General features: G+C 47.6%; 7 protein-coding genes and 1 long non-coding RNA gene across 16 annotated transcripts; 4 read left to right on the top strand and 4 right to left on the bottom strand.

Annotated features, from left to right (window-relative positions):
* Positions 1 to 24,474: 24,474 nt before the first annotated feature.
* PRSS53 (serine protease 53) lies at positions 24,475 to 44,173 on the top strand. Of its 2 annotated transcripts, none has more exons than XM_028704146.2 (11): positions 24,475 to 24,657; positions 30,726 to 30,752; positions 31,499 to 31,667; positions 33,140 to 33,420; positions 34,463 to 34,629; positions 35,892 to 36,108; positions 36,330 to 36,480; positions 37,840 to 38,099; positions 39,695 to 39,852; positions 42,148 to 42,379; positions 43,604 to 44,173. In XM_028704146.2, the coding sequence occupies exons 1-11, from the start codon at positions 24,534 to 24,536 to the stop codon at positions 43,651 to 43,653; spliced, it is 1,836 nt and encodes a 611-aa protein (XP_028559979.2). In that variant the 5' UTR covers positions 24,475 to 24,533; the 3' UTR covers positions 43,654 to 44,173. The 2 variants fall into 2 exon arrangements, with proteins under 2 accessions (XP_028559979.2, XP_077774066.1); XM_077917940.1 differs by lacking the exon at positions 24,475 to 24,657 and adding an exon at positions 24,949 to 25,053.
* Positions 44,174 to 49,632: 5,459 nt separating this feature from the next.
* ZNF646 (zinc finger protein 646) lies at positions 49,633 to 60,970 on the bottom strand. Its single transcript, XM_028704134.2, has 2 exons — positions 59,622 to 60,970; positions 49,633 to 55,395 (listed from the first exon to the last, which is right to left on the bottom strand). Exon 2 carries the CDS (start codon positions 55,261 to 55,263, stop codon positions 50,311 to 50,313), a length of 4,953 nt encoding a protein of 1,650 aa, XP_028559967.2. The 5' UTR covers positions 55,264 to 55,395; positions 59,622 to 60,970; the 3' UTR covers positions 49,633 to 50,310.
* An 814-nt stretch (positions 60,971 to 61,784) lies between these two features.
* Positions 61,785 to 68,618, top strand: ZNF668 (zinc finger protein 668). Of its 2 annotated transcripts, none has more exons than XM_028704147.2 (2): positions 61,785 to 62,003; positions 66,077 to 68,618. In XM_028704147.2, the coding sequence occupies exons 1-2, from the start codon at positions 61,956 to 61,958 to the stop codon at positions 67,862 to 67,864; spliced, it is 1,836 nt and encodes a 611-aa protein (XP_028559980.2). In that variant the 5' UTR covers positions 61,785 to 61,955; the 3' UTR covers positions 67,865 to 68,618. The 2 variants fall into 2 exon arrangements, with proteins under 2 accessions (XP_028559980.2, XP_028559981.2); XM_028704148.2 differs by lacking the exon at positions 61,785 to 62,003 and adding an exon at positions 62,372 to 63,793.
* A 110-nt stretch (positions 68,619 to 68,728) lies between these two features.
* PRF1 (perforin 1) lies at positions 68,729 to 77,487 on the top strand. Its single transcript, XM_028704153.2, has 3 exons — positions 68,729 to 72,142; positions 74,566 to 75,136; positions 76,209 to 77,487. Exons 1-3 carry the CDS (start codon positions 71,983 to 71,985, stop codon positions 77,326 to 77,328), a joined length of 1,851 nt encoding a protein of 616 aa, XP_028559986.2. The 5' UTR covers positions 68,729 to 71,982; the 3' UTR covers positions 77,329 to 77,487.
* A 3,956-nt stretch (positions 77,488 to 81,443) lies between these two features.
* STX4 (syntaxin 4) lies at positions 81,444 to 96,214 on the bottom strand. Of its 2 annotated transcripts, none has more exons than XM_077917956.1 (11): positions 96,016 to 96,214; positions 91,486 to 91,596; positions 90,184 to 90,283; positions 88,573 to 88,647; positions 88,315 to 88,385; positions 88,116 to 88,224; positions 84,943 to 85,019; positions 84,717 to 84,854; positions 83,928 to 84,038; positions 83,381 to 83,516; positions 81,444 to 82,911 (listed from the first exon to the last, which is right to left on the bottom strand). In XM_077917956.1, exons 1-10 carry the CDS (start codon positions 96,043 to 96,045, stop codon positions 83,433 to 83,435), a joined length of 906 nt encoding a protein of 301 aa, XP_077774082.1. In that variant the 5' UTR covers positions 96,046 to 96,214; the 3' UTR covers positions 81,444 to 82,911; positions 83,381 to 83,432. The 2 variants fall into 2 exon arrangements, with proteins under 2 accessions (XP_077774082.1, XP_028560014.2); XM_028704181.2 differs by lacking the exon at positions 96,016 to 96,214 and adding an exon at positions 94,316 to 94,335.
* A 17,028-nt stretch (positions 96,215 to 113,242) lies between these two features.
* On the top strand, positions 113,243 to 182,294 carry STX1B (syntaxin 1B). 3 transcript variants are annotated; one of them, XM_028704177.2, is made up of 10 exons: positions 113,243 to 113,604; positions 153,784 to 153,858; positions 158,410 to 158,509; positions 158,742 to 158,816; positions 159,878 to 159,951; positions 160,378 to 160,486; positions 162,901 to 162,974; positions 164,207 to 164,344; positions 166,322 to 166,432; positions 177,978 to 182,294. In XM_028704177.2, exons 1-10 carry the CDS (start codon positions 113,575 to 113,577, stop codon positions 178,317 to 178,319), a joined length of 1,128 nt encoding a protein of 375 aa, XP_028560010.2. In that variant the 5' UTR covers positions 113,243 to 113,574; the 3' UTR covers positions 178,320 to 182,294. The 3 variants fall into 3 exon arrangements, with proteins under 3 accessions (XP_028560010.2, XP_028560012.1, XP_028560011.1); XM_028704179.2 differs by lacking the exon at positions 177,978 to 182,294 and adding an exon at positions 172,962 to 173,596 and having other exon boundaries at positions 113,249 to 113,604; XM_028704178.2 differs by lacking the exon at positions 177,978 to 182,294 and adding an exon at positions 169,298 to 169,494 and having other exon boundaries at positions 113,249 to 113,604.
* On the bottom strand, positions 132,001 to 144,444 carry LOC144325255 (uncharacterized). The gene is made up of 3 exons (XR_013390543.1): positions 144,274 to 144,444; positions 135,273 to 135,311; positions 132,001 to 134,324 (listed from the first exon to the last, which is right to left on the bottom strand). It is a non-coding gene; the product is annotated as an uncharacterized LOC144325255 (long non-coding RNA).
* A 15,555-nt stretch (positions 182,295 to 197,849) lies between the features above and the next one.
* HSD3B7 (hydroxy-delta-5-steroid dehydrogenase, 3 beta- and steroid delta-isomerase 7) lies at positions 197,850 to 251,042 on the bottom strand. 4 transcript variants are annotated; one of them, XM_028704171.2, is made up of 8 exons: positions 250,887 to 250,995; positions 220,487 to 220,632; positions 218,785 to 218,955; positions 209,939 to 210,082; positions 205,220 to 205,328; positions 203,034 to 203,133; positions 201,545 to 201,707; positions 197,850 to 200,818 (listed from the first exon to the last, which is right to left on the bottom strand). In XM_028704171.2, the coding sequence occupies exons 3-8, from the start codon at positions 218,942 to 218,944 to the stop codon at positions 200,394 to 200,396; spliced, it is 1,101 nt and encodes a 366-aa protein (XP_028560004.2). In that variant the 5' UTR covers positions 218,945 to 218,955; positions 220,487 to 220,632; positions 250,887 to 250,995; the 3' UTR covers positions 197,850 to 200,393. The 4 variants fall into 4 exon arrangements, with proteins under 4 accessions (XP_028560004.2, XP_028560005.2, XP_077774081.1 ...); XM_028704172.2 differs by lacking the exon at positions 220,487 to 220,632 and having other exon boundaries at positions 250,887 to 251,042; XM_077917955.1 differs by lacking the exons at positions 220,487 to 220,632; positions 250,887 to 250,995 and adding an exon at positions 250,748 to 250,771.
* Positions 251,043 to 266,922: the final 15,880 nt, after the last annotated feature.

Below are 266,922 nucleotides of genomic sequence, written 5' to 3'. Positions count from 1 at the left end.
GCCATGAGGATTGTTCGCACTGAATCATCTGGCCAGCCAGCTCCCCCAAAAGTTTTAGAACTAAGGTGAAAACAGCCCCAGAAATAGCTCAGTGAGAGCTGAGCATGTTCCATGGACAGGGGATGCTGACTTTGGGGGGTGGGGGTTACAGAAAATAGGGGGACGGACTGGAATGGAGTATCATAAAAGGGGGCATGGCAGTCCATAGTGTTCAGAAGCGATCCACACTGCAACTTTCTTCCAAGGTCTCTTGTGAAAGAAGTAAACCTGTTCCTACTTTCCAATGTTCTGACTATGGCAAAAACACTAGGAGAACAAACACCTGGTACTTATTTCTCAATGATTTTTAAAGATTACATTGTATTTTATTAATATTTAACTTTAAACATATTAGTGCTTAGGTTCTGGCTGCTCTGTATTAATTCTACACATCCTCTCTCCCTGTCACACACACCTGTGTGCAACCTCAGGTCCTTTCACCACAAAATGTTTTGGCTACAGACCTGCTTTAATTTAACCCTGAACACCTATGAACATGCACAGAGTTCTTTCACCACTCCACAGCCACAGCCAGCTCTTCCCCATCAGTGACAGGAGCAAGGGCTGGCAGACATCTTCAGGCAGGCATTTGCTTTTTAAAATAACTTCTGTATTTGCTATTAATTGTTTCCACAGCACTACATACTTGGAAGTTGAACTAGGTCCAAAATATATGCAGCAGAAAGTCTGATAAATTTGTGTGTGTGTGTTTAATACTTTATTATAAAATAGACTGTGCATATGGGAATGACTGCCAGCAGCAGCAGCAGCAGCCTCTTACTGCACAAGTTCAGAGAGCCTTTATCTTCTTTGATCGATCACTCATAGCTGAGTAAGATTGTCTTCCATAAACACGGTTTTAATAATGAGTCCATAAGTGACTGTGGAGGCCAATTCTGGATCCACACGTCCTTCCACAGTGGGGACATTGGTTCCCAGGCAGGAGTTGATCACAGTGTGGATTTGCCAAGCGTGCCTTCCTCTTAGCACGTTTCTCCCTTGCGTTCTGAGTTCAAGTGTCTTCAAAGCCCATGACACCTTTGGTAAAGGCTGTTCTCCAACTGGAGCGCTCGCAGGCCAGTGTTTCCCAGTTGTCGGTGTTTATACTACATTTTTTTAGATTTGCCTTGAGACAGTCTTTAAAACTCTTTTGTTGACCACCAGCATTACGCTTTCCATTTTTAAGGTCAGAATAGAGTAGTTACTTTGGAAGACGATCATCAGGCATAAGTACAACATGACCAGTCCAACAAAGTTGATGTTGAAGAATCATTGCTTCAACACTGGTGATCAGTGTGGTGTTGGACTAGGATTGTGAAGACTAACCTACCACAGAGAGTTGTTGTGTGAATAAGGAGGAGAAACCCACATTTTCTGCCTTGAGCTTCTTAGACAAATGGTGAACAATTGCTTTAACAGCATTATAGTATCTTATTTTAAAAAAAAACTGGTTGCTCCCCCCACACCACTTATGGTTGAAATGTCTACTGTGTCCGAACCACAGTGGCCTCATCCTTCAAGATTTGCCCACTGGCTGGGACTCCACATTCCCTTAGTTTGCCATCCTCCCAAAAACCCTGAGACAAACTCATCATTGCTTCCATTGCAGTCCAAAATTTTGCAAGCAGACGGATATGGATAGGTTAAGATAAACATGCTAGGTTTTCCTGTTGCAGAACTGCTTTCTTAACTTGCACAGACCAGTCTAAGGTAAACCTGCATCTTTAAAGGTTGAAGCAGCTACTCCTCTGACTGCATTTATAGGGATGCCATTCCATCTCAATGTCCACATTACTTAAGTGAACACGCAAAATGACCTCAGAGCTCTTTTGTTTTATGAATTGTGACGCTTGAGGTTGATGAGCTGGCAAAGTGCTTGCGTGGTCTGACTGCTCCTTCCAGCTCCACAGGGCACATAACAGAAGGGGCACTGCTTCCTTCCTTGTGATTCCCAGTAACTGGTGTTCAGAGGCATCCCACCTCCCACGGTGGAGGTAGAACGTAAGCCACCGTCGCTGGAAGCCATCTTATCCTCTGTGAATTTGTCTAATGTTTCAAAGCCAAGAGACCAATACTGATGAATTGGAAGAACAGAGATAAGATTCCCTTTAATCAATGGCTTGACAACATGACAACATTGTCGAGCTGGAAATTGTAGGCTAGGCTTTATAAATCAAGAAATAATGTATGAATACATAGAAATATGTATCTCAAAAAGAACAAGCAAGGCAGACTCTATGTTTTGTGAACCAGTTCTGAACAGGGAGACATCCATTACATCCTGTCATACATTTTCCTATGTTGATTTTAAATGCACTTAAGGCTTGCATGTAGGATACAGATGCGAAGCAGATTGTTATACAGTGGTACCTCAGGTTAAGAACTTAATTCGTTCTGGGGGTCTGTTCTTAACCTGAAACTGTTCTTAACCTGAGGCACCACTTTAGCTAATGGGGCCTCCTGCTGCCGCCATGCTGCCACCGCACGATTTCTGTTCTCTTCCTGAAGCAAAGTTCTTAACCCGAGGTACTATTTCTGGGTTAGTGGAGTCTGTAACCTGAAGCGTCTGTAACCTGAAGCATCTGTAATCTGAGGTACCACTGTACTGAGTACCTGGCAGTGTATAATAGCTCTGCCTGTTTACCCTTAATTTAAAAACAAAAACAAAAATCCTTAATGATCAATCGGCATATACAAAACAATAATTCCATAGCCGAATCAGGCACTTGGGTATCAGATTAAAATGGCGGCAGCTGTTACCTATTATTTCATATTAAATTATTCTTGGATGCTCACCAGCACTTGCTCCTTGGTTATTTTTTTCCAGTCCTGAGGGAGATATGCAGGGAGAGCATGATAAGCTTGAGCAAAATGCTGGCTGAACTCCTTGAACACAAACTCCCAGTAGTTTGAGACTGTGATGCTATCATCAGGCTGGATACGCCAGTCGGGATAATACTAGTAATATTTTTATATACAGATGCCATTCTCCATCTGTGTGCCTGTTTCTGAAACTGGCATTTGAGATGACATCAGAGGAGCATAAGGAATAGACAAGCTTTCTAGTTTCGTGGTTTCTGTACCTCCCTACTCCTTGAGGCCAATGGACTGATGCAAAATGTTCCTGGTGACCGCCACCTCCAGCTTCACAGGGGACTTTGCAGAACAGACAATGCTTCCCACAGCCAAAAACCCGCTTCAAGATTTCATCCTGGGGATTGAATAGAATGTTTGAAAGTATCATCTCAACATTCATCTTAAACTTCTCTGAAGGGATTCCTTCTATTATCTCAGGAACATAGGTCTGTACCTCAGCTAAGAAAGGTCCAACCTCAGCACTACTGTTGAACAAAATGACATCCAACGAGTCCTTGGAAACTGCAAGTTCTTCACTCATCTCATGGCAGCAATGCTCCAAGGATTCAGACAAACTCGTTTGTTTTGCTGAGATCTCCAGAACCTCTCTTGTTTTCTTTATCACAGAAGATTTCTCTTTCCAAGACTGCCATGTCCTCCCTGTTATGGTCTAACACAGGGGTCAGCAAACTTTTCCAGCAGGGGGCTGGTCCACTGTCCCTCGGACCTTGTGGGGGGCTGAACTATATTTTGGAAGGGGAAAAAATGAACAAATTCCTATGTCCCACAAATAACCCAGGGATGCATTTTAAATAAAAGGACATATTCTACCCATGTAAAAACACGCTGATTCCCGGACCGTCTGCGGGCTGGATTTAGAAGGCGATTGGGCCACATCTGGCCCCTGGGCCTTAGTTTGCCTACCCATGGTCTTACAGGTGTGCCTGTATCCAAGATTTCCTTTCAGGTTAAATATTGTTATGTCACTGAGCCCAACCACCAGGGTGGCCAGCTCATTGTCATGTTCGCAACTGTCCTCCAACTTAGCCAATTCTGCGGTTTTCAAACCTTCTGTGCCAATCACCAGAATGAAATCACAACCAAGTTCTTGCTGAAAATACTCTGTGACTCTAAGGAGTGTCATGAATGCTCCTCATGTACATCACCCGCTGCTGGCTGCAAACTGCAGTCCAAACATGGCATTGAGAAGGGTGGATTTGCCAGTGCTCTGTACAACAAGAACAGTTAGAACTTGCATCCTGGATTTCCCCACAAGCTTAGCATGTCAAACACTTGTTAATAGAGTGAACCCGTTGCTTCCTCTAATAGCATGCTTGAGCGCCAACAACTTCGCAGTCAAAACAGGCCACTGAGAAACAACATCAGGTATCAGCATTTTCAGAGGCAGGGTGGATAAAAATCAAATATTTTTTAAAAAAAAATTTAAAAAATCATATTTTTTATTCAAATTGGATTTTTAAAATAAAATGCTATTGGAGGGGAAATCTTTCTAAAGATAGTTTTCTGTTTAAGTTACATCATAGTCCAAAGGCTATTCATCAGGAAATAAGGATTTATTTTCAGTTTTTTATGTGTGCTAAAACTCAGTCTAAGGTGTTGTTTTTTGAAAAAAAAATTATTAACAAACATCAGTTAACAAACATGGATACATATGCTATAATGTTATTGTTAGTTAAATAAATTGTTAAGGAAATGATTATTTTTCTCCTTCCAACAAAGTATAGCAGAAAAGTTGTCCAAATATAAACAGTTAACTTATTAAACCTCACAATAATTTCATAATCATCTGTCAATGTATTTCTAATAGTATAACCAAATCAGTAATTTTTGATATAACTGTAAAAACTATTCTGAAAATGTATTATTCCAAAAATGAAACCTTCATCTGGTTGTAAATATTAAGATTTATTAAGATTATACCAGCAAGAATGAGTCTTTCTGTAAAAAAAATGATTTAAATCAAGTCTTACTGACTAGTGATTTAAATCAATTTGATTTAAATCAAATCCACCCTGTTCAGAGCACCCTTAAAGTCTGTGGAAGTGTGTGTGTTAAAGAGTCTAAATAAATTTAAAGAAGAAAAATACCCCCCCAAATTATCACAGGCCAATGAGGATTCAGCATGCTCAATAGCCATGGAATATAGTCAGGAAAAAATGAAAAAGCAGGTGGGAGTGCATTTGTATGTGGGAAAAGGCAAAAGAAGAGAGCAGAAGGCATGTATTTTGCAAGCCAAATAGTTTGGCATATAATTAGTCAAAGGTGGGTTAAAAAAAAAAAAGAACCCCAGCAAGCGCTTGATGCAAGAGGCAGTCCAATGTGGCCAAACTGGATCAGAACCACTGAATTTTGCACATAGATCCATTTAAAATGGATTGCTCCTTCATCCCTAGTGGCAGAGTGGACCTGCTGCCTGGCAAAGCACCTGTTTGCCTGCGCCTCTATCGGTATACCTGCAAACAAAGCAAAATGCTGGGAGTTTTCAATGTTCTCTCTGCCAGTGGAATCCCAAAATCCAGTTACTGCTGTCCCTGGAACACACTGTTCAGGAGAAGTGGGGTTTTGTGGCTCCTTGGCTCCCTCACAAACCCAAGAGTTCTTAACAGCAAAATAAAATGCAGGGGTTTTTTTTTGGGGGGGGGGGGCAGAAGGAACATGTCTCCTTTATATAAAGGGCACAATTATGGGTATCATAATCCTTTTCCCTGAATGAACCACCACAAGCCCCTCAAAGCCAAAAAGCATTATTTTGGCACCTTCAAATTTCAAGAGGTGTTTTCTGTTCATGTACACCAGCTTTTTCTTCAATCCACAAAAATATACCATCTGTCAATTTAAACGTTCAGAAAAGTTTGGAGTGTTACTTGACAGGAAGGGTGAGGCCTGAAGCAGCAGCTCACCCTCAACCAAGATTTTACCTGAGGTAAAAAAACAAGCTGTCAACTTCCATTATTACTATCCTATGAAAAGCCGGACGCAAAAATGGATGTCTCATTATTTTACTCTTCCCCACAATCCAGAGCTGGTGACTAGAGGTTGACAGGGAGGGAAATATCTGAAGAAAATGGACTGAACTATAAGTTACACCAAACATGCTTATAAAAACTTGTGCTTTAAGATTGCCACTTTTATTTTAAAAGAAGAACAGGCACAGGGTCCTCCCTGCAGATGTGCTTCTGATTTGGATCTGAGCACCGTACCAGTTTCCGCCAAAATTTATTTTCCCACCCTTCCTATTTCCCCACCAAAAGGTGCTGGTTAGTGCAGAAGAGGAGATTTTTTGGGGCGGGAAACCAGCACAAGGCCTTGATTCAGATTGGGAGGGTGGTATAGTGTGGGGGCCCTGTGCCTATTTGCTTGGGGGCGGGGAATATCACAGCTCAGTAGGATTTGTAATCTATTATGTTCTGCTCTTGCTTCCTGTGGCGTTTGCCCGTTCGTTTAGAAAATGTTTGCACGGGGGGAGAGATAGGGTTAAAAATATAGACCAATAGGAAAGCCAGAGGCGGAGCCTACCTGTGTATAAAAGGGCTTAGCGCAAGGTTTGAGTTAGTTGTTGGCAATTGTGGGTGGTTGGTTTGTTTTAATGGGTTGGTTGGTTGAGAAAGGCAGTTGGAGAAGCAGTTGGCAGGCAGTTGGAAATAGAGAGACAGTTAGGGCAGTGGGTTCTTGAGTGAGGGGAGGTAGAAGAGAGAGATAGAGGAAAATAAGACTAAGAAAGTAAAGAGTAACAACGTTTGGAATGCCGTAAAAATTTGTTTGTGTCTGAAATAAACTACACTCTTCTGTATTAATTGAGAACCTGACTGAGGCTAAAGTGATTTTACTGGGGAGGACCTGGTTGGTGGCAGCAGATTAGTGGTGTACGGGTCAATAGTCCGTGAGACGACCGGGGGCTCCGCATGAACGCCACACTTCCATTCACCTGAAGCAAACACAGTGCTGTCCCTAAGGTATGGCAAACTGGGGCAATGGCCTCAGGCCCTGTGATCTGGGAGGGGGGCACACAGGCCAGGCAATAGCCCAACCAAGGTGGGTGCCATCACCACCACTCCTCCTCTCCTCATTGGGATGTTGGAAAACACCTGCGAAAATGGAAACAGGAGTGGAAATTGCTGGTGTTCACAAATTTGTCCCATGTCCAGGACAAAGATCAATCTAGTGAATAAGATAGCTACTTGCTGTTGTTGATACAGAATTGATTACCCACCTCCATTGACATTGTTTCCTTTGGACTGAAGTAGAAAGGGTGGAACAGCGAAACAACAATATTGTTTGCAAAATTAATTATGTAAGTTACATAATTTTGCCACAGCAGAGAGCAAGACAAACAACATAGGCTTGGGCAGAAGACAACTTTGCAGATGAACGGAAACAGTGCAGCATGGGACTGACACACACACACACACACACACACACACAGACGTGTGCAATGAGAAAGGATGCCTAAGACTCTTGCAGCAAAAAGGGGGGAATTTGAGCTTCCTTAAGCACCTAGCCTACAAGAGATAACAACTGCCTTTACTCATGTCTCATGAGCTACTGTATCCAGTCAGAACATGAAAATATGCTGCCCTCAGCAGCTTAATTGAGAAAGAAGCTCCTTCCTCTGTATCCAGCATGAAAACACTTGGTCAAACATGCAGCTTGCCTGGGACTAAGATAAGATGCTCTCCTTATGAGAGCCAGGGGGGCAGGGATAAGACTTGTTTAGCAATATTAATATTTACAAGATTAAGTAAGCACACGTCTTGTTTGCACCGTCAGTGACAGCCTGTTTAAAGAGCCAAGCCAAAAACCAATTATACTCCCTGACATTCCAGCTTGGCTCCTTCTACTGACCTGTTTAAAACCTTATCTTTTCACTCTGGCATGCTCAAACCCATCTCCCTGCTGTTATAAGAATTTTAAGGTCATATATATATAATAAATGTTCATAAATGTACCAATGTCTGGAGCAGCACAGGAAGACCTTCCTGAAACCATTTTGACTCCCTGAAACCATTTTGACTCCCAAACTGACCAAATGTTTTCTCTGCAAGAAGGGAAGGGGTGGGGGAACTTTCCCATTGTCTCAGGAAGTGGGTGATCACCATTTCAGAGGAATGGGCAGACTACCAGGAGAGGCAATCAGATAAGGCATTATCAGAAAACCTGCCAGACAGGACAAACAACAACCCTCAGATTTCTGTTGTAGATCGCCTTTTCTGTGATGTAGGTATGATGTTTGTGGGGGGTGGTCTTGGGTTACACCCCTTCTGTGATGTATGTATGATGTATGAAGGGGTGGTCTTGAGCTCCAGGGCAGGGAATTTAAAATGTCCATATAAGGGCAGGCACACTGTTGTTCTAGGTCCTCCTCCTTTCCTCCATGTGAGGGGAGCACCCCATTGCAACAGATCAATAAAGATCAGGCTTACTAGCTGCTTTGCTTCTCAATATTCTCTGGTTGGCCTCTGTTATGTTCTCCTACCAATAGGGAACCCACGTAAGGGCTCTATATGGGCTCTTGGGTACTCCATAAGGGAAGAAGGGCAGATTTTGTTTACAGCACTGCTCTGCCTTTTCCCTTCACCCCCCATTCCCTTGCATGTCCACTTATAACTAGATGTTATCCCAGCGCAGAGATCATTCAGAATCCCAATTTCTTGAGATAAAGGGAAGGTGGGAGCAGTTGCTTAACCACAGGAAACTCTTATGCAAAGTCAGGCCACTGGCCCACCAAGCTCAGTGCTGTCTCTGGTGACTGACAGCCTCTCTCCAGGATTTTGGACAAGCGACTTTCCCAGCCCTACCCGGAGGTTGAACCTGAGACCTTGTGCAAGCAAAGCAGCTCATCCACCACTGAGCTGTGGTGATTCCCCCAAAGGGGAAGTAAACAGACCCCTTCCAGGTCTGGATATTCTTGTATGCAAATGCCCCACTCACTAGGGACATTTTGCCCACTTCCTGTAAGCCTAGATTTTGGAGGGATGAATTTACTCCCACTGCTCCTGCTTGTAAATTCTCCCCTGTAAGTATGCCCCATATGAGGGAAACACAAACAGCATTAAGGCATTTTGTGAGAGGATTGATCTGCACACACAAGTCCTGCCCTGAACATCTTCATTAACTGTAGTCTCAGACCTTCATGCATTGGGCAGACGTTATGAAGAGGTATTTTCCATGAATCCTGCTGAATGCACTAAGAACCCACCTTCAGATTTTCCTGTTCAGTGCTCTTTATCCCTGCTGTATGAAGGTGCAAACAGGGCTATGGGGGGGGGGGGAGAGGAATATCTAGTTATACCCTTAGAATCTAAGCATGAGGACATGGGCTGGGCCCCCATCTTGTAAAACTGATGGATCTAGTTTGCTTAGGGGCATTAGAAATCTAGCTTGCATAGGGGCATTAGAAATAATGATTATTTCCCCAGGCAATTTCACTCAGCATGTTCCTTCTTAAGGGGGAAAATAATCTTTCAAATAAAGATCGTGCAAGTAGTACAGAAACAACGCACTTACTCCAGAACAACTCCTGCAGAGATGGGTAACACTGCTTGCCTTTGTTCATAGGAAAGCAGTTTATTCTGAAGCAACCGCAGTATGGAGGAAGTAGGCAGAGTTCTTCCTCTCTTATAAGTCTAAAAAGCCTGGAGTCCTCCAGGACAGGAGAGTGAGGAGGACTGACAAATGGAAGTACGTTTTCATACAGCACACAGTTAAAAACAATGGAATGCGCTACCACCAGATATAATGGCCACCAATTTATATGGCTTTTACTGGGGATTAGATATTTGTGATGATAAAGCATTGAAAGGCTACTAAATCATCATTGCTATATGCTACCACCAGGTTCAGAAGAACCAGTGCCGGATTTACGTATAAGCTAAACAAGCCATAGCTTAGGGCCCCACTGTTTTGGGGGCCCCCCATAAATTTAAAGGAAAAAAAACACCTGGATGTACTTTTCCAAAATATAAGATAAAAAACAAATAAAATAAAACCTACATATAGCAACAGTGGCAAATGGCTTTAGATACCTATTAGGTCCATAAATTACCATATAGCATATATTTAACACAGAAAACAGTGACAAGTTGTTGTTGACAAAGGACAGCTGGACATATAAAGGGCCCCATTACCTTCAGTAGCTTAGGGCCTCATCAAACCTAAATCCGGTCCAGAGATGAACTATGCCTCTGAGTAGCTGTTGCTGGGGGAACATGATCAGGAGAGTCCTATTGCACCGATATCCTGCTCAAGGGCTTCCTAAAGTCGTCTGATTTGGCCACTTGTGGGAAAACGGGATGCTGGACAAAGTAAGCCTTTGGTCTAATCTGCCAGGGTTCTTCTTATGTTCTTAACCTTGTTTCCAGAGAATTCCTTACCATTCTAAATGCCTTGCTCCATCTTTGTCACTTCCATATCAAGATCTTGCTCACTTGATATATTTGACGATTCTGTATGTAAACACAGAAACAAAAGACTGTTAAGCAGAAAATAAGTATCCCTCATTCTTCCAAGCCACATTCAGGATAAGGGACGGATTACACGTCTGAAGAAACTAGTGCGTCTGTGTTTAAATATCAGTGACACCCTCCCTTCCCCAACCAAAACTAGGGTGCTGCGATATTCCAGAATGTGCTAAGAGGGGAAGGTTCAGTTGGGGAATGTTTAACTGTTGAGCTACTGTGAGGAAAGCAAAAAATATGTTTTGATAGAAATGAACCTTGAGGTTTAGGCTTTGTTTTTCAGGCTAGTTGGAGAGGTAGAAAAAGCAGATGGGCAAAAGCTTAAGCAGGCCCTGAGGTAATGAGGAGCTCACATCATTCATCACAAAGCATGTTAAGAAATTGAGGGGTGCATGAGTGCTTTTTCATGGGATGAATCAGAATAAATGCTGTTCCTTGTTGCACTATAAACCAGTATTGTATGTGGACCAAATGGTCTGAGAAACTTCAGTATTTTCATTTTAATGGATGTTCCTAGACCTTGAGGCTTCTGAGAAGAATGAAGGCAGTGTTATGGCTTATATTTAGACATTACAAAGGGTTACAAACAGTTCTGGAACATCAGTAAAGAGCAAGGACTCATCCACACATCCTTTTGTCCTGCTGCTTCTCCCCCCAGGGAAAACCGCTCTTTAGTGCTCAGTCAGAGCAAACGACAATTGGAGTTTTCTCTGGGTTGATGTTTGCTCTGAGTTAGCACTTAATGGCAGGTTTTTTCCTGGGAAAGGAGTGGCGCAAGGGGGAAATTGCTCAGACCTGTGCCTAGAAACTGCAGGTCAAGTGGAAAATCACTTGGACCGATGCTTTCTAGGCACGGGTCAAGCGGAAGTGTAGACCTAACCCTTAATTAGCATTTGTCAATAGCTACTGGTACACTACAGGACATACCTTCTGAGTCTTTGCTGCCACTCAGCATAGAAAACAGCACATTGATTGGAATTCCTGGCCCATTCTTTTCCAAAGTGTCTGGGGAACAACTTATCTGTTGGTTTGGTTGGTTTGTGGTTTGAGTACGCTGTAGGAGAAGAGCAAGCTAACAGAAAGTCCTTCAGAAGTAACAACTATAAAATTTTACGGCTCAGGCTCCTATGCAGTTGTTCATCCTCTCAAGGTTGAAAAGCTCTCTCTCTCTCTCTCTCTCTCTCTCTCTCTCTCTCTCTCTCTCTCTCTCTCTCCTCTCTCTCCCTCTTCCTCGTAAGCATGTGTGCACACAAACACACACAATTTGGGTTTTCTCTGGACTTACGCTTGCTCTGATTTAAAGCTAAAGAGCAGGGCTTCTTGGGGAAAGGAGTGGGGCATGGAGAAAACCACCCGGATCCGTGCTTTCTCTGCACAGGAGAAGCGTGGACAACCCTAAGTGAAGAAGTCCCATATCATGCTACCTTTTTTGGTTGCCCTCTTCTGAACATTTTCTAAATCTACAGTACCCTTTTTGAGGCAAGGCAACCAAACTGTACACACTATTCCTAATGTGGTCATGTACTAGATTTGTATGATGGCATGCAGTTTTATTTTCAGTTTCTTTCCTAATCTTCCATGGCACGGAATTTGCCTTTTCCACTGCTTCTACACAGTCAGTTGGTGTCTTCATTGAGCTATCTACTACCGCCCCAGCTTCCTGTTCCTGGTTAGTCACTATCAGTTCACACCTCATTAGCGTATTTGTGAAATTAAGATGCACGCAAGGCAGATTCCGAAATGCACTCCAACTCCCACTGGCTAATGGTGAGCGGGTAATAGGAATTGTAGCCCAGAAACATATTGAAGAGTACAGGTTCCCCATCCTTGAGCTAGCACATTGGTGAACAGAATTTATTTATTCTCCTCTCCAGCAGAACCAGCTCAATTCAGACTTAACATTAAGACATAAAATGTTGAGAATAAAGCAGAGAAGGGCATTTCTCTTTGCTTCTTCCCACATTATATTCCGCTTCCAGGGAATTTTGGTTGGCTTTCCTTAAGAAACCCTAGACCTCCCATGGAGAAGCAGGCCTGGGGCCAAAGCAAGGAAGGGCCAAATTAAGTAGTCCAAAGTTGTTGCTGAAAGAGGGGTAGTGGGAGAGGTAGAGGATGCCCCTGGACTAGCAGAAATTTTGGCGCTTCCCTGAATGTCGATGAATAAGTTGCAATAAAGGAAGTTCCATATCCTGTCGTCGATGACAAAAAACAGGGAAAGCTGAAAACAACAATTTGGAACAAAAAAAATGGTCTAAAAGTGAAAATAAGAAAATATATCTTGAGCAATTCAGTATTATGCAAAAGAGAAAAAACCCCAAAGATGACAAATTGGGTCCATTGTTCAAAATGATGACATTTCAGAGGGAAGAATATCACAAATATTTCATCAGTGGCAACTAGAAATGCAAGTGTTGCTCAAATTTATCAAGGGGAAGTTGGTTCCGCTGGGGTCATTGTAACACACACTGGATAGGTCAGACCCTTTCTGCTTTTTTTAAACATCCCAAAGTATGCTTAACCCTGGAAGTGCATGATGAAATTGAATTTGCTCACCTTCCTCTCTCTTGTCATCTCTTCTTCTGCCAGTATTTAGTTTATAAACTCCTCAGGGCAGAAAGCTGACTTTTCTACTTACGTTACTATGTAAATATCTAATTCATAGCGCTGTATAAAATATCATTAATTTCCTTAAGTATATTCACTCCAGAAGCAGCAGCAAGAGCCCCCCATGTAATCACACTGCTCTGGGTTGTTGTTTTTTGGGGGGCGGCGACACACTCAATGTTTATTACTTTTTAAAAAGAAGATTCTAGACCTCATGGCAGAGATTAATTTCTTACATCCGTTTTTCAAGCTCTCTGGAAACAAACCACCCAAAATCAACTAGCCAGGTGCAATGTTGTTGTTTCATTTCTTTCCGATCTGGGTGTTATGCTTCCTGGGATGAACAAGCATGAATTCATTCCCTGGCATAACTGTAGTTCAGCGTTCTTTTTCCGTCATAATTTTCTGTTCTGAACAAAGTTGCCTCCTGCCTGATCATATGAATGAACTAATAACTACAGTGGTATCTCAAGTTAAGTACTTAATTCATTCTGGAGGTCCATTCTTAACCTGAAACTGTACTTAACCTGAGGCACCACTTTAGCTAATGGGGCCTCCTGCTGCCGCTGCACTGCCACTGCACGATTTCTGTTCTCATTTCTGTTCTCATTTCTGGGTTAGCGGAGTCTGTAACCTGAAGCGTATGTAACCTGAAGCATGTGTAACCCGAGGTACGACTGTATTATCAATGCACGGACTGAAATTACTACACACTCAAGAAATGACTAAAAATAAATTGAACTGAATGAATATATATATATATATATATATATATATATATATGATGGCACTTCAAATTTGGAGCGAGCCAGACATGCAAGTTCAGATGAAGGCACATGAGGGTAGCGGGGAATAAAGCTCTTGCACTGGGACCCTGATCAGTGGCTTCCTTGCCAGCAGTAGGAGACATGTTGGTCCCACTATTCCATATTTGTAAATAATATTACTGACACACACCACAAGTCTCCTGTGCAGCATGCTTACTCACCCAAAAGGAACAACACGCAGCAGTGCTGCTATGGGGACAATGGAGTGCTGAGCAATACTTTCACATTGCACGCAAAATAGGAAGCATATTTGTGTCACTGGGTTCAAAATGGAAAATTTCTGCTTGTGCTGCTGCTTCTTGCCGTGCTGAGTCACCAGAAAGAAAGGAAAACAGCTGCACCAGAGAAATCAAAACACAGAGGAACTAGATTAAATTACCCAATGTTAGCAGCCCAAGGGGTATATGAGATTTTGGGAAACTTGTTCCTAGTGCTTACGTACACCAGACACACCTTGCTCCCATTTCCTCCAGAATCTCCAGGGTCGGATAGGGTGGGTCACAGGTTCCCCCAGCTCTAAAATCTGCTGCTTGCCTTAAAGCATGGGTAGGCAAACTAAGGCCCCAGGGGCCGGATCCGGCCCAATTGCCTTCTAAATCCAGCCTGCGGACGGTCTGGGAATCAGCATGTTTTTACATGAGTAGAATGTGCCGTTTTATTTAAAATGTATCTCTGGGTTATTTGTGGGGTGCAGGAATTCATTCATCCCCACCCCAAATATAGTCCAGCCCCCCACAAGGTCTCAGGGACAGTGGACCAGCCTGCTGAAAACGTTTGCTGACCCCTGCAAGGCAGGAAAGTGCTGCAAATTACTTGTTTTGTTCATTCATTTCTCTGCAAATGAAGCCTCTAAGCAGTTTACAAAGACTAAAAAGCATACATTAAGACTGTCAATAAAAATAAACGTTAAGGACAGGTTGATAAAAAGCAAAATGAATAAAGCAACAACAACAGTTAAAAAGTATAATTTTCAAGCAAAAATTATGAATTAATATTCACATCAAGTTTGGGTCCCAGGACTCAAGCACACCTTTAACCCAAAGGCCATTCCCCCCAATTCTGGATGCATGAAGACTGATTGCAATTCCTCAGTGGCCCTTTTTTTGCGAATGCCCAGGCCACACTCTGCCTTCTTGCTCCCTTCCTTCCTCAAGTGTGGCATGGCTGAGTTTTTCTCCTGGGACTGAGCCTGGCTCAGATTAAGCATGACTGCACCTAAATGCTGAACTCACCAGGTACTAGTAAGTCACCATCTCTCGGTCTCAGTTACCCTGTCTTTGAAATGGGGATAATAGTGGCCTACACTCATAGGCGTGTTGCAAGGATAGCTTTTACAAGGTCATAAAACAGTGTGGAGTTAAGGTGGAGCACTCATAATTAATAGTTATTATAATAATCCGGTGGTATAAGCAAAGCCACAGGCATCCTGCAGAAAACTTTGGCACTGAATTTTTCATTTTCACCACCGTACAGGAGGCAGACAGATTGGGCAACTCAAACCATCCGGGTTCTGTTAAGGCAGGGTTGGGGAACCACCTTCCTGCATGCCTTAGACACAGGCCCCATTTTGACTTGTGAGACCATTTGCCCCAAATCACACCCACTTCCCCCACATCCGACGTCAGATGAGACATCAGGAGTGGGCAGGTAGAGATCTGACTGCAAAAAAGGGAGGGTAGCTTAAAGCATGTTCCTGATCGTTCCTTGCCAAGGGATATTTGTGGTCACCACCAATCAGCTGATCATCAGTGATAGCAAGGCTGTGGGATCAGCTGTGCCATGGAATTTGCCATAACTCTGTAGCACAACCAATCCTTGCTGAAAGCAGGGCTTGAGGTCAGCATCTATCACCTGCTTGGTAGATGATGCACTTGAGGTCAAGCCACACGACAAAGGGGGGGGGAATAAGGCATCTGATGCCGTGATGATGTCAGGTGATTGACAGGTGGCTAGCCCCACCCACCTGTCAAAGTGCCCCGCTTGGGCAAGGAAGCCTGCTGGCTAGAAAATATTCACTAACCCTGAGTGGATGTGGAGCTTTGTGAAGGACACACTGAACCAGGAGATCTGGAGAAGCAAACTCCAGAAAACTGAGAGTGTTGCTGAGCATTTACTCACTGCTTGCTGGAGGCCGTAAGTCCGGAGGCAAATTTGGAAAGAGGCTCCTTATGCCTTCCAAGAACTGCTGGAAGCTCTGCTCCCCTTTGATATGGATCTGCACTAGGAGTTTTCATACCTTCTCCTTCAGGTTTTGCATCTTATCCAGAGTTTCATAATCACTCTTGGAGATCAAGTTCTGGGAGGCCTCATCAACTAAGATTATATCAGGTGCTCTTTGAAGGAAGCCGATGAGTATCTCACTGGATTGTCTCAAAGGCCATGGGTGGAGGCACCGGTGGCTGCCCTGGAGAAGAAACAGGCATGTTGCTATTAGTCTGCGTTAGCACCTCTCTCCCCGTTTTCTCCTGAGAAACCCTAATGTGCAACATCAAGATATTGTAAACCACTCTGTGGTCCTCGGATGAAGGGTGGTATAGAAAGTTAATAAATAAAAGAAGATCAATAAACACCAGTTTCCTGTATGAGCAGGAGCATAATTCAAAGTATTGGTGTTGACCTTTAAAGCCTTAAACTGCCTCGGCCCAGTATACCTGAAGGAGCATCTTCACCCCCATCATTCAGCTTGGACACTGAGGTCCAGCTCTGAGGGCCTTCTGGCAGTTCCCTCCCTGCGAGAAGTGAGGTTACAGTGAACCAGGCAGAGGGCCTTCTCAGTAGTGGCACCCGCCCTGTGGAACATCCTCCCATCCCATCAAGGAAATAAACAACTATCTGACTTTTAGAAGACACCTGAAGGCAGCCCTGTTTAGGGAAGTTTTTAATGTTTGATGTTTTATCGTGTTTTTAATATTCTGTTGGGAGCCGCCCAGAGAGGTTGGGGAAACCCAGCCAGATGGGTGGGGTATAAATAATAAATTATTATTATTATTATTATTATTATTATTATTATTATTAATAATACAGTGGTACCTCGGGTTACATACGCTTCAGGTTACATACACTTCAGGTTACAGACTCCGCTAACCCAGAAATAGTACCTCGGGTTAAGAACTTTGCTTCAGGATAAGAACAGAAATCGTGCGGCGGCGGCGCAGTGGCAGCAGAAGGCCCAATTAGCTAAAGTGGTACCTCAGGTTAAGAACAGTTTCAGGTTAAGAACGGACCTCCGGAACGAATTAAGTACTTAACCCGAGGTACCACTGTACCTCTTCTCAGATGGTGCTTGAAGGGAAATGGATCTAAAAATCAGAGAGTGGATGCTTCCTGGCATTGCTTCAGAACCATTGATTCAGTTATATGTCAACCTAATAAATTAGGAGGTGATGATAAATCTTCACAATCTGTAACATGGACCAGACGTGGCTGCCAACTCACATTCCTTTATCTCCTGATCTGAAGATGAAGCACTCCACCTGCTCTTTAAACACCTGGCTCTTAAAGAGCAAGCAGAGGGCTTTATCTCCTCCCTTTAACGGCAGGTACCCTAGATCAGAGATAAAGCCCTCCGCCTGCTCTTTTAAAGACAGCATTTCCAAGCACCACTGAAATGCTGCTTGCCAAAATTGTGTGCAAGTGAGAGCGCTGAGTCTGCATGTCTGTTATGTGCCTGTTGTAGGTGTGGCAAGTGTTCGTGTATAAACATATGCGTTGGCTATACTCACTGCTGCTGGTGCATGAATCATGGATGTGTGGCTGCCCCCATCACAACATCCCTGGACTAAAAAAGATTAACCCCCCCCCCGGTGATTTGTAAGATCAAGAAACTAAGATTTATTTAACTGGACAACCATTCTACAAATTCTGCACCACTATCCACAAGTGTGGCTGTTCTATATAGCTCCTTTCCAGGACTTCTTAGGGTTTTGACCAGGGGTCAGCAAAATTTTTCAGCAGGAGGCTGGTCCACTGCCCCTCAGACCTTGTGGGGGGCCGGACTATATTTTGAAGAGAAAAAAAATGAACAAATTCCTATGCCCCAGAAATAACCCAGAGATGCATTTAAAATAAAAGGACACATTCTACGCATGTAAAATCACGCTGATTCCCAGACCATCCACGGGCTGGATTTAGAAGGCTATTGGGCCTTAGTTTGCCTACCCATGGTTTTGACCATCAAGCTGTTTGACCCAAGCAGGGAAAAATGCTTGGTAGCCAGGAATAGCAGGTGCCTGCATGGATGGTGCAATATTGGGGGAAAGCTTTCTCAGGCAAAGCAGCACAAAACATGGAGTTACCACTCCCCCACAGTGGTCCTGTGTTTTGCACAACAGGCAGAAATTCCACAAGTCAGCTTCACCTGCTTGTTTTTGGCCAAGCACAGAACTTCTCTCCAGAAAAAGTAGCAGCAACTCAGCTCTGTATTACATGATCCAATCCACTTGCAGTAGCTCAGATTGTATTGTGAGGGACAGGTCTTGCCATGAACAATGAATGTATCAGAAAGAACAATAGAGAGAGAAAGAGGCAGGCACGGGAGTGGACAGGAGAGAAGAGCAGGTTCTGCTTTGCACATTGGTGGCTTCCCTCCGTTCTCTGCCTTCCCTTACAAAGAAGCCTGCAGCCAGTACGCTAGGGCTGGGGAAATTGTGGCATTCCAGGTGCTGTTGACCATTAGTTGGACCTGGCAGGGGCTGATGGGAGTTGTAGTCCACCAGCAATATCTGGAGGGCCACAGGTTCCCCATCTCTATGGCTGGCAGACACTCCTCCATAAGAGCGGTGGTTCTGTTTATTCCATTCCTCTCCCTTGGAGAAGGAAGGAACTAATATGGAGATGGGGACAGAGAAAGATTAATAGTTGTGAGAGGCAACGTGCGTTGATGGGTGTGTGTGTGTTTTGGAATTCACTAGCCAAACCGTGGGCTGCTGCTGCTGCTAGTTTGTTATATAAGAAGATTCTGTTTTGTGATTGCCTTGGCAATTATCTTCCCGGCGATAATGAAGAACCACCTCTGTGGCTTGAGGGGAAGGTAGGGGCCATCTGTCACTGTACCTGTGAGTCCTTGAGAAGCTTCCAGAACCACTCGCCAGCCTGTTATTCTGTCTCTGCCACGGCCAGTTAGCTGGAAGGGATCCTTTGAAGGAAATAAAGCACATCCCTAAATTCTCTGTGTGTATAGCTCATTCACATGATCCAAAAACAAATAATTGTTGTTTTAGCTCCGTAAACATTTCCGCCCTTTCCTTCACAAGTAAGCTAGCTTACCTCAAGCTAACTCATTGCTGCTCATACCTTTAACAAATAAGGACTGTTTTATGTCTGTAAACATTGTGTTTCCCCGAAGGAAGCCAACTTCTGTGCTGACATGGCTCCTCATATATACCTTAAAAAGCTGCATGAACAGCAGGAAATCTAGGGAATGAATCTGTGTGCAAGGAAAAGCTTCATCTGCTGAATTTCTGCATGTTAAAGGTAAAGGGACCCCTGACCATAAGGTCCAGTCGTGGCCGACTCTGGGGTTGCGGTGCTCATCTCACTTTATTGGCCGAGGGAGCCGGCGTACAGCTTCCGGGTCATGTGGCCAGCATGACTAAGCCGCTTCTGGCGAACCAGAGCAGCACACGGAAACGCCGTTTACCTTCCCACCGGAATGGTACCTATTTATCTACTTGCACTTTGACGTGCTTTCGAACTACTAGGTTGGCAGGAGCAGGGACTGAGCAACGGGAGCTCACCCCGTTGCGGGGATTCGAACCGCAAGTCCTAGACTCTGTGGTTTAACCCACAGCGCCACCTGCGTCCCCTTTTCTGCATGTTACACAGCCATTATTGGAGGCACAGGAGCTTTGCAAAAAAGAAAGAAAGTTGGCAGCCCCTAGGGATACAGAGCAGCACATTTAAAACCCAAGACTTCCCCAAAGAATTCTGAGGTCTGTAGTCCCCCCCCCCCGAGCTACCATTTCTAGCACCCTTAAACTATGCTTCCCAGGATTCTTTGGGGGAAGTCACATGCATCAATTGTATATTGAATATACTTTAAATGTATGCTGGGGATATCAGTTGCACATAAGGGGGAAAACGCTTAACATAAGAAATTAAGCACCAGCTACAGCTAGATGCTACACAGAAGATATTAAGAATAAGGCTACTGACACCCTTACAGGTCTATCTCCTTCTCTCCCCGACTCTCCTCTTTGAAGCATATTCTGTTCTGCAGTGTAACACCAGGGTCCTACAGCAAAGGGCCCAATCTTACTTTCTGTGTCAAGAATGCAAATCTGTTCCCACCCAAGGACACACATTCGTATTCAGCATGATCTTTGTAAACATCAGACAGTCTCAAGCCTCTAGTCCTCTTGGTTGCAGAAAATAAAAGGAGCTGTCCAAACAGCTGCGGAAATACGTCTATACTTTTTACACACATACCTGCTTTCAAAAACTACTCATGAAAAGACTACCCCACCCATTTATTATTTGAACTCTCAAAAGGAAATACTGCGGGAAGGAAAGAAGGAGGCTTTGGGTGTGTGTGTGCTTGCGTGTGCAATATTAGGAGCTTGTTTGAGAATACCCCACCACGCCATTAACAACACCCAAACCTTTGTAGCCTTGCTCCACCCTATTCCCTGGAAGTTAGCAAGAACTTACCCAGCTCTCTTCCACAGAAAGAAAAAGGGAAGCCAGAAACCTAGACCTTTTTTGAACTAGGCTCCACAGGTCTGCCGCATTTTAGAGAAGTGACTACCCACGTCCAAAAGTCCTTTGGCCTAATATATGACCCTTTAACAGAGGGTAAAGGTAAAGGGACCCCTGACCATTAGGTCCAGTCGCGGACGACTTGGGTTGCGGCGCTCATCTCGCTTTACTGGCCGAGGGAGCCGGCGTACAGCTTCCAGGTCATGTGGCCAGCATGACTAAGCCGCTTCTGGCGAACCAGAGCAGCGCACAGAAACACCGTTTACCTTCCCACCGGAGCGGTACCTATTTATCTACTTGCATAAACCTCTGTTTTCACACCCACACACCCCCTACTCTCTGCATGCTGCCTCTCATGCAGCCCCATGTGGTGGAATCAATTGCATTTATCACATATTGCATCTGCACATGAACAACAAAAATGGCACCCCTGGCTTTATTCATTTATGTTTCTGGCTCTGCATCTAACACTTCTAGTAGCAGAACTAAAATTGTTGGTGGAGCTATATGATTCTGTCTGGGTGGCAGCCCTAAACTCTGGTCACTGAAGGACACACTGGACTGTATTGATCTGCAACACCCAAGCCAGATTATCCTGGATCACCAAGACGGACCTGCGGTTACTTCTAGCACATGGGGCTATCCCAAGATATGATTATGGGAGCACACCCTATGGTTGCCTAGCAACTATGACAGGCTTCACACGCACACAACCCCGCCCATCAATCTCCTGGAGTGTAATGACATGATTACCCTGAGATGAAGCTTGATAGACACCCCCCCAAACTGGAATCTCTCATTGTCAAAGGCTGGACCTGAGCACTCTCTGTTTGATCTCAGTATCCCTCCATCAGCAGTAAACGGGAATTAGGGCTGGGCGATCATCTGGTTTTCAACCTCGCAAAAAATCGCAGCTACACATCGCAATGTACCGATATATCATGACGTCTGAAATAAGGATGGAAGTAGGTAGAGGTGAACACGGAACACGCAGATTTCCTTGATCTAGTTGGGAACTCCAACTTTTCCCGAAGGCCACCAGAAATGGAGGCATAGGAAGCTTCCATGCAAAGTCAGACATACAATCCATCTAGCTCAGTACGGCCTGCTCTGACTGGCAGTGACTCACCTAAGTTTCAGGCTGGGAGGGCATTCCCAGCCCCTGCCTAGAGATGCCAGGACTCGAACCTGGGACCTTCTGCCTGCTGAGGGTCAATCTCTCCGTTTCATGTCTCGGCTGCATGGTGATCTCTGGCTTTGGCATTCGGCTGCTCTTGCCTCATGCTGTATGTGTAGAATTCCCAGGGGCTCTGCAAGCCAAGGCAGGCATTTCCCTCGTCTCCTTTGCCCCTGGGGAACAATTCACATAGTCATCCTACTCATGCACGTGGGGTTCCTCCCTCTCCTTGCCCAAATCCCAGTCAAGTTGCCTTAATTGACAGCCGCCGCTCAGTCTCAAATGGATGGATCCGGCGATACCATCTAGCGCGGCAGGCGAAATGCAAATTCAGCTGGGAATCTTGCCTCCTCGTGACCTCCTGAGGCGAAGGGGGAGTTCATACACGCATGCAATCGGCATGTATGATAAAGAAAACGACATAAATAAATGATATATCACAAGGGAGAGGCCTTGGCTGAAAGGTGACTACGCTCCTTACGTGTTTGATCCTAGCGAACTTTGACTTGCCGCCTGCTTTTGAGGCCTGATGAACCCTGGCATGAACTATGCCAGCGGTGCCCAGGTCCATATTAGGAATAAAGCATTCATCCCTTCGGTAAAGCAACGTCCCCCAACCAGTGGCCTCCTGATGTCTTTGGACTAAAGTCCCCATCATCCCTTGCTACTGGCCATTCATGCAGGGGCTGACGGGTGTCAGAGTCCAACCACGCCAGGTTGGGAAAGGCTGAGCCAAAGAACTGGCTTGTTTTCTGAAATCAAAGCCTGCTTCCTTGTTTCCTGACCATCCACACCCCTTTCCTTCTGCCCATTCTCATTCTTTTTCCTTTACGACTCCGACTTTTGTGTCTGGCCTTCTCTTCCCCACATTCCAGTCTGGGCAGCTCACTCTGCCTTGTCTCAGCTGTCATTTCCTAGCCCAAGGATGGAGAAGCTGTTCCCCTCCAGGTGTTGCTGGACCTCGGCTTCCATCATCCCTGGCTAGTGAGCCAAACTGATAGTTCCAGATAAGTCCATTGGCCCCTGGTCTCAGCTGTTCCGCCAAGGCAGCCAGAAGCGTCCCTGCCTCTCTGTGGCATATGGGTGGCTTCCTCAGTCCCACGGCAGCCCCTCCTCACGTGTCTCCATCTGTCTGGAAGTTTTATTTTTGATATGGCACAAAAACAACCCCACCACCGCCAGGATTTTGTAGAAAGCTGGCGCTTCCTAGCTGCAAGGTCTTCACTATTGCAGAGCATATGAATGATGGAGCACCGCATACAGATTATGTTCACTTACATATTACCTAACTATCACACACAATATTTGGGATTTTGTGCAATCCAGCTGATGGGGAATAGAGAACAGGGCTCTTTCTGTGGTGAAATCCCATTTCTGGAATACTCTCTCTGGCTCTCTGTTCCTGTCATCTTCTGTTATATGTTTCCAGCAGCTGGCGAATACTTATTATTTTCTAATTTAATTCCGTATGTTAATATGGTGCTTTATTGTTGCTGTTTCATTTCAATGTTTTATTGGTGCTTTATCCTTCTTATATCCTGCGATGATGTGTCAGGTTTTAAAGTGATTTCTTTATTACAGGTGGCATCTGATGAAGTCATAATAATAATAATAGTAATAATTTATTATTTATACCCTGCCCATCTGGCTGGGTTTCCCCAGCCACTCTGGGCAGCTCCCAACAGTATATTAAAAACACAATAAAGCCATCAAACATTAAAAACTTCCCTAAACAGGGTTGCCTTTAGATGTCTTCTAAAAGTCAGATAGTTGCTTATTTCCTTGACATCTGATGGGAGGGCATTCCACAGGGCAGGCGCCACTACCGAGAAGGCCCTCTGCCTGGTTCCCTGTAACTTCGCTTCTCGCAGGGAGTGATCCACCAGAAGGCCCTCGGAGCTGGACCTCAGTGTCCAGGCTGAACGATGTGGGTGGAGACACTCCTTCTGGTATATTGGGCCGCGGCTGACTTCATACTTGAAGTCACTGATATAAATGAACTTAGGTTAGGCATGGATGGTTGTAAGTAGAGCATCTCCTTTGCTTGCTGAAGGACCCAGGCTCCAGCCCCGACAACTTCAGGTAAAGCTAAGAAAGACTCCTCTGAAGTATTCGACAGCTCCTGCTACTCAGTGTAGACTGAACTGAACTGGTCTTGTGTTCACAAGCTGCTCACTCGGAAAGTGACAAGCAAAGAACAACAGAGAGGCATGCTCTCCCTCCTATTTTTCTCTTTCTCTCTTTTCTCCCTTCTCTCTCCCCCTCAACCCCACAACAAAAAATGACACAGATGGACTGTAATTGAGCTTTATGATTTGAAAACAGAGACACTGAATGTACTCTTGCTACTTATGGAAAATCTTTAAATAAAAATATATTTTTTTATTGAAGGAATGCTTAGTTATTTGTAAATTGCCAATGTTCTGGGAATTAATAGTAACAACAACAACTGTTGATGATGGTTCTGTTGTTGCCATACCACTGAATTTGACAAACATTTATTATTGTTGCTATCAATTATCGATTCTAATAATAATGATTGATTATTACGATAAACGGACAATGCATGTCAGTAGTTCTTCTCTTGTTAGTGTCTTATCCTTTTCCACGTGAAAAAAGAAACCTATCTCTTGCCAAACCACCGTTCAGCCACTGAGACTGTCATCAGTTTGTTTTCCTCTTTCTGTCAGGTCAGCAAGACCAGTGCTATCAATATGCTGCTAAAAGCATAGAGAGTTCCAGGGAAATAAAGATGACTAAATGTGCTTCTTACACACGCAGAGAAATGCCACATTGTGCAAGACTAATGAGGTGTGGTGGGGCGGGGAGACCCAGACTGCCTCCTCCTGCAAGGGCCCCATGGCGCATATAAATCCCAGAACGTGCAGGGAGCGGACAGATACGACGAGAAGATCTGCAAAGATGAGAGGACAGACAAGAAGCTCTGCCAGCGCTGGGCTGCTTTTGCTGTTGGTCCTGACGGGTGAGTTCCTGGGCACAGCCTCTTGCGTGCGCAGCAGAGAGTTGGGTGAGAACGGAATGGTGCACACAGACGGGCACATAGGCAGGCTTGTTGGGGTGGGCAGACTGGGATGGCAGGATAAGTGCCTCCGAGGATGGAGGGATAAAAAGGGCGGCAGGGCACCACAGGGAAGGATGCTCAGCCCGGGAGCCAAAACCAGGATGGAAACCAGCTGGCTGAAAGTGGGCAGTAGTCCCAGGAATAGCTGCTCCCACAATCAATCCTTAAGCACTTTCAGTGTCACAAGACGTTCTGTTGTTTCTGCTGCAAGCCTGGCAAGAGATGAGAAGAGCTGCCCTGCTTTAAATAGGCAGGCAGATGATGGGCAAGATATAGGCAGGATGAATGGATGGGAAGGTAAGCGGATACAATACCTAAGGTGGTTGGAGCTGACGAGAACTGGAGCACAATATCTGGAAGGCTACTGGTTTCCTAACCATACTGCAGATCAAGAGGGGAGAAACTCAGACTTAGGGGGGCAAAAGCGGCCCTCCAGAGCTCTCCATGTGGCCCTTGGGCCACCTCACAGCTGGCTACACCTCTCAGCAGCCCTGCGGTGTGCCTTCCTTAAATGCTTTTGCTTGGGTAGAGGATGGAGCAGCAAGGAGGTATAGAAACCTCTGGTTTGTGTGTGGCTGGAGTGGCCCCTACTGTACAAAAGCAATCACCTGCATGTGGCCCTTGGAAGACTGCCAGCGAGGGAAGGTGGCCCTCTGGCTGGAAACGATTCCCTCACCGCTGCTGTCGATCAATCTTCTGCTAATGGCGCAAGGCGTGGAGAGGAGTTATTTTTTACAAAAAAATAATTATTGGCAACTCTGCAGAGGTTTTGAGGAAGGAAAGACTTCCTCCATTCACTGTGTTGCAACGTAAGTGGGGCAATGGTGGCAGTGATGGTGGTGGCTGTGGTGGTTGTGGTGGCGAGGAGCTTTCCCCTCCTCTGATTCATAGATGAACTTAAGGCAAAGGGCTCAGGAAGACAAAGATTGATGGGGTTGATGGGAGGTTGGATTGCACTTCCCCTTCCCCTTATTGTGACTGATCTCCTGCTCCTTGTGACAGCTGTGCAGCAAGCCTTCCTTCATTATTCCTTTCACTTCCACCAAAGTGCTGGCATCTAAGCCAATGGTGGCAATATCTACAAAATGCCACTTGTCAGAGCCGCTTTGCCTGAAATGAAGAGATTTGGCCGATAAAGCTTTTTCTAGCATGGAGGGACAGTGATGGGGGGGGGGGGAAACTGCAGTCTTCAATTTGGGCAGGGGCTGCTGCCCCAGTTCCAGACATGAGGGGTGAGATGCCACTGAAAGCGACAGAAGTTTAAAGCAACCAAGCATCTTTTTAGTTATTGCTTATTGCTGTGAGATCTTTGGGTGAAGGGCAGGATACCAATTCAATAAAAACAAAAGAATTGTAAGCTTTCACGAGCTACACCCGACTTCAACAGATGCATGGACCGTAATCCTCAGCGAAAAAGGAAATATGTCAAAGTCTGTTAGATAGCCGAGGGCCATGAAAGTTTATACACATAGGGGCGTAGAACATGGGGGTGCAGAAACAGGAGTTAAATGGCAATGGAGTGCAAAAAGGACACAGCCTGTGAAATATGTCAGCTAGAGCTAAAATGTACATGAAATAAGCACAGCTGTCCTTCTTAAGAGTTGCAACTGGTGATAACACTGCCATCTTTGCATTACTAAGCAATTTAACATCTGTAGTAGGACAGGGAACTATTTCCTCTACTGAGACTCAGATAGGATCGAACTTGTTGATAAGTTGCAATTCAGCAGCTTCCTGCTGGAGTTTCCCCTTTGAAGCTCCTTTGGTCAAGGATGGCCATTCAGTTACTCATCATCATCATCATCATCATCATCATCATCATCATCATCATCTATTTATTTATTTATACCCCGCCCATCTGGCTGGGTTTCCCTAGCCACTCTGGGCGGCTTTCAGCAAAAGATTAAAATCATGACAAACTTCTCACATTGATTTCAGTGGGATCTCAGTGTGACTAAGGACTAGTTGGTTAGTTGGTTCGTTGGGTATATATGAAGACAAGATGGAATAATAATAATAATAATAATAATAATAATAATAATAATAATAAATTTTATTTATATCCCGCCCTCCCCAGCCGAAGCCGGCCTCAGAATGGCTAACAACAGTAAAATGATACAACATTCTAAAATCATTTCATTATAAAATTAATTCTAATCAAATTAATGGCAACCATTGGGCTAGAGTTCTGTGAGGATTGCCAAAGGAGGGAGTCAGGCTGTGCCACCTCATTTTGGCCTGGCAATTGCAGGTGATGAGCCTGCGACCTTTCTAGATGTTGTTGGAGGGCCACAGATTTTTCATTCCTGGCTATTGATACTGTTGGGGTGGCCACACTTTGCCTTTAAAAGCTGTGTCATGGGCATGTTCAACATCTCCCTGCACAGAGTTTGGGGAAGTTTGTTCCCTGCTGAATGTTGACCTGCCACGGAGTCATTAAAACCACAGTACCCATGTCAGGAAAAACAAGATCTCGGCCTCATCCAGGTCAGTTGATGCAAGACAGGTCACCCAGCCTCCTCTTTCTCTCCTTTGCCCCTCAAAGCCCCAGAAGCTATTTGTTGGAAAATGTCTGAAGATGAGAACAAACCCAAGTAGATAACATGTGGCTTTGTGCCAAAATAATGTGGTCAACCCTGTTTTTTTAAAGAGAGTCCAGCCTTTCTCCCTGGGAAAGGTCAGGTAACCAAGAAGGATCTGAAACACAGACACACTCAGTTTGCTAGCTGCATAACCTGTTTTTAAATTCCAGAGGTCAAACCTGCAGCTAAGAGAAAAAAGGATCATCCCTGTACACTTCCAAATCATCATTCTCCACCCGGTATTAGATTAAAAGGGCTTTCTGTATTTTAATTTTTCAGCTCAAAAGTCAAAGGTTGCCTTGCACAGAGAGCAGGGGCATTGTGGCAGGTTGCCTAGGAGGGTTGAACCCCAGGTCTTTTGCCCTGGCCCCCAGATCCCCTGTGCACCATACATTTAAAGTGCATTACTCCCCCCCCCCAAAGAATCCTGGGGCCGGTATTTTGTTCAGGGTACTGGGAAATACAGCTCAATGGGGATAAACTACAATTCCCAGGATTCTTTTGTGGAGGTGCTTTAGATGTATGGTGTGCTGGCAGAGAGAATAGTTCCTGGATCCCCTTGATTTCTGTGGTGGATCAAAGTGTTCCTCTGAAGTCACTGGGTACTGGTAGCAATCCCAGTTCCCATGAACAGAATGACAACTGAGGTGGGGCTGAAGGTGCCAATAGTCTGGCCTCTTGTGCAAAGCCTAATTATGATAAGCTGGTACATTATAAATAGCTGTGTTCCAAATTGTTGTGATAAGGAACAGGGTGGCTTCTTTCCTTTCTTTCCTTGCCTCTTCCCTCCTCCATTCCAAGGAAATGCCTGGCACACAGCTGTACAAAACAATTCGGCAGAGGAGAAGTGTTGTTTACCTCAATCTTGGGCGGTCTTCCCTGGCCTGCTCAGATCCAGTTCAGTTCCAGGCAGCTGCTGCAGGTGCCCTTGCCAGCAAAATTTAAATATAATTGGGAAACACTCACACAAAATTGGCATTCATCATTATTTGCTTGCGCATCTTCCCATTAATCAATCGTTGATCCCACACTTGTCAGTGCATTTTCTCATCACAGTTGTGTGTGTTGTTGTTTTTAAATGTGTTATAGTGATAGGCTAAGTCAGGCTTCCTCAAACTCAGCCATCCAGATGTTTTTGGCCTACAACTCCCATGATCCCTAGCTAGCAGGACCAGTGGTCAAGGATGCTGGCAACTGTAGTCTCAAAACATCTGGAGGGCTGAGGTTGAGGAAGCCTGGGCTAAGTCAAGGGAGACCTTTTACTCCTGGAATTGTCAAACCTAAAGCTCCAGGATGCACTTGATTCCCTCCTGCAAAATAGGGGCAGTCTGGAGGGAGCGAAAAGGTGCCACTTGCAGTTCTAGATAGGGGAAATAGTTTTTTAAAAAATTAAAGATCCAAACGCCCTGCAAAGGGAAATCAAGCATAGCAGGGTGTGGAGTAGGCTAGATGGAACCTGCCTCCCTCAGTCACTAAATTTTAACCTGCAAGGGGGGGGGGGTTTGGCTTTAAAAACAAAGGCATATGGGAAAGTATTTTAAAAGCACGCCTGACCCCAGCTCCTCACAAGCAAAGAGCAATCCACTGTACCATAGCAGATCTCATTTAACTGCATGTGTCAACCAGCCTGGATTAAAAAACCAGGAAATGGTCCTAATCTGGGTGAAGGATGTTGACCTTGTGTTATGTGGCAAACTACATAAACAAACACTGCTCGTTCAAATTTGGAGGGAGATTGCCGTTTCCTCTTTCCTGGGGAAAATTTTCGACCGGGCACACAGTGTTGCTTCAGGAAATTGACCCTGGGCGATAGGCGCTGGCTGAGTCACTGTTTGCTAGAGAGCTTTGCTTTCTCTCATGAGAGTGCATCTGACTCATGAAGGGCCAGGAAACAGTGCACTGGGAATGAGATAAGGACTGTCATAATCTCACCAGCCACAGTCTCCTGGATCTTCAACAGCTTTAGAGACCAGAGGAGACACAGGCATGGACTGTCACTCATTTCTAGGACTGTTCCCGCCATTGAAGTAGCAAAGCGTGAAAAGGAAGCTGTGGTGGAAACCATCATGCAGGTCCTACCAGGCCTGGAAGAATTTCTAAGCAGGGATGGGGAGCCTGTGGCCATCCAGTGTGTGGTTGGACTCCCAGGTCCCATCATCCACAGCCAGCATGGCCAATGGTCAGAGATGGAGGGAGCTGGACTCCTGCAATACCTGAAGAGTCACAAGTTCTCCGTCTCAGCTCTTGAGGGCTTCAGCCTGGCTAGGTGGGCCCCTGTGCAGAAAGAAGCTCAGTAGTGGCTGAGATGTTAAGGGAGCAGGGTGGCAAAATAATGGATGGAGACAAATATTGCTAATTGCTGCAGATCATTTGTGGCTGTTAGAGGCCAGTTATGCCTTGTGCTAAAGGGGAAGGGGGAACCAATCTGCATTGAATTTGCATGTGGTAATTTGTATGCACGTTTAGAAATAATTACTTGTTGTATCTTGGTGATAGATACGTCTTTGTGTGCTTGCTCAGTCTGGTGACCAGGTGTTCTTAACTGTTGTTGGGCAACTTCAAGGCTCCTGATCTCACTTTTGATGGTTTCTTGCCTTTAAAGCAGACTTGGACTGGACAGCCCTCAATCAGAGGGCACCTTCCAACAGGGGATAGTCCTCTGGTAGCCCTTCCAGACAGAAAACTGTACTTTGTAAAGAGGGGTGCATACCCCTTATTTAACATGCATGCCACTAAAGAGGGCAGCTGAAGGATCGGAAAGCCAAAGCAAAGAGCCAGTTCCCCCATTGATGTTTTAGGAAAGGTCAGGAAGTCCCCTCTTGCAGAATCAGTCTTGTGAAATTGCAGCCCATCCACTAACATTGCAAGATACTGGAAACTGATGGTTGCAAAAATGTGTAGCCCTTCTGACAGCTGGCTAACAGATGAGTGGACCTTGTGGCTTATCAGCATTCACTCATTCAGCTGCCAGTTAGTGATCAGGTAGACAAAGCTAAGTGGACAAGGCACCAGCAAATGGGATCCAGGCCAGATCCATGCCTGGGAGTGAAATAAAAACATTCACGAAAAACCACAAAAAGCAGAAACCTGCTTTTAAAAAAATGCTGGCTGAGGTTTGTTGTTTTTACTCTGCTGTCATATTCCCAAGGTGATCTGGTGGTTCTGCAGTCTGTGTCTCTCCCTGCCCTGCTGGAGTTTCGGATTACCACTCCCATCATTCTCATCAGCTGTGCTAGCTGGTTCTGATGGGAATTGCAAGCTGAAACATCTGGAAATCACCAGATTTGTGAAGGCTGCCCTGCATTCTCGCTGGCTTTGCATAATGGACAGTGATGGAGCTCAGGGGGGAAACATAAAAAGACTCAACCATTTTTCTCTTTCCACCAGGTCTTCAGCAAGGATCATCTGCCCAAGGTATGTGCCCTGAGCTTAGAACTTTTCCTTATTCTGTTCTTTTTTATTTTATTTGTTTTAAAATCCCACTGTTAGCTGGCCCTGTTAATGATCATAATGTGCTTTTTAGAGTCTCAGAAGAAAAGGTGGTTGTCCGAAGGAGCTTGCAATCAGCAGCTCTGGAGAGATGAAACTTGTCCTTCTTATTTGGCAATTTGATTACATAACGGGCTGAAAATATTTTAAATGATTCACAAGAGATGAATCTGAGCAAAGGGAGTCACACTTCTGTGTGGCTTCAAAGCTATTCAGGAAGTTGACTAAGGGGTTTAGAACAGGGTTGGGAAACCTCGGGCCTGGGGGCCGCACACAGCCCCTGTTGGCTGGACCAATGGTTTTGCAAAAAAGATGGATTATAAACGATGCACAAAAGGGCAAATCTGCCATGCAAACTTGTACCACTTTCAGTTCTCCAAAAGAACCCTAGGAGCTGTAGTTTGAGAAGTGATAGGAGGGTTGGTTCTTTGTCAGGGAATCTTCACATAAACATTATTCGCTGAGAAGAGGTAACAACTATAAGATCCACTCAAAACTGCTATTCTAAACGCTCTTACTAAGGAGCGAGCTTCACTTAATGCAGTGGGACTTAACCTCTGGCTAATTCATGCGTAGGGTTGCATTGTGAGTCGCTAGCTATAGATCTGCTGTCATGACAGGTATTTCTATATGGTGTGTGTGAGTCACCTTGCTCTCTGCTTCCCCCCCAGCACTAAAATGTGGCATTCAAAAGCCCGTTATCCGGATAGCAGGTGGGCTGGATGCCCAGCGTGGCGAGTGGCCGTGGCAAGTCAGCCTCCAGTACCGCGGAGAGCACTTTTGCGGCGGAAGCCTCATTAACGAGAGATGGGTCCTGACTGCGGCCCACTGCTTCTATGAGTAAGTCAAGATGGAGTGCCCCCTCTTGGTACCCACGGGAATTGCATCCTAAAAGGCACCCAGCATCTTCTCTGAAGAGGCATTTTCACCCTTCTCTCTCCCATTGGAGAGAGTCTGTAACCACCTGCAATTTTTCCAAGTACAGTCATGCCTCGGTTGTCGAACGGAATCCATTCCAGAAGTCCGTCCAACTTCTGAAAACATTCGACAACCAAGGCGCGGCTTCCGATTGGCTGCAGGAGCTTCCTGCACTCCATCGGAAGCTGCGTCAGCCGCGTCAGACGTTTGGGTTCCAAAGAACGTTTGCAAACTGAAACATTCACTTCCGGGTTTGCAGCATTCAGGAGCCAAAACATTTGAGTCGCAAGGCATTTGGGATCCAAGGTATAATTGTACTTGTGTTAGAAAACAAACAAAACAAAAATGTTTTGATTGCTTTAAAAAGTGCCTCCATTGAAACACCCTGCAGAATTCTTTTTTTTTTTAAAAAAAGTTTTAGCCTATTAAACTGATTGACAAAACACAGCAACCCTAATATTTATAGACCTGTTGTCATTATCAGTGCATTCCGTGGTTTTAAGCTACCGTATCCAAAGTGAGGCTATTGCTACATACAAACACATTTAAGGCGCTGTAATATCCCCACAACATGGATGGGAAGCTGAAACAGAGAGAGGGGAATTGCTGAGGCTCCCTCATTAAGGAAAATAAGAAGCAGGGCTTTTTTCCAGCCGGAAGTCAGGTCCAGCACACCTCAGGTGGGCACCATTGCCATTATAAGAGAACTAAGGGGACGCGGGTGGCGCTGTGGGTTAAACCACAGAGCCTAGGACTTGTTGATCAGAAGGTCGGTGGTTTGAATCCCTGCGACGGGGTGAGCTCCCATTGCTCGGTCCCTGCTCCTGCCAACCTAGCAGTTCGAAAGCACATCAAAGTGCAAGTAGATAAATAGGTACTGCTCCGGTGGGAAGGTAAATGGTGTTTCCATGCACTGCTCTGGTTCGCCACATGACCCGGAAGCTGTACGCCGGCTCCCTCAGCCAGTAAAGCGAGATGAGCATTGCAACCCCAGAGTCGACCATGACTGGACCTAATGGTCAGGGGCCCCTTTAAGGAGGTGTTTGTGGTGAGTTCCAGCACCTCTCCCAAAGGTTTCAGCCAGGGAGTCTTTTCCAGACCTACCCTGAAATGCCAAGGTTTGAAACTGGGCCCTTTTGCACACAGTTCTTCCTCTGAGCCATGGCTCTTCTCTTATCAACTTGCAGCTGAGGTGAGATTTAAACCTCCGCTGGAGCTTCCAAGTTACAACACACGGCAGAAGTTGAGATGAAAAGAGACTGGCTGGTAGGAAGGAAGGGGGTCATCGCATCAGCTCATGAACAAAGCAAGCAAGGGGCCCATGCGCCCATTCTGCAGATTCAAGAGTGCGCTGCGAGAGATTCTCAAACACTGTCCTTTCTCTTTTCCTCCAGGCTGGGAATCAAAATCTGCGCATCTGACTGGAAAGTGGTGCTGGGCCGCGTGAGACTGACAGGCAGGTCTCAAAGGGGGCTGGAACGCAACGTCTCCGACATCATCCCTCACAAGGACTACGTCAATTACGACAAAGGCGATGACATCGCCCTGGTGCGCCTCAGCGAGCCTGTGAGCTACAGCCGGGACATCGCTCCCATCTGCCTGCCGTATGCCAACCACCGCTTTGCCTTTGGGACGCAGTGCTGGCTGAGCGGCTGGGGAGAAGTTGCCAATAACGGTGAGTGAGGAACGGGGGTCTCTCTGGTCAGAGGGGGAGGAGCATGTGGGTCTTGCTTCTGTGGTTGAGCTGTGGGTGCAGAAGTTTCCAGCTCTGCTTAAAAGGATCAGGCAGCAGGTTGGCCTGGGAGAAGGAGTTCAATTCAGCTCACATCTATCAAATCCATGCTTTCCGAAACTGTACATGAACCGAAACTGCAGCCAGCCTTTGAAACATGTGCTTATCCAGACTTTGCAATGTGGTTGCGCAACCATAGACCCTTTCCCGAAATGCGTGTGTTCGGGGGGGGGGGGAGTGTGCAATAAAATGGGAATATATTGGTGAAAAGAACGTGCAAAAGAGCATGACATTAGGGGAAATTGCTTGCAAAAAATTAGACAAAACTGCATACAAAAATGTGTGTGTTAGGATAAATTCACGCTGAGATGCTGAAGAATTTTCAGGAGGATTTTTAAAAGGGGAAATTCACAAATTGCTGCAGAAACGTAGAGAAGTGAAATTAAGACTGTGGAAATAGGAAGCTGAGAGAACGGAGAAATGACAGATTCTTCCATCCCTAGACTGCCTGGTGATGGAAAAGGGCCCATGCTTGAGAGCCACTGCCAGTCAGAGGAGGCAATACTAGCCTAGGTGGACTAAGGGTTCTACATAGGGCAGGGAGCTTTTTGCATTCCTAATTCAGGTGCTGGCTTCACCAGGCCTTATGGGAAGGGCCATAGTTCAGGAGCAGAGCATCTGCTTCACATGCAAACGGTCCCAGGTTCACTCTATGGCATCTCCCAGTAGGGCTGGGAATGTCCCCGGGAAAATCCCTGGACAGCTGCCAGTCAGTGTGGACAATACTGAGACAGATGGAGCCATGGTCTGCCTCTGTATAAGATCAGATGGTGGTTTCATCAGATCTTTGGCGGTGTGTGTGTGTGTGTGAGGGACCTGTGATTAGGAGCCAACCAACATGATCAGGGGTTGCTCCAAGCATCTTCTGCCCAGCTGCCTGGGACCACCCAATAATATTCTAACTGCGCCCCATGCTCCCCTCCAGTCACCCTGCAGAAACCCATGAACCTCCAGGAGATGACCGTAGACCTGCTGACCGGTGACACCTGCAACTGCATCTACAGCAACCTACGCAACAGGAGGATCGTCAGCCCAGCTCGGCCCGGCATGGTCTGTGCCATGACTCCTGACCGCAAGAGGGGTCCTTGCAAGGTCAGCAAAAGATGAGCGAAACTGTCAAAGGAAGGATGTGGGTGGAGTTGTGCTTCCCAACAAGATAGGCCCTGCCTTGCTAGATCAGGCCTAAATGCTTCACATTTCAAGCAAGTTCATAGCCCTTACGGACATGCAAATAGGAGTTTGTGAGTAATGCCTGGAGAAACATCAGAAGCCATCTGGCAGTTCGGCAAAGCTTTCAATAGTGAAGGGGTGCTGCTGCTTCAGGGCATAGTATAAGTCTCCACCTCTCCAGCACCACATTGGCTAGCATAGATATATCAAGAAAGCAGGTGCAACAGCAAATCCCCATGCATTTATATGCGGACACAAGTATTATTTCAGGGATGGGGAACCTGTGGCTCTCCATAAGGGTTGCTGGGCTCCAGCTCTGATAATCCTTGGCCCATTGGCCATGCTGGCTGTCGCTGATCCAACAACGTCTGGAGGGCAGCAGGTTGGCACAGCTGATTTAGTGGGCCTTACGCTCAGGATGGCATGTTTAAGTTTTGCAGCCTACACTTGGAAAATGCACACTGTTTGAAACATTTGGTTTTCTTGGCGTAGGAACAAGGAGGGGGTAAGATTCAGGTTAGATTCAAGTCAAGAATGCAAAGGATCTTCCTTAAATCTTAAAAGTTTGGGCACTTTCTCCCTGACACGTACAACATCATTGTGCATTCCCCATTTTCCCAAGTATGATTGTGCCAGAGTGAGAGCGACCAGTTTTAGGTTGCAATCCTCCACCCCATATATCTGGGAGTAAATGTCATGGAATTGAAAAGGACTTACATCTGAGTGGGGCTGGAGGCAATGCTAGTTTTACTTAGAGTAGACCATTGAAATGAATGAACACGATGACCTTGGGTCCATTTGTTTCAATGGGTCTAATCCGTTTAGCATTGGATACAACTCTATTTTTTTTCCCTTTTGAGGGTAGAGCAGTGAAGACTAGTGATTGTCTTTGCCATGTCCGGCTAATTGACTATTATTATTATTATTATTATTATTATTATTATTATTATTATTATTATTATTATTATTATTATTATTATTATTTCTATACTGCCCTATACTCGGAGGCCTCAGGTCGGTTCACAGAAAAGATCACAGGAGCCCAACTCTATCCATTAGCTGCCACTGGCGAAAAATCAGCCAACGCCCCTGGGCCATTCGCTAGTGAAACCAGCAGCCAGCAGCCAGCATAGCAACAAAACATTATGCACACCTATGTTACAAAGTTCCTCTTTCCACCCCAGGGCGATTCAGGTGGCCCTTTGGTCTGCATGGAGGATGGCTATTGGTTCCAGGCAGGGATCCTGAGTTTCTCCATGGGCTGCAGACAATTCTTTGGCCCCACCGTCCTGACCGACACCGCTTTCTACGCCGACTGGATCAAGCGTTATGTCGAAAACGCCACCTTTGCCAGCCAGCCCGAACCCCGGCCCAATACCACTGACAAGTACATGTGCACAGGTATGGGTCTTTATCTAGGATTGCTGCAAATATATGGCTTCACAGCATGGGTTGGGGAGTCTGTGGCCCTTCAGGTATCGCTGGGACTCTAGTTCCCATCAGTCCAAGCCAGCATGGCTCCTGGTCAGGGATGGTGGGAGCTGTAGCCTAGCAACATCTGAAAGCATAAGATTCTTCTTATGTTCTTCTGACACCACGTTTTCCTCTGCACCGGTTTCCAGGCTGCGGGGTGATGAAAGCAGACAGGCCTGGCGGAGGGGCAGAAGGTCTCTGGCCCTGGTACGTGAGCCTCCGGCACAAGGGTCAGCACGTCTGTGGAGCCACCTTGATCGCTGAGGACTGGGTCATCACCTCTGCACAGTGCTTCATTGGGTGAGTGGTGATTGCATGGGCAAAGTTTTCCTGGTGGTCTCTGGGCAGGAGAATGTGACATCCTATGTCATGCCAGCCTACCTTGGATTCTTGTTGATGGCATCTTCTCCAGCAGCAGCTTCTATAACCTTCATGGCTTCCCCCATGGCTAGAGCTGCTTATGATGGGGTGAGCAGAGGGTGCTGGATTTTCCCCTCTCTTGCCATTCACTGCTGGTTTTGACTGCTCTCTGCAATATGTTCTTTAGCGTTCTTTTAGGGAAGACATTCTGAAACAATCATAACATAATAATTAAGGGAACCTGGCATCATTGATTCAGGCTGCAGAATAAACTACCCTGAGTGGTTAATCCAGTTAAGGGTTTCTCTGCCTGAAAGCCAGGATGTTGATGGCCTTCTTTTTTGGCTGCTGTATCTTTTCTTAAAGGGATGCGGGTGGCGCTGTGGGTTAAACCACTGAGCCTAGGACTTGCTGATCAGAAGGTCGGCAGTTCGAATCCCCACGATGGGGTGAGCTCCCGTTGCTCGGTCCCAGCTCCTGCCAACCTAGCAGTTCGAAAGCACATCAAAGTGCAAGTAGATAAATAGGTACTGCTCTGGCGGAAAGGTAAATGGCGTTTCCGTGCGCTGCTCTGGTTCGCCAGAAGCGGCTTAGTCATGCTGGCCACATGACCCAGAAGCTGTACACTGGCTCCCTTGGCCAATAAAGCGAGATGAGCGCTGCAACCCCAGAGTCAGCCACGACTGGACCTAATGCTCAGGGGTCCCTTTACCTTTACCTATCTTTTGTTAACAGCCAGAAAAATCTCAACAGGTGAAGCTTTCTCCAGTCAATTTCAGTTGTTGAATTTCTGCCCAATGCCCAGCTGGCCTCCCAGTGGGAAAAAGGCATGGCATATTCTGGCTGCGGAGTGCAGGAAGTTAATCCCACTTAGTCATATAGATAGTATTTGGTCTGTCTTGAGAGCTCAGTGACTGAGGGCGTGTAGATGCAGTGTAGCAGCTAAGAATTATGAAGCAGGGCATCCCCAGGTGAAATCTCTCCTCTGCTGGGTGCATTGGGTAGGTGGCCTTAGGCAAGCTCCTGCATCTCATGTGTGGCATGCAGGTGAGGGGGGTTACCTCACAGGACTGTTGTAAGCATTCACAAGATAACATTTGTGAAGTGCTTCATGCATTCTAAATTGCTCTGCATTTCTTAAGTAGTATTATTATGCCCAGGAGTCCTGGCTCCCCTAATTCCTGACTGTGGCCTCCTGGACCTGTCTTGGCGTGTGCAAACATATCAAGGCCAACCAAGTCCACGCAAATTCTGCAACCCAAATGCATGCTTCAATTCCTCCTGTCTCCTGTTTGCCAGGCTCCAGGAACCCGAGGGCTGGGAGGTGCTGCTGGGTGAGCAGCGGGAAGAGGGCAAGCAGACGTGGCAGGAGAAGAGGGCCATCCAGCAGATCGAACTCCACGGTGCCTATGTGGAGGCGAAGGAAGGTCACGACATTGCGATGGCCAAGCTGTCCCAGCCTGTGGTGTTCAATGACAGAATCCGGGCCATCTGCGCCCCGTACGCCAACCACCAGTTCCCCTTTGGCTCCACCTGCTGGACCCGCGGACGGAGAATCGGTATGTCGGGGAGGAGCATGCTGCGACTGTGCAAGATTATCATCATTATTATTATTTTATTTATTTATTTATACATACATACATACATACATACTGGGTGGCTCCCAACAGAATAATAATAATAATAACAACAAAAAAGCAATAAAACATCAAACATTAAAAGTTTCCCTAAACAGGGCTGCCTTCAGATGTCTTCTAAAAGTCAGATCAGGGGTAGGCAAACTAAGGCCTGGGGGCCAGATCCGGACCAATCGCCTTCTCAATCCAGCCCGCAGATGGTCCGGGAATCAGCGTGTTTTTACATGAGTAAAAACAAAAAAAATTCCTTCCAGTAGCACCTTAAAGACCAACTAAGTTAGTTCTTGGTATGAGCTTTCGTGTGCATGCACACTTCTTCAGATTACATGAGTAGAATGTGTCCTTTTATTCATCTCTGGGTTATTTGTGGGGCATAGGAATTCGTTCATCCCCCCCCAAAAAAATAGTCCAGCCCACCACATGGTCTGAGGGACGGTGGACCGGCCCACGGCTGAAAAAGGTTGCTGACCCCTGAGTCAGATAGTTGTTTATTTCCTGGACATCTGATGGGAGGGTGTTCCACAGGGCGGGCGCCGCTACTGAGAAGGCCCTCTGCATGGGTGGGGAATCCTTTCCTGCCAGAAAGGACCACCTTCTCTCTCTTCCAGAAGCCACGTGTGGGTGTTGGGCAGGGCCAGAAGCTAAAATGAGCAGAGGAACAAATGTTTATTTTGCCCCTGTGCATTACGAGTTGCTTCTGCACACGTTCACACATCCCACTGGACTCTTCATCCAGGCAGGCAAGAAGCACCGTCTGAGTTCCAGTGTGCATTCTAGGCAGGCATGAATATGCAAAGCTGGGCTAGTGAGGAGGTGTGGCTTGGGGGAGAGTCCCTTGCGGGCCTGACGGGAGAGGACTGGAGGGCTGCATTCTGAGCCCTGGGCCTTAGAGTCCCTCTTAGATTCCTTAGATTCTTCCAGGGTTAAAGGGATGGGGGAAAGCGCCACAGTCTTAGGGAGGTGGGACTGGTGACTGGGAGCAGCTACCGAGACCACATAACACCGGTCTTGAAAGACCTACATTGGCTCCCAGCACGTTTCCGAGCACAATTCAAAGTGTTGGTGGTGACCTTTAAAGCCCTAAATGGCATCAGTCCAGTATACCTGAAGGAGCGTCTCCACCCCCATTGTTCTGCCCGGACACTGAGGTCCAGTCCCGAGGGCCTTCTGGCGGTTCCCTCACTGCGAGAAGCCAAGTTACAGGGAACCAGGCAGAGGGCCTTCTCAGTAGTGGCGCCCGCCCTGTAGAACACCCTCCCACCAGATGTCAAAGAGAACAACAACTACCAGACTTTTAGAAGACGTCTGAAGGGAGCCCTGTTTAGGGAAGCTTTTAATGCTTGATGTATTACGGTATTTTAATATTTTGTTGGAAGCCACCCAGAGTGGCTGGGGAAGCTCAGCCAGATGGGCAGGGTATAAATAATAAATTTATTATTATTATTATTATTATTATTATTATTATTAATCATCCCTGGCACGGCTTACCAACTCATGATCTTTCCATCTTTATCTAGATGGCAATTTGAGTTTTCCGGGCAGTGTGGAGGTCAAACTCCTTGGCCCCAAGCAATGCAACTGCATCTATAACAAGACCAGCAACGTGGGGGAAGAGATCCCCATCACCTCTGAGATGATGTGTGCCACGCCCAGTAAAAGCAACATGCTCTGCCAGGTAAGGGGAGGTCAACACCTCTTGTGCTGAAAGGATGTTTGAAACAGATGTGGGAGGGGGGAATATGGTCGGTTATAGCCAAATTATCCCACATTTTGGGTACTAAATATCACCTCCCCCTTCCACTGGGCTCATGGCACAGCCTGCCAGGATGGTCCCTGTTGTGTCTTCCTGCATGTGTCACCAGCAGCAGTGCTTTATGGCAGGGTGCTTTGTGGCAGAACTGCTCAGATGGCAGTTTTGCAGCACTCTGATTCAGCCCTATGTATACCCTGTTTCCATGCACTAATCAGATGAGTTGCAACATCCTCCCTCTAAGGCAGCCTTTCTCAACCCGTGGGTCCCCAGATGTTGTTGAACTACAACTCCCATCACCCCTAGCTAGCAAGGCCAGAGCTCAGGGATGATAGGAGTTGTAGTCCAACAACATCTGGGGACCCACAGGTTGAGAACCGCTGTTCTAAGGTAAGGTTACCAGATTTTTTTCAATGAATCCGGGGACACTTTTCAATTTCAATGGATTTTGTATGGGGACTGATTTGTAAATACAGGGACTGTCCCCGGGAAACGGGGACATCTGGTAACCTTACTCTAAGGAGGTGGATTAAACTAGGCTCTCCAAGGCAGGTGGTTTGCCCTTTTTTTAATTGCAGGGTTCTAACTTCCATCACTCCCAATAACACAACAACAAAACAGGTCTTTGCTACACACTTCTGGTGTCCCCAGATGCGTGTACAGTTCATAAAAAGAAACGTGAATGCTTATAATTTAAAGCCATTTTATACCAGAACAAGAAATAATGTAGAATTTCAGATCAATGATTTTTTAAAAAAATTGTACTGTATAACTTAATGGAACAGTGTCTATCAAAATAATCCTCAGCGTAGAAGCCAAATGCCATCAGAGTAGAAGAGCCTCTAATTTCAGGATAACAAGAAGATAAAACTTTCACCATCTATCAATCTTAAGAGGTGTTTCTATTGCTCAGCTTACGAAATACTTGGAAATTGCTACTGAACTACAGATGCATGGCTGTACCTTAAACACAAAGCCAAGTAAACCCGGTGTTTCTATATAACACTAAGGCATTTCTTCAACAAGTAGGACTAGCAGAGGAGGCAATCCATTGCTTTGCTCTTACATCCCTTGCCCAAATATTGTTCCAGTAGGGCTCACGCAGCAGAATTTCCTTGTGGAAACTCACACACAAAAATGAGAAAGCATTTAGCTGGCCAGTGAAGGATCTTTCAGCCCATGGAGCTGTCCATACTTGGTGTGGTGCTGAAATGCTTATTCTCTAGTTGCGCACAGCTGCAAATTTGGAAGTGCCAAATGTGGTTTTTTTTAGATATTTGAGAAGTCCTGCTGAGAAACTAACTGGTGCTTTCTGTCATTTCCCCCCTTTCCCCCTCCTTTCACACAACATATTTAAATACCATCTGGTAGACTCCTATTCAGTGAGCAGGAATTAGGAGCCCAGATTAAAAGCAGGGACTCCTAGTTGTTACCCATCTTTCATCCATGGCAGTGTCCCCTTTGGAGACTAGGAAATGTGACCCCATGTTTCTGCTTCTGAGTCCTTCCTTTTACTAAGGGATAGGCAACATGATGCCATCCAGATGTTGTTGAACTCCAACTCCCATCATTTCTATTAGCCATGCTGGCTGGGGAGATGATGATGATGATAATTATAATTATAATTTATTATTTATACCCCGCCCATCTGGCTGGGTTTCCCCAGCCACTCTGGGTGGCTTCCAACAGAACATTAAAATACAATAGTCTATTAAACATTAAAAGCTTCCCTAAACAGGGCTGCCTTCAGATGTCTTCTAAAAGTCTGGTAGTTGTTTTTCTCTTTGACATCTGGTGGGAAGGCATTCAACAGCGTGGGTGCCACTACCGAGAAGGCCCTCTGCCTGGTTCCCTGTAACTTGGCTTCTCGCAGCGAGGGAACCGCCAGAAGGCCCTCGGTGCTGGACCTCAGTGTCCGGGCAGAACGATGGGGGTAGAGACGCTCCTTGAGGTATACTGGACCAAGGTGGTGTCCAACAACTTTGGGAGCACACCATGTTGATTACCCCAGTTCACTCACTCACTCACTCACTCACTCATTCTGTTTGTTATTAACTTTCCCCCCAGAGTGACCCAAAGTGACTTACATTAAAACCAATTAAGAATATCCAGTAAAAATCTAAAAACACACACACACACATCTGATTTGGATGGCATCCTGCTCTGTATTTTGGCTCCTGTTGGACTGCTATGTTAATATTTCCGTTCTTTGACCTCTAGGATAGCATCGGTGACCCTCTGGTTTGCAACGAGAATGGGACGTGGTTCTTGGCGGGCATCTCCAGCTTTGGAAAGGGCTGTGGGACTGTGGTCCGTCCAGGTGTTTACACATCAGTCAGTACCTTTCAGGAGTGGATCATGCAACTGTCCTGGTCTGCTTACTTTGATGTGCAGAAGCCTCCTATTCCAGTGGTCAATGACACGGAAACCTGCATGCATGTGTTTCTTTCAAGTAAGGAGCAGCAATCTTGAATATCCTTGTGGTGGTGGGGTGGCAGATCACATAAACAACAGGGACCCTTTCAGAACAATTCAGAATCCATGGGCGTGCATCCCTGTCTCAGAAGCAGTACTAATCTCTGAATGTAACCTGCACCCATGAATGCACTGATTCACCTTATCATCAAGAGGACATTGGCACAAGACATTTAAAGTGTTGTTATACCACTTTAAAGGGACGCGGGTAGCGCGGTGGGTTAAACCACAGAGCCTAGGACTTGCTGATCAGAATTGGCGGTTCGAATCCCCACGATGGGGTGAGCTCCCGTTGCTTGGTCCCTGCTCCTGCCAACCTAGCAGTTCAAAAGCACGTCAAAGTGCAAGTAGATAAATAGGTACCACTCCGGTGGGAAGGTAAAAGGCATTTCCGTGTGCTGCTCTGGTTCGCCAGAAGCGGCTTAGTCATGCTGGCCACATGACCCGGAAGCTGTACGCCGGCTCCCTTGGCCAATAAAGCGAGATGAGCACCGCAACCCCAGAGCCAGTCACGACTGGACCTAATGGTCAGGGATCCCTTTACTTTTATACCACTTTAACAATCATGGTTTCCCTCAAAGGAGACTGGGAACTGTCCGTTGTTAAGGGTGCGGCTTATGGTTTTTTAGGAGACCCCCTATTCCTCTCAAAGAGCCACCATTCTCAGATAGCCCAGCACAATGGCTAGAGCTAGTTGGCAGATGAGAAGCCAAAGGCTGCTCATCTCTCAGCAGAGTCTGCTTCCCTTCTCCCTCCCTCCCTCCCTCTGCAACCTGCAAGAGCTAAAGCTGGAGGTTTAGCAACAGAGGAAAGCTTCCCCAGCCAAATTTCTGCCTGCCTGGTCACTTTTATAAGGATGGCAGCCCTGCTCAAGAGGGCTACATTTGCACCCCATCCTATCCCCTGCACTCAAAGCATGCCCTCAATATTTCTTTCTGTCCCCTAAAGAGCTCACAGTCTAAGCCACCCTGGCATTCTTTCCAGATTCCCCACACCTTGAGTATGAAAGGCACTGGATTGTTTCCAGCCAAGTCCTACTCAGAGTAGACCCGCTGAAAGCAATGAACTCAGGCTAGTCACATCCATGGACTTCAGCAAGTAGGGCTGGCCTAGGATACAATCCATTGCCTTCCTCTTTATAAATCCCATCTCCTGAAGCTATAGGAGTAAATAAACTTAGGCTGCTTCTCTTTTTTTTCAGGATCAAGGGACAAAACACTGACACGGAACAGACCAAACTTGGTTGAATGAAAAACTTGGTGGCATCCCTTCTCGTCCGCCTCTGGTTCTGCCTCCCACTCAAGAAATGATCTGAGAGCATTGCTGGCTCCCACCACACAGCAGAGTCTGGGGAGGCGGGCTCATTCCAGCTACCAGACTGACAGTTCCTTGTTCCTATCTCAGAACAATCCAGGGGGCTGCATTTTGGTTTGTCGGGGGGGACACGGGACGACACCCATCACACCTGATGCCAGCCCTGCAAAATAACACTAAGAGCCCTGCCCTGCTGGGCAAAATGGAGGGGGGGGGGCAGAATATAGCAAGATGCCATTGCTTCTCGGGATATTTCCCCTCTCCTTTCCTAGACTGCATAATTGGAACCAAGAGGCCAGCCAGGTGCTCAGACAATAAGGCTGGCCTCGGACAAGCCCCCCTCCTGCTACCTTTCAACCTACCTCACAGGGGGGGTTGCGAAGGATAAAATGAGGCAGGTATATGAGGACCCTCAGAGCAAGGCCAGAAACTGCCACTTCCATAACTGTCTGCTTCAGGGGGGTGGGGGGGAGACAGACTCACAAGGCCAAACTCAAGGCCATGTCCTGGGCTGGAGTGAATCTGAATTAGCATCGTAACAGGCTGGGTCTGAAACTTTATTTATGTGATGAAATCCAGCTTCTAATCTACAAGCGTAGCTGCCTTTTTCAGAAGGCAGAGTATGAGTAGTATGAGAAGGCAACAGGCCAACATTCCTTTGCACAGGTAGTTTTCCTTGTTCTGTGCTGAACTGCTGCCCACCTTTGCAAAGGGAATTCTAGCAGGGCGGCAGGGCAGGGGATATACAGCACCTCTTATCGGTTTTTCCTAATAATCAGGGTGTTTTATTCTATTTATTTAAATCATCCATACATATGGTGTGACACTACTAAACCAATTTCAGATTTCTAGCTCAGGTGGAAATAGTACTCTCAGTGGTCATTCACCTATAGCATAATCAAATGTACATACTTCCTTTGAGGGCCCAAGAGACGGTGTTTTAGTATCTCAGAAACCCTTCAGTGTAGACTGGCTAAGAGACTGAATTTGGTAATCGTACAATTGACAGAGATGAGTGTGTGTGTGTGTGTGTGTGTGTGTGTGTGCGCGTGCATATTTATCTTAATACTTCATTGTACAAAATAAATTATTTGAAGGTGTGGAACATTTTTGAGAGATCCACTCTTCCATTTCTATGCCTAAGCAGAGAACACAGGCATTTCTGCTCAGAACAGATTTGCAAGTTTCAACTGGGAGGTACAAGGCACAGCAATGTTTCACTGGTGACACTGCAGTTGTCAAATTCTCTCCTGGGGAAGATCCAACACTGTTTTTACACTACTGCTGATTTTTTTATTTTTTTCTACTCTGGAAGGCATGCTATTTTATCTTACAATTGTTTTTGAACTTTTTAATATGGTTTTAATGCTGCTGTGTTTTTATATATATTTATACTTGATCAACCAGATGTTGTACATTGTTATATTTTGGTGTTTTTCGGCAACGCTTCGAACAATTGTGTGGGAAAGGGGGTAATAAATATTTTTGAAAATCCAAGCGCTGTAGTTGTCTGTGCCAGAAAAGCAAAAATTAGAGCCCTCCTCCACCTCAAGAATCCATAACAATAGCTTTCATGGCTGTTATCATTAATGCATTACTATTAAATTTAAGAGCTTGTAGCTATTGATAGTCTTATCCCCATTAATTTTAATAATCCTCTTTCAAAGTCATCCAAAAAGCTCACCATCGCTATACAGTATGTTGCAGGAGCTAAGAACATTTTGTACACCTCTATTGTGTCACCCCTTCCAGTACTCAGGAATAAATTCCACTAAACTTGCCAGAACTGGTTTCTTAATAGGACTGGGCTGTGCACTGATGGGTTGTGAAAAACCCCCAGATTAAAATACGTTGCCTGAGGCAAGCGGCTTGTGTGTGCTAACTCTGGCAACCATTGCCATCCTGGTGCCCTCCATATGTTTTTGACTGGATAGCTCAGTTGGTTAGAGCGCGGTGCTGATAATGCCAAGGTTGCATGTTCAAACCCCGTTAGGAACAGCTGAATATTCCTGCACTGCAGGGGGCTGGACTAGATGACCCTCAGATCCCCTTCTGTCAGGAGTGAGTGCAGGAGCCAGGCCCTGTGACCAGTAGGGCTTCGCAGGACTGGGGCCTTCCTAAGTTTGTTCTGAAGAGGCAAGGTGTGGCCTCACAGATAACTCACTGCACCTGGTGGCAAGAGCCGGGAAGGGATACAAAGTCAGCATTTCCCTTCGCCTCTTTGCCACAGCAACTTGTTTCCTGCCTTGCTGCGTTTGGCTTCTTGCTTCCTGATCCTCGGACCCTTGACTTTGTGACTCCTTGCTTCTCGACCCTCGGACCCCTGGCTTCTGGACACTCGTTCCTGCTCCCACCCTGCCATCTTGCCCCCGGTCCCGACGTCCTCAGCCGGGACTTTGATCGCCCATAGACCGGACCGTGACACCTTCCAGCTCTGCAATTCTATGATTCTATGACTGGAACTCCCATCAGCCCCAGTCAGCACGTGTCGCACGGCAGTGTGCAGGATTTGGCTTCCACCTGGGCCTAAGGACAAATCCTGTGTGAAGCAGTGAGTACCCACCAGCAGATTTGCTTGGATCCCCCCTGTGCAGCCCCCCCAGCCCTTTTATCTGAGCTATTTTATGCCCACCCACTGCTATGTGGAGACCTTGTGAATGCAGGTCTCTCAGGGTCAAACCTGCAGGCTTTCTCCTTGTTCTTTTAAAAGCATCTAGTTGGTTTGAGGAAGACAGCAAATCAGAGTGAGAGTGAGAGCAAACGCTTCTTTTTAGAAACCAAGAACAATTTATTTGCAGTTTTAAGTGTTTCACAGATCAGGTATGGCCACCAGGTGGCGCCAAGTACCGTATGAAAATTGATTCCTTCCTATTACAGTACTGGGCAAGGTGTTTGGGGGCAGGGAGAGGTCCTACGAGGGATATAGAGTCCTGGGATGTTGCTCCATCTCTGGAAGGGCAGTGAGAACTAGTACATTAGAGCAGGTGAGGAAAGGAAAATGGCTTCTTATGTTTTAAACGTTTTGTCCCCGCCCGCCCTTAAAAAAAAAAAGAAATCTCAGCAACGTTCACAGTGAAGTGCATGTTAAGTAACATACTGAATGGTGATTATTTAGAGAACTGGATTACGGAGAAAGAGAAGTGGGTGGGGGAAACATTTCAAAACATAAGAAATCAGAACAAAATTATTTTAATTCCATAAAGGTTTTGGCTGACCAAAAGCCAGAATGTCAGTTGTTGAAAACAGCAGCATAAAACAGGACTGTTTAGTACATCTGAGTGTGTCATAAAAATAAAAAACTGAGAGGGGGGGTTTATAACAAAATAAACAAACACATATATATGTCCCTCCCTCCCCAATAAAAAATATTACCCAACTATGTTAGAAATTCTATAAAACGTTCATCACAATAGAGAATTCTCAGCTACTTAAAAATGACTACTCTTTCTCTGAACCGAACCGCTGAAGAACCTGGATGGCTTTCGCTCGGACCCCTTGCACCGCGCACAGGTTCATCTGTGGCAGGCCGAGAAATTTTGCCTGGATGCGGAAAGCGTGGAGACTGGCCTCACAACATCAGTGAGCCCTTCGCCCACGCCAGCCCACCCCCCACAACAGAAGAGGAAAGACGCAGCAGTCAAGTTTCTAGTCCGCTTGTTTCAAAAATAGCTTAAAAGGTTCTTCGAAAAGGATTCCCCATCCCCTGCCCCTAGCCTATCACTACAAACATGGCCACCCCTTTTACAAGTTTTAGATCGTGCGAGTAGGAATCCATCCAAGCATCATTACAGCCAGCTAGTGCCCAGTTAGGAAGGTACCACTTTGGACTGAGGAAGGGGTGGAAGCATGCTTTGTTTGTTTTATTAAAACCCTTGCTGTATTTGAGGAACTAGCACATTGCGGAGAAAGGTTTAGCGCGATGTGCTAGTTTTTGAGAAGCCAGGAAGAGTTCAAATGCGGAAGGTTTCAAACCTCCAATTCTTTATTTGCAGCCCCAACAGGGATCTACCGGGTGTCTTGCCCGGTATCTGCTTAGAGCCTTGTGGAGAACCAAAATATCTCATTAATAAAATTTAAAAGATAGGTTGGAGAGATCAAGCCGGGAAAACATACTGGAAGTTCTTGAGAGAGAGAGAAGCCCCTGCTTCCCTCAAGGCACACACCTGAGCTTCGTCAAAGGGCTTGCTTCAGCCAGCATAGAGCTGACTGCATGTTTCACTTGCCAAAGCGCCATAAACGTCGTGCCAGGGCAGGAGGAAGGAAAGGAGAGGAGACCGCAGGAGGGGTGCAGGAGACAATCGACTGCCCGTGGCATCCTGAGTCGTCTCAAGCATCCAAACCAGATGCAATTATTAACGAGCCTTCATATTTAACATCTAGGGTTACTTAAAGGTGGGAAATTTCAGGTGGGAGGTTATTTCAGGTGGGAAAAGGGGCTGATAATTACTGTACTAAGAGCCTAGCAGGCATGGAAGGAGATTTCTCACTCCACTGACATCAATCAGTGGAGGCTGGTCCACTCATGCAAGCAGGGCGCTGCCCCATCAAGCTCAATGTGCCCTCGGCCAACCCCACCTGCCCGCTTTCTGCCTGCCTTCTTCTTTCGGCTTGCAAGGAGATGAATATGCTGGCTCTGCCTGCCATTGTCACCTGCTGTTGGGCCTCCCTGCCTCTCCAAAGACACCAGCTGCCCCTGGAAAAGGGAGTTTCCCATCTTCTGGGGAGGGAGAGGGCTAAATTGCCCCTCTACACCTGCCGCCATCCTAACTGCTATCAGCTCCCTGCCCCACATAGCTGCACGCTGAATGCAAAGATGCGCCCAGTGCGATGTGCAGTTTGATCCTGATTCACTTCCTCCGTGCATCTCGGAACAAGGACTGAGTCAGAACCAAACCCAACGTGACGTTTGGTGGCGGCACTGCACGACTCCTTTTCTTTTAACTGCACAGGGGGCGTGTTCCTTCCCACTGCAATAAACATGGCCAAAGGGCACGGGAGATCCTGCTGGAGTTCACAGGTAGAACAGAAGGTTAAAGCCACTCTTCCCCCCCCAGTCTGATCTGGCTTGACCCCGCCACCCGCCAGCGCATCAGCAGCTGAAAGACAAATGAACAGTGCCATGCCAAACCACCTAATAAATGCCACATTTAGTTTGGCCCTCAGAATCTCCCCTAAAGGAGAGCTGTGATGCTCAAAGGAGCGTTGGGCAATGAGCTGTCATCTTGGCACCTCTGTGAGGTCTCCTCCTCTGGCTCCCGCTTTCGTTCCTGCATTTGGGGTCTTCGCTTCCTTCCTCTGGCGCAGAGGTGCCTTAGAACTACACATCTGTAGAGACCTCTACAGATCGGATGATCCCTGTACCACTGGGGAGGAGGTGGTTTTAGAGGAAATACACACAGAGAGGTGGTGGTACCTGCAAAACCTTTCTTTTTCCTGAGGTTTAGGACCAGAAGTAACCTGTCCAATTGATTACGGACATTTGTTTACCGTGCTCCCGCTGGTTCCACTAGGGCCTGTGTGGGGAGACCGTTCCAGGTCCAATTTTGCAAAGATTAAGGTCAACATCCAGACTGTACGTTGAGTACACTTTTAGTGCACATCGTTTCCTCAAAGAACCCTGGGAAATGTAGTTTGCTAAAGATGCTGGGAGCTGCAGCTCTGGGAGGGCAAACTACCGCTCCTGGGATTATTCAGGGGAAGCCGTGTGAATTAAATGTGCTTTACATGTATATCCTGCGCATGTGACCTTAGTTTCCTCACCTAAACTCAAAGCTTTAAGTCAATCACCTCTAGGAATCCATTCTAGTAATCAACACAATAATCTTTTAGTGACTTTTCTCCAGAACCTGCTTCGAAAAGAGGTCAAAGCCTACAAATTTGGACAAGTTGTAAAAACTCTCTTTCGCACCAAGAAAACGTATACAATTTTCCAGCTAAGGAGGTAGTAGTAATCCAAAGTTACTCCACACCAAGGATGCTTGTTTGTACTCATTCAGCAACTAAAACTGAGCTCACCCCCCCATTTGTTTGTTTGTTTAGGACAGTACGTTTTTGATTCTACTTTTGTTTTTATTTAAAAACCCAGGACTTTAAATACCATACGCGGCTTAAACACAAACTTGCTAACTCATCTGACTTTCAAAATGGATTTTAGAAGTATAAAAAACAGTTTGAAAACTCAAATCAGTATGGGGTTTAAGCACATGCCTGAAAGGTTCCGAGGGGAGCTAAAATTCAGTTCTCAAAACGGGATCCAAGCTTACGAAGGTACAGGTTGCTGGAGGGGAGAATTTCCAAGTGACACAAAAGAGGCGTCGTTGGAGTGCTCAAGACAACATTCCATTGAAATTTTGCCCCGCCCCTCAGTGTCTTTGGATCCTGGTGTTCAGCAGAGAATGGGGGGTCGTGCACCCAATTTCCTCCATATTTTCACCCACTAGGTATCCCTGACCCTCTTCCTTCCCCCCTCCCCAATGCATGGACAACTGATCCCAGGGGTATGGCTCCCCACCCAGCCTTTCAAATTTCCCTGCAGCTGGAGGTCCCTGCCCTACCATCCTTGGCACACGTGGTCCCCACACAGGCTGCCCGCCCTCAGCTCACGTCCCCCGGAGCACTGCCCCTAGCAGCAGGGTACCCGCCATCCTTGGCATGCGACAGCAGGTGTTGCCGGAAGCTGAGCTGATGGGAGAACCCCTTGGAGCAGACGGTGCAGGAGAAAGGCCCTTCCTCCTTGAGGCCGCCGTGAGCCTTGGCGTGGGCGGCTAAGCGGCGGGCGGTCCGGAAGGCTTTGCCGCAGCGGGGGCAGCGGTGGCGCCTCTTGTCCGTGTGGACGTGGATGTGATTCTTGAGGGCCAGGAGGTTGTGGAACTCCTTCTGGCAGGTGGGGCAGCGGTAGAGGCCGGTGGCGTGCGCCTTCTTGTGGTTGAGGAGGCTGCCGGCGTGGCGGTACGTCCGCTCGCAACTGTTGCACTTGTAGGGCCGCTCGTCCGGCGGCTGGCCGGCTGCTGCTTCTGCACAATAGGAGGAAGACGAGGGATCGGCCGCTTTCTCTTCAGCGACATCCGCCACCGCCTCGGACTGGTGTCTCCTCAGGTGGCGCTTGAGGCTCCGAGACGCTCGGTAAGGCTTGCCGCACTCGGAACACTGGAAGCGTTTCTTTGCGTGGACGCGGCTGTGGTTCCTCAGAGCGGCACGGTTGGGGAAGTGCTTGGGGCACATCTGGCACTGGAAAGAGCCCGGAGGGGCCTCCCCTGGGCCGCTGCCCCCCTGCTCCCTTTGGGGAGCGGCCAGGCTCCCCTCTCGCTCTTGCCCTGGAGCGCTCTGGCCGCATGGGTGAGGCCTGCGCTGATGCCGCAGAAGCTGCCGCTGCCACTTGAAGGCCTTGCCGCAATCCGGGCACCGGTGGCGTTTCACTTCGTAGTGGATGCGCTGGTGGTTCTTGAGGGACATGAGGTTGGGGTAGGCCTTGCTGCACAGCGAGCAAGCAAAGTGCCCCGTCTTGTGGCTCTTCTGGTGGTTGAGCAGGCTCCCCGCGTGGCGGTACGTGCGCCCACACTCCTCACACCGGTAGGGGCGCTCTTCAGGGTCCGGGCGGTGCTTGGTGGCACTGCCGAGAGAGTGGGCCGGATTGGCCCCCTTGCCCGCCCGCTTGGCGTGAGCTGACCTCCGGGGAGGGTGGGAGGAGGAGAGGTCCCGCTTCCGATCGCGGTGGACGCGCTGGTGGCTGGCCAGCTGCTTCTGGAGCCGGAAGGCCTTGGGGCACTCAGGGCAGCGGTAGCGTTTGGTTTCGAAGTGGGTGCGGTTGTGGTTCTTGAGGGCCATGAGGTTGAAGAACTGCTTCTGGCAGACACCGCAATGGAAGAGGCCGGTCTTGTGTGTCTGTTTGTGGTTGATCAGGCTGCCCGCATGCTTGTAGCTCCGCTCGCAAACGTCACACTGGAAGGGGCGCTCCAAAGGGGAGCCCTCCTCTTCAGCAGACGGACCGCCGTTTTCTTCTCCCTCCACTTTTCCAGTCTCTTGGTCAAAATGCAGAGCCCGGTGGGCCTCCAGGCCAGCTAGTCCCTCACAGGCCTCCCCACAGACATCTTTCTCCTCAGACTGGCCAGCAGCCAACGCTTCCTGTCCTGATTTTTCCTCCACGACGGGAGATGGGAGAGGGGAGGAGGAAGTGTTTGGCAGATCTTCCCCCTTTTGCTGCACTGCAGCCCTCCCGTCAAGGGACTCCTCCTTCGGTGCCTCGCAACCAACAGGCGGGCCCCCTGCTCCCACAGGCTCTGGTTGCCGGAGTTCCGGCACGCTGCCATTCAGCTTACACCTTGGGTGGTTCCGGAGGTGGTTCCGGTAAGCAGACAGATTGGGGTACTGCCGGCAGCAGAAGCCACACTGGTAATCTCCAATCTGGTGGATCTTCTTGTGATTGACCAAGCTGCCGCCGTGCCGGTAAGTTTTGCCGCACTGGCCGCAGGCGTAAGGCCGGCTGTCCAGGGGTTCGGCGGCAGCAGCCGGCGCTTCTGCTGGGGGCAGAGGCTCCTGTTCCTCCTCCAGGCGCAGGGCTCGTCGGAGCTGGATCGAAGTGTCAGCCAAGGCGGCGGCCTTCTCCTCCTGGTGCCCCTCGCTGTGTTCTTCCAAGCTGGCCATATCGTCAAACGTCTGGCCGCAATAGCCGCAGATGTGAGAGAGGAGCTGCTCCTCTTCCTGGTCGCCTGCCCTGTCCAGCCGTTCGCCCGCCTCCCTTTCAAGCACCGCCTCCTGCTCCTCCCCCTGGTGTTCGTCCTCTTCGTGCAGGAGGCTGTGATGGCACTCGAGGTCCTCCTCGCTGGGGAAGATCATGCCACAGAGGCTGCAGAGAAAGGGCTGCTCTTCGGTGCTGCCATCCCCACCCGGGCTGCCCCAGCCAGACGCTGTGGCTTTGGTGTGACCGTGGAAGTGGTTTTTCAAAGCCAGAAGACTGGGGTACTCCTTGGGGCAGAGGGAGCACTGGTAGATGCCAAGCTGGTGGGTGTCCTTATGACTCATCAAGCTGCTCACCTGGTTGAAGCCGAGCCCACACTGCTCGCAGAGGTAGGGGAGCACCTCAACGTCGCCAGGCAATGGCGAGGTGGCTTCCGATTGGGACGGCCAGCCGTTCACGGCAGCGCCTTCTTCTAGAATGCTGTAGGTGTCCTGGAACTCGTCGCCTGAGAACAACGCCCCAGGCACAGTGGCTGCATCTTCGGCATCCTCCTCCTCGTTCGTAGCCATGGTAACCCCCGATGGTCCCCTCCGAGGCCTCTGATGCCCACGCAAGTGGCTCTTCAGGGAGGCGACATTCTGGAAGTGCTTCCCGCAAAGCGAGCAGCTGAAGTCGCCTGTCTGGTGAGTCTGTTTGTGGTTGATGAGGCTCCCTGAGTGCCGGTACGACTTGCCACACTGATCGCACCCGTAGAGCCGCTGGATGGGCGACTCGGGCCTCTCGGCCGTCCCTTCGGACCACTCCCCTTCGCTCCTGTGCTGGAGGGTGTGGTTCTGCAGTTCGTCCACGCTGGCAAAGGTCATCCCACACTGGGGGCAGGCATGCGCCATCTCAGAGGAAGGCAGGACGTCCTCGACAACAGCCGTCCCGTTCTCCAGAGCTTCCACATCCTGCCTGATAGCCTGGAGGAGATCAGCTTCCTGCGGGAGAAAGATCCCCAGTCTGGGGATCGCCGCCACCTCTATGTCTTCCGTACACGGCAGGTGGCGCAGCTGATGGAGCTGGAACTCAGCCTCCTCCTCGAAGCTCTCCCCACAGCTGCTGCATGTGAAGCCACCCCCTTGCTCCCGGCCGCGCAGGCGGGCTGCCCGCAGATGCACGCGGACATGGTTCCGGAGCGCCATGAGGTTGGAGTACTGCTTGGGGCAGATGGAGCACTGGAAGACCCCGGTCTGGTGGGTGTGGCGGTGGTTCACAAGGCTGCCGCGGTGCCGGTAACTCCTCCCGCAGTCTGTGCACCGGTACGGCCGCTCTTCATCTCCGGCGCCTCTTTCCTCCTCTTCCTTTGGACAGGAGGCTCCTCTCCAGGCTTCTGGTGGCTGTGGATGGCAGTCCCCAGAGTCCCCAGGGCTGTTTTCCAGTCTCGGTGGGCCTGAGAGGCCAGCTGCGTGCTGGGAGGCCTCTTCCGGAGCCGACGAACCAAGCTTGGACTTGAGGTGGACCCGCAAGTGGTTTTTCAAGGCGGCCAAGTTGTACAGCTGCTTCGAGCAGACGCTGCAGCTGTACACACCGGTTTGGTGGCTCTTCTTGTGATTGATGAGGCTTCCCGCGTGCCGGTAAGTCCTGCCACAATCCCCACAGCGGAAGGGCCGCTCCTCGAACGCGGCATAGCCGTCCTCCCCTTTCAAGCTCGCTTCCCAGGCTCCATTGGAGCCAGGTGCCGGTAGCAATGGACTGCTGCCTTCCTCCTCCTCTTCTTCGTCAGCTTCCTCCGGATAGAGGCAGCTGTGCCCCTTCAGCTCCTCATCGTTGGCAAAAGCCCCACCACAGCGGACGCAAAGCTCCCCGTCCGGGTTGCAGCGCTCGCCGCCCCCTGCTTTGGAAGCGTCTTTCAGGCTGCAGGGGACACTGTCTCCAAAGTGTGTTCCTGCCGGTGGAGGCTGGTAGATGTCCAGCTTTGCTGAGGTCTCTATGGAGTCCTCCTCCCACACGCCCTGCTCCGAGCCTTCCCAGGCCGGCAGGCCCACCACCTGGCTCGGGTCCTCGTCGTGGGCTTTCTGGTGGCTCAGCAGTTCGGAGGGGAGCCGGAAGGCCTTGTGGCAGAAGCGGCACTTGTAGGGCCGGTACTCCGAGTGGAGGCGAGTGTGGCTCTTGAGAGCCATGAGGTTGGAGAACTCCTTGTGGCACATGCCGCACTGGTACACGCCCAGCGTGTGGCTCTGCTTGTGGTTGGTCAGGCTGCCAGCGTGCTTGTAGGCTTTGTCACACTGGTTGCACTTGAAGCGGCGCTCGTCTGCAGCAGCGGCCTGCAGCCCTGCCTCTTCCTCCTCCTCCTCCTCCACCGGGAGTGGCTCCTCTGCCTCCTGCTCCCCCCGGACAGGGAACTCCAGCTGAGAAAAGTCAGCCGGCACCACCGACTCGGCGATGTACTTCTCTAGGTTGCTCAGCAAGCTCCCACTGCTGCCTTCCATCCCGGAAAAAGTATCGGCGTCTGACGAAGATGTGTCCTGGCCCCTCTGGAAGGCGTAGCTCCCGCCGTTGCAGCCCTCTTCCCCCTCCTGGTCCCGGGCGGCGCGAGCCAGGCAGTGGTGGCCGGTAAGCTGGGCGAAGGCCCGGAAGCTGCGCCCACAGTCCCGGCACTTGTAGCGCTTCTCCTCGGTGTGGGTGCGCAGGTGGCTCTTGAGAGCCATGGGGTTGGAGAAGTCCTTGTGGCACAGCAGGCAGCAGAAGAGGCCCACCTCGTGGGTGCGCCGGTGGTTCACCAGGCTGCCGGCGTGGCGGTAGCTCCGCGGGCACTGCTTGCACTTGTATGGACGCTCCTCCTGCCCGCTGGCGGGCGGCTCGCAGGTCAGGGCGGCGTCCCCCTCAGCCATTGCTCACATAAGAAGGCGGTGCCCTGCCCACTTCTTTAAAGCGGAAGCCCTGGGTGCTCTGGGGCGCAGCACGGTCCCATAGTGTGGTCTCGAGGTCCCGTTTTTCTCCCCCAAGTGCTCAGAAGCCAAAACCTATGGATACAAGGCAAGGACAGAATGAGAAAACCTGGTTGAGGTTCATTGCAACCGGAAAAGTGGGGAAATAGAACATATCCTGCAGATCATATATGCCTACATTAAACTAGATCGGTGGTTTTCAACCTGTGTCCCGTGGCACCCTGGGGTGCCTTGAAGGATGGTCAGGGGTGCCACAAGCAACACTGGCCTCTGTCCTACCCTCCTTTGATGCCCTCTCGTATCTCTGCCTCTGAAAGGCTTGCAAAGCTGTATTTTGCGGCAGCCCTGGCTACAAGCTCCCCAGGCGAATGGTGCCTCTGGTCTGGCCAGGGGGTGCTGGTTGCTGGGAGCTGAGGTAGCCTCAGAGTAAGCAAGCAAACGGGTGAGAAAGCCCAGCCAGCCAGTCCACCAGCTCTTGCTGTTGGGAATGGACGGACAAGTGGGAGGTTGACGGGCAGGGGAGGCAGCTCAGAGACCAGGGGCAGCAGCTGCAGCTGCCCAGAGGACTCCCAAGGAGAAGAGCGGAGAGGAGGCTGAGGGAACAATCCACAAGGGAAGGTCTTCGAAAAAGGGTGAGAGGCTCTCAGCTTTACAGGCAAGGGGTGATATAACTGGGCTCCTGAGCCCAACAGGGGTGCTGCAGAAAGGATGTAGTTCGTCAAGGGAGCCATGGACTCAAAAAGGTTGAAAACCTCTGGCCTAGATGATTCCTCCCATCCCCTTGCCCCGGGAGTTAGTAGCACAAGTCGATGCCTTATAGTACATGCTTCTGGGATTTGCCTGGGAAACATGTCTTGACCCTCTGATTTGCTCTCTGGTGCTGATGGCAGCTGTCATCCCCCAAAAATCTGGAGGGGCACCAGGTTGGGGAAGGTTGGAATAGTCTACACCAGGGACTTGGGAGCCTGTGGTCCTCTAGATGTCATTGGACAACTCCCATTCTCCCTGCCCATTGGATGGGGTTGAGGGGAGATGGACTTCAAAACATCTGGGTGGGTTCAAGCTGCCCATGCCTGGTCTACACAGACGGCGAGGGGCCATAGGTCTGTGGTACCTGCAGAACTACTCTTTCAAAGCAGAAGATTTCCCCAGTGGCTCCAGTTTTGTGGATTTTGTTTGTTTGTTTAAGGATCCAACAGTATAGGGAAAGATATCCCAAGATCCCAGAGAGTAGCTGCCAATCAGAGCAGACACCACTGGGGTAGACTATGTGCCTAGGCAGGCAGGCCAATGGTCAGACTCAATGAGACAGCTTAAGAAACACAAGTGATTCAAGACACACTTTGGCCAGGGCTGATATCAGCACCCAATGTCCTCAGGCAACTGATAAGACTGCTCTGGGTCTCCCATTAAAAAAATTAATATTAATCTTCGAGCCCCCACTTTGAGTTCCCAGTATGTCCACCCATAACAGCACTCCAAGCGACCATTGGGAAACTTAAATGGCTTCCAGGGCAGCCCACTAATGGGTACTTTTCTCAGGGTCCCCTCAAACCCAGCATTGGTGTGGCTCAAAATTTCCGAAGAACTTCGCCTTCTGGTGCTAGGAATATACAAATTCCCTCAGCCATCTGGTCGGCCACTGTGAGAGAACAGGATGCTGGACTAGATGTGGAACTCCCTCCCCGACAGAGATGCACTTGTGCTATATAGCTGCAGGCAAAAGCTAAAGACACACCTCTTTGCCCTGGCCTTTGACACCTGAGATGTGTGTTTTTCAGGACCCACCCTATTCCTGTGGCTGGAATTTGTTTTAGCTGTTATTAATAACTGAATTTTAAATTGTTGTAACCTGCCAATGGGACCTGCTGGTGAAGAGCAGGTAATAACAACAACAAGAAGAAGAAGAATAGATGTTGGAATAGGTGGTCCAGCAAGGCTCTTCATATGGGTCTAGGTCTGCAAATATATCTTTTATTTAACATTTATTTTCTTACAGGGGAGGAAGGACGCTGCTAGAGGAAACAGAGGACACCATAGGGGACAGAAAGTCTTTGCCTCCATAAGCAGCACAGAAACATCACAGGGTGGCAAAGGGTGGGGATGGGGGAACTGACCACCCCCTTCCTCCTTTATTAGCCTGTTTACTTAAAAGGCTTCTCTCTTTTTTTTAACCAAACCTGGTAACAGGCTACTTTCCATGATAGTCATAAAGAAGGGGGTCTTCTGTGGCCAGTGTGGAAATTTAGTTAGTTAATTAAATTTCTATACCGCTCTTCATCTGAGGATCACAGGGCAGTTTATAATACAGTAGTACCTTGGTTCTCGAACCTAATCTGTTCCATGAGTCTGTTTGACTCCCGAAACTGTTCTAAAACCAAGGCACAGTTTCCAATTGGCTGCAGGAGCTTCCTGCACTCAAGCGGAAGCCGCATCAGACGTTCGGCTTCCGAAAAACGTTTGCAAACCGGAACACTCACTTCCGGGTTTGCGGCGTCCAAGAGCCCATTTGTTTGGCAACTAAGCCATTTGAAAACCAAGGTCCCACAGTATATAGTATACAGAAATGCAGGCTAATTTTTTAAAATGGCAAATTTTGTGGCCTTCTTTATCGGGCTACTGTAACTTCACAATCCAGTTACGGAAAGTTATACAAAGAGCAGAATTCAGAATCCTGAAAGCAAAGCTTTGGGCTTTTATTTATTATTAAAATGAATGAAGCCTTTATATTTGAAGGCAGTACACCATTGATTACCAGTTGCTTGAGAAAAGTGTTCCAGTTCAGGATTCCTGAAACACTAGTTTCTGAAACTCCTATTCTTTACACGTTGGCTGCACTTGGATGTCATTGTAAAGCATGGTTTACTGTGACAGAACATAGGTCTCTTGCACTCCCTTGCCCCTCATTTGTCTAACACGGTCACAAGGAGGAGTTTGCAAACTCTCACTTTTAATTTTCATTAATCAAAGCTTGTTGCACTGTCAAAGCCCCCCAAAAATGTGGGTTAATTTAACTATGATTTGTTTGAAAAAAACAGCTTCATGCCATGGGTAACCACAGTTTAGAATTCAGACAAAACACTAAACTATAGTTTTCTGAAAAACAGAAGTGAAAGGTGCTATGGGCATCTTTTATGGAAAGGCAAGGCATAGGTGTACTCACTCACTCAATCATTTCATGTCTCGATCTCATCCTCACAACCAAACTGGGGTGGGTAGAGGTGTACAACAATTGGTTATTGTGACAGGGAGGTGGCTGAAAGGAGCATTTGTTTCACATGATGGAAATTCTTTAGCTCGCCTCCCATCCAGTTAATAAAGGGTCGGGACAGTTGCAGGCAGGAGTTGACCAAGAGGATTTCTACCATGCTATTTAAAGGCAGCCATTGCCACCTGATGAAACCCACTGCCGCAGTCAGCTCAGTTGCTTAAATTGTGGTGCTGATAATGCCAAGGTTGTGGGTTTGATCCCCATATGGGCCAAGCTGCATATTCCTGCATTGCAACGAGTTGGGACTTCCCTTCCAACTCTACTTCTATGATTCTATGTAGAGAGAGAAACTTACCTAGACATTTTTGGAAGAAGAAAGAAGAGGAAGCCTGGATGTATTCACAGAGAAAAGGGTAGCAATAGCTTTTAGCTGTGAAACAGCTATGTGGAGCCTTCAGGTACAGAGACAGACTACCTTGGAACTCCACAATAGGGAGAAATCTCCTAATTAGGCTCATGGCCACAGAGGCTGGCCTTTGGGCAAACCACATTCCAAGGTCTGACATGACGTCAGGCAAGGGAAATTCAAGCCAAGAAATCAAAGGAACATTTTCCCTTTGCAGCCATGTCCTGATTGAAGCTGGACAGCAAATCTTCCTTTGCACGGCTTACAAGCCAGGCTACTCCAACTATTTCCTTTGAATTTGTCACCTAATGAGTGACCTGTTAGGGGCTCATGTGGGGCAGAGGAGGTTAGGATCTGGCCTTCCTGTCTTCACATAACAGAACTATAATGGATCAAAACAAACAGGCCCTGGGAATCCAGGACTCTATCCCCATCTCTCTTAGGAAAGTAGTGAGGCTGAGCAACGTGCTAGGTGTTTTCCATACCTATGAAAGCAGAATGGTGAAGATGGGAGATTTTACCCAGGGGTGCAGTAAAGCACGTCCAGCCAAAAACTGCCTTTCAAACATACCTTTCTGCAGACTGCACAAACAGATAAGCTGTTTTTGCAAAAACAAGGATAGGTCACACAAAGGTTAAAGTGTAGGACTCCAGACACATTTACAAAGAAGGTTGCTTTCTTACCTCTCAGATCACACTGAGCATCCCAGCTGAGCACCGCACTTCTCTAACATGAGAAGTAAACAGAAGGCAGGGTATAAAGTCCAGGAGGCTGGCATGTTGAACTGTGCTTAAAATAAAAATAATACAAGAGTGGGAAGTAACTTTTCTAAATTGGGACAGGTAGTTTCACATGGTTTAAGCCACTAAATATATTGCTTGGATTTTCCATAAGGAAAGGGAAATGTACAGATCTTCAGGATGCAGGAGAGTCTGATTTTCAGTTCAGGACAGATTAACGGAACAAGTACCTTGAGCGTACAGGGACTAGTATTCAGACCTCAAAATTTTATGTTCAAGTAGAGATTCCAGATTCACAATGGGTCTGAATACCAAACTTAAAAGTACAGATGGAAATCTCAGGCTCTTCACATCAGGTAGTTTCAAGTACTGCAGGTCCCCAGGTGGAGATATCAAAACATTGTTTCATAAGAGTTCAAACCACACGCTCCAGCAGAGAGGCAGCATTTTGTGGGGAGATTTGACACCTAGACCACCCAGGAGTCAGCGGAGAGCAGCTAGCATCTGTCTGTACTCCAGGACCTCTAAGGCATGACGGATGAAAGCTCCCAGGGAGGCTGGACCTGCGAGGTCGCGGGGAGAGGCGGTGGTCAGCAATTATACTTCAGGAAAGGGAGAAGACAGCAAACCCCCGGGATTCTGGGTGCAGGCTGAGCATCTGGGGTGCCAGCTCTTCTTCTTCCAGCTGTAGGGGGCAAGCAGAATAACTCCAGAGCCCACTCAGGATCCAGCCATGAGGTAGAAGAGACGCCCCACGTAGTTGCCTCAGTTTCCCGGAAGACAGACGCACACAAGTTCTCTTCCTCGTCCTCCCAAGGGGCGATGGGCGAGTTTGCTCGAGGCAAGCGAGGAGAAGCGGAACGTGGGAGGGGAACTCCTGCTGCTGCCCAGCCCCTCTGGAGTCCCCAAGAGCAACAGCTGGCCCTTCAGGCGCCCCCTACTTCTCCCCGAGGCGCCTCACTCGAAGGGGCCGGCACTCCAGAAAACCACCTTCCTTGAGAGCCGAGGATTTGGATTTGAAGAAGTCACAGAGACTGGGGCAACAACAAATACTTCCTTTTGTTGCTAGGAAACAGGAAATGTGCACCCGCCAAAGCTCTCCCCCCGCCAATCAAGATGGGGCTCCACTTCCGGCGAGTTTCTGCCGCCTGCGGTGAAGAGAGGAGAGGTGTAACGCTCAAAGTCTTCCCCCTTCAGAACTTGGCACGCGCGCAGAAAAAAAGAAAATGAAAAAAAAATGACGGAGTGATAATCGGGTAAGCAAAAAAAAAAAAAAAAAAAAAGGAGCTACGGCAAGCTATTGGTCTTCTGTAGGCGCTGAGTGGCATCTCCGGGATGAAAACTATTTTCAAACTCTGTGCTGGAAATTAGCTCGTCGTTACATTAGAACGGATACAGCGTATGGCTCTGCACTTTTGGCATCTCTATGAGACCTAACCGGAACTTCCTGTCCAAGTTTCAACGGCGGTTTCCGCTCTTGCAGTGCAAAGTATAGAGCGGTTTCGTTCGCCATAGAGATTCCGATAGAAGAGCGTCGCCGTCGCTGCTGGAGAAGAGAACGCGGACACAAAGGGTGGCTTCGATTTTACAGAAAGTTTCCCGCTCGTGCCTTTCAGGTTTCCCTGTGGTCGCCTCATGTGGTGTGTTACAGAGATACAGGTCCCAACAACAACAGTTCCAGTCGGAACGTATATTTAGTTCCGTGCTTCCGAAGCCATAGAGAAGACCGCATTACAACCGCAACAAATCTCATCCCCATTACACCCCTTGCCATTCCAGGATGCGTCTCCGGCCAACGCAACTGAAAAGCAGAACGACCCCAAATTTGGAACCAGGGATTTTCTTTTTATAAAAGGAGCGGGGTCAAAAGTTACCGGGAAACGCCACACTACGCTCGGTGTAACGGCCAAACCCTTCCCCGCCACACTTCCTGTCCGTCACGAAACTTCGCCCCGCTTTCCGATGCCACACTTCCGATCCTGTGCAACTCCGAATCCCTTCCCAGCTGCATCCTCGGCCATGCCACACTTCCTGTCCGCTCTCCCACCCCGCCCCGTCCCTTGCAATCCAACGAAGCTGTTTTTAAAAGGCCTCCGCCCTGGATATAAAATGCAATTATTTGATTTAGGCTGAAGCAGAGATGGGAGCCGAATCCCTGCCCGGCGTAGTCAACGGGACTTGGGCTAAGTAGCAATTCCTGCCCCCCCCCGCGGTCCTCCCCTTTCTGCCTCCGTTTCCTCCGGGGTCCTAGCGCTCCTCCTTTTTCTCCTCCTCCCGATGGAGCCGCAGACGAAGGAGAAAGCGAATAGACAAAGGAGAGAGCAGGTAAGGAGAGAGCAAGAAATGCAGGCTGGGGCAGCCTTCCTTGGCCTTGACTTAATGTCTTCTTTCTATTTAATAATGCATTTTTAAAAACGATAAAAAAATAATAAATAAAAAGCAGATCGGTCCTGGTGCATCGCCTGGCGTTGGACCCTGCTCCCCCTCCTTGCGCCCAGGCGGCCACCTCCCCTGGTCCTAAAGACAGCCATTTTGCCGGGGAGTCTCCGGAGATGCGTTTCTGGCTCGGGTGCCAGGCGCTGCCGGGACCTGCCCGGGCATCGCGGAGCCTGAGAGGGGGCCTGGGGGGTGGGGTGGGGGGCTGAGAGCCTTTTGCTTTGTGTGGGGAGCGGGGAAGCAAGGGAGATGCGGGCTTCTCCTCCTCCCTCCTCCTCCTCTTTTTGTTTGTTGGTCCCTCGGTCCTAGAGACAGCCATTTTGCAAGGGAGGCTCTTCGGCCGGAGCAAACCTTTTGTGCGTCTCTGGGTTGCTCTCCCGGCCCCCCGAGCATCCAGCGGCAAACATCTGCTAGCAATTGCTCTCCCGGCAGACGCGCAAACGCCCAGACGTCCCCTTTGTTGCTGGAATCTATATTACGCCAGGGAGGTGGGAATTCCTTTGCAAAGGCTGTCTTTTAGGAGAGCAGTTTCTGCAACAGATCTGCCCATCTGCGAGAGCATTTTGCTATTAAAAAAAAGTAGATGGATGGGCAGCTCTAGCTCTCCGAAGGTTTTGTTTTCTTAACTAGAACCCCTCCATCCCGCATTTTACAGATGAACACGGAGAGAGTCTTTTGCCCGACGATTTCCATATGAGCATAAGAGAGTAGTTCACGTTAAAAGGAGGGACAAACCCTTGTGGGTGTTTCAAAATATCGTTTAATCTCACAGTGCTTACATTAGTATATGGAATAGCGGCAATCCCCAAGTACATTCCACTGTAATGACGACCTCCGTAGGTGGTGATGGGGATGTAAGCAAAGTTGTGTACATGCAAATATAGCCATAGCCCCCCACCTACCCAATTTGAAGCTTTATCTTCTAGAGACCCCACTCTCCTCTTCTCCCCCTTCCCTTCCCGCAAACAGTTTTTAACCAGGGAATAGGGACTCAGAAATAGGAATTATTCTGGTAAATAGAGACATTCTGGATTTATGCTGAATCAGATCGTCTCCGCTTCAAATTGGGTTCCAAATAGATCACTGCAACTTCGAAGTGTTTCTCTCTCCAGCCTCCCTCAAATCTGTACTCTAGGAAGCATCTAGCTTTCTTCCCTAGATTCAGGTCAATTTACATAATGCATTTATTTTGCTTCCACGTCAAACCTTTATTTTGAGGCTTTAGGCATTGAGTGGCAGCTATTTTTTGTACGAAAGGACAGGTGCCTTGACTCTTCGGATGAGAAGCCTGTACCTTCTGCCTAGGAAAGCTTCACTTCTGCTCCCAGATGTACGAAGGCTGGCTGTGGTCCTGTAGTGTGAAATGGGCATTCCAGATGTGCTCAGAGGCACTCTTTGTAGCAACCTTTGAAGTGGGTTCCTTAGCTCAGATTATGCCCTGGGGAGAGGGGAAAGACTTTCTCTTGCAGGTTCTATTGTCCAGCCAGTCTCTCTCCTCTGCAAACTCCTCTCCATGGTTTGCAAACCTTTGTTGCCTTTCCCTCGCTGGGGTCTTAGAGACAGCCATTTTACATCCCAGGACTTCAGCCCATACAAAGGGAATAGAATTCTTCCTGTGTATACATCTCTGATTGCCTTTGCAAATCCCAGGAACTCCACCGGAAAGAGAATTGTGGATGGTGCTTATGATTATTTTTTTATTTCCCTCTGGAATTGTTCTTCCATCTTCCATAAAGATGCATTTTAGCTGTTTTCTCCTCCCTTTATCCTCTCCCTGCCCCCATCCCCAGATCTTAATCCAGCCATTTTGCAAAGAGCACCATCCCGGCTCTGGGGGAGGCAAGCAAAATTCCTCCACGATCTGTCTTTGTTGAGCAGAGAAACGTATCATTTCCACCCCTTCCCCACCCCAAACATACTCTCCTGTCTGGATTTTGAACTCTGTTCCTACCAGCTGTCCTTTTCCTTCCCTCCTGGGGGACTAATATGGGTCCCTGTACCCCAGATAGCCATTTTGCAACTATTCTGCATAAGGCAGGGAGAATTTTGGTGGTGGTGGTGTTTTGTTGAGTGTGCCTTGCAAACTGCCTGCAGGGCAGAGTCTCTCTTGTGCTAAGGGAATTTCTGCATTCCAAAACCCCGTCCCTTCCTAGATTCATAGATAACTGTGGCTTCTCAGAGCCCAGGCCCCAGTGACACCAGCAGCTATAGGCCCCACTCGCAACACGAACAACTTGCATATATATTAAACAGAATATATGTTATCCCCCCCCCAAAAAAAAATGCTGTACCATTTAGCCCCATGGAATAAATATCTTCCACCTACATGCTTATTATTGTCTGGTTTTTACTGGATGCATTCAATTTATTTTTGTTTGGTTGATGAGTTTTACCCTTCCAGCCTTAGACCACAAATCTTTAATTCATTTACAGCAGCACTCGGGATTTCCCCCTGCCTCCATGCAGTCCCTCTTCTATGGCAAATCTAACCCCATGAGGTTGGGCAATCAACTCCCCAGCCGTACCAATGATTATTTAAGGGCTGAGTGCTGATGAGCCCTGACTCAGTTTGCTTGCACTATATTTCTTCTCTACAACCCAGAACTTGTGGCTCTGCTTCTCCCGCATCTATCTATCAAGCAGTTGCTGCCTTGTGACTAGAAGAGGGAAGGATGACTCTAGGCCAGGCATAGGCAACCTTTAGCCCTCCAGATGTTTTGGCCTACAACTCCCATGATCCCTAGCTAGCAGGACCAGTGGTCAGGGATGATGGGAATTGTAGTCCAAAACATCAGGAGGGCTGAAGGTTGGCTATGCCTGCTCTAGGCCCACCTCCCCATCACTTAGGGCCTGTGGGTGATGCTGTGAAGGAGCTAGCTCCAACAGGCCACTAGACCTCATGAAGAGAATGGCAGAACCCTTTATGTGGGCAGCTGTCGGTTGCTTCTTGGGAATTGCAAGTGGGGAGAGTTCCTGTTGCTCTCCGGTCCCTTTTACAGGCATCTGGTTGGCCACCGTGAGAACTAGGAAGGACTGGACTAAGGCATGATTCAGCTGGGCTCTTCTTCATGGTTGTGGGAGCACAGTGTTGAAGAAGAGTATTGCAGGATCAGGCCGATGGCCCATCTAATCCAGCCAACCAGATACCTGGGGGAAACCTGGGACCAGAATGTGAGCACAAGAACACTCTCCCCTCCTGTGGTTTCCAGCAACTGGTATTCAGCTTGGGGGTAATCCTGGATCCTTTGCTGCCATTTGAGGCTCAGGTGGCCTCAATGGCCTGGAGTGCCTTTCATCAGCTTAGGCTGGTGGCCCAGCTGTGCCCCTACCCAGACAGGGACAACCCAACTACTCTTGTCTATGCTCTGGTAACCTTGAGGTTCTGCAATGGGTTATACATACTCTGAAGACGTACATACTGTATTCATACTCTGAAGGCTCTGAAGACGGCTTGGAAACTTCAGCTGGTGCAGAATTCAGCGGTCATACTTCAGGAGATGAGACCGCCTCTCTCCATATGAACCAACCTGGTTCCTGTGGTCATCGTCTCAGGCCCTTCTTCATGTGCCTCCTCCAGGAGAGGTCCGGAGGGTGGCAATACAAGAGCTGGTCTTTTCTGCAGTGGCTCCCCATTTGTGGAATGCTCTCCCTAGGGAGGCTCGCCTGGCACCTTCATTTATACGGCTTTGGGCGCTAGGTGAAAACTCCTCTTCAAGCAGGCCTTTGGCACATTGACATCCTTTACTCTTTTAGATGGGCTTGGCGCAGGGCGGTTTATTGGCTTGTGGGTTTTTTGTTCTGGGTTTTTACAATGTTTCTTGTGTTTTTATCTTGTATTCTTATGTTGCCAACCACCCTGAGATCTACGGTGGAAGGGCAGTGTACAAATCAAACCAACAAACAAATATTCAGAATTTTTGCTGCCTCCAACTTTTAGCTTCCTTCTGCTTGTTTTGTTTCAGGCAGAGGGCTCTCCCAAAATGGCGGAGGCTGTGGAGGAGGAGGAGCCAGAGGTGGAGGTGAAGCTGGAGGACGATGAGGAGGACGAGCCCGGCTACATCCAATCCGGCAGGCGCTACAAGTGCCTGACGTGCAGCAAGACCTTTCCGAACGCGCCCCGTGTACAGCGCCACCTGAAGTCCCATGTGGCCGGCGACGGCTTGGCCAGCAAGCTGTCGTGCCCCAGCTGCAGGAAGGAGTTCCCCGACCGCGGGCAGCTCCGCAAGCACCAGCTCAGCCACCAGACGGAGCGCCCCTTCCAGTGCCAGCTGTGCGCCAAGGCCTACAAGACAGCGCCCGAGCTGCGCAACCATGGGCGCAGCCACAGCGGCGAGAAGCCCTTTGTGTGCCATGAGTGCGGCAAGGCCTTCATGCAGCCGGTCTGCCTGCGGGTGCACATGGCCCGCCACACGGGGGACCTCCCTTTCCGCTGCCAGCAGTGCCACAAGGGCTATGGCACGCTCTCCAAGCTGAAGATCCACCAGCGCTCCCACACGGGCGAGAAGCCCTACTCGTGCGGCGAGTGCGGCAAGCGCTTTGCAGATCCCTCGGTTTTCCGCAAGCACCGCCGCACCCACGCTGGGCTGCGCCCCTACCAGTGCCAGGCGTGCCACAAGACCTACGCCGAGCTCAAGGACCTGAAGAACCACGAGCGCTCGCACACGGGTGAGCGGCCCTTCCTGTGCCAGGACTGCGGCAAGGCCTTCTCGCGCTCGTCGTCGCTGGCCTGCCACCAGCGCATCCACGCGGCCCACAAGCCCTACCGCTGCAACCTGTGCGGCAAGGGCTTCACGCAGCTCTCCTCCTTCCAGAGCCACCAGCGCACGCACTCTGGGGAGAAGCCCTTCCTGTGCCCGCAGTGCGGACGCATGTTCAGCGACCCCTCCAGCTTCCGGCGGCACCAGCGGGCGCACCAGGGCCTCAAGCCCTACGCCTGCGACAAGTGCGGCAAGGCCTTCCGCCAGCCGGCCGACCTGGCCATGCACCAGCGCATCCACACGGGTGAGAGGCCCCACAAGTGCCCCCAGTGCGACAAGAGCTTCGTGGCCTCGTGGGACCTCAAGCGCCACCTGCTGGTGCACTCGGGGCAGCGGCCCCACCAGTGCGGCGAATGCGGCAAGAGGTTCGCTGAGCGCGCCAGCCTCACCAAGCATTACCGCGTCCACTCCGGGGAGAGGCCCTTCAAATGCGGCCGCTGCGGGAAGGCCTTCGTGGTCTCGTCCAGCCTCAGGAAGCACGAGCGCACCCACGGCAACGAGGCCGGCGACAAGCCCGCCCCCCTCGCCAGCCAGGACCTCCTCGCCACAGACCAGACGGCCATCGTGGTCGCCACGGTGATGCCTGCTTGCGGGGAGTGCGGTGAGGCCTTTGGCTCCGCTCAGGAGCTGCGGCGCCACGAGCGGCTGCTCCACCCTTCCCTGCGCCCGTTCCCCTGCCCCGAGTGCGGCAAGGGGTTCTCGGACCGGGCCGGGCTGCGCAAACACGAGCGCATCCACTCCGGGGTCCGCCCCCATGCCTGCCCCCAGTGCCCCAAGGCCTTCCTGGGCGCCTCCGACCTGCGCAAGCACCTCAAGACGCACGCGGCCACCGAAAACAGGAGCCCCGACGAGACCGTGGTGACCGCCACCATCACGACCTACGAGCAGCTGCTCCCCGCCCACATCCACCCTCATCACGATGACGACGGGATGGAGACGGACAAGGATTCTCCCTCAGACTGTCTTCCAGAGGCTCTCACTGAACCTTCCTAAGTGCAGTCTCTTCTTTCCTGACGTGTGACTGGGCAGCTTGGCTTGCCAGAATCATGGCTTCCCCATACCATGGTGGCATGCCTTTATGAACCCCATAGTCTGTCCTCCCTTCCCCTTCCTTCCTTCCTTCCTTCCTTCCTTCCTTCCTTCCTTCCTTCCCTCCTCCCTCCCTCCTTCCCTCCCCTTCCCCTTCTTTCGCTCCTTCCTCATAAGGCTGTGTGGTTGGCACTCCTTTGACGCCTCCCCTTTGGAGTACAGCTCTTGCTCCTCCAGCTCTTCTCCTTGTAGAAGCAGGCTTGGCTTTGGGCGCTTCGTAAGTCTTGCCTCTTAAGTCGGTGTGGCTTTAGGCTCCCTCGCTAGCCCTGCCCCTTCCCCCAGCATCAGACATTTGCCTACCTGGTGGAACATCAACGACGTGCCTGGGCAGGTCGGGGTGTGTGGATGAGCTTTTAAAACACGGACACCCCCTCACACACACACCAATAGGAGTCCATATTTGTTGCGTCTGTGCGTGTGCTTCTGCCTCTTGCAGACCCATCCTGCTATCGGGTTGTGTGCGCATCTGTGGCAATCCATTGGTTTATTGACACTGTGGGTTTTTTTTTGGGGGGGGGGTGGAGTTAAATTAGGGAAGTGGGTGGGGGGAGAATGCAAGGAACCTCCCCCCGCCCTATCAACTCCCAGGACAATTAACTCTACTCAATCCGGATCATGCTGTCCGAACAGATCAAATAAAAGCCTTGTGGGTGTTTTTTTTTAAAAAAAGTGGATGGAGAACGTGCTCGATCCTATAAGACTTGCAAGTTGTGGTTATGGGGTAACAGGACCCCAAAGTCTTTTTACTCCCCTGGCCTGACCTACTGAATCTGGCTCCTCCTCCAGAGCTGAGGGTGGAATTCAGATGTCCTGCTCCTTTCCTGCCGGCTGCTACAAACCTCCCCAGGGAGCACAGCAGTCTTCGGCCATCCATATTGCGTAGCCCTTGTTACTGCGAAGCCTCTGCTGCTGATTGGCTGGGCTGCTGTGACAGCTCAGAATGCTCAGCTGCTCATGGAAGAAAGCAGTTTGCTGGGCCGCTTGTCTGGGGGAAGGGGAATTTGTCAGTTTGGTTGGGGTTTAAACATCGCACGGAGAGCGGCGAGGAAGAGAGCACGCGAGGGCCTTAAGGGCAAGGAAGCTGGAGACAGCAACAATTACACACGCAGCTTGTACAAAATGTACACACACAATGCATTGGCGGGAAGGAAGTGGGCAGGCAGTGTGTGAGAGGTGGGTGCTAGGCCCTGGCTAGAGCAGCGTGGGGGGGCAACTTTTTTCATGTATGTCGGGGGCATGTTAACTTGTCTAAAATTAGTGGCTCTGGCTGGTGGAGCACGTCATGCAGCCTCTTGTTCACAGGCGATTGTGGCGTTAATAAGAATAATAATTTTATTATTTATATGCCTCCCATCTGACTGGGTTCCCCCAGCCACTCCGGGCAGCTTCCAACAGAATATTAAAACACACACACAAAAAAACCCCTCAAACATATTAAGGCCTAACCCTGTAGTCAAAGACAGTGTGTTTTCTGGGCTTCACCTCTCCCTGGTGTGTGAACAGCTGTGAGTGGCTGGTGGTCCAGGGTTCCTGCCGTCAAGTCGTGAAATTGCTTGCTAACATCTTTTCTGTGGCGGGAGGTGTCAAAAGCAATTGTCTTCCCATGGCAGGGCCAGTGGTTGGGGCCTCTCACTCGTGATGTTTGGCCAACCCAGACCAGGATGAGATTAGGGTGTTTCGTTTTCACTAGAGGCCCTGTGCCTTTTCAGCTGCACAGCAGACAGAAATTTAGCAGGCAAAGCTGCCGGGTCTTTGAGTCGGACCACAGGATCCTGCCTTAGGCTGAGGCAGACCATTGGTGCATCTATCTCAGTACTGTCTACACTAACTGGCAGCAGATTTTGGGGATTTTGGACAAAGATGTTTCTCCTAGCGCATCCTGGAGCTGCCAGGGATTGAACCCGGAGCCTTCTGCATGCCAAGCACATGTTCTGCCAGTCTGACCAGTCTCTGCTTCAACAGGCAGCAGCTCCCCACTGAATGTGGGACAGAACTCCATGCAAAATATGTGCCTTAAACCTCTCCGCTTCCCCCAGCAATACTTCTCTGCGGTAGGAGCAGCTCCATCTATTGAATGTTCACTTAGTTGTAAAGGTAAAGGGATCCCTGACCATTAGGTCCAGTCGTGACTGACTCTGGGGTTGTGGCGGTCATCTCGCTTTACTGGCCGAGGGAGCCGGCGTACAGCTTCTGGGTCATGTGGCCAGCAGGACTAAGCCGCTTCTGGTGAACCAGAGCAGCGCACGGAAATGCCATTTACCTTCCCGCCTGAGCGGTACCTATTTATCTACTTGCACTTTGATGGGCTTTCGAACTGCTAGGTGGGCAGGAGCAGGGACTGAGCAACGGGAGCTCACCCCGTCACGGGGATTCGAACCGCCGACCTTCTGATCGGCAAGTCCTAGGCTCTGTGGTTTAACCCACAGTGCCACCCACGCCCCTTCACTTAGTCTTAGCAGATATTAAAGGTGTGCAGCCTTTGCCTGTAGAAAGGCAGATTAGAAAGGTTCCAGGGCCCTGACCTCCGTTCCAAACCCTCAACTCTTTGGGCCAGAGGTGGCCAATGTAGCCCCCTCCAGATGCTATGGACTACAACTCCCATCACCCCAGATCATTGGCCATGCTCGTTGGGGCCAGTGGGACATTGGGGGACCCTGGCTGCCCCTGCTCTGCACCCAGGAGGATGCGACAGGGTGCAGCCCTCCAGCTGCCATTGGATACCTTCAGTCCCCACCCGCGTGGCCCAGGGTGAAGGATGATGGGAGTTGTAGTCGAACAACACCAGGACATTTCTCTCTCCTGCAGAATGACCTGGCAAGGTTGTCTTTAGCCTCAGCAGAGCTCAGTCCTTGCAGACAGAAGCTCCAAGATTCAACCTTGGGCATCCAAAGAGCTTCCCTGTTGACAATACTAAGCAAAGTGGACCAGTAAGAGGCAGCTTCCCTGTTGAGCTAAATCCCCAGCAACTCCAGCTAAAAGGATAATATAAAAATCTGGTGTTTGCTGCTGCAGTCTGATCAAGTATAATGTTCTCCATTGGCTAGGAAACTTTTGCATCCCAAGAGCCGCATTCCCTTCTGGGCAACCTCCTGAGGGCCATGTCCCAGTACTGGGTGGGGCCTGGGATAAAAGTGAGCAACAAACATACCCCTCCCACTTTCTGTCATAGGTTAGCTTATGTATACAGCCACACAGGGCTGGGGTGGTGGCGGCGGCCTGGAGAGAGGGGTGGTGGCCTAAAAAGAGATATAGAGGCCAGAACAAGAGGCTTGGGTGGCCCCAATTGAGATCTGGGTTGCCCCCTTCAGTATGCCTCTTGAGCAAAACAACAACAACAACTATTATTATTATTATTATTCCCCACATATCTGGCTGGGTTGCCTCAGCCACTCTGGGCTGCTCCCAATACATATAAATACATAATATAACATCAAACATTAAAAACCTGAACCTGGGAACTTTTGCATGCAAAGCAGAAACTGTTGACTGTGGGCTACATCACTTCTCTCCTTCCCTCCCTCTGTCCTATGGTCAGGGAAATACACCCAGAAATGTTCAATTCAGCCTTGAAAATAGCTGTTTGCCTGTGGTGAGTAGAAAGAGCCTCAAGGTGAGCAGACACAGTCATTTTTGCAAGGCATTTTGTTCTCTCTCACATTTTCTGTGGCTAGTGTTTATCAGAACAGGTCTCGAGAGACCAAAGTTTAAAATCCTCACTTGGGCATGAGGTGAGTTTGAGCCATTCATGTTCTCTCTCAGCCTAGCCTATTTCACAGGGCTGCTGTTGGGGAGGGCGAGGTGGTGCAGGCACCCAGAGCTGCTTAAAATGAGGATGAGACAAAAGCAATGCAACAAATAAGAATAAATAAATTAGCAGAGGTGTAAATGTTGATGTCCTTCTCCCCCAACTTGCAATGTTCCTTTAGCAACCAACCCACCTCCTAACCCACACACAACGGCTTGTGATGAGTGTTGACCTCAGAATCCCACCTGCTCTCCTTTTCTCAGCCGCCTTGTGATCAATGACTCTTGTCACATCTGAGGTTAGGTTTCTTTTCCCCCTTTCTGAACTGCGACATCCTGTCTCTGGGAGACAGATACATGCGCACGCAGACACCAGCCCCAGTCGAGCAACACACGGACCCACCAGCCGACACGCTGACTTTCCTTCTCCTTCTGAAGGTAGGTATTTGTGGGTGGATATTAGAAGAAAGGAAGTTGGATCAGTAGCCTCCATTATTTGTTGACTTTCTTTGCTTGACCTGGGAGTGCAGAGACCCCCCAGGTGTCTCTATTTTCCAGAGACGTCCCTGATTTAGAGAAACCGTCCCGGTTTCTGATTTGATCCTGGAATGTCCCACTTTTCCTTAGGATGTCCCTATTTTCATTGGAGAACTGTTGGATGGTATGGTGGGATGTCCCTATTCTCACTGGAATTTTTTTGGAGGGTTTGGAGTTACCCGACCCCCAAGCAATCCTGAAGGCAATCCTGTATAGGGAAGTTTTTAAAAATGTTTTGTTATGTTTTTACATATGTTGGAAGCTGCCCATAGTGGCTGGGGAAACCCAGTAAGATGTGTGGGGTATAAATAGTAGAATTGTCATTATGGAATGGGACGTTCCTATTTTCATCGGAGAAATGTTGGAGGGTATGGGAGTGTGACAAGGGGTGTGGGGTTTGCCCAAGGAAAGCCTCTCACGTCCCCTTCATTGCCCCACTGCAAAACAGCAGCCCTACTTTCCGGTAGTTGCTCCCCCCCCCCCGCTTTACTCCTGCAATCCCAAATTGGAGGGAACCTGGGATGCACTCAAGCAATAGCTTCTTCAACGTGCACCTTTGTGGTTTACTCAGAGTGTAAAGGCAGCCCGCATTCTCTCCGACCCTCTTCTAAACCTCATATGAGTGTGCTGCCCACTTACAGCTCCAATTCTAAACTTCCAAGTACGGTAGCCTGTAGCATCCAGACACAGGAAGATTCTCAGTCCATGAGTCTGGCAAATGTACACGTTTCAGCAATCAAATCAAGAAACTTTTCTTGCCAAAGTTGGAAGCCACTTCCAGTCTCTGCCAAGCTGTGGCAATATTCTGGTCTGTGTTCCTTTGAGAATCAAGATGTAGCGGAGGCTGTCGCAGTTTCAAGAAATATAATTTATTCCTCTATTTACACCTTCAGTCCTCATGGAGAGAGTCCAGATCTTACAGCATGGCCATCTCAAGAGGGGCTTGTTCCCCACAGCCGTGCAGTGCAGAAGTCCGATGCATCTCCTGCCAAAATTGCTCTGGCCTTTGTTCCCAGCTATTCCAAGCCTCCTGCCAAAGGCCCAAAACGTTCTTGTGACATCACACCCACACCTTTCGTTCCTCTCAATGGCTGCTCTTCCTGCCTTTTGTCAAGTTAACGACTGGGACGGCTCCTCTGACAGGGGTCTCCTATCACAGAAAAACTGGCCTGGCCTGAATTGTGGCACTTTTTGCCAAATCCAGCAAAGTCTGGTTCCAAGCATTTATTGGACCTAAGAACTCTGAGGACTCTGCCCACCCCCCACCCCAAAAAAACACCCTAAAACACTTTAGCTGAGAGGTTTTGCATCCTAAGGAAAGAGGGCTGTGAAGTTGTTGAGCTGCGCAAAAGGGGTATTGCCCCAATTTTATATATATATATATATACACACACAGTGATACACACACACACACACACACACACACACACACACACACACACAGGCCTTTTTTTTCAGCGGGAACCCATTGGAACTCAGTTCCGGAATCTCTCAGGTGGGCGCCATTGCCATTCTAAGAGAACAAGGAAGACGTTTATGGTGAGTTGCGGCACCTTTTTCCAGAAAAATAGCCAGGAGTGATGGGATGTGGAGTCCAACAACACCTCAAGGGCCACAGGTTAATCACCTGTTGTTTAGTTATTTTATTACATTTGTATGGTTCTCCTTCTCCCCAGGTTATCCTCTCAACAACCCTGTGAGGTAGGCTAGGCAGAGAGATTAAGATCTCCCCAAGGTCGAGCTTCGTGGCTGAGTGGGGATTCAAACTCGGGTTTTTTTTGCTCCTTGTCCAGCACTCAAACCACAACACCACACTGGCTCCCACTTCACACAAACCACTTCTCATATACACCATCGTGAAGCACAATAAGGACACGTGCGAGAAAGTTTAATACAGATGTAGATGGAATGCAGAAACAGGGTGAAAGTTTCTGCACTTGAAAGTTGGAAAATGAAGCTGTTTAATAGGCACTGACAAGACCATAGATTTTTGCCTGATAGGCAGTAGCAAGGAGTTCCACAGGGCAATGCTGCCACATGAAGTGCCTGATTCTGAGAGCACACAGAGCAGGCCTCCTGATGAGATGGTATCTGCAGAGTGCAGTGACAGCTTGGGTATATCATGGGTGAAATCAGGTATACCGGTCCCCCGTTGTATAGGGTTTTTGTACACTAAATCCCCGAACTTAGCCTGGTAGTGAGTTTGCAGCCAGTGCCTCAAAGCCCTTCCTCAGAATCACTCCTTCCCACATTGCAACGGACTAACTTCAAGCATGCACCGCATCCCAGGACGAACCGAGTTATCAGTTCCTTTCTCGTTGCAGGGTGTCTTCCCAGAGGGCCGGCCATGCTGAAAGCGAGCCCTGCGTCCTCCGTGCCTCTCCTCTTCCTCTTCCTCCTCTTCCCCAGCATCTCCCCGCAATGCCACAAGGCCACGGAGGATGAATGCCTGGAACACAAGGACTTCGTCCCTGGGCACAGCTTGGCCGGCGAGGGCATCGACATCACCACTCTGGAGAAGAAAGGGGCAAAGGTCCTGGATATGAACCAGTGGCAGAGGCCGGACGGGAGCTGCACCTTGTGCCAGAACCCCCTGCTGGAGGGGAAGCCGCTCCAGAGGCTCCCGGTGGCTGCCGTCGACTGGGAAGCCAAAACCTCGTGCCAAAGGAGTGTGCATTCCTCTGTGCAGGAGTCTGGCATCTCTCTGGTCCTGGCAGAAGGATCCGATGTGAAGAACGACTGGAAGGCAGGGCTGGAGGTGGAGGTGAAGCCCCAGGCCCTGGCCCAGGTGGCTCTGGCAGGATCCCGCTCCAAGATGGCTGAATTCAGCCGGGAGAAGAGCTCTCAGGACAAGTACAGTTTTGCGAGCCATGAGGTCTCCTGCTCCCACTACAGGTGATGAAGGCAGGGAATGGGGAAAGGCAGGGTAGAGGAATGGCTTGGGGGCAGACAGGGAGAAAGGCCGAAGGGCCGTAGCTGGCTTTTCATGCTGATTTGTTAAGGGTGCCGGGAAATGTAGATCTGGGAGGCAGCGCCAGCCCGAGACGTTTCAGCACCCGAGGCAAACCACAAAACGGCACCCCTCCATTTGGGGTGAGTGAAGATCTACATTGGGAACAAGGGAGGGAATCAAATCATTTACCCAATGGCGGAAGTGGACGGTGCTGTCTTTCTAGAAAAAGTGGTGCCAGAGCTCACCATGAACTTTCCCCTTGGAAACGGCACCCACCTGAAAGGTGCTGGAGATGAGCTCCAGTGAGCTGTGGCTGAAAATAAGTCCTGGAAGTGGGAATCAAAGGTCTTTGCAGAGGCGAAAGGGGCCTGCTCTGAATCAAGCCGGATGGGTGCAGAGCCAGGGGTGTAGCCAGGTTTTTTGTTAGGGGGTGAACCTCAGTTAGCTATGTATTTATATTGATTGGGGGGCAGCTGCCCCTCCCTGCCCCCCCTTGGCTATGCCCATGTGCAGAGCCCAGGAGATCTCAAAGGGCAGCGCCCACCATTTCCTCCCTGGGGTGGGAAGAGACCAGCAGCGCCTCCTGTTCACCAAGAGACCCCTGTAGAAGTAGCATCTGGAGGAGGCAGCAGATCCAGCCTCCAAGGAGTGCTTTGCAACCATTGCCGCCGCAACCATAAGTGATGCGTTCCTTGGAAGCTGGATCTGCTGGCCCTGTGGATCTTGCCGTCTAAGGCGGTCTCCTCACCTTGCCTTATGGGTGGGAGGGGTCAACTGCATGGCCTGGAAGCAGGCCAATCAAACCAAGAAGCCACATTTAAGCAATTGCTACCCCACACTCCTATTTGTCCAATTTGTGAGCAGGGAGAGGGGGGAATGGTTTTGTTCCACAAGAATTCCAGATCAACCTAACTTGCCCCACCCCAATTTTGCCAGCCTGCAATCCATCAGTGCCCACCGGAAAACAGTGACTGCCTGGGAGCTCCCTGAATAACCTCCTCCTTTCCCCTGCAGCTTCCGCCTTGGGCATCACTTGCCGCAGAGCAGCCATTTCAAATACGCCGTGAAGACCCTTCCCAAAAAGTACCAGCCTAACTCCCGGCTGGAATACCGCCAGCTGATCCAAACCTACGGGACCCATTTCATACAACAGATTCACTTGGGGGGCCGCGTGAGGGATGTGACGGCTGTGCGGGTGTGCGAGGCAACGCTGGACGGGGCGACCACGGACGAGGTCAAGGATTGCCTCAGCCTGGAGGCCGCAGCCAGCCTCGGCAAAGTCAAGATGGAGGCCGCCTTCCAGAAGTGTGAGGAGCTGAAGAAGAAGAGGAACTTCAAGGGCTCTTTCCACCAGACGTACAGCGAGCGGCAGACAGAGATTGTGGGCGGGAACAGCCAGGCGGACGTGCTCTTCTGCGACGGGCAGAGCACAGAGCCCTTCAAGGACTGGCTGGAAAGCCTCAAATCCATCCCCGGCTTGATCTCCTACTCCCTGATGCCCATCCACACCTTGGTGACCAAGGGGGACCCCAAGAGAGAGGGTTTGCGGCAGGCGGTAAGCGAGTACGTGAGAGAACGGGCGCTGTGGAGGAACTGCTCCCAGGCCTGCCCACCGGGGACGCGGCGCAGCGCCAGGGACACCTGCTCGTGCGTCTGCGCCAGTGACGGCACCACCAATGCCATGTGCTGCTCGCGGGCGCGAGGCCTGGGCAAGCTGAAGGTGACGATTGTGCGCGCCAGGAACTTGTGGGGAGACTACTGGTCACGGACTGACGCCTTCGTCAAGGTCTTCTACAACGGCAGGGAGATGCGCACTCCCACCATATGGAACAACGACAACCCAGAATGGAAGGTCCACTTGGATGTGGGGAACATCCAAGTCTTGGGGGAGACCAGCAAGTTGCGGGTACAGGTCTGGGACGAAGACAACAGATGGGATGACGACCTGCTGGGGTCGTGCGACGAACCCCTGCAAGCTGGGAAGCCGCAAAATAAAATATGTTACCTTAATCATGGGAGCCTGGAATTCCAATACCACTTGGAGTGCGGTCCCTTTCTAGGAGGTCCCTACTGCTTGGATTATGTCCCTCAGAAGCCGAACTATGTAGGTGACTTGTTGCAATGGAATAGCTAAGTGGACACGGTCAAGCAAAGGGTTCGAGCCCAATGGATTTCTCCCTCAAGCTTAGAGGACCCCGGTTTTTTAATGTTCAATGTTTTATTATGTTTTTGTATAGGCTGGAAGCAACCTAGTCAGATGGACAGGGTACAAATAATAAATTTATTATTATTAGTTGTTTCTGCATGTGCTACTTATCTCTAAAACACAATCTGTCTTTCTTCTCGCTTGCTAACATTCAAATCACCAAATTCCAGGTTTAGAGTTGTATCCATAGCTAGTCTGCTCAGAGAAGACCCACTGAAATGAACAAGCCCAAGAGTGTCATGTTAACTTAAATGGGCCTACTCATGAGTTAAGATAATTACAAGAATACCTCACAAGGTCAGCCAAGCCAGAGCCAATTTTTGGAGAGGGTGTCACGTATACCCCTGAAATGTGAGATATTCCTAATGATGGACGCTTCTGGCCATTTGCCAGTCCCCAGCACCCCCCGCAAACAGATGGGACATATAGATAGGACTGTATAGAATAGGAAATGCAAAGATTGAAAAGGTTGGTATGGGTTTCTTTGCGGTGGGAGGGAGGCTTGCACCTTCTCACTATTGCATGTGTATGAATTAATGGAACAGGACTAAAGGTGAGGGGAATACAGCCTATTATTAGGCTGTACATTAGGCCTTAATGTACATTAGGCCTTAATGTACATTAGGCCTTAATGCAGTGTTTCCCAACCTTTTTTGGGCAAAGGCACACTTGTTTCATGAAAAAAATCTCGAGGCACACCACCATTACAGCCCCGTGACGTCAGCGCGCAGCGTCACGCCGGGAGGGATGCACGAAAGTCTAAGTTTCAATTTTTTCCCCTCCCCCTTGCCTTCCTTCTGTGCCAACCGCCAAAAAGCCAAGAAAAAAGCCAAGACTTTAGGGCAGCAGGTCGACACGGAAGAAGCTCCTACCTAAGGACAGGTGCGACGGCCGTGTCCTCTTCTGCCACACTTGGCAGCCCTGCCTCATGGTCGTGACTCCCACCCTGATTTCTCCCCGCAGGTCGAGCGGCACAGGCAGCCCAATGTGTCCAGCCCAGACACAAGCCCCGCTTCCCCACTCTAGATCCTGAATGTGACCAAGTGCTCTGGACTCCCGAGCAGGGTGGGAAAGAGGACTCGCATCTGGTAGCCTCCGGGCTCCTCGCCTGCTCGAGGGATGGCATTGCAGGCAAGCTGCCGGCCGTCGCCATCGCCGCCCCCTCATGCGAGTGGACCTGCCCGGAGTGGTGGGCCGGGGGAGGCTCGCTCTCTGTGGGGATGTGGCCCGCACGCGCGGCCCCGCTTCCTCCTGCCCAGGGCTGAGCTCCTTACCCGCGATCTCGGTCTCGCGCACGCGGATCCCACTTATTCCGAAGCTTGCGCCACTAGCCGGGGCTCTCACACCGTGCCAGGGCGAGGCGGCGCGGCCCACTGATGTCATCGCAGCTCGCCGCCGCCCTCGACTTCCCTGTTCCCTCCCCTCCCTTGGGTCGCCGTGGTTACCGAGGACTGCCAGCTGCTCGGGCGAGCGTGGGGCATTAAGTGGGAGAAGGAAAATTAAAATTAAAACTCGCCTGAAGGCCGCCTCTCCGGCTATCTTTCGAATTTTTTAATTTTTCCCGCGGCACACCAGGCAACGTCTCGCGGCACACTAGTGTGCTGCGGAACACCGGTTGGGAAACACTGCCTTAATGTACTCAAACGCTGCCTTACGAAATACGTGTTTGGATGGGTGGCAGATTAAGTGGCATCATCTTAGTGCCACTTCTCTAGCAAGACACTTTTCTTTTGGCAAGTGAGTCGTTAGTGAATGGCACTGCATTAAAGCCCTTTGGAAAGAGGCCAGGTCTTCAATTAACACATTTCACACAACCCTAATGATCAGTTAAAAACTAAAGAGTTATCACCAGTCAGTCCTATCTGGAGTTAGAACCAGCAATGATTGGCAAGCGCAGAATATGTTCTGCAAAATGAAGGCGATTTGAACTGCTTCGGGGCAGGGATAAGTCTCTGGGCTAGTTTACAGTGGTACCTCGGGTTACATACGCTTCAGGTTACACACTCTTCAGGTTACAGACTCTGCTAACCCAGAAATAGTGCTTCAGGTTAAGAACTTTGCTTCAGGATGAGAACAGAAATCGTGCTCTGGCGGCGCGGCGGCAGCAGCAGGTGGCCCCATTACCTAAAGTGGTGCTTCAGGTTAAGAACAGTTTCAGGTTAAGAACAGACCTCCGGAACGAATTAAGTACTTAACCTGAGGTACCACTGTATATGCTTGGCAGAACAGCAAACCTCTCTCTCTGTCTCCCTCTCACACAATATTTTATGTTATAAAAGTGATTAGACTGACAAGAAAGCACATTACATCTCAACTGGAAAAGCATGTTGCATCTTCTTTGAAATCGCTGTACCAAATATTCAGCCACAAATGTCAAAAAGACCACACAGTCCACATCACAATTTAGCCCCCCACACCACAGTTTTTCAGTAAGAGGCTGAGGCAGGAAGTGGCAAGAGAGGCAGAAAGCAATATACGTCAGAGCTTACCACGGAAGAAACAAGTAGAAAGAAACCTTAAAGTAATTGGGAGGGCAGGGTGGGGGGAGGAAGAAGCTGACGGGAGACTCAAGCTTCTCTCCTTCTCAGACCAGATTTTCTCTCTATGCTTCTGCTACAAGACCTTGGACGCAGGGGACGCTACACAGACAATCTGTTCTGCTTATTGCCTTTTTAAAATATGTGATCATTTAGAACTTGCAGGGCTGAAACTTGCAGGTCTCTGTGTGTGTAAATGCTGAAGTTCTCAGGATGCGTATGTCCAATGCTACACTTTACAGAGAATAACTGAACTCAAAGTTCTTTTAGGGCACCAAATAAAAGACAATTTCTTTGTAAGCCTATATATATATATATATAAACCTTCCTTGATTTAGTTAAGAAAAAGGACATGGTGCCCCCTACTGGCCAACATAAAGTCCTAGCTATTTCTATTAAGAGCTCTCCCCTCAACCCATCCACATAAGGAGCAGTCAGTTCTCAAAATTAAGTAGTTGATATTAGGAAGCGCCAGTTTCCAATAGTTAAGAAGCAGTGCTTTTTTTTTCTTTCTAAAAAAATGTTTAGGGCTGCTCTCATTTTCCTACTCATTTTGAAATACTGCCCCTCAATGGGGCCAAACTTAGATTCACAAAATGTTTAGGGGTACGTGTACCCCTGCATCCCTCCAGAAAAAAAGCTATGGTTAGAAGCCAACTAACACACTTCTCAGTAGCACAGGAGGGGGAAAAATTGCTTTGTTCCTTTTCATTACTGGTTTAGGGAATATGCTTTCATCAAGTTCCTCCCTACCCTATCTCTGAAAGTTATCGTTGGATTCAATCTTTCTCAGCCAAGAAGTGTTTGTTAGCAACTAAGGTGATATTGCTTTGCTGGGTCCGAGGGGTCCTCTGTGTAGAACCTGGTGTTTCCCATTGTGAGCATGTAAAAATGAGAAGGGGAAACGCAGATTGCTAGTCACAACCAAGGCTCCTTCGCAGATTGTATCTAGCTGTGTTTATCTTCCCATCACATCAAGGTGCTTTCTGGGGAACACAGCAGTGTAAAACAGCTGCTCTCTAAAATGGCTCTTGAATTACATTGGGAAGAGGCATTTAAACTTGTACCTTGGGGTGATACATTAAAAAGCAGTTTGAGACCCCACTTCAAGAAAGATCCCTCGAAGTATCCTCTCCTGCCTGTGCTCCAGGAGCGAAGCACACTCATAGCCGGCTACCATCTACAAGAGAAGCAGGGGGGTGGCAATGAATCACTACTGAAACTACGGCTTCTTCTGTGGGGTGAGACAACAGCTAAAATGAAAACACGCAGAGAGGTGTCAAACTGGAATTAACTTGTTCCAGGGTCTCAGAAGTTCCACAACTTCACAGCTAAGGCCTGGAATGTGTGATGCATTAATAAAACTAAAGGTTTCAAGCGTACATGCAAGCGTAACTCTTACTCCGTGCCTCTTCCTTCCAGTTTCAGTCAAAGCCATCCAAGACTGAGAGAATGGGGGGAAGGAGCTTCTCACATTGGGGACAACAATGAAACCACAACTTTGCAGACATTCTAGAAAGTGCTTTTATTTTTATATTACAAAATAATTTGAGGCAGGCTGCTTTTCTTTTCTTTACATTCAATCTCCAAGGCAACTGGAACAGTTTGCTAAATGCTTTGATCTGGACAAGTCCTCTTTTTCCAAAGTAGAAAAATATCAAATTTTCAGGAACAAGGCCAAAAGGTCCTGGCTTCCATTTTCTCCATGATTTCCCAACCCATTTCAGCTAGATTTGCAGACAGACAAACCCAAGGGGCTCTGACTCCTACTCCTTCCTATAACCCTCCTTTCAAGATCTGGATTCCCCCCCCCCCCCCCGGCCCCTCGGGCAAGTTTTCCAGGTGGCTAATTCGAGGCCTGTGATCGGGTTTCCTGAGGGAGCAAAAAATATTGTTTGTGTGGTTTTGTCCCAATACTTTTTAAGGTTGGCACTGGGATTATCTCTCATTTCATTGTACAAAGAGAGAAGAGAGACCCAAAGAAAAGATTAATACACAGGCTCAGAAGGGCTGTGAGCACACACCCCCTAAGGCACCAGGGACGTGGCGGCTGGGAGGAGGGCCACACAGATGAAGGAGGCATGGAAAAAATGTCAACTTTAAAACTGAAAGCAGGAGGCAAACAGCTTGGTAGAAACCAATAGAAGTCATTTTAGCCATGTGAACCCGGAGGTCTTGGCTTGCTGCCCTTTGCTTCAGCTGAAACAGGCCCCATGTACTTACTAAAGGCCTCTAGAAATCCAACAAACAAGGTCAGGACAAAGGCAGTAGGTTAGAAAAAATTAACAGAGCTGCATGCTGCTTCCCACATAGGCACATCTAACAGTGTTGAGTTTGTGGGTATGAAAGACCAGACATATCACCCCCAAGTTCTGTACAATATCCATTTGTCCCCTTTAAAGATGTACAATATACTGTGTGATAAGGGGGAAGCTTTAAAAAACTGACATGGCTTGTATGCATGATAAAGAACTACGACAGGCAGAGGAGATTTTAGAAGGCAGGAACTACAAAAAGGGTAAGGAAAACTCACAGCTGTCATGATCAGAATGGGAGAATTGGGGTTCCTCAAGAAGAGGAGCCATCTAGAATTCATTGCAAGGGAAGATACTGTCGAGGAGGAGGCCAAGACAGGAACTGACCATTTGCTTGTGGGTCAAGGCCACAGAATGCATTGGGGGAGAAACACAGGACCCAAATGCAAGCCACGAAACAAACTAGGAAGTCCAAAATAAACGCAGCAGAGGCTTTGCTCTAGATCTTGAGAGTTATAGGCATCTGGAAACCGTTTTGGATGCAGGGAAATCAGGGGCTTCTTGTTTCTGGGCAACAGGAAAGGAGGCAGCCATAGGCAGCATGTGCTTTCAGGGCTGGGCGAAAGGCAGGATGCATCTCCTCCAGCCATCTATCAGTGCAAAGGCCTCCCAGGAGAGGGCAGACGTTCCAGAACCATGATGAAGCCAGAGATGGAGCCCTGAGGAGGGAAAATTCCAAAATTCACAAGAAAGGAAAGGGCAGAGTCAGAACTCTTCACTGCAGTTCCCAACTGAAGCCCTTCACCTAGCAAAATAGCTCTCCCACCACTCCCTCCTCCTACCTAGCCTGTCTAGGTGCCATTGCAAGAGGCATAAGGCATTTGAGATGCAGTGACGTATTCCTCAGCCATCACTAGCTGCAGGCAGCACCTCTAGCTCTGTCATGTGGTGCAGACCAGGTCAGAAAGAGCTGGAAATGACTACGCCCCACCCATATATAACAGCAGCAAGAGACTGTTGTAAAAGTGCACTGGAGCTACATCAAGCCTCTTGTAACCCAGAGGGAAGAACCTGCCTTGGCATGAGATAAGGCACCTCTGAGCATGAGCCTCTAGAAGCCCAGGTGTTGACCATGCCTCTCCCCTCAAACATGCAACCGTTCCTCGCATCTTTGTCCCCTATACGCACCATCGGGCTCCAGCAACGCAGCACGAAGGGAGAGGCAGACCTGGGAGCCCTCCTAGCCAACTGCAATGGATACACCAATGATGACGATGATGATGAGCACCGTGACTGTCAGGCAGATGGCAATCATGAACTTCTTCTGCAGAGCCCCAAAGCAGAGAACAGGCAAAAAAGGTGTTAAGGCAGATGGCCAGGGAGAGAGCTCTCAGCTCCTGCTATATTTTTCGTTCATCTGCTAGCCACAGGGAGGAAGAACAAGGCACTCTGACAAAGCACCAAAACACTTCGGTCACAGTAAGCCTTGCTCAACAAGCCCCCTCCCCTCCCTTCTTCCAAGATTTCATCAGGCATTGCCCATCATCTCAAACATCTATTTGGAACAATAAAGGCTTGACAAGTGCTTTCCCTCCTTAAGTCAAAGCAGATGTTCCCAGGTTGCCAACTTTTGCCATTTGCACAGAACAGTTGCATGTAAGCATGATACAAACGAGGTCTATTCATTTTAAAGGAGATACAACCCAAATTTCTCCAGTGAACACAGTCAATTTACCTTGCGAGCTTTCTTTTGGTTCTCTTGAGCCATGTGGAGGTGGACCTGCCCTTTCTTGACGTAGTCCTCTGAATCCAGGATGTTCTTCTCTATCCTGTCAATCATCTCTCCCTAAATGCAGTCAAAGGGGTGGGGGTGAGGTATGAAGAAACCTCTGAGTTGAATGGGAGAGAGGTGGGGTGGGGAGAAGAGACAACAGACAACTAGCGCTGGGGCAAGGGCGGGTGGCCAGGGAAAATATGTGAGGGGGGCAAAGAAGCTTCCCCTGGGTAGGTAAGAGGTGGGTCTGGGTCTGCATGGGGCCACTAGGGATAGAGAGAGAGAACAAGGTCAAACAAAACAGTGAGAGTACATAAGAAATAATCCGGTACAGGCCAGGAAAAAAACAAAGGTGAGCACACCTCCTCAAATTCTAGCAACCTCATCAGAATAACTAAGACCATATTAAATCTGTGTAAAAACTCCTAGGAGGCACGGATGGGAAGTGTACTTGGCAAGAAGAGTGACGGAAAGGAGCTTGAAGGCTGGTAAGAAGCCAAAGCAGAAACAAGATGGAATTGTGAGTTGACCCCTTCCCATCAGGGAAGGAAGAGTGGGGAAGGACTCGGTGCCTGCAGACAGCACCTGTATCTTCCGGTAGGGCTGGGAACGACATGTGTCTGTTGCCAGTCAGTGCAGAGAACACCAAGCTAGCTGGACCAATGGTCTAACTTGGCTTAAGGCAGCTTCCTGTATTCCCAAGAGCACCTGGATCCCAAGTACCTTCTTTCTCCTCCCCCACTGCCATACCTGCAGCTCCACTTCAGTGGCCAGGTACAGGAACATTTCGTGGAGTTCCTGGATGCTGCGCTCCAGCTTGAGGATTTCACTGTGCCGTGTCTCAATTTCGTTCAGAGCCTGCTTCGTCACTTGCGTGTCCTTCATGATCTGCGGGGAGCAAGTGCGGCTGGATAAGTTAGCCGAGGGCCCCTTTTCTACCTGATGCTCTCCCAAGGCCTCGCCTTCTGGTACTCACATTGGAAACAAACACCTCCGTCTGACCACTCTCCAGCATCTGGTCCAGCTCTTCATCGGAAACTGCCCCGCTGTTAGCTGAAGGGGAATGAAGAAAGCAGGCTCAGCACCAAAGCAAGGTTTCCTGCCCAAAATAAGAAGTAAAGCCAGACTCCCTCACTCTCGGCAGCCTACCTTGAACCCTTCCACTACCCCTCCTGTCTAAAGGCACTAAATCCCACACACCTCCAAAATCGGAACTCAAGGGCCACACAGCACCACTGTGCCTGTTACTCGGCTGTGGTGCCACAAAGCCTTCTGTCATGATGTACTGCCTAGCTGAAGGGAGGTGAAGCTCTCTGCCTGAAGTCTACTGTCACGGGCTTGACATTTTGTGCTCTAAACTCCAACATGCTGCATTCTTCAATGGTGGTTTAAATATTTGCTTTGCTTTATTCTAGGTTACTGAGGAGGTTTTCAAAACTTTTTACCTTCAGGGAACCGATTCCACATCAACAGGCCTAAAAAGCTTTAAATCTTCCTTCATTTTTTACAGTGCAATCCTATGCATGTTGGCTCAGAAATAATTCCCAGTGAGCTCGGTGGGGCTTATTCCCAGGTAAATGTATACAGGATTGCAGCCTTAGCGCAATCCTGAACTAAAAGATTAACGCAACTTTAACAAAACCCACTGTGGATATGATTCAGTAGAAAGAGAATATACATTTATAAATAAAAATAAAGCTTCCAAGGTTTTGTGGAGCTCTGGAAAAACACTAATCTTGTTAGACAGTTTGGTATCTTCTCTTCCCTTTCCCCCTCTATATTTAGATTTCTGCCTCAGCTTTATGTTAAAGTCGAGTATAGATGAAATGAGACACTGTAGACACTGGTGGTGAGGACCAAACCAAAATCTAGACTTTACAAGGAGGGATTGGGCTGATGCTGAGTGATGGGCCGTCACTGACCAGTTATTAAAAGCTGTCCTAAAAGTGCCTCTCTAGCTCCTAAGCTTTTTTGCAAAAAACTGTTCACATATTTGCAAGCTTTCCTCCTCTACAGTGAGATGCAGACAGTTTTATAGTGAAATATGAAACAGCCTACTCTCTACAGGCAGAATACTGGAGTAGGGCAGGCTTGGGGGCTTCCAGGGTAAGAGTTCACACTTCTTCCCACACCGCCTTCACACCTCCTTCCACAGGGCTGGTAGCGAGGACCCAGCTCTTCAGAGTTTGTTTCAAGCCCTGCTTAAATATTAGTGGTGCCTTTGGTGCACATTCGCACGCTTTCCTGAAGATTGTTATTAAATCTTAGCATCACACACACTCCTGTGAGGGATTTCAGAATGGGGATCTTCCAGCTGCCCCTACTCCTATTCAGCACTCCGCACAATTGGTACCTCTTTTAGCTTTCAAATTCATCTGAAGGATGGGGCAGCTGGATTAAAGGATATTTCTTGACAAACCATCTTTATTTCCTGTTGGAGACTAGGAGAGCCTTCACATCAGGAATTTCAGACAACGTTCTGGTTTGTGTGATCTGGCCTATCTGAAATGAAAGGAATGCTGGAAAACCTTCCTCCCATTCCCTCCCCTCATTTGGCTGTGAAACCCCAGGCCAAGCGTGCTTTGTGCAGCTTACCCTTCCAACTCTCCTGCCTTTCAAGGTCATCTTCCTTTAGAGGACAGCAGACAGACGCTATCTGTCTCCACAGGAAGATGACTTGGCCCACGTACAAGTAGCAGCACGTCACTGAAGCTTTATATATATATATATAACAGTTTGAAAGCAAAAGGGCTTTCAAGATTTTACAAGACCTGCGAGGTGGAGGGTTCAGTTAGGAGCCAGGGTTGTACTAACCCTTCCCCACCACCACCCCACACAACAAGATACCTTTGAAGCTGCTTCAGGAAGAAAAACTTGCCTGTTGGAAGACAGCCAGACTTTAGCAAAACCAGGTCTCCTAGTACTGATTTTTTTTAATGCGCATCTTATCTACCCTCCTCTTCTGGGCCCAATGCCTTCCCAATTCACAACCTACAACGCATCTCATTACCGGCAGCTGTTTGTCCGCTGCTTTGTTAACCCTGTACCTGAAATTAGTCACAGAAGGGAGGAAATGGGGCAAATCTCCTCACAAAGACCACCAGTGTTCTCAACTTCCCCCAAACTAGTAATGTTGCCAGTGCTCCCCTGCCCTGTGTCCCAAGTTTTGGAAATTTTAATAGTCCCCGTGCAGCGTGGTAGCTGAGCCTAGGCTCCACAAAAAAGTGCTCTCAAGACCAATATGCCTAGTCATTTTCTCCAAAGCATAAAGAGCTATAGCTTGCCTTTGGGCCAGAGACATGCCTGCAAACACACAGGGGGGAAATGAAAGCCTCATCTGGCTACAGCCTGAAGTCACTCTGATAAGACAACTTGGGCAGACTTCACCATGCTAGGAATCACTGCAGCTGTATCCTTGAACTGCTCAGTTCCACTTGTCTTTCTCAGGAGCACGGGCCTGAACACACACTTGCGTGGATGGGAAAGAATGTGTGCAAAAAACAGCAGTTATGAGCTTGGAAGCTGCCTGTGCCATGGTCACAGGCTTTCTCTTTTTAAAGCCAATGTAACGTATCCTCTTCTCTGTAAAATGACTCTGCATCTAAAATGTGCAATGCAAATCAAGTTTGCATGCTTGTTTATTGTGCATGTTTTCCACTTCTGCTAGCCGATGGAAAGATAGAAGTGTAAAGAACAGGCCTTAAAGACACATCATCTGACCAGTGGAAACGTTACATCTTTTCAATACCCACTTCCTAAGATCCAGGAACTTGCTTTATAAACAAAATCAACAAAACTGCCAGAATCCACTTATACAGAGAGATTGCAAAGACATAAAACCCACGTGTCCCTGACCAGCATCACAAACACAACAGCTCATGCGTTTCTGGGACATCTCTAACAGCAGCACTGTGGTAAGAATAGGGCACCATGTCCAAGCTTAGGATACTCATCTTAGCCACCAGGCAACCCAGATGACTTTGGGCAAATCACAATCTTCCCAGCTACCTTAGGGCTGGCACCATGACTTGTTCCCATGACTTCTGGGTGACTCTAGTAAGTAGGAACCTTGCAGCAACCGAGATTGCTGATTTGGCACTGAAATGCAGTCATCTCTGGAGCCAGTGGGAAGAAAGAGCAGACACTCACTGATCTGCAGCTGTCTCCTGATGCGCTCCAGATTCTTGTCTCGGTAGTCAGACTGTGTTGCATTGCACTGGTTGATCAGGTCCAAGAACTGTTGGGACAGGATCCCATGCTGAGGCAGAAATGGAAAGAAAGGGTTAAGGACACTTCTGTGGCCTCCTCCTCACCAGCACCCAAGAGAGCTAGCTGGGCCGCATCTGACCTGGGTTCTCTTCATACGAACGTTGATGGAGTTTTTGTTCTCATCTTCCCCATCCTTCTTGGGCTCAATTTCTATATGAAAAAATAAACAGGGCTGCAATCAAGCCACGCCACTTTCTACCGGAAACAGAGAGAAGGCCTCCTCCTGGTTTCAGTACAATGAGCACACAGGCAAAGCTGGAGAGCAGAAGCTAGGAGGTCCGACATCCAACACTCTTCCCTTTTATGCATTAAGGCCCAATCCTCCTCCCACACTCACTTTTCAGGCGGGCCCGAATGTCTTTTGCCAGCTCCTTGATTTCCTCACGTAGCTTTTGCAGGTCTTGCTTCATGCCTAGAAAACACCAAGGTTAAAAAGCCAACAGCTGGGATTGTGCCAGAGAAAAATTAGATGACATTTGCATGTGGCTTTTGCTAAGGTGTTATGTATGTAGGTGCTTCTTTGCCACATCCCTTTCCCGCAGGCCATTTGGTCAACTGAAGGGAACACGGACTACAGTTGCTCTGCCCGCATTCAATCCACTGCTAGGCCAAATCATTTCTTCTTGAAGAACACTGCAAAAATGGCTGTTTCTCCATATTGCTTCCACCTGAACTACAACCTCAAGTCTCCTCACCTCAATGCAAAACTCCTTTGTCAATAGTACTCATTTATCCTGTTTCTCTGACCACATTGACGCCTATCTTCTGATCCTTTCACTGGCTTTCCAGTCCATTTTACCTGTATATATAGAACAAAACCTTTGCCTTTACTTTTAAAGCTATCCATGGTCTTGCTCTGCTATCTTTCAGCTTTTGTTCTTCAATATATCCCACCAACAACTCCACCCATTTCCCCTGCTGCCCTCTTCAAGCGGGCCCTTCTTCTCTGAACGTGAACTTGGCACAACATCTGCTCATTCAACTCTCTCCTCACCCCTTCTCCTTTTTGCATGGACTTTGGCTTTTCCTCTTATTTACTTTAGAGTATTTCTATTCTGCCAACCAATCAAAGTTCTCAAGGCTGCTTACAATGTATTTCAATCCCACCCCCCTCTGGTTTTCTAATGCTCTAACAATTGGCACCATGCAGCTAAATCTCTTGACTGGGAACTGACAGTTGAACCACCCATCTGAATCCTCATTCCTAATTTAACCAAGTTTTTAACAATGCAGAATAGCATTTGCCCCTATTCACTCCTTCCTACCCTTGTCTGCCTTTCCATCCTACTGTTGTTCCCTTGCTGTCTATTTTAGGCTGTAAGCAACTTTGAAGCATGAATCTGTCTACTGTGCTCATGCACACACTGATGGAACAGTATAAACTGTCGCAATCCATAATATGGCCTGAAAGCACATAATGCAGTATCCTTGCTCAACCTAATCAGGTCTAGTCTGGTCAGTGCTTTGATTGGAGGCTGCCTAGGAATACTATGTACATTAATGTGAGTTCCACAGAAGAAAGGTGGGGGTATACATCAATTATATTTTGGAAATTTGCTTAATTTCTATGCATTTGGACACCTCTTAAAATATCATAACCAATTTTTGCATGATGGCAATTGAAACCAAGAAGCAGGTTTTTGTTTAGATACAACTGGATTTCATTTTGAATCAACACGGTACACGGAATCTTTTCAAACTACAATTCATAAGAAAAGCAAAATATGAGGCTGCTAGGAGTAAACAGCAATGTGCGCTTTGCAACAAGGTAATTCTAATTTTGCATCACTTTAAATCATGAAATTTAAATACCACTAAACTCTGCCCCTAAATTTTTCCATTTTTTCCAACTTTTCTTGGCCACTTACCTCCAAGAGCTTCTTTGTCCAGTTTTCCCCCAGCCCATATCTTCTACTTCACCACCCGCATTCCCCCACTGCAAACTTACTATCCTCAGGGAGGGGTGTGGCCAAAATGGTAGTCTGATGTTTCTCTAGATCTTTTACTTTGCTTCCCAGAGTCTTCAAGGCTTCACGGATCCCACGTGTCTGAGAAGGCAATAAAAAATGATACAATGAGAAGGAGCAAATTCTAACCAGCTAAACCCTGACCTCATCTTGGAGCAACATTCAGTTATAGAAGTGCTGTCAGTCTCCTACCCTCCCCTTTTCCACTTTTCTTTGGGGATGGTTAATGATAACACCCCAGAAGAAGAAGAAACACATTTCCTTTTCATTGTCAATGACCCCCAAATCTCCATCAATTCAGCGGGTTGCCAATGAAGAGGTATCTCCGTAGTATGAAACCCACTCGTATCTCACTGTGTATAACTACAAGCCACCAGCACAGGGAACTGGCTGACTAGATCTATTTACATAAGCAGAAAGCATAATGTGTCTGCTCCATAGGGTTCTAGAAAATGCTCAAGTGATCTGCACCCTCAAGAAATCACACCAAAACACTACTGTGTGCAGGCAATACTGATGCAGCTTCAGCTTACCAAAAACTGTTCACGGATGCCAGAATTCAAATTATCTCCTCTTATTTTATTTAAAACATTTCCTCCCATACAGCTAACAGCACATTAAAAATAAAATACTATTCATAAAAACAGGAACATTAAAACTGCATGATATATAAAAAGAACACAGAAATTCAGCATAAAACCAATTTCAGAGGGAATGAAACTATTAAATGATTGGGAAAATAGAAGTTTTTTGTCTGGCACTGGAAAGAAAACAAGGCAGGCAATGGGCAAATCTTCCACAGCCAGGGCACCACCAAAGCGAAGGTGCTCTCTCTTTCTCCTGTTGCCACCTGCCTCACCTCATTGGGTGGTGGCAGCTGGAGGATGGTCTCCAGAGCTTAACATAAGGAAAGGAGGACAGGGAGGTAAGCATGGTCTTATTGTTCTTCAGATGTGCAGCCAGAAGATCTCCAACTCCTCTGGCACATTATAGCAACAAACCAATAGCATGCAATAGCAACTGTAGCAAGAAAAAAGTCAAGTGATCGTGGAAGAGTTTCCATGGGATAGTGAAAACAAAGATGATCATGCTGATAGATGCCATTTTTGGCACCAGAAGCGGGTGGGACGTTGGTAGATGCGGGATGGGACAGGCTTATGCGTGTCCCACCAATGCGCACAGCGCCTTGGAATGCGCGCGCGCACACACACACACACACACACACACAGGAAGATAGTTTTCAAGTCAACTCCGCACATGCTTAGAAAGAAAGATTGTGGTACCGTTCGGAAGAATTCGTCAGTTGGATCTGGAGAGCCATTGGGTCTTGCTGATCCTGGCTGTGGGACCAGAGTATCGAGTTCAGTCTCTTCACAGTCCGAGTCGACATCCTTCTGTTAAAGAGAGATGTAGAGGGAAGAGATCAGATGCACCAAAGCACTCACTGCACACGTGTTGCAGATGACAGGGGGGGGGGGGACACACAGACAAAAAATCCCACCCTGCTCTTAGACAAGATTCATTTTCATTCATTTACAAACATTTCTATCCAAATCAACTTCCAAATCAGCTAACAATTTAAAACCAATATTTTCAAACAATTTTTTCATTCCATTTTGCATAGTACAGAAGACACATGTTCTAAGAGTGAATAGAATCTAACATTCCATGGTTGCTTAAAAGGCTGACTTGGCACCAGTCAGCTGTGAAGAAGAACAGTCTTGTGTATTCTGTTTTTCTTCCTATTCTTTATCAACACACACTGTTGTACTCTTAGACTAATACAGAACTTTTGAGAGCTATGGGCATCTGTGAGAAGATGTGCAATTGGCACTGGATGTTCATCTGGCCATAGCTGCATGTGGAAAACTGGCATGTCGATCGGGTACCTGCATCTATTGCTGGATGAGATGCATAACAACGTTGTAGACATATAACCAGTGTTAGAAACTGAGATGTGAAAGCTAGGAGTTAAATTACACCTTAAACCTAGATCATGGGTGCAACAACGGAATGCCTAGGCACACTTTTTTATAACAAGGATACAAAGCTGAAAATGAGTGAAATGCAGCTAAAATCTTATGTTCATTTTTCACATGGCCTAGTCCTTCTCCTGCCCTCCCCCTTAATATTCTCCAGTCTTCAGAGAGTAGCTGGAAGTGGGGAGGCTGAAAAAGGTCCTCCTTTCCTTCCACTCTGCAGTTTTAATCTGAAAACTTAGGTGCAGTAGTATGCCCAGAGCTCAGAATCTGCTTGCACTAATGAAATTCCTTGTCACAAGATGCACCTAGAACAGCCTTTCTCAACCTGTGGGTCCCCAGATGTTCTTGAACTACAACTCCCATCACCCCTAGCTAGCAAGGCCGGAGCTCAGCGATGATGGGAGTTGTAGTTCAACAACATCTGGGGACCCACAGGTTGAGAACCGCTGGCCTAGAACAATGGGAGTTTCAAACACTGCATATAATGTAACACACATTTCTCTGTGTGGATGCCAACCTGGTCACATTTTGCTGCACAACAAATCTGACTAATTTTTAAACATGTAATCTTGTACAAAAGGGAGAAAAATCTGTAACTGGGAAACATGGAAGACAAGTTGGACACTGAGGGCTTCCTCTGTTGGAGGACACTCTTGCCTCAGTCTTTAATTCACATAAGCAAAAACAAAAAAATTGTGTTTTGCTCGTAGATTGGAAATTTTTTATGACACATACTACTCATGAAGGATTTGGAATGAAAACCTCAACCAGTGGGGCTGGGATGTGCCTCTGTGTACTTTGGCTGAATTCTGCTCCAACTCAGTTGGACCTCAAATTTCTTTGTGTCGGTAGCAATGGCAATTTTTGCCCCCAGTTGAGAAGATGCACAACACAGGTCTTATTAGTAATATGCATATGGGCTAGGGTACTGTGGGAGCAAATCAAACCTCAAGAATGTGACCTAAGGTACAGAATCCAGTTCCAAAAAACCTTTCATTTCATTACCTTTCATTTGAATAAACTTTAAAAACACAACATAACTAGCTAGTTTCCAGCTCTCATGGTTGATAAGAAACGCTTGAATGTACATGTTCAACACCAGGTGAAATGTCAATAGCCACACAATGGCTGATCAAAGTTTCCAGCAGTTGGGAACAGGGCTTCAGCACCCTCCATAATTCCATGCCCCTCTATTTCATGCAAAATAGTTATGCAAATGTGCACTCTCCTGTGCTAGAGATCCATGCTGGCTGAAGCTCTTTCTAATGCTGCACTGTAGTTACAAGGCAGTGACAGCATTGTCATTTGAATTACCTTTGTGCAGAATTCCATTTAGTTTGCTTTTTTAAAAAAAGAATAAAGATAATCCTGCTTGTGAGACACTTTCTCAAACAGAACTGTTATGAAAAGAACCAACTATATATTCCAAAAAGTAGATGACTCCAGAAGAACTATGGTGGCATCTTTAAAACTAATTCATTTTAATTGTGGCATAAGCTTTCAAAGGCCAACAATCTTCTTTATCAAAGTAATCTATATAGGTAGTAGGAACATTACTACTCTTTAATTAGGGCTGCAAGCTTTAGCCAATTAAACTTTAACCACAGATTATGATTCAGCCCCTGCTTAATTGGAATATACCATTGTGCATGGTGCAGATGTGCCAGCTCACTCCCTTCCTGTGTCAAATTTGACAACGGACTTGAAAGGAAAAAACAAAACTAGCAGCTATTTTGTATATTAGTGTGAAACCACCCTGGTTTCCTTTCTAGTAAGAACGACATCTGAAACTGACATGAGAAGTCAGTAATATGTTTCCCAAATCTGTATTTTCTCGCTATTGATAAAGATGGAGACAAAGGGACAAATGGTCAGGGCAGAGATACTGAAATCTTAACAAAGCAAAGCCTAGAAATTTCATGTTTATACACAGGAGCTGAAGCATTCTGGAGGACAAGAAAGGCAAAGGGAATACAGCCATAGTGCTGTTTGCTGACACCGAAAAGCATCTTAAATGTAATGCATAACTAAGTGGAAGGTGACTTTTGCATCAAGCCATCTGCAAACATTGTTCAAACCCTGAGACAGAATCAAACTTGGTCCCTCTATCTCTCCCTCTCAAACCACTTACCATTTTGGCATCTCGTAACAAGTGAGTCCTAAATGTAACTTCCTAATGTAACATCATTTACATTCTGGTTCTTTTATAATATTTCTATCCTACCCTTCCTCCAAGGATATCAGGGCAGCAGCCACAATGATCCTATGAGGTCCAAAAGGCTGAGAGTTGACGAGCTAAGGTCTCCTGGTAAGATGCATGGCTGAGTTGGATTTTACACATTTTCCCAACCAAAAGTCTGTCACTATCCACCACCAGTTGCCGCTTCTCAAGATGAAAGACCAATACAACATCCAGTGGTGTTATTTAGGGCTGGGTATTGCTTTGGTGGGGGACGTGGGTGGCACTGTGGGTTAAACCACAGAGCTTAGGACTTGTTGATCAGAAGGTTGGCGGTTCGAATCCATGTGATGGGGTGAGCTCCCGTTGCTCTGTCCCTGCTCCTGCCAACCTAGCAGTTTGAAAGCACGTCAATGTGCAAGTAGATAAATAGGTACCGCTCAGGCGGGAACTTAAAAGGCGTTTCTGAGCGCTGCTCTGGTTCGCCAGAAGTGGCTTGGTCATACTGGCTACATGACCCGGAAGCTGGATGCCAGCTCCCTGGGCAAATAAAGCGAGATGAGCGCCGCAACCCCAGAGCCACGACTGGACCTAATGGTCAGGGGTCCCTTTACCTTTACCTTATTGCTTTGGTGTGCAATATTGCCTTGCCCAAATGGGTTAACATCTCCAACTACTTCTTTCGATCTCTGGAAATTCTTGGGGCCCTAATGTGCTCTACCCCAACTCCTTTCCATGGTGTTTTCCACTAAAACATTGGGGTGGGGTAGTAGCTAAGAGAAAGCCTATGAAGAGAGCAGATGAGAAGACGAGTGAAGAGGGAACCAATGCAAGAAGGGACAAGGGAGTGTTATGTGAATAAGGAGGACGAAAGGAGCACAGTGTGAGGACAAATGGGGTGCAGGGAAGAAATATAAAAATGCTGGGAGGCAGACTATGGAAAAGGGAGGGCAGAGATGAGGATACTCTCAGGAGGGCAACCCAAAGAGTGGGTGGAATAATGAGGGTGACAGAGAAGGGGAAATAACTGGAGGCAGCAGGAGGAGGATACAAGGATTAAGAGAGCAGATAAACAAACCCAGAACTGGGCTGGGGTTTTGGAGAGGCGAGTAGGAAAGTGGGAGACCATGATCACGGGAGGGAGGGGAAACAGCGCCCCCCACAGGAGCCTGAGAGGAAAACGCGCATTTGGAAAGGAAAGCTTTTGACTGTCAAGGGGAGGGGAAGTTTGAAATTTATGAAATCCAGACAGCGAGTAACAGAAACGAAAATGGCAACTCCTGGCTGTGTTTTTGGGGTGGGGGAGGTGCGCACCTGACATCCTGCGAGGGGGAGCAATGGGGCCCCTCGAGGCGGACGGGGTCAGTGAGGGGAGGTGGAAATCGGCCTTCAGAGGTCGAGGGGCCAAATCTGGGGTGAGGTTTAGGAGACCTAAAATTTGGGGTGAGGTTTAAGGAGGATGAGAAGAGCAAAAGGGATTGCGGGGGGGGGGGAGGGGAGGACGAGGAGGCAGAGAGAGCGAACAGCCTATAAAAGGCGAGGGGAAAGCGGCGCGCGGGGGGAGAGCGCGGCCGACGGCGCAAAGGAGGCACGGAAAGGGGAGGAGCAAAGGCGACCGTTGTGGGCGTGGCCAGCCGCGCGAGGATTCTCACCCCTCTGATCTCGTCCGTTCGGTCCCTCATAGCTGCTTCCCCCTCCTTTTTTTTCCTTTTTCGCACTCCCGGGGACGAAGTGGCGCGGGGGAGGAGGGGGGGGAAATCGGAATGGAGGGGCAGGAGGAGACTGCGCACGCGCGCTGGAGGTCCCTCCTCCTCCTCTTCCTTCGCCACCGCCCCCTCCCCCGCCTCCTTCTTCCTCGGGGGTAGGTTGCTTGAGAGGGAAAAAGAAGGGGAAAAAAGAGAGAGACACACGCTCTGTCGCCACCTAGCTCGTACTGCGCATGCGCCTTCTGGCCCCGCCGCTCGACACGGCGGTTTTCAACCTCAACCCCTCAACTAGTGGAGAAGCAACGGAAGAGGAAGGCAGACACCAGGGATTGATTTAGTATGTTTATTGCTATTACAGAGTCTACCCGGGACCCGCTTTTTTCTGTCATTCGGAATCATTACAACGGAGGATTTTTATTTTTTTTAAAAAAGCAACAGGAGGAGGCGGCGACTTGGGACGCCCATAATGAATGTCCATAATGACTTCAATATGGCCGCTGCCGGAAGTTCTTCTGCCTCTACCGGATGTCGTTTTTCATCGGCTGGACATCGGCTGTCATTGAGAACCATAGAGCTAAATGTATGCGTAGAGTGTCCCACTAACTCTGGCCAATGCTCAATTAATACAGTAGTCCTTTGCTAAAAAAGTAGTGTCGTGTGGAAATGATTTGGAATGTGCAGCTCCGAATGTGTTTTTAATGTAACCGCCAGTTTTGGGATACAGACTATTTAAATTTCGCACAAATTTTAAATGAATTAAAACGGGCCAATAGGCAACAGGTTCCCCTTCTCACCTATGGAAAATGCTAGTCTTTCCTCACACGCCACCACCTTTAAAGGTAAAGGGACCCCTGACCATTAGGTCCAGTCGTGACCGACTCTGGGGTTGCGGCGCTCATCTCACTTTATTGGCCAAGGGAGCCGGCGTACAGCTTCCGGGTCATGTGGCCAGCATGACTAAGCCGCTTCTGGTGAACCAGAGCAGCGCACAGAAACGCCGTTTCTCTTCCCACCGGAACGGTACCTATTTATCCCCGCAGGGCCTGTAAGACTGAGTTGTTCCTCCTGGCCTTTGGCTTGGAGCCAATTTGATTCCCTCCCTCTCTTTCTTTTTTCTTTTCCTTCTCCTCCTGTGATGAGGCTACATTTTAATGTTTCATTATTTTAATGTTGTATTTTAATTTTGTTTTTAAGTTGTAATTGTAAGCCGCCCTGGGCCCGGCCTTGGCTGGGGAGGGCAGGGTATAAATAAAAATTATTATTATTATTATTATTATTATTATTATTATTACTTGCACTTTGACGTGCTTCTGAAATGCTAGGTTGGCAGGAGCAGGGACGGAGCAACGGGAGCTCACCCCATCGCGGGGATTCGAACCGCTGACCTTCTGATCGACAAGTCCTAGGCTCTGTGGTTTAATCCACAGTGCCACCCGCGTCCACCATCTTTAGTTCACAAGAATTCAGCCGGTGAAGCCCAAAATGCAGGGGCTGTAATGGGAAATAAATCTTTGCCCACTGAATTTCTGGCTGTCAAAGCTACTACATGAACCTTTGCCAGAAAAAAAGTTGGCAACTCTTTGTCTCCATTGGTAATTTGGAAGAAAGTTGCTTTGTTCATTTTCCTGTCAATGTTACTATAAATTACTAATAATGTATGTTCTGATCATCCCATCTCCAAAAGGACATTGTAGACCTGAAAAGGGCACCCAAAATGATCAGGGCACACATTAAGGCTTTTAGTTTAAGAAAAAAAGATGATTAAAAGTAAGGAATATTTTAAAAAAACACTTATTAAGTGGTGCATACTGTAGAGGATGCAGCTAGAAAGAAGTTTTTCTCCTGCTGCTGTAATGTTAGAACTTGGGATCACCCAATGAATGAAACTGGTTGGCCTTGCAGTAGATTCAGGAGAGGGAAGAATGGACAGTGTCAAGATGTGTCCCGAAATTCTACTTTTAGAACGTAAGCTGTAAAATGAACACCAGGGTTTCCTGTGGCAATGGTAGTAAATAGCAGAGGTACTTGTTAATTATGCTCTGAAAGATTGGAATAAAGGTAAAGGTACCCCTGCCCGTACGGGCCAGTCTTGACAGACTCTGGGGTTGTGCGCCCATCTCACTCTATAGGCCGGGGGCCAGCGCTGTCCGCAGACACTTCCGGGTCACGTGGCCAGCGTGACAAAGCTGCATCTGGCGAGCCAGAGCCGCACACGGAACGCCGTTTACCTTCCCGCCAGTAAGCGGTCCCTATTTATCTACTTGCACCCGGGGGTGCTTTCGAACTGCTAGGTTGGCAGGCGCTGGGACCGAGCAACGGGAGCGCACCCCGCCGCGGGGATTCGAACCGCCGACCTTTCGATCGGCAAGCCCTAGGCACTGAGGCTTTTACCCACAGCGCCACCCGCGTCCCAAGATTGGAATAGATTAGTATTAAAAATATGAGACAATATTCCCTATTGAATATGTGCAACCTTTATGCTCTGAGATAGTACGACATTGACTACCACCTGCATCTGGTTGGCCACTTTGGGATAAAAGATGGAGTAGATGTAAATAGACCTTGGGTTTGATTCACCAGATCCCTTCTTACAGAGTGTGCTTCATTTGTAAGAGTTACATCTACCCTTCAGATATTTTTCGGATCAGCTTGCACAACCTTCAGATTAATGAAATGATTTGTGGTAGTCTTCAGAACAGCCCTGGGCATAGCCTGCTTCTGTAGTCCAATGTCAGTTTATATTGGCTTCTGCACTTCAATAAAATGTACAGGTATTCCATAAAATAAACCCTATTTATTTTGGGGATTTAATATCTGCAGGACTTGTAAACCTGACTCAGATTTGTTTGCCATGGCAGATTTGTATGTTTCATTTTGAATTGTTTTCTGTTGTAGAATCAGTGGTGTTGCCTTAAGACAGGCATCCCCTCCAGCTATTTTGAGACTACAATTCCCATCACCCCTGACCACTGGTCCTGTTAGCTAGGGATGATAGGAGCTGTAGTCCCAAAACAGCTGGAGGGCCGAGTTTGGGGATGCCTGCCTTAAGAGCAATCCTATAGCAATATCCACTGGGATGAGGAGGGTTATGATCCAGTGGATCTCTGGCTGAGCTGGGAGGTTCCCAGCACAACTGGGCTACACCAGCATAGCTCGCCATCCTTGGCTCAGCTGGAGATACCTGGCTCAGCCAAAGTCTGGCATACCTTAAACTGGCATAAGCCCTGGAAAAGTGGTGTTGTGTGGCGGAACCAGAGAGGTGACATAGGCTGGGTCCTAAACATGTTGGCATGGCAACCCAGCCTAAGTTAAGCCAGCAAAAAAGGGGTGGTGTCACCCAAACACTCTTTTAAAGCCTCATTTTCCCTCTCTCAGGCTTGCGCCAGCTCAGCCAGAAATAGCCCCGCTCCTGGATGGATCTGCTGTACTTTGCACCAGCTTAATTTACACCAGTTTGTTTTATGCCAGCTTCTTGTAATAAGGCTGATCCCTTATATTGAGTAAGGCCAGTGGTCCATCTAGTTCACCATTGTCTACACTGGCTAGCAGTGGCTCTCCAGGGTTTCAAACAGGGTACACACCTAACCTTACCTAAAGAAGTTGGAGATTGGAGCTGGGACCTTCTTCCTGCAAAGAGAATGCCATAGCACTGAGCCATGGCCCTTCCCCGTGCTCATCAGTAAAGAGGGTGAGCAGGTGTAAAGAAAGACACAAGATCTACCCACCCTGGAAGAATGGCAGATGAAGGTGATGGATTACATGGAACTGGCAGAAATGACCGGCAGAATCCGAGACAGGTGGAAGAAGATTGGAAGAAATTTAAAGACTACCTACAGAAATATTGTAAAATTAATGAATGTTAGAATGATGTTGGATGAAAAGTTATGTGGTTTTTAGCTATAACGCTATAAGGAGTATGGAAAAAAATGGACTATTAATAGACAAAACTTAATGTTACATTATTTTAAGATTAAAGATTAGGATCAACAAAGAGGGGAAGGATTTGCTGAACTAACAAATTGAACTGGAATACAAAAAGGGAGGTGTGAGGAGGTCCGGGAAATAAGCAAATGAAAGAAAGTGATGGAAAGATGGAATTGTTTTTTACCTATTTTTATTTTGTATTTTTCTTTTTTCATTTTGTAAAATTCTAATAAATATCTTTTTTTTAAAAAAACACACATTGTCCTTTGGCTAGCTGTGTGGCATACATACTGACAGGTGCAGGTTTATCAAGCTAGGCTTATAAAATCTGTATCAGCTGAAATTTCTTCATCTTAAAAGTGCTCTTAAAAGTGGCACTGTCCTCCTTTCCGTTTTAAATAAACCAGAGATAGGTTTGCCTCCTTTCATTGAGCTGATGATCCAGGAGGATCAGCTGCTATTTCTTCAATGAGAACTAATGACTAGGCGATGTTTCCTTAATTAGCAATCTACCTGCAGTGTGGGATCTAAGAAGAGTGTTCTCTTGGTGCTGGGACGTGGGCCAAAAAAATAAGCAGTTTGACTTTGGGCAGATGGAGAAACCAGGAGCTTTATGAGTTCTAGCAAACACCTGGGGTGTGTGCCATAGCCTTGGAGTGTCTGCGTGTGTTTGCACTGCAACTATTCCTCTTTGAAAATCTGCTGCAAGATGAGCAGTTGTTCTGCCTGCTGTTGGGGGTGGGGGTCTGCTTATAGATTTGTAAATAAGCAGAGTCTCCAGAGCTCCTTCCCTTTCGTATCGCAAGGAAACAGACTCCGTAGAGAGGCAAACCTCCCATCCTTTCTATCAGGGGAGTGAGCCGAGGTGCTTTCATTTTTGTGGTAATGTCTAGGTTTACTGGGGTCTCTCTCTGTGTGAAAGGGCTTGGTAGGTTGTGGGTGGGGTGTTGTTGTTGTTTTTGCTGCTTTGCAGGTGGAGGGGCTTTGGCTTGTTGTTGCTTGGAGGACCGACGGAGCTGGAGCCACCGTGCGTCAGGCCAGTCCCCTTGCTGGCTGCCTTGGCAGCTTGCCCTGGCTGTCTGTGTCAATAGCGCAGCCGGTGACTCAGGAGGTTGCAAAGCTCCGTGACGGGAACAGGGATGAACTGATCCCTGCAGCCAAGGCGGAGGAGGTGTGTGTGTGTGGGGGGGAATTAGTGTGGTTCAGAGAGGCAGGATAGGAGGAACTGTCTCCTGCAGTAAGGGACCCAATGTCTACTAAGGTTGCAGTCCTAAACACATAAATGAGAAAGTCCCATTGAACACAATGGGAATACTTTCTGAGCAAATGCACATGTACTTGTACTGTTAAAATGGGGGAAATGGTGTGACACAGCTGCATGGCGGCTTATGTCTGGCCCTAGCTTTTGTTTGTGTGTCTTGGTGTTTGTGAGAATTATTATTATTATTCATTTCATTTCTATACCGCTTTATATTTTTCAGAAAACAATCTCAAAGCAGTTTAGAGCACATGAAAACCTCAAATTAAACAACCCGGAATAAAAAAATTACTGTAGAAAGTCAAACTATACATTCAAAGCAACACAATTAACAGGGAACTAAAAAATTATCTTAAAGATTTCAGAATAAAACATCACAGACGAGGTCAACTACAGAACGTGCAACATTTATCGCAGCTAACAACCACAATTATATCAAACATGTCGGAAAAAAGATTGCTAAAGGAAGTCAAATATAAAATGCACATTTATAACAGCATAATTACCAAGGGAATAAAATATATCTTAAGCATAGGAACCTGTCAGCTGCTGTTGCTGCCAATCTTGCCAATCATGGCAGGCTGCAGCTGCGGAAGCTCAGGCTCGATGACCTGGGTCTGCACTAAGAGACAGCCAATATATTTCCATCCATGGGGTGAAAAGTACCAGGTTGTACCCCTGCTCTCACAAAATTGTTGGGGGGCGACACCCCACTGGGAAGTTTCGTTATGTGAGCATTAGTGGAACAAGCTGTGATGCTCTTGTACAGGTTCAAGTTGCTAGAGAGCACAAGGAAGGGGTGAGGAGAGTTGCTGTTGCACTCAGGTCCTGCCTTCAGGTTTCCCATAAGCCTCTGGTTGGCTGATGTGAGAGCAAGATGCTGGAGTAGTTGGCGCATGGACCTGTTCCTGCAGGGCTCTTGTGTTCTTATGTTCTGGTTCACTTTAGTAGTGCTTGCATAGGAGAACCTTTGTACCTGGTTGAAGGTCGTGCCCTATAAGCGGTGCTGGATTACCTAATAGGCAGATTCAGCATGTGCTTTAAAAAAGAAGAATTCAACATTCGACATTTCAAAGAAAACACTGAAGTGAAAAATCAGACTTCCTTACACTCAACTGCACACCATTTCTCCGTTCCCTTTTTATTAGTTATCCTCACCAAAACCAGGAGGCACCCTACTGGTGTAGATCAAAATAATATGAGGAAATCAGATCCTGCCATGTGTTTAATATTCTATTCTATTTATTTAAAAAAATATATTTGACGGTTCAGTATTGCCCTTATTGTTACCTGTGAAACACCTTTATTCCCACCCCCAGTCCCACCCAGCCCCAGATCTGATGCCTGAGGCTGACTGATCTTCTTGTCCAACGGGGGGGGGGGGGCGACCTCCTTCCGGTGTCCAACTGCAGTCCCTCTGCATAAGTTATGCATCTCTGGCGCCAAGCCCTGCGTGCTGTTTCATTTTCAGGAAACTATTCCTGGCAAGTTGGGAGCTGTGACACGTTTTTTGCTCGGCAGTGGAATCTTCCTGCCAACTAGGGTAGGCCTGAATGTGCTTGACTCCCAGCAGACTTGGAATCGTGATCCAGTCTCCCCAACACACACACACACAAAGTGGGAAAATGTAAGACATGCTTCGAAATCACCAGATTTGAACTCTGCAAGAGATTTGTGCATGTATCTTTGGACCAGCTTTGTGGACTGAAAACAGTACAGGGACATGCTGCCACCATAAGTTTCCAAACTCGGCGTCCTCCTTGCGGAAGCCGAAAAGTAACAGGAGCTGAGATGTCAAATGTTCTTTTTTAGGTAGTTTGCGGGATGCATTTGCCATGAAGCACACATGGATCCCAGCTCTCCTTAAGGAACGCAGGGTGAGGGGTGCTGGGTCACTCTCCTGTGGCTTAGAACTGGGAACTCAGCTGAGGGGAGCTAAGGGGCAGTGTCTGTCAGTGGGTAGAGCTTGGTGTGGTATGCACGGAACCCCCTAGTGGCATTTAGTTAGTGCCAAGAGTGACAGTTTGGGGGAAGAGCCTGCCTGTGCTTAAGGGGTGGAGCTTGATGGAAGTGGGGGCGAGTGTAGACTCCATTTTATCCTCCTAACAACCTAGTTAGGTAGCTTATGTGGATAGATTTCAACCCAAGAGCTCTCTAGCACTGCAAACAGGCACTTGTCTGGCTATGGAGATTTTGCAAACTGGAAGATAGCTGAGAGCTTCCCCTCCCCATCTTCTTCCAAGCCACTGATGTGCCGCGAATCTATAACACAAGTGTGTGGGGACAGCAGGCTACAAAAAATTCTGGTAGACCGGTGACCTTGGTGGACTTCCTAGCAAGGCTGCTCTGCAGTGACTGCACCCTGCTGGGTTCTCCTAGCCTGTGTGACATGCACCTCCCACCCAGCTCTAGGCAAAGATGCTTCTTGTTGTTTTCTCCAACACTTTATTTATAGATTTCCTTTGTTTTAAATTACAGCCCTGTGGATTACAAAGAATGTCATACCCCAAGAAAAAGGGATTCGGGGCTTGATATCTGAAGAAGTGTTTGTGTGGGTTGGATCCAAGCAAATCAGGTTCAGGAAAGAGACAAGTGCAACACAGGGAGGGGCTGGTCTGTAAAAGACATGGGAAAGGGGAGGCGGAAGGCAGGCTATAGGACTGGAGTTAAAGGATTGTGGGTCATTTTGCTGAAATGGGCAAGACCTAAGTGGGCTATTGGTGTAGTCCTTGATTCCTGTTCGCTGCTCCCTCCACACAGCTATGAGTTGGCTGCTGGGGTGGGTAGGGGTGCAGCAGGGCAGGGAAGAGGCCTAGCCCAGGGGAGAACAGTTCCTGATCCCAAGTATGTAGCTATCGGCAGCCTATGACTGAAGGACCTCCTGCGGCCATTTGCCTAATTTCAAGCAATTGGGTGGAGCCCAGAGGGACAGAAATAATAGAAATCATAGAATTGTAGAGTTAGAAGGGACCCTGAGGATCATCTAGTCCAGGGTTTTCCAAACTTGGGTCTCCAGCTGTTTTTTTGGACTACAACTCCCATCATCCCTTCGTATTACATGGTGGTCTTATGCCAGCTCCCATGGGCCAAGGCAGGTCAGGAGTTCTGCAGGACCACGGATAGCTCCAAGAAAGCGATAGGCTTTGACAATGGCTGCATGCAAGCCATACATTTAAGGCACATTTCCCTGCCCCAAAGAATCATGGGAACTGTAGTTTACCTCTTACACTGCTGAAATTCCAAGGACCCTTATCAAACTACAGTTCCCAGGATTTGGTGCGTGCATGTGTAAATGTGCTGGAAATGTATGGTGTATCCACAGCCGAAGTTTGAGAGCAGACTGAGCCTTTTCAAGCCTCTGTCTCTTCTAGGCTCTGCCTGTCTCCTGGTGGATTCCTAAAGGACCAATCCCCCCTGTCTGACCCTGGTGTGTTCTTAGTCATTAAAGTTTAAGCAAACCACACTTCTGCTCTGAACAGGAACTGTGAGCTGTTGAAAACAGTAAGCAGAAATTAATCTCTTAATTTCAGGCATGGAGAAGGAGGTGAGAGGAGATGTGAATGTGTAATGGGAAACCATGATTTACGATTACGTCTGAACTGGGCCATTGAAACTGATGACATTAATTATCTTTTGAAGATCTTTTTTAAAAAAACTGTCTTTGTCAACCTATCTATTGTACAGTATATAAGACCCAAGTACAACTTAGAACATAGAAGTTGTTATTCCTCTACATATAAATTATGGGGTTCTTTTGCATTCGCCTTGGACATTATCCTTGCCACTTCTTTACAGAACATGCAAAAAATAAATCCAGCTACCCTGTAAAAATGGTAGAGCTGGTGATTCCACACATCAGGTAGGATCTGGAAGCTTGTAAGTCCAATCCATCACTTCCCCCTCTCCCGAGGATCTGCTTCTCAATCAAGTGCGGCTATTGCCCTCCCTTCCACCTGCTGAAAATAGATTCTGGAGCTGATCCCGCGGAGAAAGCTGCCCAGTTAAGTCTTTCTGCAGCCTTCCCCTTTCCCAATTTGCCGCCTTGTTTTTACACACGACCCCTTTGTTATGTCGCGCTCCCGTTCACACGCCTGTGCGCACGACTGTGCAACCAGCGGCCTTCTCCCCCACCCCCAATTTCACAGCTGCACGATCTCATGTTGTAACAAGCTCGTTCGCTTCGATTGCGTTTTTGTTGTGGTTGTGCCCAGCAGGGGGCAGTGCTGCATTCTGTCATGCAGCGGGGACGGATCCAAGGCAGGCGCACGCATTGACCAGGGAACATCATCGTACCGAGTAGGCTCGCAGGCAGCGCATAACCAGCAGCACAAATCCCCTGGTATGCTGGCAAAACGTGCTTGGGTGGACCGGAAAGCACTTCCGAATTCTGTCACACATACACGCCCCCCCCCAGGCTCTGTATATGCTCAAATGCATATTACAGTGGCATTATGGAATATGCTGGGTTCTGTATATACTTCCATATGTATAAGGCAGTGATTATAGCTCCATGAAGGAGTCAGAGATGGGATACAGGAATCTGCTGGCTCAGACCATTGGTCATTTCGAGTTCTGTATTGCCCACACTGGCAAACATTTCCCCCAGTCTTACATGGAGGTATAATAATAATAATAATAATAATAATAATAATAATAATAATAATAATAATTTATTATTTATACCCCGCCCATCTGGCTGGGTTTCCCCAGCCACTCTGGGCGGCTTCCAACAGAACACTAAAATACAATAACCTATTAAACATTAAAAGCTTCCCTAAACAGGGCTGCCTTCAGATGTCTTCTAAAAGTCTAGTGGTTGTTTTTCTCTTTGACATCTGGTGGGAGGGCGTTCCACAGGGCGGGTGCCACTACCGAGAAGGCCCTCTGCCTGGTTCCCTGTAACTTGGCTTCTCGCAGTGAGGGAACCGCCAGAAGGCCCTCGGCACTGGACCTCAGTGTCCGGGCAGAACAATGAAGGTGGAGACGCTCCTTCAGGTATACTGGACCGAGGCCGTTTAGGGCTTTAAAGGTCAGCACCAACACTTTTAATTGTGCTCAGAAACGTGCTGGGAGCCAGTGTAGGTCTTTCAAGACCGGTGTTATATGGTCTTGGCGGCCGCTCCCAGTCACCAGTGTAGCTGTTGCATTCTGGATTAGTTGTAGTTTCTGGGTCACCTTCAAAGGTAGCCTCACAGAGAGCGCATTGCAGTAGTCCAAGCGAGAGATAACTAGAACATGCGCCACTCTGGCGAGACAGTCTGCGGGCAGATAGGGTCTCAGCCTGCATACCAAATGGAGCTGGTAAACAGCTGCCCTGGACACAGAATTAACCTGCACCTCCATGGACAGCTGTGAGTCCAGAATGACTCCCAGGCTGCGCAGCTGGTCCTTCAGAGGCACATTTACCCCATTCAGGACCAGGGAGTCCTCCACACCCGCCTGCCTCCTGTCCCCCCAGAAAAGTACTTCTGTCTTGTCAGGATTCAACCTCAATCTGTTAGCCGCCATCCATCTTCCAACTGCCTCCAGACACTCACACAGGACCTTCACCGCCTTCACTGGTTCTGAATTGAAAGAGAGGTAGAGCTGGGTATCATCCGATGCCAGGATCGAGCCTGGAACCTCTTGTACATGAGACAGATGCTCTCCCACTGAGCTTTGCCTCTTCCCTCTATTGGCTGGGAATCACAACTGGGGCAGTGTTGTTGCACTTGGGTCCTGCTTCCGGAATTCCCCTGGGCATCCAATTGGACGCTATGAGAGAACAGGACGCTGAACGACGATGGGCCTTTGACTCGATGCAGCTACAGGGTTTCCTTAGGTGACGGATTCTAGCTTTGCGTGCTCGGCCACGTACAAATCCTCCCTGCAGACAGAAAACAAGCGTAGCCTGGAGGAAAAAGTCAAGCCCCAGCTCTCAACCTTTCTGTGCTGGCTTTCTACATGCGAGGAGGAGCATCTGGAAATGTGGCCAGCCACCTGCCACTCGAAGAGGTGTGGTATGTTCTTCCGTCTCGCTCTTCCACTTCATTGCCTCACTTGGCTGCTCTGTGTATACCTGACCTAGTCCATGCTTACTACTTTGAGGAGGGGGAGAGAGATCATTGGGACACCCCCCCCCGGCCTAGATCTGTTCTCCAAAGTGGTGGAAAGCTTAACCCTATTGCCACAGCCTCCATACCAACTGTCTCTCCCCCGCTTACCCCTGGTGGGACAGAAGAGACCAAATGTAGCCCAGTTGAATGATTTTTATTACAGTTTTTTATTATTATTCCTCCCTCACTCCAAGGGGAGCTCTGTTTTGTTTTGTTTTGTTGCTCATTTGCAATGCTATAAATTAGGTAAGGCTGAGAGATAGTGGACTGGTCACCCGGTGAGCTTAAATGACAGAGTGAAGGATATGAACTCCTGTTTTCTCAGTCTTAAGTCCAAATCATGCACCACACTGCCTGATTGGTGCAGCCTAAGGCAACTGCTGTCCTTGTAGACACCGTCTGCTCCCACTATAAAGGTAAAGGGACCCTGACCATTAGGTCCAGTCGTGACCCACTCTGAGGTTGCGGCACTCATCTCACTTTATTGGCCGAGGGAGCCAGTATACAGCTTCCGGGTCATGTGGCCAGCATGACTAAGCCACTTCTGGCAAACCAGAGCAGTGCGTGGAAATGCCGTTTACCTTCCCACCGGAGCGGTACTTATTTATCTACTTGCACTTTGACGTGCTTTCAAACTGCTAGGTTGGCAGGAGCAGGGACCAAGCAACGGGAGCTCACCCCGTCGTGGGGATTCGAACCGCCGGCCTTCTGATCGGCAAGCCCTAGGCTCTGTGGTTTAACCCACAGTGTCCCCCATGTCCCCCTGCTCCCACTATAGAACATTATTAATTAATTAATTAAATTTGTATACTGCCCTATACCTTCAGGTCTCCGGGCAATTCACAAGATAAAAATCACAATAGAAAAATACAAAATACATAATCAAGATAATAAAAACAACCCAATAACCCTACCTCGACACATTTTAAAAGGGGATGGGATGTCAGCCTCCCACATCCCATAAGAAGATTCTGCTGGATTAGACCAGCGGCGCCTCTAGCCCAGCATCCTGCTCTCACAGTGGCCAACCGGATGCCTGCAGGAAACTGGCAAACAGGACCCAAACACAAGAGCCCCCTCCCTTCCTGCAGTTTCTAGTGACATATTCAGAAGCATCACTGCCTCCGACCCTGGAGGCCCAGCCCAGCCATAATGACTTGTGGACATTGATAGCCTTATCAGCTACTAATAGGTAGTATTATATGGCATTTCCCGCATAGTTCTAGTGGTGTATGTCACCGGCTTTAATCACGGTCTTCCATCCAGCTATAGCCAGGGCTGCTCGGCATATTCTCTGCTTTGCGATGGTGACAATGTTAAGAGCGACAGCAAGCATGATTCTAAAAAAACACACACTCCTTTCAAAGCTTAACCGAGTTCTGCCCCAACCCTAAACCCACCACCCAGGACTTGTGTTTTGCTTATTTAGGAAAATATGCTTTGTTTCTGTTAGTCACAAGAAAAGGAATGTAACCTATTGAAATTCTGCCCGAGCATCCTTTTTTTGCGTTTTTCACCAGACACTGCCTGCATGCTTCAAACCTTTCCAACCTCAACAGCTAGAAACTTGCTGGGCTCCCCCTCTTTTTAAAAAGACGAGACTCTCAGAATGCAGACTTCTGTGCCCACTGCTCAGCCTGTGCTGTGCCCCTGCCAAATACACAGAGGCCCTGGTTGTAATTATTAATAACGGCTCTGTCTTGTTATATATGTTATGGACAGGAGCTGGCAGCCCAACTAGCCCTTTCCAAAATTTATTATTGTTAATGTCATGCCGTCAGTTATGCACGGCACTCTACAGAAGAAAAAGAAGAAGAAGAAGACGACGGACAGGGCTCTAACACACTGTCTACAACAGTCTCCCCCCATCTGGTGTCTTCCAGATGTTCTGGAGTGCCCCAGCCAGCACATCTGTACTCCAAAACATCTGGGAGGCTGATCAAAAATTTGGCACATGGAGCCAACAGAGGGAGGTGAGAGCAAAATGCATTTGGCTCAGGCTTAGTTTTGATCGCTGTTGAAGACTACCTGTTCCTTCCGATGGCAGTGAACCCATCGTTGCTTTCTGCTCCTGGCTGCCCCCGAGCAACAGAAATGTGTTCATTAGCAGAAGCATGGCCCTTTCGCAATGCCTGGCTCTTGACAAAAGTGCTGCCATAGGCTGTCACGCCTGGCGAGAGCAGTCAGTCTAATATAGGTGCAAAATTGGCCCTAGACTTTTAAGTTGCTGCTATGCTTGGCGTTGGGCCTCTGGATACCAACACCCAGTTGACAGCTGGGCATGCCGTCCAGAGCCTGTGGCAGATGCCCTGTCTGTCAGATGGATGAACTGGCCCAGAACATGTGTCTCTGCGGAGCTGCCGTGTGTATGGTGATGTTACTGATTTTTTTTAAGGCGTTCCCACACTGAAACAGGAAACCTTGACAAATGCTTAGAAAACTCTCTCATCACTGGGCTTGTACTAAGGGCTATCTAGGTCACTGAAAGCACCCAAAGAATTCTGGGAACTGTAGTTTGTTAAGGGTCCTGACAGATGTTAGGAGACTGCCTCTTCCCCTCAAATAGCTACTGTTTCCAGAGTAGTTTGGCAATCAGTTTACATTCCCCAGAAACTCTGGGAACTTTACTCTGAGCACCCTTAAGTACAGTTCCCAGGATTCTTTGTGGGAAGCCATGACACTATTGAAGTGGTTCAATAGTGCTTTAAAATGTACAGTGTGGCTGTGGACCTAGTTAACCACCAGCACGCTTTAAACACACCTTTCTACTCATAATCAGGTTCATTAAAAAGGACAGGATTGTTCCCCAACCCCTTTAGCACGTGGCTCATGTTCACAGTTGGGAGATTTTGATTCGTGCCAGTCACTATATCGTGCCCCATACACAAACCCACACCCCTTTTAGACACACGAATAACGAGCCTGAAACAATTACTGGGCACATAATCCAGAGGCCACAGCGTGACCCAATCAGCCCTTTAATCATTCTGCTATGTTTTTCAGACTTTCTAGCTTCAGCGAAGCATCTCTTCACCAACCTGTCCGCTGAGGAAGCTGTGTGAATTTGTGGGGGCCACTGCACACTGGAACAACCCACCACCTTTCATGGGTGGCTTTCACAAGATTCGTTGGCCATCGCCAGCTTCTTGTGGAAACTGAGCATGCACTCAGAAGAACGCACCAAGATGCTCCTCCTGGAACAAGCTCATTTGGAGGTGAACGCTGGTAGGATCGGGCAATCTGTCCTTCTGGGAAGCTTGCCTGCCATTGATCTCCCGATCAAGGAATTCCCTAATAAGCTTTGGAGGGATGTCCAAGGCCCCACCAAAAGCAAAGCTTAAAAGCCTCTACTTGGTTGCATCCACAACCTCAGTGGCTGTTGTTGTTGTTTAGTCATTTAGTCGTGTCCGACTCTTCGTGACCCCATGGACCAGAGCACGCCAGGCACTCCTGTCTTCCACTGCCTCCCACAGTTTAGTCAAACTCATGTTCATAGCTTCGAGAACACTGTCCAATCATCTCATCCTCTGTCGTCCCCTTCTCCTTGTGCCCTCCATCTTTCCCAACATCAGGGTCTTTTCCAGGGAGTCTTCTCTTCTCATGAGGTGGCCAAAGTATTGGAGCCTTAGCTTCAGGATATGTCCTTCCAGTGAGCACTCAGGGCTGATTTCCTTAAGAATGGATAGGTTTGATCCAGGGACGCGGACTTATAAAAAATATTGGGGGGGCCCGGGAAAGCTCATGAATAATAAATAAGCTCATGAATATGCAAATAAAGTGGCGCCGCCTCCTCGTGAGCGAATAGGGGAGAGCGTGCTGCGCCTATTAATCAGCTCCAAAGGAAATTGGGTGGAGCTTTTGCTCGGGAGGGAGGGCAGGAGGCATGCAGCCAGCCCCTCCCTGTGCATTTTGGGCTGGGGGAGGGGCGGCGATGGCGCTCTGCTGGAGGGGCGCCGGAGATTATTGGGGGGGCGGAGCCCCCCCAAACGAATTTTTGAGGGGGCTCGGGCCCCCTCAAGCCCCATGGAGTCGGCGCCTATGGTTTGATCTTCTTGCAGTCCATGGGACTCTCAAGAGTCTCCTCCAGGACCATAATTCAAAAGCATCCATTCTTCGGCGATCATCCTTCTTTATGGTCCAGCTTTCATTTCCATACATCACTACTGGGAAAACCATAGCTTTAACTACACAGACCTTTGTTGGCAAGGTGATGTCTCTGCTTTTTAAGATGCCATGGACAAAGACAAGGGGCCCCAGTGGCTAAAGGGTGGCAAAAGGTTGGGCTGTGTTTTCTTACACTACACTTGTGAGTGAAGTGGAAGTTCAAATCAGCATGAGCGGTTGTGAGTATGGAGGAGGATGCCACATACAGATCACAGCCTTGTACTCTGTATTAATTAACCCAGAATAACTGGCCTCCCCTCCCCATGTAAAAATATAAAGAACATAAAAAAGAGCCTTTCTAGAGCCATCCAGTGGCCCATCTAGTCCAGCATTCTGTTCTCACGGCCGCTAACCAGATGCCCATGGGAAGCCCACAAGCAAGACTCCTGCGGTTACCAGAAAATGGTATTCAGCAGCATCACTGCCTCTGACCATGGAGGCAGAGCTGGAGCCATCATGGCTAGCAGCCACTGATAGTAGTTGTCCTCCGTGAATTGGACAGATCCTCTTTTAAAGCCATCCAAGTTGGTGGCCAACACTGCCGTCAGAAATCGTTTGGAATCCCTCCCATAAGTCCATGTTTAAAGAACTGACCATTCCTTATCACACACTCTCTGTCCACCCTGGTTGTGAGCAGGGCTGGCATCGCATCCAAGACCGATTATTATTATTTGGGTGGGTGGCGCTGTGGTCTAAACCATGGAGCCTCTTGGGCTTGCTGATCAGAAGGTTGGCAGTTCGAATCCCTGTGACGGAGTGAGCTCCTGTTGCTCTGTCCCAGCTTCTGCCAACCTAGCAGTTCGAAAGCACACCAATGCAAGTAGATAAATAGGTAGCGGGAAGGCAAACGGCGTTTCCGTGCGCTCTGGTTTCCGTTGCGCCAGAAGCGGCTTAGTCATGCTGGCCACATGACCTGGAAAGCTGTCTGTGGACAAACGCTGGCTCCCTCGGCCTGAAAGCGAGATGAGCGCCGCAACCCCACAGTCGCCTTTGACTGGAATTAACTATCCAGGGGTCCTTTACCTTTTTTGGCATCCGAGACACAAAATCCCACAAACACCTTTCCCCCTCCCCATCTAGCGGTAAAAATAAAATAACGGCCATAACTTCCTTTTCAGACAACTTGCTGCCTGAGATAGCCACCTCACACTGCCCAATAGTAGGACCGGCCCTGGTTATGAGCAGCAGAATGTGATGTTAAAGGGGAGGAAACCACAAAGAGTCCCATAGCCCCTCGGAGACTAAGAAATGTGTTATGGCATGCACTTTCATAGACTCCACTTCAGCAGCTGCAGAAGAACGCAGGTATCATCCCTCTGGACGTTATTAAAGGGGAAGTCATCTCTCTGTGTGTTCATATTACTTACATCCCACTTCTGTATGTGGCTCCCGTGATCTCCCATCCCATTTTCCGTCTGGTTATATGCCTGCTTATCTTCGGTAGTACTGCAGCAACCTCAGCTGCTCCCAGACCATCCCTTGTCGTCTCCCCAGTCCCCCCCCCCCACCCGCTTGCCGCTCTGCCTCAGGAAATAAATCTGTGCTTAGCAATCTCAAGTGAATTCCCCAGGAGGCAGCAGCTATTGCAGAAGAAGGCCGCGCGATCTTATAGGTGATGCGGTGCCTACCGCCTTAGAAAGCAGCCCTCGCCTAGGATGCCCCCTCTCTCTGGCAGACTACAACTCCCATGGCCCCTCGGGTGGGAGGGGGTGCAGCGAGCATGCTCAGCTTCCCTGCTCTGCTCCCCCTCCCCTCCCCGCATCTCTCTCTCCCTCTCGCTCTCCCTCTCCTGCATCTTCCCACCCTGCTCTGCTGCATCAGCACCAACCTCTCTCCATCCTTAGAGCATCTTCCTCCTCCCAGCTTGGCTGAGCAGGGAAGGCTCAGTTTATCCATTACTGCAATTACCAGTAACCTTCCTTCCCGCCCTCCTCCTCCTCCTCTTCCTCCACCACCCCAAAGAAGAGGGGTCTTCGCCAGCCACCGTGTCTGTCTGTTGAGCCACACGGAGGGTGGGGGAGAAGACCCACTGAGGACCCACAGCCTCGCCAGGAAGCAAGCGCAATGAAGGATCGCACCCAGGAGTTGAGAAGTGTAAGATGCAATTTTCTGTCTTCCCTTCCCCCACCCTCCCACAACCTTGATTTAATGCCTGGGGGCCTTGTCTCTGTCTGCCCGCCACCCAGCCCCCAACCCTGTAGAGAGGCAAGTGGGGAGATGTATTTCTTATATTCCCTTCCTCCAACTCTCCAAATGGCACATAACAATTATTTTATTCAGCAGTCACTAATAGGCAAGGATTTAATGGTAGGAGGAACACTCTGTATATCTAAATTGTGGTGTGTGTGTTTTTTGAGCGCGCGGGGGGGGGGAGAGAAGGTGGCGGTCAGATTATTGAGGGGGGGGGGGGAGAGAAGCGATCCACTGCGGGATCTGTCGAGAAGGATGTCTCAGGTTTCCAAGATGGGGGAGGGTTGGACTTGGTATGGGGAGAAGAGGGGCTCGTCTCTCTCTGCAAGACAAGGGAAAAGGATGCCTGCTTGCATTTGAAGAGGGTTGAAATCTCTCCAGCGAAGAATTACACAGCCATGTACTGTATCTGAATGTGGGGGAGCGGGGAGAAGGTTTTGTGAGGTTGTTCCATTCCCCCAGAAGTATGGGGAGGAATTGGGGAATGCATTCTGTTAATGTACATGTCCGTGCGTATATTAAGGCGATTTTCTTTCAGAGTCAGGGGAGAGGGTGTTTAAATATCTCCTTTTAAGTCTCTTATCCTAGCCAGCAGTGTATGTCTACAGAAATTTGTGTGTGGGAAGACACAGTCAATTTTTATAGGTCATCCCATTCCTCCCCTCCCCAAAGAGGAAGGGGGGTGGGTTGGAGAGAAAGGAATAGCCCTTAAGGCGTCAAATATTTCAGGAAGTGTGAGAATGGAGGGGGTGGCTGGGCAGGGGGGGGGGGAGGAGGAGGAGGAGGAACTTTCTCCCCCCTCCCGCTTCCACCAGCTTGTTGGAAGAAGGACTGTGATGGATGGTTTTTCTCCTTTCACCTCTTTGCATTTTGGGGGGTGGGGGGAGGGTGGGGGATGGCTGAAGGTTGAGCCAAATTAGATGTGACAGATTCTGTCTCAAGGGGAGAGGCATTGGGAGGCAAAGAAGTGTTGTGGGGTGCATGCGTGATTTATAGCCCGGTGTGTTAATGTCAGTTCCTTGATTAGCACAAAGCACTCACGCATCGATATGTTAAGAGAGGGGTCTAAGGGGAGATCACCGAAATAATTCCTAAGAACCCCCTCCTCCACTTTTTCTAAGACCGCCCCTTACACACGAACTGCTGTGCTCCAACCTGCCTCCCCCCCCCCATCCGTTTTCTGGTTTGCTGAGATAGGATGTGACTCTCATTTCCATTTAAGCCTGGAGACACACAGCAAATCTTTGGCTCCTCTCTCTCTCCCTCCCTCCCTCCCTCCCCCCACGCCGCTCCTTTCCCTCCCTCCCGTCCCCCACCCCACAAGGGGATGGAGTCATTCATACAAAATGTTTTCAGTCTGTATGTAACGCAACAAGAAGTAAGGAAGAGGCTTTCTATGGCTCGCTATGCCAAGTGGGCTGATGGAATTGGAGGGATCTACTTTTCTCACATCCATCTAATTTCTCGTAGTTCTTTTTAAAGTTGGGATTGTCCGCGATCTGGCAAAAATAAAACAAGATTCGTTTTGTTTTATTTGGACCAAAACGAGAATCACAACAAACTCGCCGTCTCCTTCTCTCCTCCAAATGAGATTTACTTCTTCCTTTTTTTTAACAGTGCCTGCTGTTACATGGTCTGGTCTGTTCAATTTTAGCACCTGTGCTGTTGTTGCTTTTCTGGCCAGTTTCAGGGTCTTTTGTGTGAAAATGAGGAGATGTGCGCTTTTTAGTATCTCTCTGTGTGTGAAAGAATATGACGGTGTGCGCGTCCCTATGTGTACAGGGACAGGGCTTTTGTTACATATTCATCTCTCTGAGTTTTCACCCTTCTCCGACAGAACAAACATTATTTTTGTGTGTGTGCAAAGGTTGGAATTGCTGGAGTTGCACATCCTCTCTGGACCCCTTTCTCCCCAATGGCTTGTGTGCATTTGTGGGAAGCAGGAGAAGGGGCTCCTTGGCCAAATCATCTTTGCGGAAGGAATATGTGACACTATCACCCAGCGACAGAGAACAGAAATTCAGCCATCTCCTTCCATCCCAATTCCACAATTGAATTGCAACCCCGAAGAAATAATTCAGTGACCTTTTCAAGCGTAGGGAGGATTTCTCTCTCCCTCCCCCCCTCCAACCCCAACCTCAGTTTCTGTTTTTCTTATCCGAGTGGAGCAGAGAGAAACCGGTTATAATCACCATTCCATATGCTTCCACCTGCAGTAGCAACAAAATCGAGCTATTCCCTTCTCTTTTAGACAATGGGGGGGGGGGATGCAGTGACAATAAAGGAATCTGTGTCTGTGTATGTGTATGTGTATGTGTATGTGTATGAGAGAGAGAGAAAAAAAAGTGTGTGTGTTTTATACATATATATATTTATTCAGCAGCTCCTCCTCTCTGCCTCCCCTTTATTCTGCATGGATTACCGGGCGGGGGGGGGGGGGGGGCGCCGACGACGGACCAGACAGAAATATTGTTGAAAAATTGTGCAGGCTCCCGATCTGGGAATAGCTTTAGTGGCTGCTTATACAGGGTGCGGGTGTGATGTGCCCCACCAGATCTGCTCAAGGCAGATTTATTTAAAAATGCAATCTCCACCTCCATCTCTCTCTTTCCCCCCTCCCTCCCCATGCCCCCTGCAAAAAAAAAAAACATTTCTTTGCCAGTGGGGGGAGAGAGACTGAGTTCCAGCATCGCTTCCTATCCTCCTGCCCAGGCAAGGGAGAAAATGGCATTTGCTTTATCGTTGGCGCATTGTGCGTTTGGGGGGGGGGGTTATGATGGAGGAGACGGTTTTGCTGCAGGAGCCAAAGGCTTGTATGTATGTGTCTGTGTCTCTCCGAGCGTGTCTCTCTCTCTTGCTGCTCTCTCTCTCTCTCCCCCCCCTCACCCCACCCCAGTGTTGATAGTGTTAGTTGCTGAATGCAGCAGAAGAGAAGATAGGCACACAATAAAGAGAGATGTGGGGGAGATTATAAAAGCAGGTGTGTTGGCAGGAAGGAGCAGGATGGTGGTGCTGGCATCGCCACCAAGTGTGGTGGCGGCGGCAGTCGATCTTGATGGGGGCGAGGAACCCGCAGCCCCGAGGCAGTGTGATGGGGTGTGGGGGGTGTTGTTGCAAGCTTTGCAAAATCCTGCAGTCTAGAGCCGGGTTAATAAGCCCACACAGACATAGAGAAGGGCAAGATTGCTTTGCAATGATGATATGCACCGGAGGCGCACAGGCGAGGGACTGTGGCCCCGTTGTCTCAAGCCTATTTGTTTATCTCCTCGCTGTTTAAACCCATCCAGTCTCCAGCAGGGGAGAAACACCACAGTGAAACAAATCAAATGGGGAAGTCTAACCCGCTGCTGAACTTCCCTCCCTCCCTCCTTTACACCGCACACAGCGGACCCCAGCCAATTAAAAGCCAAACTGAGATTTGCTTTTGGTTTGTTTGTTTGGGTTTTGTTTTTTAAGGAGGAGGAGGAAAGGTCTTCAATACTCCTTAAAAGATGCTCAGGTTCAGACTCTAGAGTGTCTCTGAAGAAGGAGTTGTGAGACAGGCTGGTTGTACTTAAAATGGGTTGGATTGTAATGAATGGGAGCTGATAGCGGCTGGGGCCAGAGAGGAAAGAGGGACACCCCTCCCAATTCTGCATTTGAATCCCTAGAGGCCCATAAAACAGACTCCACAGACACAGCTCCCTCCGTCCGAACAGTTGATTAATTGCCGGCCGTGTTCAGGGAGCATATCCAGAGGGGCTGGCTGTGTGTGCATTAAACGGGCAGGACAGGGCTGGAGGGGCTGAAATATGAGGCTTGAGGAGGCCGAGAGAACTCAGGCGGCAGGTGGAGACACAGGTAAGCTGAGATTCTGTTGAAGGACTCGAAGAGGAGGAGAGCCAGGGGGGGTTATTCTGGAGCATAGCAGAAGATTTGGGAGAAAGGCATGGAGGGAGGGGGCAAAAGAGGGCCTGACTGCAGGTGAAGATGTTCAGAACTGAGACAAATGAGAAGGGGAGCATAAGGAGTCAGCGGCGGAATACGCTTCTTTCTGCCTCTTTTACTTAAAATCAATTTATACCCCGCTTTTCTTGACTGATTGTGAACTCAAAAGCAGCCTGCAATTAAAAACACACAAGCAGCCGACTGTGCAAATTAATAAATAAATAGTAAACAAGCGGCAATAAAAGAGCGAAGTCCCGACTCGACAAAGAAAGGCGGGGGGGGGGGGGGGAGAGAGAAACCAATCACAGTAGCATTAATGATTATCAGTCTATAGCCGCATGGTGGGGGTAGGCTAGCCAGATGACATTCTTTTTTAAAGGCTGGGTTTTTTTTACCTGCTGTCTAAAAGGATGCAGCCTGGGATATTGCCTGGGGGGGGGGGTGTTCTATAAATGTGGCACCACTACCAAAAAGGCACAGTCCCTGATTGGCGCATGTGAAACTTCCTCTGAAAGCAGTACCAGAGCAAGGCCTCGGATGCTGAACGGAACGCATGTATGCAGACAAAAGTGGTCCTTTAAGCAGCCCAGGTCCCAAGCTGGTTGGGGCTTTAAAAATCAAAGCCAGTACCTGTACTGTACCTACAACTGAGCCTGGAAACAAACAGGCAGGTGGATAATATTAGATTAATATCACAGGCTGCAACTGGCCAGCTCTGTTCAATAAGCTGGCAGAGGCATTTTTTTTTTTGCACCAGCTGAAGTTTCCAAATATTTTTTTAAAGGCAGTCCCACATATGACGCATTATTACAGTGGTCTTGTTCCTTGGGCATGAATGGCTGTGGCAAGGTCTGACTTAGAATGGAATGGCCATGGCTAGCTTGCCAGCTGAAGCTGGTGAAAAAAGTTCACAATTGCCACCTCCCATCTTGGAATCCTGGCCTCCCGGTTCCTACAGCAGATTTCTAATCTCTAGGGTGGTCTGGCTGAGCTTTTAAAATGAGGACTAGTAGCTTGAATGAACCAGAGGTAAGATGTAAGCCACAGCAATGAGTTAGTACATAACTATTTGTTCCCATATAAAGGGACAGGGGAAATGGAAGTCCTCTCTGTAATTGCTTGAGGTTTGTTTTGTGCATTTGGCTTAACAGCTGAATAGCGTGTACAGGGTAGGACATAAGCATATCTCTCTCTGTGTGTGTATTCTTTTGTTCTTCAGCATCTAAAATGAGAGCTCACCTCTGTCATGAGTTTACTTGACAGCCTTAAGTAAGCCACTCACCCTCCAGCCACCCTTATACTATATGGAGGTAATAACATTGGCCTTCCTTACAGGGTTGTTGTAACGATGGTTGAGATCACAGCACAATGTGCTTTAATTCCTTAATTCTTCTTGACTGGTACTTAAAAAAAATAAAAATCCAAGGGGAGGATTTGAACTCGGTCCCACCAGTCCAAGCCCAGAGGTGTTTCTCCCACCCCTCTACTACACTTCACAGTTTCTACTTTATTGAGGTTTGGAAGTCTTGAACTGAGAAAGGCTCCTCAAGGCCAAATGCAGCAGAGCCTTTGCGGGGTGTGAAATATACTGCTCAGTTTGCTATACTAAGTTGCATGTTGTAGAGTTAAGGTGGGGAGATATGATTGCTCTCGCTTCCCTCTGTCTGTCTCTTTCACCCTCAACTCAAGGGCAGAAGAGACGTTTTCGTGAAACCCTCACATCCTCAAAGGCACCATTCGGAGCGAGCTCAAAAGTGCAATCCTAAAACATTGAGCCCAGTGGGAATCTGCTTCTTAGCAAATATTCTTAGGATCACACTTCTTAATGGTGCAACCGCCATATAAACTGAAAGCAGGTTGGCATAATGTTGGGAGATGCAGTGTGTTAAGAGGTGGACAACGGTGTGTTCTCAGCACTTCACAAAAACTACAGTTTCCAGAGCTGCTTTGTGGGCACAAGGAAGGAGAACCCACAGCACTCCTGCTGATTTAAAAACCATGTAAATTTGCTGTAGAGATGTGCCTTAAGGAAGGACATCCACCAGATTAGCTGTTCCACTTTCCAGCTAGGAGGAAAGAAGGCTTGAGAGATGCGTAGGCTTGAGCGATGCTTGATTTTTCTTGCTATGGGGAAAAGGTGAGGAGGACTTGGTGCTAAGAAGGTTGCTGGGCTGGGAATCCTGTTACAGGGAGTGAGGAGAGGAAGAGTTTACAACTGGGGTGGGGGACATTTTTGGCCCTGTGGGCCAGTTCTTTATATTCCTCCTCCACCCAATTTTGACGCTACCCACCTGTCTGTCACCTGATGTCAAGTGATTGACAAGTGGGCCATCCCACCTGCCTGTCAGATTTGACTTGTGGGGGAGATAGAGCCTAAGCAGAACTGAACTCCTCACACATCATTTGACGCTCCCTGCTTTCTGTAAACTTTACAAGGAATGGCAACATCTCAAGAACCCCTCTGCTTGACTGTTGTAGAATGTCTTAGGTTATTCCAGTAAGAGCTGTTATGTCAGAGAGAGGTGACTTAGGTTGGAAGGACCCACTTTGGGGAGGAAAGCTGCAACTTTGGAAGCCTTTATCGCTAACCCCAGACTTTGCAGAGAGCTAGTTGTAGCAGGGGGAGAAAGCATCAACTTCTTTGTTAACTCTTCCCATGTTCTAGGCCTGAGACCAGGCAGGATCTAGGGATCTCAGGCAGGATCTAGGGATCTCTAGGGATCTAGGGATCTAGATGGATCTCAGTGAGATCCATCTACAGTTAAATCCATCCATCACAGCCCTGCAGTTTCGTACACACAAGTTACTAGCCCAACAAATGACAAAAAGACCTGCTGGACCAGACCAAGAGTCCATCAAGTCCCATGGTGGCCAGCCACCAGGTATCTCTGGAAGCCCCCAAAGAGGACTTGAGGTCAATAGTCCACTTGTGTTTTTGCTCCTACTAGTTACATTCAGTTGAACTTCACCTCAGAACCTCGAGGTAGGTGTAGCTATCATGACTAGTAGTCATTGATAGTCTTCATCCCCTATGAAGTTGTCTCATCCCCTCTTAAAGCCATCTAAGCTGGTGACTTCCTAGTCACCTAAAGTCACCTTCGCACAAGTGACCACCAGTATGGTGACAAACCTGATCTGACACACTGGGCCTTTGCTGTGTATCCATAGAGAAAAGGTAGACTTACAGCTGTTGGTGCTCTCTCATTAGTCGTCAAACAGTGGGCCGTGACCTCAGGTGGGTCACAATTGGGGCATCACCATCATCCTATTCTCTCTTTCTCTCTAATAAAGATTTTGAAGAAGAAAAAGATGAAAGGATAAAGTTGTGGGGAGCAGCAGAGAAATAAAACAAGAAGAAGGGATAGAGGAAGAAAAGCCAGTAAGGAGAAGCACCCATGGGAGAGGCTGGTGGGAGGATAAAAAAATGCATAAAACAAAAGTGTGTCTCGTGTTGTTACTTTGGCTTAAATGTGATGCCCCCAGTTCAGAAAAAGTTGTTGATTGCTGTGTTATCCTGCCTGTTGATTCATTCAACTGTTGTTACTATTGAGCATTTGTCCAGTTCATACAAAAAACATTGCTAGGTGTTGTGTCATTAGCCAGAGTCCTATATTTTGTGTGTGTGTGTGCACGCGCTTCAGAGTGTGGCAGGGGGGATTTTAACCTGAAAACCAGCTACTTATACACACATGCAATCACCCTACATGCAAACGAGATTCAATGTTATAAGTGTGGGATATTTGTATTTCTTGGAACCGGAGCTGCGGTAAAGCAGCTATTCTTTCTCTGTTTACCCCACCTGGTAATAACAGAATAAACAATGCAAGGAGGAAGATGCAGCCCAAGATAGGAAAAGAAGTGGTAGGGGAACACTTACTTTAAATGAATTCAAATTTCCAGGGCCTGATGATCTGCACCCAAGGGTACTAAACGAGCTTGTGGATGTAATCTCAGAGTCCTGTGGACTGGAGCCAGTGTGGTGTAGTGGTTAAGAGCGGTAGACTCGTAATCTGGTGAACCGGGTTCGCATCCCTGCTCCCCCACATGCAGCTGCTGGGTGACCTTGGGCCAGTCACACTTCTCTGAAGTCTCTCAGCCCCACTGACCTCAAAGAGTGTTTGTTGTGGGGGAGGAAGGGAAAGGAGAATGTTAGCCGCTTTGAGACTCCTTCGGGTAATGATAAAGCGGGATATCAAATCCAAACTCTTCTTCTTCTTCAAATGTTGTCCCCATCTTCAAAAAGGGGCAAAAAGAAGACACAGGAAACTTCCAGTCGGTGAACTTGACATCAATACCAGGAAAATTCCTGTAACAGATAACTAAACAGTTGGTCTGTGAGCACTTAGACAAGGTTGCTGTGATTACAAAGATCCAGCATGAGTTTCTCAAAAAACAAGTCATGCCAGTTGAATCTCATTTCTTTTTTTGATAGAGTATCAAGCTTGGTGGATCAGGGGGATGGTGTGGATGTAGTGTATCTTGATTTCAATAAGATTTTTGACAAAGTCCCCCATGATATTCTTTCAGAGAAGTTGGTAAAATGTGGACTGGATGAGATAACTGCTAAGTGGATTTGTAGCTGGTTGACTGACTGAACCCGAAGAGTGCTCACTAACAGTTCTGCCTTGGTCAGATCACAGCTGGAGTACCGTGTCCAGTTCTGGGTCTCACAATTTAGTAAGGATATTGACAAGCTGGAATGTGTGAAGAGGAGGGCGACCAAGATGATCAAGAGTCTGTGTACTACATACAAAAATGAGTGTGCTAGGAGAGATTCTGAAATGATGAGGAATTTTCATGAGTCTTTTTCTGAAGCAATTTGATTTTTTTAAAAAGAAAAGTTTAAGGTTGGAAATGTGAGAAACAGAATCGAAACTGATAGAGATTTTCACACTTAGTCAGGACTGTGCTAAATGGTTGACTAGGTTCAAGGCAGGTTCACAGAACCAACTTTGACAATTGTTTTCCACCAGTTTGTTACCTTTAAATCCCATCTTTTGTCCGTGATGGAACTTTCAGCAACGTACAGGAGCCTTGCATTTAAATACTCACCTAGTACCCGAAGGAGTCCAGGAATTGGAGAGTGGACTGTCAGAAAAGGATGGCACACACATCCGTCCTCTGCACCCCATCTAGAAACCAACTGGGCTTCTAGAGACGGGAAGCCCCATCCTCCAGGTGCAGCATAGACATAGCCCCCCTCCATTGCTTTTCTGCCCCAGCCCCCAACAGGCTAGTGAAATAATTTTGCCAGCTAGGAAGTTTTATTTGTTGTATCAATTTCCTTCTTGAATTGATTTATATACAGTGGTACCTCGGGTTACAAACACCTCAGGTTACAAACACTTCGGGTTACAGACTCTGCTAACCCGGAAGTAGTACCTCGGGTTAAGAACTTTACCTCAGGATGAGAACAGAAATCGCACACCGGCGGCAGCGGGAGACCCCATTAGCTAAAGTGGTACCTCAGGTTAAGAACGGACCTCCAGAACGAATTAAGTTCGTAACCAGAGGTACCACTGTACTGCTTAACTACCACAGTCTCTAAGCGGTTTACAAAGATACAATACAGTGGTACCTCGGGTTAAGAACTTAATTCATTCCGGAGGTCCGTTCTTAACCTGAAACTGTTCTTAACCTGAGGCGCTGCAGCCACACGATTTCTGTTCTCATTCTGAAGCAAAGTTCTTAACCCGAGGTACTATATCTGGGTTAGCGGAGTCTGTAACCTGAAGCGTATGTAACCCGAGGTACCACTGTACAAAGAATAAAAATCAGTTAAAACTATAAAACCAAACTTTTAATAAAAATGCCTGCTGGGGGTATCAGTAGGCAATGGAAGTTCAGTAGTGAGGGGCCCGGTCTGACCTCAACTGGAAGAGAATTCTGTAAAAATGGACCCACAATACGAAATGCACAGCTCAATGATCGGGGATATAAGGGATTAGGTGGTCCTTGAGATATCCTGGAAGCTTATTTGCCTTATTTGTATGGCCAGCCTCTATGGGGTTCCCATTCTGGCATTGACTTGCCCCCTATCTGCTTAGCTTCACCAAAGCTGCAGGACCCAACTGCCTTCAGGCCATGTCTGCTTGAAGTGTTGGGCAGTGTTTTGCCAAGCCCTGATCAAAATTTGGTGAAGCTTCCAAGGAACCAAATTAACTTGTGGGGGGTGGGTGGGGGGAGAGGGTCAGATTTGGCCTCGTGGCCATCTCTCCTAGAGAAAGGACCCTGAGCTGTCATACCCCAGCCATACTGGGCCCCGAGAAAAGATGGATTTTGCACTATGTCAGAATGATGACAATGGACTTCTGTTTTCAAGTTCCACATGCATTTGTGTCCCTCCACTGGTTATGAAACATCTATCTACGTAGTCTCTTCCTCTCCTCCTGGTTTCTGGACTATCACCCTTACAGTCTGAAGCCTGATGCCCCTTAAGGACTAGAAACATTATTTCCTTTCTAATGGAAGCTATCCCCCCCCCCCAATGCTGTACCAAGCACCCAATGACATATTAGAGCAATGCGGTGGAAGGTATACACATAGACACGCAACCTTGCTTGTGATCTAGAGAAGACTAGGAAAGGAGGGTGCTGTTGTCATTGTTTTTAAGGGTGGTAGTGTGTGCTATTTATATAACCATGTTGTGTATTCCATACTTTCGATATCTCCATCCCCATATTTGCCTTCCTTCTGCCTTTCCTCTGAGGTCTTAGATCAGGCAGCTGGCTCGAATTGTCACAAGACTCACTTAAACAACATGAGACGTTAAAGTGGTCATGAGTTCATTCTGTCTAGTTTGCTTTAATTTCCAGGCCTCCTGGGCCTACTTCAGTCATATCTGCAAGCACTTCCAGGAGGGGCAGAATTTTAATCAAAGCTCTCTGGCTGGTTACCTTAAAGCAGTTATCAGTGGGATCCTAGGCATGTCTACACTGAAGTGAGTCCCACTGTGTTTAAGAAAGCGGCCGTAGCCTAAACCTAGCTGCACAAATAACTAGGCACCATCTTTCTAGACTTTTGTGTAGTGTCTGAAGCCATGCTAAGCGCCTGCAGATTTCCTGTGTGTAGAGAAACAACAAAGAACCTCAAAGCACCTTAAAAGACTTAACAAATATATCATGCCATAGTCATTTTCTTAGGCTTAAGGTGCCACTAAATTATGCCGTTTTTGCTTCAAGAGACTAATATGGCTTCCTCTCTGCAACTTCTGCTTATACATGCTAATTCTGTAGTTTATGTGCAATTTAGCACGTTAAAAAAATAATCTTTCATTCCAGTCAAGTTTCTAGCCCTCAAGAGCATTGCTTACAAACTTGTCCAATCCCTCTGCCCTCCCATTCTTTGTCAGCTATTCCCCACCAAACATCGAAAAGATTCAGCGTGGCAAATTATGCAACCAGAATGTGTTGTGATGACCGCATAGCCTCTGCTAGCCTTAGAGGTCTACAGTTGTGGTGTCTCGTGTGTGTGTGTGTGTGTGTGTGTGTGTGTGTGTGTTGGGGCTGGTGGGGGTTGGGGGAAGGACAGCTTTCCAGACTGAGGACTGGAATACTTGGCTGGTAGAAGGAAACACTGCCAGATATCAGAGGCACTATTTGCCTTAAGCAAATGGAATGACTCATCTTGTAGCTCCGAGCTACTACTTAGTTGTAGTTTTGATTTATTTCATTGATACGCCACCCTCCCAAAAAGTTCAGGGTGTGCCCCCTCGTCCCTGTTTTGTCTTTGCAATCCTGTGAGGTAGGGGACCAGCTGAGAGACAGTGGCAGGCCTGGGGCTCTTCCACATTTCCGCTTGTGCCATGATTTCTAGGCTCCAGTCCGAGCATTTTTCCAATTGCCCTACTGTTTTCCCTCGGGAAATCCCATTCTTTAGTGCTGGATCAGAGCAAACATCAATCCACAGAAAACCCAATGGACATTTGCTCTGATTCAGCGGTAAAGATTGTGTTTTCCTGGGGGAAAGCATTGGAAGTCTGGTTGAGCCCTATGATCACCCCACAAAGATCAAAGCTGATCCCAGATCTCTCCCTCTGCAGTTCCAGTGTTCTGCCTTGTTTGGAAGCTCTCTCCAGCAGCAGTGAAGCATTTCCCTGTGAGAGTTTGAATTATACTGGAGAACCTTCCAAGAAGTTGCTCCATCTTTTACAGAATCACAGAATTGTAGAGTTGGAAGGGACCATGAGGTCCAAACCCCTGCAATGCAGGAATCTTTTGCCCAACGTGAGGCTCAAATTCACAACCGTGAGATGAAGAGTCTCTTGCTCGAGTGACTTGAGCTTTCCAGCTTACTTGAAGACCTACTACACATCAAAGGCTGAGTTCAGCATCCTTGAATCCAAGCGTCCATGTTTCAAACAAGCAGTTTCATAGTTCGTAAGGTTGCAGAAACAGATCTGGAAGTTCGGGGGCCATGCTGGGTGATGTCTGAGGGCATTTCCTCAGTGGTGCTGAAGCTATGGCTATATGTGTGGTGTTCCTGTGCTGCCTCTGTAATGTAGGAAACCTCCGGCCTCAATTGTGTTGAAACAACCAGGTTACATATGAGCAGTTCATAAAACTGGCTTCTCCCCAAGCCACTGCCCCTCTTTCTGGGAGCTGAGGCAGTGCAACTGTGGGAAGGAGCCACACCATGGGTACCTTCTGTGTGATGGAACTGTGTGAGAAGTAAGGTAAAGGACCCCTGGATGATTAAGTCCAGTCAAAGGCAACTATGGGGTTGCGACACTCACCTCGCTTTCAGGCCGAGGGAGCCGGTGTTTGTCTGCAGACAGCTTTCCAGGTCACGTAGCCAGCATGACTAAACAGCTTCTGGAGCAACGTAACACCGTGACAGAAGCCAGAGCACATGGAAATGCCATTTACCTTCCTGCCGCAGTGGTACCTATTTATCTACTTGCGCTGGCGTGCTTTCAAACTGCTAGGTTGGCAGGAGCTGGGACAGCAATGGAGCTCACCCTGTCACGGGGATTCGAACCGCCAACCTTCTGATCAACAAGAGGCTCAGGGGTTTAGAAGCAAGATGTGCCATGCCACTCCAGAAAGATCAACAGGGGAAGTCAGCAAGGGCAGCCAACTTGAGGAAGCTCAGGTCGAGGAGAGGGGTTTCCATGCCCTTGCATAACTGAGGCCATGGAGGAGGAGGAGGAAGATAAATTATGCAAAATGAGCACATTTGCATAATTCATGCAGGTTGCATAATCCCAGCATTTCCCTCAGCAGAGGAATCTGCTCCTCCCTGCGTATAATCTTGCCCATCCTGCTGCTTCCTTTCACCTTCCTTCCTCTTCTCCTCTGCCTCTCCTTCAATGTAGCCCAATCGTTTTTTATCTATCCTATCCTATCCTGCCCTGTCCTCATGTCTACCTTTATAAGGTGGCATCTGTCCAGCCTGTCAGCGAAATTGGGAGCTTCCTATTCTTAAGGGAAAGGAGAGACACACTGCACTCTGTTCGTCTTGTTCCAGCAGAGGAGACTGGAAAAGCCAGCGCAAAGGCTGCTTTTATTTCTTTTTATGGTTTCTGTGCCTTCGGGGCACACACTGCGGTCTTTCCACCCAAGCCTGTCTCTTCAGCTAGGAAGCAAAAATGCTGGGTCTATGTGCTTTCCTTTTTTGCCTGTCTCCTTAAACTATCTCTCTCTCTCTCTCCCTCCCTCCCTACATACACACACACACACACACACACACACAGAGAGAGAGAGAGAGAGAGAGAGAGAGAGAGAGAGAGAGAGATAGAAACTTAGGTTGTGTTACAGTGAAGGAAGTTACAAAAACAAGGCGCCATCATGACATTTTAAATATAATTGTACTTCTTTCACTCTTCACCCCACTGCTCCCAGACCAGCCTCGAGAGGTTGCAGAAAGAGACACAGGTCTCCCTCAACCTGGTCAGCAGACAGAAATGAAAAAACGATAATTCAAATTAAAATGCTTTTAAAAGAGTGGAAAAAAGAAAAAGGAATGGCAAGGGGTGCATCATTCTTGTTTTTTGGGTGGGGGGTATTCAAGGAAAGGAGCTCATCTTTCCTTGCTAAGAACCTGTGAATCCTTTTTAATTTTAAAATAATTAATGTACTGTATTAAATTTCCCTGTGGCCAGTTATATGAGCCTTTCTTACCAAGGCCCAGTTCCTACATGGCAGGGATATGAAACGGGGATGCTTTTGCCAGGCTTTGCCAGTTCACGTGGCAGGACGCTGTGTGTTGGAACATTCCCTCGCCTTGAAATTCTCCCCACATGCAGAAAATTAGTATTGAAAGGAGAAATGCTCAGTCTAGCCTTCTCGCTGGCAGGCTATATCTCCACATGCAGGGACTTTTCCTTTTCCCCCTGCCCCCACACCAGGGGTGGATCCAGGCATGAAACCTGTAGCCCAGGAGTAGCCAGTGTGGTGCCCTCCAGATGTTGGGGAGGCAGGAGGGCCTCAACAGATGAAAGAAACAGCTGTACAGTGGTACCTCGGGTTACATACGCTTCAGGTTACAGACTCCGCTAACCCAGAAATAGTACCTCGGGTTAAGAACTTTGCTTCAGGATGGAAACAGAAATCGTGCAGTGGCGGCGCAGCAGCAGCAGGAGGCCCCCATTAGCTAAAGTGGTGTTTCAGGTTAAGAACAGTTTCAGGTTAAGTACAGACCTCCAGAACAAATTAAGTACTTAATGTGAGGTACCACTGCACTATAGTAGCGTGGAGGAGCGCTGCACTGCAAAATGCTCCTGTTTGGGGTTCCATTGAGCCAACCACGTTCTCTTCCAGGATACTCCATTCCATTCTTCCTGCCCTGAGTTTCCTCGTGTCCCTCCCCCAATGCCACACACACGCAGCATGCACAGTCTTCCTTGGGTTGTTTGGAGATTTTGCTTTCTCTCTCTCACTTAGGCTCCCCCCCCCCCTGTAAATATTTTTTTAGAAGACTTCTGCAAGCTTTGCGGGGCCTTGTTGATACCTCCTTTTTTGTTTCTCATTCTGCGCTTGAGATCATTATTCAAGGGAATGATCAGTCACTAAAGTTCTAAGGCAATTTTAGGGGGCATGCTATACCTTACCTTAGGAATGGGAGTGGGTTTTAAGGACCCACCAAAGCCAGTGTTGTGGTGGGTGCTAAGGTTCCCTTGGTTCCCTTTCAGAAACGCAAAATTTGGACATATATTTGTGACGGTACGGGGTACTGTCACCTCTTTCTCTGTTGCCCATGACAGCCATTTGGTGCTAGAACCCATGGCACTTTCATCAAGAGATGGGTACCGGCGTGAAATATCAGCATCTAAAACAAAACCCTGCCATTTTAGGAATTACTGTTTCAAACATTGGCATAAAATCGAGTGGCCACAAAAACCTTCATACCCCTCCCCCCTATGTCTTTGTGGTTCCTTGCTCACTGAAAATGGCTCCCTGTTCAGTGAGAGACACTTCCATTGGGGAGGAATCCCATGTTCATGCTGCTACGATGCGCCCACTGAGGGCAGGAGATCGTGGCTCAGGTGTCGACCTGAGCGCACAGGTAACTGCAGGTAGGATGAGGCAGTTACTTAGGCATCCCCATTTAGAGCCTTAATCACCATCATGATTTAGAGCAGGGGTCAGCAAGGTTTATCTTGCCTGGGCTGGATTGGTCCCGCTGAGATCCCTCCATGGGCCGGATTGTGCCCACACCCACAATTTCCGGTGTCTGCGTTGAGCAGATGCGATTTCCGGCACCGCGGAAGCAAGTCCCTGGGCTGCGCTGCACCGGTTTAGTGCAGCGCATGGCTCAGTTTGGGGGCGGCTCGTGGGCTGATCAAACGACCTCCGCAGGCCACTTCCGGCCCATGGGCCTTAGGTTGGTGACCCCTGATTTAGAGCTTTGGTCATCCCGATTGCATGGCCTCCTTTAGACCTTTGAACACTTTGAATTGTGCTCCAAAATGAATCGATAACCAATGCCAAGATGGAAGAATATCAGAATGTGTAGTAAGTCCCAGCTGCAAGTCTGGCTGCTGCATTTCAGACCAATGGCATCTTCCGGATGCATGTCAAAGGTAGCCCCATATAGAGGGCAGGAAGTAAGCCCTGGGGGAAGAAGCACATGTATCTTGAAAGCAGCTAAATAGCACTGCAAACAAGTAGCCTCTGGATCCTTGAAGGACAAATACTAAATATTAATATATGCAAATAAATGACAGAGAGATAGACTTAAGACTATTCAGTTAAATGTTTCAGCTTCCACCTTTTTTATTTGGGATTTCAAAATCCAGACTGTGCTGCTGAGGAAGGCGGAAACAGAAATGTGTAACTGTAAAGACTTCAAGTTACCTCTCTTTGGTCATTCACGCATTTACATCTGTTACATAAACATTTCTCTGAAAGAGGGATGGGGAACCTCTGGCCCTCCAGATACTGATGGACTACAACTCCCATCACTCCTAATGATTGGCTGTGCTGGTAGGGACTGATGGGAGTCCTGCAACATGTGGGGAGCCACAGGTTGCCCAGCCCTACTCTAAAAGGTAATAAAACTTTGACATGAATACGAATGCAAAGGTAACTCACATGTATCACGGCTTCTCCATGCGAGCCTGGAAGTGACCTCTCCAGACAACAGAACAACTCTTTTTCTTTTATCTCTGCAAGCTGCGATCTCCTTGTTGACACAGACGCCATTAGGCTATTGAATGTGTACTCTATGTCTGTTTCCCTCCCTCCCACTCATCTCCTCTGTGTGGCCCTGGGCACTGACAACCCACAGTATGCCACTGATTCCTCCTAGCCATGTTTTAGCCAACGTTTAGCCAACGTTGGCCATGTTGGCTGGGGCTGATGGGTGTTATAACCCAACACCTTATGGAGGGCAGCACATTGGCCACACCTGTTTTAGACCATACAATGTGATTATTCTGCAGCAGCATCCCTGTCTCGGATTTTTATTATAGCCGGATTTTTATTATAGCCGTGCCAAACCCTCTTAAAATGCAGTGGGTCGTGGGTATCTATCAGTTTGTTTATTTTGCAATTCAAATCTTCACCTTTGTTGCGTTCCCCTGCCTGAAATCTCTTTCCTCCCCTCATTGAGGCTTTAAATCCTGTCTCGGGGACACGATCCACCATGGAAGTTCTCCTGCCCAAGACTTGTTGAAATGAATGAGATCTATGCAAGAGCAGGGGGCTTTCCTGGTGGATCCAGTCTCCCTGGGTCACCCCTTCTACTCTGCTGCCCTTTATGGCATCCTAAAGACGTCATTGTACTGCTTACAGTCTAGCTTCATCTAGGATTCAGGGACTTTATCTGGGATTTAGGATCACGCTTCCTAAAATAATAATGTGGATTGTATGTGGGGTAGTGGTGGCGGAGACTTATTTTTGTCGATGGGAGTCTGGAGGTGCAACTGCATAGAATTTGCAATGTTTTTCCGGGGGGGGGGGGGAGGAGAAGCTGGTTGAGGAACCCACACACAGGGAGAAAGAGAGAGAAATCTCAGCCTGCTATCTGGGTAAGAGAGCCGTAGAGGCAGATAGATTTTTATATAACCGGTGATAGCACTGTCACTGCGTGCTCCAAACAATAGAGCTAGCTGGAGAGGCAGAATTATATAAAACCCCTATCTGTCGGTCTCTGTGTTGCCTTGTGTGTTTAGAGAAATCTGGATCTTTGTGGAAAGGCCCGTCTCTCATGTGACCATTTCTAAAGAGACAGAGAGATGGGGTTACCTAAAGTCATGAGCTGCTGTGATCTGCAAAGCTCTGCTTTCTGGAAATCGTAGGCTGTGGCCTAAAATGCCTTTAAAAATGGGATTGGGAGCCAAAGGCAACTTTGCCCCTTTGAACATAAGAAGATTCCCCCCCCCCCCAATATACAGTCAGATGATTTGTCCCTCTAGTTTCCAACTGGCTAGAGCTAATGGGAGTTGTAGTATGAAACATCTGGCAGGCACCCAGTTGGTGAAGGCTGTGTTAGTTCCATGTTGTTGGCATGCCCTCAGAGGCAAAGGACTTTCCCGGCACCTGTTGGCTAAGACACCTTTATAATTGGTGGTGACAACGGATTGAGCCTGAGGTATTCTCTGGACATCACCTGTGGTGCTTACAGGCCAGTCTCATACTCCATCTATCTATCTCACTGGGTGAGATTAGATAGATGATAGATAGATAGATAGATAGATAGATAGATAGATAGATAGATAGATGATAGATAGATGATAGATAGATAGATAGATCTGCACCTTCTCTGAAATCCTAGTGATAAAGGAAAGGATTTAATTTGAGCCTGACTCCTGTCAGACCCAGAAACAAAAGGTCAAATGCCAAGGAACACACAGAATAATATTCAAGAAGGGAATGCAGGCATACAGATCACCCCCCTTTCCCTCCCTCCCTCCCTCGCAGCTGAGTAACTACATCTGCCCATTGTGCACCTGGGATTTGGGAATGCAGCTTCTAGGTCAAGCTGGAGCCCTGACACGTCTTTCTTTAAAAAAAAGAAAGAAATTAGGTACGATATCAAGACACATCCATCTGTATGTTGCACTCTCTCTCTTCCTCCCTCTGTGTGCTTGTGTGTGTGTGTGTGTGTGTGTGTTTAAAGCCTTTCTAGGTGTTGTTTAACAGCAGAACTGGAATAAGGGCTATGACCTGAACTTAAAGTACAAGACCTTCTATAACACGGCACTTTCCCAACCACAACTATGCTTAGGGCACATCTCTGCATGACCCCTCTTTGAGGAAGGGCTGTAGCTCAGTGACTGAGCATCTGCCTTGCACAGAGAAGGTCTCAGGTTCAATCCCCAGCATCTCCAGGTAGGGATTGGACAGTCTCCAGCCCTGAAAACTTGTAGAGCCGCTGCCAATCAGTGTAGACAATATTGAGCTAGGTGGACCAATTATTTGTTGGTTTAATTTGGTAAAAGAAAAAGAAAAAGACATGGTAGAATAAAAGGAAAATGCCCTGGGTGCCTAGATACAGGTTTGGGGCAAGTACTCTTTGGTGAGAGTCCCCCAGGAGAGATTTTAAATCACAAAACAGTCAGCAAAGTAAAATGTGTAAATAGGGGCTGTTAGACATTTGAATATCCCTTTCTAAGTTGCTTCCAAAGTTCCTCACCTCCTTTAGAATACAAAGAGAGCCCACATGTGGTATGTTAAAAAATGGGTTACTTACAGATGCTTCAAAGGTCAGATTCATGTGTTATTCCATACAACAGCAATAAAAGACTAGTAGCGTAACTTAGGAATCTTGCAATTGGTAGGCATACCTGACAACGATCATCTGCTGAGATACCTTCATCCCTGCAAACAAATACCCAAGAATGACGGGGGCCTTCTTGCCTGTATGAACTGATCCTTATATCAAGTTATGCCATCGGTCCAGTCAGTGTAACCAATCTTGACCACTAAGTGTTCCTGGAACAGGGTGCATGCTTTCAAACCATGTTCTACAGGATGGATTCCAAGAGTTCCCAACTTCAGTGCCGTTTCATTAGCACTCCTGGTTTCCATTCGAACGCGATGCCTATTTGGGTGGCAGCTGGTGACCTGGCAAATAATGTGTTATCCTTTAGAGATGCCAGGTGTGGAGTATCTCAAATTTCTGTCCTGACCAGGAAAGGTCCTAGAACAGATAATTAAACAGTGGGTCTATGAGCACTTAGAAAAGGATGCTTCGATTTCTCAGAAACAAGTCATGCCAGACAAGTCTCATTTCTTTTTCTGAAAGGGTTACAAGCTTGGTGGATCAGTGGAATGCTGTGGATGTAGTGTATCTTGATTTCAGTAAAGTCCCCCATGATATTCTTGTGGAGAAGCTGGTAAAATGTGGGCTGGATGAGATAACTGTTAGGTGGATTTGCAGCTGGTTGACTGACCAAACCAAACCCAGAGAGTGCTCACTAACGGTTCCTTGTCATCCTGGGGAAAAAGTGAAAATGTGGGGTGTCGCTGGATTCTGTCCTGGGCCTTTGTTGTTCAACATATTTTTAAACAACTTGGATGAAGGTATTGAGGGGATTTGCAGATGACACCAAGCTAGGATAGGTAGGCAATGCTTGAATCGGGATTCAAGATGACCTTAACAGATTGGAGAACTGGGCCAAAACTAACAAAATGAATGTTAATTGAGACAAATGCCAGGTTCTACACTTAGGTAAGAAGAACTAATGGCACAAATATAAGATGGGGACCCATGGCTTGCCATTAGTACATGTGAAAAGGATCTAAGGGTCTTAGTAGTGTAACATGAGTCAACTGTGATATAGTAGCAAAAAAAGTGAATGCTATTCTAGGCTGGGCTGTGTCAAGTCTAGTGTCCTGATCCAAAAGAGAAATAGTCCCGCTTTCTACTGTCTTGGTCAGACTACAACTGTGTCCAGTTCTGAGCACTACAATTTAAGAAGGATATTGATAAGCTGGAATGTGTGCAGCGGAGGGCGACCAAGATGATCAAGGATCTGGAAACCAAGCCTTATGAGGAATGGTTGAGGGAACTATGTTTAGCTTGTAAAAAAAGGAGAATGAGAGGATTGTTGTTGTTTAGTTGTTTAGTCGTGTCCGACTCTTCGTAACCCCATGGACCAGAGCACGCCAGGCAGTCCTGTCTTCCACTGCCTCCCGCAGTTTGGTCAAATTCATGCTGGTAGCTTCGAGAACACTATCCAACCATCTTGTCCTCTGTCATCCCCTTCTCCTTGTGCCCTCAATCTTTCAATGATAGCCATCTTCAAACATCTGGAGGATGGAGCAAGCTTGTTTACTTCTGCTTCAGAGGTTAGGACCAATCGATTCATGTTACAAGAAAGGAGATTCCAACTAAACACCAGGAAGAACGTTCTGACAGTAAGAACTGTTCGACAGTGGAACAGACTCCCACAAGTGGTGGTGGTGAACTCCCTTGGAGGTTTTTAAGCAGAGGTTGGGTGGCCATCTGTCATGTATGATCTAGTTGTGATTCCTGCATTGCAGGAAGTTAAACTAGATGACCCTTGGGGTCTATTCCAACGATTCTGTGATTCTATCCTGCCACTCAAATGGCAATATTCAGATGTGAGCAGGAAGCAAAGTCTGTTGCTCTTTCTCTGACTCTGTTGTTGACTCACAGCATCCTTTTCTTATACATAGCAAGGGCAATACAAAGTGATTTCCCACCTCCTGAGGCGATCTGGTATTTTTGATATATAATCAAATCACAACTGAGAAAAGAGGAAAATGGCCTAGCCCCCTTTCTGGCAACTGGCCTGAAAGCAAAAGAACCTTATTTTTCTGGCAGTCTTAGACGCAACATGTCTTTATTTGTAAGAGCCAGCTCTGCTGCAATGTTTATCATCAAGAACGCAAATGGACTTGAATATTTGCTTCCTCTTTTTCCCTTCCTTTCTCCTCTTAGTTTTTTAACGTATTGGGTTTCTTTAGATTGTAAATATTTGTTTGTTTGTTATTGTAAGAATTTATGAGCACTACAATTTGAACTGATTAACAAGGAAATATCAATGTGTATGTGTGTGTGTGTGTGTGTGAGAGAGAGAGAGAGAGAGAGAGAGAGAGAGAGAGAGAGAGAGAGAAGGCATCAGTGCCAGGGCTCAGTCCTTGAAACATGGGAATTAACACTGGTAACACATAACCCTTCGGTGATATTGGGTGACTGGCTGTAATTTATTTATTTATTAGTTAGTTAGTTACCTGTCCTTCTCTTTGAGGTCTCATAGCAGGTCATAACCACTGAAAAAGCAACATTTAAAACAATGTTAAAAACTTGAAATCCTGAAGAATACAATCACTAAAATATACATGCATCTCAGGTGTTGAAGACCAGTGTATGTGTCTTCACCAGTGAGGTGTGTCTTCAGTATTCACTGAAAATTGTATAATGAAATTACTAGATCAGGCATAGTCAAACTCAGCCCTCCAGATGTTTTGGGACTACAACTCCCATCATCCCTATGACCAGTGGTCAGGGATGATGGGAACTGTAGTCCCAAAACATCTGGAGGGCCGAGTTTGCCTATGCCTGTACTAGATCCACCTCTGCAGGTGGGGAGCTCAACAGCTTAGGGGCTAGTCGTAGAGAATGCCCTCTCCCAGGCTTCCGCCACCCAAGTTTCTGAACCACCAATAGGAACCCCTCTGTTGATCTTAGCACCTGAGAGGGTCTGTAGGGAAGGAGGCAGTCTTTCAGATATTTGGGGCCAGAGTCCTTAGGACAAGCATAGGCAAACTCAGCCCTCCAGATGTTTTGAGACTACTGTTCCCACCATCCCTGACCACTGGTCCTGTTAGCTAGGGATGATGGGAGTTGTAGTTCCAGAACATCTGGAGGGCCGAGTTTGCCTATGGCTATGCATGCCTTAGGACTTTAAAATACTCACATTAACACCTTGAATGGGCCCAGAAACAAACTGGCAAGGAATGTGGCTGTTTTAAAACAGGGGTTATATGTGATCTAAATGGAAACCCAGCCAGTAATCTGGCTGCTTAATTGGGACCAATTGAAGTTTTGAGTTATATTCAAGGGAAGCCCCATGTAGAGTGCCTTGTAGTAATCCAATATGGAAGTAACCAGAGCATGGACTACAGTGGCAGAGTCATTTCTGTCACAAAGGGGCTGTAGCTGGCAAACCAATCAGAACTGGAAAAACACCCTCCTAGCCATCGAGAGATGGCCTTGACAGCCAGTGTGGTGTAGTGGTTAAGAGCGGTGGACTCGTAATCTGGTGAACCAGGTTCAATTCCCTGCTCCTCCACCTGCAGCTGCTGGGTGACCTTGGGCTGGTCACACTTCTGTGAAGTCTCTCAGCCCCACTCACCTCACAGAGTGTTTGTTGTGGGGGAGGAAGGGAAAGGAGAATGTTAGCCGCTTTGAGACTCCTTCGGGTAGTGATAAAGCGGGATATCAAATCCAAATCCAAACTCATCAAGGCCTCCTGCATGATCAGTTAAATATCTGGATTGTAGCCCCTTCAAGGGAAAAAGCTAGGAGGCCACTTCCTGGACAGGCTGACTCAGAGACATGTGCTTCCACTGCCCAAAAGTGGTAGAATGTCTGGAACAGCCTTTACAAAATTAGGCTCTTTTGGAGAAGACTATGAAACTTATAGTGAGTTGTATCCAAAGTACATCCATTAAAATTAATGGCCTTAAGTTAGTCACATCCATTCCTTTCAATGAGTCTACATTGGAGGCAACCTAGTGCAGGAATCTTTTGGCCCTCCAGATGTTGTTGAACTGCAACTCCCATTGTCCCTGGCTGTTGGCCAGGCTGGCTGGGGATGATGGGAGTGGCAGCTCATCAACAACTGGAGGGCCAAAGGTTCCCTACGCCTGACCAAGCATCTCTGTTGGCATCTGTTTGTCTCTAGAGGCAATGGAGTGCACCTCCAGGGTTGAAGTCAAACTACTGCCTTAGCAGCACTGAAGTGACCTGTCTGGGGTACAAGCATGGGCAGTGTGTATGGAGGTCCTGGGCTGCCCAAATGACCCCCTCTCCTCGGTCTCGCTGATGTGGCCCAAAGCAGCCCAGAGCAATAAGTTTGGCACCAGCTTGACTGCTGGAATGGACAGAAGGAGGCATACAAGGCACCGTCCAACACCCTCCCATCAGATGTCAAAGAGATAAACAACTGCCTGACATTTAGAAGACTTCTGAAGGCAGCCCTGTTCAGGGAAGTTTTTAATGTGTGACATTTTGATGTATTTTTAAACCTTGTTGGAAGCCACCCAGAGTGGCTGGGGAAACCCAGCCAGATGGGCGGGGTACAAATAATAAATTATTATTATTATTATTATTATTATTATTATTATTATTATTATTATTATTATTATTATACAAGGCACCATCCAACCATGTTAGGGACTCCATTCCTGATTTTTGTAGGGTTTACTCCTGAGACTTTTCTTCTTCTGAAGATATCCCACAAGAAGAAGAAGAAGAAGAGTTTGGATTTGATATCCCGCCTTTCACTCCCTTTAAGGAGTCTCAAAGCGGCTAACAATCTCCTTTCCCTTCCTCCCCCACAACAAACACTCTGTGAGGTGAGTGGGGCTGAGAGACTTCCAAGAAGTGTGGCTAGCCCAAGGTCACCCAGCAGCTGCATGTGGAGGAGCGGGGACGCGAACCCGGTTCCCCAGATTACGAGACTACCGTAATCCCCACTCACCTCTTAACCACTACACCACACAAGGCAGTAGAGGTTTAGGATCAGAGTTTCCCAGAGTTTCCACCTGGGAAAGTAGCCCATCTAGGAGCTTTCCCAGGTGGACGAGCCCCATATGCTCCTCACTTCCCTCTACAGCACGTGCAGAGTCCCTAACTCGCTGAGGGTTTGAGATCCATCAGCGAAAGCTATTGATTTTAAATGTACGTGTTGACCAGGTATTACAGGTGTGCAGGGGGAGCACACAGGCATGCTTGTTCACTGCAAGATCATCGCCAAAGGTCCCCCGAAGTCTCAGAACTGGCTTTCCCCCTCTAGATACCTTCTAGCAGTTTTGCCAACCACCTCCATCCTCACTCTGCTCAAATCCAGGTGTCTCCTGTGCCCACTTTAACCCAAATTGTTTCCAGCCCGTGCTCAGGCAGGTGGGTGTGAGTCATATTTCAAAGTAGCTTTTTCAGCAGCCTAACGGCCCATCAATGACCACTCCAAGTGACTAAGACTCATCAGGGGCAGAGAGGTGTGCAGATGAGGTTTGCTTCATGCTGAGTCATCGAGCCCACTACTATCTAATCTTGACTGGCAGTGGCTCTCCAGAGTTTCAGAAATGTGCCTTTCTCAGCCCTTCTGCATGCAAGTACTGTATTTTGAATAGAAGAGATCAGGGATTGAACCTGCAGCCTTCTGCATGTGAAGCATATTGTCCTCCACGGAGCCGACGGTCCACCATTCCTAATAGGGCAGTGTAGCAACAGTACAAGACATTTTTAAGTATGCCATCAGCCCTGCTTTGAGCAGCAAGCATACCAAAGATAGGTGGGTGCATTTCAAATGAAAATCAGTAATGCATTCCAGGTTTGTAAATTGCAAAATATGTTGACAAAGTCCTTCTGGTGATCTCCCATTGAAATAGATTCTTTTATCCAGATGTCTTGAAAATGAAATTGAAATCTGATTCTCCCTTTTCCCCTGGTTCTCCACTGCCCTCTAATAACTCTCTGCTCTCTAGACAACCTTCCATAGGGGACTAGATTTGATACCCTCTGGGTGTCTGGAGAGAGGAAGAGCTTTCTCCCCTTGAAAGGCAAGGCAGATGACTGGGAAATAATATTTCAGAACACCAGAACAGACATTTTTCCATAATAATGGTTGTTTCAGAGAGAAAGAGAGGCTGTGCAAGCTTCCTCTGGAGAGCTGCGTATAATAGCATTATCTCTGGGGATTCAAGCTTTACTCTGCTTAATTGGCAGATTAATCAACTCCTGCTTTAGTTGATTAAAACTGCCCCCCACCCGATTATTCAGCGATGGTAAATTTTAAGTGGTTGGACTTAGGAGCAGATGCGTTTGTTTTTGAAAGCTGTGTGGTCCTTGGGCTTCCCTGCCCAATGAATGAAATAGCGAAGGCGAAAATGGCCTCCGTGAGTTGTGACTTCTGTTTACGATTGAGCTGATAACCATATTGAATTGATTGCAAGTGATATGCTGATTTACTTTTTTTCGGCAAATTTGCCAGTTCTGTTGATTCAACCACTAGAGATCCTTCTCAGTGACTGACAGCGCTGATTATATGGAATTTTTAAAAATGAAGTTCTGATTTGTTGGAAGTGGGGGGGGGGGGGGGGAGAGAGAACAATTCTTGATTCCAGTCTGATCAAATATGATAGAAAATGGGCACTGACTTAGACCAGCAGGCTTTCCAGTGGTTAATGGCAAGTGCGACCAAAGTTATCTTCCTTCCTGATGTGCCCAAATGGTGCTGTGCCCTTCGGTGTCCCTACCCCCAACTGCTCAGACCCCAGTTCCTGCCTTCATCGATCATTCCGCCAGAACCTGGCTCAAGGGCAGCTAACATCAAAATATAAATATATAGGATGCTTCCTTCCCCAAACAAAGAAAGGGGAACCAGGGTTCAAGGATGCCTGGAAGTGATACTGTTAAGACTGAGGGCCCCCAGCAAGGTCTGGTCATAAGAGGAAGGCCCTCTGCCCATGCTCAGAGAATTTTACCTCTTTATGAGAACATGAATATTCAGGGCTGACTCCTGACTTTGGAAACAATTATGGAGCCACAATTAAGCTCTTGACAAAAGCTCCGGCTCAGTTTAAGATGTGTTTTTCAGTTGCTTTTATTGTTTTATCACTTCTTGTTTGACCCTGGGCTCCTTTGGGATATATTGTTGTTGTTGTCAATCACTTCTGTTTTGTACATACACGTCTATCTGTCCTTCCCCTCACCTGCTCTCCTTCCATTCATCCCTCTGCCGTTATATACAATCCTGTGTTCCATCAGGCATTTACCGTATATGCTGCTCAATCATTTGCATTTCTGTGCTGTGTGCATAAAATAAACCACGCAGAATAAACCAACAACATTATCCTAAAATGAAAACAGAAACCCAAACATGACCTTAAAATGCCTTCTGGAATAAAGGCGCCTTTGTCATGAGTCTGAGGTTCAGCAAAAAGGGGGTCTCTCGCATCTCACTTAGGTGCACCAATCCTACCCTTCCTGTCTTGTATATTAATAGCAAAGGTTCTCTGAGCGTGGATCCCCTTTGCTGTCAAAATGGCGCCATTCACACCGAAGGGGCTTAGCACAATTGGGGTGGGGGGATCCCTGAAGTTTCCAGCGCTACAGAAAGCTTCGAGAATAAAACCCATAAGGGTGGTTTTCATCCAACTGGTACTCTCCACATGTTCTGGACTACAATTCCCATCAGACTCAGCTACCAGGGCCTGGAACATTTGGAGGTCACCAAGTTTGTGAAGGCTGCCTTAACACAAACGCACACACAGCTCAGTGAAGTCTGGGCATGCTCCGTGGGCATGAAATGGTACAGTGAGGAAAACAGAAAACCGGGGGGGGGGGGGTATGGAATGGAATCTCCCACAGGAGGGTATGGCCGGCTGGAATTCTGAGCGTGCCACGCTGCAACATTTTGCTGCAGGAGTCACTTGTGCCCTGCTGCGTTCTGTGGGGTTTCTTCAGTAGCAAGTGTGTTTAGGACTGCAGCCACCCGCAATTGTTCTCCCTGGCGCTACCCCCTTCTTTCTCGGCGTTGTTGAAATATTGCTTGCCAGCTCATTATTCATCTCTCTCATCCCTGTCTGTCTCCAGCTCCATCTATCCATCAGTCTCCTAGCAAATATCTCTCTGCCCAAACCTGTCCCCATAAATACTCCTTTGTCTCCGCAGCCCCATGAACAAACACACACACACCCTACTGAGTCTGATGGTCTCCTCCTCTCCCTTACTTTCCTCCACCTGCATCCTAAAGATTAAGCATTCTGTTGGGATTCCTCCCTTCCTCCCTCCCCTCTGAGCTAGTCAGATCAGAGGTTCCTCCTCTCGCAATATAGGGGGAGCCCGTATTTGCACGGGGTGTGGATGTATTCCTAGAGCTCGAATACCTGCATTTCCCTTCCCCAAAAACAGCTGCAATGCAGGAATGATTGTGTGAGTGGTGGAGACGGATGTGGGCTTTGCTCGCCGTGTCTCTCGTTCGCTCCCTGGTTCTTTTTTTCTTCCAATTTCCAGCAAATGCTATAACTCATGTCAGCCAGGGTGGTTTATGGGCTGCAGGCGGGAGGCTGGGCTGCAGTGGGGTGAGAGGTGACGTGGGGCTCTGAAGTGCTGGCTTAAGAAAGCTAGATCTCTCTCTCTCTCTCTCTCTCTCTCTCTCTCTCTCTCTCTCTCTCTCTCATGGTTTATGCGAAACCAGGATATATAGAAATATCTGCAACCAAGTTATCTGTGCTTGGACTCTGTCAGGCAACAAGAAAAAATGTTATTAGTTATGATTAATTGCAAGCGTAATGTCCTGCACCTCCCTGCAAGTCTGTCTGCCTGTGGGGCATGGGTTGGAAGCTGGGAAGGAGAGGCAGGTGATAGAAAGGGCTGCCAGACCTCCAGGTCTGAGCTGAAGTCTCCAAGTTGGCCCGGCCCCTTGCGGGCAAGAGGTATAATAATAATAATAATAATAATAATAATAATAATAATAATGTACTTGCAGCTTGCAAGCTGCAGCCCCACAGGAGCTGGCTGCAAATAATAGTATAGAAACTCTGGGGAGTGGGCTGTCTGCCTTCCTCTGCTCCCCTCTCCCAATTAACCTCCGTCACCAGGAGACACCCCCATGTGACATCACTAGGGGCTGGTTTGGCCCTGAAATCTCAGGGTCTGGAATGCTCCTGACCTGCAACCATGGTGGCAAATGATCTTAGGGGCTGTGGCAACCAGAGCCAGTGAGGTCTAGTGGTTAGTGTTGGTCTAGAAACTAGATGAGGGCTCAAATCCCTGTAATAAGCTCAGTGAGTGACCCTGAGCCAGCCACAGTCCTTCAGCCTAACCTACCCCACACGGTTGTTGTGGAGATGAAATGGGGAGGAAGAGAAGCATGTGTGCTACCTTGAGGAAAGGTACAGTATAAATGTAATAAATAATAACAAATAACCTGGCAGAGGGCCTTCTCTGTAGTGGCACCCATCCTGTGGCAGACCCTCTCTTCAGATGTCAAAGAAATAAACAACTATCTGACTTTTAGAAGACATCTGAAGGCAGCCCTGAATTGGGGGGACGTAGCCCTGTATTTTTTTCTGGGGGGACGTAGACCCCTAAACAGTTTCTGAATCTTTGTACTTTTGCCCAATTACTGTACCCCCCCCCCCATTTGAACTACAAAATGGTGGTTTTCTAGAGTCAAAATGAGAGTACCCCTAAACAATTTTTTAATGAAAAAAAGCACTGGGTTGTATTTATATACAACAACAACAATAACAAAGGGGTATATACAGAGGTACAGAGTGATCAGCATTTGCTTGCTTGCTCAACAACATTTGTCTTTGTGGCCGCATATCCATACACACTGCCATTTACCAAACATTTTGCTAGAATGAAATACAGTGGTACCTCGGGTTAAGAACTTAATTCGTTATGGAGGTCCATTCTTAACCTGAAGCTGTTCTTAACCTGAGGTACCACTTTAGCTAATGGGGCCTCCCGCACCACTGCCACGCGATTTCTGTTCTTATCCTGAAGCAAAGTTCTTAACCTGAGGTACTATTTCTGGGTTAGCGGAGTCTGTAACCTGAAGCGTCTGTAACCCAAGGTACCACTGTAGTGCCACCGAGCCCATCTAGCTCCCCATGCACCTGGGGTTTTCTGGAAGGCTTCTGGGTTAAAGGGTATCACACCTAATCTGGGCTTGCACCCCAGAACCTCTCACTTTGGATATCAAGCACTGGACACACCAGTGGATACGAGGAACAACTGCCAAAACACACCCAATTCCCCCTCTCCCGTTGTTATACTGCCATTTTGAGAAGAACAAAAACGGGTCTTTTTTGCAATGCACCATCTCCGAATGCCCTGTCTTGCACCCAGACACAGCCCTGTTCTTTTTGAAGGGACATGCGAAGGGGAAGCGTGTGACTGCACGCTCCGCAAGTGCGCTGCCACGCACCCTGGCATGCGCAATCTTGTCACAAGAGCTGCTTTGATCTAGTGCTATATCAGATCCCGCATGGGGTTGCTTGCAGAAAACTGACAATGCATGATAACGTATCTGGGAGGACAGTGGCTAAAGCGGAAATCTCCCCCCACCACACACAATGGTTTACATCTCCAGAAATGCCCTCACAAAGATCAAAGGGGACACTATGCAATAAAAGGTAAATGCCTCAATATAACCCAGAGGAGAAAACCCCCACTTCATCACCTTTTGACCTGATGCTGGTTGGCAAGAGATGGCTAAATAATTTCTGTATAACACAGCCTCCTTCAGTATCACCTTCATAGTATATTCCTAGGCAAGTTCCACCTCCTTTTTGTTTAAGCAGCAAGCTTCAGACTTTGGGGAGTCCTTTGCCTTTCCAGAAACCCCTTTCTGTAGGACAAGGGATACGTCTGAGATGTTGCAAAGAAATCTCAAGCATATTACAGGGTGAGCTCCTGCAGGATGTTGTGTTGCTTACATCAAAATTAGCAAGTACATACAGATTAATTCTATGTAATCATATAATGCCTCATAAGAACCAAGCTTATCATCTTTATCTCATTCCACACTCTCTTACATTCTTAAAAGAGCACATGGCTGAAGATTACCCTGTGTTTTATTATTCCAAAACATAGCAAAAATATCCCCCCCCCCCCAGTGTGATTGTCCATGCAATGTGTCTTTCAGGGATCTTCCTGATCTGCTCATTGAGGAAATTCTGGTGCACTCCTGAATGTTGGGAAATAAATGGAGAAAACCAGTTAATCCTGAAGTCCCACATGTGTGGGGAACTATGAAAAAAAATGGCTAACTGCCTGAATTCAAAAAAGTATGTTCAGGGCTTGACTCCCCTTTAGCCGAAACAGCCCCCAGCAGAGTTTAAAACACTGTTCTTTGCGGTGTTTGCAGCGTGTGGGAAATATAGGTTGCTAGATGTCTAAATGTCCCAGTATTAAGCTCTTAAAATGTGTTCCCTCTACCTCTCTTGGAGTGAATAGACCACAAACTTTAGTAAGTTTAAATGCTTTACTTACAGATCTCACTCATGCAGTGTTCAATGCTGCAGCTGAAACAACACAGGCCAGGTATTATTGGTTGCGAAATACAGAAAGTATCTTCAAACATGGAGTCTGGGCATGGAGCACACCCATCTCATGTGTCTGCTCAGCTTACATGGTTCAAATGGGAGAGAGAGAGAGAGAGAGAGAGAGCTGAGCAGGAAACATCCCTTACTTCCTCTTCCCTTGGAAAAGAGGGGATGTGACATCACAGTCTAATCTAGTAGTTTAGAACTCTGTGGTCTTTAACCCCTTCACATACTAACTAGCATAGATGTGCATTGTTAGCTTTGACTGCAAAAACTCACACACTGAAAAACCCCTAACTATCCTAAAAGACAGTTTGAAAGTGGGTGGAAGGAAGGCAGGAAGGCTTCTTTGTTTTTAAATGGCTAGGTAAAAACAGTCAGCTGTATAATAGGAACTGTTTTCTAGCATTCAGAGTAGACTTTACCAGTGGGCACCAGGTCTTATCATGAGTAGCTTCAACTTCCTGCTTTGGGACACTGTTGGGGAAGGACCAAAGCTCTTCTTTGCCTGGAGAAAGGCCTAGGACTGGGAGAGACTTCTGCCTGAAACTTTGGAGTCCCACTGCCAGTCAGTGTAGACAGCACTGAACTAGATGAACCAATGATCTCACTTGTCATAAGGCAGCTGCCTATGTTCCATTAAAGAGAGGCAAATCTCTGGCTGTTCCATACCCTCCAACATTTCTTTGATGAAAACAAAGATGTTGCCTCCAACATTTCTCCAATGAAAATAGGGACGTCCTAAGCGCTGTGGGTAAAACCTCAGCGCCTAGGGCTTGCCGATCGCATGGTCGGCGGTTCAAATCCCTGTGAGCTCCCGTCTTCGGTCCCAGCTCCTGCCCACCTAGCAGTTCGAAAGCACCCCTAAAGTGCAAGTAGATAAATAGGTACCGCTTTCTAGCGGGAAGGTAAACGGCGTTTCCGTGTGCTGCGCTGGTGCCGGCTCGCCAGAGCAGCTTCGTCACTCTGGCCACGTGACCCGGAAGTGTCTCCAGACAGCGCTGGCCCTCGGCCTCTTAAGTGAGATGGGTGCACAACCCTAGAGTCAGACACGACTGGCCCATACGGGCAGGGGTACCTTTACCTTTTTAAGGAAAAGTGGGACATTCAGGGATCAAATCAGAAACCGGGGCGGCTTGTGTAAATCTGAGACTGTCCATGGAAAATAGGGCACTTGGAGGGACTGCTGACCCCCACCCCTCCCCTGCAGGGTGCCAGTTAGATTTTTCCACCTTGGGTCCAGAAATTTACTCATTTACTAATTTCCTTACACTTACATCTTACCTTCCTTCCATCGTAGAACCCTGTGGTTTCCAGGAAATCTTCCATTCAGAAGGTTGTGGCCTTGAGACCCAAACCCTGCAGCCATTTCAGACCAAACTGAAATGGGCTTGCCTCTTGGTGGTTTGCAGTGGCCTTAGAGCAGTCTATTTTTGTGAAAGTTTCTCCCTCACCTTGACTGAGGTACTTTGGTGGCCGACGGAACTAGGCACATTGCCTCTGTGCCTGCCTGCCTCCAGGAGGTCGCAGGAAGGTGCCACTGCGGTCCAGGAACAAGCGATGGAGACAGGTGCAAGCTCCTCTGTCGCAAGCAGCCAAACTCATTTCTCAACCTCTTGGCTAGAGCGCAATCTCCGCCTCCTACCACCGCCACCCATTCCCATTTCTCATTCCACTGTTGTTCTCATCACTTTGCATCTTTTGCTCTTTCTTTCTCTCTCTGTCTCTCTCTCTTTTTTTAAAAAAACCCAAAATAAAAATAGTTATGCAGCACTTGCTGTCAGGGAACCTGTCAGGAGAATGCGCCACCCCCTTTGCTGCACTGTAGCCCTGCCTTAATGAGGATATTCTGCCTGTCTAAATGGCTGTGGGGGGCGGGGGGAGATTTACTTATTCATCTAGAAGCCCAAATGTGTGGTGTTTGGGGAAAGCAAAGCCCTGCTGCGATTGCAGTCTCCTCACGTTCCTTATGACTGCAAACAAGGGGGGAGGGTTACAAAAAGAGGCCAAGTGTGGACAGCAAGAGGCCTTTCATCCGGTGGGCAACAAATCCCTTGAATGCCTTTGCAGTTGCAGGAAGGGGAGCAAGCAGCGAGACCTGTGAAGGCCAGAGGGTGAGGGACGAGTTAGGCCCACGGGGAGAGACTGGGAAGGATGCATGCGTAAGCCATTAAACTAAGTGGCTCTGTATTTGTGCAGCTGTGTCTTTTTTTAGCCCATTATTTTGACGCTGTTGCGCCGGGTTTTCCTCGGCCAGGGGAGCAGAGTGGAAGCCGGGGACGCTGAACGTGGCACTTGCCAGTAGTCTGCGCTCTCTCTCTGTGTGTGTTCAAGAATAATGTTCATTATAATAATCTCGCCGGATTCCACGCCTGCTGGTGTCGCTCTGTATTTGAGGGTTGTTTGCCGGAACTCAGGGGAGCTCTTCCCCCCCTTATTGTTGATTTTATTGGACTCCAGCCCTTCCAGCTGAGGCTCTAAACCTGGTGCCCTGGCTCCTAGCCATTCTGCCTCTTAACAAACCAGACCGCGCTTAAATAAGAGAGATGGGGAGGGTAGATCACTGGCTCACAGCTCAGCTTCCCCCTCTTAACCCTTCCCCCTGCTTTCTGAGAATTTGCCATCGCACAAAGAAACCAAGAGCCCTGGTTTCCCTGATTATAACCTCTGGTTTCTAGAAAAAGCCCTGTTTGGTTTGGTTTTGAATCTAGCAACCCCCACTAAGGCTGAACAGGGACAGAATCCTGCACCCTTATCACTCTCTGGAATGATATTTATGCAGACAGAGAGCCTCTGAAGCTTGCGTGCTTATTTTTCATCCACATCCTGAGCAGATGAGAGACACTCCCTACCAGCGTATAAATCTTGTCTTTCATAAAAAAAAAGTTAGGGATCTGGGGTGGGACGACTTTAGTGTTGCCACCATTCCCTTCCTGGGAATTTTGAACAGCTGCATGACAGGTGACTCTCCCAATAAGTGCAGGTGATGAAGAAGAAAAGCTTCACCTGTTGACCTTTTTACCTGTAGTGTCATTGTTCAAACCTCAGATGGGAAGTCGGATACACACACACAACCTTACCCCATAATATATATGTTTAAGTTGATGAAACCCATTTTGGCCAGCTTTGCAGCCAATCTGGTCTCTGCCCTCTGCTACTGCAATCTCATTGGCTAGAAAGCAGCTTAGTCACTCTGGATAGAGCGAGCCTGATGGCCAAAGAGCCAATCACACTTGAAGGAGGCTGGTGGTGTGAGCTTTTCAGGCATGCAAACAAAGGTATCAGAAGCAGCCAATCACGCTGGAAGGGCAAGCCTATGAGAATCCTGATCTTTTAAGCGAGGGGAAGCAGTCGCCCAATCTGCTGTGAAGGCAGGCTTGCAAGAGACCTGGTGGAGGGTGGAGGACTGCCAATCAAATCTGAGTAGCCTGCAGACAAGCAATATAAAAGGCTAAATCATTCCTTCGTTCCGGTGAGGAGGTCTGATCTTGCTAGGGATCTGACTTTTCATCTCCAGGTCCTGCTTTTGATGTGTGTATGCTTATCTTTATAGTCTGGTTTACAGTGATATTTTCCTGCCTGCCTTTTAAGCTTTTGATAACCTTGACGTCCGTTTAAATGTACGATGACCCTCAAAGACATGCCTAGCAAAGAATACGGACTCTAAAGGCACATTAAAACACACACACACACCACCTGAGCAAGTCTTGGCTTCCTCAGGTCCTGGATGGGGAAATGCTTAGGTAGCCCTGTGCTAAGCCCTGCTGAGTATCTAACAGATAAATATATATGTCTGTTAGCTGCAGGCACCAACGAAAGCTGAGTCCTTCTGAGCGTCTCCTTCATTTAGAGGAGACCTAGGTTTGAATCCTTTGCTCACTGGGTCACCTTGGGCAAGTCGTCTTCAAATATCTCAAGGGCTGCCACATGGAAGAGGGAACGAGCTTGTTTCCTCCTGCTCCGGAGGGTAGGACTCAAACCCATGGCTTCAAGTTACAAGAAAGGAGATTCCGACTAAATTTAAGGAAGAACTTTCTGACAGTAAGAGGTGTTTGACCATGGAATAGTCTCCCTCGGGAGGTTGTAGACTCTCCTTCCTTGGGAGTTGGAATAGATGACCCTCAAGGTCCCGTCCAACTCTCCAATTATGAGATTCTAAGTCACAACGTAGCCTCAGCGCAGGACCAGTTTTGGGATTAAACAGGGTTACAACTGTGATGGCTAAATAAATAGATTCCATTCCTTCCATCGCTTGGGTATCTTTCCCCCCATCAACATGCCTAGGAATCCTTGAAAACAGAGGGAGCAGAATGTTCCCAAACTTTGAGCCTGCCTTCTGAATCAAGATTGCCTCTGAAGTGCCCTGTGGCTGCTTCTGAATCATCCAGATCTTGCCACTATTGCAGAGGGACGAACCATTTGCCTGGCCTGATAGGACCATTTGCCCATTCTTGCCAGGAGATGACCTTGGCCTGCGTCTCCTTTCGTCATGCAAATTAGCAACCTGAGCAGCGTTTGAGAATATAGGGGGCGCCAAGCATCCAAAGCTAAGGTAGGTTAATTGCCTGAGCCAGCCAGGAATGACACAGAACATCAATGCAAATGGCTCTGGAAAGGAGCCAGTCATGCGCCCAGCATCCAGCCACATGGTCCAACAGGAAGATGGCTAGAGGAGCCAATAGGCTCACTATAGAATCCTCATATTCAAATAAAATAGGACAAAAGCAGAGGTGATTGGTTGTACTTGGACTATAAGGTAAAGGCACATGATACAGCAACCTTGCTGAAACTAAATAGGTCTAGTCATGCCTGGATAGGGGATGGTTTCAAACCCTGTGCATTATTATTATGAAACCCTATGTTTAGTAATTATATTATATTATATTATATTATATTATATTATATTATATTATATTATATTATATTATATTATATTATTTTCCCTGTCTTTTTCCTTTACATGGGCTCAAGGCATCTTACAGATAAAATAAAAACAGCTAAACAGATAGAGGGGCAATAATTAAACATCATTTAAACATTAAACACACACACTATATATGATCTATTTAAAACATACAGATTGTTGTTGTTTAGTCGTGTCCGACTCTTCGTGACCCCATGGACCAGAGCACGCCAGGCACTCCTGTCTTCCACTGCCTCCCGCAGTTTGGTCAGGCTCATGTTTGTAGCTTCGAGAACACTATCCAACCATCTCGTCCTCTGTCGTCCCCTTCTCCTTGTGCCCTCCATCTTTCCCAACATCAGGGTCTTTTCCAGGGAGTCTTCTCTTCTCATGAGGTGGCCAAAGTATTGGAGCCTCAACTTCACGATCTGTCCTTCCAGTGAGCACTCAGGTCTGATTTCCTTAAGAATGGATGCGTTTGATCTTCTTGCAGTCCATGGGACTCTCAAGAGTCTCCTCCAGCACCATAATTCAAAAGCATCAATTCTTCGGCGATCAGCCTTCTTTATGGTCCAGCTCTCACTTCCATACATCACTAAAACATACAGATAACCACAATAAAAACAGCACGGCACTAGCCCTTTCATTAAAAGTCTAACTTCTCTAGGGAGGGAGTTTCAAAGTCTGGGAGCAGCCACTGAGAAGGCCCTCTCCAGCCGCCTTGGGGATCTACAGTTGCAGAAAAGTAAATAAATGTGAAGTAAAATTAAACTTTAGCAGACCACATGCTTACCCACTGTGGTCTCCTAACCTCCCCTGTAGTATTTCCCCAGTGGACCTGCTGTGATTCGGACTTCTTTTCCTTCTGCTCCTTCTTAAAAAGCTGCTAGCCCTCATGACCATAGAAGAAAATGTTAATAATCAGTGGGCAATGTTGCCAGTGCTTTGCTGTCACTCTTTACATTCCTAGTTGAGAGGATGGGGTGGGCAGCTGTTACTCTTTAAATGGGTTTAGAAGTGGGAAAGGGAAAATATTCTCCCTGTGGCCAGCAGACAAGCAGACAAGCACCAATCCTGCCACAACTCCACCTCTCTCTGTTTGTGCTTGTTCCTTCCCGCCCCCCTGCCCCCGCCTGCCCCTTACTCAGAAGTTGGATAGGGGGCAGGAACGGGACATGAGAAGGGACCACGATTGGTTTGACATCCGTGGGCCAGTGTTGCATCTTCTGAGGAAAACCAACCCTTTAAAACCATCACAGAACCTTCTACTGCGGAAAGAAAGGAGAGGGGAGGGAAGAGGGGAGGGTGTTTTATTCTTATTTATATATTTTATTTTGTCCTCCGTGACCAGGCTGGTTATTTTGGGGATGATGGTTTTCCTGGAAGGAGAAAAGGAATCTGATAGTCTGCCGAGGTGATGTGGCGCTGCCCCCGAGCCACCCCGCCCGGTCTCTGCGTGCACACGCGTTCCCAGCACACTGGAAGTGCGAGCGGCTGTTTGTGTGCATGTGTTATTATGTCACTGTTCCAGCTCGCTTAGCTGTGACCTTGGACGAAAGGAGAATGCGATGAGAGAGCTTCGTCACAAACTGCCCTCCAGGAGACGGAGCCAGGCACTGGTCCAAAACACAGCTTCTCCCTCCAAATCCCTCTCTCCAATTCCTTTTCCCATGGTGCCAGCCAGAGAGCCTTCTCCATCGCTATTCCTTCCCCGCTGCCCTGATCGCCAGCTTTCTCCTGCCTTGTGGAGCAGCGCAAGTGGCAGGGAACCGGGGTGTGTGTGTGTGCTGCCTTCCAAGTGGCTGAGCCCATCTCCCTCTGACATGTCGCCTCAGGTTAAATCGAGTTTTTGGGGGTTGCACTTATATAAGAAGATATGTGGCATCTCAACTGAGAAGGCAGGGCTTTTTTTGGTCTTGACAACTGCTGCAAGGAACTATGGGATATGGAATGGGAGGTAAGGGTGGGGGAGACGGACAGACAGACCACAATTTAACTCTTAGTTCTAAGCTGCTGTTCACATAGGAGATAACCACTTCTGGACTTTACGTGGAGCACCCATGATTGACTTTCTTTCCTAAACTAAAAACCCCCGAAATGCTCTGCTCCTAGAAAGCCAGCTGTTAAGAAAGGCTATTGTCTAGATTTCGTTGATAAGGAAGTTTTCTATGTGAGGGGTTTTTTCTTTCTTTCTCATGTGGAAATGTTCAACCCGAAGATGCTCTCAGATCATCCAAAGCCCCTCCAGACTGGTGTGTGTGTGTGTGTGTGTGTGTGTGTGTGTGTGTGTGTGTGTGTTGCAAATGTATCCTGCCACATGCCATTGATGCATGAGTTGTTCATTGGTGGTGAATTTATACCCGGTGGTCCAAACACCAGTCCACTTCATTAGTGGTCCTGTAGTCTTTGCTGGGGGGGTCTTTGCTAGACCACTAATGAAGCAGACTGGTGTTTGGACCATTCATCACCAATGAACAACTCATGCATCAATGGCATGTGGCAGGATACATTCATTAGTGGTCCTGTAGTCTTTGCTGGGGGGACGCAGGTGGCGCTGTGGGTTAAACCACAGAGCCTAGGACTTGACGATCAGAAGGTCGGCGGTTCGAATCTCCTCGACAGGGTGAGCTCCTGTTGCTCGGTCCCTGCTCCTGCCAACCTAGTAGTTCGAAAACACGCCAAAAAGATCAAGTAGATGAATAGGTACCGCTCCAGCGGGAAGGTAAACGGCGTTTCCGTGCACTGCTCTGGTTCGCCAGAAGCGGTTTAGTCATGCTGGCCACATGACCCGGAAGCTGTATGCCGGCTCCCTCGGCCAATAAAGTGAGATGAGCGCCACAACCCCAGAGTCGGCCACGACTGGACCTAATGGTCAGGGGCACCTTTACCTTTACCTTAGTCTTTGCTGGGCGCTGTCACATTGTCATGATTTGGAGGGGCAAAGCAGGACATAGCAAACACACACTTCCCGGAATATAGCAGTATAATGAAACATTGCGGGATTTCAAGAGGAAGTTATGAGACCGGAAACAAAGCAATATGTATGCCCTCAAACTGTTGCACCTGCAAACCAGTCATGAAGGTGAGATTGTGAATAACCACCCCATGCCATCATGAACACAAGTCACCATGACCACACAGTTAAAAGGAACCTTGGAGGCTGGGCCTGTCTAGTCCACAAATAGTCCCGCCCCCCCCCCCCTGCGTGAAGCAACTGTTTGTGGTATTTCTTTTGGGTTCTCTAACTCGACTCTTCTGCTCTGGAACGGAAATGAGGCCTCGTGGGATGGAAGTGTGGGGAGCTGGGTCTCCTGAGTTTTCCTTGTAGATCCAAAAGGAAACTGGATGCATTTCTAGAAAACAGGCCCTCAATTTTTCTCCTCAGCTCTAGGATCCGGAAATGGGTGTAGCTTCTTAGAGCAGGAAGGCATGATTCCTGGATTTCGTTGCCAGTTTGAGAAGATTAATCTGTTACTTCTCCCTCTTGGGGTTTTAGACAGTTCTTAATTTTTAAAATGTGAGTTGTGACATTTCAAATTTGCCTAGTGGGAGCATGCTCTGTGTTCCTCGATCACCCTGTTTTTAATCCCAGATGTCTAGGGGCCTTATCCACACTTTTGTATATTCCACAGGAATCAGTTGACGAAGGGTGGTTAGCAATATTTTTTTAAATAAATGAATAGGGGCTGGTTGTGGTTAACCCTTGGCAAAGCAGACATCTCTGCATGTGGTCAGCTACAGTCAAGTCTTCATTATTGCTTCGCTTATTCCAGGGCTGAGCCTCAGAATTAAAAACGAGGTGGAATGAACCCAAAGCATGTAGCAACCACAAACACTCCTCCATCTCTTCCTTCTCACTGAATATATGGCATTTTCCTGGCTCCCCTGGTCATTCCCTTTCTCCCTAACAAACTTTTGCTGAAGGGTGTGAAGTGTGAAGTCTCACACTTGCCCTTTCAATCATGTTTTCTTGGCTTGTTTTCTGCTGAGGACAGCGATTTCATGTTACGAGATTCATGTTAGGAGAGGCCGCCTTTCAGAAACCAGGGCTATCTAATTCTTCCTTTCTGACGGTTGGCAACATCTCTTAACTGGGCTAGGAAGGGGGATTCACCACAAGCATCTTTACTTTTGCTGATGCCGCATGGACTAGGGTGAAACTGCTGCTCTGCTCTACCGAAATACAGATAAAGAATCATGAAGTGAATGCAAGAGGCAAATCAGAGAGAAAGAGGGTGGGAGAGAATGAGGCCTAGGAAGGAATATGGATATTTGCAACAGAAACAAGGGCCTGAAATACTGGTTGGGGGAATCTGCTGAGTGTCTGTGTGCATCTGCTTAAATAGGGGAGAAGGGGCAATTGGGAAAGGTTAAAAGCTTGCTGCTTTCCCCCAAATGGTTCCCCCTCCCACTTTTCACTGTGTAGTGAAGAAATGGCAATTGGCCACATGATATGTGTGCTTGGAAACACACAGAAGAGGAGAGCATCAGGGTATCTTTGAGGACAGAGCCAGGAGGGTGTCCTAACCTGTGGAAATGTTGTCTCTTGGGCAGGCCAAAGACAGCGACGATGAGGAAGAGGTGGTGCACGTGGACCGAGACCATTTCATGGATGAGTTCTTCGAACAGGTAAGAGGAAGAACAGCCTTGAAGGTGTCACAGCAGCATGGTCAGTGCTGAGAGTTGTGGTCCAACATCTGGAAGGCTGCAGGTCCCCCATCCCTGGCATGGACCTTGGTGGGGGCTCTTCTTTGGTCTGTTGTTCTGCTCTCATTTATCTGGTGCTCTGCTTGAATTACAACAGTGTTCGCCAACCTGGTGCCTTCCTGCTTTTTTGGACTACAACTCCCATAAGGGCTGGGGCTGATGGGAGTTGTAGTCCAAAGCAACTGGAAGACACTAGGAGGGGTGAAGGCTGCACTACATATTGTACCAAGTCCTACCCCTTGAGTAATCATACTCCTTTCCGGCTTCTGACATCTCCCCAGGGTTTGCCCATATATTTTGAACCTTATCTCAACAGTCATGAGATCTTGACCAGTGGCAGAGAACCTGTGGCAACTCCAGGTGATGCTGGACTACAGTTCCCATCATCCTTGCCCTTTGGCTGTGCTGGCCTGGACTGATGAGAAATGAAGCCCGACAACATCTGGAGGGCAAAGGGTCCCTCTCCCCTTTCTGTAGAAGCTTAACTTCTTGAGCCACGACTAAGGGAGGTTGCACTCCTAAGGGAGGTTGCACTGAAATATAACTTAAGAACCCATGGCTCTATAGGCTAGCCTTTGCAAACCCGGTACCCTCCAGTTTTTCTGAACTACAACTCCCATCATGTCCAGGACTAATGGGAGTTGTAGTACAGAACATCTGGATGGCACTGGGATGGCTGATTTGGCATATTGCAGGCTATACTCGTCACTTGTTTTAACACTTGATGTCTACTACAGTCATACCTTGGAAGCCAAACAGAACCTGTTCTGGAAGTCCATTCGACTTCTGAAATGTTCGGAAACCAAGGTGTGGCTTCCAATTGGCTGCAGGAATCTGCGCCAGATGTTTGGGTTCCAAAAGAACGTTTGCAAACTGGAACACTCATGTTTGGGTTCGGGGCCTTTAGGAGCCAAAACGTTTGACTCGCAAGTCGTTCATCAACCAAGGTACGACTATACTAGTAAATACTGTTGTCTCGTTCATGTGGCAATCAGCAAACACATTTATTTCTTTTTAACAAACAAGTTCTCTGAGGTCTGTAAAGGGCACGATAGCAGCCTCTTTAAACCTAGGCTTCACCCAATCTCTCTCACACAAAAGCAAAAGAGGAGGAATGAGGGGAGGGGAGCTGAACCTCTCCCCTTGCCTGCTTCTTCTTCCCCCCAGCCCCTCGTCTGAAGCATTTCTCCCTTGGCCAAAGAGACAGGCCGCAAGGGAGTCAACGGTGAGCAGGGAAGCTTACACCCTCTCTGAAAACTAAACCCCCTCACTCAAAACACATTATTTAATGATCAGGGCAGACGCAGATTTAAGGAGACCAGCTGGCGACCATCTAGGGGTTATCTCCAACTTAAATTTCCTCAGATTCAGGGGTGCCAACTTGAGTAAAATATTGGGGGGGAGAGGTAAGCCCTGACCTGCATAATCAATCACAAGATGTGTCACATGCACACTATTTGAATGGCCCATCAATTTTGGGGGGCCCTGGTCCCCTCAGATATTTTATTGGGAGGTCCAAAGGGACCTCGGCCCCTAGGAGTTGGCTCCTATGCTCAGAGTAGACTTACTGAAATTAACGAACCTCAGTTAGTTGTGTTTATGCATTTCAATGGGTCTACTCTTGAGTAGCATTGGATACAACCCTGGGTTTCAAAGCGTAAGGGAAAGAAATAGTTTTCGAAAGGGGTGTCTGTGTGAGGGAGGGAGGGAGAGATTCTACAGTTTAATGTTTCCTCATGTTTTGGGTTTGGTACGTCATTCCTCAGCCGTGCCAGAGCCTATTTGCCTCTGAACAATGAGGTCCTTTCATGCTGGAGAGCTCTTGCTTCATTATAGAGTCTGAGAACCCGTAAAGAGGTCGGTTTTGTGCAGCAATACATACTTCCAGCTCCCAGACCGCTGTGCGGAAACCAAATGGCTGCCAGGATTAGAGAAGGTGGCCACCCTTGTTCCAGGTCCTCTCCTTCCCACTTCTTCTCAGCCTGCTTTTGCATAGGAGATGGAGCCTACGAGCCCCATGCCCTGAATTAACTCCTGCTTAGACACGTGCCTGGGATCTGCACGAGAGCGGAGCGCATTAATATTCAAGCAGCATGGCTTTTAGTATGCAAGAGCATCTTGTTAATGATTCTATGCAGCCCCTGCGATGCGCAGGCGTCAGAGGTGGAAGGATTGGAGGGGGGGGGAGGCAGAGAGATGCCACGGGGATGGCAGCCACCCACAACTGTGAAATCCACGTTCGCTTGTTGGGTCTTGTTCACAAGTCGCAACGCGTGGCTGAGATCATCGCACTACACCCCGGAGAAATCTTGCCGTTTCTCTGAAGCAATTCCGCAGCGTGCTGTGGCTGCTTGCAGGAAATCCATGCCTCAGACAGCTCTTGCCTCTCTTTCCTTTGAATTCCAAGTTCTATTAAAAATAAAAACCACCTACAGCCCACTCACCCTCCCTCTCTCAAATAAGCATACAGATTGCATCATTTCATGCAAAATTAGCAAATGTTGTTGCGTTGCTTTGACCCAAGATTGTAAACATTCTTGCAGTCTTTTCCGGTGGGTGCCTGGATTCTTATCAGCCTCAGCACTCATCAGGGAGTTAGTTACCAGTGAGACCCGTAATTAACAATCCAATCTTATTTATTGCTTTTGTGGCCCCCCTTTTCACTCCAGTCAGCTCCAGGCGGTGTGCATGTGTGTGTCCCCCCCCCTCATTTAATCCCCACAACAACCCTGAGAGATAGATTAGGCTGACAGGCAGTGACTGGCCCAAAGTCACCCAGCGAGCTACATGGCAGAGTAGTGATTCGAACCCTGGCCTCCCGGGTCCTAGTCTGAGCCTCTAACCACTACACCACACTGGATCAATTTGTGGACATTTGGGCTCAGGTTACATATGATAGTGGAAGACCCATCTATTTAAGACCTGGGCCTGGCCGACTCCTGCTTAGACTGGCAGCTTCCCCCAAAGAGAGCTGCTAAACTGGTGGCTGCCTTCCTGATACCTCATTTATGAAGTCATTTTCCCTCAGCTGTGCTCTAGCTCTGTAAGTGGATCTGTGCGGGAGGAAAAGACCACAGGGGGAGAAACTCTGGGGGAGTTAAACAATGGGTGGAGATTCTTATACCCATGAACTCCATATGTCCTACAAATCCTCTTAGTTCACACCCCTCTTTATACACGACTGAGGCAGACCTGAGTTCGAAAGCTGCGCTCTATTCCAACATAGAATCATAGAACTGTAGACTTGGAAGGGACCCTGAGGAATATGCAGCTGTCCCATCGGACCTGAAACTGTGATTCCGCTGCATGAGGGAAGCCAGGGCGGGCCCAGGATTTGTGATGATTGATTGAGGGGCACCAGCAAAGCTATTGTCTGTCGTGGGCGAGTCGGCTGCAGATTTCAGGACCTTGGAGAGCGTCTCCTGGTAGTTTGCCTCCGGGCCCCGTATTTCAACTCCTTTCTTCAGCACAGTGCTCCCTGGTGGCCAGGCTGAGGCCTTACAGTCATTTAACTGAGGAAAACTACTCTATCAGACCGACAAAAAGGTATTTAGGGAACATTTAAGTCAGAGTTTCCCAAACTGTAGTTCATGGACCGCCAGAAGTCCCCAAGCTTCATTCAGCTGCTCTGTGACATGTCTGCATTAAATATTCCTATTGCTTTTTTAATTGGCTGATTTGTTTATTTCTTATATTGCATGTTATTGTATTTCAGTCTGACAAAGAGATCATAGTCTCAGTGAACTGTAGCAAAACTGTCAGTGCAAAGAAATATTTGTTTTTATTCATTTATAAAAAAATATTTATATACTGTTGTTCATTAATTTAAAAAATCAGAGCGGTTTTACACAATTGTACATAAAACAATGCAATAAAGAGCATTTTTTTAAAAAAAAACAACTTTAAATCAGTTAAATATTATGGACAGTTATATTATTAATTATTTTAAAAAATTAAGCAGAAGTTGCCCACTGTATTTCCATTGGCAGATTATTCCACGATCCTGGCCCTATGGCACCAAAATCTCAGTTCCTTGTTGTGAAATAAGCCTCACCAACTCAGGGAACAACCGTTGACACTACTGCAGATGATCTCAGTGGTTGAGCTGAGATATAGGGTTCAAGCAGTCCCTGAGGTACCCTGGACCTAAGTTGATCAGGGCGTTGATGGTGCCAGAGGTACTTCCCCCTCCTGCCTGATGCTCTCGCTCTGCACATGGCAACATTCAGGCGGAATGTGGAAACAAGGCCTGTGTATCGCTCTCTCCTTTTCCCGCCTCTGTGGCTCCTTCATGGAATCTCCTCCAACCCTAAGAGTTCTGTGGCTCCACGATTGGCTAAATGCAGCACAGAGGACCCGTATTGACCGTGGCAGCCCTGGGTCACCGTATCAATTACTTAGCGGTGGGCGTTCAAGGAACCACAACAGGAGGGAGGTCCCATGCTCGCTTCTTGCCTCCCTGTCTTTCCCCAGGTGGAGGAGATCCGCGGCTGCATTGAGAAACTCTCGGAAGATGTGGAACTGGTGAAGAAGCAGCACAGTGCCATCTTGGCTGCCCCGAACCCAGATGAGAGTGAGTGGAACACCCAGAGGCCCACGTCTAGTGATGCTGTCCCATGGCGCTTACACACGCCCCGTGCCACGCGTGAATTTGCCCAAGATGGGTGCGCAAGGATCTCTCTCAAGATCCTGCGCAAGGATGAAGGCAAACAATGCATGTGGGGGAACGGACACAGTTCAATCATCTCCCGGGTCTGCTGTCAAAACACTCCCCCCATTTATTTATTTTTGCATTTTCCTTGTAGAGACCAAGCAGGAACTGGAGGATCTCACAGCTGACATCAAGAAGACTGCCAACAAGGTGCGCTCCAAGTTGAAAGGTAAGAGCTGGGTCTCCCCAACATAGAGTTATTATATATATATATGACCGAAAGTTCAGAGGTAGCATTGTAACCCATTTACGATGGAGTGGAAGGTTCGTAGGCTATGGAGTACTTGCTCACAAACTTATTGACAGCTGCACGAATTATTATAGCCAAGAAGTGGAAGGGGCAAGCAGAATATAAAATGGAAGAATGGTATAAAGAGGTGTGGGGTATAGCTATTAATTAAGATGTGTCATTCTTCTTTTTCTTTCTTTATCTTTGGCGATCACTCGTAGCCAAGTAAGATTGTCTTCCATAAACACGGTTTTAGCAATGAGTCCATAAGTGACTGTGGAGGCCAATTCTGGACCCACACGTCCTTCCACAGTGGGTACATTGGTTTCTGGGCGGGAGTTGATCATGGTGTGGATTTGCCAACTGTGCCTTCCTCTTAGCACGTTTCTCCCTTGCGTCCTGAGTTCGAGTGTCTTCAAAGCCCATGACACCTTTGGTAAAGGCTGTTCTCCAACTGGAGCGCTTGCAGGCCAGTGTTTCCCAATTGTCAGGGTTTATACTACAGATTTGCCTTGAGACAATCTTTAAACCTCTTTTGTTGACCACCAGCATTACGCTTTCCATTTTTAAGTTCGGAATAGAGTAGGTCAGGGAATATGCAGGAGAAATGATTCTGAGGAGATATGGAGGGCGTTTGTAGAATTTGTACTGTTAAAACGGAAAAGAGGTCAAACCATCGCAAGCCAATGAGAAGCCGGACAGCATTGCGGAAGGTGGTCCCCGCTCTGCTCCGTGCTGTTTTAGCGTGGTGCACGGGAGCTGACCGAGCGGGTGGTGGGGGTCCATGGGTCAGTTAAACGACCTCCATGGGCCGCTTGTGGCCCATGGGCCTTAGGTTGCAGGCTCCTGTCCTAGCCCTTAGGCAGCTTTGAACCTGCAACTTGGCAGCTCACCACTAGAGGCAGCAGCAGAAGAACCCAGAAACTCCAGGCTCCGACCCAGACAGTTCTTCATTCTCTGCTAAAGCTGCCCTGATCTCTTTGCCCTTGTCCTCTCTACAGCGATTGAGCAGGGAATCGAGCAGGAAGAGGTGCAGAACCGATCCTCGGCTGACTTGCGGATCCGGAAAACGCAGGTACTTGTCTTCGTCACATATATTGGATTTTGCCTTATTTCTCCTTCTTCTTCCCCCACCCTCATCCCCAAAGTACCTATATTTAAAATAAATTGCATGCTTTGTTTTTTTAAAAACTTTCTGGTTAATTGGGGGCACCCATTGTTTTAAAATCCATGCATCTAAACCCTGGGGGGAGACCTGCAGGATCAGGCCAATGGCCCATCCAGTCCAGCATTCTGTTCTCACAGTAGCCAGCCAGAAGCTTTAGCTCATTTGCGTAACAATTTCCCCTCCCCCCCCCACGCACCATTCCAAAGGTCTGTGATCAATAGGTATGGGTCTTAAATTGAAACAGGGGAGCAGAGGGAATGAGGGGTACGTCCCGCTCTCTTTGGTGACTTCCTCTCTGCCCCAACATGACGGACTCCCCATTTCACTGCCTAGCACTCGACCCTTTCCCGCAAGTTCGTGGAGGTGATGACGGAATACAACACAACCCAGTCCAAATATCGAGACCGATGCAAGGACCGTATCCAGAGGCAGCTGGAGATAAGTACGTTAATTCTCTCTCTTGAATATATTTCCTGCCTTCCCTCCTTAGGTCTGGCTTGTTAGGTACGTTTCCCCCTAAATATTGAACTCTCCGGCGATCTAGGAAGGTGGAGGACTCTCCTTCATGTCGGGTAGCTTTCTGTCAGGGATTATTTAGCTGAGATTCCTGCATTGTCTGGGGGTGGTCAGAATGACCCTTGATGTCCCTTCCAATTTTGCAGTTCTGTGATCCTACAATTGCATTCTTCCAGTAACTAGTGAGGAAATAGCTGAAATATATGACATTAATTATAAGGACATAAGAAGAGTCCTGAGGATAAGGCCAAAGGCCTGCCCCCCCCCCAAAACAAATTTTTATTTGATTTTCCAAAATATAAACATACAAGAAAAACAATTCCCAATCTACTAATTATCAAGATTACTCTGAATCTCCTGACTCCGCCCCATCCCATCCTATTGATTCTATTTTCAACTGCATATCAATACTTCTCCCATTTTTCATCTTCCTAAATTATCTATACGTTCTGTTACATTACACGTGTCTTTAAAATCCTGCTAATGCTTTGACCTGTTTACAATGATTTTGTATATACATTATAAACATTTCCCATTCTTTTTTAAATTTCTTGTCTTCTTGATTCCTGAGTTTCCCAGTTAGTTTTGCCATTGCAGTATATTCCATCAACTTGATTTGCCATTCTTCTCTGGTCGGGGTTATCTCTTTGTTTCATCTCTGGGCTAGTAGCATCCGAGCGGCCGTTGTAGCGTACACAAACACTTTCCTCTGGTCCTTTGGGATCTTGGCAAAATTTCCAGAAAAATCCGGACGTATGGCAAAAAAAAAAAGCTCAACAGCTTTTCTGTCCGGATATTCACTTTTCGGAATATGGCAACTCTGGTGGTGCTGTGGGTTAAACCACAGAGCCTAGGACTTCCTGATCAGAAGGTCAGCGGTTCGAATCCCTGCGACAGAGTGAGCTCCCATTGCTCGGTCCCTGCTCCTGCCAACCTAGCAGTTCGAAAGCACGGCAAAGTGCAAGTATCTTAGGTACCACTCCGGCGGGAAGGGAAACGGTGTTTCCGTGCGCTGCTCTGGTTCGCCAGAAGCGGCTTAGTCATGCTGGCCACATGACCCGGAAGCTGTAAGCTGGCTCCCTCAGCCAATAAAGTGAGATGAGCGCCACAACCCCAGAGTCATCTGCGACTGGACCTAAAGGTCAGGGGTCCCTTTACCTTTACCTTATGTTAGGGCCTGAGAACAACTCTCCACACATGCGATTCCTGACAACTAGCATTCCGAGGTATCTTGCCTCCAACAGTGGAGGCAGAACATATAGTAGACACTGATAGCTTTGGTCTCCATGATGAAGACGAGAGTGCTACCGAGCACGTGCAGAGTGGCTTCTCCTCCCTGCCTTGTGATGGCCGCTGGCCTCTTATTATCTGAGATCAGGGGGCTGGGCTCACACAACAACCTCGAGCAGGCGTGGACACTGAAGTGCGAGGAGCTGCCACACACCAACCCATCCTCAGTTATACTTCGTTGCGGCTGTTTTTTTGTAGCAGCTGCCTTTGCCTCATAGGGGCAAGTAGCCACTGTGGGTTTTTAAAAGGCAGAGCTGCTGTCTATAGCTAGGTGCTTTCATCCTATTCAATTATTATTATTATTATTATTATTATTATTATTATTATTATTATTTCATTATCTATACTTCATCCATCTAACTGTGTTGCCCTAAAAACTTCCCGATAGAGGGCTGCTTTCAGATGTTTTCTAAAGGTTGCACAGCTACTTATCTCCTTGGCTCAGGGATTGCATAAGTCCATACCCTTCAACATTTCTCTGATGAAAATAGGAACATTCTGGGGTCAAATCAGAAACTGGGACGGCTTCTGTAAATCTGGGACTGTCCCTGGAAAATAAAGATACGTGGAGTGTCTGATGCAGCTTCCTGCTTCCATTGCTGGGCTCCGTTGAAAACAGCTTCTCCATGCAAACCAGGAAGTGACCTCTCCAGACAACAGAGTGACTCTTCTTTTCTTATCTCTGAGACTCCGATCTCCTGAGTGACACGGACACCATTAGGCAGTTGAATGCACATCCGTACTCAGTCCGTTTCCCTCCCTTCCACACGACCCCAGCTGCTAGCAACCCACGCCACACCACTGGGCTGTCCTAAAAGCATATTCTCCTGCCACCCTCTTGCCGGCAGTTGCACGCTTCACTGGTGGACAGGAGCCTGCTCACTTTTACATGAACTGGAAACAAGGAGATCAAAACAAACAATATGCCAGTTTCCTCATTGGGAGGCCAGGGTGCGAATGCTTTGTTGAAGCGATAAGGTGATGCTGCGGGTGGGGGCTGTATTATAAAGTGTGGCAATTCATCATGGCTTTGGTCTTCCCTTTTTGCAGCTGGCAGGACAACAACTAACGAGGAGCTAGAAGACATGCTGGAGAGCGGGAAGCTGGCAATCTTCACCGATGACGTACGTATCCCAGAAGCACTCACAAGCATGTCAGACATGGCCGTCTTGTGGTTCCAAGCTTAGGAAAAGACAGGGTTGGGGTGCTCTGCTAGGAAGCTGCTCTGGGGGTCCTTGGAATTTATGGGTCGGACTGGGAATGAAGTAAGCAGGTTCAAGGAGGGGCAAAATGCCAGGCAGGATGCTGAAACCCCAACCACTGATATTACAATGCCCTGTTCTTCCCTGCTTCCCTTCATAGTCATAGGGAATAGAAGTTTGCCACCATTTCTTAACATTTAAGGAGCAGGGTCTCCGGGTTCCTCCTCTTAACCTCTTTGGTCCATTGTTCTAACAGGGATGGGGCTCTAACTTGGGTGGATGCTGTTTTATTTTTGGGGGGGGGGTTCTTTAAAATTGTTTTCTTTTTTATAATAATATTTTATTAGGTTTAAGAACACATAAACAAGCAATAAACACAATAACAACACAAAGTAAATAAAAAACATCACAATATAAAATCTCACAATAAACAAATACAAATATTTAACCTAAGATAGACAAAGAAAAAAAATCAATACACACACAAAAATATAAAATATAAAACACAAATCACTCTTTTCTGATTTCTTGTCTTTGATTAACTTACTTTCCTGACTTCCTCACGCCTCCCTTTTTTGTATCCCTTTTTTAACAGTTCGTTCAGCAAATTCATATCATTATCCTTACTTATTTTATCTTTCAACTTTATAATTTCAAATTTTAATCTATCTTGTTACTATCTTGTTAGTAAGTAGTAAAATTGTTTTCAAATGTTTTATGTTAATTTGTATACCGGGGTATTGTTTAGGGGCTTTTGTTGGGAGTGTACTTTTTATTAGTTTGTATACATTATAGTACTGTTAATTGTTTTAATTATTTCTATCGTGTCTTTTGTGCTTTTATATTGTAACTTTATGTTGTGAACCGCCCTGAGACCTACAGGTTTAGGGTGGTATACAACTTTTAACAACAACAACAACAACAGAAGCTGTGGTTCTTAGGACAACAGCCACATTTAACAAGTCTATGTGGTTCTGTCTTTCAATCTGTATCACTGCTTGTCAATTTACATTGTTTATTCAAAATGTGGGATGGAGGCTTCCCCAGAGGGTTGTGGGGGCATTGGAGTGCAGGAGTTTTCCTTAGTGCAGAATTCTGTCTGTCTTTCTGTCTTTCTGTCTTTCTTTCGTCTTGACTCCTGTTGTTTCCCTCAGATCAAAATGGACTCACAGATGACGAAGCAGGCCCTGAACGAGATCGAAACCCGGCACAACGAGATTATCAAACTGGAAACCAGCATCCGGGAGCTTCATGACATGTTTGTGGACATGGCTATGTTGGTGGAGAGCCAGGTACGGCCGCAGGGTCAATGTGGAGCTGTCCTTGAAGACGCTGTGTAAGTCAGTCAGTTCACAACGCAGCTGCTTAGACAACGGAGAGGGACCAGGAGATGGGATCATATCATACCCTGCTTGGAAACCAATTTCAGTGGCTCCCTATTCCTTACCTTTAACACCCTGCATGGCTTAGGACCCCGGTACATTCTCCAGCATTGACCCACCTGCGTTTCTGGGGTCTCCATATGAGGCTCGTCCATTGGTGCTCCCACCATCAGAAGCAAAATGGCTGGCAGTGATCATAAAAAAGGCAAAAATAAAAATCTGGAATCTTGAACAGGAGCACTCCACATAGCAGTTCTAGGTCTTGCTTATAAGTAAATAAATACAATAGTTTCATTGGGGACTACAGACCTCATCACACACCCTCCTCAGAAGTCAGTGCAGAGGGATCTCCGTGATTCAGTATAATAGCTTCAGTATCTGTAATTCTAAAATTCTAAAATGAGAAGTCTCAGGGCTCAGTCACCTGGAAATCTCTCTCTCTCTCTCTCTCTCTCTCTCTCTCTCTCTTTCTCTTTCTCTCTCTCTCTCCCTCCCTCTCCCTCTCCCTCTCCCTCTCCCCCTCCCTCTCTCTCTCTCTCTCTCTCCCCCCCCTCTCTCTCTCTCTCACACACACACACACACACACCTTGCCCTGTATTCTCAGGTGAGTGGCTCCTCTTTGCTAAGAAAGAAAACTTTGTACATGTTCAGAAGCACATTTTCCAAGCTGAGCTCTGACAGCCAACCCCCCCCCCCGCCCCCAACTAGGATTTCATGTTTGTATCCCTTTCCTCAAGGTATAATAATTTATAATAATAATTTATTATTTATATCCCGCCCATCTGGCTGAGTTTCCCCAGCCACTCTGGGCGGCTCCCAATCAGTGTTAAAAACAGTACAGCGTTACATATTAAAAACTTCCCTGAACAGGGCTGCCTTAAGATGTCTTCTGAATATCAAGTGATTATTTATCTCTTTGACATCTAATGGGAGGGCGTTCCACAGGGCGGGCGCCACTACTGAGAAGGCCCTCTGTCTGGTTCCCTGTAGCCTCACTTCTCGCAATGAGGGAACCGCCAGAAGGCCCTCGGCGCTGGACCTCAGTGTCCGGGCTGAATGATGGGGGTGGAGACGCTCCTTCAGGTATACAGGACCAAGGCCGTTTAGGGCTTTAAAGGTCAGCACCAACACTTTGAATCGTGCTCGGAAACGTACTGGGAGCCAATGCAGGTCTCTCAGGACCGGTGTTATATGGTCCCGGCGGCCACTCCCAGTCACCAGTCTAGCTGCCGCGTTCTGGATTAATTGCAGTTTCCGGGTCACCTTCAAAGGTAGCCCCACGTAGAGCGCGTTGCAGTAGTCCAAGCGTGAGATAACTAGAGCATGCACCACTCTGGCGAGACAGTTTGCGGGCAGGTAGGGTCTTAGCCTGCGTACCAGGTGGAGCTGGTAGACAGCTGCCCTGGACACAGAGTTAACCTGCGCCTCCATGGACAGCTGTGAGTCCAAAATGACTCCCAGGCTACGCACCTGGTCCTTTAGGGGCACAGTTACCCCATTCAAGACCAGGGAATCCCCCACACCAACCCGCTCCCTGTCCCCCAAAAACAGTACTTCTGTCTTGTCAGGATTCAACCTCAGTCTGTTAGCCGCCATCCTTGGCTGGGAGTTATTTTGGGTGTGGAGTACTTCACATGAAACATGTGCAAACCAAATCAATGAGCACAGAGGTTTGGGCTTTAACTGGGAAAGACTTGGGTTCAAAACCCCTGGAGCCATAAAAACTCATTGAATTGATTCTGGCTAGTTGTTGTCCTGAGCCTCGCAGGGTTGTTGTGGATATGTTAACCTTGGAGGAAAGGGTCAGGATGATCAGATTATCAGCCATAGCCATTGACCGAATTAACTCGCCTTACCTTCACAAGTCGCCGCTTTCTACCATTTCAGGGGGAGATGATTGACCGCATTGAATACAATGTCGAGCACTCCGTTGATTACGTGGAAAGAGCCGTCTCTGACACCAAGAAAGCTGTAAAATACCAGAGCAAGGCTCGGAGGGTAAGTAGGAGCGGTTGGGACACGGGGCAAGGAAGGCAGAGAGGGGCTAATCTTTCCCTCTAGGCGCAAGAGGCAGTCAAGAACCTGGAATGAGTAAAATGTGTTGGAGAAGGCAGGGCTGAGATTGTAAAACTGAGGAGTCAAGCCGAGTTCAGAAGAAGGGGAGATCTAAGAGAAAATCTCCACAATTAAGAAATTATCTATGGATTCCAGATTCTTTGGGAGCGAAAAATAAAGTGGGCACAGTGGCTTCTGTGGCATATTTGCCACATACAGTTGTACCTTGGATCCCAAACTCCCTGGAACTCTTTTGGCTCTTAAACGCCACAAACCCAGAAGTGACTGTTCCGGTTTTCGAACGTTCTTTTGGAACCCAAACGTCTGATGGGGCTTCCACAGCTTCTGATTGGCTGCAGGAGCTTCCTGCAGCCAATCAGAAGCTGCAATTTGGTTTTGGAAGTCGAATGGACTTCCAGAATGGATTCCATTCGACTTCCAAGGTATGACTATAATTTTGAACCTAAGTGAAACTGCCAAACTTGGAACCAGACCTTTTCTTCTTCTCTTTTGGTACTATCTCCTCTGACTCCGACGCTTCAGAAGGAGGAGTTTCACAGCCATACTAACCGAAACCCTTTTAAATGGAAATGATGGTGACTCAGGGGTGGAGAATTCCCTCCGGGCCTATCTGCCCTGGCCCTCAGGAGTCTCGCAAGGCCACTCATGCCCCTCACTCACCATGCATCACTCTCTCTTTGACTGCTTCTGCCAGCCTGGAATGTGTCATTGAACTGCGACAATGGTTTCTTGCTTCCCTGGATGGAGTGAGTTGTTTGTGCATGTTGTGTAGAAAACTCTGGCTTGTGGCATGTAGGCGATTGTAGACAGGTAAGAGTCGTAGGTCTTGCTCCTCCCACTTCTGCCTCTGGCCCCTCCCAATGCTGGCAGGTGGCCCTCAGCCTGAAATTTATTTATTTGGTTTTTTAAAATTAAATTTTGATAGCTTCCCCACCCCTGTGGTAACTGAACCAAATGGGTTTCTTTCCCCTCCGTTCCTTATTTATTCCTTATAATATTGTTAGGTTGCCTCTCTTGCATGTCATCTGACAGTACATAACATAACTGTTTATAAAATCGAGCAACTATTTTAAACACCACAAACTGACAGCAGTTAAGAGCTTATTATAGCTCTCGGCCGAAAGATTTAAAAATACATTTCCACAGCATCAACCTGAAATCATCAAGGAAACGCATGTTGGAATGAGTAAGTTTTTTTTACAAGAAGAAAAAGCTCATTTAGAAACCTGAATAGAAGGGGCTGGTCATGTATAAACAGGTGAAGAGTTTCATAGATTTGTGGCCAGCATTGGGAAAATCCTCTCCCTTGCATCCTGCCCCTTGATTGACCTTCCTTGCAGGCATTTTTATATGCAATCAAAATTTTATGCACACAGACACTGGAGAATTAAAACAATTAACAATTATCATAGGGACAGAACTGGGATTAAGGTGGTTTTTAAAGGAATCTGTGAATACGGTCCTTTTACAATAAGGCTATCAACAAGGGCTTTTGCAAGGAGCCCTTGATTAAAATCTGTGTACTCAACCTAAATCACACATTTATCAGAAAAGTCAGCCTGTGGATCACAACAGGCTTCAGCGACCTGCTGCCCTCCAGATGTCTTAGACAACAAAGTCTGAAAAGGTGGGGTTACAGGCAGTGTTGAGATTGGAGGTACCAATTGGCCAATCGCCAAGGCTTGCCTAGTAGTTGTGTTGGTGACGCTTTGCAAACCCCAGCAATCACAGCCTCATGCCTTTGCCTTTGCCTGCACAGCTTGGTTTCAGACCATGTGGGTCAAAAGAGGTCAGCTGACATCATTGTTATATCAGGTGATTGACAGGTGGGCAGCCCCACCCACCCATAAAACTTGTCCTATGCGGAGTGAGGGAGATAAGGAATTTGCTCACCAGCCAGATCCTCCCCACCCTCCCATGTCTGATACCAAGCCATCAGCCTTGATGGCATCTTACAGAGCCTGAGAGGTGGGAACGAACTTTTCTTCTAAAATAGGCAAGGGGGAAGCTGACAAGTGCAGAGAGAGGGGAGGCTGGCCTATGGAGGAACGCAGTGGCAAGTACTGAAACCCTGATGGTGGTTGGGAATGAGGACAAAGGGGATAGTCATAGAATCGAAGGGACCCTGAGGGTCATCTAGTCCAACTCCTTGCAATGCAGGAATCCTGTCCACAGCCATCCTTGGGCGGACGCGAACCACCAACCTTCTGGTTAATAGCCAGATGCACTGACCCATTGCGCCACAGCCAGGATGGCCAAAGGCCAAGATGGAAATTGAAGATTTTGAGGAGGCATTCAAAGTGAGGAAGGAAGGGAGTCTACTTCTTGGTTGCTGTGTTGGTCGGTGATATCAAACACCATTTGTGATGGATAGCTCTGCCCTGGTCCATTCTCTGGCGGCTGCCACTCAAACTCACGTGCATGGCCTGGTGTAGGCCTTTCCGAACCTGATGATTTCGGACTACAACTCCCATCAGCCACAGCCAGCCTGGGTGTTGCAGTCCAAAACAGCTGGAGGATGACAGGTCAGGGAAGGCTGGTTTGGTGGGTCTACAGCCCACAGTCAGTTCCTGGGCTTCCCTTGCATCACAGCCACTCGTATCTTGCTGAAAATGTGTTGCTTCGATTGTGTACTGTGCAGGAGTGCACAACATGGCGGCCCACAGTTTGAGACTCAACGCCTCGCCTACCACAGCCTGTTACTAATGCTCGTTTGTCTTTCTTTCCTCCCCTCCCTCCTCTCTCTCCTTTTCCGTATTGCTCCGTGGATTTTCTTGGGTAATGTAGAAGAAAATTATGATTATAATTTGTTGTGTGGTTCTCGGTATAGTACTGGCCTCCTCCATTGGGGGCACGCTTGGGTTGTAAATTAAAGCAAAAATAATAATAATAATATTATAATAATAATTTAAAAATTGTACATGCAGTGGATATAACAGCACATGTTCCAGCTACCTATAGATAAAAACAACTTTATCGGGTCAGCAAATCTAAGTTTGTTGTTCAGCATCATCTTTCTCATCCATTTTTACTCATTTGCTGGACACCAGGGTTCTGCCCAGAATTTCCAGAGATTCTGGGCCTCAACCGGGTGTCTCGTAACCGCACCTCCTCTCCCCCTCCCCTCCACCATGGTCCAAAACGTGTAATTCCTGCCCACCCCGGCGATCTCCCCCTTCATATCAATGGTTAACCCTGAGGGAAGAAATGGTTCGTGGAGCTCTTTTCCCGCCTCAGCGTGGGAAAGGACCCTGCCACGAATCAGGCAGTCATCTCTAAACGGGCCGTTGTTTAAAGTGCTAGGACAGGAGAGATACCTGAAAGGGAGAGGGGGGGGGAATAGGCGGAAGCATTAATGCTGGAGTACTAGGCACTAGCGAGGGCCGCGATCTAGCGCACAGCTGTTTGGAACTTACTCCGTTGCACGCAGGGGTAGGGTCCGTGTTCAGGTTCCCCCTCACTGCCTGTAGAAAGGGAATAGTGAACGGTACACCTCGCACAACTGACAGACACTCCCTTTTCATATCTGGCAATGGGAAACCTTGGGGAAAACAGGCGTTTCCAAAAGTAGCATTCGTTGCAAGTACAGTCATGCCTTGGTTCTCAAACGCCTTGGTACTCGGACATTTTGGCTCCTGAACGCCACAAACCCAGAAGTGAGTGTTCCGGTTTGCAAATGCTTTTCAGAAGCCGAACGTCCGCCGTGGCTTCCACAGCTTCCGATTGGCTGCAGGAACTCCTGCAGCCAATCAGAAGCTGCACCTTGGTTTTTGAACCGTTTCGACTCCCGGAATGGATTAAATTCGACTGTATTCCAAAACACACACAGATACACAAACAACAACAACCCTGAAGTTTTCATTCTTAGGTACCTGGAAAATTGAGTCAATTCTCAGGGCACAATCTGTTCATCTGCTGCATCTTCTTCCTTGTCCGTCTTCCCCACCTTGTGTGTGGCTCCACAGGCAGAACTTTCCTGCCACAGGCCCCAACCCCATCCCTTGCCGCTGTCAGAGAGCTGCCTACACCTGGCAGCACGTGTAAGAGACTAACCGGATCAGCCCCTCAGATTTCAAGGATTATCATGGCGCTCCAGGACACTTGGGTAGCAGTAAATCAAATCGCTGCGTCCAAAAGTTCCTGCCGCTCTAGCTTCCAAAGATACTCAGTGTGGACTACGGCCACGTTAAATTGGTGCGTTGATAACGACCGCCTTTTTAAAAGATTGCCATATCAGCGGGGAGCAAGCAACGTGTCAAAGCTCACATATCAGCACAGTATTATCAAGCAATATTTGCAGCAGCCAGGAATCTGCTTTAGGGGCGCTAGGAAAAGGAATGCTCCCGCGTCGAGCCATCAGGAACGCCACAGCATTTGCTCCTCTCTTACCTCAAAACTTGTGATACGAATGTACCCAAGACTAGAAAACAGAGACTGTGGCGTCCAGTCGCCCTGTTTCAACATGCGCCAGAAAATAGAATTCTGAACTACTGCTAGCTCATGACTGCGACCAGCCACTCTGCCATTCTCCCAGCCTTTGCACATAGGACTGGGTTATTAATTCAGTTCATTTGTATCTGGCAATAAAAGAAAACCAGAGCATACGATGCTCTTCTGGGCTTCAAATTAGGACCACAACTAGAGGTGATGTTAGTCGTACACTTTGTCCTGGTGTGCATGATGTTTTAAAAAATCATAAATAGCTATTAGTAGGAAGGGTGGTGTCGGAGGATGATCAGGGCTGTGGAGGAGGAGCTTTAACCATTTGCTGCTGCCACCGTCTCCACTGGAATCAGGTGCCTTGAGGGCCTGCTCTCTGCAGTGGGACGAAAGCCCAGCGACCAGCGGGTGCTTCCCTCCCACTGCAGACACGTGGGGAGCAGGGCAGTTCCACTCAAAACCATTGCCATAGTCCTTATCTGGCCCAGTGAGTATTTATGTTTATTTTCAAATATCATCCACGCCACGGCTTGCCACATGACTAATGTCAAATCTGCCTTGGCCCTTTGTAGGCCAAAAATGCCACCTCTGGGGCTGCAGTGCTTGTTTAGAAATGTCCCACAAAATTCAGAGTGTACCATGTCAGACTGGAGGGGAGTTCTCACATTTTGAATTCTTCTTCATTAAAAAAAACAAACCCAAAAAACTCTCCCTGCCAATGGAAAACTAGTTTATAGGTTTCAGCTTAACCTCATCTCCTCCTGGGTGTGCTCGTTTTCTGTTTTCAGAGAGATTCTGACAGGAGGAGAACCTTCTAGAACCTAGCCCCCTCACTTGCATGCTGACATGGATGGTATGGCTCCAGGGGGGGTCTTGCTGGATGTGGTGTTTTTGAACATGCAGTTCAGCTCTGAGCGATTTCGAATCAGAAACGGAGACGCCTGTCTTAGTAATCCACTGCCAGAAATCAGCCGTTAACGAAAGGGGCACGGGCAACAGTAGAAGGCTTGTTCATTTTTCTAATAACATTCCAGTTTTCCAGACTTGATGGAGAAGGACTGTCAGGGTTTCTTCCCTGCAGTTCAACGTGGAACTAAAATAAAATAAAACAGTAAGGTTGTTGCTACCATCAGTAGCAAAATAGAAGAAAATAGCCTCAACTATACTAAAGTTGTCAGCTGATGCTCCAGTAGTGTAGACTTACTTATATGGCAATTGGTTCCCTTGAAGGCTGATCTCAAATGAATCAACTAGAACAGGCTTAATTCATACAGCAGGCATTTGATAGCATTCCATGCAACATCATTTGGCCCATACCTTCCAACACCTTGAAGGCAAAAACAAGGACACCATCTTCCCATATTTTTCCGTGAGAGAACGGCCGCCATTGTGGGCGTCGTGATCTCGCGCCACGATCCCCCCCCGCCCCCCGTGCTTTCTTTGGGGATGGTGGCCAAAACCTTGCATTTTGGGTTGCCACTGAGATCGTGCTTTTTTTTCAGGGGGAAATCATGGCGCAAAATTGTGTGAGACCATGGCACCCAAAATGGCTGCCATTCTCTCATGAGAAAAAAAAAGGGATGCCTTGGTTTTTCTGAGACATTTGCAGAGTGTGTTGTTCCCCCGCCTATAGTGGCTCTTAAGGGCAGTCTCTACATTTCAGCAGAATCAGGAGGGAAAGCTTTCATTGGACCATTTCAAATTAGAGATAGGGGGTTGTGTGTTTGATAACAAACCCTTCTTCTCAAGTCCGGAATCCTCGTACAGAGTCAACCTAGCTGTCTCCCTGAAACATGCTTGTTTTCTCTTCGGCAAGAAGTTTTGGAGCGCTGAAAACTCCAGTTGCCCCCCACCCACAGCCCAGCTTGGCACACGAAGTGCTTTACCACATGGTTCTGCTGAATGTGTGAAGTGGTTCTTGCTTTCAGGTACATGTACTTGGGATCACAGCCTTTGGATCTGGGTTGTTGGTTTTTTTACTTGTTTTGATTCCTCTGCCCTGTTCCCTCAGCCGCATTGCCTTGACCCAGTGATCATCTTTCGTGACCTTCCATTATCTACACTGAGCAGCTAGGCTGCTGTGGGATCTCGCTGGCTGCCATAAACCAGAGGCGATCCCTCGCTCTGCCTTCTGGGCATGAAGACCAGCACGAGAACCTACCGCAGGCTAGGAAGACGGAAGTCCTGGGAGGATCTTCAGGTCAATTTCTGCATGCACAAAGCGTCGCTCATGCGGAAAGAGACCCAAAGGCCAAACCCACCTGAATGCAAAAGCAAAGGCATATCCATATCAAAACTCCATTCACAGAACTAATTATGCACAGTGTATAGCTTAGCTGTCGGTTGTATCAGTGCCTGTGAAATAAGAAGCAGTGCTAAGGTACTGATCGCCCTGAAAGCATACTCTGGCCATGCTACAGTCGCATTACCCAGCTCTTAAAAACTGGCAAAGTATTATTATCCATTGGCCTATTTGTGTTAAAATGCACGCCCCTGTGTAACAGTACTCCATCGCTAGAGTATCCTAATGATGCTGTATCCTTAGCAGAAAACAACAACGGCACCTGATGCGATTAGAAGAAGCCACACTCTGACCCTTGCCAAATGTGCTGCAGTATTTAAGAACCCAAAGGTGGTGCAGTATTCCGGAGTACTGTGCCCCTGTGTCGAGTTTAGTGAAATAGCTTTCTGCCTTTCCGAGAAAATAAAACGAGCAATGCAAACTGCGCCAGCAACCTTAGCACCCAAACTATGCATCCTTTTCAGGAGCACTCGGTTGACGTTTGCTCCTTTAAATGGCATCTCTATTTAAAAGGAGAAGAAGAGAGAGAAAAAGCACACCCAATGATTAGATTTTGTAGTAGAACATTAGCTGCTTCTTGGTAGGCTTTTGTAGATCTGGAATTACCTGGAGTGAGTACCAACGATCCAATTATAATATTATGAGTAGATTGTGTTGTGGAGTTACCATTCTGGGGGGGAAATAGTATTATTATTTTTTAAAAGAATAGCATGAAAATTATTTTCTCCAGAATGTAACATTTCTCTAGGAACATGCAGGGCAGTGTTTTTCAGTGTTCGGGAGCATTCTTACGTCTGAGATGTTTGAGAGCGTGTAAGAAGTGTCCCCCACCCCAACCCGGTGTTTTGCATAAATCCCTGTTCTGGGCTTGCCTCCTTTGAGGGGAAGCCAGTTTACTAAGTCTCTGTCTTGACCGTCATTGCATCATCCAGTCCCTCCCAATTCAGAGACTCAGCAGAAATGCCCCATTCCTGATTGATTTGACAAAGCCCGAGTAGTGAGCATACAGAGATGCATTGGGCAGCCTCCTTTCCGGCTGGGTCATTTGGGCTGACAAAAGGGCACTTCATTCTTTCTTGGGCTCCTGTTCTCAGTGTGGAATTCCTGGTGTGTTGAGGAATTCCTCAACACACCAGTTATCAAAGATGGCAAGGTCCATACAGACCTGTTCTTCGCTGGAAGCGTCTTCCGTTTCCCATGGCCGCAGTGTAAAGTGAAGTGGGCTCTACATTTGATGGTCTTCCTAGATTGTGAGGGACAGAGGTCAGGGAAGCACAAAGCCCCCCACCACCAACCTTTCATGGGCTACCCCTGCCATTGATCCCCTCGCGACTTTTTCACTTCCTGTCAATGCACTAGCAGTGACCGCTAGGTGTGCACACCTTTTTGAATGTCCCAAGAATTTCCTCCTGATACCTGAGCCTGCTAATCCGGACTGGGGGGCAGATACAGGGCAGCCCCCAAAGTGCCAGCCGTGGATGCCTCAGGCTTCAAAACACGTTGAATGTGGAAAATTTGAGGAGTCACCCACATGGGAATAAGTAGCCAGAAGCGGCGATGGAAATTATCCAACCCTCTTGGCTGTGGAAGGTGACCTTTAGCGTGGAATGACTCCAGACTGGTTAGAGGAAATAATGCAATTCTAGAGGGAGGAAGCCCAATTGTTCTGTAATGCTCAGGATCCTATCCAGTTAGGCCCCGCCCAGTTCCACCTGCAATTCTGTTCCCCAGGGTTCACTCTCTTAAACAAAAGGGTCCTCCATACAACTTTCCCACTGGGGTGGGTAACGGTGAATTCCTCCCACCTCCAAACTCTCATTTCCCTTACCCATTCACGCATCTGCTATTTCTTCCGTCACCTTTGATTCTGATTTTATAAAGTGTGTGTGTGTGTGTGTGTGTGTGTGTGAATACATATCTGTATGTAGATATGTTCAACATTTGTTCAGCGTGGAGGTTTTTTGTACCTATATACAACGGAGCTGATGGGGATATAGGTAAACATATATAAACACACGCTTGTTGTATACTTCAAGCAGTATGTGATGTGTGTTTGCATATGTGTGGGTGTGCCTGTGTGTTACTCTGTACGTTTCTGGTTTTCCGCATGTGATCACTGGCAGTCCTTTGCCCTGCTTACTCCAGAAGGAGGAGATCCTTAAACTTCAGCGGGGATTTGGGCAAAGGTTGCTCCAGAGTAAGGGGGTTTGAGGTCTAGGTCTAGGTATCCTCATATATATGGCATCCTTGCTGTCAGACTTTATAGGAAGATTCTATGGGCAACTTTTCTTTCTTTCTTTTAAAGCACCACCAAATTTGGGTCAGATCGGGGGTTCACACGATCACTCAAGCTGGATTAGTTCACACCAGTAATGGAGAATTAACAAACAATGAATGCAGTTATAGAAGAGCAAAGAATGATCTTTCAAATACTGCTGAATAGGGTAGCGATTCTAAACTTTATTTGCAAGTGAAACCTACATTAGAAATACAATGCACAGATTTACAAGAGGAAACTGGGGGAAACCATCACCTTTTTATGTTATTTTTACCACCCTGATTATGTGAATCAAAGGGTAGCTAGAAAATGCAAACATTGATCTAACCATGCACTGGAAATTCACTGATCCTTTAGTAATTGTGGAAATGGATCACAGAAGCGAGTATACCTTAGTTGCTTCACCTAAAGATGGGGCAGAAATTCAATTTGGCTTACATTTAAACAGGAATCAACCCAATTCATGCTTCCCGAAACAATTTGAAATTTTGCCCTTTGAAATTTGTCCTTCTCCGAATTTTGTAATGATGCTCTCCAACTCTTCATGAAGCCTTCTCCCCCCGCCCCCCGCCCCCCATTGCAAAGTGAAATATGGAGAACTGAACTTAAACACTGGTGAAAATGAGAAATGGAGAGGAACTGAAATTGACGGGTTTGCCCGTCCTTAGCTTCAGCAAGAATGGAGAAGCGGACCCTCCATCACTGTATTTTAAAATGCCGCTATTAGTTATTCTGTTTAGAGCTGAGCTACGCAGTCAGCAGATCTGTGTGACTTATCTCCTGGTGCTGAACCCGCATGACTTCAGACAGCAGGCAGAGGACCAGGCGCTTGAGCCCTTCCGTGTACTGTACTGTATAAATCCCGTCCATTTCCCTGGCATATGGTTGTTCTGCGTAGGGAGGGAAGTTATACTGTACTTGAGCAAGCATTCAAATGGCCCATCCTCCACCTGCAGCTTGAAGCAGTGCATTAGGTCTGATCACGAAGCTTGACTCTTAAGGGAAACCACCCAGGGTTAACACAATCTTCACATTCGCAGGATGCTTACAAGACCTTGTGGGGACGTAACTGGAGTACAGAGTGTGGCAAATGTCTGTTACGTGTTGTTGGCATGACGAAGTATGCTTAACATGCATACGTGACACTGTTGATGCCTGTGTCCAGCTTTTAATGTGCCTAAATACTACGCGCTATAACTATTTATTTGTGTGTGTGTGTGTGCGATTGGTTCTCAAAGTGCAAGGTGGGTCTACCAAGGAAAGGGCAAACAGTTGCTGGGGGAGATGAAATCCCTTCTGTGACTCCCCTCAATTGGGCCAGGAGGTTGGAGGGGCCCCTTCTACCTCTCCCCTCCCCTCTCTGCCCTCAACAAAACCACAGATCACGTGCCCTGTCCCTTGGGTTTGCCGCCAATACTGAGGATTAACACTGCCTTCAAAATTCATCTCGGCTATACATTTCTCCGAGGGCAATTGGAAACTTTGTCTTTTCCTTGGCTTTTTTTGGGAGAAGTTCCATTGCTGTAGCTCGCTGGCAATTTGAGAACCATTTCTCTGTATTATATCGTGGAGAGGTAGAGATAACATTTATGTATATACTGGTATAGGCCACGTTTTTGCTATGCAATGGGTTTCTAATGTGTGCATTTAGAGGCAATCTGTTTACCCACCACCACTCCCTACCCCCCATATCGCTGAGCAGGCAAGAAAGCCCAGTTGGAAACTAACTCCAAAGTGGCTCAGGGTCTAAATCATTGTGTTGGGATATCTAAAAGCCATTGCAAATTCAGCCGCTAAGCTATATCAGTATATTAATGTGTGTGTCACAAGCGTGCAAATCGAACGCATAGGTCTGACTTACCGGTGTGGGTGTGCTGCTCATCTTTTTGTGTGTGTGTATATAAACACACACACACACACACACACACACACACACACACACACACGTAAACACACAAACACACCCCGACACAGTTCAACTCAAACACACACACACATTAAAAATGTGAACGGAACTGTAATTACCCTCAACCAAGCCCAAAAAGTTTCCATTCAATATCTGGGGTTCATCTATTAGAGAAATTACGGTAGGCGGGGCTGGCCCAAATTAAGTGTGCAGTGCATGGTGGGAGATGTAGTCCACACATGGTTTGCCCTGAAAAGCTGCTTATACTTGTGTGAACTGCATTTTTCGTGTTCTGTTGGGAGGCTGGATTTATTTGCTTTTTAAGGGTGGGAATGCCTTGGTCTGTTCAAAGAATCATCCTTTACATTCAGGGTTAATCTATCCATTTGCCATGGGGTGCTTTTATTTCATTGTTTAAATGCGTTTAAAGGATACCTTTGTTTGGGGGTAAATGCAGTGTAAACTCCAGAGTATATTTGTACAGTACTGTGTTTTCTCTGTGTAAATACATACATACATTCCTTATTTTCTCTTTATAAAGCCTTCATCATGTCATCTCTGCATAAAAAGAGATCAAAATCCAGAAAAAAAGAACAAAGAAAACTTAGATTTTTTGATCTTTTTTACAAAAAAACAAATTCAATATAACACACAAACCAACAAAAAACTGTTTGGGAAAAAAAGATACGACGACGCAAAGATAAAAAGACAAACCCTACGAACGTGTCGAAAACCCCCTGACTTTCCATTTTGGGTATTGATCTGTGTATTGTTTCAATGTAGGCGGTTTATTGTAGTCTGTGGCGTATTTGCTAAGAAACAACAACTTTTAAAAAAACTTCCTTTTTTCCAAAAAAAAATATCATTCTTTATTTCCCATTGACATATCCTTCTTTTCTCTGACTCTTTTATTCCCCTCTGCTTTCTTCGCTGAACTTCTGTGGTATTAAAAAATAAAAATAAAAAACCACCAACCCACAAAAGAGGGGGACAAACTCTCAGCATACCTTCTTTCTCCCCCCCCATTTCACCAATCAACTCATTTTACAAACAGAAAAAAAAAATAAGAGAGAGAAAAGAAAACTATTTCCCTCTTTGCCCCATAAAAACCATGCCGTTACTGAGCGTCCTTTTAAGGGACAAATGCTTCGTCATCTCTCTTTCCTGTTCCTTGTTTCTTTGTTTTTCATTTGATTTTGGATCGAGGGAGTTCATCTGATTGGCGGTCAGCTAATAGTCCTCTCGGAGTTCCACGCATGCTGTAGTGCAGGGATGAATCTCTTCCTTACTTGGGGCTCCCTGTTCGTTGCAGCGCAGGAGACCTCTTCCACGTTTTGCAAAGGAATCTATGCGCAGAGAACACTCGCAAAAGCTCCTTACCCGTCAGAGTTTCCACATCTGGAGAAATAAAAACATATGTTAAAAGGAGATTGGCTCTCCCCCACCCTGCCACTTCTAGAGACAGGCCTAGTGGGATCTGTTAACCTTGGGCCTCCCCCTTTTTAATTATTTCTTATTTATTTATTTACAGTGGACACTCGGGTTGCAAACGTGATCTGTGCGGGATGCACGTTCACAACCTGCGGCGGCACATCTGCGCAAGCACAAGTTGCAATTCAGCGCTTCTGAGCATGCGCAAAGTGCAATGTAGCACTTCTGCGCATGCGCGACCTTCAAAACCTGGAAGTAACCCGTTCCGGTACTTCCGGGTTTCAGAGCGTCTGTAACCTGAAAAAAACTCAACCTGGAGCATCTGTAACCCAAGGTGTGACTGTATTGCATTTCTATCCCACCTTTTTTCTGCAAGGAGCTCGAGTTGCCGTACATGGTTCTCTCTCTCCTCACTGAATCCCCACAACAACCCTGTGAGGTAGGTCAGGCTGAGAGGCAGCAACTAGCCCAACGCCGTTGTGACTTTGATAATGTGGTCCAGACTCCACGGTTCCCCGTAGCAGCCGGATGGTTTGACACCAGAGTCCTCCCCCCGCAAAGAAACCTCTCCAAAGAAACCACATGAGGTATCTTTCAAAAGGAACTAACAATATTGGGGTCATAGAATCATAGTTTTGTGGCGATGGAAGGAACACCAGGGGTCAACTAGTCCAACCCCTGTTTAATCACAGTTTAAATAATCCCTGACAGATGGACCACCCAACTTCCGTTTAAAAACCTCCGGTGAAGGAGAGTCTACCACCTTATGAGGTTTCCTTATGAAAACATCGCCAGCCTAAAAGCTACACGTCCGCTCCTGTCGTTCATTTTGGAAGATAAGCCTGCATTTTCTCAACAAACGAGCTTATTTGTCGTTTCCCTTTGCAATGAGTTCTCTGGCATGTATCTTCCTATTTCCTATTTCCAAAACATCGCAACCCCCATATCTAGTGACTTTAGGCTTGTTCACCCGTTAGTACAATACTGAATGGAGGTAGAGGCAACCCAGGACTAGAATTTTGCCAACCCAAAGACCATCATTCCAAGTCAGGGACTGTCTCCAAATACCATAGAAATACATATATTCCAGCAGGCTTTTGATTCGGGGAGCGAGGGGCTGGGAGGCAACTTGCTGGTGGTTTGTTAAAAGGAATATAATCCCCAGTTGGAAACTCGTCAGATTTGTTGGCGCTTTTGCCAGTGAGTGAGAAACTATCCATTCCTGCTTCCTTTACGATTTTTATCCTGCTGAAAGAGCTTCCTCGGTCCAAAAGAAAAGGGGGGAATATTTATTTATTTTTCTACAAAAAGAAATATATATATATATATCTATATATATCTCCATCTTCCTATTTAAAATATAATTTCCCCCTCCTCCCCCCACCTCCTCCTCTCTCGTGGTGCTTTCAAGGAGTCAGAAGGGCTCGCCAGCCCCTGATCTCTCAAAGATTTACACAGTTGCTTAACTTGAAGTGGGAAACCCAGCTCTGTCAACCTTCGGGGCCCTTTGCAAAAGCCCTTAGCAAGACTTGGCCCTGTTCAAGAAGAAGTGTTTGAGGGTGCCGTCCCCTGGGAGGTTGTCACGGCCGTGCCCCACCGAAGTGAGCAAAGGTTGAGCAAGGCGATGCGCTCTCACGCAGCCCCATTCATTTCGGCAGGACACACGTCAGACAGCCTCGCAGCGGCTTTTACCCCAATCTCACGCTCCCCCAGTCATCACGAACCGCGCTTGCAGCTTCCATTGCTGCCTGTGGAGCGTTTCCTGGTGAAAACGGAAGGAGACCTTAATGCAAATTGGGGTGTTTCCTTTTCGTCCTATGCAGGGGGAAGAGTCGCCTCCCTTCCCCACTTCCAAGTGACATTTTAAGAGGCAATGGCAACGATGTGAAAAGGTCATCTTAGAATTATTGGCCCATAGACCCGATTCCCTCCTGGTCCTGTGGGTAGCTGACTGTCTCCTCTTAATTCAACCAGTCTGTTGGGGACGCAGTTAGGCTATCCTATTTATCTGGATTTTTAGCTTGCCCTGTCTTCTGCTTCCAAGATTTTTCTCATCTTTTGCTTTAGACGCTTCTGTGCTGTGACCTTAAGCTGGTTTCAAAGCAGTCTAACCGCCATGCCTTCCATGCAAAGAACTGTAGCTTGGGGGATTCTAGTTTGATGGTGTTGCTGAACTGCAGCTTCCATTGGCTACAGCAGGGATGGCTGGGGCATTCTTGGAAGTTGTACATCAGCAACACGCAGAGGACGCCTGCCTTACAGTTCCCAGGATTCCTCCATTGTCAAGGCATAGCAGTTAAGCTAGCGTGAAACTCGCGGTTGATACCTTCCCCATGAACAGTCTTCACTAACCTGGTGCCTTCCATATGTTTTGGACTACAGCACACATGATGAAAATACTGGCTGGTCCAAGCCATCTAGAGGTCACTACGTTGCGCATCTGAGAGTGACCAGCAGAATTCACCCATCTTCATATTTTTTTTTTTAATGACGTTATTTCATTTTGTTTCGCAATTGCTGGCCAACAAAAATAAAGGTGAGAATGCTTTCAAACAGGGTTGAAAGGAAGCATTTCTCCTCCTCCTCCTCCCTCCCCCCCAATGAGGGAATGACACATGTGCCCACTGCTCAAAAAATATATATATATAAAAAAATTGAGAGGTAAAATAATCCTGGGGGTTTTAGAGGTGGGAGTCACTGACTCCAGGCAACATGCAGGCAGGCAGGCGTGAGAGCAGCATGGCTCCATGTCTGTCTCTGGGCTCATGCACCCACAGCCAACCCTGGCATGCTGTGGAATGAGAGATCGACAAGGAAAGAAAGCAAGGTTAGGTTGCCGTGTGAATCTTGGCTAGATTCAGGGCCCAAATTGGTTCAAAAGACTCATCTCCCCATCTCACCTCCTAGCTTCCTCCTCCTCCTCTTTTTCAAGAATATTTTTTCTCCACTCTATAGTTCCTTCCCCGCCTCCGTGTGTAAATACCAGCTGCTGTGCGTGACGGGTGCCCTTCCCTTCCTCCTCCTCTCTCTCTCCCCCCCCCACCCCCCGTTTTTTCGTGGAAAAAGTTGCGTTTGTTTTGTTCTGAATGCGCTTTAACTGGCTGACTTCGGAGGGTTTGAGTGTTTTTTATTCTGGGGAAGTTTCTTTCCAGATTTCTTTCCGAATTTGTTCGTGTGGCTCTATGACTACTTCGTCTTTTTTTTTTCTTTTCCAAAAAAACGACAACAACAAACAGTCCTTTTCATTTTTAAGAAGAGATAATGATTTGATTTCGTCTTTTTTGGTTTTTTGTTTTGGTTTTTTTTCAATGTCTGTCCGAATGTGCTTAGTTAAAGCCAGTGACTAAATGCTAAACCTTTCCAAATGCTCGACGGCTTTGCACGCTCTCGCCAACGAAAGTTGGTCTAATAAAAAGGTATCACCTTTTGCCTGCCTTGTGTCTCTCTGTGTGTCTTAAACAGTCCACCTCTTTCTCTTTCTCTTTCTCTTTCTCTTTCTCTCTCTCTCTCTCTCTCTCTCTCTCCCTCTCTCCCTCTCTCTCTCTCTCTCTCCCTCTCTCTCTCTCCTTGTTCCAAGGTTTTAATTCTGTGCTTGGGTTTTGCCAGGAAAGCTGATGGCCACTCAAGTCGGAGGTCACGCAACTTTCAAGGGAAGTTGAGCACGCCTCTCAAAACATGTGACCGGCAAAGCTGAAGCCCTCATAGTGAATCCAGTTCAATACACAGCATATCAATGATGAGTTTTGGCCACTGCTTCATGGTGAAGGTTTTTTTTTTTTATTTTGGTCCATCCAGCCCCCGTGTCATTGACCCTGACCCACAGCAAAATTTCTGTGGGACTTGGGTGGGGAATGGTCTTTCTAGAGCTTCTCCACAACTGCCAGAAAAAAACCACTTTTGGGGGGAATGGCGCCCCCAAAATACGTATTTTGGCACGCTGTGCAACATTGTAGGCTTGGAAAAACACTTTGGGGTGTGCGTGTTGAGATCTTGACCTAAAATTGCACAAGAGCAAGGTGCCAAAATTGTAAGAAGAAACGGGATGTCCCAGTTTTTCCAGGGCAGTTGATGGGTATGCAAGAATAGGCTGGGTCCTGAAAACATAAATTCCAGACGTTCAAAGGCCAGTGTACAGTGAGCTGTATAGTCAAGAAGTCACCCATGCCTCTGCAGGGAAGGGAAGTCCACAACTTAGGGGCTGCCACAAATAATGCTCTCTTCAGGGACACCCTCCCTCCCTCTTGCACTTCTGGAGGAGGCAAAACTACCAAGAAGGCCCCCTGTGCCATTCTTAACACCTGGAAGGGACAAGTAGGTCAAGGAGGCAACCTTTCTGATATTTGGGGGTCAAGTCATTGAGGATTTGAAACACAGAGAAGAGGCCAGGGAGGAACCGAGCCTTCAAAGTGCAAGACATGGCCTCTCCCACTGAGCTGCAAGTTACATGCAAGAGCTCCTTGCCAGACAGGCCTGTCATAAGCCAGCAGGCCCTGGAAGCAGTTGACCGGGGTGTCACAATGTAAGGGGTGCTGAACTGCTCTGGAAGCCCTGAAGGTGCAAACGCAGTGGATACAGGCCATTTTCTCAGTCGCAGCCCCTTGCTCCGCGGAGGAGGGGGAATGAGGCTGCGAGGAGGAGACACAATTCTTCTCCACTCACAAATTAATCTTTGTGGTGGTAGCAAAATCCGTTTTCACATGGTGCCGTGATATAGCTAGAGCTGCCTCTCGTGCCAAATAATATTTAAGAGCAGCATCACAGAATTAAAAAATACGCAAAACAGCACTAATTTGTTTATTTAGAAATTCAGTTCAGTCTCCACACGCCGCTGTCCCCGGCTCAGATTATGCTGACGGCTTCCTCCCCAAGCCTGGCTGAGAACAATGCAAATTGAGCAGACCCTCACCTCTTCAAAAGAAGCTCATTTCTAGCAGAAAGGGGCTTTGACAGCTGCCACCAGCCCCCTTCATGACACTGTCACCTAGGCAGCAGCAGTCTGTTTCCCCCAAAAAACTCAAACTGAGACATATCCCACCCCCAATCTTGCCGTCCTCCAAAGAGCCCAGGAAAGCATGAGTGGTCTGTCTTCCCCTTTTTTTTAATCCCCACACAATCCTGTGAGGTAACTTAGGCAGAGAGATCGCGAACTGGCCTACAGGGCTATGTGGGGATTTGAACACAGGTCCTCCCTGATTCTTCACCAGCACTCTAACTCCAAAAGAGGGTCATGGGATAAAGTGCCTTGCTCTATTGGGTCGAGGTGGGCCGTCCTTCAGCACTTCTCCACGAAAGCCAAGCTTTGCTTGGAGAAGCGTCCAGCCAGCCAGAGTGAACTGGAGGGGAAGAGAGAATGAGAACCGGGAAGGGGAAACAGAGGGGAAAAGCTTGGGAGTCCTACGTGCGTCCAACTCTGAACAATGGGGCAGATGTGCAGTCCTGGTTTTCCGATGCAGCGGAGAGAGTTATAATTTGAAAAGGTGCCTGGCTCCACTGTTGACCTTGGCTGGAAAGGAATGGCTGGGTCCATTCTACTTTTGCATGGGTGCCTAAGAAGATCTGCTTTTGGCAAGTATCTAGCCCTCATGGGCTCAAAAACTGGAGAGTGACACTTGCTTGAAATCTCAGAAGCCAGAAAATTAGTAGGAGGGCTCAGGAAGCAGTTTCCCCAGTGGGCTGCTGCGGTGGAGCTTCTGTGCCTTGAATACTTCCTTCCTGCTCCCATGACGGCCACAAGTATAATCCATGTTATGCAAGATAGTGGAAAGGGCAGGATAAATTTATTCAGAAATCAGAGCAATTATGCAGATGGGCGTCAGAAGCCAGGCTTGGACACTTCTGCATCCTGGGATATCAATGATCTTGATAGGGAGGGTGGAAGCCACCAAATTGAAGGAGATGAAGCACGTCTGCCCTCAGGACTTTCTGGGCCTGGTATCGTGTATTTTGGTTGGGCCCCCTGCCCCTTGCCCTAGTCGGACAGAAGCCTGCATAAGATTTGCATGGATGTGTTATCTGCATTTGCAGTGCAATTTGTTTAAGGCTTCCATACTCAGAAAATGGAACGCGGGTGACGCTGTGGTCTAAACCACTGAGCCTAGGACTTGCCGATCAGAAGGTTGGCGGTTCGAATCCCCGCAACGGGGTGAGCTCCCGTTGCTCGGTCCCTGCTCCTGCCAGCCTAGCAGTTCGAAAGCGCGTCAAAGTGCAAGTAGATAAATTGGTACCTGTTATGTTCCCACCCTGGGCCACCAGGGGGATACTGTAGATAGTTATGCAAATGAAGGATCGAAAGTGACGTTCAGTGATTGGATAGTTTTAGAAAGTTGTTACAGTAACGTGGTACTGGAGCTCTATATAAGCAGGCTGACTGAGCCCTTCAGTTCAGTTCTGTCCTGGCCTGTGAATAAACAAGAGCTGTTTGAAGAATCACTGTGTCGTCTGATATGTTCACCCACAACTTAACAGTACCACTCTGGTGGGAAGGTAAACGGTGTTTCCGTGCTCTGCTCTGGTTCTCCAGAAGCACCTTAGTCATGCTGGCCACATGACCCAGAAAAACTGTCTGCGGACAAACGTCGGCTCCCTCGGCCAGTAAAGTGAGATGAGCGCTGCAACCCCAGAGTCGTTCACGACTGGACTTAACTGTCAGGGGTCCTTTACCTTTACCTTTTACTCAGAAAACAGCTTCAAAATGCCCCAGGGAATCCTCCATTGCATGAATCCAGATGAAAAAACCTAGAATGATGCACGCATCAAGGAAGACCCCAAGACAGCTTCAGAATTAACCAGAAAATTAATTTTTCGATGCCTGGAGTTCTGGGACCATTTTAGAGTTTTCTGTTGGGCTCTATGTTCTTCTCTAGGACTCATCAATCACAGCCCTGATTCCTCTCATTGGCTAAAAGCACCGAAAGGCGGGAGCAGGCTCATCTCTCGCAAAGCAATAGCCATGATGGTGACTGCAATTTCTGCTTCATAACTGTTGTTCTGTGAGGACTAGAGACTTGCTTTCTTTTCTTGCCTGGGACAGGAGTATCCTCTGCATCCCACCTCTCCCCTCAGCAACCCTGGGAGGAAAATTTACAGAAAGACACGGCTTCCCTTTTCTCCACTGCGCCGAAAAAATATTTCCTTGCCATCATTTTCAGATCCCAACAGCAACAGCTGCTCTTTGGCTGAGGACTGGCTAGTTTCAGTGACCCAACAGATACCCAGCCACTTGCCTGCCTGCCCTCCTCCTTCCCTCCTTCTCCCTATTAATATCTTCCGCGTCCTTGTTCCCTTTCAACTCACCAGACTGAAAACAAATGGTTGGGTTTTCAATAACTCCACCGAGGCGCAAAGCTGTAGTGGCAGGAATATCATTCAATTATTAAAAGCCTCTTCCGTTCCTCATAAGTCTCCCTGCTTCGAAACCTCTCGGATTTTAACATTCTGATGCCTTCAATAGTTTTATCACCTTCTTTTCTTGATATATATTTTTAATAGTTTCTGTTCATGTGCAGTTATTAAAAAGATACAATAAAAAGCAGCAATGACTGATCTGCTGCTCCAAGGACCCTACCGTGCACACACACACCTCCCCAAAGGAATGTTTTTCTTGCCCTCTTTTCATTTTCATTATCATGTTTTATTGTTGAAGTAACGTCACTTTTCTTTCCCCTAACAACCCACTTCCTCGCTTCTGACACAGAGCCTCCCGTCGTCTCTGACCATTGGCCATATTTGCCGTGACTGATGGGCGGTGGAGTCCAGTGATGACTGGAGAGGACCACAGGTTCCTCAACTCTGTCTTAAGGGAAATTTGCAATATTTTCCCCGTCTAGGTAAAGCCTCTGAGTGCAATCTCAGAGGAGGCAGCTGCTCAGTGCTGGGGATTGCTTAGGCCTGCCCAGCTGTTATCGCACAGCGGGCTTACCGAGCATTCGAAATGGGATTGTTCTAACGAGATTTCCCTTTAACGATCCAGGATTATCCACCCTACCCGATTAGCACGCAATCCGATTAGATAATGGCATTTCTGCTGGCTGGTTTGCCAAGCCACTCAGCAACTGCCAAGAGACTGGGGTGCTCCTCTTCTGAACCCCTGCCCTCTGTTCTCTGGGGCACAGCAGCCCCCTAATATTGTACAGGCCCATCACATCTCCATTGGCTTTGCGGGGACACAGAGAGAAAAAGTGAGATTTTATACACGGAGCGAATGTCTCTGCAAAGAGAAAGGGGAGACCTTAGTGGTTTGCAAACCACTACAGTAGTACCTCGGGTTACATACGCTTCAGGTTACAGACTCCGCTAACCCAGAAATAATACCTCGGGTTAAGAATTTTGCTTCAGGATGAGAACAGAAATCGTGCTCTGGCGGCACGGTAGCAGCAGGAGGCCCCATTAGCTAAAGTGGTGCTTCAGGTTAAGAACAGTTTCAGGTTAAGAACGGACCTCTGGAACGAATTAAGTACTTAACCCGAGGTACACCTGTATTTTGCTTTGCCTGCTTTTGTGAGATGCAAGCTCTCTTCACCTCCTTCCTCCCTATTTGCCTTCTAGCTAGCAGAGAAGCAGGCTGAAACTGGTGTCAAACCAAGAAGTGTTTGCAATGTAGATGTTCCCCTTGAGGGCCACAGGTTCCCCTTGTCTGCTTCACAAAGCCAGGGATTAATGCTTCCATTTTCTACCTTTTAGGCCTTGAGCCTTCCTGCAGCAAATAGAAATTCAGGGTTTGAGCTTTCCCCCAGCATGGGGACACAGCAGTTTGAAGGCTTCACCTGTTGGTTGGTTGTCTGCCTGCCACACATAAGATTAGAAAGGCACAGAGACGCTGCTGGGGTGGAGGTGGGAAACATGGCAACTCTTCCCATGACCCAATGCCTGCAGCACAATACCCCAACCCCAGGACCTAAGCACAGGTCCTGCAGGGGGGAGCGACGTGCTTCTCACTGTCAGGGAGAAGAGGAATTTGGGGCCCTCGAAGAACAGAAGAAAACAAACCCTTGCTAAAAGAAAACAAATGGGGAAAAGGTCAGCCATTTGCTCTTCTGAATGGCTGCCGCGTTTCAACAGATCAGGGGTGGCCAACTCCCAAGAGACTGCGATCTACTCACAGAGCTAAAAACTGGCAGTGATCTACCCCTTTTTTGGGGTTCAGGTCAAAGTTGTTGAGTTTTTTCAGGGAGAAGGTAAAATGTTGAGCTTTTTTTAGGGGAGCCACAGTTGTTCAGCTTCTTTGGGGGGGGAGCCAATGATCTACCAGTGATCTCCCACAGACATCCAGTGATCTACCGGTAGATCACAATCTACCTGTTGGACATGCCTGCAATAGATTATGGCTGTTTTCCTTCCCGCATCTTAAACCCCCAAGATGCAAACAAACGCAAATAATAATAAAGAGAGGGAGAGGCAGGTGCAGCAGCTGGCGGGCGAATGCTCCCTCCCTGGCCAGCGCTCCAGACAGTTATACAAGCTGTCAAACGGTGAGCCCGGCCCCCAACATCCTGAGCCGCCGACTCTCATTCTGACCGCTCCTTCCTTACACGATATCACATGCACGCAGCGCTCTGTCTGTTCCCATCTATCCTGACCTACTGCCCTCTGGCTTTAATAAACGTACTTTAAAAATATTCTCTCGCTTCTTCTCCCCCCCCCCTCTCCCTTCCCTCCCTCCCTCCTTGCCGTCTTGATTTTATTTTTAGGCTGCCTGGGAGCATAGTTTCTTAATGTAGTGGTTTTTGCAGTCAATAATGTCCTGCTGCCCTCTGGTGGCCGGCAGTGAATTAGAGCAGTGTTTCCCAACCTTTTTTGGGCAAAGGCACACTTGTTTCATGAAAAAAATCTCGAGGCACACCACCATGCCAGATGGGGAAAGGTCACTTTTTACTTATGTAAAAAAAAATAAAAAAAATAGTAACAGCATAGAAGGTAGAGAAGGTAGGACTCGAACCAGTGGATTCACGTTACAATAAAGATTTTGACTAAACATGGGAAAGAACTTTCTGCTGGTAAGGGCTGTTCAACAGGGGAATGGTCTCCCTCGGGAGGTTTTTCCCTTCTTGGAGGTTTTTAAGCAGAGGTGGGATGTCTGTCTGCCATGGATGCTATGGCTGAGATTCCTGCACTGCAGGGGTTGTACAGTACTAGATAGCCCTGGGGATCCCTTCCAACTCTACGATTCTATTAGGATCCCTTTTATAAAAGAGAGAACTTTAATGGCACGGCCATTATTTATTTTGGCTTCTCCCAACGGGGCCACGAAGGATCAGAAAAGCTGAAGAAGAGACCCTTCCTCAGAGGAGGCGGGAGACCACCGGACCCGCCGAGGAGGGGAATCCGGCCGCCTTTCCCTCCAGAGCTTCGCCTTTTGCCCCGGCCAAGTTGCGCCGAGGGCGCCTTGCGGGCTCTGCGTGGCTTCAGGCGGAGCCTAGGAGCCACTTCCCAGCCTGGAGGGCAGGCTGTGCGCGGACCCCGCCACTCTCGGGGCGCGACCCAGACCCAGCTGCCTTCCACGGCCAGCAGAGGTAGGCCGCCGGCTTCTAACCCGGCGGAACTGGGGCGTCCCGGGCGCAGCGCCGCGCTCCTCGCTCCTCCCGCCCCGCCCCCTTCTCCCGGGTGCCCCCTCCCTTCTTTGCTCTCCGGAGCCCCGCCTCCCCCTCTGCCCCAGCTCGCCTATTGGCTCACGCAGCCGCCACTCAGGTGGGGGCCCGCTTTGGCCCCGCTCCCCGGCCGCCGAGAGAGAGTGGGAGCGTGCGGGGCGGGGCTGGGCGGCCGGGCGTCTCCTTCCCTGCGCTGCTTCGGCCGCGTCTGCAGCCGCCGCGGGACCAGGCGGGAGGCCAGTCATGCCCAGACACTGCCAGCCGCTCGGAAGGAGCCGTCGCTCCGCCGGGCAGCGCCTGCCTGCGCGCCCATCGCTCCCTGCGCCGAGGATGGCGGGGGCGCCGGGCGCAAGGCAGCGCCGGGGCTGCTGGGCAAGCGGCAGATGCTGATGCAGTTTGGGGAATTCCTGTCACAGGGAGCAAGGCAGAAGCGGATGACGGGGCACGTTCCCCGGGGGAGCGGGGCCGGAGGATTAGCCCGACTCGCCCGCCTCCCTCCCACGGCACACTAGGCAACGTCCGGCGGCACACTAGTGTGCCGCGGAACACCGGTTGGGAAACACTGAATTAGAGCTGCGAATCAAAACACAAACCGCAGCAGAAGAAAAACCCCTCAAATCGTTTTTCTGACTTGATCCAAGGTCTGTGGTACACATACAAGCACACACATCACCCTCTGGGGGCACGAGGAGCTGTTGTGGCTGCCTTCTTCATAACAGAGATTTTATTTAAACTTCCTGTTAGCGCTTTAACTTGGGAAAGGCTGAATTATATAGGAGCTGCTTTAAAGATAACAACCGTCCAGTAATAGGCAGAGGCAAAGGTTGCCAACTTTGAAATCGGCTCCTGTTGCTGTGTATGGGACAGTATGGTTCTCTTTCCCAGCTCACATGCGCAGCTATAAGCAGAGGTTCATGCTAACTGCCATGGTTTTTTTGTGGGCAAGGTTACTGCTTTTAGACATAACAGCAAGGCAGGGCTTTTTCTGGGCAGTTGACAACCCTAGTGTCCAGGAGATAATGAGGGTGATAAGTTTTTGAAAAACTGGTACAAGATGGGATGGAGAATGAATCTAAACCCTTGGCACCTCGTGAGCAAACAGGTCGCTTCGGTGAGAAGCAGCAAAGCATGGATCAGACCAGTTTTCCATTTGCCCCATTGCTTTACCTGGGAAAACCTGCTCTTTACTGCTGAATCAGAGCAAACATCAATCTCTGGAAAACCCGGTTGATGTTTGCTCCGATTCAGCAGTAAAGAGTGAGTTTTCCCTGTGGAAAGTGGCAGGACTTTCCAGAAAGCATCAATGTAGAATCACAGAGTTGGAAGGGACCCTGAGGATCAATATGCAGCTGTCCCATACAGGAATCGAACCTGCAACCTTGGCATTATCAGCACCATGCCTTAACCAACTGAGCTATCTAGTGTCAGTAACAACAGGGGCCTGGTTTCCAAATTCAGGACTGCAGGGCCCCCACTGCTGAGTCCTGGAGCCTCGTCTCAGCCCTGGTACCCCAACCCCCCAAGCATGGAATCAGCAGGCAGTCGTGTCAAGATAGACCAGCCTGCTGTGCTTGCCTTGCACTCCAAAGAAAGATGGCAATTTTTGACAGTGTTTTGACAGTGCCAAGGGTAATCCGAGAGAGGGTCTTACTGAGAGCATCCTGCTTTAATAGCCTCCCACCCACTCACCCCAATAAAACCTGGATCCTGTGCTACCCACGGCAACCTCCATCAGGGATGGAGCGGTCCATACATGGTTTCCAAATCCGCCCCAAGCCTCGAATTTTCTGCCAGCCCCATAGCTCTCCCCTTAACAGCAACGCGATCTGCAGCTGTGCCCAGATGTGAGCCGTTGTCTCCGTGTCGTCATGACCAGCTTCACCTGCTGATTTTGGGAGGTTAGAAAAAATTCGGGAGCAGACCAGGGCAGCTGTTTTTTGTTTGTTTCCTGGCAAGCTGGCAACCTTAGTTAACCTCTCTTCTTAGACACAAAACGAGGGAGCACAAGGCAATCTGTTCTCTCTCCTCCGCAGGGAGGAGAAGGAGCCTGGGTGGGGCTGTGTCATCTCTTTGCTGCAGGGGGAGGCTAGATGAGTAATAGGCCTCCCGGTGCAGATTTGAGCTCCCGAGCAAAGGCACACCTACCCCCTTCCCTTGGGGGGAGGATGAGGCAGAGGCACAAGGGAGGATTCGAACACGATTCCTCTCATCAACACTGACTGCATGTTTCCTTCCTCCGGGCAGCTGGGCTAAGTTACGCCCTAGAGGTGACCTCCCGTTCTAAATCGTCTTGCCAATGGCTTTCTGTTGGATTGTTGCTACACACTACAAAATATTTATCGCCTAATATTTTCTTCACATTAAGTAAGAAGCAAGAATGATCAGCTCTCCATATGGAAAGCAGGAAGGATAAACAAGGATGGAGTTTTGTAAAGAGCTTCTAAGGCACATGAATGGTGTCTCCCCAGTGCATTATCCTGTACCCTGAGAAACCTTTAAAAACATTTCTCTATTCCTCACTTTGCAACATGGTTGAAGAATTGGGGGTGGATGGGGTTCAAGTACAGTATAGCCCAGGATTCCAGCAGTGGAAGGATGGTGACGTATGGCCCCTCTTAAATCTTTATATGGAGTTAGGAAAATGAAATAAACATGAAATCCCATCAGCTTCTATTGCAGGTATGGGGAAGCTTTGACCCTCCAGGTGTTGATGGACTACAGTTCCCACCATCCCTGGCCATTGGTCCAACCTTGCTGGGGCTGATGGGAGTTGTAGTCCACCAACACCTGCAGGGCCAAAGGTTCCCCAGATCTGTTACACTGGATGTGGGGAATGGAAATGTTTCCTTTGGGATGTAGATAGTTTCCTTGCCAGCTGGGCCTGCTCTAGGGCACATTCATTGTGGTCTGGATTAGGGCCACAGTGGGCCCACTAGGCACATTTTCTAATAAGGAAGTTTCAGCAGGTGCAATGGGCACCCATTTCCAAGTATTTCAGCTGTGGGGTGATCACATTTCGTCCCTAGCTGCTTTTATGGGCAGGGGGAGCAACCAAATACAGTGGTACTTCGGGTTACAGGTGCTTCAGGTTACAGACTCTGCTAACCCAGAAACAGTACCTTGGGTTAAGAACTTTGCTTCAGGATGAGAACAGAAATCGCACGGCGGCGGTGCAGCGGCAGCAGGAGGATCCATTAGCTAAAGTGGTACCTCAGGTTAAAAACAGCTTCAGGTTAAGAACGGACCTCCGGAACGAATTAAGTTCTTACCACTGTAATAATCTTTTGAAGGCTGGAGGCTACGTGAGGATAGGTAAATAACCCCAGGGGCAAGCCCTCCTCCATAGGGTGGGATTTTATTGCAAACTCAGCATCCTTGCTCATGAGGACTAGAAACTGGATTTATTTGAAGGTAATTAATAAAAATGAATTTGACCAAACTGCGGGAGGCAGTGGAAGGCAGGAGTGCCTGGCGTGCTCTGGTCCATGGGGTCACGAAGAGTCGGACACAACTAAACGACTAAACAACAACAATTAATAAAAACCAAGTTCTCCGGGAATCCATGTTCTTTCAGGCTACATTCCACGAAAATAGTGTGGATATCCACCCAATATGTCCTAGTTAAATCTTCCAAATGTCAGGACTCCTGCAGTTTCCTGTGTGGGTGGGGAAGATGCTAAGAGACAGATGGCACCCCCCACCCTATAACATTTGGCAGCACGCAGATTACTTGATGTCCAGCCAGAGTTGACCTAGCATTTGTCTCTGACTACGCCTTATTGACGGCCTTTGAGCCATTTCCCCTTTCGCCTCCCCTCCCAAAACCAACACAGGGCTTCCTGGACCAGTTGCGTTTCTCCTCTGTCCTCGGAGAGCGGACAAGAAATGCAAACTCTTCTCCTGGGAACGATTAGAGACCAATGCTGAACCTGGAAGCAGCCAGACACTGGCCAAACCGTGCCACTAAGGGGCAGCATTCGGCCGTGCCATAACAATGGAGCCGTTCGAGACCTGGCGCTCTCTGTGTGCGTCCCTGCTCTGGGGAACCCTCGGGAAGAACCCCAAATAAGAAGATCAGAAGGCAAGGCCCTGAAAGAGAACTCGCTCACCACAACTGCCCAACGGACCCCCTGGAGCCACAAGAGAGAACATTTGTGGTGCGCCTTCTCAGTCCCTCTTCCCAGGGGATTCTGGGAATTGTAGCATGGGAAGATAAATAGAAGGGATGCGGGTGGCGCTGTGGGTTAAACCACAGAGGCTAGGACTTGCTGATCAGAAGGTTGGCGGTTCAAATCCCCGCAACGGGGTGAGCTCCCGTTGCTCGGTCCCTGCTCCTGCCAACCTAGCAGTTCAAAAGCACATCAAAGTGCATGTAGATAAATAGGTACCACTTCGGCGGGAAGGCAAACGGCATTTCCGTGTGCTGCTCTGGTTCGCCAGAAGCGGCTTAGTCATGCTGGCCACATGACCCGGAAGCTGTACGCTGGCTCCCTTGGCCAGTAAAGCAAGATGAGCACTGCAACCCCAGAGTCGGCCACGACTGGACTTAATGGTCAGGGGTCCCTTTACCTTTTACCTTTAAGAGAAATAGGAGGCCTCCTAACAACTCTCAGCGCCCTGAGCAAACGACAGCTCCCAGGATTATCTGAGGGAAGCCATGACCGTTTAAAGTGGGGCAACAAAAAGGCGGAATTTCCGGGTGTCAAAAAAGGTTGTTTATGTCTGCCACTACTCCGGCCCTTGTTTCATTAGCCCCAAAATGGAAAACGAGCGAGGTCCCAACTAAAGAAGAATGGCAATTTAAGCTGACGGAATGTGCACAGCTTGCAGAATTAACATATAAAATAAGAGAACAAGAAGAACATACGTTCTGGAAAATGTTTATTGAATATATATGGGGGGGGTGGAGGAAATGTGTACACTTGAAAACATTGGCAGCATTAAGATAAATCCAACAGTGTAAACACGTTTTGATGGATGTAATAGTGGAATACTAAATGGTTTAGTTTTTTGTAAAATGTGCAGGGATTTATGATATGCAAAATGAACCATGGAAAGAGAAGTCATTGATATTTTAAGGATGTTTAAATGAGTATTCTAAATTGTAAAAGAGAAAATTTAATAAAAATTATATACACACACACAGTGGTACCTCTGGTTACGAACTTAAATCGTTCCGGAGGTCCGTTCTTAACCTCAAACCATTCTTAACCTAAGGTACCACTTTAGCTAATGGGGCCTCCCGCTGCCGCCACACGATTTCTGTTCTCATCCTGAGGTAAAGTTCTTAACCTGTTAACCTGAGGTACTACTTCCGGGCTAGCGGAGTCTGTAACCCGAAGTGTTTGTAACCTGAGGTGCCACTGTGTGTGTGTGTGTGTGTGTGTGTGTGTGTGTGTGTGTGTGTAGTTGCCCCACTATATATATATACAGTAGTACCTCAGGTTACATATGCTTCAGGTTACAGACTCCGCTAACCCAGAAATAGTACCTCGGGTTAAGAACTTTGCTTCAGGATGAGAACAGAAATCGTGCTCTGGCGGCAGCAGGAGGCCTGATTAGCTAAAGTGGTGCTTCAGGTTAAGAATGGTTTGAGGTTAAGAACGGACCTCCCTCCGGAACGAATTAAGTTCTTAACCCGAGGTACCACTGTATATATATAGTGGGGCAACAATGCAGCCTCACAGGGCACGCATTCCAGGACCGCCTCCTGGTGGCCTTGCAGTGCGCAGGGCTTGCACATTTCCTCCACAGATGGGTCTACGTGGCGCCCCTTGCAGACATCCATCTTGGCTCTTTGGGTGGAACTAGTCCTGTCTTGGAGAAAGAACAAGAGCATCCTCTGGGGTGCTCTCCTCCCCCCGTCTCACGCCAATAGTATCATTTTTAGCATACTTGGAGCTATATGGCAGATGGAATGACAGCAGGCCTCTTCGCCACACCGCCCCTATGTCAGCTGTTGCTGCAATGGGCAAGTTCTGCTTCATTTGCAATTTTGGTTTCCAAACGCTCCATTCCATATCCCTCTTGGGGCGAAGGAGGGAGGCAGAGGTCAGCCCCCACACACCCCCACACCCCCACCTCCCAGTCACTGGGCTCCAAGACTGTTGACAAAGATTTGCTTCTTCTTTGAGGAATTGGTGACTGACTGGAGCAGCTACCCTGTGTGTGAGAGAGATGAACCCCACTTCGAAAGCCTCCCCCCATTCTCATTTGTCGCATGTATCTCTAAGAGGAGGAAAGGGGGGGCAGATGCTAAGAAATCCCAGCTACCAGCAAATGCCTCAGAAATGTGTGCATCCAGTCCCACTCATTTCAAAGAAAGTGAACATGCATCAGATCAAGATGAGCACCTTATCTTGAAAACTCTCAGATGCAAAGCTAGCTTTCCTGACCTGTTTTCAAGGCTCTAGGACTTTTTATTCTGGAGTTAAGTCAGCAGTGTCTGTAGGGATCAGTAGTCCTATAAGAAGGCTCCGGCAGACAGGCACTGGGGGTTGGAGGGGGCGTGTATCAGGTACCAAAAAGTAAAAATCCTGGTTGCTGGATCCCTTGTACTATGTCTCCATGACAATGAGAGCTATGGCCCTTTTCAAGTTCTTCTATGTCAGTTTTATCAGATTCCATATAATGGTTCCTAGGCACCCCACAAACTACCAGCCACAGCAACACCTGAACCTGCATGACTTCAGATGTCTTTTTTTATGGCCTTTACATCTCATGGCAGCAAATGGTCCTCCTCTGCTTGTCTCCCTACAAATGTCCCCAAATCCCACCGTTTGCATCAGTAAGGCATCACTCCAGACACCAGGGACTATGGACAAAGCTACGGTGTGTAAGGTCACCACCCCATAGCCAGTAACCTGGGAGCAAGTCCCACTGATATAAGGCCTTACTGATTCTTTTTATAGTGAAACAGGGCTGTGGGTTCTCCTCATGAAAGGTCACATCAGGGTCAAATAGCACAGCCAATTTTGCAAGCCGCATAAATCGTACTTGCACTCTCTCTTATTTGGCAATATTTTCTCTCTCTTTCCTCATCAATGAGCTACGCAGGGCTCTAGAGCCCTGTTCCCAGCTGCTGGAACCCTTATTCAGCCACCTCTAGCACCCAAAAATTTACAGTCATCATCCACACAATTTAAAGCAAAGTTTTTGCAATCGGTGAGGGACAGAAACATGCTCTTTAAAAAAAATAAATAATAATCAGATTCTCAGGAAGCTAGCTTTGCATGTTCTTTCACTTTTCTGTGCTCTCAGGGAATTGCAGAATACACAAAGTCCAGGGCTTGAATTTTAACATGTAATGGACTAGTACAGAAATTATTATTTTAAATAAATGTCCATCCTCCATTAGCTCTCAGCTCGCCTGTAGGACTGTGTCTATGGGTGCCTGCCATTAGAGATGGAGAATTCTGACCAAAACACGAGCCGAAGTTTCTGATGTGCACTTATTCGGTCCCATGTCCAAAATGCAAATCAATCCAGCAGAGATGGTCAGTATTCGTCGGCGTCGCTGCTTCCACTCCGCAAACGATTATGCAGCTGATTCCTTCTCCACCCCTCGTTTGCAGTGTTTCTCCTTCCGATTGAAATGAACAGGGCGGAATACCGCTAAAGACAATGTAACTTGCTTAATTATATAAATCACATGCTCTGGAAATGTCTGTGGTAAGAGACATACCGATGGTTGGCTATTCATCAAACATTAACCCCTCCAAAAGGTAGTTGCACAAGCTTGGCAGATCCCATCTCTGATGGCATCATTTTCACCAGCACTCTCGACATTCCCTTCAGGCTCACTTAGCTAACTTTATCCTCTGGGAAACCTGGGTTGAACGCAAAAGGCATTCACATGTACGCCTCGTTTGGACAGGTACCAGCTTTTGATGTTTTCCCTTGGCACCTCTCTCTTCACAGAACTTGGGAGGTATCAAAATGCAACAAGAAGCTTCTCGCATCCACCCAAGGTATTCGCAAACACAGGGAGTGGTGCAATCCGTTTATACCAGGGGTGGCCAACATGAACCTCCATTCCCATCATGCCTGGCCATGGTGTCTGGGGCTGCTGGGAGTTGGAGTTCAGACTCTGCAAACATGGCTTGTTTGTTTTTAAAGGCGTATAAGCCGTGTCCAATGGATTTTATAACCTTCACCTCTACTCACAAGCCGTGAGTCTTAACTGCCAGGCAATCTGAAAACTTCCACATGCCTACAATTCCTACCTTGTTCATAAACATGCCATTTATAGCACTGTTAGTTAGATGAAGAGATTTTTAGGGAGGGAGCACTCCTACGGACTTCAGAATTCTCATTCTACCATTTCTACGACCAATCTCTGCATGGCCCTTCCAAGGTCCCCACAGACACGACAGGAGGGAAAATAGGAGCCAAACTCATTGTCTGAATTCAACGTATTTATTTATAATAATTAAGACTTTGATCAAGGAATACATTCTACATTATTATTTGGTTTCACCAGCGGGAGCAGCAGGCTGGCATCCTCACCGGGCCCAGGTTAAGCACCAGCAATGCTCTTACAGGGGGAAGGGAGCTGGTCGTGCTAATAGACGAAAAGGTCCGTCTAGCCCAGAAATGATTGCTCTGAGGAGCCCATGAGGAGGGCGTCAAGGCAGGAGCAATCTCTGCCAGCCAGGGACATCCCACTTCCAACCCCTGTGACCAGCGGCTCTATCTGCCATCCATTTGCCTTGTCCCTTCTAAAAAGCCAGCTTAAGCCAGTGATTTTTAAAGCCTTCCTTGTTTCCCCGGGCATTTGATGGCTGAACGATAACCCCTGAGATAACTGGCTGAGGGGATGTGCTTGTTTTTAGCTGGTTTTAGAAAGTTTTCAATTATATTTTTATTGATTTGGTGCCCTGAGCTCCCTCGGGAGGAAGGGCGGGATATAAACTGAGTAGGCGTCACATTTACTGACAGAGCAGTGAACTCCATCAATTAATTAAGTCACTGTGTGGTAAACAGCTTCCTCTTCAGTCTCCAGCCAATTTCTCAACTGCGAAAGAGGGAGAAACACCTATTTCGATTGGCTTCCTCCATGTCACAAATCATTTTATCTGCCTCTATCAGCCCTAGGGATGGCTGGCTCCATCAATCTCAGTTTCTCTTTTTTAAAACCTTCAGGATGCCCAATTTCTAAATCAATTTGGGGTGGTCCCCCCCTACTAATACATGCCTTTCTGCAAGCAATTTCCATCAGCGCAACATAGTTTTGTGCCTCGTCTACACTAAATATTCATTTTTGTGAACACTATGAGAACTGCATCGCAAAATTCAGAAACGTGCAAATTTTAAAGGAAAGCGGTGTTTCAGTTTGCATCGTGGTTCAGAAACTAAGAATTAAGCTCTGCATGGAAGTGCAAACTGAACAGACTCACCCCTCCCCCTCACCAATTCCTATTCACCCCCAACCTTCAAATCATCAAAACTTAAACATGTCCAAAACACTTTCGCCTTCCCTGTTAAGGATTTTGCCAGCGGGCTTTCCTTGTCCAGCCCAGCAACAGTGTGTTGTGTGCCTTTGTCACTTTTATTCAATGCTGTCAATCCTGCGAGGTTGCCAAGTTCCTGCATTTGACAGGATGTTTCAGGAAAATGAGCCTCTTTCACTGGGTCAAATCTCAAAGGGGGGGAGTAAAACCACATGGCAAAGAGTCAGAATCAGGGAGGCTGTTAGCTCTGTCCCTTATTAATCAGAATGTAGGCAGGGGCATCTGGGCTCCACCCACTGTAGTAGTGTGTTGTTTTTTTAAAAGAAAAATCCGCCATGATTCTCCAGTCATATTCATAGTGCACAAGCCCTTCAAAAAGTGGCAGGGAAAATAAATCATGGCGTCATATGTCATGCTAAGTGAAGTCCTACACTGAGAGGACAGGCTAGATAAAAATCAAAACAGGGATCTGGATCCCGACTGCACGGGCAGTGTAGTGGCAATTGAGGTAGGAAGAAAAAAAATGGAATGGGATCGCAGCGATGCGGAATGGATTGAGGATCCTTCAGAGGGATTCACATTGCTACAGGAAAGGAATGATGCAGCATGAAATTGCACACAGCCCTCCCCGACCCACTGTGCCGTTCATTTGTAGCACACTGAAAATAAAGACTGCCAAGGGAATGCAATAAGAACGAAGGAAAGTGGTTCTGGAAGAGGAGGACTCCCATCAGAGAGGGAGTCTGCAAGATCTGGATCGTAGAAGTCATTCTAAGACTTAGATTGGAGGCTCTGTTGCAAAGGCACACCAGGGGAGGCAGGTTCATTAGGGCAAAAGGGAAGCCCTGCCCCACCAACTTGCCTTCTTTTAACCAGCCCAGAAGGTGGCACTGAGCTGGCAGCATCCTCTTTCTCCTTAGTCTCAGGGCTGCCCTTGTAAAATTCACCAGGTAGGAAGATAAGGACCAATCTAGCATTCCTTAGCTCTGCCTGCCATTGCCTCTGGCGCCCTCTAATGTTAGCCTCCTGCTTAACCCCCTACAAGCCTTGGCGGATAACAGCCACCAGTGGAGCACACAGCTCTTACAGGAGACCCCGAAGTAAAACTATATGCTTAACCAACATTCAAAACAGATTTCGGTAGAACTGGCACACTCTCACGGAGTGGTTGCTGCCAAATCCTGGAGTAGGTTCCCCGCAGATCAGTTCCTCTTTCTACCCTCTCCCGGTCATCCTTTTAAGTGCTTTGCGAGTGACGAATAAATAATAGTAATTACAAGGATTAAACCAATAGTGTAATCCAGAGTCTACCGAGATGAAATTACTCTTGACGGGTATCATAAACACAGCTTCGGCAAGAGTGTGAGAAAATGTACTCGGATGCTCCAGTGGAAGCAAAACCCAGGGCTAGGCTGCTTTTGGGGAGCGAGGGGGGAGTCCCTCTCTATCCTGGCTCCCCTGTCCCTCTCCCCCGCACACATGGCCCGTGTCTCATTTCCCAGCATCCCTCTGGGCATCGATCTCCTGGAGCCATTTCACAGTGCGGGCCCGGCTCTCCTCCCAGCTGTAGAGGGGCTGGTAGCCAAAGTGCTCCTTGGCCTTGCTGGTCTGCACTGTGAAGGTGGTCCTTACGACAGTCAGAGTGTAGGGGTTGAGGATGGGCGCATAGTTGCACAGGGGCTTCAGCAGCCACTGCAGGAAGGCGTTGAACAGCGCCATGAACCGCAGGAGGAAGGAAGGCAGCAGCGGCCGGGAGCCCAGCATGCGGAAGCCGCAGGAGCCCAGAAACTCCATGTTGAAGTCCTCGTAGCTCTTGTAAGGCGAGTCGTCATAGCAGAAATAAACCTGGCCTGAAACGGCCAAGGGAGACTCCTGGATCTTCCGGGCCACCAACAGATGCATCCAAGACACGTTGCCTGCAAAAGGGTTGGCAGGGAGAAGAAGAGAGGAGAAACACTTGGTAAAGAGAAATAGGATCGCTAAAGCAGCCTATGCAATGGGCGAGAGAGAGAGATCCTACAGATAGGAATATAAACAATAAGAGAGGCAAATGTCATCAGGTCACTGACTCAGAGTGCTTTGGTCTGACTGAGCATCCAGTCCGTAAGCACGCAAGTCTTTGCTTGTGCATTTGCCAAGGGCTTAGCTCAGCCTTCCTTGTAAGGAGGAAATAAAAATAAATTCATAATTTAAGTTACAGGAGATCAAAGGGATCTTCTTTCAAGAAAACCACTTTTTAAAACACATTTTCTCCTTGTGAGCCAATCGCCCTCTAGCAGAGGTTAGCAAACTAATAAAAAGCAGGCCCAGGAATGGCCACGTTGCCCTCCAAATGCTTACACAAATTAATTTACAAATCCCTATTGTAGTTTATCTGTTGCTCTTGGAAAAAGAATTCAAGAGGTCCGACTGCTAAACGTTAATACACAGGCTCTGGTGTTCTTGCTTTGCTTTAGTCATGGGTAAAGAAGCAAAGCATTCCAGGAGGGAAAGATTATTTGTTTTGATAAAAAGCAGCAACACCATCTTGCTTCTCTGGGGCTTTGGCTATAAAGGACCAGAGGGAGTGCGTGCAAAGGCATCTAAAGTTCGTGGTGACATCGGAGTTCAAGAATGGCACACAGCGTGCATGCGAGACTTACCAACATAGACCCTGCCGTGCTCAGTGGAGGCTGGGACGGTTCGGATAAGACACTTTTTGGTGCTCAGCCCTTTCTCGTAAAACTGTTTCATCAGTGGGTGGTGCTCCCCATAGATGCCAGTCGGCCGGAGAGCGCAAGTGACCAGCTGCTTCCCTCCTTCCACCTGGTGGCACAGAAGAGGAGGTGGAGAGAACCTGTTAGCTTCCCCTGCCTCCAAGGACCTGGCTCCCTTCCCACCCACCCACCCACTGTGACGCATGTGGGGTAGAGGAGCCTCCGGGTGGTCAAGGATTTTGCTGGAGGGATTCAAGTTGAGGTATGGGGATCAAAGGGCTCTGTCTCCCCTAGCTGCAAGAAACCCACTCTGGAAAAAAGAAACTTGACTTTTTAAGCAGTTTGGAAGGTGCAGAGTGAGCGAATGACTAGGTAAAAGGTAAAGGGACCCCTGACCATTAGGTGCAGTCGTGACCGACTCTGGGGTTGCGGCGCTCATCTCGCTTTATTGGCCGAGGGAGCCGGCGTACAGCTTCCGGGTCATGTGGCCAGCATGACTAAGCCGCTTCTGGCGAACCAGAGCAGTGCACAGAAATGCCGTTTACCTTCCTGACGGAGCGCTGCCTATTTATCTACTTGCACTTTGACGTGCTTTCGAACTGCTAGGTTGGCAGGAGCAGGGACCAAGCAACAGGAGCTCACCCCGTCGCGGGGATTCGAACCGCCGACCTTCTGATCGGCAAGCCCTAGGCTCAGTGGTTTAACCCACAGCGCCACCCACGTCCCAAGCAAATGACTAACAAGAAGTAAACACCCTGCAAGTGAACCAGGGTGAATGCAGCAGGAATGGTCACCGTCGTATACAAATCAAAACGAGAATGACTAAATAACGCTACCACACAGGATTATCAGAAAGATAAGGAAATGCTATGTGCACTCAAGCTCATTAGAGGGTAGAGAGAAAAGGTGGGTTTTGAGAGTGTCGTAAATATACGGCAGAGGGGACATCTTGCTGCACTTTTAAGAGGCCACAAAACTCTTGTAAGAGACTAATTGAGTTATTGGGGCACATAAACTTCCATTGACAGCAGCCTACATCATTACAGTGGTACCTCGGTTTACGAACAGTCCTGTTTATGAACTCCACAAAAGCGGAAGTAGTGTTCCAGTTTGTGAACTTTACCTCGGTCTACGAACGGAAGCCAAACAGTGGAAGGGCACCGGCAGTGGGAGGCTTCATTAGGGAAAGCACACCTCGGTTTAAGTATGGATTTGGTTTAAGAACGGACTTCAGGAACGGATTAAGTACGTAAACCGAGGTACCACTACATATGCATAAATTGTTCTTAGTTGGCCGACAGAGGCGAAGGGTTCATGCCACGGATCTGGGGAAGTGGGTTTTGGCTCTTGAACATTTATGTCCTAATAAATCTGTTAGTCCTTTTAAGGTTCTTTGTTCCATTCGAAACCTGGGCTGAAGGGGAGCCTGACTCACCGCTCGTCCATTGGCTTCAATGACCAACCGCTCAGCCTTGGCTTTGCTAACTGGGTAAGGCTCGGTGTGAACAACCTCATATTTGGTTTCTTCATTTCCCCTGCAAAGAAGAGGAACATGCCACAGGGAATCAGAACCCAATACTTCAACATAGAGAAAGAGAGCCCAGAAGCCCCACCTGCCAGACCCATCCTTTTCCGTCTCTGCTACAAAATAATGTACCTCAATATACTTCAGTTTTGTTCAATTAACTCCAATGCACTGTGCTATGATGGTACAGAGGCCACTGTCAAGTGCAGGGCAAGGTGCCTGCATCTTAAAAGAGACAGGTAGAAGGAAGAGTATTGTTTCTCCCAGCATTGCAAAAGCACAGTGGGAAACGCTGCAACTTTAATGTGCATTTATTTATACCTTTTAATAAATGTGCATTAAAGCTGCAGCATTTCCCAGTTCCTATTGCAAGCTGAAACTTATTACTTGATTATTCCCTCACTTCCTCAACAACAGCAAAATCCCACCCCCTACAAAGACCACCCACCCCAGAATTCCATCATATCATTCCAGGGAGGCATCTTTTTATTGCAGCGCATGGACATCACAAGCTTCCTTTTGACTGGTAGGGGTGGGAGAATCCAAGGGAGGTGCTACTGTGTAACCTGGGGGTCCCCCAAATTGGTGCCCTCTGCTCTGCAGGGGGTTGGACTAGATGACCCTCTAGGTCCCTTCCAACTCTAAAATTCTGTGATTCCTCCCTAGTTAATGTTGTTTTTTAAAATGAGTTTGGCTTTTAGGAATTGCTCAGTTGCAGGCGTTTCCTGCTTTTCTGTCTGTGTGTGTTGTTGTTTTGGTGGGTGGGTGTGTTTCATCTGTTTGTTTTGTAGGGGCAGGGGCAGTTTCAGGCATTGCCAGTTTTTCCTCCGTAAAGCCAGCATTCTCTGGTGCCTATGATACATTTTAAGATTTGCAAATGGGCCTCTAAAGGTTGGGAACTTGGAATCCATGCATGTTTTCAGCACTCTTCGAGAAGGATGGATTATGGGTGCTTAATGTCCCATTCCTTACACACACACACATACCAGACAGCTGTCTGAGTTTCTCCATTTTCTTTCCTTGCCCCGGGCCAAAATATTCAGCACCGAGACATTTTGTGTTTACAGACAAAGGAGGCGATTTAATGCTTGCAGACAAGAAACTGCCAATCTCCTGCTTTAGTGGAAGTGGCAATTTAGGCTGCATCCACGCACCGTACATTTAAAGCACATTCAAGGAACTGCGCAAGGCTTAAGAATGGAAGGACAGCCCTGCTGGGTCACTCCAGCATCCTCTTCCCACCATGGCCAGCCTATGGGAAGCCTGAAAGCAGCACCCAAGCACAACACCGTGCTCTCCCCTCTTGCGATTCCCAGAAACTAGCATTCGGAGGCGAACTTCCTCCAGCAGTGGAGGCAGGACATAGCCACTGAGAACCACTGATCCTCTCTTAAAGCCATCCAAGCTTCTTTCAAAGAATCCTGGGAACTGTGGTTTTCCCTTCTCAGAGCTACAATCCCCTGCACCATAAACAGACTACAGTTCCCAGGATCCTTCGGCAGGAGAAGTTTCTTTAAATGCACGGTGCATGCACAGTGTTAGAAACAGGAACAAAATATTGCCATGGAGGGAGCGCTGTTATATATAATATATCTCCATTGCCCATCTCCAGGGTTACCGTTGCTGTGTACATGTGTTGTTGTGATGTTGCTAGGGAGGGCACGGGGGAAGCCCTTGCACAGGGGAGGAACCACTGCTGGCCTGGACCAAAGCCAGAGGGAACTCCCTGCTGTGGATATCAGGGCTCTGGGTGTGTATGTGTGAGAGAGAGAACACAAGCGCTTTAGGAACATCGCTTTATCGAAAGTGCCTCCCAGTGATAGGATGGCTGCAGTTCCCACTGGCTCAGCCTAGCCTACCTCACAGGGGTGTTGCAAGGTTAAAAAGGGGGCAGGGGGAGAGAACCACCTATAGTTCTGAAAGATGGGTGGGCTTTCTAAAGGCAAAAAGAAGTTAGAGGAAGAACTCGCCTGCCCTTAATCACAGACTGAGAAGGAGACAGGTCTGTGCTGTGGAAGGGGAAGGAAGCCCAGCGTATAGGCTGGAGCACGTGCAGCCGGGGCAGAGATGCCAGAAGCCCCAGGTGAGGCACGTACCTGAAGAAGGGGTCGCCCCTCGCGTTGGGCCCCACCACTTCCATGCTGCTGGTGTAAATCAGGTACTGAGTTCCTTGTGTCACACATGCTTCAATGACGTTCTGAGTTCCTGTGCCAAAATGATAGAAAACAGAAGGGGAGAAAGAAGAGAGAGAGAGAGAGAGTAGACACATAAGCCACACCTCTCGGCCAGCCCAAGAACCCCATGGTGCCCACATAACCGAGGGGCAGAGATCATGGTCCCTTCCAGTTCCCATCATCCCTGACCACTAGAACATGGGTAGGCAACCTAAGGCCTGGGGGCTGGATCCGGCCCAATCACCTTCTAAATCCGGCCCATGGACGGTCCAGGAATCAGCGTGTTTTTACATGAGTAGAATGTGTCCTTTTATTTAAAATGCATCTCTGGGTTATTTGTGGGGCATAGGAATTCGTTCATTTTTTATTTTATTTTTCAAAATATAGTCCGGCCCCCCACAAGGTCTGAGGGACAGTGGACCAGCCCCTTGCAGAAAAGGTTTGCTGATCCCTGCTCTAGACCATGCTGGAAACCCTGACAACCGAAAGCACGCCTTGGTTTAAGAACGGACTTCCGGAGCGGATTAAGTTCGTAAACCAAGGTACCACTGTACTAGAAGCTTGTTTTTAAAAATAAAAAAGCAAGTTAAGGTTTTCAGCTTTTATCGATTCCATGCCTGTACGATGTCAACTACAGATGTACAGAGTGGGTTTATCAGTGGCAGCAGTATACTTCTGAGTACAAAATGCTGGGCAACGGCAAGGGGAGAGGACCCTTGCCTTCCTGTCCTGGGGTGGGGGGTGGGGGCTTCCTGAAAGCATCCGACTGGCCACTGTGGGAGATGGTACTCTGCAGCTCTTTAGAGAGATCTGGCAAGGCTCTTCCAATGTCCTAACTGCATCCCCTGAGACAGCGACTGACTGCAGACAGCAAGGGAAGGGCATTTTGGTCGCCCCTGCTGGAAGGCAATCAGAGAGTAGTGGGACTGTGGGTGGAAATATCAGAGGGCTTTTGGAACCAGGATTCAGTGGCTTGGGGCAGGTTGGGAGTTGGGGGTCCTGGGGGAAAAGAGAGACACAATGGTGTGTCCCGGGTCCCTATAACTCAACCACTGTCCTAGGAAGCGTACCAAATCAGACGGTTGGTGCGTCTAGTTCAGGACTGCCCGCAATGACTGCCCGCAGTGACTTCCCAGGGTTTTCAGAGACCTGCCGCCACCACAGAGCTTCTCAATGAGGTCCCTTGAGAGCTGGTGTTGGGAAGGGAAGGGATGCTGGGATGTGGAACTCTGGGCCCTCTTCTGTTAAGAGCCAACATGGTGTCACGGTGAGAAAGTCAGGCTAGAACAAGGTCAGGCTAGAAAACCCAGCTGTGAAACCCCATTAGCCGGTCTCGAGCCAGTCAGCGACTTGGTAAACCAGGAGCAAACCTTGGTGACAAGCTTGTGGTTTGATGGTAGCAAGACAAACCACAACCCTGTGTTTCCACAGAACATGGTGCCAAACCATGGCTCGGCTCCGGGTAGCACACAGGACGCAGAACCAGGGGAGGAGCAAAGCAGCTGCGGTTTTCTTTTCAAGCACAGTGGTACCTCGGTTTACGAACTTAATCCGTTCCAGGAGTCCATTCTTAAACCGAGGCCTGCTTTCTCTAATGAGGCCTCCCGCCGCCAGTGCCCTTCCACCATTCAGCTTCCGTTTGTAGACTGAGGTAAAGTTTGCAAACCAGAACACTACTTCCGGTTTTGCGGAGTTCGTAAACCGAATACAGTGGTACCTCTGGTTACATAATTCGTTCCGGAGGTCCGTTCTTAACCTGAAACTGTTCTTAACCTGAAGCACCACTTTAGCTAATGGGGCCTCCCACGGCTGCCATGCCGCCGCCACACGATTTCTGTTCTCATCCTGAAGCAAAGTTCTTAACCAGAGGTACTATTTCTGGGTTAGCGGAGTCTGTAACCTGAAGCGTATGTAACCCGAGGTACCACTGTAGTTCGTAAACAGGACTGTTCGTAAACCGAGGTAGCACTGTGCCTTAACACTGTCTCATTCTTGCTAAGCCACAGTCTGGCTTGGCCTTATGTGCGGAATGAAGCCAGCCTGTCTCAGTCCGATCTACCTCAGAGGGTTGTTGTACAGATAAAAGAAGGCGGCAGGGGAGAGAAAAAAAACGAATAATCTGGAAAACAAGACCAACCCAGCCCCAACCCTGGTTCTCAACCCATCCTCTTCCAGAATACCTGACAGTTGTGTAAGGGGATCAACCCACTTTCTGTTGTGCAATAACAAGCACCTGTTTTAGCCTGTGAGAGAAAATGTTGAAATACATAGAGACTTGGGCCTTTGCATCTCATGTAGTGGCAGGAATTTCATCCCAAACTTCACAGGCCCTCCCTGCCGGCCTCTTTACTCCCTGGCAAATGCAGCGGATGTTCATAAATTAAAAGGAATGCCCACACATGGACGTTATTATCCTTGTTCCTGACTCATCTCTGCCTTGGTCGGTTTTACATCAGTAACCGACAGAGGGTTTTCCCCAAAAACCTCAAAGCCCTTTCCCAAAGAAACAAACAAACAAACACTCCACCCCAAATGGAGCCACTTTCGGGCCATGGAGTCAGAACCGGCTATTAAAGTTTGGTGGAATAGGAAGGTCTGACAGGACAGGACAAAGCTTTTCCTCTTAGGCTGCCAGAAGGAAAGGATGAGCGATGGTGCTTTAAAAAACGTGGCAATCCATTCCTGTTGTTTCCTCTCCAGATGCCCTCAGCCAGGAGCGTCTGATGTAAAGCCAAAGGGGGGGAAATGGAAGGAGCATCTCAGCTCAGGCGCTGACCTGCTCATGTACCACCCAGTTGCCGCAGAGATGAGAGGGAAGGACATGGGATTCTACCTTATATCAAGTCGGACCAAGCTGGGGGAACCTTGGTTTTAGCAGGGATTTCCATGTGAACCCCTTTCTCAATCCAGGATTTAACGCCTGATGAGCAGCTGATGGGTGAGGATTAAATCTTGCTCCCAGAAGGATTTAACCCCCCCCCCCCTGACAAGCCGGGAGTATAATCCTGCTGCCTTGGCTACGTGCCCATGTTCTCTGTTGGGAATGGGTGTGCATGGCCAACACAGGATTTAACCCTCCCTCCATGACCTCATGAGTGGGAGAAATGGGCTGCAGGTTCCCCACTCCTACACAGGCTGGCAGTGGCTCTCCAATGTTTCAGGTAAGAGTAAAAGTCTCTCCCAGCACCTCCTAGAGATGCTATGAATCAGACGGAGACCTCCCGCATGCAACCTGTGTAGTCTGCACTACTGAGCTGTGGCCTCACAGGCCCTGCTTCCCAGCTAGGCTTGATCCTCTGAAAAAAGATGAAGCTGCAATAATGGTAAGAGGGTATCTGAGCATACACAGAGGGAAACTGCCTCTCCCCTTAAGTAACCAGAGTCTGTTCTTCAGCCTCCGGGATGTGGGGCAGGAGACCCACATGAGATAGTGGCTTCCTGAACCTGGAAACATTCATCCTTGACCACTGGTCCTGCTAGCTAGGGATGATGGGAGTTGTAGTCCAAAAACAGCTGACGACCCACATTTGGGAAACCCTGCTTTAGGGCAAGGCTGGGGAACCTGCAAGCCTGGCATGTATTGCTGGACTCCAACTACCAGCATTCCTGTCCATTGGCCAGGCTAGCTGAGGCTGATGGGAGTTGGAGTCCAGCAACTGCTGGAGAGCCACAGGGTCTCCAAGCCTACTTTAGAGGAATTAGCCAGCTAGTTCTTGGAAAGGCTTAACAGCACTGTTTCAGAGAAATCTTTCTGTTTTCCTTCTGTATACAGCAAGGCTAATTTCCCAGTTGTAATATTTTCCTTTCCATTGCAATTTTATTTAGCAATTCTTATTACGTTTTTCACAGAACAGTCTTCAACCACCCCCGCCAGCCTCCTGAAAAACAGATTTATTAACTTGGCAAAAGCTGGTGTTGCTCCCTTCAAAATATTTGGCTTTTATCTTCTAGAAAGACAGGCTGAAATATTAGCACTTCCCATCAAGTGATTCTTAAAAATCCAGACCTTTCCTTGGTAACGTAAGAGGGTAAGAAGAGCCCTGCCGTGTCAGGTCAAGGCTGGATGACAATACATAGTGGTATGCTTGGCCCCAGCACCTCTTGGTTTGGAAATGAAGGCCTTCCTCTGGAACGTGGCCTGGTTCACTGGCTTGAGCAACCTCCCCAGCCACCTTTCTGACAAGTAGCTTTGCCCATCTTGCTTGCCTCATAACACTAAGCCGTGGTTTATGAGACTGTTTATTACAGCATGGCTTATTATTATGTGGAAATCCTGCCAGAAGCTTACCTATGGTTTCCTTGCTGCCAACAAACCACAATCTGAAACCATGGCTTGTTTTGCTATAACTACAGCCTGCCGTTATATGGAAACCCAGCACCATTCCCTTAGCCATGGTTTGTTGAAGTCACCCTGGACACTCACTAAACTCCACAAGACAAGAACAAAACAAATGTTGGAGAAACAAGCCATGGTTTGTTTGACAAACTCACGGTTAACTCATGATTTGTGAAACAAACCATGGCTTAGCATTATGTGTGAACCAGGCCGTTGTGGTGCTCTCCTTGGTCCTGTAATGGGCAGGGTGACTTCCTCTGGACCATGGAGGTAAGAGGCTGAATGGGTAGTCTTTCAATTCCTACCTTGAACGTTGACCGCAGTGATCTTTTCAGGTGAGACTCTGCCCCAAACATCCACCAGGCTGGCAGTGTGGATGACCAGGTGGGCTCCTTTCATGGCTGCCTTCACATCCTCCAGGTTGCTGATGTCGCCCTGGATCAGAGTCACTTCGTTTTTGAGAACGAGAAGAGAGAGAGAGAGAGAGAGAGAGAGAGAGAGAGAGAGAGAGAGAGAGAGATGAGTTGGGACTTTCGGTTGCTACCTGGGTCAGAGAGAAAAGGCGGTAGCAGGGAACCGGGGACAAATCCATCAACCCAAAAAACCCATGTAATCAAGTCTACCTTGGTTTCTTAATTAGGAAAGAACATACTAAACACAAACAGGTCCACGTCTCTCCCCTTCTCATCTTCCTCCCTGCCCCCAACAGAGGGAGGAGAAGCAAGGTGGCATCAGGGACCCTGCAGGACTTTGTGCTCCTAGCCCTGCCCATATGAACGACTGGAAAATCATTGAGAGCCACAGCTGTCCTTATGCACGCCCCAAATAGAAACATCGGGGGGCTGCCTGGAGGCTACAGGGATCTTCTACACTTGCAAAGCATATCGTTGGATGCAAAACCGGAGCTTGGAAACAGCGATGTGTTTCAGCAATTTGCCTCTGGGCAAATTTCTATTTTGATTTGCATCACTGAATTCAGGAGGGGATTCAGTTGTGTGCTGAAGGCAAACCTTCCCACTTCCGCCCTGTGGCAATACCGAGGCATTCCTGCATACTGAATGAGTAGAGACAGCTTAGGAGAATCTTCCTTATGAGTGATAAGCACCGCAAGTGGCAGGCTGTTGAGAAAGAACAAAGCCAAATACCTGGTTATGTAATTAAATGCCTCATCCCAGAAAGAGGGTTGGGCGGATGAGTTAATTTCTGTTTCTCTTTCTCATTTTCCACATCTCGGTGCTTAGCTCTCATCATTCCCACATTGGTTTGTGGACATATTTATTATTTAAGTCCTCATGAAAACTAAACAGTGTTTTTATTGCTATCTTCTCAGTTCCCAAGACGCACTCCTCCACTGTCTCCCGAGACAGACAACTAAAGCCTCCTAATATACCCCTTTGATATGGAATAATATACACATCTTTATAAAGCAACTTCCCCTAACATAATGCATTTTGCATGTCATTCTGATTAATATATGTGTACCTTAACATCCACATATTTGTACACATTACTTGGCTGGAAAACTGCACTGCAAAATTCGGAGAGGTGTGAATCTCAAGCGGTGGCTGTGCTTCGGTTTGCACATTGTTTTAGAAAGTGTGAATTAAGCAGTTTTGCCTTTAAATGCAAACTGAATCGAATTCCTCCCCACCCCTTCCTAGAAATAGCACTGTCTTTTGTCCAGGCAAAGCTGGGGGGGGTAGAAACCACACCGTCACCACTGTCACCACTTGGCACCATTCTCTGCTGCCCCACGTTTCCTAGAGAGAATAACACGGAGAAGAGAAAATGCAAGAAATTGCAGACCCACTCTCAGCTCAAAGGGTCTCCTCTGCACTTAGACACCCAGAAGGGTAAACTTTCTAGAAACAACACCCCCCACAAGGCCCATATTTAGCTGCCCCATAACATGGGACATACTCCACTTCCTTACTTACTGTGCCCACCTATTGAGTGAAGAACATATTCAACATTTCAACAGGAAGTCAAAGTCAGGCATGGCATAAGATCGACTTCTTGCTGGCTTTACAATTTGCATCAAAGTCATGCCTTCTTAAGGAGCCAAAAGTAAAGTTAGCCACCAAACTACCTTCCTTGCATACCTCAGGCATTCTTTACTTTTGCTTTCACACACAAAAAGTATCGCATAATATGTGCAGCCTGTCCTGGCTTATACATTTAAAATAAAAAGAAGGGAGGTTTTAAATATATATATGGGGGAGGGGGAGGTGTTCTTGATGTCACAAGTGTTAGCCAATCAGCCACACAATTGGATTAGCACTAAGATAATAAGGTATTGTTTGAAACACTTCTGCCTCTCCCTTTGTTTCAGCACAGCAAGGTCATCATATAAGCAAACGTGACAAGATATTACAAAAACATCCTGGGCTTAATGTTGCTTGGTCAAGTTTTCCTTGGAACAAGAAACTGTGTTATTTGAGCCATCGGCCCCTCTCACAACCACTTTTGTTTTGTCTAGTTTGAGGAGCAGTTTTTAAAAATGCCACAAGGACAGCCTTGGTCGCACTGAAGGGACATGTGGACGGTGCTTGTCACCGAAAGCTTAGAGGACATACTAGACAAGAATTCTATTTGGAAAATTGACAGACCACCAAACATTAGCAAATATCCTAGCGGTGTAGAACAATTTAAAAAATAAATGAATACAAGAAGACAGATGAGAACAGTTTCACAAAGAAATCTGATGCTGTACATGAGCCAACTCATCCTTCTGGAAAAGCCATTTGCAGTTAGAGGGCAGCCACTTGCAAGAAAAAAATGGGATGTCCTGGTTTTGCCAAGACACTTGTGGTGTATGCCGTGTGAAATGACATTATATCTTAAATGCAACAGCTATTATGGCTATTGTCACCTTCAAGATCCACTTGCTTCTCAGGCCAACCACCAAGGGATGGAAAGCGAACTTTGGTGTTCTTTCCTGGGCAGCTGGTTTTATCCATGATAATTTTTGAAGCCTTGCAACAGGTCTGAGAGATGTGGCAGCCAGGGAGAACAGGAAGGAACGGGATCTAATGGGTTACACCAAGTGCCTCCGTCTCTTTCTCTTCTGCATTTTGCAGGCAGGAAACCCTCTCAGGAAATCCTGCCATGATGGCATCTGCTACGAAACACCTGCCAGGAATGAATGGCCAGGGCACCCGTCGCCCTTCCTGTCCCCATCAACCTGCTTGCCCACTCACCCAGGGACCTTGGGGCCTTGCAGTTCACTCCTGTCTGCCTCCCTTTACGTCACGCGAGGCCTTGACAGGAGGCAGTTCCCCTCTTTTCCGCTTCTTCCTGCCCAGATGCTTTCTGGCCGCCTGTCACTTAGCTGGCTGTCAAAATCATTTTCCCTTCTAAATGTGGCGGTGGAAACTCAATTCTCTGGAACTTGAAAGAGCCATTACCAAGGAGAGGTCACCAGGAGGCATCCGGGAAGGGACTAGAGTCATATTCCCACCCTTCCCAGTTATTTATTTATATCCAACTCTTTTTATTCTAATTTTATTTTTATTTTTGGGAGGAGAAGGTGCTCCAAGTGGCTCTAGCAGAGCTCCTAAACTGTAGCCCACCCTGGCAACCACCAGGCCGAAGCCTGTCTTGCATTAGCAGCATCAAAGCTGCTTCTCAGGGTATTCCCTGGCCCCCAGGATTGTGGGCATTGGCTCCTCATGTGACGAAACGTCTCCTATATACCAAGACAATTTCACACACGGTGAAAGGATTGTTTCATTGTAGGAACAAATACAGTGGTGCCTCGGAAGACGAAATTAATCCGTTCCGCGAGTCTCTTCATCTTGAGGTTTTTTCATCTTGCGAAGCACAGCTATTAGCGGCTTAGCGGCTATTAACAGCTTAGAGGCTATTAGCGGCTTAGCGGCTTTAAGAAAAAGGAAACAAACTTGCAAGAAGTTTCGTCTTGCAAAGCAAGCCCATAGGGAAATTCGTCTTGCGGAACGACTCAAAAAACGGAAAACCCTTTCATCTAGCGAGTTTTTCATCTTGCGAGGCATTCGTCTTGCGGGGCACCACTGTATCCACGTTCCACACTGGCTTCCTGAGCAAAGCAAAAGTTGTGGCACTGGTTCACTCCCTCCTCACTCAGTCCTGGTCACAAAGACTGGAGCTAGTAGCACCTGGCAATGGGAAATGCCTCAGCCCCTATTACTTAAATTAGCTGCTTGCAAATTAATATTCTTGCAAGGTACCACTTTCTTTCTAGTCCTTTTCTCTCTAAATTGACAGAAGGCCAGATTTAGCCCAAGGATTCCCAGTTGCTAATCCACAGTATATATCAGATACACCTTAGCTTTTTTCTTTCCCGATAAAGAGAAAAATGTGGCACGTGAATCATCTCTTAGGCCCCAGCTGCACTACACATTCAAGGTAGCATCATGACACTGTAAATAGTCATGGCTTCCCAACAAAGAACCCTGGGAACTGTAGTGCAGAGAGTTGTAGTTTGTTAAGGGTGCTGAAGAGTTCCCCTCAGAGAGTGACAATTCCCAGAGAGGCTTAACAATTAACCCCTCTTGTCAAGGAATTCAAAAGAACTGTAACTCTGTGGACCTCCAAACAACTATCAGCACCCTTGACAAACTACAGTTCCCAAGATTGTTTGGGGGAAGCCACTACTGTTTAAAGTGGGATGACACTGCTTTGAAATGAATAGTGCAGATGGGGCCTTAGCGGGAAAGGAAAATAAACTCTTGCACATGTTCACAGAAGTCTCCTCTTTATTCCTATCACTTTCACGTACCATAAACGACCCCCAGCTTTGTTGACATCCACAGAAACTCACATTTTCTCCCTACAAAGGCCTTGTGAATGGCCTTAGCAGATTCCGCCCGCCCCCCCCATCCCCTTCACATTAACAAGCCCACTTTTTACAGGTATAATAAGCAGCAACCTGCTTGGAAGAAGGCAGGTGGGGCTCACCACCAGGGAGGTATTGGGACTCCCTGCCACAATGAGTCTGCCAAAGCACAGAAGCAAGACCATGCAACTTCACCAACTTTTGGTATTGACTCCTACTGCCCACACCTCATCAGGAGGGACATTTTGCTTGTATTAAAGGTAAAGGTAAAGGGACCCCTGAGCATTAGGTCCAGTCGTGGCCAACTCTGGGGTTGCGGCGCTCATCTCGCTTTATTGGCCGAGGGAGCTGGCGTACAGCTTCCGGGTCATGTGGCCAGCATGACTAAGCCGCTTCTGGCGAACCAGAGCAGCACACGGAAACGCCGTTTACCTTCCCGCTGGTAAGCGGTCCCTATTTATCTACTTGCACCCAGAGGTGCTTTCGAACTGCTAGGTTGGCAGGAGCAGGGATCGAGCAACAGGAGCTCACCCCGTCGTGGGGATTCGAACCGCCAACCTTCTGATCAGCAAGTCCTAGGCTCTGTGGTTTAAGCCACAGCACCATCCGCGTCCCTATTATTAACTATTGGTAAAACATGCCCTTGACTCTGCATCTAGCCTCTTTTCTTCTCCCCAGAACACCTCCTTCCCTTGGTCAAACTGCATCCTTGCCGCTAGAAACCGGTGAAACTCCATTGTCCCGTTGCTTCCTCAAATCAAATCAGATGTGCTTTCAAGGTCAGGCCTTGTTTACCCTGGACTGAAACCAGCACAGAAGAGACCTTGGACCCAGAAGGATATGAGGCCGAGGTTGCTACTGGGCTTCTCTCGGGGAGAAATCCCCAGGCAGGCCCTTCGTTCCCTCCACCCCACCCCACCCCCTCTCCCGCTTCTCAATTCTTGTTTCTCAGATTCCTGTTTTTGCCCTGCTGCTTGCTACTGAGTGCTATTTGCAAAGAGATTTTGGCAGCGCACGCGAGCTCCGCCAAAGGACACGGGCCAGGCACGAGGCAAAGAGAGCGAATTGCAACCAGCTGGAGTGGACGGCGTCTGGCTCATCTGCCCCTCCACAGCCAAGGCTGGCTGCGTACCGTTCGCTGCGCAGCCAAACAACGGGACTGGGAGCACGCTCTCGCACGGAGGTCCATGCTCGGAAAAAACACTTCCATGTGTGGGTGTGGTCTTCTTGAACCCTGCCAACAAAACCCCTCATTTTTGGGGTGGAGGGGGGGCAGGAATAAACCATCGCCACCACACCCTCTGCATCTTGCAGGGAACAGCTTTGAAGGTCAACAGCGAGCTGCGCACCACACATGGGGGAAATGGGCCTGTACCAGTTGAATCAATGCAAGGGAACAGAGTGTTATGTTGGCCCTATCCTGCCCTCCAAAGCTTCCTCCCCGAGAACCGCACAGGCACATTTTCTCACCACATGTTGGCTGGCTTCCTGGCCGGTTGTTCCAGGGAGAGAACTACTCACGGGCTGGATGCCGCTGCCCGCAAGTTGTAGCATCTCACAGCATCGCCTCCATTTTGCTCTCAGGAACTTTCCCTTCCTTACATGACAATTGCTCGCACCCACAAAAGGATTTCCAGAGGGGTTCAAAAGATGCAGCTTCCTGCCTCAGGACCTTTCTTTGCTTCCAAATAGGTTGCTTTATTATAGCAGGGAAAAGTTAGCCCTCTTCATGTCATTGGGGACTCCCAACTCCCAGCAGGCTGAGCCAGCATGCCCAATGGTCAGGGAAGATGGGAGCTGCAGTTCAGCAACATGAGGAGAGTCAAGGGTCCCGATTATAGGGAGGGATACACCAACCCTTTAAAAGGGTGGAATTTATACGTTTTAGCTGGTTTTCTTGCATAATATTTTACTTTCCTGATGCTTAGAGGATATTTTGTTTAGTCCTGCTATGTTTTCAATGAATTTTCCTTGTGTTTTCACATGTAATGTTTGATACTAAAAAAAAAATGCTCTGTTTAGTTGTTGATTGTGTTTTATGGAATGTATAAATTTCTGGCATTTTATCTAGTTGCATTTAGCCTAAGTTGTAAAGGGCTTTGTTTTAAAGCTGTAAAGAGTTTTTGTTTCGAATTTAAGCAGTGAATACAAATTGTCATCAATCAATCAATCAATCAATCCATTCATTCTGATTCCCAGGATAGTTTAAATTAAGGCTGCTTTATGTTTAGCTCTATCTTACAAAGGCTATTTGTTTTAAACCAAAGCTTTTTCTTTTCTTTTCTTTTCTTTTCTTTTCTTTTCTTTTCTTTTCTTTTCTTTTCTTTTCTTTTCTTTTCTTTTCTGTAAGCTAACTTTTAAACTTTTAGATTTGAAAGGCGGGACATAATTTTTTAAAATCAAGTAAAGATGAGCAATTCTTCTTCTCCCCCGCCCTCCTCTGGCCATCTATGTTAGTGTTCTGCACCCTCCCAAACTCAGCTGCAGTTAACCCAGTAACACCAAAGTGTAAAAACATTCACAGATGGAGCTGCAACTTTTAAAAACACACTTGATTGGGTAGAGAGATGCAAAAGCAGACCTTTAACAGCTGTGTAAAACAACAACAACAACAACAACAACAACAACAACAACAACAACAACAACAACAACAACAACAACAACAACAATTAAAGGTGCATTAGTCCCATGTTTCACCAGGCCATCCTTACTCATGAGTAAGCCTCATTGAACACTGTAGGATTTGACTGCCAAGCAAGCAAACATAAGACTGCTCTGCAACATGTGAACTAGATGCCAAGGACTGGGGGAAAAAGAGACAGACTTATTGTGCTATTGGCTGCCATCCACATTCCTAGGGTTTCTAGCTGCTAAGTTCCAACATTCTTGTGGAGACTACTCATTTTTTACTTGGAGGGGAAAATGTGTTTTTAAAGGTCACACACCTTCAGACCTTGAAACATATGAGTCCTTTTAGACACTGGGGCGGAGGGGAGGGTTACCGCCCAAGAAAAATGAATAAAACTTAGCGCTACATGGGCTGATTTCTGTGAAACTCTCTCAGGTGGACAAAGGTTGCCAAGAATATTTCAGCCTCCTGTTTATATAACCAGGGAAATAAATGTTAAGCTGGGGCTCAACTGGGAAACCTGCCTTAGAAACCAAGGACTTCTAAAGAAGATAACTGTGGCCAGTTTTGAAACTCCACCAATTTTCAGGAACACAGTTGGGCTTTTTAGAAAGTTAGTTTTTTAGCTATGCTGATATCATAATGATATTATTGGTGGCCAAACCAGGGGCAGTGGAACCTGGGGTTTCTCCAGCATTTGGGAGCAGTGAGCATTTAGGGGTGCCAAGATATGGATGACCTCACTGGCAGACCCTCCAAGCATCCCTGTTTCCCAGGGACAGTCTAGGATTTACAGAACCCATCCCGGTTTCTGATTTGATCCCGTTTTTCCTTAGGATGTCCCTATTTTCATCAGAGAAATGTTGGAAGGTGTGGCGTTAGGCGCCCCGCCCCCCCCAAGCCAAGGAGATAAGTAACTATACAACCTTTAGAAGACATCTGAAGGCAGCCCTGCATAGAGAAGATTTTTTTTAGTGTTTTTATATAATTTGGAAGCCACCCAGAGTGACTGGGGCAACCCAATCAGATGGGCATGGTATAAATAACGTTGTTGTTGTTGTTGTTGTTATGGAATAGGTAAAGGGACCCCTGACATTTAAGTCCAGTTGTGAATGACTCTGGGGTTGCGGCGCTCATCTCGCTTTACAGGCTGAGAGAGCCGGTGTTTGTCCACTTCCTCAGACGGTTTTCCGGGTCAAGTGGCCAGCATGATTAAACCACTTCTGGCAAAGCCAGAGCCAAACACGGACATGCCATTTACCTTCCCGCTGGAGCGGTACCTATTTATCTACTTGAACTTTGACGTGCTTTCGAACTGCTAGGTTGGCAGGAGCAGGGACCAAGCAACGGGAGCTCACCCCATCGCGGGGATTCGAACCACTGACCTTCTGATCGGCAAGCCCAAGAGGCTCAGTGGTTTAGATCACAGCACCACCCACATCCCTTTCTGTTATGGAATAGGATGCCCCTATTTTCATTGGAGAAATGTTGGGGGTTATGCCCCGACATCCTCCCCTATGGCCTTTAACGCGGCCAGTCGTGGAGGGAGATCGGCATATATCTGGAGAGATTTTTGGAGACTCTCTCAAAATGTATTTGCCCATTCTGTTCAAGACCCCCAGGGAAGTGGAATCCACACCCAGCAAACCAGACAGACAAGCTCTGCAGGAACAGGAAAGAGTGACCCGGGGGAATGGGCACCTTACCTCTATCCAGGTGTTGCATGCTTTCATCGAGGTGCAAGTCAAAGACGCGCACTTCTGCAAGGCCAGGCTCCTCCTTCAGAAGCATCTGGACCAGATTTTTCCCCAAAAAACCGCAGCCGCCTGTCACAAGGTAGATCTGGTTTTTGCTTGATGACCCCATTTGCCCTGTGACTGGGGAGAAAAGGATAAAATGTGCTTTCAGTCTGGAGGAACAAAAGAACTGTAGAGTTCTGGAAGGGGCGAGAGAACAGAAGCTGCAAGCTAAGATTCCCCAGCAATGGTTCAGATACTACTATTTCTAGAATGCTGAATAGGACTAGATACTTCACACAGGGACGTCAAAGAATTTCATCACAAATGGAAAGGGAAGAATAAATTGCTGCTGCCCACGTTTTCGTCCCAGGTCTGGAGCGAAAATCAATCCGACTGACACAATCAGTATTTGCTCACATTGTTTTGTCCACAGTCAATATGCAATTAAATACTTTTGGGGGGATAAACAATTATTGTTTTGACATTTCATTTACACTGAAATGAACAGCGTGGAAATAACTGCACCATTAATTGCTTCAGATTCGCAACTCACATAATTACCTAAGTTGCATTAAACAGAGAGGCAGCGAGATGAAGGATGCAAGATTTGCCAGAAACCAAACTTCGGCAGGATGGAAAAAGTGAGGTTGTGACAAAGACAGGTTGGGATGGAAGCCGCTGCCTTCTGACATCCCTGGCTTCACACAGAAAGCAAAAAAAGAAACAGGCCCCACTGCTCTCAGGCTTACGGTCCGTCGAGTGAGGCTTACATGCAGGAGAGAAGCAAAGAAGAGACAGCACACAAAAATAAAAGCGACAGAGGAGACATTGGAAGGCACAGGATCCTTAGAAGGAAGGCAGGCGTTTGCAGAGCAGTTTTTAGGGGCTGCCTCCAACAGAAGAGAAACGCCTTTCCAAATGCACTGAGGCACCTGCAGGAGTCTGAAGAACAGACGGGCACCAGACCATCGGCCACAGTTGAACACACACAAAACTGTTCAGAGGCCCCAAGGAGAACCGTCTTTCCTATTGGGCTTACTGGCGCGTTGTGCCAGGGCGCTGGCCTCTCAGGGGCGCCCCAGCGAGTAGGGGAGCTGGGCAGCTTTGCCTCCCCTTTCCCTGCACGCCCGCCAGCTGCGCCCCGCCAACCATATGGCTTGCGGGCGTGCAGCTTGCCTCCCAAGCCTCCGCAGGAGGAGAGCGATCCCCACAGAGGCTTGGGGAAAGGTCGACAACTCTGGGACACGGGGCGGGGGGTGCTGGAGGGATCTTTGAACCACAGCGCCGGATATGCTTAAGAAGGCCCTGGCCCCAAGACAGGGTGGAGAACCTCAATGCGCCCCTCAACACCTCACTATCTGGCCCTCAGGACTCTCCAGAGGCCACACCCCCTCCCTGGCCTGCTTTGCAACATCCTTGAGGGTTTTCACCTGGCTGGCCTGCATCCCTGAACTCTGACAATGACTCTTGATGGAGGATGAAGGGTGGGCAGGGGGGAGTGAGTGCAGAAATTAGGTAAAAGGGTTTCCTTTCCTCTGGCCCTGCCGGCCACCAGATGTGGCCCTTGGAAGGCTGTCTAGAAGGGAGAATGCAGCCCTCAGTCGGAAAAAAAGGTTCCCAGTCCCTAATCCAGGGTGTTTACAGCTGCACCCCCACTTCTTGCCATCACCTTTACGGTTCTGCTTTTCGCACGTCTCGACTTCAGCTTGAACTGTGAAGCAGGCCAGTTGTTTCCCCTATACCGCAAGATGCACAATTATCAGTCTGGAAAACGGTTGCCCCGGTGATCTAATACAGGTAAGCAAGAGGAGGGTTCTGCAAAATGCCAAAGGGAAGCGGTTTAAGGAAAGGAAGAATGCTGGAGGGGAAGAAATAAGCACAAGCTCTCTCCATTTTGAGAGGGGGTCTTCCTCCCCCTCCTCCATAGGACAGTGATCAGCTGCAGGGCTTCTGGAGTTTCGTACAGATGTCCCCTATTCATCTCAGCACCTGTCAAATGGACCATTTGGAAAGGTGTCCTGTTTCTGTTTCAACATGCCTGAGAGACACCCCCGAAGCAGCCAGTCACACCTGGTTTGATGCCTTCTAAATGGAGTTTCTCAGAGCGCTTTAACAAGCAATCCCTCTTACCCCGGGGAACTCTGGAATTTAGCTGTGTGAGGGGAATAGGGATCGGCTAACTAGCCAGTCTCAGCTCCCTTAACAAACTCCAGCTTCCATAACTCTTTGGGGGAAGCCACAGCTGTTTAAAGTAGCATGATACGGTTTTAAATGTATAGTGCATGTGCGATCTAATATTCCAATATTAAATTCCCAGCACGAGGCCACAACCAGCACAGTACATTTTAAAGTCCTTATAACGCTTTAACAGCCACGGCTTCCCCCTGAAAGAATCTTGGGAACTGAAGTTTTTAAGGGTGCTGGGAATTGTAGCTCGGGGGGGGGGATTAAGTTCCCAGGATTCTTGGGGGGGGAGGGAGCCATGACTGCTATAAGTAAAGGTAAAGGGACCCCTGACCATTAGGCCCAGTCGTGACTGACTCTGGGGTTGCGGCGCTCATCCCGCTTTATTGGCCGAGGGAGCCGGCGTACAACTTCTGGGTCATGTGGCCAGCATGACTAAGCCACTTCTGGCAAACCAGAGCAGCGCACGGAAACACCGTTTACCTTCCCACCTATTTATCTACTTGCACTTTGACAAATTTTTGAACTGCTAGGTTGGCAGGAGCAGGGACCAAGCAACGGGTACTTTAAAAGTACTGTGTGGATGGGGTCTCAGTTAATAGCTGCATAAAGGGCAGAAAAACCAAAACCAAACCAAATAAAATAGAAAATGCAATCATGATTTTTTGTGGGTGGGGCGGACAGAACCTGGCATTCAGCATTCCGGGGTCCTAGTCACGTTCCTAATGAGTGGCGATAAGAGCAGACAATGTCATGGAGTGAGACAGAACTTGCTTTGGCTGTGGGAGGTGCAAGATAGAGAGAGATCAGCTCAAAGCCGCCACACTTGCGTAGCCAGATTAAGCTTCTCACAACCCCAAACAGCAAATTACTAGGAAATCTGTGATAAGATGACATTGCTGCTTTAGCCTCCTTTCCAAGTCTGCTTCCAGCAGATAAGTAAATGCTTTAGAATAAAAACTGCTTGTCATTTCTAACCACTCTCTCAAAGAGAAAGATCAGTTGGATTTATAATGAGCTAGGTTCAGAGTCCTGTCCCGCCCGCGGACGTAACAACCTGCCCTGCCACCCCACACCTCCCCACAATCTGCTCCAGAGGATCCCTCAACCTTCCAGAGGAGATTTTGGGGGCGCACAGGGGGAGAAGGGAAGAAATCCCATCTGCACAATCAAAAGTCTGTTTCATGCGCGGGATGCTGCAACTGTAATACAGCCCGTCAAGTGAAACAGGGGCCTAAACAAAAGCCATTACCTTACCCCCCCCCACACACACACCCCCAATGGAAAATGTAGCAATTCCCCATTTGCAACTTATTCCAGATTTTAGTGTGTGCATGGGGTGGGGGGGCAGAGAGAGGAAAGGGGTGTGCAGCATGGAAGGAGAATCACAAGGTTTAGAGGCCTGCGCTTGGCACTGCCTTTAAAAGCGTTTCAATTTGCTGCCTTTTACACGCACAGACTTTATATAGAAACACCGCCAGACAAGTCAAAGAGTCACTCTCCTTTTTTAAGCATTGGGACACAGGCCTTTGGTCTGCATGCCAAGCCCCTTTTAATTGTTTAAAACCGTCTCTTGCTGTCATACATACTAGTGAATATAGGAACTTGCATGAGTCACATTCTTATATGCAGGTTGGGGAAGAGCTTAGACACACCCGCTGCCCTCTCCAGAAGGCATCCCTCAAAATGAACAGAGGCTTAGTCAGTCCGACAAGCCGAAGATGCAGAAATCAAGACTGCTGCAAGTTTCCCCCTAGGAAACAAGGCCAAATTCATTCAGAAAAGCGGCACAAAAGCAGAGCATTGTTGCAGGTTTGCTGTCCAAGAACCAGCTCTATCACACAGTGGCTTTCCTTTAAAAAGAGAAGGCAGATCAAAGTCTGAGATCTCACAAAAGAACATTGATAGGGTGGGTGGGTTGTTTTTTTTTAATGGCCCACGATGACCATTCACTGCCTCTTTGCTGAGGCCAATTACGGGAAGGCTAGTTTCGATTCACAGATTTCTCAGAAATGTTAGGGTGGGAAAGGTGAAACATCCCACTTTCCTCCAGTAAAAGGAGGTAGAGGTGGGGGGGGGGGCATTTGGCAGGCTTGGAAAAGGAGCACCTTCCTCCGTGAGGATCTAATGCAGGGTAGTGGATCCGCTCCCTAGTAGGAGTGTCTCTTGCTTGTCTCTGCTAATGGGTCATTTGTGTGCATGCATACACAAAACACACAGAGAGACACACGTATACAGATACATCTATACAGTGGTACCTTGGAAGTCAAACGGAATCCGTTCTGGAAGTCAATTTGACTTCCAAAATGTTCGGAAACCAAGGAGCGGCTTCTGATTGGCTTCAGGAAGCTTCTGCAGCCAATCAGAAGCCACGGAAGCCGAGTCAGACATTCGGGTTCAAAGAACATCCGCAAACTGGAACACTCACTTCCGGGTTAGCAGCATTTAGGAGCCAAAACATTTGACTTGCAAGGCATTTGCGAACCAAGATTTGGCTGTACTGAGTATTGCAAGATGGCATTAAGTCTTCATTGATACTTTTCTTACAAAGAAACACAAAACCCAAGTAGCTCGTTCCTTACAAATTACCACCGCTCAGGGAGTTGGGGTGGGTTACAATCCATTCTGCACAGCTCAACTGAAATACGTTAAAATGTGCCAGTCTCAATAGCAAGGGGTGCAGGGGTTTCAAGGCTGCTTCGACATCACACCCATCACTAAAGTCAGGTCCAAGAGTTTTTGCTGCCTGAGGCAAATTCAAAATTCGCTCCAGACAACTTATTTATTCAGCATCATCCAGATTTTGAGTCACATGGCTTCCTCCAAAGAATTCTGGGAATTGCAGTTTGTTAAGGGTGCTGGGAACTGTAGCTCCTATAACAACTCTCCACACCCTTAAAAACTACAGCTCCCAAGAACCTTTGGAGGAAGCCACAACTGCTAGAAGTAGTATATGCTTTGGCGACTAGATTGTACCCAATCTTTATTAAGCATTCGCTGCGATCTCTTTGCAGGAAAATTGCACAGAGGGCATTCATCCTGATTTGCCTACAGGATGTTTAATACGTCTTCCCATCATTTACAGTGGTACCTCGGGTTACAGATGCTTCAGGTTACAGAAGCTTCAGGTTACAGACTCCGCTAACCCAGAAATAGTACCTCGGGTTAAGAACTTTGCCTCAGGATGAGAACAGAAATCATGCGGCAGCGGCAGGAGGCCCCATTAGCTAAAGTGGTACCTCAGGTTAAGAACAGTTTCAAGTTAAGAACGGACCTCCAGAACGAATTAAGTTCTTAACCAGAGGTACCACTGTATTCACTCTACACTTTTCAATGAATTTCCCTGACACTTTCCTAACTGATAAAAGTCTGTTTCCTTTTTAAAATGTGGGTTTTTGCTGTCCTTGGACGTCACAGTGCTTCAATCCACTTTTATTGCTAACCCTAAATCTTGAGGAATGCACTGTAATCCCTCTCACCAAAAAAAAAACACCACACCGACAGTCTGCAGAAACCCTAGAGGCCAAACAAAATAGCAATAGCCATTCTCAGAATACTGAAAGACCAGCGAATTTTAGAACTCATTCCCAACGTACTGTGACAAAAGCCCAGGACCTGCCAGTGTGGTGTAGTGGTTAAGAGCGGTAGTCTCGTACTCTGGGGAACCGGGTTCGCGTCTCCACTCCTCCACTTGCAGCTGCTGGGTGACCTTGGGCTAGTCACACTGAAGACTCCCAGCCCCACTCACCTCACAGAGTGTTTGTTGTGGGGGAGGAAGGGAAAGGAGAATGTGAGCCGCTTTGAGACTCCTTAAAGGGAGTGAAAGGCGGGATATCAAATCCAAACTCTTCTTCTTCTTCTTCTTCTGCCAAGCCGTGGCAAGAGCGCATGGGATCTCAGGTGCCAACACAGGATCCGTGTCTCTTTTGAGAATAGAAGACACGGTGGAGACCGCCGTGCTTTAAGAAATAGGGTTTATTTGCCTGTTTAGGGAAGCTTTTAATGTTTAATAGGTTATTGTATTTTAGTGTTTTATTGGAAGCCGCCCAGAGTGGCTGGGAAAATCCAGCCAGATGGGAGGGGTATAAATAAATTATTATTATTATTATTATTTACACCCTCGGTCTGCTTGGAGGGGGTCCAGATCTTACAGCATGGCCCAGAGCATCGCAGGCATGGATTTCTCCCTTTCTTCTTCCCAGAAGCCCCTTGCCCTCCTTCAGAGCAGTTACCCTGGCAACCTCCCAAATCGCCAGTCTCTGGTCCTACCTGGGACAAGGAGTTGTTGACTACCCTCAATGTCTCTCTATTGTAACACTTGCTCTTCCCTCAAGCCAGCAAGACTGGTTTGCATGAGGCAGCCCAGGAATACTCTCTTTCAGTATGTATTCTCCCTGCATATCACAAAGAACCCCTAGGGTTTAGCCCAAAATCTCTAACAGTACTTTGCATTGTCCTCATCAGGGGAATCCACAGAACATGCCAAAACCACTTCTTAGCATTTTATTTTAAAAAAAAAAACTATAAAGCTATTTGTGCTCATACATTACTGATATTATGTGCTCCTGCTGCAAACGTATTTAGAAAAGATTAATCAAGAGTCAATGAAGCCCATATTCCCCAAGCCAAATTCAAAACAATTAGCCGAAAGAGTTAAGGAACTGGCCAATACAAATGCATTTCTAGAGCAATAAATTATCACAAAACTGCACGACGTAATTAAAATCCATTAAAATAAATAAATAACTCTGCGGTTTGCAGAACGCTTTGAAGGCAATTATTAGTGTGAGCATCAAACCTGTTGAAAGACCATACCTGGGTGAAATCAAAGGACGCAAATACCGGGAGGAAACCCTTTGTAGCAAAATCAAACGAAAGAAGACAGTCGTCTGCTTATTCATTCAGCAGCTAGCATGCTGCAAACTTGAATCCCTTTCTGATCTACCATATGTAGAAGAGCAATTATCCCCAGAATTGACGTGTGATGGTAAGCACTAATAGAGTCCCCTATAAATGGCAGCCAAAAGGAAATGAGAAGGAAAGGAAACAAATGTCATGTTGCCGTCAGAAAAATACCACTCATTTCCTGCACTGTCAGGCTTTTCACGCCATGACCGAATATGCCTGGAAGCAGATGGTCAGCACACAGCCGTCAGAGGGGCAGCTGCAGAGGACACAGTCCTGCTCCCCCCTTCCACACGTCCAGTCTACAATTTCAAATACAGTGGTACCTCAGATTACATACGCTTCAGGTTACAGACTCCACTAACCCGGAAGTAGTACCTTGTGTTAAGTTGTGGGTGAACATATCAGACGACACAGCGATTCTTCAAACAGCTCTTGTTTATTCACAGGCCAGAACAGAACTGAACTGAAGGGTTCAGTCAGCCTGCTTATAGAGAGCTCCAGTACAACGTAACTGTAACAATTTTCTAAAACTATCCAATCACTGAACGTCACTTTCGATGCCTTATTTGCAGAACTATCTACAGTATCCCCCTGCTGGCCCAGGGTGAGAACTTCAGTACATAACACCTCGGGTTAAGAATTTTGTTCAGGATGAGAACAGAAATCGTGCTCCGGCGGCGCGGCAGCAGCAGGAGGCCCCATTAGCTAAAGTGGTACCTCAGGTTAAGAACAGTTTCAGGTTAAGACCAGACCTCCAGAACGAATTAAGTTCTTTACCCGAGGTATGTATGTATGTATGTATGTATGTATAAAGAGCAAGATCAAGGGAAGCTAAAGTGCTCTCACTCCAGATGTGGTTAGACTACTAGCTCCAGCCAATGTGGCCTATGGTCAAGGAATGATGGGCGTTGTCCTCCAAAAACATCTGGAAGATGCTAAGTTGGCTACCCCTGAGCTGGTGAGGTAGCCATTGAGCAAGAGAGAAGCAGTTAACTAGAGAAGCAGCAGGGAATCTCAGGCCTGTTTGGTTGTTGGTGCTGGCAAAGCACCACACAGGGCTTTGCACAGACATCAGCAAACTCCTCTTTGGCCCTGCATCCAACATAATATATTTAACAAAATTTATATAGCGCTGGATTGTAGTAAAAAAAAAAACACCTCTTCAGTGGTTTACGGGAAATAAAGCAAAATTATCACTAAATCACAGTTAAAAACATTTTAAAATAAATGAAAGCATGTGTTTGTACATATGCTTATGACAAATCAATATATATATATATTTAAGTAATAGTAAAAGAGATCAAAACACATCAGCATATACGCATTTGAATAGGCTGGCTTAAACAAAAATGCTATAAGCAGGCATCTGAAAGAGTACAGTTAAGACGCCTGTCTGAAATCAAGAGGCAGGGAGTTCCTCAGATGCTGCCTGTAGCGGTGATAGATAGGGCAACAGATAAAGGGAAAGTGAGCGTGGCTTAGACAAAATAGCCCTCCGGGACACATGGGGAGGAGGTCTGGCAGGGATAAACAGGGGAGCAATATGTCATTCTTCCCTAGCCTAGTGCCCCTGCCCCAATGGTTTCAACCACAATTCCCACCATCCCTGACTCATTGGCTCTGCTGGAGCACAACTCAAGGATACAGGAAGTCGTCTTACACTGAGATAGACCATCTGTACTGACAAGAAGTGGCTCTACAGCATTTCAGCCAGGAAACGTCTCCCAGTCCTACGTGGGGATGCCGGGAATTGAACCCGGGACCTTCTGGGCACAAAAGCGGATGCTCATCCACTGAGCTACAGCCCTTCCCCCAGGTGGGGAGAAGCTGCAAGATGTGATCATTTCAGTTGTATTTCTACAGTGATATGATGAGAGCTTTTGCACCTTGTGGCGTGCCATGTATTAAATTTCGAATTTTGCAATTTGTGTTTTTTTAAAGCACCATTCTTCCTTGAGGTTGCTGGAGAGCAGCCTATAAGCCTTCTGAATAAAGTTAACGGGAAACCAATGATGTTGGGAACAATATTGGAGAGAGTTCTTCTTTCCTCTCAGCAAGCCACACTTATGAGGCCAACAGCTGCATTTCAAAACACCTGACAATTTCCAAACACTCTTGGAAAGGCAGGCCCACGTAGAGTGTGCTGCAGCCATCCATTTAATTTCTGGCAGGGATGAAACATATATCATTTGATTAGAGCGGCCTGTGGTGAAATTCATATTGGCTACGGTCCACAGGATTTGCAAATACCTTTTAGTTAAACCTTCAGAAACTGCAAAAACTCTGTTGGGTCTCCACTTAGGCAGCTCTTGCAACAATTTTTACCAAGGCATTTCTATGTAGCACCATATTTTTCGCCCTCTAGGACGCAACGGCCCATAGGACACACCTAGATATTTTTTTGGGGGGGGGAATAAAGGGGAAAAAATATTTTTTCCCCAGGCGCGGGGCTGGGGCGGGGGAAGCCCGAGAGTCCCCCGACCGCAGCCCCCAGAACGGGACCCAGAGCGATGCCGAAGCTGCGGGCAGCTTCGGCATCGCTCTGGGAGCTTGCGGGGCTGGGGGAGGGGGAGGGGGAAGCCCCCCGCCAGCCTCCAAACCAGGTCGGGAGACAGCGCGATGGCGCGCTGCGCCTCCCCGCTGTCCCCCGAGTTTGTGGGGCTGGCGACGGGGAGGAGCAGGCTTCTCCCCCCCACCAGCCTTCTAACCAAGTCGGTTGACAGCGGGATGGTGGCATTCCACCTCCCCACTGTCCCCTGAGCTTGTGGGGCTGGCGGTGGGGCTCTCCTGAAGCCTGGAGAGCGAGAGGGGTCAGTGCGCACCGACCCCTCTCGCTCTCCAGGCTTCAGCGAAAGCCTGCATTCGCCCCATAGGACGCACACACATTTCCCCTTCATTTTTGGAGGGGAAAAAGTGCATCCTATAGGGCGAAAAATATGGTAACTAAACTTTTACATTTTTAATTCTCATGAAAAGCAACGACAGGCCTGATATCGCACACTGGTGTATTGTCTAATAGATGCTAAGTCCTAAACAAGGCCCCCTTTCAGAAGCCAATATTGATACAATGGTCGTAACGCAAACAGTCCTCTTGGTTCCTGGGTTGGTTTTTACTTCTGAAGAGACAGTTGCGTCTTTATTTTGCTCATGTTGAAAGGTTTATACAGTGCTTAGTCACAATGCTCTCTAGGCCAATGGCCTATCTGGACCAGCAGCCTGTTCTTTCAGGGATCAGCCAAATGTCTGTGGGAAATCACCAAGCAGGCCATGAACCAAGGGACACTTTCCTCTTCTGTTGTTTCCAGAAACTGGCATTCAGGAGCATTACTCAGAGCTCTGTAGAGTTGTCTCTATAATCAATCCAAATAGACAATATAATCTCTCCTCTTCACACCCAGGTGGAAAACAAATCACCCATGCATCACCACTATTTAATAATAGATTTTCAGCAGAAAGCCTATGTTCCCTTACGCACATGTTGTGCCTTCTTGTGAACTGCAGAACAATGGGACATTTCTGTCAACAAGCAATTCATGGGAACACTTATTTGTTTCATTTCTGTTAAGTCGGCTGTTACATCATTTCGCTCCACCTTAGTCATTAGTACACAAGCCCTACCCCTGTATCCATGGGCAATGCTACCAATGGTTTATAATATTTATCCCCCCCCCCAAAATGCACGTTAGAGGAGGGGAAAGCAGATCAATTCAACCTGTATCTATCCATCTGTCTGCCACCTCTAGATTTTTGGTGACTCCCTAGTTTGCCGCTGTAGCTGGGCCCAGCCACATTTTTTAGTGTGCTCTAAACATCTCCTAGCCCCAAGCCAAATTTTTGGATGGCAGCAGTTGATTTATGTGGGATATGCCGCTCCTTATCAAAAGACCACAGTTAATGTGGTTACAACATAGTTATTGCAGCACGATATAATGAATGTAATAGCACACGAGAGATTAATAGGCTGCATCTGCCTACTCACGTTCCAAGAAAGAGAGCGGCAGGAGCCCACGTAAACTGGTAACCCATTGAGCAAGCACGTTCTGCCCTTGTTCTAGCTATACAGGTTTTGCCACGGACTCCTTTGGAGACTCTTAATTGCTCTTCAAATATTTAACTGCCCATGTTTTGAGCTAAACTTTGAACATGGGGGGTCGGCGGGTGCAGAACAGAACAGAGGTCGACAGCGCTTCAGGGCCTGTGGGCACATCTGCAACCTGGAGAAAATGTGCTGGGTGCCACAGAAGCACAGCAATGTAAGAAGAGCCAAAGGTCCAGCCTGAGATATTTCAGCACCTGAGGCAAACCGAAAAATGGCTCTTGGTCCTCCTCAGGCCAAGGAAAAGGGGGGCAGTGAAGATCTACATCAGGAACAAAGCGACAGTGATGATCTACATCAGGAACTTTACCTGAAGGTTCACATAGGAATCAAACACCATTGAATTAGATAAATTAACAGGAACGATTCGAAACCTGTGGGATCAGAGATTCTTAGAAGACTGGAGTAAATATACGAACTACAGTGGTGCCTCGCAAGACGAAATTAATTCGTTCCGCAAGTCTCTTCGTCTTGCGAGTTTTCGTCTTGTGATGCACGGTTTTCCATAGGAATGCATTGAAAATCAATTAATGCGTTCCTATGGAAACCGCCTTCCCCCGACCTCTTCTGGCGGGCGGCATTTTAAAATCGCCCGGGACAGCGGAGGACTTCTCCGCTGTCTGGGGCGATTTAAAAGCCCCTGGGAAGGCAGGCAGGGGGGACAAAGACTTTTGCCCCCCGCCTGCCTTCAGAAGAGGTCCAGGACAGGCTTCGCGGACCTCTCCGCAAGCAGCGGGAGCGCTCCCGCTGCTTGCGGAGAGTTGCCAGCGCGCCCAGGCTTCGCGGCCCCGCCGCCCGGCTTCGGGACATCGTTCCGATGCCGGGCGGCGGGGGGGGGGGGCGTTCCCGCCTCGCCGCCCGGCATCGGGGCATCGTTCCGATGCCGGGCGGCGGCGGGAGGATTTCCCGCCCCGCCGCCCAGTATCGGGGCATCCTTCCGAAGCCCGGCGGCGGGAGGAGGTGTCCCCGCCCCGCTGCCAGGCTTCGGAGGAGGTCCGAGGACAGCGGGGAAGACGCGCTGCGCTTCCCCGCTGTCCCGGAGATTTCCCTATGGGCTGTCATCTTGTGAAGCAAGCCCATAGGGAAATTCGTCTTGCGAAGCGCCTCCAAAACGAAAAACCCTTTCGTCTAGCGGGTTTTCCGTCTTGCGAGGCGTTCGTCTTGCAAGGTACCACTGTATTTGAAAAGTAATTGTGATGAACAGATTACGCTAGTAGGGGTGCAAGAAGTTTTGTAAGGTGGATTATTTGAAATACTGCAAGAAAGACTATGAAGAGAATTATTAGTTAAGGACAATTAAATGTAATACAGAAATGAAGAAATGAAGAATAAGTGATAAAGAACAGAAAATCATCAGAGGTGTTGACGGAAGTCTAAAATATTGCATAAGATGAGAAGTTATGTTGTAAGACTGTTGGAACTGATATGTAAAAAAATTAATAAAAGTGTGTGTGTGTGTGTGTGTGTGTGTGTGTGTGTGTGTGTGTAATCAAAGACCATTGTGGAGGAAGGAGCAGGGCCAGCTCTGAATTATGCCAGGCAAGTGCAGAGCCCAGGGGACCCCAGAGGGCAGCCCCTATTTACCAAGCAGCTGCCGCAGAGGTAGCCTTGGGCTGGATCTGCTGCCCCTGTGGATCTTGCCACCTGAGGCAGCCGCCTCACCTTGCCCTCATGGGTGGGCTGGCCCTGCCTAGTCCAGCATTCTGGTCTCACCCAGGCCAGCCTGGTGCCTGTGGGAGGCTTGGCAAGGGGGACCCGAGAGCAACAGCCCCCTCTTCCCAGCAGCTGTCACCCAGAGGCATCTTGTCAATGGCTGCCTCTTTCCTCATGCCGTCCTCTGCTTGGTCAAACATTCTCAGCGCCTCAGCGGGAGAGCCAGAGTTACCAATTAACAAAAAGACAATGGGTATTTGGGCACCTCAAAAAGGCCAGCCATGTTGCCATAGAGCTTTGAGGCCTTGTCTGTACATTTACCAGAATGGACTGTGCTACTTCCAAACTCAGGTGGAGATGCCATTTTTTAAAAATGCGGGGAGAGGGTAGGAAATCGTAAAAGAAAAACTAGCAAATATAGGGAATAGGGCTGGACTCCCTCTCAGGAGCTTATAGTTACTTGATTTTATTTTCCCCACTAGCAGGGAGACTCTCAAAAGCAAATCCACCACCTGTAGCCTGAATGTTTGCCACCCTTTCTGCCACCTCAGAAATTGTGACGTCTCTGGTTCCTCAATCTTGGAAGCATTTTGGATGGGTCTCTTTGCCAGCCTTTGCCACCCTGCTATGTCTCCACTATAAGAGATCACTTTGCACAGAATAGCACATTTCTGAAGTTTTTAAAATCGTATTTATATAGGGTAACGGATGACTCTATTTCCTTAAACATAGAATCATAAAATTGTAGGGCTGGATGAAATTTAAGTACAGTATTGATATTTCAAAAGATACTGATGTTCTGGTGAAGTTGTCCACTTCAGTAATGTATAAACTGAATCCTTTCTCACTATCACTCCCCAAATTCCTTAGAAGCCCCCTCCCCCCGAAACCCCACCTTCCAGAAACCAGCATAAATTGCATCATATGCACTATAGGATCCCGGAATCTTTTCAGCTACCCTTCTATTTACGAGAAACCTCTGCCGCTGTTAGGGAGTTTCTCAATCCTTGCCATGACAAATGGACAACAGCTTAGTGACACTTATTTGGCCCAGGTCTCAAATCATAAACTGTATGCACACCAACACATTGCACATCAGCTACCAAATGACGATAAATGAAGAAAACAGCGGAATGAAGGATGCATCTGAAGAAACAGATTATCTCACACCAGTTGCGTACAGCTTTGGATCAGAAACTAGGGGCGTTCACACCACTTAGGTCTGCAAACAAGGAAGGGTGGAGACCCCAGGGGTCACCAGCTGTGGCTTCCACCCCGACCCTCTCCCTCTCATTTTAGCTTTAGATTTTGGCAATAATTATAAAATTTGAGCACTCCACCCATCATATTCATTTTTATAAAACGCCACTATGTTTAATTTGTGTTAGAGTGTCATTAAGAAGGATAAACTACTGTACAGTAATGTTTTATGTCTATTCCATTTCTTTTTTTTTAATATAAACAGTATTCTATCCTCCAATCCCACCCCACCCCTAATGGCTATAAACCGCTCCAAAGATACCAGAAAAAGAATGACTCCTTTGCAGAACACCTGGATTCCCCCCAACCTCTCTCAGTTCTTTCAAATCATGCTCAAAACAAGGGAGACATGGCCCTCAAACACCAAACCCTCGCTTTCCCTGTTAACACACCTCTTCTTCAGTTACGGCACATTGCAAAAGGAACCAGGCTAGCAGTCCGAGACTAGTAAGGTAAAGGAGATCAGGAATTTGCCAACATCAGAACTGTACAACTCTGTGCACATCTCAGGAAGAAGCAGTGGGCCCACTATAGCCACACAAAAAGGAGAAGAGGGAACGCATAGCAAAGACTAAAGGAGAAAGATATTTGCAACATTTCCTATGCGCATTTGTGTGCACAGATGCAGATTACGATTTTTTTAATTGCTGGGGGAAGTAATCCCGCTTCCACCTAAATCATAACCGAAGGTGTTGGCCTAGCGGCCTTTGCGTTTATCCATCTGATGCTTTGCCCATCTCTGTGCTGGACCTTTGCAGTCAGCAAAATAATAATAATGGGAGACTCCAGCAGTTGCATTAATGCTTATTATACCTGTGCTCTGTTCCCACTAGGATACCTTCATTGGTCCAGCAGTATGTAATTGCCATAGTCAAGGCCGGATTTAGGTTTGATGAGGCCCTAAGCTACTGAAGGTAATGGAGCCCTTTATATGTCCAACTGTCAACAACAAATACCGTATTTTTCGCTCCATAAGACACACTTTTTCCCTCCTTAAAAGTAAGGGGAAATGTGTGTGCGTCTTATGGAGCAAACGCAGGCAGGAGGCAGGCAGGAAAAGCCCCCAAGAGCCGCACACAAGCTCCGCGCGCTCTTTAAAGGGAGCGCGGCTCTTGCTGGCTTTTGCGGGAGGTGGGGGAAGGGACAGAGGGCAGCCCCTTCTCCCTCCTCAGGGAAAAGGCCCCAAGAGCCACACACACGCTCCATGCGGCTCGTGAAAGGGAGTGCTGAGCAGAGCCTGGGATGCATACAGGCTCTGCTCAGCGCTCCCTTCAAATAATATTTTTTTTCTTGCATTCCCCCTCTAAAAACTAGGTGCGTCTTATGGAGCGAAAAATACGGTAGTCTCGGTTTTTTGTGTTGAATATATGCTATATGGCAGGCATCCCCAAACTTGGCCCTCCAGATGCTTTGGGACTGCAACTCCCATCATCCCTAGCTAACAGGACCAGTGGTCAGGGATGATGGGAATTGTAGTCCCAAAACATCTGGAGGGCCGAGTTTGGGGGTGCCTGCTATATGGTAATTTATGGACCTAATAGGTATCTAAAGCCATTTGCACATGTTGCCATTCTCTGCATCAGCCGCCACACTCTCATCCCCTGCAAGCAATGCAATGTTGTGTACACAGGCTTTGAGAGTAGATCCCATTGAGCAGAGATTCTTATTTCCATGTAAATACACACAGGATTGCAGGTTCACTTAAGAGGATTTCCTCCCCTACTTTGCTTGATTATCTTTAAACCTCTTATCTCTTTCTCCAATCCACACTCTGCGTGGCCCACATTTGCTCCAGGGCAGACACCTGTCTTTCTGGCTTTCTGCTATCTCTATAAAGCACCCGAACAAAGCTGTCACTAAGTACAGAAATAAAAATGACAGATAACCCTTCTCTATAGGAAAAAAACAAACCACATAATCATGACCAATCCTCATCTGCTGCTCAAATAGATTCCCTTTTCTTCTCCTTCTAACCTTCCACATGCCTGACATATTTAGAAGTCTATACAGTACTGGAAACGGGAAAAAGAAAACAGGGAACTGTTTCTTCCTCTACAAGTTACAGCATTTTCTGAAGGAGCTCAAAAAGGCTCAGAAAGTGAAGGACATTGGTGATGGACTTGGATTCTTGTGGCTATTATTATTATTATTATTATTATTTGTTCCCTGCCCATCTGGCTGAGTTGCCCCAGCCACTCTGGGTGGCTTCCAACAGATATAAAAACATAATAAAACATCAGACCTAAAAACTATGCAGCACTCAAGTTAGTCCTGCTAATTCTCATATAATCACAGAAATGCATTGCCACTGCAACCTTGAAACTGCTGTCCCAATTCACTGATCAAGCAATTCAAAACAGATGGCATATAAAGATCTCTCAACTGAACAGTGAACAGATTAGCTTTTATGTTGATGTATGGAGCGCTTGAGACAAGGATGTGGCCAGGTGCTGTTGAACTACAGTTCCCATCTTCCTTGACTACTGGTACTGCTGGCTGGGACTGATGGGAATTGGAAGTCCAACAACTTCTGGAAGACCAGACCACAGACGGGCTCTCCCCTTCCAACTTCTGCAAACTGCAAATAGCAAATAGCAATATTCCGTCAGAAAAAAAACATTTCTCTCTCTCTCTCTCTCTCTCTCTCTGTGTGTGTGTGTGTGTGAGAGAGAGAGAGAGAGAGAGAGAACTGGGAATATCGTTTCTGAGATTATGCCTCTGTGTGCACCGCCTTACAAAATGCAAATGGGTGTATCCAAAGTTGTCCAACTCAGAACAGACGCATTGAAATTGATACGCATAACTAGCATATGCCCATTTATTCCAGTAGGTTACTCATGAATGGCACTTAGCTGAATACAACCCAAAGTATGCTTCCCCCAAGCCGCTTCTTTAGAATAATTGCTTTGTCCTATTACGCAAATTCACACGGTATTTTTGAAAACGACTACAACTCGTGCAGTTCACTAAGATATATTTAAAGCGGAGACCATCCCAATTAAATTTCAGCGCATTTTGTTGTTCAGTAACCTGTCCATTAAAAAAAAGCTGTGGTTTTCAAAACATGTCTTGGAGAAAACTCTTGGGCTTTTTCAGCAGCTTATCAGGGATTATCAGAGGAGTGGCAAATATGGCCAAAAGTAAAGGGAGGCAGTCACGTACCACAGGTATTCTGCCTTAGAACGTGCAAGAATTCTGTGGCAGAGGTGAAGGCTAATGGAGAAAGGCTTTCTCCAAAGGCATTCAAAGTTTGAACGCCCACGGCATCAAAACAATGGCAAAGGCCATCCATCTCGTCCTTCACAGGCGGAAGATTCTAGTTTCAATTCCCAGCATCTTCAGGTTGGGCCAGGAGAGACCCACTGACAAGTCAGGTAATAATGAGCCCTAAAAACAGAGTTTTTATTTACAAAATGTATACACTGCTTGGTTGTAAGAAAGCGCTTAAGTGGTTTGCAAAACTTTAAAACATTCAAACCCTCATTAAAAAAAAAGAGTTAAAAATTAAGACATTCTAATAGTAGCTTTTCGTACAAGCACGCTTAAACAAAAATGTTTTAAGCAGGTCCCACAGCAAAGAGTACAGCAAAGGGACCTGCTTGGTGTCAAGAGGCAAGGAGTTCCAAGGTGGAGGAGCTGCCACACTGAAAGACTGATTACTAACAGATGCAGAACAAGTGTTATGAAGCAACGGCTGCAACACTGCTAGTTCTGCAAAGGGAAAAGGTCAAATGAACACATTATGGGGTAAGGCAGGCCTGGAGGCAAACTGGTCTCAAGGTGTAAAGGCAGTCGTTTTCAACCCGTGTGCCGTGGCACCCTGGGGTGCCTTGAATGATGGTGCCGCAGGCAACACTGGAATCTGATGCCCTCTCCGTCTCTGCCTCCCAAAGACTTGCACAGCTGTTTATTGCAGCAGCCCTGGCTACAAGCTCCGCAGGCAAATTGTGCCTCTGTGGCTGGCCAGGGGGTGCTTCCCAGGCCCTTGTGGGGCAGTGTGAGGAGGCACCAATCTTTGGGGTGGGTGGGCAGGGATCAGAGACCAGAGGCGGCATGTGCGGCTGCCTAGAGGACTCCCAAGGAGAGGGGAGAGGAGGATGAGGAAACACTCCACAAGGAAGGGTGTTTGAAAAAGGGTGAGAGGCTTGCTGGCAAGGGGTAAAAGGTAAAGGACCCCTGGATGGTAAAAAGTCCAGTCAAAGGCAACTATGGGGGTGTGGCGCTCATCTCACTTTCAGGCTGAGGGAGCCGGCGTTTGTCCACAGACAGTTTTTCAGGTCGTGTGGCCAGCATAACTAAACCACTTCTGGTGCAACGGAACACCGTGACGGAAACCAGAGCGCACGGAAACACTGTTTCCCTTCCCACCACAGTGGTACCTGTTTATCTACTTGCACTGGTGTGCTTTCGAACTGCTCGGTTGGCAGGAGCTGGGACAGAGCAATGGGAGCTCACTCCGTCCAGGGATTCGAACCGCCAACCTTCTGACTGGCAAGCCCAAGAGGCTTGGTGGTTCAGACCACATAACTAACATAACTGGGCTCCTGAGCCCCACAGGGTGCCGCAAAAAGAATGTAGTTGGTCAAGGGAGCCGAGTCATGGACTCAAAAAGGTTGAAAACCTCTGTGTTAAGGGCGTTATAAACTAATGATAACTCCTTGAACTTCGCCCATTAGCCAATGGGCAACTAGTGTCGATTTCTACACAAAGGAGTCATACAGCTGACTGAGTCCCACTCCTGCCAGTGATCGTGTCTCTCTCAGCATTCTTCAATAACTGCAGCTTCCTTATCAAGCGCAAGGGTAGCTGCACCTAGAGTGCATTGCTGTAACCCAATCCTGAAGTCACCGCCAACGCCAGAACTTCTGCAATCCAGTTCCATTAACCGATTAAGAGCCCTGAAAGAGCAGGCAACCTGCGCAGAATAGATTCTTATCTCCTTTCCTTTCGTGTTTCTACACAGCTGTTCATTCATAAGTGCACCCTCATCTCATAACAGCTGAGCATTCTTCTTTTTTTCCTGGAGGGCCAAGCTGAGTCCCCCCCCAAAAAAAAATAATGACACCATTGACCTAGAGACATGCAGGTGTGCTCAGAGAAAATATCACGTGACTGAAGTAGTCAAGGGACGAGAAAAGACACAAGGAAGGAGGAAGGAGTTAGCTGTCTCTTGATAGGAGATAAGGGAACGGATGGATTTTTGGCATAGTTTGGAAAGATAATGGTGGATGAGAAAGAGATATGATATAAAGTGGAGGAAGAGGAGGAGGCAACAGAAGGGCTGGGGCTGAGGGACATCACAAAAGGATTGCCCCAAAGGTCACAGGACACCATCACCTGCTTGTGGCACAGACTGGCTGATAAGATGTGACCTCAGCAACAAGCCAGCAGGTCAGAGAGCAACGAGGCACAGAATGTACACAGTCCAGATCTGCTGAGCAAATGAAATATTGTCAGCTTGCCTGGCCAGCAGGAAAACTTGGAACCAGCAGCTCAGAGAGCCACGAGGCACGGAATGCCCACGGTCCAGTTTTGCCAAAGGAAGAGGCTAACGTGAGTTTGGCTGGGATGAGAACCTTCTGCAGACGTGCAGCACCAAGAGTGGCAGCTGAAAGGTTGGGTGAGAAAAGGTCCAAGGAGGAAGGCAAGCAGGACAACTGAAGGAAGCTGGTGGAATAGGAAACAATAACTATTGAGTAAGGGAACTGTTAAATAATGAGAAAGCCCAAACATAGCCCGCCCCCCTCCTTCATGCTGAGAAAAACTTTATCCATGTCAGACTCTGGAAAAGGTGGCAGTGCCACAATCCACAGGTAGTGGGTGTGCTGCCAAGACCACCCAAAATGCTTGCTGGCACTTGGAAAGATCCATGTCTGCCCAGATGCTCTTATCCCTGCCATAACCATCATCAGATGGACCTAGCCCTACATTCTGCTGTCATGTTTCCCACATTTCTGACTGCTCACAGAGGCGCTTCTTTCATAATTGAAACCAGAGGCACACTTGGCGCCTACGCTTGACAAAAGTCCGTCTTGACAGCATCCAAGAGTAACTTGCCCTCTGAGAAGGCTGCCTTTAATGTATTTATGATTCTGTATCCTAGAGGGTTGCTTAGAGGGTGTTACAGCTTGTGAAGAGCAGCAAACCCTGGCCGTTTTTTAAGGAGATCTTGAACCCGCAGCCTTCTGATGCAAAGCCTCTGTTCTGCCCCTGAGCTATCGTTGGCCGACCGGAAGGATCCGTGGCCAGACAACAGAGTTGGACAACAGAGTTGCACCAGGAAAGAATGCAAGAGGAGTCCTACTGGAGAAGACTCAAGGCCCGTCTAGGCCAGCGCTCTGTTCTTACAGTGGCCAATCAGATGCCGACGGGCAGCCCACAAGCAGAGCCTGAGGCAGGCAGGCCCAGCCATGAGGCAAGGTGAGGTGTCTGCCTTGGGCGGCAGGATCAACAGGGTCAGCAAATCCAGGCTCCGAGGAATGCATCACCTGCTGCCGCCACCAACACAATGGCAGCAACATCTGCAGCAAGCTCCTTGGAGGCCAGATCTGCCGCCTCTTTGGTATCCCCCACGCCACCCTTTACAGAGGCCTCTGGGTGAATAGAAGGTGCTGCTTGTCTCCTCCGACCCTTGTTCCTGATGCAGATCTTTAATCCCCCATTGTAGACCTTCCTTCACCCCTTCTTCCCTGACCAAAGGGGACGGGCAGCATTTTGTGGTCCGCCTCAGGTGCCAAAATGTCTTGTGCTGGCCCTGGTCTGAGGGCAGTGTCCCCCAAGGTAGTTCTGTTCGCACACTGACTTTTGGCTGTGCAACAGAACTTCCCCACCTTCTCCCCATGCACTGCCTAAATCTGTTCTGGGTCTTCCCCCGACCCTCCAGAGCAGATTTGGAGGCTGCATGGAGAGAGATAGGGGAAGTTCTGCTGTGCAAGTTCTGTTGCACAAATGGAAATCCATGCACTAGCAGAACTGTTTCATTGTATACCGCCCTGAGTACCTCCAGCACTCTTTCTGCCCTTGTGATTCCCAACAGCTGGTTTTCAGAGGAATACTGCCTCAAGAGGCCGGAGGAACAACCTAGCCATCATCACTAGAAGCCATTCATAGCCTCAGCGTCTATGAATCTGTCAATTAAAAAAATAAAAGTTTTAATTAAAGGATGTTTATAGTTAAGGGTACATAAAACATCTCTGTTTTCAATTCACAGAGTCCTTTCTACAGGTGTGAGACACAGACATTGTGAGACCTCGGGGAGATCTTCCATTCTTTTGCTTAGTATATGAACAGAGTTTTTATGTCAGCATTGTTTTTCCTTTGTCTGTTTGTTTTGTAATATAATAATAATAATAATATTTATACCCTAGCCACTCTGGGCAGCTCCCAACAGAATATTAAAAACTTGATAAAACATCAAACGCTAAAAACTTCCCTAAAGAGGGCTGCCTTCAGATATCTTCTAAAAGTCAATATACCAGTAGTTGTTTATTTCCTTGACATCTGATGGGAGGGCGTTCCACAGGGCGGGCGCCACCACCGAGAAGGCCCTCTTCCTGGTTCCCTGTAACTTTGCTTCTCACAGTGAGGGAACCAGCAGAAGATCCTTGGAGGAGGACCTCAGTGTCTGGGCTGAATGATGGGGGTGGAAACGCTTCTTCAGGTATACTGGGCAGAGGCCGTTTAGGGCTTCAAAGGTCAGCACCAATACTTTGAATTGTGTAAACCCCTCAGCAGCATACAAATTAATATGGCTAGTCTGATCCTCTTTTGAAGCCATCCAATTTGGAGGCCACTGCACTACCTCTGACAGGAGCCTCCACGACTGGGCTTTTTGGGCTCGCAGGACCCTTTAATTAGTCACGAAAGCCAACTTACTTTGGCTGCAGTACACAGAGCCGTTCAAAGGCAGCAGAAGACTGGAGGCAAAACAATGAAAGGCAGAAAATAGACTTCTAAAAAGAAATACATCACACACACCGGGTGATTCATGGCCTATAATTAGGCAGCTGCTTCCAAGAATTTCAGCAAGGCTATTTGTATTGTGGGCAAACACACCAGCAACACAAGTTTGGCAACGTAACCCCATCAAATCTTGCCTCCGCTTGTTCAAGTCAGGTGTACGAAGCTTGGCTGTGAAAAGGCGTCGCTATTACTTATGCAGTCAGCAGACTAAGAATACGCAAGCGTTGATTCAGCTCAATGCCTTTTCTGCACCAGGCAGCAGAAACCCAGCTGGAGACCCAGACCCCCAGTTCCTATAAGCTCTGAATGGGAATTCAAACCAAAGATTCCTAGGAGGAGATGAGGCTTTTGCAGTTTAAAGGAGAGTAAGGAGAAGGTTCAGGGTTGTCTGAGCTTGCTTAGAGAGAGGAAGGGCGCTGCCTGGTTTAGTCCTAGGTCTGAGCTCTGGAGCATATTTTTTTTTAAAAATGCTGTATTCCAGGAGGAGGCAGAGCATGGCTTTCAGCATCCTACTGAATTTCCAACTGACACAGGGCAAAAGGGAGAGAGACCTGCAAGGGGGAAGAACAAGATTCTGAACCCAGGTCAAAAATGCTGCCAGTGCAAAGAGCTCAGCCAGCAGCAGGGATGCCAAGGGTCAAAAGTCCTGCTTAGCAAATAAACAAACAACTTTGCAGGCCACCAATAAAGCAGTCAGAAGAGGAGGAGGAGGAGGAGGTTGCCCTTCCGAGGCTTTTGCTCCAGGTAAAAAGATCAAGGCTGCAAGTTGCTTTATTGCTTTGTTCTGCCTTGAACTGGTGCCACCTCAGCAGGAGGGTGTTCAAGGTTGCAAGAGCTTGGGGAGAGCGATCAGCATGTTCTGTACGAGGGCAGAGGAGGAGGGCAAGCGGTGGAGGCTGCACAGAAGCCACTGATGAATCCCAGGAGGCTGGATAAAAGGGAGAATTCCCAGGCAGACGCTGTTCCTGCCACATCCCAGTGCTGCAGAAGTGAGAAAAGCAAGAAGGCACCTCGATCCTCATTTCAGGCAAAGCTGTTAGAAGTTACAGGAAGAAGCCACATCGCTCTGTTCTACCTTCAGTTACAGATAGGTAGCTGTGTTGGTCTGCCATAGTCAAAACAAAACAAAATTCCTTCCAGTAGCACCTTAAAGACCAACTAAGTTAGTTCTTGGTATGAGCTTCAGATTCGTATCTGAAGAAGTGTGCATGCACACGAAAGCTCATACCAAGAACTAACTTAGTTGGTCTTTAAGGTGCTACTGGAAGGAATTTTTTTTGTTCTGTTCTACCTTGTTACTATTTGTGAGCTGTAGACGCAACCCTTCTGCTGCACAGGGACCTTTCCCAGCCCTGTTTCATAAGGGGAGGGGGCTGCCTTGCGGGACAGCTTTGATAGTCTTTTCTTCTAAGGAGCAAACCCTACACAAATCCAGAGTGGTGTCCCAAAGACGGCTGGATGGCACCTTGTACGTCTCCTTTGCGCCAACTGCTGCAGCAACGCTGAAGCCAGACTTGCTGCTCTGCTTTCCTTTGGACCACATCAACAAGGCCGAGAATGGTTTTTTTGTTACCTGAGGCAGACCTTGGGCAGCCCAGGTCCCCCATACACACTGCCCAGGCCTGTGCCCTGGGGAGGTCACTTCAGTAATAATAAATAATAACAACAACAACAACAACAACAACAACAACAACAACAACAACAACAATAATAATAATAATTTTATTTATACCCCCTCTGCCCGGCCAGAGCTGGGCTCAGGGAGGCTAACACCAATAAAATCACAGTAAAAAACATAATAGGGAGGAAAGAAAAAGAAAAAAACCAATTTAAAATACAGGTTAAAATGCAATTCAAAATGCAGCCTCATTTTAAAAGTAGCCGATAAATCAAGACCAAAAGGGGAGGGAAACATAAGGGTCAGACTGAGTCCAAACCAAAGGCCAGGTGGAAAGATGTCAAGACCCACAGGGCCCTAGTCTCTTGTGACAGAGCGTTCCACCAAGTCAGGGCCAGTACTGAAAAGGCCCTACTACTAATGAAGCAGTTTGGCTTCACCCCCGGAGGCGCACTCCATTGTCTCCATTGTCTCTCGGGATAGACAGATGTCAACAACAGGCAGGCGGATTTTATTCTGACTGTCTGTTGGTAGACAGAGCCAGAGTCAAAAATGGGTGGGCAACGTTTGCAGGGCTGTGACCTGGAAGTGAGTGGTGTTGCTGGGGGGGGGGGGGGGCGTGGCCTGCATGAGAGCTGGAGAGAGCCCCCCAGGCCAGATACAGAAGCTTGGAGGTCCACACAGGCCTCAGGCTCCTCCACCTCAGCTTTACTGCACAGATATGGAGGGAGGGGAAAGTAAAACCCTTCAGTTCCTCAGCTACCCTAGGTTTTTGGTTTGTTTTTAAAGGAATTTGGGCAACCCCAGCAGACAGCACTGAGCTAAGGGAGGTTCATAGCCTGATCCCACATCAAGGCATCTTCCAAATGCTTTATGCCACTTTTTAAGTGACGCAGAGCCCTTTTTCGGATGCAGATGTTCAAAGTGTCAACAAACAAGAGAGAGAAGTGTCACACGTCCCCCAGCCAACGTTAATCCAGGAAGGCTGCACACTGCCTGGAAACAAAAGGGGTGGGAGGCTGATTTAAAACAGAAGCTACATTAGCCGAATTACATCCTTCACTGACTTCTCCAGGAAGGATAAACCAGTCATACAACCCATGAGAAAGAAAGCACAAATTGGGGGTTGGTTGGGGGGGGGCAGGTGTTTATTGTGGGATCAGCACGGCCTCACGTGTGCAGCTTTCCTGTGGCATCTGTGCCAAGTCATCGGCATCCCATATTTTGAGTTGCCAGCCCATCTTTCCACCCCATCAAATGCCAGCCCATCTTTGTCCCCCATTAAATCCAGATTTACCTCCTTGCTTTGCATGACAGGAAGTCACGTATCTTGGATGCTAGGCCCAGGTCAGCACATCCTGGCTGAGATAATAAGTGGCTTCCTTCCTGTTATGCAAAAGAGAATGAACTAGCCCCTAAGAGAACTACCTGCTTCAGTTACTAGATTCTTTTGCGGAAGGGACTGGCTGGCAATGAGGTTGCAAAAGAGGCTCTTGCCATCCCCAGGGGGCCTGCAGCAATTTATGTGACCCTGGAAATATCACACACCTTCCTAGCTGGCCTGGCCCCCACCTCCCATAAGGAGCAGGTTGAGTATAGAGCCCCTTCCCTGCGTGTTAACTGCGTGAGCCACCCTAGGTTCTTTGGAGAAAAAAGAAGGATATAAATGAAATGAGTGAGTGAGTGAATGTTGTATATATAGCCTATGGACAGCCAACGTGGCACTTTGTGTGATGTGGGACTACAACTCCCATCAACCCTGACCATTGGTCATGCTGGCTGACGCAGATGGGAGTTGTAGTCCAATAATATCGGGGAGGCCACCAGCGTTGGTTACCCCAGTCAAGACTCATACAGCTAGTTTACTGAGCGTAGTTCAAAGAGATAAACATAAACGCAGCTGGTGGAGTCTTCCAGGGATCGTTTTCTCCACAGACAAGAGATGAAGGAATAGGACAGGCACGTCCAACAGGTAGATTGCTGGACGTCTGTGGTAGATCACTGGTAGATCACTGCCTCCCCCCAAAAAGATTAACAATTTTGGCTCCCCTAAAAAAGCTCAACAACTTTGACCTGAACCAACCAAAAGGGGATAGATCACTGCCAGTTTTTAGCTCTGTGAGTAGATCGCAGTCTCTTGGGAGCTGGCCACCCCTGGAATAGGAGAAAGAAAAGGAGACAATGATCAGCTCCCTCTCCTTCTTTGTGCTACTAGGCATCTAGCTGACTGGCTGAGAATTATGATAAGAACGGAAAAGGAAGAGGAAATTGCTGCAGTCTGTATGTTCGCCTGTGGTCAGGAATGGAAATCAGTCAAGTGGATGCAATTGTTTTTAAGTCTGTAAACTGCATGTAAGTAGTGACTTTTAATAAAACATTGTTTTTGGCATTTCCTTCACCTGGAAATGTACTTTAAGCTACATAAGTCACATAAATATTTACATAAGTGGTGATAAATAAGAGACCGTGAAGCAAACTTGTTTTTATCAGATTTCTGCAGTAATCTGAATTTGTACTAATGCATATAACAATTTAATTAAAAAGACTAAAAACAAGAAAAACCAGTTTATACGACTACAGAAACAAGTGAAACAATTGTACCAGCATTAAGGACAGGGTGTGAGGAACTATGTTATTTCTGATTCGAACCCTACCAGAAATCCTTGGTGATCCAATAAAAAAACCACCCAAAGATTTACGAGTAGATCCTAATGTACCTTCTGCCCATTCCTGCATTAGGCTGCATATGCACTATGAATTTAAAGCACCTTTTCTGCCTCCAATGTATCCTGGCAACTTTAGTTTATCCTTCCCAGAGCTATACTTCCCAGCAGATTTAAAGCACATTCCCTCCCTTTTAAAAAAAAACCCATGGGAACTGATGTTTACCTCTCAGAAAACTACAATTCCCAGCACCCTTAAACTATAGTTCCCAGGAGTCATGCTTTCAGTGTGTGGTCTGCATGCAGCTTGAAACACAATTCAGAGTCTGTGGCAGCACTGGGCACCAGCTGAAGCTCTCTCAGCTCCACAATTCCCACCCTGGGGCCTTGGCAGGAAGGAAATCCACACACACAAAGCCCTTGACCCCACCAAGCGATAGGAAGAGCAGCTGGCTGCGAAATCCTCTCCAGATCAAAGAAGAGCTCCTTTCCTGAAGAACTGGCACGCCAGAAGCAAGCAAAGCTGAACTTAAACTGGCAACAGCAGAGCCCTAAAGGGTTACTGCTGCATTTGCGGGCACATGCGCTAAACCCTGTCTGTGGTGCCTACCCCTTTACCCCAAATGATGAAACAAGAGACCAGAGTACAGTGGTACCTCAGGTTAAGTACTTAATTCGTTCCAGAGGTCCGTTCTTAACCTGAAACTGTTCTTAACCTGAAGCACCACTTTAGCTAATGGGGCCTCCTGCTGCCGCCGTGCCACCGGAGCACGATTTCTGTTCTCATCCTGAAGCAAAGTTCTTAACCCGAGGTACTATTTCTGGGTTAGTGGAGTCTGTAACCTGAAGCGTATGTAACCCAAAGTACCACTGTATGGGTTCAAATTGGCCACAACTTTATTGAGCTTCAGAAGTGGGAAACGTGGCACAGGCCTTGGCAAATAACCCTCTCAGCCCGCTTGGCTGAGGATATGCAGGCAGATGACACCCAGTGAGAGGGGAGTGTAAAGCGCAAACTTACACAGCATGCCCTTCCACCAACCTCGTCCCAGGAGTTTGACCTACATGGGCCAGGGACTCCCGGTTTTTAACCTTTAACGGGCCCTGCAAGCGCCGCCGCATTGGGAGGGAGCATGGATGCATCCCCCCCCCCGACTTGATGTTAGACTAAAGGATACCTTGCCAAGGCCGAAAACTGCCAAAGTTGTGACAAAATGCTACAGGGAAGGTGAAACCTGCCAATGCAAGGAAAATTCCTTCCCGATTCTGAATACAGCAGCCATCTTATGACCGCAGCAGCGCCCGCTGACGTGGAACGCAAAATATTAGCCTGTAAGGAAAATAATCATTAACTTGAAGACCGCTGGCCTAGGATGAAACTATGAAGGCAAGAAATTATTAATTTGAGGGAGGGTAGGTTGGTGATCCTGGAAGTAAGAACAGCAAAAGAGGCTTCAACAACGGAGTCAGCCTGTTTTCTTTTAGCCTTAGACCCACCCCTGGCCGGCCGGCCATTGTCCTCCCTGGCCGAGGGCAGGTCAAAGGCCGGCCCAAGCAGGTGAGTGGCACCTGCCCAGGTGAGCCCTGCTCGGCCGCAAACCCCGCCCACCTGTGGGAAAGGGAGGGCGGAAATTGCTTAGACTTTAGCCCAAGGAATCAGCAGGAAATGGGGCTAATGGGTGCAAGTTGGTTACAAGAAAAAACAGTTTGCATGGAGTAACCGCTAAGCATGGGGAAGAAATTAGATCCAGTTCACATTTAAACTCACACTTTCCGAAACAATATGCCAACCAAAACACACGCAGCCGTCAAAATTCGCCTTTGCAATGAGGTTCTCCAGTCGAGTAATGTGCACAAAAGGCGGGTACTAAACGGTGTGTTTTTTTTATAAAAAATGTGTATTTCAGTGAAAACAGCACACACAAACAGCACACATTAGGGGAAACGTGCTTTGCAAAAGTGTTTCTATTTGGGAGTGATTCAATGTGCACCGTATATTAGGAGGAATTCAAACCAAAGCGCCGATCCACTTTCATGAGGGGCTTGTTTCTTCATGAGGTAGAGAGCTGGATATAAGATTGGGAAAGTGAGACACAGCGAGAGAAACCAAAACCGACAGATCTGCCCGGCCCTAATAACCACATTTGACCACAAGTGCTGGCTGGGAAGCCAGTAACACCCATGGGGGAAAGGGCAGCCATGAAAAGGCGGCTATTTAGCCCTGGGCCCTAGTTTCAACATCACACGGAGTTCCCACACACCTGGTTGCATGCTATCAACATCACACGGAGTTCCCACGCACCTGGTTGAATGCAACCAGGTGCGTGGGAACTCAAATGCATATATAGAGGCTATAGTCCACAAGGGTCAGATTTAAGACAGAGTCAGTAGGCCGAATGCAGGGTCACAGCTGTTCCCCGCAGCAAGAGTGCCTCTGAGCACACACAGAGCCTGCTTTTCCCTTCCAAGGGCATCTTTTCCAGGCAACTCACAGCTCCAGCAGGGATTCCTGGATCTTTTCACAGTTAAGCAGCAGGGGAAAGATTTTTTAAAAAGGCCTAGTTCTCCTCCGAAGGGGAAAACCTTCATCTCTGCTGCTCCACTTCAAACTGCAGGTGCTGAATGTGTGTGTTAAGGCCGGGAGGGTGGTGGTGGTGCTGAGATTTAGAGTCGTCAAGTTGGAAGGGTCCACGGGGGTCATCTAGTCCAACCCCCCGCAACGCAGGACCCTTTTGCCCAAAGTGGGGCTCAAACACACCACCCTGCGATCAAGAGTCTAATCTTCTAATAACTGAGCCAAATCGGCAACAGCCCAATGCTCCTCTCCACACCATTCCCTGCACCCAGAAATTTCGTATGTCAGGGAGAAAGGATCCAGCCTCAGTGAAAACAAGGCATGGGTAAAAGTCAGCAATTGCTAGAGGGAGTCCGCACACCACCAGCTCTCAATCAGACCAAGGGTTCAGTATGAGACAGCCTCCTCCAACAACTTCATTTGAGCCAGGGTTTGCGGTAGTCCCAGAACCTGTTCTCGGGGCCACCTGACCATCTCTGAACATGTGAAGCAACAAATGCGTGTCTTCCAAACACTCCTCCTCTCTCACTTGCCAAAAGTTGCTCCATCACTACCACCATCATCATCATATACTGCCCTATACCCGCAGGTTCACAGGATAAAATCAAAATCTAAAACCACAAAAGACATCAACAAATAAAAACAACAACCCAATAACCCCTCCCCAACACATCTTAAAAGGGCATAGGAGGTCCATCAAATCAACCAAAAGCCTGGTTAAAAAGGAACGTTTTTGCCTGGCACCTAAAGGTGTTTAATGAAGGTGCCAGCATTCCACAGATGTGGAGCCACTGCAGAGAAGGCCCCGTTCTCCTGTTGCCACCCTCCGGACCTCTCGAGGAGGAGGCATACGAAGAAGGACCTCAGAAGACTATCTGAGGGTCCAGGTAGGTTCATATGGAAAGAGGCGGTCCTTGAGGTATTGTGGTCCTGAGCCATTTAAGGCTGTATAGGACAAAACCAGCACTTTAAATTGGGCCCAGAAACTAATTGGCAGCCAGTGCAGTTGGACCAGGATCGGTGTAATATGCTCACACCGTCTTGCTCCAGTGAGCAACCTGGCCGCTGAATTCTGCACCTTCTGAACAGTATTCTGAGGCAGCCCTACGTATAACGCATTGCAGTAATCTTTTAGGATGTGTAAAGTTGCCAGCTTTTCTCTCGTGGTAAAATTCCTGTGCTTTTTTTTTAATTAAAAAAAACAACCCTGCAAAACAGGCAGAAACCCAACAGGTACGGTTTTCCCTCTCACTGCAACTGGGACACTGTGAAAAAAGAAACCCCACTTCTCCTAGATTGATCCCATTGCTCCAAAGCAAGAAACTGTTCACGGAACAGAGTGGCTCCAGCAAGACAAGGCATTTTACTCCAGACTTCACAATACCATCCTGCAGTCCTTTCTCTGGCTTACCGGCTCCAACACAGTAACCAATAAAAGTGACGACCTGAAATTCAAGGAGTGCCTCTCATTTCCTCCAAGGGAATCCTCCCCAAACTAGGAATGACATTTCCCTCACCCTGCACTGCCAACCATTCCACACACAGAAAACCACACAACTGGAAGGGAGTTGCCATCCCCGAAACGTATTTTCCACTTTACCAGCTCAGTAAAATAATAATAATAATCTTGCTATGAAACCACTCTGAATGTTTGGGAGCAACGCCTGCAACCTAAAGGTGCTCTGATTGGAGTGTGGGGTGGGGTTAGAGACAGCAACCATAAAGTACCCGGGTGTCCTGGCCGTTCCAATACACCACACCTTCTTCTGCCCTTGACAGGAGAACACAGAATTATCTGTCTGCCTTTGCTGCTGTTGAACCACAATTCCCTTTCAGGATAAACCAGGCACACTGAGCTCCAGCTTCAAAGGGCTCAGTGCGCAGAACATGTGAAGAGATGGAACTGATTCGAGCGTTTTTCGTAGAGCGATTCACGTCAAGCCGCCAAGTGGTCAGTCGCAGAGCTTTCTGGGGCTGACATGCAAGGCAGCCCACAATACTTAAGTGACCACAATACTTAAAGGCTATTTCCACCCTAAGCAGCTCCAAACACACCTGAGAGGAAGGCACACATTTCCAGCAAGCTCCGCTTTGCAAAGGGACCCCTTCTTCCAGGTGTCCTTTATATCACGATTTGGGTTCAGGATGCTGCCTGGGCAGTCATACGCAATGCCGCTTTCAGTGCTCAGTTGCACCTGCAAATGTTTGGAGGCGGTCCTGTTGCTTCGCTACCAAGCAGTCTGTATCCTGAAGACACCCCATAGATTTTCGTACCACAAACGCCCAGCTATATCTCTCCCATCACTGTATGCCCTGCGGGCAGTGCCAGTGCATTGGCAAAACAACTAATCGCAGAACAACTAATAAAGCAAAACAAATCTACAACCAACGCGAGTCACATCAAGCTGTCAATGAAGCTCAGGTCATTTACCGCCTCTCAGCCTAGCCTACCTCAGAGGGTTGTTGTGGAATTTTATTTTATTTTTATTTTTTTAAGAGAGCCCTGCATTCGACCTTGAGCTCCTGGGAGGTGGGATATAAAGGCACGAGGGAGGGAGCAAAGCCACAGCTTTTGAGCTTCGGCCTGTCGGGTTTGTCGCACTTAAAGAGTCACCGAGAGCAGGGTGCCAACTCTGTAAAAAGGTCCTGACGACGTAAGCCTGGTTTGCAGCGGGCACGAAGCGCACATGCCCTCCGCAGAGTTATGCCGAGTTGGCGGAATAACAACCGGCTGACTTGGCACCTTCCGGGTGATGCGGAGATATCGATCTGCCAGGGGAGCAGTAACGTGTGGAGGCTGCAGGAGCCGGGCTAGGGATGAAGGGACCAAAACCACCCCGGCCAAAAATCCTCTTTTAAGACACCCCCGAGAAAAAGAGATAGAGAGAGAGAAAGACTCTAGTTTGGAAGGAGCAGCTAGTCAAAAAAAAAAAGCCCCGCTCCCACTAGCTAGAGCGACGGCAAATGCACTCTGCATGTGCTCAGGGGCACCCTCGTCTCCTTTTCCCCACCTGCACCCGAACTTAGTTCCAACGGGCTCCTTCCTCTCTCGCCTGCCCTTTGCAAGTTGCGCACAAAGCCTGGACGGCGGTGGGGCGTGGGGTGGTGTTGGGGAAGGCGCCCCCCACGCTTCTCCCCGGGGGTCCTCACCTGGTGCCAGAGACTCCCACACAGCCGCTTCCCGGTCCCTTTCTCTGCCTTCGGAGCCCCATCGCGGCCGCTGCCTTTGTAGCTGCTGCGCCTGGCGGCTCCCCGCCCCCGGGAAGGCGGATCCCCGCAGGTCCTAGCAGGGGTTGGATCTCGTCGGCGCCTGCCTGTGGCAGTCCGGAGACCCGGGGCTCGCTCAGGCTCACTCACTTCCACGGGTCTCCTCGGAGTAGAGCTCAGTTGGCATTGCGCTTTCGTTTAAGCGAACCAGAAAGAGCGCTCTTAACCAGGTTCAGCGGCGTGTGACCACTTGGCAAAGCTCCCCCCCCCCCACACACAGACAAATGTTGTCGTTTGGTCGTGTCCGACTCTTCGTGACCCCATGGACCAGAGCACGCCAGGCACTCCTGTCTTCCACTGCCTCCCGCAGTTTGGTCAAACTCATGCTGGTCGCTTGGAGAACACTGTCCAACCATCTCGTCCTCTGTCGCCCCCTTCTCCTTGTGCCCTCCATCTTTCCCAACATCAGGGTCTTTTCCAGGGAGTCTTCTCTTCTCCTGAGGTGGCCAAAGTATTGGAGTCTCAGCTTCAGGATCTGTCCTTCCAGTGAGCACTCAGGGCTGATTTCCTTAAGAATGGAGAGGTTTGTTCTTCTTGCAGTCCATGGGACTCTCAAGAGTCTCCTCCAGCACCATAATTCAAAAGCATCAATTCTTCTTCTTTATGGTCCAGCTCTCACTTCCGTACATCACTACTGGGTAAACCATAGCTTTAACTATACGGACCTTTTGTCGGCAAGGTGATGTCTCTGCTTTTGAAGATGCTGTCTAGGTTTTTAAGATGCTTGCCTCCCACAAATATATACGTATTTATTAGTAGTCGGGGTGTATCGGTTTATAGAGCCAACTCCCTTCGTCCTCCCCCATAGGTGCCAACTCCCTGGGACCCTGGGTGCCCGAGCAACCACAAAATTCCCCATGAAGGGGCCGGGCACCCACAAATTTCAGTGCCAGGGCCATGCACCCTGCATGGCACTCACGCCCCCGGGCACCCATGGCCGCGGCACCAAGCTGGCACTCCTGCACCCCCCATAAAATATTTGAGGGGGGAACTCCCCCAAGCATTGCCGTTCAAATGGGGGGGGGGTGCTTTGTCTTACGATCAGTTATGCAGGGCGGGGCTTGCCTGCCCCGCCCCCCAGATTAGTTTGGCTTTTATTGTATTTTATGTCGAAAGCTTTTAATAAAAAATTGATTAAGGAACCAAAACAAATCGCAGTTGCAAGAGACAGTGGCGTAGCATGGGTTGTCAGCACCCGGGGCAAGGCAAGTAATTTGCGCCCCCTAACCCATGGATTTGCGCCCCCTAACCCGTGGATTTGCGCCCCCTAACCAATGGATTTGCCCTAACCCCAGATGTTGCGCCCGGTGCGGCCAGCCCCCCCTGCACCCCCCACGCTACGCCACTGGCAAGAGAATAGGGTGGGTCCAAAAGCAATCAGCCGTGTCAAAGGCCAGGGTGATGAGATGCCAAACGCCCCTCTTTGGAGATGTCATTTCACAGTTTAGATGAGGCTGCTGGAGAAAATGCCCTCATCCAGCCACACACGCCCCTGAGCTCACCAAGAAGGCACCCTTTTGCTGTCTTAAGACCTGAGAGAGCCGGTAGGGAAGGAGGCATTCTCCCACATCACCAGATAGTTGAGGCCTAAGTCTTTTAATTTTAAAAAACAACGATCAATTTTAAAAATTGTTTTTTAAACAAATACAAATAATGTGAGCGCCTTGAATTGGGCCCAGAGATGAACTGGCAGCCAGCACAGATGTTTTAATGCATCCAAAACCCCAGCCGGTAATCTGGGCAGTGCATTTAGACCAGGTGAAGCTTCTGAACTGTCTTCAAGGACAGACCCATGCAGAAGGCATTGCGGTAATCCAGCTGGTGCGTGGGATACTGTGGCCAAACCATGTGTGTTCAAATGGGGCTGTAAGCTGGCAAACCAGATGTAGCTGGAAATAGACAGTCCTCACCACCAAGGCTGCCAGTCAGAGTTAATGTACCCAAGCTGCAGGCTTCCTCCCTCCAGGGCAGCAGAAGGTCGTCCCGAAAAGGCCGTCTTCCCATCTCCCGGACTCTATAACTAGCATGTCAACTGCCTCTCCCAATTCATTTTTAATAATAATAATAATAATAATAATAATAATAATAATAATAATAATTTATTTATATCCTGCCCTCCCCAGCCGATGCCAGGCTCAGAACAGCTAACAATAAAATATTAAATATTAAAAAAATATTTTCATTAAACAATTTCAACATAACAAATTATCAATCCAAATAACCAATTACATTATTTTCCCCCTTTCGCCCCCCCACCAAGGACTTCCCACAACTCCCCTCTCGGATTTCTTTGTGCAAATTGTTCTCTGCATGTTATAAAATTGTACATATCCTTGCCTTATCTATCATGTGTTCAACTAATAAATTTGCAGATGTTTATTCAAAACCTACCAAGGAGTCCCGATCATTTTGTTGTCTTTTTAGGTAATTGGTAAAAAGTTCCCATTCTTCCTTGAAGTCACGGTTGTCCTTGTCACGCAGCTTATATGTCCATTTAGCCAGTTCCGCATCGCTCGTCAGTTTTTCTGGCCACTGTTCTTTCGTTGGGGTTTCCTCATTCTTCCATCCTTGTGCTAACAAGACTCTTGCCGCTGTTGTAGCCTCTCCCAATTCAGATGCAACAGAGAGAGATGGAGCTGGGTGTCGGTGACCCTTCGCTCCAAATCTCCCAGCGACAGTTCCCAATGGCTTCAGAGAGAGGTTAAGCATCATGAGGGATATGATGGACCCCTGTGGAACGCCACAAGGAAGCTCCCATGGCGATGAACGAGACCTGGAGGTAGGAGCAGAACCACTGAAGTACGGTGGCCCCCAACCCCCACCTCCCAGGGCCTCTCCAGGAGGATAACTGTGGCCAAACGTACAGGAAGTCGCTGAGAAGGCGCACAGTCACACACCCCTCGCTTCTCTCTCTTGACAAATGTCATCAGCCAGGGCAACCAAGGTGGGAGCCTGATGGGAGCCTGCACTGACTTGGCGGCAAAGAACTCGGAGGTGCAGTCGCTGGTAGCAATGTCGCTTTTATGCATTCAAAACAGGTTCAAAAGCTGGTCCATCCTTGACATCACTTGGGAAGACAGGTGAACTAATATCAGTGTACTGGAAGAAGCAAAGATCACCAGTGTTGAAGCAATGATTCTTCAACATCAACTTTGTTGGACTGGTTAGGTTGTACAGATGCCTGGTTATCATCTTCCAAAGCAAGTACAGTGGTACCTCGGGTTAAGAACTTAATTCGTTCTGGAGGTACGTTCTTAACCTGAAACTGTTCTTAACCTGAAGCACCACTTTAGCTAATGGAGCCTCCCGCTGTCGCCACGCCACTGGAGCACGATTTCTATTCTCATCCTGAAGCAAAGTTCTTAACCCAAGGTACTATTTCTAGGTTTGTGGAGTTTGTAACCTGAAGCGTATGTAACCCGAGGTACCACCATACTCTATTCCAAACTTTAAAATGGAAAGCGTAATGCCGGTGGTCAACAAAAGAGGTTCAAATACTCTCAAGACAAATTTTTAAAAAATGTAGTATAAACACGGACAACTGGGAAACAGTGGCCTGAGAACACTCCAACTGGAGAACAGCCTTGACCAAAGGTGTCGTGGGCTCTGAAGAGGCTCGAACTCAGGATGAAAGGGAGAAACATGCTAAGAGGAAGGCACGCTTGGCAAACCCTCACCATGATCAACTCCCATCCAGAAACCTATGTCCCCACTGTGTGGATCCAGAATTGGCCTCCACAGTCACTTACAGACTCACTGTTAAGACTGTGTTCATGGAAACAATCTTACTCGGCTACGAGTGATCGCTAAAGAGAAAGAGCAGCTTAAATGAAGGCTTCATGTGGCTAGACGGAACGCAGCAGAAAGAGCTTGCTGAACCAGTCAGCCAATTCCTTGGTGAAAAAAGAGTGTAGGTGCTTGCAGGAGAAATTTGACCTTCTGCCCAGGATCTGTGGCAGCCAAGCGAGCACTCCGTTAACCCTGTAGAGTTAGCTTCATAAGAGCATGGAGGCAACAGAGCTGAAATTAACCATGAGGCTTTATTAAAGGGATGGGGAATCTGTGGTCCCTCCAGTTGCTGCAAGGTTACAAATCCTTTCCTGGATGGCACGACCAATGGTCGGGGGTGATGGGACTTGGAGCCCTGTTCATACTGGTTTCCCAGCCCTCATTCTGGGGAAGGGCCTAGGCTCAGTGGCAGAGCATCACTTTGCATGCAGGTGCTTCCTTCTTCTTCTTTTTAAAATAAATTTATTGTTTATTTAACATAATTGTTACAAAATATAAGCAAAATATTGCAAATACATACATACATACATACATACATACATACATGTTTCAAATAAGCACATATACATGAAAAAGGAACAAAAGAGAGAGAGAAGAAAAAAAGAAAAAATAAAGAGAAAAAAGAAGAAAAGTTGGAAGAATTTCTCCCAAGTTTATTCTACAAATATCTCAATATGAAAATAATAAATAACATTTCATTGATTGACTTCCATCACTTACACTGCACTTCCTATATACATTTTAAGCAAGACTGTATCTGTTATTCTGTATTTTCCCCACACAATCTCACACAATATTCTAATCAATAAGTTTTCTAAATCTCTCATAAATCTATTCTAAACACAACCAATACCTTACATTTAATCCTTGTCTACATAAATACTCATTTAAGCATTTCCATTGTTTCTGGATTATATTTTTTGGTTTTTGTCTTATCAAATCCGTCAACTTTGCTACTTCTAGGCGCTTCCTGCTGGTTCAATTCCAGGTGCTTCCTGGTTCAACGCCAAGCATCTCCAGAGAAGGCCAAGTGGGAAAGACCCCTGCCCAAAACCCCAGAGAGCGACAGCAAGTCAGCCCAGAGTCTGCACAGAGCTCGACAGACCAATGCTCTGACTCAGTATAAAGCAGTTTCCTGCATTCCTAGGCACCGGCTCTGAGATGACAACCATGACATTACCAAATAAAGGCAACCCATGGTGACATAATATAGTTTCATATTACTAAGGCACTGTTCTGAATGAAAGAGAAACGAACTCCCTGCGATTGAATGGCGAGGAAGATTAAAATCTACCCTGCAGGATTTTCTCATTTTCTAAATGTCACATTTGTGTCCGTTCATTCTCTGGTGCAGAGACTGCCCAGGAAGACTGTATCCTGTACACAGAATCATAGAGTCATTGGTGACTCTGAGGATCATCTAAATCCAACCCCCTGCAATGCAAGAATATACAGCTGTCCCATACAGGGATCGGACCTGCAACCCTGGCATTATCAGCAACTAACCGACTGAGCTATCCAGGCATGCATGTTCATTTGCAGGTCTTAAAGTGACCACCCTAAAAGCAGATTTCAAATACATACAGGGCAAATCAGGAAACCGCTGAAATATCACCATAAGCACTGGCTCATCCCCCCCCCCTTCCCTCCTAGGTTTGGCTCAGAGTTTCCCCTGCCCTCCTGGGAAAATTGGAAAGTCTACAGCAGGTCTGCTTCTACTTCCACATCATCCAAGGTGTTCTTAAAGGTGCAGGAGCCAACAAAAGGGTTGGCTATTCTAAGCCAAGAGCAAGATTGAAATAAAAATAAAGAGGCACTTTGCTGAGTGTGCACACAGAGAGAGACATGCAAGAGGAAAGGTGCAAAGTGCAAAACACAGCAGCCGTCTCCTTTCTCTCTTTATCCTAGCAACACTGGAGGATGTGCTCAGAGACACTTTCTCGTCTCTTTCTAGGAATATAGGCGAGCACAATCAGGCAACATTGCATGACAACTTGGCCACAATCTGTCTCTCTCTGGTAGGGTCAGATTCCACGACACAGACCCCACTTCCCAATTCCCAGCAGGAGGTGGGGCTGCTTATTTCCCCTAGACAGAAAATGTGACAACAGCAGCTAAGAGGTTAGACCTCACGTCACCCACAAACTGGCCAGCCGGACTTGGGCAAGACACAGTTCTCTAAGGCTCTGGATACATTGCAAGCTGATAATGCAACACTGTTTTCCTCAATTCGGATCAAAGCTGGTTTTGGGGGGAACAAATGCATAAAAATGCAGTATTTCATAAGGACATAGTTGTCCAGTCCTGCTGCAAAGGCTACTTGCATTGACTGGCTGCTATTTGCATCCTGCCATCCCTGATATGGAACGAGACCTTAAGCGATTGGTCCCGGGTTGTAGCTAGTGCAAATTTAGCTTCTCCTCAAATAATTTGTGCTCCCCACTTTTCCTGCCCAAATAGTCAGAAAAGGATGCATCATTGCCGCACCTCTTTTGATCCTGCTGAAATTAAAGTTAATGCAGTGCGCATCCTAGTGGCCAGCGAACATCATTACTTCCCCAAAGCCTTCACAGAGTCCCAGCCTTCGTCTCCTCCCAGCATCCCCCAAATCACTCTGAATACCACTGTCTGCCCAGAACCAAGTTTGCCCCTACCATCTTCCAGAGTTACCTACACTGAATTCCTCTCCTCAAACCAGAAAACAGAATTCCATATTTCTGCATTCCCTGTGCTTCGGATGGAAGAGATTCCTGCCAAAGCCTTGGAGCATAGCTAGTAAGAACTTGTCCCTGAAACACTGAGGATGTAAACTGAATAGAGATATAATTTCAGGAGGTGTGTGTGTGTGTGTGTGTGTGTGTGTGTGTGAGAGAGAGAGAGAGAGAGAGAGAGAGAGAGAGAGAGAGAGAGAATTCAGTATCTAATAATCCCTCAGGAATACCTAGATTCCAGGCCACTGCCTGGTTCAAGCGAATCATTAATGCTTTAATGCTTTAATTAAATAGGCCTGTGGAATTGGGATGCCCCCAGACTGTCTGTATCTTGGAGGAGGCATTCAAGCTCACACCAGAAATTTAGGATTTGCATAATTAAACTGGATTAAAGTGCTCCAATACCTCTCTTTGGGGCAAGTGGGGGGCAGCTCAGAGACCAGCTGCGGCGGCTGCTGCCCAGAGGACTCCCAAAGAGAGGGGAGAGGAGCCTAAGGGAACACTCCACAAGGAAGGGTGTTTGAAAAACAGTGCAAGGCTGCCCGCTCTGCAGGCAAGGGGTGACACAACTGGGCTCCTGAGCCCCACAGGGGTGCCGCAGAAAGAATGCAGTGGGTCAAGGGAGCTGTGGACCCCAAAAGGTTGAAAACCTCTGCTCTGAACACACACATTAAAAAAACCAGGAAGAAGTCACAGACTGAACCTAGGAATAGTGCCGTACAATGGTTTGACCTGTGTTTATGACAGCATTGTAGGTATGGCGGCGCAACCAATACTCTCAGCATACTTTGCTCTTCTACCGTTCGACCGTCCTTCAACGTTTCTCGGAGCATGACTTTGAACCTTACCACAGATCTTCCTCCGACCTTGGCTGTTCAGGCACGGTGTCAACCTGGGTTTGAATTCCAAGCGAGGCTTTAGCCCCACGAATCAGACAGCCTTATCAAGAGCACACTGAATTTCCATAGATCGACTTTGTCCATAGCCCTGCCCACCCACACAACTTTGAGATGATTAACTTGCGAATTGTGATAGGAATTTTATGGTCTTAGATATATGGTAATGTTCATAACTGCACATACATAGATGAACACAGGAAGGCCAACCTGGAACCATTTTGATTCCTAAACTGACCACATCCTTTCTCTGCAAGGTTAAACTGGAAAAGCCTCCCCATTGTCTCTTTCCTCACAAATCCTGTCTCAAGGATATGTCTGTTAGAATAAGGTGTGAGCCTGTGACCTGGCCCAGGAAATAAGTATTTTACCACTACAAAAGAATGGCCAGGCTCCCCAGGAAATCCAATCAAGTAACCTGCCAGACAGGAGATAAACAAGGACAAGAGAAAAACAACATTTAAATTTCTGTGATGTAGGTGGGATGTATCTGAGGGGTGGTCTTAGGATACACCCCTTCTGTGATGTATGCATAATGTTTCTGGGGGTGGTCTTGATCTAGAGAATGGGAATTTCAAAAGTCTTTATAAGCTCTGGCACACCATCTTTCTGGGTCCTCCTCCTCTCCTGCGTGTGAGGGGAGCACCCTGTTGCAACAGATCAATAAAGATCAAGCTTACTAGCTGCTTTGCTTCTCAATATTCTCTGGTTGGCCTCTGTTATTTTCTCCTACCAATAGGGAACCTATGTAAGGACTCTATATGGGCTCTTGGATACCCCATAAGGGAAAAGGGCATTATTTTTATTTACAACAGATGGCGACCACGAAGGGACTTTTGGTTACCCAGATTCTGGAAGCGAGGAAGGACTGGTTATCCAGCGCGCACCAGGCAGTTTGCCAGGAGGAATAACCAGTCTTCCATCGATCCCAGGGTCTGGAAATAACTGGAGGTTCAGCGGGGCTAACCAGAGGAAGCAACGCTTGATCAGTCCGGCCTTAAACAACCAGTCAAGAGATCGCAGGATCACCAGGAACAGCGCATGCGGAAGTGAGTATTAAGTAGGAAACACGGGGAGTGGGTTGGGGTCTCTAAACCACAGCAACCAAAATTCTTTAACTCTTCCTTTTCCCTTCAAATCTAAACTTACTACTTTTTTCCTCATCTAAAAATTGTCTTCTCCTCCTTTCTGTCCTCTTGATCTCAACACCAGCCCTAGCCCTTCGGAGTATGCCCAGGCACAAGGTTGTGTGTGATTTCTTCCACTTAATTCTATATGCCAACCTATTCCTTCGGAGTTTTGCCCAGAAAGGTTGTGCAATTTCTTCTGCACTGAAAACTATAATTCCCAAAACTATAACTCCCAGCGCAGCCGCACCTCTGCCATGGCGATCTTTGTTAGAGATGACCTGTGAACAGAGAACGCAAGGGCGCTGAATTCCTTTCCATCTTTCATATTCCAGAGTCTCAATCTGGCATTGCAAGTGTGCAAGCGTTCAGTAGGGACTCTGAGTTAGATTGTAAGAGGCAGGGAGGTTGCTGTGGATTGTAGAATAGAGATTAAGTGAGGTATCCCCAGGTTTTTCCCTTCGGAGTTTTGTCCAGGTATCCCCAGGTTTTTCCCCTCGGAGATTTGTCCAGGTATCCCCAGGTTTTTCCCCTCGGAGTTTTGTCCAGGTATCCCCAGGTTTTTCCCCTCGGAGTTTTGTCCAGGTATACCCAGGTTTTTCCCCTTCAGAGTTTTGTCCAGGTATCCCCAGGTTTTTCCCCTCGGAGATTTGTCCAGGTATCCCCAGGTTTTCCCCTCGGAGTTTTGTCCAGGTTGTCCAGGCCCCAGGTTTTTCCCCTCGGAGTTTTGTCCAGGTTTCCCCTTTTCCGGACCCTTCGGAGTTTTGCCCAGGTCCAAACCCCTTTTACCGTAATTAAAAATGGGTGCACCTCAATCAAAAGAAAAATAGTCCTCAGACCCCTGGCGTGAAAGAAGCCCAATTGGTGCTTACTTCCCGCTTGGACTCTGACAATTTGTGTTTAAGAAATGCTGTGTTTAAATTTTACTTAGGTAACATCCAGCAGCTGCTTATCTTAAATGTGCCATCTAAAATAAAAATGCAAGCTTGCTCCAAATTCTAAATCTAAGGAAGCCATGTTGAGCCTTATCAATCTTAAGACAAAATGGAGAATGAAGTGTGCAAATGTTTGTTATTTGAGAGAGGCTCTAAAAGAGAGTTCCTCCCAAGTGGTAAAATCGTGTATACGTGCTACTTGTGTTCTGGAAGGAGGATTACCCCACCTCCTTCCTCTAGTTTAAGTGAGGCTGGTGATTTTAAGTCTAATGGTAAATGATGTTTTCTTGTAACTTTTGAGTTTGTGAGTACACCTGTGTTCCAGTCTATTTTGGAATGTGAAGTTAACCTAATGTTTCTGCTGCAAAAGCCTAGTTGAGCCAACTGCTCTCTCAAGCTAAAATGCAGTGTATGTATTTCATTAAGCATATGCCTATGAAGGTATGGTGTTCTTTCTAAGAAAAATTGATATTAAATGTAGAGGCTTCCATGGCCAGCAAAATTCTATGAGTCCAGTCCAAATATCAGTCTCTATAAGACTTCCTGGCCCTTTTATTTTCCTCTTCCTTAGTACATGATAGGAGCATAGATGTTTCTTTTCCCAGTTGTAATTCTGTACTTAAATATGTATGTCTCTTTGATAGTACAAATCTTGCTATGAACCCTGTATTTTAGGGTTGGACTAGATGACCCCAGGTCCCTTTCAACTTTCCCAATTTGTGGCTGATGAGTTGAAATTCAGCCCAGATTTGCTCTTTGTTTTTAAAAGGTGAGGGGTGAAAGCCGTGATGTTTTTGAAGCACAACTGGTGATATCAAGCATTTGAGTGATTACAGTATTTATCATTTTGTCTATTATTTACAAAAATCAAACTTAAAAGTCTATTCAAAGTTTAAGCACATAAAAATTCATATAGTCAAATTGAGTAGCCTTGACCATACCTGTAAATAAAGGGCAGAAGATTTTGTCTGTAAATGGTGAGGCTGAAATGACTGAGAATATTAATAATAATAATAATAATAATAATAATAATAATAATAATAATGACTCTCTGGCCATTTCCCCCATATATAAGGGCGTGGCATTGTTCCGCGAATAGCCAGAGGGATATTAGCCCTTTCCTGTACATAAAGGAAGCAGTCCTTTGCTTGGGCTACAATTGCTAGCTTTGGTGAATACTTGAATTGCTGAGTTTCTCCTTTTTGTTTTAAAATCTAACCCTAATTTTAAAATCTACTCCATACCCTTCCCTTCCCTTATTCAAATGGTGATTTAGCCAAAGGATGCAACATTTTCAATAGTATAAAAGGTTTGCTGAGACATGAACTCTGCACATACACAGAGGCTAGATCAGTCAAAAAAAAAAGGAGAGAAAGAGAGAGAGGAAAGGGGGGAACTGTAGGGTGGAGAGAGGAGGTTTTGAGAGCTTGCATGCAGGGAGAAGCTTATCCAAATTTCCTTATGAAAATAACTTGGAACCATTGGGGAGATCATCCTTGATGTGTCTTTTGCTCCAGGGGCTAATTAAGACAAAGGGGTTGGGTACTGGACCATCAAGGGTCAAGAGGTTGCCAGGTTTCAGGTCTTGACATGCCGATTTCTTTTCACAGGTAAATATCAGAGCACTCCTACTGTGAGTTCCTCTCTTGAGTAGTTTGCCTCCCCAATGGGATTTAAATTTTATAACAGTTTTTTTTTTGTGTGTGTGTGTATATGCCTATGCATTTTAGGAACAGCATTTCCTGACAGACTTCTCACGTAAAATAATTTTCCATTTCAACAGGATATGTGAACCCCATTAACAAAGTGTTTGTCCCTTCTTTTCTCCCACACCACAAATGATGAGAGGATGCAAACAGTGATTTAAATACTCTATAAAAAGTAATTGCATTTGTATTTCTTTTTGTCTTCCCTTAAAGCCAAACAGTCACTTTCTTTCTGTTCAGCAAAAAAAAGTCTGAATCCCTGCTATATTAGTTTTATTTCCCTCTATCTCTTTGTGGCTTTGACACTTTTTTAGGTTACAAATAATCTGTTTTTCATTTATTAATCAGTTTTTCATTGGGTTGTTAGAATGCCAAAACAAGTTACTTCAGGTGACTTCAAGTTAAAAACAAAAAAAAACAAATTGTGTGTCTTAGCATTTATTTATTTTTGGTTCCTCATAGGTCATTGTGTGCGTGTGTGTGCGTGTGTGTGCGTGTGTGTGTGTGTTTTACTTTGGGGACATGTCCATCACATGTTGAAAGTCATTTTCATCAAGTTCTACTTATCAGATAGCACATGCTGAATTTGAACCTTTTTTCCATTGTTTTCCCATTTTTTTCAGTCCAGTGGTAATCTGTGTGGTTTTGATAATATCTTCTTATTATTTAATAATAATTCTTTTCTAAATTTGATGTCTTTGTGTCAAGTATGTTTTCATCTGACTGGTAATCTAATTTTTTGCTTTCTTTTTTATTTTTTAACCTTTGTTGTATTTTTTACAGTTCTCTTTCTATACACGTGGAGTAATTTTTTATGTAATAATATGGGGGGGAAAACAACAAAAACTAAGTGAAGGAAAGCAAACAAACTTAGCAGATAATAACAGTAATTATATGAAAATGTGATAATAATATTAAAATGAGTAAATACTTAACATGCTAAGATTTTATTATTTGCAGCTAATAACTCAAGGAGATTGGGGGGGGGGGCTTTTTGCCCCTTCTTTTTCTAACTGTCTTTTAAGTCCCTAAAACCCCCGCCCCCTTACAGGATGTCACTTCTACAGATGTGTTACTACAGACCTATGATGAAAAAGCTTCGCCACCACCTGCAGCAACAGACACCAAAGTTTTCAAAGTGCCCACAGCTATCTTCTTTCAAAGGATATAGACTGACGGGGGAGTGGGGCTGACAAAGGGGGGAGGAGTTGAATTGCAAGGACATTTTCTCACTTGAACCTTAAGACTGTGCTCCAGGATTGAGAAGATCACAATTGTCTCAAGATATGCAACTGATATCTTATTAGTTTGTTTTGTATTATGTGTTATTACGCAAGGATGTTGAAATGTGTCTGACAGTGTGTTATTTCCACAAAGTGGGGGGGATATTTTTGTGTGTAATTGTTTTTATGTGAATCTCTTCTATGACTTCTGTATCTCTTGCAGATTCAGTACTGTCTTTAAGTATATCTCCAACACATTATTTATTTTATTTTGCTAACATCTGCATATCATTTTCATAGTTTTTCCCCAGATTGCACACATTGAATCTGAAGGTTTTTCCCAATAATTGCTCTCATTTTTTTATCTCAATTGGACAACCAAATTGTGTGCTTGCTCTTCTCTGCTGAATTTTGATTTTACCAAGGAGAAGCTTCAAGATCCATAAAAGCCTAGATAACAAGAAAAGTGCATATGCCTTGATTTAGCAGGAATGATCCCTTATAGAATTAAATTGACTTATTTGGACAAGTGCCCTTCTTAAGAATGGTTTTCTTTTAACAGTTTGTTTTGATAAGTTGAGAACCATGGGCATATATAAATTATAATTGGACTCAGTTTGAATTGGGCAAGTGTATCCAGGCTGCAATTAGCTTTTTGGTCCTTTAAGTGCAAGTGAGCAACTTCCTATGAGTGCAAGACCACAGCCTATAATAAAATACCATAGAAAGGCCAAGGCCAAGGCATCTCCCTCATGAGATGTCCAAACCTGTGCCAGCTATGGTGAATGCCAGGCGACATGGTTAAATGAAAGCCCCGAGGGGATTCAACAGACAGGATGTGTTGCTGTAGCACTATGTCAGTGTGAGACCACAGAAGAGCTAGCTTGACACCTGAGAAACACACAAAAATGGCGAAGGACAAAACACCAACTGCATTTTTCAGTCATTAGTGGACCTTCCTGCTAGGTGTAAAGCATAGAACACTATTGAGTAAATGGTATCTCCCAAAGTGTTAGAATGCCACAAGTAATTTAGTAACAAAACGCAACATGTGTTATTTCTATATGATATATTTATACAAAGGCATCCATTACAACATACGATGTTATTATTTGTGGGGCAAAAATTTTTAAGAAAAATTCTAGCCCCAAAGGGGGGATAATGTGATAGGAATTTTATGGTCTTAGATATATGGTAATGTTCATAACTGCACATACATAGATGAACACAGGAAGGCCAACCTGGAACCATTTTGATTCCTAAACTGACCACATCCTTTCTCTGCAAGGTTAAACTGGAAAAGCCTCCCCATTGTCTCTTTCCTCACAAATCCTGTCTCAAGGATATGTCTGTTAGAATAAGGTGTGAGCCTGTGACCTGGCCCAGGAAATAAGTATTTTACCACTACAAAAGAATGGCCAGGCTCCCCAGGAAATCCAATCAAGTAACCTGCCAGACAGGAGATAAACAAGGACAAGAGAAAAACAACATTTAAATTTCTGTGATGTAGGTGGGATGTATCTGAGGGGTGGTCTTAGGATACACCCCTTCTGTGATGTATGCATAATGTTTCTGGGGGTGGTCTTGATCTAGAGAATGGGAATTTCAAAAGTCTTTATAAGCTCTGGCACACCATCTTTCTGGGTCCTCCTCCTCTCCTGCGTGTGAGGGGAGCACCCTGTTGCAACAGATCAATAAAGATCAAGCTTACTAGCTGCTTTGCTTCTCAATATTCTCTGGTTGGCCTCTGTTATTTTCTCCTACCAATAGGGAACCTATGTAAGGACTCTATATGGGCTCTTGGATACCCCATAAGGGAAAAGGGCATTATTTTTATTTACAACAGAATCAACAGCAACCCAGTTCTTGGGCTTTGAGAAATACCTCTTTTACCTGAGTGCTATAGGCTTGTTTGCTAAATGTTCTGTTACATAAGACTCAGCTGGCCTTGGCCTTCCTCATTCTTATGAGTCACCCACAAAAAGAAGCCACTTCTTGCCTCTGATGTAGCTGGTGCAGCTGAAAGTGAAATCCATTTTCTCCCTATAATTGCCATAATCTTACCCAGGAATATATTTTTTTTGAAGCTCAGGGATAGCTACAGATATCAGTTCATACAAACACCTTCTCTGGGTGTCATAACTGGTCACCAGTTCTTTTTATCACCCTGTCTGATCTTCACTGCTTTGACCGCAGCTGAGCCAGTGATCAGATTAAGGGCAAGATGGCAACTCCAATGGGGAGGCCAAAGGTCGTCCTGGCCACGCACAGTGGTTAGAGCACTCCTTCAGCTGGATTTCCCAGAGAGCTGAAGGTGCTTTTGAAGAGGGCTTGCCATTTCTGTTGCAAATGCACCTCCATCCCACTTCCTCTTTGGGCCAACAGGGCTTGGTATTCTTCCAAAGCCAGTCCGTTTACAGGCAAGAGCGGAACAAATTTCTGTATGTGATGGGAAGTGAAATGAGACCCGCAAGAAACAATTGTGATACGGTACACTTCACAGCTGGGCCTAAGCTTTCAGATGCAGCAGGAAGTTATTCATAAAAGGCATTAGGGTCTAACCAAACATATTCCACATCAGGATTCTACCGATGCGTGTTGGAGACAAGATAGTCCAGTTTTATCATTGGAAGGGTGGTAGTAGTAGTAATAATAATAATAATAATAATAATAATAATAATAATAATAATAATATTATTATTTGTACCCTGCCCATCTAGCTGGGTCTCCCCAGCCACTCTGGGTGGCTTCCAACAAAGATTAAAAATACATTAAAATGTCACACATTAAAAACTTCCCTGAACAGGGCTTTTATATTTTATTATTATTTATACCCCGCCCATCTGGCTGGGTTTCCCCAGCCACTCTGGGCGGCTTCCAGCAAAATATTAAAATACAATAATTGATCAAATATTAAAAGCTTCCCTAAACTGCATTCAGATGTCTTCTAAAAGTCAGACAGTTGTTTATTTCTTTGACATCTGGTGGGAGGGTACCTGTTACACATACGTCTGTCATCCAATTGCTGCCAGAGTTTTTAAAAGTGAAAATCTGGACCCAAAAGTTGTTGAATCCCGGATGTATGACAGCCCTACTTTAAACACATCTCCTAGAGAGGAAGGTGGTGGTGATCTTTTGCTTAGAGAGAAACCAAGTGCTGTTCTTCAACATGCCTGAACAGTGTGTGTATTTGCTCAAGAACGCCGATCCAAACCAGGCTCAAGCAAAGCTTTCTCTCATTGCAAAAAAAGAGAGAAATAGAGATAGATAAAGTTCTAGGGTGTGCGCCGACATTATTAACATATTCCAACTCATTCATAAACTCTAAACGAAAAGATAGTAAGGGGCCATACTGCTACAAGAAATGGTAGGTGTCAGAAATCACCTTGTCTAAGAACAGGGGGTTGAATACATTTGAAGGAGCTCTGACCCAAAAGCAAGGATGCAGGTGGCACTGTGGGTTAAACCACAGAGCCTAGGACTTGCTGATCAGAAGGTCACCGGTTCGAATCCCCGCGACGGGATGAGCTCC

The sequence above is a fragment of the Podarcis muralis genome, chromosome 13 (assembly GCF_964188315.1).
Source record: "Podarcis muralis chromosome 13, rPodMur119.hap1.1, whole genome shotgun sequence".
NCBI lineage: Eukaryota > Metazoa > Chordata > Lepidosauria > Squamata > Lacertidae > Podarcis > Podarcis muralis.
Note: the sequence above shows the minus strand (reverse complement) of the source record. Positions and strands in the feature narration are given on the sequence as shown.

Coding starts and splice junctions, on each gene's coding strand:
- HSD3B7 (XM_028704172.2), bottom strand. CDS start 218,944: ATGGGGTCATCAAGCAAAAACCAGATCTACCTTGTGACAGGCGGCTGC. Junction 210,083..218,784: donor CATGCAACACCTGGATAGAG/GTAAGGTGCCCA, acceptor TCAAAAACGAAG/TGACTCTGATCCAGGGCGAC. Junction 203,134..205,219: donor AGGGGCGACCCCTTCTTCAG/GTACGTGCCTCA, acceptor TCTTCTTTGCAG/GGGAAATGAAGAAACCAAAT.
- STX1B (XM_028704177.2), top strand. CDS start 113,575: ATGAAGGATCGCACCCAGGAGTTGAGAAGT. Junction 158,510..158,741: donor TGCCCCGAACCCAGATGAGA/GTGAGTGGAACA, acceptor TTTTCCTTGTAG/AGACCAAGCAGGAACTGGAG. Junction 158,817..159,877: donor GGTGCGCTCCAAGTTGAAAG/GTAAGAGCTGGG, acceptor TCCTCTCTACAG/CGATTGAGCAGGGAATCGAG.
- STX4 (XM_077917956.1), bottom strand. CDS start 96,045: ATGAGGGACCGAACGGACGAGATCAGAGGG. Junction 88,386..88,572: donor CATTCGGGCCCGCCTGAAAA/GTGAGTGTGGGA, acceptor TTTTTCATATAG/AAATTGAGCCCAAGAAGGAT. Junction 83,517..83,927: donor ACCAAAAGAAAGCTCGCAAG/GTAAATTGACTG, acceptor GGGGCTCTGCAG/AAGAAGTTCATGATTGCCAT.
- ZNF646 (XM_028704134.2), bottom strand. CDS start 55,263: ATGGCTGAGGGGGACGCCGCCCTGACCTGCGAGCCGCCCGCCAGCGGG.
- ZNF668 (XM_028704147.2), top strand. CDS start 61,956: ATGGAGCCGCAGACGAAGGAGAAAGCGAATAGACAAAGGAGAGAGCAG. Junction 62,004..66,076: donor ATAGACAAAGGAGAGAGCAG/GTAAGGAGAGAG, acceptor GTTTTGTTTCAG/GCAGAGGGCTCTCCCAAAAT.
- PRSS53 (XM_028704146.2), top strand. CDS start 24,534: ATGGCGCATATAAATCCCAGAACGTGCAGGGAGCGGACAGATACGACG. Junction 36,481..37,839: donor TCTGCACAGTGCTTCATTGG/GTGAGTGGTGAT, acceptor CCTGTTTGCCAG/GCTCCAGGAACCCGAGGGCT. Junction 42,380..43,603: donor CATGCATGTGTTTCTTTCAA/GTAAGGAGCAGC, acceptor CTTTTTTTTCAG/GATCAAGGGACAAAACACTG.
- PRF1 (XM_028704153.2), top strand. CDS start 71,983: ATGACTCTTGTCACATCTGAGGTTAGGTTTCTTTTCCCCCTTTCTGAA. Junction 72,143..74,565: donor CTTTCCTTCTCCTTCTGAAG/GTAGGTATTTGT, acceptor TTCTCGTTGCAG/GGTGTCTTCCCAGAGGGCCG. Junction 75,137..76,208: donor GTCTCCTGCTCCCACTACAG/GTGATGAAGGCA, acceptor TTTCCCCTGCAG/CTTCCGCCTTGGGCATCACT.